General features: G+C 35.6%; 9 protein-coding genes across 13 annotated transcripts; 4 read left to right on the plus strand and 5 right to left on the minus strand.

Moving 5' to 3' along the window:
* Window positions 1–205: 205 nt before the first annotated feature.
* On the minus strand, window positions 206–23,354 carry LOC102808858 (uncharacterized). Its single transcript, XM_085502008.1, has 12 exons — window positions 23,255–23,354; window positions 16,698–16,823; window positions 15,724–15,882; window positions 15,335–15,394; window positions 15,008–15,115; window positions 14,019–14,075; window positions 11,958–12,088; window positions 8,417–8,471; window positions 7,570–7,662; window positions 4,846–5,076; window positions 4,238–4,378; window positions 206–2,521 (listed from the first exon to the last, which is right to left on the minus strand). The coding sequence occupies exons 2-12, from the start codon at window positions 16,785–16,787 to the stop codon at window positions 2,390–2,392; spliced, it is 1,257 nt and encodes a 418-aa protein (XP_085358134.1). The 5' UTR covers window positions 16,788–16,823; window positions 23,255–23,354; the 3' UTR covers window positions 206–2,389.
* A 1,093-nt stretch (window positions 23,355–24,447) lies between these two features.
* Window positions 24,448–54,686, plus strand: LOC100378401 (small ribosomal subunit protein uS9m-like). 2 transcript variants are annotated; one of them, XM_085502009.1, is made up of 10 exons: window positions 24,448–24,717; window positions 40,307–40,394; window positions 42,487–42,590; window positions 47,547–47,720; window positions 49,066–49,148; window positions 49,711–49,786; window positions 50,451–50,576; window positions 52,982–53,133; window positions 53,887–54,056; window positions 54,530–54,686. In XM_085502009.1, the coding sequence occupies exons 1-10, from the start codon at window positions 24,550–24,552 to the stop codon at window positions 54,619–54,621; spliced, it is 1,233 nt and encodes a 410-aa protein (XP_085358135.1). In that variant the 5' UTR covers window positions 24,448–24,549; the 3' UTR covers window positions 54,622–54,686. The 2 variants fall into 2 exon arrangements, with proteins under 2 accessions (XP_085358135.1, XP_085358136.1); XM_085502010.1 differs by lacking the exon at window positions 24,448–24,717 and adding an exon at window positions 39,687–39,748.
* Window positions 54,687–56,865: 2,179 nt separating this feature from the next.
* Window positions 56,866–77,036, minus strand: LOC100378549 (phosphatidylinositol N-acetylglucosaminyltransferase subunit A-like). Its single transcript, XM_085502007.1, has 13 exons — window positions 76,896–77,036; window positions 72,634–72,724; window positions 72,254–72,319; window positions 71,618–71,740; window positions 63,184–63,359; window positions 62,716–62,831; window positions 61,152–61,259; window positions 60,142–60,248; window positions 59,743–59,825; window positions 58,697–58,782; window positions 58,182–58,309; window positions 57,479–57,634; window positions 56,866–57,340 (listed from the first exon to the last, which is right to left on the minus strand). Exons 1-13 carry the CDS (start codon window positions 76,928–76,930, stop codon window positions 57,263–57,265), a joined length of 1,353 nt encoding a protein of 450 aa, XP_085358133.1. The 5' UTR covers window positions 76,931–77,036; the 3' UTR covers window positions 56,866–57,262.
* Window positions 77,037–77,056: 20 nt separating this feature from the next.
* Window positions 77,057–83,691, plus strand: LOC100378249 (soluble calcium-activated nucleotidase 1-like). Its single transcript, XM_002741910.4, has 3 exons — window positions 77,057–77,814; window positions 80,070–80,273; window positions 80,668–83,691. Exons 1-3 carry the CDS (start codon window positions 77,223–77,225, stop codon window positions 81,039–81,041), a joined length of 1,170 nt encoding a protein of 389 aa, XP_002741956.1. The 5' UTR covers window positions 77,057–77,222; the 3' UTR covers window positions 81,042–83,691.
* A 1,166-nt stretch (window positions 83,692–84,857) lies between these two features.
* On the minus strand, window positions 84,858–107,228 carry LOC100378847 (eukaryotic peptide chain release factor GTP-binding subunit ERF3A-like). 3 transcript variants are annotated; one of them, XM_002741914.4, is made up of 16 exons: window positions 106,912–107,228; window positions 103,876–103,968; window positions 103,391–103,486; window positions 98,098–98,262; window positions 97,454–97,487; window positions 94,797–94,874; window positions 93,824–94,004; window positions 93,252–93,406; window positions 91,948–92,091; window positions 91,581–91,674; window positions 90,631–90,711; window positions 89,161–89,262; window positions 88,815–88,886; window positions 88,535–88,624; window positions 86,713–86,881; window positions 84,858–86,407 (listed from the first exon to the last, which is right to left on the minus strand). In XM_002741914.4, the coding sequence occupies exons 1-16, from the start codon at window positions 107,114–107,116 to the stop codon at window positions 86,364–86,366; spliced, it is 1,803 nt and encodes a 600-aa protein (XP_002741960.1). In that variant the 5' UTR covers window positions 107,117–107,228; the 3' UTR covers window positions 84,858–86,363. The 3 variants fall into 3 exon arrangements, with proteins under 3 accessions (XP_002741960.1, XP_077862240.1, XP_077862239.1); XM_078006114.2 differs by lacking the exons at window positions 103,876–103,968; window positions 106,912–107,228 and adding an exon at window positions 103,595–103,685; XM_078006113.2 differs by lacking the exons at window positions 103,876–103,968; window positions 106,912–107,228 and adding an exon at window positions 103,580–103,656.
* LOC100378994 (uncharacterized protein C16orf52 homolog A-like) lies at window positions 107,163–118,605 on the plus strand. 2 transcript variants are annotated; one of them, XM_085502011.1, is made up of 4 exons: window positions 107,163–107,277; window positions 107,521–107,788; window positions 109,329–109,541; window positions 117,558–118,605. In XM_085502011.1, exons 2-4 carry the CDS (start codon window positions 107,686–107,688, stop codon window positions 117,743–117,745), a joined length of 504 nt encoding a protein of 167 aa, XP_085358137.1. In that variant the 5' UTR covers window positions 107,163–107,277; window positions 107,521–107,685; the 3' UTR covers window positions 117,746–118,605. The 2 variants fall into 2 exon arrangements, with proteins under 2 accessions (XP_085358137.1, XP_006825506.1); XM_006825443.3 differs by having other exon boundaries at window positions 107,227–107,399.
* Window positions 118,606–134,831: 16,226 nt separating this feature from the next.
* Window positions 134,832–178,278, plus strand: LOC100378697 (protein sidekick-2-like). Its single transcript, XM_085502638.1, has 39 exons — window positions 134,832–135,348; window positions 148,904–149,167; window positions 149,517–149,597; window positions 150,132–150,344; window positions 150,762–150,867; window positions 151,451–151,629; window positions 152,127–152,284; window positions 152,413–152,533; window positions 153,246–153,362; window positions 153,638–153,832; window positions 154,563–154,844; window positions 155,364–155,498; window positions 155,592–155,765; window positions 156,115–156,185; window positions 156,678–156,912; window positions 157,174–157,289; window positions 157,398–157,593; window positions 158,291–158,389; window positions 158,699–158,890; window positions 159,493–159,792; window positions 160,449–160,519; window positions 160,897–161,149; window positions 161,731–161,846; window positions 162,347–162,539; window positions 163,546–163,839; window positions 164,019–164,217; window positions 165,178–165,281; window positions 165,533–165,603; window positions 165,949–166,177; window positions 166,475–166,590; window positions 168,145–168,346; window positions 170,459–170,596; window positions 171,084–171,248; window positions 171,383–171,529; window positions 171,945–172,112; window positions 172,220–172,345; window positions 172,689–172,812; window positions 173,007–173,133; window positions 175,644–178,278. The coding sequence occupies exons 1-39, from the start codon at window positions 135,258–135,260 to the stop codon at window positions 175,875–175,877; spliced, it is 6,402 nt and encodes a 2,133-aa protein (XP_085358764.1). The 5' UTR covers window positions 134,832–135,257; the 3' UTR covers window positions 175,878–178,278.
* Window positions 178,279–188,820: 10,542 nt separating this feature from the next.
* On the minus strand, window positions 188,821–211,302 carry LOC102809366 (uncharacterized). Its single transcript, XM_085502012.1, has 7 exons — window positions 211,180–211,302; window positions 208,708–208,951; window positions 207,698–207,754; window positions 202,793–202,957; window positions 201,188–201,310; window positions 196,123–196,255; window positions 188,821–189,135 (listed from the first exon to the last, which is right to left on the minus strand). Exons 2-7 carry the CDS (start codon window positions 208,918–208,920, stop codon window positions 188,918–188,920), a joined length of 909 nt encoding a protein of 302 aa, XP_085358138.1. The 5' UTR covers window positions 208,921–208,951; window positions 211,180–211,302; the 3' UTR covers window positions 188,821–188,917.
* Window positions 211,303–213,183: 1,881 nt separating this feature from the next.
* Window positions 213,184–222,523, minus strand: LOC146739219 (uncharacterized). Its single transcript, XM_085502013.1, has 7 exons — window positions 222,411–222,523; window positions 219,119–219,362; window positions 218,343–218,399; window positions 217,897–218,040; window positions 217,383–217,505; window positions 216,616–216,748; window positions 213,184–215,480 (listed from the first exon to the last, which is right to left on the minus strand). The coding sequence occupies exons 2-7, from the start codon at window positions 219,329–219,331 to the stop codon at window positions 215,248–215,250; spliced, it is 903 nt and encodes a 300-aa protein (XP_085358139.1). The 5' UTR covers window positions 219,332–219,362; window positions 222,411–222,523; the 3' UTR covers window positions 213,184–215,247.
* Between the last annotated feature and the right edge of the window lie 65,835 nt (window positions 222,524–288,358).

The raw sequence follows: 288,358 nt of genomic DNA on the forward strand, positions 1-288,358 counted from the left end.
TAATTTGCCATACAAGGTATTATGAACTATGCACCCAAGTTTGGCTCTGGTCAGTATTCTGGGCTTTCCAGTAATTTGCCATACAAGGTATTATGAACTATGCACACATTGATATAAAAAGACATATATGTCATTTGAAAAAATTTAAGTTGATAATCAACAAGCAGTCAGTCAGCTGAGATAGCTCCGCTGTTTGCAATGCACATTTCAATAAAAGAACTGAAGATTTTATTAGAAAATGAACGATATGTATAGTATCAAAGCAATGGGACTTGCTGTTTTCAACAAGAATTCAAAAATATCACTTTTCACCAAAAAATTAGATAATTGAAGATATCACCACAGAATTAACAAATCTCAAAGAGGTCAACATGTAGTACTTATATATGTAATATAAAAACAATCTGACTGACAAGAAGTCGAAAATATCACTTTTTACCAAAAATGACAAAAATATTAAGCAAAATTAGAGAATTGAAGATATCATCATGAAATGAACAAATCTGAGAGAGGTCTACCCAAGGTGCATATACACCAAGTATCAAAGCATTCAGGCTTGTAGTTTTCAAGAAGAAGTCGAAAAAGTAAAACATTGACACGGACGACGACGGACACCGGACAATCACTTATATGAAAAGCTCCGCTCGACAAAGTCAACAGCGGAGCTAACAAAAAGTGCTTTATTTCAGTTCATTCATAACATTATATATACATTAAATTATGAACAAATTTACTGCAAAAAATGGAAATTAAGCATTAATATTAATAAATCAATAACCATGATATTCAACAAAAGTGGCAAACACATTAAAAACCAAAATTTTCACATAGATGGTGTAGAACTAGAAAGAGTGTCAACATACACTTATCTTAGAATTAAATTGAAAACAAATGGTAAATTTGATTTGGCTCAAGAAGATCGTAAAAATAGAGCTATGAAAGCATGCTTCAAAATGAACGTTATTATTCTCAGATACATATATACCAATAAAAACATATCTTAAAATGTTTGATACCATGATAAAACCAATACTTTTATACTGTGCAGAAATCTGGTCAGATAGTATAATTAAACACCAAAAGATGTATATGAATATCATGTCACCAATGAAACAATTGCACATGAAATACTGCAAATACCTACTCAAAGTTAACAGCAAAGCGACCAATGTGGCATGTCTTTTAGAATTAGGAAGGTATCCATTAATTACAACAGGGATAAAACAGATGATCAAATACTGGTCTTGAATAAAAAAAAATGCCTGAAAATTCTCTGGTATATGAAGCATACAGTCTCGGCTTAGAACTAGACAACTCTGGCACCTACAACTACTGGGTTTCCGGATTAAAACTTATACTTAAAGATTAAATATAGATAAAATAATATCAGAAAAACTAAAAACAAAGTTTAAAAAAAATTGTAAACAGATTTTAGACAATGATAATTTAACAAAGGGAAAAATCACAAAAATAAATTGCGCACTTACAGAGAACTGAAAACAGATTTTGGCTTTGAAAACTACTTACATGTAGTCAAAAATACTCATCACAGGTCATCAATGACAAAATTGAGGATTAGTGCTCACAGACTACAAATAGAGACTGGGAGATATAACACAGATATATCTGACAGAAAATGTCTATGTTGTGAAAATAACGCCATAGAGAACGAAGAACATTTTCTTTTAACATGTGATCTCTACGCGGGAGAAAGAAAAAAACTTTATCAGCTGTTATCACCCCAACACTTAGCAAACAAAGAAAAATTAAAATATATTTTAAATAATAAAGATGAGAAAACAATAATACAAATAGCAAAATACATAGAGAACGGTTTCAAAACAAGAGAGGAAAAACTGAAAACATTATAGTCAGCTAACTCAAGATAAGGTCATGTACATGCAGTAGTAATCTAAACATTCACCAACACAAATATGGAAAACAATCCAATTTACTTTACCATTATTGGTAAGTAGGTAGAAAACAAACATCAATACAATAAACTAAAACCAAATGACACAATACATTACAAAATATGCTAAAAATATGCTAATAAATATGCTAAAAAATATGCTAATAAATACAATAACAATGCAATTTTTAATTATCTGGTTCTCAAAATACAAGGATTTCAACATTTGAACTTTCATCTAATTAATTAAAATATTATATACAGACAAAATCATAATTGAATTGCTTTACATGAACACATCTTGTCTTCCTTACATAATAATTACATATGGCTAGTTTCAGGTTGAAATAAAATTGTGTGGCTAATTAAATAAGTAATACAAATTGTGTATGCCTGAAACAAGACTGAAAGTATCTGGTGTATACTTATGAAATGTAGTGTCTAATCCTGAGTATGCTGTAATGTTAACTGTTATCATTACTGGCATGAATAATCATCATTAAGTGTGATAACTCGGTTTTCTTTTCTGGCTTTCTCAGCAGCAAACACTAGTAAATGGCTTGCGAGAATTTCCTGTACACCAGTGCATATCTTGGATGTGTCATTAGTCTGGAAGAGAAATCAATATGATATAAAATAACTATTCTAAAGCAATTATTGAATCCTACATCACATAATTTGTTCAAATTAGTTGAAAGAGGACAGACAGTTTTGATTACAATTTATTATTTTATTTGTGAGGTTGAAAATTTAGGCGTTAAATGGCATTGTTTTTTTCTAGTTCTCATAAAAAAAATAAAAAGGTATATGGTCCTATGTGATGCTAAAAATTGCCTGAATAATATACAAATTAGGTGATTATTATGCAAAAACTAATCAGAGCTGTGCATTATCCCAGAACATATATGTACCATGTTTCCTTGAAATCTAATAATTGGTTCTTGAGATATCAGGAGAACAAGCAAACAAATTGTAACCCCTTTACTTTATGTAAAAACATTGCATACCATCTACAAGCAAACATGATAATCACTATAAATCGATAAGAAATAACAATATATTGAAGAGGTCGTGTGCGACTGTTGTGTGACATGAACTCTTAATACATGGACAGTAAAAGCAACAATAATAGATTAGCAACAAATTAACTGACAGAACATGATGTGAGCATGTGTGTGTATGTATGTGTCATTGACATTATTCAAGTAATCTGTACAGCAAGTCATGGGATGCTTGACAACATGGTGATAATAGGCCTGTTTAAAGATAGCCCAACTTTCAGCAAAACAGTTCTCTCAGCAACTGTTCAGCAAATGCTGTTTGCAAGAAGGTTTTTTAAGAGACGCCACACTAAATACACACTCCAACATGGACCATCTCATAGGTAGGCTGCTGTGTGTAAGCAATAGTTGACTCAACCAGAATGGCAATATCAGTTTTGTGATGTGTTGCTCAACAGAGACATTATCTCAGTAAAAATTGATTGTCAGTGAGTACCAAGCCAGCAGTGACGCGAGCCAAATTGGTGGATGCTAAAATTAAAATAATGCTGTGAATATTTGTGATGGGATTTGCCATTCTGTGCTGTCGAAGATGAAAAAGATGTGTATTCTCTGATGAGATGGCACATGAGTAAAATGGTGTGCATAGTGCAACCAAAGAGAATCTCTACTGCAAGGTTGTTGAGACATAGGGATCATGTCCATTGCTGATGGCCATGGTGTATTATGTTTTATATCTTCTGACATACAACAATCATAAATGTTAACACTATACACCCACAGACGAGTACCAGTGAAGCTAAATTTGAATAAAATCTATATGGCTGTGAAACATGTTCAAATTTGTTGATTTTTGTTTTGAATGGTTGCCAGTTTGATAAATTTTATCAAAATACCTGCAACCCTTTATGTCTTGTATTTGTGATGAATTTAAGCAAAATGACCTGTCTCTATAATTCACTACGACGGATTTCATTACCAGGATTGAATGAATTTGGTGTTTTTCAGGACAAAACCACTCACCAACAAGTTAAGGGGCAACCAAGCAAAAACAAAATGATGTGAAAATGTATTGTAATATAACTTGTTTTTGTAACAACTTTGAATAAAATCAGTCCAGACATGTCTGAGAATTGATACCAGACAACACACAAACACCCAGACGTATAGACAGAAACCAAAACTCAGACCAGTTGTGACCAACTAGACCAGGTGTGAAAATTATCATACACCACTTTAATATGTAATATGTAATTTTATAGTTTTGTTGCAGGTATACATGTAGTAAAGGCCCATGTCTAAGTTAGACTAAGTAAAAACTTACTGAAACAGCTTTCACAAATGCATCCATTAGCTGAAAATCTGCATAATCATGCCCCGCACCGTTTATTCCAGGAAAATACTCAGATGATTCAGAAGTGAATTCATGGAGGATGACATTATCACCATTATATCTTATCTCCCCCTGTTAAGATAAAAAGAGTGAAGACAGAAAAATTGTGATGATTGAGTTGGATCACTAATCAGGATTAGGGTATTATACAAATTAGATTGAATTTGAATCCATATAAACGCAATCCTCCATAGGAATGCAATTTAATTAAGATTTAAATGAATCCAATTAAAAATTGTATTTAATTGAATTTAAGTCAGTAAAAATAACAACATAAAAATTGGAACTTGATTTACAATTATTTGCATAGTCTGGTAATAGAAGGGGGTAAGGTGTGATACAAATTACCATCAATCTATTACACTAAGCTACTATTTAATTAGATTAAATATTAATAAATTTGTAAATTGTAAATTGTGGTTTAGTGGTTGCCCATCTTAAACATGTATTTGTTAATTTACTGCCATATACAAGCATTACATGTCATGGTATGGTATGAATATAAATCATGTACTAGATGACATGCTAGTAAATTTTACCTTTGTACCATATATTACAGTCTCTCTGTTACAGACACGTTCTGTGAATGCCATCATTGTCAGCGATGCCGTTTTACAGCCATCAAACATGAAATTCACAACTTGGTTATCACAGACATCATTATCACATTCATACACACATCGGCCATATGGTCCTGTTTGTAGTGCTTCAGTTATGCTTTCAATATCAGGGACTTCACAGACGACAGATATCGGCCATCCTGTATCACCCTGTATTCAATTAATAGCGCTACATGTAAGTACATAATCTATAATAATAACCTATAAAATATAATCATGTACCAAAATTATGGAAACTTGCCACTTACAAAATATTTCTTCAGATTATCTCTAAAGTATGCATCAGAAAATATTTAGAAGCCGATGAAAACTTTTAATAACTTAGAATTATTGCATTCAGAATTTATTTTAATATTTCAAAGGAATTAATGATGATGTATTGTAGAACCCACTCAATAGTAATTTGGAATCATATGAAGTGGAATAAAACTAGGTAAGGTAAAGGGTAATAATTAAAGGCCCAGGTATACTATAAATGCGCTCCTAAACAATAGGGATTATTTCCTTGCTTGTCATGCTGTAGTAAACAGCTCCAGTCAAGTTCCGGTAAAAATGCATTTTCTCTAATTTACAGGTCGATTATGTGGATGTATGAGACTATGAATATCACATCAGTGACTGTGTGTAGTATTTATTACAATAAATAGTGTACGATTTGAGATTTTGAGATAAAAGTAAAAATCAAAGAAAGCTTAGAAAGAACTCCCATGTGCTGAGAAGTATTGGAGACACATTAAATATAATTTAAAATTACTTAGCTGAAAACTAATTATGCAAATCAGAAAATTAACATGAACAGATTTGATTGTAAAATTCATTGAAATGTGATGATTAGTACTTTAGATATCAGTAGAAAAGCTGAAAATTAATTATGCAAATTAGGTAATTAATATGCACAATTATTTACCCTGAAACTAATCAGGTCTCTGCATAGTCCTAAAGGATCTATGTACCAAGTTTCATTGAAATGCGATGATTAGTACTTGAGATACCCGTGGAAAAGCTGAAAATTAACTAATTATGCAAATTAGGTGATTAATATACACAAATATTTATCCGAAACAATCAATCTCTGCATAGTCCTTGAGTATGTAAGTACCAAGTTTCATTGAAATGTGATGCTCACTACTTATATCAAAAGCTGAAAATTAATTAATTATGCAAATTAGGTAATTATATGTACTGATATTACCATAAAAACTATCAGGTCTGTGCAGTGTCGTATGACATCTATGTACCAAGTTTCATTGAAATGTGATGATTAGTACTTGAGATATCAGTGGAAAAACCGAAAATTGACTAATCATTATGCAAATTAGGTAATTAGTATCCACGGATTATTACCAAAAACTAATCAAAACCTAGCATTAGTTCAGAGCATCTATGTACCAAGTTTCATCAAAATCCAATGAGTGGTTGTTTAGATATCAGTGGAACAGTCATGGAACCACTAAAAAATAGCTAATTATCATGCAAATTAGGTAATTAATATGCACCGATATTTACCAAAAACTAATCAAATCTGCGGATATGTACATAGCATCTATGTACCAAGTTTCATCAAAATCCAATGAGTGGTTCTTTAGATATCAGTGGAACAGTCATAGAACAGCTAAAAATTAGCTAATTATCATGCAAATTAGGTAATTAACGAGCATGGATTTTTACCAAAACCTAATCAGAGCATCTATGCACCAAGTTTCATCAAAAACCGATGTATGGTTCTTGAGATAGCAGTGGAATAGTTGGACACACATACACACATACACACACCCACACACCCACACACACACACACACACACATACTTGTATTGCAATATGTTCCGAGGACTCCATTGGATTAACTTTTAATATAGTTGAATTAACTTTTAATATAGTTGCGATATGAACTTGATTAAAACGCGTTCCTATATAGGGTTGCGTTTTAATTGGAGTTTAATTAAACTCAATTACAATGCAATACAATGGAGAATTGCACTTTAATTAAGTTTAATTAAACAAGAGTTGAATATCCCGTGACTGAACATAGAAATGTTTGCGAAGCTTAGGTTTAGTATCGGGGTAAGGTATGGTATAATTATATTAATATTAATATAACGTGAACCATACCTTCCCCCGATACTAAACCTAAGCTACGCAAAACGTATTAATAATCGAATTAACTATTAATATAAATTATGTTTTCCGAGGACTATGAAAAAGGTCCTCGGAAGGTGTGTATGTCCTCGGAAGTAGCTATATATCTGTATTTTTGTCCTCGCAACATATAGCAATCCAAGTACACACACACACACAGACACACTAACTGCAAAGACTCCCATTTTGTGCTTCGCACATGGGAGTCAAACAGAAACTGGGGAAAGGGACGCGCTACTAATCTTGAATAATTAACTACTGTCAATCAAAGTTACCTGATATTGGACCCCTGAAACAGGATGCGTCATAGGCTATGCAAGTGATTAACAACACTTGTTAACATAACCACACCTCCAATTCACACTTGCCCAGGGCAAGTGAATTGGGCCTTTAACAGCCATTACTTATAGCCTTGGATATAATAAACAGTATGACACCAATAATCATACTAGCCAACGAAAAATATTCTTATCTGTCATAATTCAACCGATTGAAGAAATTGTTACCTTACTAACACCTTCCAAGTAGAGTTTTTTTGCCGAATATGGACAGTTTTTTTCTACTTTACAATCCATACACTTCATGCCAGCACCTTCAGGCTAAAAATAGATGTGAAATATTACATTATTAATATTCATTGCTGCAAATTATTCACAATAATGTATCCCATTGTTCAGCATCAAGACCCCGTACATGTATATTCAAAAACAACATATAGTATCCAGGAGTAGAACTACCATATATCAAATTGAATCCAGACCTCTAAAAGTCACTGAGTGGGCTTTTCTAGTATCTACTTACATGCCAGAACTACCTGTGCCTGTCTGAAGTTGTGCTACAGCTGTGAAACTATCTGCATTTGTGAAGAAAACTGTTGCCACCGTGTAATAATGCCTTGCTAAATGGATACACTTGGAATACCTTATCAGCTTCATAACGGCCATGAGTATTCACTTCCTCACCCTTATTTTGGTCTCACTGCTCAGTCATATAATTCAGCTTGATTACTATTGTTTTCTTTTATGTTATTTATGAGTTTATCTTTTCAATTAAAGGGAATAGTCTTTTAAAATATAAATATTTGTGTTGTTCGAAATCATTCAGTTTTAGTCAATTTCCATTAATGCTTTCATCCAGATTCACAATTCCTAGGACTATTTTAAAATCTTTAGCTTAATTATTAGACCTTGACCTTGTAAGCAGTTAGTCATAGATAATATTGAAATATTTCTGAACAAAATTCATTTTGTGAATAATGAACATAGTACAGAACATTAATGTAGACACTTTTTTTATACAAATCTTTATTGTTTTATACAACTATATAATAAGACAAAAGAAGCATGTTATTACCTTTTTTTCCTTCTTGAAATGATTTAATGATCCAAAAGATGAGACGTGAGTACATCTATCAGAAACAGAAACATATGCGTATTCATTAAGATATAATAAAGTACTTGGCTGCATGCACACTGCAATCTGAGCATACAGATCAAAAAGACTTTAGAAATTTCAGCCAATATCCAATCTGATTAAAATCTGATATATTTTATTTTATATATTTATTTTACTTTTACTATTACTATTTTTTAAAAATTTTTTGTTTGTGATTCAGTATATTTTTAACTATCGACACATACATCTGAACCAGACCTCCTCTGACTGGTTTAGTCAACAAATCACAGACCTCCTCTGACTAGTTTAGTCAACAAATCACAGACCTCCTCTGACTGGTTTAGTCAACAAATCACAGACCTCCTCTGACTGGTTTAGTCAACAAATCACAGACCTCCTCTGACTGGTTTAGTCAACGAATCACAGACCTCCTTCTATAGCACACCTGATGACATCACCAATCAGAGGTCAACAAATCACAGACCTCCTTCTATAGCACACCTGATGACGTCACCAATCACAGACCTCCTTCTATAGCACACCTGATGACATCACCAATCAGAGTCAGGTCATAAAGAGACTCAAATAAAATGGCGGATTATACTGATGTTAGCGATGAAAATGATCAGGAAAAACCTGACATTTTGATAAGTTTATCATTGTCAAATGCAACGGAAATCATCTATGACTATATTGTGGGTTATATGGTTCCAGTTTAGGTCGTTATTTTGCGTAGTTATTCCGGGAGTGACGATTTGTTTCCACCGGTTTTACCAAACACCGGAATCTTTTTCCGATCGCTTGCCCTGGAGACGGTGATGTTTTGTTGTCATAAGTAATTGAGCTGAAGACGAACGCAATGCAATTGATCAGAAATTTTTTTTTTTGCTCCAATATGCTGGTGACCATTGTACAATTTAAAATCAGTTTGTGATTCAATTTTTGCATTGTTTACTATTGTTGTTTATAGTGTTCTAATCACTATTATTTACTTATTCTAGTTAATTATGCTCAGTGTTTGGTGTAAAGTTGAAGCGATGACTAAATAAACAAATCTTGGCTGGCAAAGATGCAGCAGGAAGTGTACATATTTGTTGGAAATGAAAAAAATATTCAATGTAATGAACAAAATTGTAAAATTGGAATTTCTTATATACTAGTAATTTTCCATTAATTTATTGAGTTGTACATGAATTGGTGGCCAAAATATAATGTACAGGAAGATTGCCCCTAGTGTATTGCCACACTGAAAAGTATGCATTTCAAAAATGTTAATATTAGAGCGAGAAACTGACACTTTCTTGCAGCTCATCTACACTTGATATAATACACACCAATAACTGATATTTTTTGACGTGGCGGTAGTATGTAATTTCGAAAAAAATAAAACAGTTTAATGACGAGAATCCAAATTCACGCTGACGCTCAAAGTGGTATATGTCTGGCCATGTTTTGTGCAATTTATCAAGAGAATGTGGTCAAGAACACATCAGTAAAATGAAAATTTAAATAAATGGTTCATCACAGTAGACGACAGAACATGATTTTTTAGTACTCAAAGGTTATTGAAAAAATGACCCCAATATCTAACCACCTTTCCGGGCATTTTCCTTGGCCAACCTTGACTGAGATAATATGATTGACTTCAAAATGAAACAGACACCATGTACCAAAATCTTTATTTTGTTTGTACATTGTAATTGTTTGCTAATTATTTTCTCCAATGAGTATGTCGTCGGCCAATATGAAAGGCCAGCTGTGATTGGCTGTAGCTTATACAAAATTTGAACAGGATTTATATGATTCTTGTTGGCTTTTTCGATTACCAAAACTCTTAAAAAATTAAAAACGTCCAAACTAGGATCTTATTTTAATCAGATTGAGACAATATCTAAATGTAAATAGATCAGATAATTAAAAATAAGGTTATACAAATAAATGCTAAAATGCTACAAATAGTCATATCGGTTTAAAAAACAGGAAAACACATAGAAGTCCCCATACAATGTGACATGTGATATTAGCAATATATTCAGTATATTTGTAGAGATTGGTATTGGTCCACATCCAACATGCACACTGAGCATGCTTGTAAAACAATTCTATTTCAATACCAGACAGTTCTAAGGCACAATTAACAAGTAAAATTACATCAGAGTTTCCATGAGTTACAAAGTTTGAGAAATGATTGCACTAGAAACTTTTTTGGTATACACAATGATGCATGGACACACACAAAAATTATTAAGTTTTCGAACTGCGCCCAAATTGGGACTACTAATAAAACCAATTAACTTGTAGAAAATATATATTTACCAAATCACTAACATCCCTTTTTAGAATCCCTCAACAAAAACAGCACAATCAAAGTGCAGACAAAGTCCATGTATGCATACATCTGCAGTAGTTTTTTTAAAGACATAGCGCCCTCATTGGTCAAATGTAGAAAACCTTAGTTTGTGTACAGTGAGCAGTTCAAGTTATAAATTCTTGATTTTTAATTTTCGTAACATGTCTAAAAATTAATTTGCTCCATCTTAATTAATTTGTATAATTACACATTAATTTCTTAGACAAAATATTCTCCAACTCACCACAAAATAATTTTGCCAAAAAATATGTATAAATTTCTAGCCAAGCTGTGGACAGAAAAAATATTAACCAAATAAATTTGGCAAAAAACAATTGCACTTTTTTCAGGAACTATACTCACTGAACTTACTATTTCACTACAATAGAATGCAATAAACTTATTCTGAAGTGCTTAAATTTACTGTACCTACTCTACCAACTAATAAGTATGCTGCATGCTTGAAAAAAATTTGACCTTGTGAAATGTTGGCTTGGCAAATAAAATTAGCAATTCACTCTCTCTCAATTAACAAAAAAAACCAGTAGTTTAAAACTACAGCAACTGAGATTAAGTGCACACCTACATGTCAGTATATAACATACATTTTTGAAATCAGCATCCCTATAATTTGTTGTATTATCACCATAGCAATTACTAATGTATGTAATACATATTATAATTTGAGTCGGTATACCCAATATGCTGACTTAACTACAATGGAATGTAACACGTCACAACATGTTTATGACATCGTAAACTCCTAGTTTGCTCATAAAAACCATACGCTTGCATTCACCTGCAATTTGTCAGCTATTCCCTACTACACTTTTTCACATAATTTACAGGAATTGCAATTAGCTCCACTCAGCATGACCTGAATCAAGACTACATCATCCTTCGCCATGGTGTGCATTGCTATAATGCAAGCTTGTTGAACAATGTCGTAGCATGGTACTGCTCAAGCTACCCCATGATAGAGAAAAGTAAAATCATGAAGTCTGCTTATGGTATTCATATCCTCTTTTCACCAACACACAAACATAATTGTGTGTTCGTGATTGCTACTGTTATCTATGCATTAATCACCATAAAGCATCGCATTACTGAGTGAATTATAACAGAATTGTAAACAATGTGCATACTTACTTTGCGGATCCCATCCAGTACTGGATCAAATCAACATCATGACAGCATTTTGTCAACAATGTAAATGAACTTCCTTCTTCATTTCTCCAGTTTCCACGTACGTAGGAGTGAGCAAAATGCCAGTAACCAACCTATAATAACAATATAGGAGTGAGCAAAATGCCAGTAACCAACCTATAATAACAATATAGGAGTGAGCAAAATGCCAGTAACCAACCTATAATAACAATATAGGAGTGAGCAAAATGCCAGTAACCAACCTATAATAACAATATAGGAGTGAGCAAAATGCCAGTAACCAACCTATAATAACAATATAGGAGTGAGCAAAATGCCAGTAACCAACCTATAATAACAATATAGGAGTGAGCAAAATGCCAGTAACCAACCTATAATAACAATATAGGAGTGAGCAAAATGCCAGTAACCAACCTATAATAACAATATAGGAGTGAGCAAAATGCCAGTAACCAACCTATAATAACAATATAGGAGTGAGCAAAATGCCAGTAACCAACCTATAATAACAATATAGGAGTGAGCAAAATGCCAGTAACCAACCTATAATAACAATATAGGAGTGAGCAAAATGCCAGTAACCAACCTATAATAACAATATAGGAGTGAGCAAAATGCCAGTAACCAACCTATAATAACAATATAGGAGTGGGCAAAATGCCAGTAACCAACCTATAATAACAATATAGGAGTGAGCAAAATGCCAGTAACCAACCTATAATAACAATATAGGAGTGAGCAAAATGCCAGTAACCAACCTATAATAACAATATAGGAGTGAGCAAAATGCCAGTAACCAACCTATAATAACAATATAGGAGTGGGCAAAATGCCAGTAACCAACCTATAATAACAATATAGGAGTGAGCAAAATGCCAGTAACCAACCTATAATAACAATATAGGAGTGAGCAAAATGCCAGTAACCAACCTATAATAACAATATAGGAGTGAGCAAAATGCCAGTAACCAACCTATAATAACAATATAGGAGTGGGCAAAATGCCAGTAACCAACCTATAATAACAATATAGGAGTGAGCAAAATGCCAGTAACCAACCTATAATAACAATATAGGAGTGAGCAAAATGCCAGTAACCAACCTATAATAACAATATAGGAGTGAGCAAAATGCCAGTAACCAACCTATAATAACAATATAGGAGTGGGCAAAATGCCAGTAACCAACCTATAATAACAATATAGGAGTGAGCAAAATGCCAGTAACCAACCTATAATAACAATATAGGAGTGAGCAAAATGCCAGTAACCAACCTATAATAACAATATAGGAGTGAGCAAAATGCCAGTAACCAACCTATAATAACAATATAGGAGTGAGCAAAATGCCAGTAACCAACCTATAATAACAATATAGGAGTGAGCAAAATGCCAGTAACCAACCTATAATAACAATATAGGAGTGAGCAAAATGCCAGTAACCAACCTATAATAACAATATAGGAGTGGGCAAAATGCCAGTAACCAACCTATAATAACAATATAGGAGTGAGCAAAATGCCAGTAACCAACCTATAATAACAATATAGGAGTGAGCAAAATGCCAGTAACCAACCTATAATAACAATATAGGAGTGAGCAAAATGCCAGTAACCAACCTATAATAACAATATAGGAGTGAGCAAAATGCCAGTAACCAACCTATAATAACAATAATTAAAAACTAGTAGTATAATACACCATTATTTGTTTACCAAATAAAAAAGATTGAGAAAGTATCTTCAAAAAAATTAACGATAAATGAGTATTCATACATAGTCATATAATATTAATCATTATAATTAAAACTTCTGCACAATTTTCATTGGCACTTCACACCAGCAAACTGGTGCACTACTTGTATTATACTTCAAAATTAATATTGTAATAATTGATTTCTATATCAATACTTCACCATATATTTTATACACAACTCACTGAAAAATGCAGTATAATAGTACTTAAAGAGTAATAATGCAGGATGTTCCACAGTAAATGTTTCTAATACATATTTATACACAATAAATTAAAACATGTCACTCACTGGTTCTGTATGTTGAATATTAACAACATCACCGATAACACCACTGTCAATCAATTCCTAGAGGGGAAGAAAAATCAATATATATTGGTTACTGGATTTTCAGACAGTAAATCTGCATCCTAGACAGTTTTAAAATCATATACATGAACATCCAGCTAGTGTACACTAAAGATACAAATGAAGGAAACCACACCAATGCCTAGAATAACAGCACTATGTCTTACCTTGATTTTCCTTATCTAAGGTAAATACCAGTTACCACTAAAACCAATCACACCAATGCCTGGAATGGCAGCACTATGTCTTACCTTGATTTTCCTTACCTAAGGTAAATACAACATGTACCAGTTACCACTAAAACCAATCTCACCAATGCCTGGAATGGCAGCACTATGTCTTACCCTTGATTTTCCTTACCTAAGGTAAATACCAGTTACCACTAAAACCAATCTCACCAATGCCTGGAATGGCAGCACTATGTCTTACCTTGATTTTCCTTACCCAAGGTAAATACCAGTTACCACTAAAACCAATCTCACCAATGCCTGGAATGGCAGCACTATGTCTTATCTTGATTTTCCTTACCTAAGGTAAATACCAGTTACCACTAAAACCAATCTCACCAATGCCTGGAATGGCAGCACTATGTCTTACCTTGATTTTCGTTACCCAAGGTAAATATCAGTTACCACTAAAACCAATCTCACCAATGCCTGGAATGGCAGCACTATGTCTTATCTTGATTTTCCTTACCCAAGGTAAATACCAGTTACCACTAAAACCCATCTTACCAATGTCTAGAATGGCAGCACTATGTCTTACCTTGATTTTCCTTACCTAAGGTAAATACCAGTTACCACTAAACCCAATCTCACCAATGCCAGGAATGGCAGCACTATGTCTTATCTTGATTTTCCTTACCCAAGGTAAATACCAGTTACCACTAAAACCAATCTTACCAATGCCTGAATGGCAGCACTATGTCTTACCTTGATTTTCTTTACCCATCCTGCATATCTGAGTACATGACATACTACTAACATCACATTGTTTCTTTTACAAGCTGCCGCAATAGCACAACAGTCATCAGCTGAAATCTAGTATGAAAGAAATATTGATACTGTATTCATTTCTTAGGAACTCATTTGAATATTCACACTCTACATTCTTATTAGTTCAGATGACAGATAATCCACACAATTGATGCAAATATCTGAATTAACTGTCCCTGCCCTGTAGAATCATTAATTCTACTTCTAGCATATTATGTAAATGTTAAGGCTACACAAATATATACAAGACATATTCATACTTACTGCCATTGGTTTTTCAAGAAGAACATGATAACCCTTATCAGCACATGCCACAGATGGTGCCTGAAATGAGAAAAATGCTTGGCATGTTCCCTTATATGGTGATAGACATGTGTCCATAGGTGCCAACATGTGACAAATGGATGAAAGTATCACACAGAAATCCAAAATGGCCTCCATTATGATTGATAGTGTAAAACAAAATAACATGCCTTGTTTTTAATATGAATTTTATACTATGATTGAATGAGTTAGGGCATTTCTTGAGGGGGTCTAATAAATTTGGATAAAACACATCAGAAATCAGCATATATCACCATATATAAAGCCAGGATGACAAATACTTTGAATTCCACTCTGAGTACATTTACATATTTGTGAATATTTTTCACCTTGTGAAATTGATCTGGAGTGGTCACTATAACAGCATCTGCAAATTTGTCAACTTTGACAACATCTGACCAATCACAAAACACTCTGTCATCTGGAATGTTATGTATTTCCTGTAGTCTTTTTCTTCTAATTTCTAGTGGATCACAGACACCAACAATCTGCAAAATTAGAAAACATTTTTTAACTCAAATCATTCTTAATAAAAATGTTATTAGTAATCCAAATTATTTGTGACAATACGTTCTTGGAAGACAATGGTATACATGAAATCTAGCATAATGGATAAATAACACTACGGTAATGTTTCTGTACTGGTACATCGTGGAGAACCCCAGTTTAAGGTAGTTTGCTTGCTTTAAAAAACACTCAGAAATCCTGGAAATCCACTAAGAAGATCTGGGTTACTGTATTGTTCAAAATTCTAAAATAAAAATTTCCACAAAACAACCTCAAAAATGTGTGTTTTGAGTAGTTTACCAAAAATTTGTTTGGTGACATATGCTAAAAAAATTATGTACGTATAGTGTTATGAGTTACATATGGGAATTGGTGAATTTTGAATATTTTTGTCCATAGAATTATGTGTTTACCATCACACAGCAATTTTTAAATAACTCACTGTTATGATTTTTTGTTTCTATGCATGCTTTAATGGTAGTGTACTATCTTAAGTAATATTTGTACCACGACTGAATTAGCCAATGAGAGTTCTGCAATCTTTGTGATTATGTGATGTAAACTGATTATGGTATACAAGATATAAATCAAAATACAGACAATTTAGAATATGATTAAATTACCAACTTTATTCTGATCTCCAACTCGCCAACAAATAAATTGCTTCTTAGTTCCTCAATTTGTGATAGCTATGGTACAAGGTTAATAAAAAGTCACTTAATGTTTGCAGATCATAAATCACTTGCTTGTGGTTTATGTGACGACTATTTAACAAATACTATAAAAGCAACCTCACCTTGAGATATTGTGGGAAATCCTCAGCATATGTAGCATAACCCTGGCCCCTATTACCAGCACCAATTATAATTGCTTTAACTTGCTTCATTGTTTTTTCAGATGTTAATGAGGTTCAGTAATTATTCTGTAAACAAAAATAAAGACTAATATGATTAAATAGCATTTTATATGCATTGTTATAAAACTAATTCTTACATGAATACATGAGCTATTGTAATTCTTCCAATATTTGGAAATTAAACAAATTATTTTTGTTGTGTGGGTGAGTGATAAGAGTGGTTTTTGTCATGATTGCCAAAGGAGATAATTTCAACCAGAAGAAGTATGGAAAAATGTAACAAAGGAGTAACTAGTATTATTCCTATAATTATTAAAAAACAAGCAGCCTCTTGGCTGAGATACCTCCACTGTTAGCAAGGCACATTTCAATTAAAGAACTGAAGATATCATTAGAAAATGAACAATATGTATAGTATCAAAGCAATCAGACTTGCGGTTTTCAACAAAAAGTCGAAAATATCACTTTTTATCAAAAATGACAAAAATATTCATCAAAATTAGAGAATTAAAGATATCATTATGAAATGAACAAATCTAAGAGAGTGTCACACGCAACGTAATATTACCGTAATTGATATAGTACAGGTGTGATGGTTCAAATACCAAAATGGCAACAGTAACAGAAAAACTTCCCTGGCGGCGATGATAACATACGAACACGGAGCCAACAGATGAGGTTTCAACTGGTACTGGTATTATTATACTCTGCAAACATCAAGTACAATAACGCGGTAAAACTCCACTACTCCAATGACTTGATACTTAAACTCCAATACAATTCAACGAGATCTCCGATCTGAACTCAGTGCTGAACAATTCCCCTATATATATCCCCCCCCCCCACTGTCTATAAATAGACCATTACATCAGCATACATAATGAGTCTGGAACTTACTACAAATTTCTAGAATGTTCCATTACCTTCTATTGCCTTCTACAGTGTTCTATTACCTATTCAACCAGTTTCTAAAAATTTAGAATATTCCACCCAGACACAGTACGATTCTAGAACATTCTCAGTGACACGGAAGTGGAAAACAAGTCGTATGTGACAGAGAGGTACATATACACCAAGAATCAAAGCATTCAGGCTTTTAGTTTTCAAGTCAAAAAAGTTAAAACATTGACACGGACAACAATGGGCGACTATGAACAATCACTCATATGATAGGCTCCACTCGACAAAGTCGACAGCGGAGCTAAAATGGAGAACTACAATCTGGACGTCAGCCATATTTTAATATTTACAGATATTATGATAAAACACATCAAATCCAAATTATTATTTTTAATAAGAATTATACTTTGAATTAATTGTTAAAAACATATAAAAATATTGTTGTATGCCACTTTTTGTTTGTTGTTGTATTCAAAATGATCTGCACAGCACAAGAAAATAACAATAAATATGAAGGAATTGTTGTGTTATGGCATGTTTCAGGATATTTTTCTTGGTTTATGCTAATCAAATTATCAACTTTTTTTCTCATCAGAATTTTTGTTTGCCATTCATTTTTTTAATAAACTCAATTACTATACACTATACACTCATATATGTACACATACTAGACAAGATATCCTTTCATTCAAATTCCAGTGAGCTCAATCAATCAATCAATCAATCAATCAATCGATGCTCTTGTCCTTGTTATATTTCCATAAAATGATCTGTGAACTAGGATGAATTCTCAAGTAATTGTTTGAAAAGTAAGTAGAAAGGAAGGTGGTTGTGACGCCATGGATGCGCAGGATATGGGCCTCATATCAAACTTTCAAACATACTGTTTAGAATCAATGTATGATAATAAGGAAGCAAAACATCAGAATGAACTTCACAAATACAGACATCTAAAAACAAAATTCACTTTTGAAAAATATTTAGAAATTGTGCAAAATCCCTTCCACAGGTCATCCATGACCAAACTGAAAATCAGTGCTCGTGTGTTAGAAATAGAAACTGGAAAACAATGACATTTCAAAAAAAAAATGTCAGTTTTGTCAATTAAATGAAATGGAAAATGAAGAGCACTTTCTACTTAAATGCAGTATTTATAAAAAGAAAGAAATGAGCTTCTCAAAAATGTGTTGCTACCTCACAAAACTTCTAACAAAGAAAAATAGTTGCAATACTAAACAATGGAAGTATAAAAGTACATACATGATTGTTTTAAAATTCGAGAGAACAACTTGAAGAGTAGTACCAGGTGCCTCAAAATAAATAAAAACATTTATATTCTATTAATAACTTTGTTTTATACTCTTTTAATTTAATTTAATTTTATCATTGCTATACCTTTATTGTATTTTATAGTCAAAGTTCCATAGAGAATATGATAACAATAAAGATGATTATTATACAAGGGGCGTTCAATAAGTAATACCCCTGACCCTCTTCCAGTTGTCTGATCTAGATGACGTTTTGCATGTGTAATGATTTACATCTCTTGGGTTATGTTGCAAAAAAACAGCTCTGAACTAATTGTGGTTTCTGATTTACAGGTGTTTGAACTGAGTCAGGTGTCAAATGGAGCCAGTTGAGTGTCGCGCAGAGACACAGTTTTTGTATTTGAAAGTATGCACACCAAAGGAGACTTTTGATGAAATGAAAGGAACTTATGGTGATGATGCCACATCATATGACCTTGTAAAACGCAGGCATCGTGAATTCAAACATGGCCGGAAGTCTGTGCAAACAGCTCCCAGACCTGGTCATCCCTCTTCTGCCATTGATGAGGCATCTGTCCATCAAGTTGAGGCAGCCATTTTGGGAGATCAACGCAGTACTGTTCGCCAAATAGCACAAGAGGTCAAGATTAGAACAGGGTCTGTGGAAACTATCATTCATGACCATTTGCATATGCATAAGGTGTCTGCCAGATGGATTTCCAAGTTGCGCACACCTTTCCAGAAGCAAGAATGAGTCAAGTGCTCGAGGATGTTTACACAAGATGGAAGACTGATTACACAAGATGAAACTTGGGTTCATCACTATGATCCAGAGACCAAAGCCCAGTCAATGCATTGGAAGCACTTGGACTCACCACCCCCAAAGTAAGCAAATAACACTGAATAAACAGCAAACCCCCAAAGAAGGCAAGGGTGCAGCCCTCCGCTGGCAAGGTCATGCTCACAGGCTTCTGGGACCAGGACGGAGTAGTGATGACAGATTTCCTTGCAAAGGGCTATGAAATCCTTCCCCATCCCCCTTACTCTCCAAACCTTGCATCCTCTGACTTTCATCTCTTCCCAGCCATGAAGTTGTTTTTGAAAGGAAAGCATTTCCCAGATGATGCAGCCTTGATTTTTGAAGTTACAACGTGGTTGGAGGATCAACCTGGGGTGTTCTACAAAAAACGGTGTCCAGAGCTGCATCAAACGATGAGAGAAATGCATAACTCTGGTTGGTTCATATGTAGAGAAAGACTAATAACTGTGCCAAGTTTCATTAATCTCCTGCTATGGGAAAAGGGTCACGGGCATTACTTATTGAACACCTCTCGTACATCTGCCACCGTAACGCCGTAAGTTACAGCGTGCCGTAATTTTGTGGTATTTTACGGAGTATTTTCATCCTACCATATTAGGAAATGCAAATTCCAAATATTGAATGATTATGCGCGTCAGGAATATGATTTTTTAACATTAAAATGATTGACATTTGTATCTGATCGTCAAACAAGTACTTGTCCATATTGAGAGATATTGCTCCGGAACAGCATTCAAAATCAGCCATTTTGAATACATGTATATATATAACAGGATGTATAACGAATATATAAAATTTGAATATAATCAGTCAAAGCATTTACGAGATATGGCTCTAGAAGCCCAATCATTAAAACAAAATGGCCGCCAGTCAGCCATTTTGAATCTAATCTGAAAACTAAAATGATGTGCATCAGGAACCCGTATTGTCTAATGTATGCACCAAGTTTGAACGAAATCCATCCAGAAATGCTTGAAATTTGATGATTTTTTAGCACAAAAATGACCACCATTCAGCCATTTTGAAAAGGATCGTCAAATCAATATATCTGTTTATCTATGACATGATGTATAATGAAATTTTAAAATTTGAACATAATCAGTCAAAACAAGTCGGAGATATGGGTCTAGAAGCCCATTCATTAAAACAAAATGGCCGCCAGACAGCCATATTGAATCTGATCTGAAAAATAAATGATGTGCATCTGGAACCTGTAATGTCTAATATACATTGTATGTACCAAGTTTGAACGAAATCCATCCATAAATGCCAGAAATGCTTTATATTTGATGATTTTTTAGCACGAAAATGGCCACCATTTGGCCATTTTGAATATGATTCGTCAAACCAATACATCTGTCTATCTATGACATGATGTATAATGAATATTTATAATTTAAACATAATCAGTGAAAGCAAGTCAGAGATATGGCACGAGAACCACATTCATTAAAACAAAATGGCCGCCAGTCGGCCATTTTGAATCTTATCGAAAAAACAAAATGATGTGCATCAAGGTCCTATAATGTCTTTCCGATTTTGTGACTCTAATCTTGTCTTTAGCAGACAAAAGCTTGAGAAAAATAAAATCAAAAAAGAAGAAAACATATGAAAAAGATGGAAAGAAAAGAATATGGTTCGATCATGAATGTTGGCTACTTCAAAAAGAATTCAAAAGTATTTCAAACCTTTTAAAAAAATATACCGGGGACCCATTTATTCGTGGAAAATTCTTCAAAGCGGAAAAAGACTACAAGAAACTGATCAAAAGAAGAAAAAGAGAAACTGCAGCATCACTGCTCTTTGAACTTAAAAACTCTGAAGATGAGCCATCAAAATTTTGGAAAATAATGTGCAAATGGGTAATGAAAATACACATAATGCTGATAACATCAATGATTCGGTAGCGCCTAATGAATGGTTATCCTATTTCAATAAATTACTAAATCCATCTTCTGAGCATAACATGAATAAGAGTGATTTATACAATGAAATAAACTCTGAAATATATCGATTAGAACACAATTTTGATAATAACACTGAACTTGACAGACCAATTCTAAAAAGCGAAATTATAAAACAAGGCGTCAGCGTAAGATGGGATCTCAAATGAAATAATAAAAAATGGCCACCCTTATCTGTTAAACACAGTACATAAATTGTTTAATATAATATATAACAAAAGCATATTTCCAGAATTCTGGAGTTCTGGTTTAATAGTTCCAATTTTTAAATCCGGTGCGAAATCAAACCCTGCAAACTATAGGGGCATAGCAATATCGAGCTGTCTCGGGAAACTTTTCTCAAGTATACTCAACGAAAGAATAACAGGATTTCTGGACAAAAACAACACCCTTTCTAATAACCAGTTTGGATTTTAAAAAGGCTGCCGCACAACCGATAACCTTGTCATTCTTAAAACAATAATCACAAAGTACCTGTACCATAGCGATCACACCAAAACAACAACGGAGTGTAACAATAAATCGCAAACTAAGAAACCAAAAAAATTATATGCATGTTTTGTCGATCTAAGGAAAGCGTTCGACAGTGTCTGGCATGAAGCCATGTTTCTAAAGCTACTAAAGTCTGGTATTACAGGCAAAATATATAGACTAAAAAAGACATGTATACGAACAACATTTCATCATGACTTGTCCATTTTACAATGACCAAAGAAAATCAATATTTGAGAAATGTAAGAAACAAATTAATAATTTTGATAATTTTACAATTGATGACAAATTTGCACTGACAATGAGTTATAATTTAACCTCATTACATATCACACTTAGACAATTCATTAAAACTGCTCTCATCTTAAGACAGAAACACCTCCAAGAATTTTAAACCTTAATGTATTAACGCATTATTATTGTTATTACTTTTTAACAATGGTTTCTTCTACTTTTATTGCTATTGATGAGATATATTACTATTCATGTTTTTTTATTTATTTTATTACGATTATTATTATTTTTTTAATAACTACTTTAGTCTTAGTGTTTTGTATTATTAGTCTAGTTTTGTTTACTGTAAATGTAACCATTTTAATTCTCTTTGGGGAATTTTATGTGTTTAATGAAAGTAAAGTAAACTATTAGCTGACTTTCAGCGAATCACTGATGGTGTAGTGATCCGTAGTTAATGCATTTGTTACCAAACTTTAATGGGGTATTTTTAGGTGATTGGAAGGTATTGAAGGAGTCGCCGGCAATAATTAGCGCAAGTCGTGCAAAGGTCGTACTTGTGATTTCTATTAGAAGAGCGCACTGGAAATTCAATGTTTACCATCACAAATGTGATCCCTTTAAGTTATACGGCGAATAAAAAGAATTTGTTTCTTTTGTTATAAATTTGCACAGAACATATCAAATCTGTAAATCTAAGCATTACAGACACGTTTACGCAAAACGGAACTTGGAATGTTTTCAAATTACGTCACCCAGTCGCGTTCCTTCCGGCCGGAAAACCGGCCCAAATGGAACAATATGGCGATTACTCGTTACCTCGTTGTGTCGTCACCGGAAGCGCTGTCCCAGCACAAACCAATCTCCTTCCCAGAGGCCTTTGCGCTTTACGCAATAGTGCCTCTGCCACAGGCAGCCTTCAATTCAATTCAATTCAATTTTTTCACTACGCACGGCCATTTTCTTGTACCTGTTACATCTGAAAACGTACTACAAAAAGTGGGGAAAAAACGTATGTCACATCCGAACTATTTATTAATGTCAGACCTCAGTAAAAACGTGAATACGAACCATTTTATCGCGGACTATGTTTTGCAAGGTAATGTTACTGTAGTGAAATGGCGCACGTGATACACTACTAAAACTTGGAAGAAAAAACGTTCTGTTATCGTATATACTGTAGTTGGGAAAGAAACATTAAAGACTAATTTCACTGAAAGGGGTTTCCTAACATTTCCGTTCATCTTGTATTCTGGTGAATATCTCAATACTATTTCTGGCTTGAACGGGTTCGATTTTGCGCGTCTAACAGTAATAGAACACACAGGTTCTAGTAAGTTTATAAAGTTAGTCATTTATAATAGAAACTAATGCTTTGGCATGTAGGAAAAGATTGTACTTTTCTAACGCAAGTCATGTATATTGTATTCTAATTAACAGAACATTTTATTCGGAGTCGGGGCGTGAAACGTCTTTTTAAGAGTTTAAAGTAACCAAGTATGTACGCATAACTTTGTTAACCGACAGGGTCTTGTAGTTCGAACATATTCGAATATGCAAATGAGTTCTATGCAAAGCTGCTTTGTGCAGTGATGATAAGTAACGCGTATCGAACTGTGCGGAGTTCAACTTGGCTGGTTCCCGCCTCAAGTGTCATGGCGTACCAAGTCACAAGAGGCCGGTAACTAGTAACGGTTCCGGCATTCTGATTGGTACATCACTTTCTCGTTGCTTGTTCCATTTCCCTTAGTTACCTGACGTCAGCGCTTACGCTCGTGGCCGTTCAGGGGTTTCCTTTTGCTTTCGAAAGTTGGGCCATGGAACTATAAATTTATAGTTCCATGGTTGGGCGAATAAAAAGAATTGTTTCTTTTGTTATAAATTTGCACAGAACATATCAAATCTGTAAATCTAAGCAGGCAGTATGTATGAGCATGGCTTTATTGTAGCATTACAGACACGTTTACGCAAAACGGAACTTGGAATGTTTTCAAATTACGTCACCCAGTCGCGTTCCTTCCGGCCTGAAAACCGGCCCAAATGGAACAATATGGCGATTACTAGTTACCTGCGTCCTACCTGCCATTCGCAAAGGACGCCGGGAACCAGCGAGAATGGCCAATCTGCATCGTCAAAGGGTCAAGCAGGTCAAAATTGGCCGCCAGTGGCGCTGTACTTCCAAAATGGCGGCGTCCAAAGCAAGGGTAAATTTTGTCGTAACCTTCTTACGAAACAGGATTACAGTAAGAAAATTGTGCCCTGTTACACGATTCGAAAAAGTCGTAAGTAACTTTCTGGTTTGTTTGAACCAAAAATATTATTGTAATATGCAGCAGACAATGTCTGGCGGGCAAACGCAGCTTTCATTGATTATCACATGTACAAGCCAAGTTATTCCCTGATGAACCGTTGCAATTTTGGGGCCAGTTTATTAGTCCGAAAACGGGGACTTATGTTTTGACCTCCGTGCTCCCGTGCGTGCGTCCGGACCTGTATCCTAGAAATGCCTGGACCAATCACAATCAAACTTCACACATACATCATATATGAAATTATACATAAACGTTTGTTTTACACGTTTCAAAACTCTATCAACTTAATAATAAACTGGTCTATGTAGTAACACTCAAAATATGTTTAAACATGTCTTGGAAATAAGGGTAGACCACATGGAGCCCAGGAACTATGATCAACTGTATGCAGTCTCTGAGGCGCGAGGGGTGGTATCGGCTGGTAAATAGACAAGGGATGAAGGCTTCAGCCAGCTCAATTTTTTATACTCTAAAAAACAGTCAAAAAGAATGAAAAATAAAACTTAAAAAAATACCAGGTTGAAGAATATTAGTTGCTTTTTCAAATTTCGCCAAAGCCTTACCTATATTTTCCTTATATCAGCAGAATAAATCAAGAAAACTACACAAATTGACTCCATTTCTGAATAACTAACGGTTGGCCTGAACGCACGGCACACTTGGAGGCGAAGAACCAATCACAAAACTGGTTCCGAAACAATTTAGCAAGGCTAACCGAGTTGTAACCTTGATGTGGTTTGTAACCAGTCTTATGATTGGTTGTTAACAAATTTTGAACAGGCCACGCCTCCAACTGTGCAGGGTCAGGGTTGAATTTACGAATTGTGGACCGTTGTCTGTTAGGAGTGTTTCTGGGATACCCCGACGTGCAAATGACTGTTTAATGTGCTTTATGACGATTTCTGAGCTTGTGTCTTCTAACATGTCGACTTCGAAAAAGCCTGAGTATGCATCCACTATTAACAAATAGTCTTTGCAATAGAAATAGAACAAATCACTGGCTGTTTGTTGCCATGGTCTAGTTGGTGTTTCTTGGGGTTTCAATGGCTCTTTCTGTTGTTTTCGTGAGTATTTCTGACAAACACCACATTTTTTTATTTTGTCGGTAAGATCGGACAGCATGCCTGGCCAAAATAACAAGCTTTTCGCTCGACGTTTGCACATTTCGATACCTAGATGTCCCTGATGAACAATATCTATCGGCCAGTGCAAGTTCAGGTGTACCCTTTGTGTTTCACAGAAGGTGATTTTTTTCTCCCTGAATTTGAGGCAAATATGGATAACTATATTATTAAAAGAAATACATTACATATATGAGATAATTTAATCAAATTTTATTCAGTGCAAACCATTGAACAAAAAAATTCAGGTTTGAGTATTCATATAAAACATTTTTTCTTTATTCGAAACATTTGACGTTATTAAGTACTTACTGTAAAGGGGGTAATTATTCACTGGGTTTTAATTTGGCTTATTTCGCTGACTGGCAAATGCGCTAAATTAAAACTCAGTGAATATGTAAAATTTAGCATAGAACACATTATCTAAATGACGAAACCGTGAATTTAAAACCCACTGAATATGCCTGAAATGGTAAATCAGTGAAATTTAAACCCAGTGAAAATTATTCATTTTACAGTATTTTGAAAAAAAAATTACCCAAAAAATGATTTTTTGAAATTTTACTCACAGCATGACATAATGCACCATTTGAAGACATAATGAAAACAGAGAATAACTGGTTAGGCATCATTACTGACAGCAGTCTTGAATCACAAAATACAATGATTTTTTTTAGAACACTTGCGCCAACTTTGCATGTCTTGTTGAAAATTTAACCTACTTACTACGGAGACTACATTATCACAAGACAATATATTTCAATTGTAACATTAAATTGACAAGTTTATCAAATTGTTTGTGGCCAAGTTATACATTTATGAAGATAATTAATGGAAATTGTATGTATGGAAATGTAAGCAAATTAACAATTTTAAGAAAAAATCAACACGTGTAGATGTTAACTGCCTGGTAGTTTTATATTGGGTTGGAAAAAGTTCAAACATTATCCTGCATTATAAATCCATTGTGGAAAAATATGTTATGACAGAGTGATGTTGAATACTTTCAGATTTTAAATTGCAGCAAAATTCTCATAGGAACCCTTTTAATGAGGTTGAATGTTATTGTGTTAAGGTAGCAGAATAGTTTTTTGGGCACTTTTCACATTTTTTTTTTAAAATCACACGAATAGCTCCCGAAGGCATGCTACATACATGGGTGTATTTATTTTATTGAAAAAAAATATCTTGTACAAGTAAACTGAATTTTTTCTAGTGTGCAAACAAATGGCCAAGTTTTTGTTTATCCAGTGTACACCCAACTAGTGCATCTCATTAATATGCATGGTTTACAAACATAACTGAACTGAGGGTAAATAGTTTTAAGTTGGGCCACTTTCTTTATTTGCTATTTACAAACAACTGATAAGATATCTGTTTGTAGTTTACACACAGCTGATAAGATGTGTGCACTGCTGCCTTTCTAGACAGGAAGTACAGCAAAGACAAAACAATCGCTTTAGAAACAACAAATTTTGAATAATCAAAACAGTACATGAATGTACCACTTCAATGTAATTATATGTTAACAGAATAAAAACTTACAAAAAAATTGCTGTAATATTTTTTTCTTGGCTTTGTCATTGAAAAGTGTCTGACCACGGGGTTACTTTCTTAGTCCAGAAGTAATGCAGTTACATTGGGAGGGGGCTCCCTTTTACAAAATATGGTTGCAAACAATAAAATACGGCCATCTGTGGTGGCTATGCATTGCATGTAAATTCAGGCCACAAACTACATGTAAGGGTTGGTCAATGATAAGAATATGCTTGGACCTGGTTTATATAATCCATTTTTCAGAGGAGTTTTCACCAAGTAGGCATACTTGCATGCTTAGGTTTTTCTAAATTCGTAAATTATGTTACATGTAATAAATCTGTCTAATAAATACTTGGTTGTTTTATCTAATGTACTCATGCGAACAAAATGCACGGCAACGAAATAGTAGCGTGCCCCCCCCCCCTGGCCGACGTCTTGACATCGGATAGTGGACCAGTGTTTCACGCAAGGCAAGGGTTGACTTTTTCGTACGACTTCGGTAAAAAATAAAAGGATCATCTAAAATCTAGGTAGTTTTTATAGATGATAACTGTGAGTCCGGTTACAATTAAATTTTGAAGAGATTCATCTACAAGTATAAGACCTGAGGTTACACGAGGTTTGATTTTTAATAGCACAGGAAATGCTACATGCCGGCATACATCACTGGGTCACATTTTACAATTATTATCAGAAATTTTTTAGTTTAGTTGTCATTCACTAATTATGGACGAGATAGTAAGCACGCGAAAATTTCCAAGAAAAAGAAAGCGAGGAAGAAAGAAGAAAAACATCAAAAGAATGATCACTCCTGTCAAAAAAGATTGTGAAAGAGACGATGCTGGGTTCGTACAGAACGGATTTCCCCGTCGAAACCAGTGTCAGCCATGAAGTGGGCGAAGAAAGTTTTACCGTGACACTGGGAGTCCGATGAATCAGACTTCGATATAGTGGGTGACACTCCTGTTCAAAACGTTCGAGAGATGTCTGTATCTCGCAGGAAAATATTGTTAACTTCCGACGTAGAAGAAGAAAGTGAGAGTGAATGTCACGGCCGATCGTTTGAAGACAGCGAGATTCGACTCGTTGACATGTCACTGTTGAAAGGCGCCCTAGAAAAAGAGATTTGTCAATTTTGCAAAGTAGGCAATATCTCAATAGTGGAGCGCAGGCGTCACGGTCTAGGCAGTTGTATTCGATCGAAACTGAGCCAGCCTAGCTTCCCGTCATCTCGAAAGAAGGGAGCAGTTTTCTAAATAAATAAAAAGGCTGCCATTGGAATGCGAGCGATTGGAAAGGGACGGTGCGCTCTGGTGAAACTGTCAAGCTATTAGGGGTTACCTCAACCAGTAACGGGTCCGCCCTTTCGCCAGTATGTACGAGCTGCCTCCAGGAGACTCCGAAACTCGTTGCATGCTTGAACTAATAAGTTTACAAACACAACGGCCCAAAAATAAATACACTGTATTTGCAAACACTTCAACTGCCAAGTGTAGTCTCTGTATTGTTTGTTACTCGCAAACAGAACCGCCCACTTTGCATAATCCAAGCTCTAATGAATGACGTCACCGTTCGTTATTAGCACAGACCGTCACAAAACTCCACAGCGTGAAAGAAAACGGCCAAAAAACAAAGTTTTTCACAGATATAAATGTCGGTTCATGATTTTTCTCAAAAACAACTTTCAAAGCATTTTATTTACAATTAGCCCATGTAAATTTTGCTGCTGAAACGGGAGGTAACGTTGATTGAAGTTTGAAATCATAAAAGTGCCGATTTCTCGGTGTTCGGTTTTTGGCAATTACCGTTGACCTAATTTTAAATAGCGTTTCAGTGAATAGCGCTACGATGTCGCCGTTTAGCTTTTCTTACTCTTTGATATGTTGGCTTCATATCCGTATTTGCATATTTGCAAAATTCTATTGCGTTTTTTCACAAACCTCGCGCAAACCAACGGTATACTCTAACTTTAACACCAAAAAACGTGCTGGAAATTTGTGATTTTCGGAAAGAAAAAAAAACTTAATGCAAAAAATAGAAATACGGATTTAAACTTCATATCCTTTACTTCAAAACAGTGTAAAGTTTTTGATCGCATGAATGACTGTAGAGATGACAATTAAAATTTTATTCACGTTAGTTAAATTATCAGCCCCGCTGATTTTCAGAACCACGTGACGCTAAAACAAACACAATGTTCACAAAATATTAATAATAGAAAAATACAAGTCAAGAGCTTTCCAAACATATATAGATTGTATGGTTTCTTGTAAAATTTATTTCGATTATAGGTGTTTACATTTTTCATGCAAAAAAACTATCCTGCTACCTTAAGCTACTATGGAGACTACAAGTACAAAATATCCAAACATGTGACACTTGTTTTGTAAAAATTAACAAGAACACATATAAAGTACATGTACATGAAGTTTACACCAAATTATGAAATTATGTAATGTTGCACCTTGCAACATTACCTTGCACACCTTGTTTGCTGTTTGGATTAATAACATTTTTATTTGAAGTGAACATTTTAAAATTTCATCCTGATGTCATATTTTGCAAACCTGAATTGAGCATGTTGATTGGTCAAAACTGGAAGTTGAACAGCACAAACACTATCTTCAAATAGCTGCTATGAGATGTTGGGCTTATTTGATCAAGCAGACAGACCTTCTGATCTTGTTGACTTCACAAAATTCAAATATGGTTACAAATATTTTTAAGTCGATAGTCATTGTATATAGTAGTGATCACATTTGATTGGTTCATGCTTTGAGATCAGCTAGGTATCAATGTTAGAAAGGTGAAAATATTATATATTTGTTTAAAATATTACTTACTTCAGCCATGTACACTGTTGTGCAATTTTTTTCCTCTCAATGAACTATCACACTCAAGCATTCTTTTTGAGCTGCAGAACCCTGACAATGTTGTATGTTGCTTGTAACTCAAAATTCAGTTCACTGATAATTAAAGTTTGAGTTACAAATTTTGAACGTTGATCAAAACCAAAAATGTAACTTGTAATTTAACAGATTTAAAATTTGTTTGTGGTTTCACAAAAGTGGGTGTGGTTCCTAAAATATGGACTTTTTTGTAACTCAATGTTTTCATAACTTGAACAATTCAGCATCTCCTATGAATGGCATGTAGTCATCTTGTACTCTATTTTTTTACGTCTGAATAGGGTTGATTGCATTGGAAAGTTGACCTGTCTACATAAACAAAATGGATGTCTATCTTGTTTTTTTCTCCTTCGCAATAAACCATTACAGTCTTTGAATCTTGCTTCATGGTAGCTTCACAAAATGTGTACAATTTATAAGTTGTCTATGTAATTTGTAAAGCACAAGACCAACACACCAAACACCACTCATTCTGCAACAGCTAAATTAGGATGTTTTAGGCATTCAGAATAATTAAATTGCATTTTGCAGTGACGTCAATATTTTTTATTAGCTTCGCTGTTGACACAGTGGTGCTGTTCATATACTGATTGTTCATCAACATTGTCAGTCGTCATCAACTTTACATTTTCAACTTCTTCTTTGAAACCGCAAGTCAGAATATTTTCAAATTTGATATGCAAGTACTTTGGATGGTTCTTTCTAATTTCATGTCAAATTCTCTATTTTTGGTGAATATTTTTGTCATTTTTGGTAAAAAGTGATATTTTCGACTTCTTGTAAAAACCGCAAGTCCTATTACTGTAAAATCTGTATTAGAAACCGCGGCTTTTATTAATTAAAATGGTACAATGCAACAGAGGGGATGCGGCTTCTATTAGGGCATCTACACATATGAAAAATGATGATATTTTGGTTCTCAATTATTCAAAATTAAAGGGTGCGACTTCTATTACAGATGGGGCTTCTAATACAGATTTTACGGTACTTTGATAATACATATATAGGTACTCTATGTGGACCTCTCTCAGATTTGTTCATTTTATGGTGATATCTTCAATTCTGTAATTTTGATGAATATTTTTGTAATTTTTGGTAAAAAGTGATATTTTCGACTTCTTGTTAAAAACCACAAGTCTGATTGCTTTGATACTATACATATTGTTCATTTTCTAATGATATCTTCAGTTCGTAATTGAAATGTGCATTGCTAACAGCGGAGCTATATGTATGTAGTCTCCATAGTAGCTTGTATGACTACCAAACAATGTATTTTATATATTTTATACTGATGTTATTGCTATATATCTGGGTCCCAGCCAGTGATCTACACTATAATTGTTGGGAAATCAAGTTTATCTGAAAAGAAGGCACAAATGCACAATACAATCAGTGCCTAGGATAACGTTTTGGTATTGGTTCGCTAGTACAGTAAGTGAACAAGGGTAAACCATTCATAATTTAACTTGTGAATGTATCACTATATATTCAAATATAAAAGTACATTAAAAATAATAGGTTGCAATAAAAAAGTAGCCCAGAATATACATTGTACATTCTATATATATTTGAAGGATGACAGTTACTACGAAGACTACATGCTACTACGGAGACTACTTTTCACCTTATTTTGCTCCATCCTATCATAAAAAAATATATATGGAATGTGGTTATGATGTATTATGAGACTAGGCAGGATGTAGTAATGGATATGTGGGAAAAGGTTATATCTGACATTTTTGCCCTGTCAATGGACAGGGTACTACGGAGACTACACGATCCAGGGGGACAATCACACATGACATTTTGTGGCTCAACCAGGACTCTAAACTTGATTCTTCAAGGAAATGTGTCAGTCATCTACATCAGTAAACTTATAATCATTACAGAAAAGGCAGAAATATTCACATGAGTTATTTAAAATGTCACATATTTCATGATGAAATCATTCTTGTGCAAAATTACTAATTTTCATAACGAATGACAGTTTCAGATAAATGGTCATTCTTGTAGTAATATACAGTTATAATAAAGGAAAGAAGGCAAATTAATAAAAAATATATAACAACAAGGCAGTTACAATATAAATTTCATGATGTAGCCTCTGTTTTTAAAATGTTTTTTTAGAGCTCTATTTTTAAAATGTGGGAGCATAACACTGTGTCATACGAAAAGTACACCTGATCTTGCACTGACCGTATCATTTCAGATCTGCGAGATCGTGGTGAGACGATGCGGTTTCCTTTGAATATCAGTCACTTTGACTCATGGTATTCGTCTTGATCTTGCCAGTATGGTCCCAGCAAACTATCAAGGTTTTGTCTGTGTGATGGAAATCCGTTTCTAATTACATTCTTGAGTTTCTGTATTTCAGTGTCTTGTTTTGTTGCAGTCTGAAGTCCTTTTAGTTTCGCTTCAGATACTGCAAGTGAGCTTGTGAGTAAGTGTACTTGGCAGTTCACTTCCTTTTCCATGTCACTTTCTTCTTGGCTTAGAAGATTAGCTCTGGATAGCGCATCGGCAATAATGAGCTGTTTCCCTGGCACGTGCACTAGTGTATATCTGTACTTCTGTAGACAGAGTAGAAAGCGTGGTGGTGCTTTGAAAAGTGGTTTCTTAGCGATTGTTTTTAATGGTTTGTGGTTCGATTCTAATCTGAAATCTCTCCCATACACGTACATATGAAATTGTTCACATGCAAAAGTGGCTGCCAAAGCCTCCTTTTCTATTTGCACGTAGTTTTGTTCACATGGGGTCAATGCCCTTGAAACAAATGCAATCGGATGATTTTCTTGAAGTAATGCTGCTCCGATTCCGTCTTTGGATACATCAGCTGTAACAGTTAACTCCTTGTGTGGATTAACCAAGCACTGGTGTTTCGTTTAATTTTGTCTTGAGAATTTCTGTTGCTTTATTTTGCGGTTCATCCCAATGCCAACTAGTGTCTTTCTGTAGTAATTCACGTAGTGGCGCAATTAGCTAGACAGGTTTGGTTTGGTATAAATTTGTCAAAATACTGTATCATGCCCATGAATTTCATTAGCGAATGTTTGTCTTGTGGATGTGGCATTTTAATAATCGCCTCCACCTTCGCTGGATTGGGTTGATGCCTTGTTGTGTTAGCAGTAGACCCACATACACTACTTCTGTTGCACCAACGACGCATTTCGTTTGTTTTAGACGTAATCCAATTTTACGAAGACGATATCATCTACTGAGTTGCAGCAACCTTCTAGACCTTCTAAATTTTGTGCTAAAACTTTCTGGAAGGCTTCTGAGGTACTTGAGATTCCAAATGGTAATCTGTTGAATTGATATCGCTCAAAACAGTTGTTGAACGTAGTAAGCTTGGAACTTTCTATGTCCAGTTTTATTTGCCAAAATGAACTAGAGGCATCCAACACAGAGAAATATTGTGCACCTGCTAACTTTGCACTAATTTCATCTGCTGTTGGTAATTCGTAGTGTCCGCGTTTTATTGATTGATTAGGTTCTTTAGGATCTAGGCATATCCGTATAGTGCCATCTGATTTTTCTACACACACGATTGGATTTACCCAGTCAGTGGGTTCATCCACACTACTGGTGATGTCCTGTTGTTGCAATCTGGACAACTCATCCTTGAGATGCGGTTTCAATGATTCTGGCATTTTTCTAGGAGGATATATGATTGGTACTGCATTTTCTCTCAAGTTAATATAATGATCTGGTGTTTTGAGACATCCAATCCCGTGAAATAGATCTTTATATTCATCAAGAATTGATTGTGATTCACTAGTGGGCTTTGTGCCACACTTTGGTTGTATGTCGTCATTTATGTTGTAAATACGCTTCAGTTGGCCTAAATCTACGCTAGATTTTGCACCTATAATAGCTTCTGTTTTCTCATTGGTCACTATGAATTCTACTTGGTTGTCACATGATTTATGCGTAACTTGCAGCATACATTTTCCACGGACTTTGATTTCTGATCCATCATATGTTGATAACTTGATGTTGGCCTTGGACAGTGGAGGAGATTTACGTACTTCACGAAACTTGTAGTAATAAGTATGGCATCATATTTGCTTTGGCTCCATTTTGAATGAGACTTTATCATGTTTGGGACCAATTGGTAATGTAACATTCCACTGTGAGTCTCCTATATTAGTCGGTTTTGACTGTACTGTTCCAATAAAGAGTTGCTCAAGTTGTTGTATTTCATCATGTTCGTCATCTTGTTCTACTGTGTGTACTTGTTTTTCACGTTTGGTCGTACTACTGCATTGTTTGGTGATCAGCAAACACGTTGATAATGATTCATTTTGCCACATCAGTGACATTTTTTCCATACGCTGGACATTGTTTTGCTGGGTGTTGCATCCCACAATTTACACAGTTATTCTACTGATCAGAATTTGATATATGTTTAGACCCTGTCGATTCCTTTGGCCTGACTGCACAGCGACTATTGACCCTATTCATACTTACAGCACTAGCACTGGCGCCTGTATTTATCATTGTCTTGAGATGCGACTTTGATAGGCTTCCTCGCAAATACAGTGGAGTAGCGTGGCACACTGTAGGTTCTCGCCCTTTGACTTGAAATATGTGGCTGTTCGGTACTATTCGAATTGCTGTAGCCAATTTCTCTTGTTCTCAGCAACGTTACCTTCTAATTTAAGAGGTTTAGGTGGACGGAGGCCTTCCATATTTGCAGTAATCAGCGACTTCTGACACCATGTAAACTATAAATAACTCAGATAAGATGGTGTCCGGTTGGAAAGTGTCTTTATTGAGCATGTGCAGAACGAATACATATAAATTACAAGTATAAACTGTAGTTGGCGCTATAACACCATGACACATGCCAAGCCTTGTGGGTAATTTGTATAACATCACATCTAATTTGCATAATAATTAGTTTATCCAACAAACATTGAGATACATTAAGTACAACAAGCCATGCATGGCACAGTCCCCCACAGTTATCAAATTTAAGATATATAGTTTTGTTTATTGTAATATAGCTGGAATACCGTATTACCTCGGGCACGAGCCCCTCCCTGGGCAAGCGCCCACCCCCTGTTTTCACAAAAGTTACATGTTGGAGACATCCTCGGTTAAACGCCCAGGGTGATTTTTAGCCAAGAACGGGGTCAACAATACAGTTTTATTTGTCAAAAACGAACGCGGTCGATTTATTTAAATAGTGTGTTTGTTACGGTAGTTCTCTTTTTGGAGTGTGTGGTGGCCCTGAAAAGGGCCGCTTTGTTTGTGTTTTTACGTAAAAACTCATTGGAACTTAACGACGTAAGATGAACCACGCAGCATGTGGCGTACACGTTCTGCTTTCTCTTCATTCACGATGAATCCAATATTGCAATATTGCAACGATCCATACCTTGGTGAGTGGTTTGAAGCACTTAGCCTTGGTTTCAAAACGTAGTATTTCGCTGACTGTGAATCCATAACGGGAGCCTGCACTTTTGAGACATCACGTCGTAAACTTTCTTTCCATCCTTCATCACAGCTATGGCATTATGGTCATGTGGATTATTTTTCTGTCGTTGAAGAAAAAACATTTTGCCGACCTCAAGTCCATTACGATAACCATAATGAGGCATGCCGACGATGGGAACTTGTTGCATCATCGTTATTTTTGTAATTTTGTCACGTGTGTGGGTGCGTGAATAAATCATGTTAATGAGATCGACCAGAGTTTATTTTCAGTCTGTTTTTTATGTATCGCCATTTGGATATGTTTATGTATTCACAATAGTTTGTAAACATTTCACATCAGTAATAAAAGGTTTATTTGTTTCATAACCCTGTCTGCTATTCTTCAGTAATTACGATGCGATGTATCAATACGTGCGTGAACAAAATTATGCTAATGAGGTCATCGCCATCTTGGATTACAAGCGGTAGTTTTTCCCGGTCGTTTCGACTTGCATGCACTGATCACGGTTACTAAAAATGTAACCGTGCATTGATTACAATACTTACCATACTTTGTAGCCAATTTCAGTGAGTAATACAACTTCATTCGCTGACATAAAACAAGTATTATTCTTGAAATTCGATCCCCTGTGTTCCCACAGTTCTTGACCGAGTGCTCACATTTATTGAAACCTAGCATAAATCAAGAAATAAGTACGTGTACAAAGTGTACGAAAGCATTCCTTTATTTGACCTTATCATACGATCACAAAAACAACTTTTTAAAATCTTTTTTGGGGTGGTCCTCGGGTAAGCGCCCACCCCCATTTTTTCCCGATTTTGTATGTTCAGGCCCCTGGGCGCGTGCCCGGGGTAATACGGTATAACCATGTCAGGAATATGATTTTTTAACATTAAAATGATTGACATTTGTATCTGATCGTCAAATTAGTACTTGTCCATATTGAGAGATATTGCTCCGGAACAGCATTCAAAATCAGCCATTGTGAATACATGTATATATATAACATGATGTGTAACGAATATATAAAATTTGAATATAATCAGTCAAAGCATTTAAGAAATATGGCTCTAGAACCCCAATCATTAAAGCAAAATTGCCGTCAGTAAGCCATTTTAAATACAATCTGAAAAATAAAATGACGTGCTTCAGGAACCCGTACTGTCTAATGTATGTACCAACTTTGAACAAAATCCATCCAGAAATGCCAGAAATGCTTGATATATGATGATTATTTAGCACAAAAATGGCCACCATTTGGCCATTTTGAATAGGATCGTCAAACCAATATATCTGTCTATCTATGACATGATGTATAATGAATATTTAAAATTTGAACATAATCAGTGAAAGCATAAGTTAAACATATGGCACGAGAACCACATTCATTAAAACAAAATGGCCGCCAGTTGGCCATTTTGAATCTTATCGGAAAAACAAAATTATTTGCATCAAAGTCCCATAATGTCTAATGTATATACCAAGTTTGAACAAAATCCATCTGTAAACAGCAGAGAAATGCTTGATTTTGATGATTTTTAGCACAAAAATGGCTGCCATTGAATCAGATCGTGAAACAAATTGACGTGCATATGTATAATGTCATGTATGATGTATGTGTGAAGTTGTGATTGGTCCAGGCATTGCAAAGATACATACTGAAAAATCATCAAAATTAAGTATTTCTCTGCTGTTTACAGATGAATTTTGTTCAAATTTGATATATACATTGGACATTATAGAAGCTTGATGCACATCATTTTGTTTTTCAGATGAGATTCAAAATGGCTAATTTTGAATGCTGTTCCAGAGAAATATCTCTCAATGTGGACAAGTACTTGTTTGACGATCAGATACAAATGTCAATCATTTTAATGTTAAACAATCATCATAATTACTACAAACAAAACTGTCTTAAATTTGATAACTAACAGGACTGTGCCATGCATGGCTTGTTCCTACAATTTTCCTTTATAATACTGTAGAAACATTTTGTTTCGCAGACCAATCGTATCGTGGTGTTTTAATTTTGCGGATTGTCAAAAAGTGAAACAAAGGGTCACACGACATGAAGCAGTCAGTCAATGCCTTGTTGATTACCTGCACATGTACCAGTATTACACAATAACAACTATTTGAAGCTCATTACAGTCTGACACCTAATCACTGTATCCTTTATTTTAAATAAATGATGTGTTTCTAGACAGTCTAGAAAGTTATACAAAAAGTCATTCTCCTTCGCAGAGACTGTGGATCTTTTATCACTAAGCTAGGTAGTTGCCAAGGAACGCCCCACTTGTCTCTGCCACAGGCTAATTTGAAGCGGCAAGGCGCACACAGATGTATTAGATGTATTAGTGACAGGTCCATTGCTATGTGAGCAAAACTCATGTAAGACTTCCTCAGCTCTGGAAGCGCGGGTAGTAAAAACTGCTTCGAGTCGCCCCAGTTGTGACGTCACATAGCAGTCAAACTCTATGTTGAATCTTTGATTCACATTCATGTCTCCTAGCGCAGGATCTACTTTTTCATTATTTTAACATTTGAAAAGATTTTAGCACTGAATGTTAAAATATTCAATATATTTATTTTAAATACCGGTAACACACAGTCTTTCAACAGAAGCTAGGGATTTTTTAAAAAAATGTGAAATACCAACAATTTTGGTGTAAAATGTCGCCTGTGTCTAGTTGCGGCTATATATGTTGCTCCCTAGGTCAGGTCATGTACTCGAAGACTCTGCAAGGGATAGTGACAAAAAGTATCATCCTTTAGAAAACATAAATGACAGCTTGTCGTACGATAAAAGAAAAATTTTTCCATATATAACCAACACTACAAAAATGTATTTTTGGTCATACTAAACGATCTGTGCTTCATGCATAGTGCAATGCTCCAGTGGCTAAATAAAGCCCCCAAAATACTGTGAATTACTTGTATATAATAAAATAATTACAGTCATTGTATGAAAAAAGTGTGTATGTACTTTATTATTGATTGTAAGATCATGGGTTAGGAGTGAGTGTTTTGCCTGGACAATTGTGCTTTATGTTCCAACTTACATACCGCAGTCTTTCTACCTCATTGACACCCATACCCATGTCAATGTCATTAGTGCTGCAAAGATGTAACTATTTTCCCCAATTTCAAGTTTTTCAAATAAACAGGAAAATAATATGGACCAGGCATTACCGTGCGAGCGAGTGCAGCTGAGCAAGTTTATTGGTTTACTATTGATTTGTTTATTGATTTGTGTGAACTTGAGCAGGAATCAAGATGACGCCACAGATGATTCGTTTGACACCACTGATCCAAATGACTGAAAATGATCGGCGTATCATTTAACACCATACTAATTATGGTTTATCGTGAATGAGCTGTTTCGTTATGCATACAGTGCCCATGGACGGGATGTGCATCATTTTTAAATTTTAATCTTCCATACCCTTCTATATATACACATGTTATCTATAGATTTTTCCCTAATATTTACAGTTGTATTAATACAGTTATATCACTACTCGTCTTTAACACATAGTGATACAGTTCATTTGTATTTTCAGCTGAATAAAGTGTTAAGGAATAATATATAAAATACATGTATGTAACAGGCAACATCTGGCGAACGAGCGAGCAAGTGCAGCTGAGCAGATTGATTTACTAAAAATAGAACTGAAATGATTGTAGAATGTCATAGTGTGTGAAATGCAAGACATTGTGTTCATGTGTGAGTTGCCAGGCATGACTCAGATGTCACAGCTGCTCATAATGACTCAAAACAAATATTAAGAATTAACTATTTTCAGTTCGTTGTCTGAAAACAACTACCTTATCATTTCTGAAAATGTTTTAAAGCTGTCACTTTGCATAATTTGACAATAACTATTGGTTGAAAACACATTTGAATAATTTCAATCTGTATTTGGAGTTCTCAACACTCCAAATGATAATTGTATGACCCAAAGTATGTATTTACTGTGCATTTTGAGGTAATGTGTCTGCTTTTTCAATTCACAGTATCTGTGTGGTTAAATCTGTGGTTCTGTGGCATCTGACTTTAAGCTTTTTTTTAATTTTTACACTGACAAGTACCGGTATTAAGTTAATGGGTATCGGTAGTTCCCAAGGGCAGAGTCAACATACAGCATTGCAGAAATTGGACCAGGTGCAGATTCATAAACAAAATACAGATTACAATCTTGTGCCTCAGTAAAAAAGCAGATAATTGATCAATGAAAACACAATATGTAGTAGTACTGAATATGATATACAGCAAATATTACATGTATACTGATATTTGCATAAAAGGGTTTCCCATTTGAAAACTATTGTGGGCTGAAGAAATTTGTAAAGAAAGCGTGAAGGTAAAGAAAAATTTACAAATGACAGAGTGAAGAATAATTGAAGAAAATACAAACATAATTTCTATTTATCCAGGTTATATAATAAATTCTCTTACTAATACTTGATGGGTATTTCTGTGAGTGTACATGTATGGACTAAAATTATATTACACCCATTAATTAATATATTTATCAATTTTCCAGGCATTTACAAGTGGAGTCAAGGAAGAAGTAAAAGAAGTTGCTCCTAGTAGAGCAGAAATGGCGTACACTGCCAAAAAATCAGCCTATGGTATGTATGTTTTGGAGGTTTGAGGTACTACAATAAAATCTCTATTAGAAGCAGCATCCCTAATAGAAGCTGCACCCATTCGTTTTAAACAATTGAGACCCAAAAATTCACCATTTCTCATATGTGTAGATGCTCTAATAGAAGCCGCATTCCCCCTGTTGCATTGTACCATTTTAATAAAAGCTGAGGCTTCTAATACAGATTTTACAGTACTCATTGCTGCAGTTATCAATTATTGTTTTTTTACAGTTTGACAGTAACAATAATTTGGTTGCTTTGCATTCTTGGTTTATATTATGGCAGTAAACTCATATTTTACATGATAGTATATGTACATAGTATATTTACTTGTCAATGGCACACAATTATACAAATATAAACGAGTTGCGTTTCTTTTTCTCTTTATTTATCTTAAAATGATGTGCTATTTTCTGTCACTCAAACACGATAATAAGTCTGTATCCAAAACTGAAGCCATTCTAGTAAATTGTATGTATTTTTTAATATATCTGTGTTTTGTAGCAGGGGTTTTTCCCGCTTACCGAATTGTCGATTGAACTTTCAAATCATAAATATATTTCTTGAGCCGTCCCTTTCCGTGCTGCTGTACAACATGAAATCTTACTCAAATATATTTTTCTTCCTGGAAACTTAGCAACACCAGCTGACAATGTGTCTGGACACCAAACACTAAAATTACTCCTAAAATATTTCAATGGAGATAGATACAATGAACACCGTTGAAACAGCACAGAAACCTTCTGATATGGCATTTCCAGGTCAATCTGCCGTTCCACCATTATAACACTTCTAGACGCGCATCAAGAACAAAATAAGAAAAACATTCATGGCTTCCCATTAAAATAATGATCTACCCTTTACACATCAAAAGTATTGTCGAGACGTCAACATTTTATACTAATTTTTCTACATTAATAGAATAGATTTTTTTCAACAGAAATAAAGTTTGTGATTTTAGATAGCAACTGATATATAATTTGTTTTTGACAGACACCTGTACAAAATACTTGGACAAAAGCCAGCTAAGATTTTCTGGTATCTTGCATGATTTATGAATCTATTCACGTCTAAATGCAGCTGAGATGAGACATTTGTTTTTATACTAAAATATCTGAATCACTTTGAATAAAGCTGGAAATTATGTCCCCTAAAATAATTAAACAAATTAGGCACCAATGTTTTTGTAAGATATTTACATCTATCAAGGACATTCGGTAGACTGCTTCCCCACTCCTGTTTCAACCCCAAAACTTGTTTGTATTCAAAATTAATTATGACAATGCATATTCATATTGAACAAACTATGATAAAAGGAATAATATTATATAACAAAGGGCAAGGCCACCAGAGTTCAACTATGTTATATATATCAAGTGATATTTTTAGGAGTTCGAAAAAATTATACTTGAATGTTGAGCAACTAAAGACAATTACCTAATTATGCAAATTATGCATACACCACAAATGATGACCACTTGAATTTGATTTGTATACATACAAATTTACAAAGCCAAGCAGCAACTATCTGGTAATGTTTGTGAACAACAACGCAATATAATGTAAGGAATTGCTACCATTGGAAATCTACTACTTGTCACATGACATGTGGAATTTCAGGAAATATACTGCAACGACTTTATCTACAAAATAAAATCATCAAAGAAGGGGGTGCAAAAGTAGTCCTATTTTCTGCATTTGGTTTATAGACTTACCAAAGTTGCTGTTGATGTTTGATTTACCCATAGACCCGGGTCTATGATTTACCTAATGGATATTTAATTCCTTAGCAAGCAACTATTTTTGCAATGCTACTATTATCCATTTTAGTTATGTATATAGACTAGCTACCAATAATCAGCTTCATACAATGCATGCATTCTGATGTCAAATGAAAGACCTAGAGGTGAGTTTGAAAGTTGAGAATTGCTGTAGTATGGTTGACCCTACTGATAGATGTATTCATTGTGCAAGTTAACCTTTGATATTGTATTTTGATATTGTATTTTGATATTGTATTTTGATTTAGTAATTTATAGTTTGAGACATAATCGCCATTGAACCTCTTTCACAGATGCATTATTTAAAAAAGAAGTTGAGGAGTTTGAGAGAGGAAAACGCCATCTTGCAAACATGATGGGAGAGGATCCAGAAAATTTTTCACAGAAAGATATTGATGTGAGTACTTTTAACTGTGTCTGTAAAATAGTGTGCTAATTGATTTTAAGTTTACAGCCTTGCAGTTGTGTCACATCATGTTTGAAATTGGTTCTTTATGAGGTATACAATCTGTGTAATATACAGCTCTTTCAGCAACAGGATCCGCATTGCATCCAAGACAGTTCACAGTTTTATGTAAAATACTTTATTTTAGCTGGAATTAATTTTCGCTGAAACGACTTTTTTGGTGTTGTGTATGGAATTTATTTTCACTGAATCATGCCTTCATTGAAAATAGGTTTCAAGCGAAAATAAAGCATTCTACAGTAGCTAGCCTGACAAGGTCATGCGAGTTGCATCCCTCGCCGTGGTCCATACCCAACACACGCCTGACAGAATGACGCAGTTTTTCACTCTCCCTGACGATTTTTTTTTCTGTACCAATCAAATTGCAAGAACGTCAGATAGTGACAGCCATCAAAGAGTAAAAATTCATGGCAGAGTTTATTTGATGACATATTGTGTGATAAGGTGCTGGTAAATTTCCTTCCAGTGTTTATCATCTTGTTGAAAACAGTCTGTGATTTTTTCAGACAATGCAAACACGGCTTTGTCTCCCTTTTTAAGTGGTATTTACTTATCAAGTACCTTTAATTCCATGATTGACAGTGTTACCATGACCACCAAAATGAATATTCATTGAAACACATTGCAAGAAGGCATGAACACTGCGAATTTGCAGTATTGATCTTGCCGACAAGACATACAGTATTCTGTCAAGCGTTAGTGAGGTCTGATACCGCTCGGTCGCCGAGTTCGTCACTCACACCTACATGATACATGCCAGGCAACTATGTATCTAGCTATGTAGATTGCATCTACAACAAAGGAGGTTTTATCACTGTGGCACTAAGTGAGATTTGTTTTGTTTGAGATAACTGAACTTATTTAAACATACCTATGATAAAAACACACAATGAATCTTTGTAAAAATCATTTATTTAAAAACTTAAGGTAGCGAGAAGGTTTTGTGACGTTTTTAAATAAAACATTCTCTGTCTGTTGTCTCGTTCAGAACAGTAATTTAGGTTATATATATCAAAAGACTAAGTATAGAGGTGCAAGTTCCCACAAACTGGACAGACATTGTTTACATAATTATCACGTGATATCAAAAATGGCGAACCTTGTAAAAATGACCAAGTCCGCGATTGGGAGAGCACACTGCGGAATTTCCTGGTGAAATTTACATCATGCATTGTCCGTAATCAAGTCCATTGAAATGCGTCTCCGATAATCAAAAGACCTATTATTTCGATTTCTATGCAGGTTTGTTTTTTTGTCCCCAAATTATTTCATACTTGGCACCTTTAACAGACTATTATTCTGTGACAAAGCATTTTCTTTAAAAACCCAGACATATTTCGCACCATCATTATCTTTTGAACGATAACTGCGAGTTTGAATGTCCTAGTCCGAACGCACTTGATTTGGCGGCGGTCCCAATGAGTCGTACTCTATCAAAACTTCAACTCGAGAAAAACGCAAAAAACAGTTTTGATAAATAAAACACTGTAGATTTGCTGCATTATTATAAATATACACTAAAAATGGCCAAACATATTAACCACTGATATCATAGAACTCATAAAGAGTGTCAGATAATGAATAATTTCAAGCTCAAGTGTGAAAAATGAAGAAAGCTGCTGGCATTTGAGTCCGTACTCCAGGAACGTTCGGGTTTTCCATTGTTATGCAAACGAACAACGAGGGATAATCCTCTGACAAACATTACTGTCCCACTGTACACGCTGACTGTTTACAAACAAGCTAATCCTTCAAGTGTCTCTGATAAGACATCTAAAAACGGTTTTCATGGTGAAACAAAATGGCCGATGTTTGAAAAAAAATTGCTGTGTCAGAGTGCGACACTGAGTGGCAGTTTTTTCTTTGCCTCGTCTGTCAACGCTTTCTTTCTTTTCTTCGCCATTGCGTTAGAAAAAAAAATGTATTAGTAAAATAGAATATTGACTTGGAAAATAAAACAATTTAAAAGAAAGTTGTGCAAAGTTACAGTACTCCTTTCGCACAGCCCCCCGCCCGCTTCCGCTTTCAAATCACCTTTTTCTCTCGCTTTTGCGACCGATTGTTGAATTCAACCGGACAATTTCCGCTTTATTTTCGACCGCGCAAACCCCGAAATATCACCGCCCACCTGCTCGCTTGCGCGCATTTAAAATTCAGACTAACAGAATAATTTCCGAGGTTCACATTGTCTTATAATTGTCTTTCTGGTTTTTATAGATGTTGAACAGCTGACAAAAGTTCAAATACTTTTTGTTTTAACTATATATAATTATATGCACGCAACCTGACCCTTTGACCTCGATTTGGCTTGGACTGAATATTTTATTTTAAACAATATTCTGACGTGAAATACAAAATGTATTTCAACACAAGTACGACATGGTTGTCTGGGGTTTCTTTCCTGATTGTTGAGTCTTCGCAATGTGTTTTGTATAATTATTGTTGTTTTCCCCCGATGCTGAAGGACCGTAAAGCTAAATGGCAGTTACATGCATGAGCTGAGTGAAAGAAAATATTTCTAAGCCTAAAATAAAACCCAATATTACACCTCTTTGTGTATTTGTTAATTTTACATATGTTTGTCATGACAGTATGTTTGTAAATATCTAGAAAAATCTCGTCTTTCGTTGATAATTTCGATTGTTTATTTGGAGTTTAGGAAGGGTGTCGATCAACACCGTGACAATCAGCTGAGAGAAGACAAACATTGACCGTAATTCATGGGGATCATGTCCGTAATTTGTGGGCTGAAACCCCAAATAATTAATCAAGTATTATTATTTTAATATATATTTTATTTTACATCGCAAAACTAAACCATGCCCAAAACAGAGCTAGAGTTGTTCGCGGTGAAACAACCGCATTGAAGACGATGCAACTTCAACTAGCCATTTCTTACCTTGAAATAAAAAATATAAAAATTCGAAGAGCATCGGGGAAAATATTAATAATCATCCTTATCAATCGCTTGCTTTATTTTATTCGAATCCATGAAATTCACGATTTTTTTTTAACATTGTTGGCAACTTCCGCGCTAAAAAAGATTGAAAATGTGGCTGTGGTTATTTTGCAAAATCCTGTTGATAATACGGACAAATATGGTTCTGTGACCCAGGTCGTGCTCCGATCAGGTGACTCTCAGCCAATCAATGATGTTGTAACAAAGCATATTTGACGCTAATTGAAGGGTCATCGTACAATCCAATCACCGGCGTCGATTCACATAGTTTTTTGTGCTGTGACAGGCTTCAAAATTATTCGCTGAAAAACATATATTTTAACAAACTGATGGAATTTGACCTTAGTTCAAAAAGAAAATACTAGGCTAAGATACATTAGAGTTCACGCGAATCAGTTTTCTCTGCAAGTTGTGAAATAAAGTAAACCAGAGTAGCGTCGATGATTTTCAGCCCTGAAGGACTTCCGTGTGAATCCTGAGTTTTGAATTGTTCATCGACTGGCCACCAAATAGTTATGGCTATAACTAAATTTGACACGTTTTTCTTTTAAGCCCAATAAATTATTCATACATGTCAAGCTCTGTTCGATTTTTTCAGGGCATGTGGTCGTTTTTAGTCGAAAATATTTTTTGTGGGAACACTTTTGCGGTATACGGTATCGACCGAGCTCATTCAATGATCGTGACTTAATTTTAAAAAATTAATGTCAAATTTTACCAGACGTGGACCGATGTGGATTTGGTATCGTTATTTTTGGAATTAATCACTAACATTTCCTCGTTTCTCTGCTCTGTCAAAAGGAGTTATCTAGGCTTTTTTCACGTAACTGTCTCATTAAAATAAAAAAAACAAATATTACACCTAGAACAAGCACCAAAAACACGTAACAAGAGGTCCCAGTTCAGTTGCTTTCACGATACAAGTGTCATACAACTACTAGATTTGAAGTGTCGTACAGAATTTAATAATAGTTAATACTAATTGTATGTTCACACTTTACTATCAAAACCACCATTTCGACCACCCATGTGCCAGTTTTCAGTGTTTGGGCGAGCGGCCAATGTTTTTAATGAGCAAGCGAGCGGAAAAAAAAACGCGATTAAAATGCGGTCGGTTTCCGGTCGGACAAGACCGCATGGTCGAAAATTAAGCGATAAGCGGCCGATGTAAAATCGGAAGGTTGGGCGAAATGAGTACTGTATGACCATGTTTCTCCGACGAAGTCTCGACTGACAATAATGCTGACAATGGACGTTAGATAAACACGCATTGTTTGCAACTGGAAGCTTATCACCCGTTATATCAGAATCGTCAACAACAGAGTATACAGATAAGATGTTATCATTTAAACCCTTTCAAAGATAAACATTATGCAAATATCCACGAAACGCCAGTTGCAGTCTTTTCTGCTAGTGTTTTAAAACACTAATTTGAGCAACGTTATTTCGCAATTTCGATCTTTTGTAAATCTGGGGTGATGTATCAAGGTCTAAAGTAATCGTTTTATCAATTTTTGAAAAATCAAGAAAAAAGTGAAAATTTCCCTTCTCGCTACCTTAAAAAGAGTTTCAGTGTTTGTTGGTTGTATGCAAGTTTATGTTATATGTAATCCCTTCTCAGCCAAGTCATTTTGAAATAGCTGTATGTTGTTTATTTTACATGAAATTTAAATGTTAGTTTTGATTCGTGATTTGATTTGAATACAAATTACACACTGCAGAGTGTGATACTGAGCATTTGTGAAATGTATTATGGGAGAGAACTTCCCATTGGTTATAATAGGAAAGTATTATCACAATGGGAATTGTTTAACAATATTCAAATTCATATCAATATTATAATGAATGTATGATTATAATTATAACAAATCATTTTCAATTCAGTCATAGATCCCGTATTTGAATGCATTTTTACCTTATATTCACAGAGAGCTATAAAATATCTGTTACCATCAGGATTGTTTGCTGAGCATGCCCGGCCAATAATGAAACATCCCTCAGAAGTGTTCCCACCACAAAAGGAAGCACAAGTTGATGCAAGTGGAAGACCATTTGACTATTTGTTTTATACAGGAAAACCTAAATTTTATAATCTTATGCATGTGAGTATATTTCACCATACTAAACAATCAAAATACTGGATCTATTCAAATTCATTACTCCAACCAATCGAAACATTGGATATAATCATATTCATCACACTAACTAATCAGAATATTGTATACAATCATATTCATCACACTAACCAATCAAAATACTAGATATATTCAAATTTATCACACTAACCAATCAGAATGTTGAATATACATGTAATCATATTCATCACACTAAGCAATCAAAATACTGGATATATTCAAATTCATCCCATTAACCAATCAAAACATTGGATACATTTATATTCAAATTCATCCCACTAACCCATCAAAACATTGGATATATTCAAATTTGTCACACTAACCAATCAAAACATTGGATACATTTATATTCAAATTCATCCCACTAACCCGTCAAAACATTGGATGTATTCAAATTTGTCACACTATCCAATCAAAACATTGGATATATTCAAATTTATCACACTAACCCATCAGAACATTGGATATATTCAAATCTGTCACACTATCCAATCAAAACATTGGATATATTCAAATTTGTCACACTAACCCATCAAAACATTGGATATATTCAAATTCATCCCACTAACCAATCAAAACATTGCATATATTCAAATTTGTCATACTAACCCATCAAAACATTGGATATATTCAAATTCATCCCACAAACCAATCAAAACATTGGATATATTCAAATTCATCCCACTAACCAATCAAAACATTGGATATATTCAAATTTGTCACACTAACCCACCAAAACATTGGATATATTCAAATTCATCCCACTAACCAATCAAAACATTGGATATATTCAAATTCATCCCACAAACCAATCAAAACATTGGATATATTCAAATTTGTCACACTAACCAATCAAAACATTGGATATATTCAAATTCATCCCACAAACCAATCAAAACATTGGATATATTCAAATTCATCCCACAAACCAATCAAAACATTGGATATATTCAAATTCATCCCACTAACCAATCAAAACATTGGATATATTCAAATTTGTCACACTAACCCACCAAAACATTGGATATATTCAAATTCATCCCACTAACCAATCAAAACATTGGATATATTCAAATTCATCCCACAAACCAATCAAAACATTGGATATAATCAAATTCATCCCACTAACCAATCAAAACATTGGATATATTCAAATTTGTCACACTAACCCACCAAAACATTGGATATATTCAAATTCATCCCACTAACCAATCAAAACATTGGATATATTCAAATTCATCCCAGTAACCAATCAAAACATTGGATATATTCAAATTCATCCCAGTAACTAACCAAACTTCTTTCATTACAGGATACTTATGCAAAACTTTTAGAAGTGCAAGAAATAGAAAATAACAAATTATCAAAAGGAATTTTTGATGCAGATGAACCATTGTAAGTAAACACTACAAAGTATTCTATTTTATACAATGTACACTATTAATGTTCAACCTAACAAATAGGGGCAACTACATTTTTTAGACAATTTTGTTTCAAAAGTATCACAATCATTGACTTTGACACTTGTCATCAACTTTTCTTTTGGTTTTATCCAATACAAAATACTTTTTGAGAAAAACTGATTGATATTTTTGGACAATTTCAATTGGAATCCCTGTTGAAACATTATTTTATTAAAATAAATAGATCAGAAATTCTGAAAAATTCATGGTAAACATAAATACCCATCTTACAACTACATATGTAACTTTACCAACATTTTTGATATTTTTTATTTTTGTTTTGTGAACAGTATAAAATAAAACCATATTGTATGCTGCACGTTTTTCAAATGAAGAAGACAGTCATAACATAGTTAAACACATCTGAAACATTTTAGAACACGCCTGTTTTACAGATGACTTGATGACTTACAGATGTTGTAACAGTTGTGTTCAAGAGGATCAATCAGTCTCATTTGTTTTCCATATTAATCTGTGGTATGCTCTATTTGCAGATACCTTACACGAAGTGTATGGATTGAAAAAAACGCATTAGAGAAAATAGTTTTAGAAAACATATCCAATCATGATGTAAGTGTGTGCCACAATTCTGTACATTATTACCTTTTCACCACCAGTTTCCTTTTTTCATCACAAAATAGACCAGTTTTTAGTCTGCACTTTTCTTCAGAAGATTGGGACAAAAATAACTTAATTTTTTGAGTAAACTGACTCAAATTTTGTCTGTTGGCTTCAAAATTAGGGTTCATTTCCAGAAATATTGAAAAAATATAGGAAAAAAGTGCAGACAAATTTGGCTGAAAAACTTAGAGTGGTGGTGAAAAAGTTATGTACCCTTCTGACAATTTCATGTTCCTATCTTAGTTGTTTAATTTACTGCATGTCTCACCAAATTTGGCTTCAACTCAATTGAACAGTACCTCCTAGCCTGTCTAATAGTCAATCCTGGGCTATTGTTGCTGTGTCTTTTGCACGACATCTAAAGGTCACACATCCTGGTACCCGACCCCAGAAAATACGTGTATGTAACATTTGGGGGGGGGGTCAGGTGCAAGGTATGTTCCATGTCGTGCCATGCATTTCTTCATCTATACTTAACTCCAATTATTCGTACAAATTAAACAACAAGCATGAAATGCGGTATGCGGTGGTTGCAGTACACATTGCATAGATCCTTCCATTATACTTATTTGGATGTAAACTCATAACTTTCATATTGTGTATTTTCTTACAGTATAATAGATTTATTAGATTGCTTGAAAGGATAATACAGCAACCTTATGCAAAACATGCACAAGATTACATCATGCAATTCAGAAAGGACATTGTAGCTGTAACTAGCAAGGATGTGGTTGATCCGGTAAGTTTAAATGTGACACTGCCCTCTAGTGGCATACATTATCAATCTATTGTTTAGTCCCCGTTCGGACGCAGTTTTGACCTCTGTGTGTGCTTCCGGACCTGTATCTTAGAAATGCCTGGACCAATCACAATCAAACTTCACACATACATCATACATAATATTATACATATGCACATAAATTTGTTTCATGATCGGATTCAAGATGGCCGAATAGCAGCCATTTTTGTTCTAAAAATAATCAAAATCGAAGCATTTCTCGGCTGTTTACAGATGGATTTTGTTCAAACTATAGGACCTTGATGCACATCATTTTGTTTTCAAATAAGATTCAAAATGGCCGACTGGCAGCCATTTTGTTTTAATGAATGTGGTTTTAGTGCCATATCTCTCACTTGCTTTGACTGATTATGTTCAAATATTAAATATTCATTATACATCAAGTTATAGATATACAGATATATTGGTTTGACGATTCTATTAAAAATGGCCGAATGGTGGCCATTTTTGTGCTAAAAAATCATCAAATATCAAGCATTTCTGGATGGATTTTGTTCAAACTTGGTACATACATTAGACATTACGGGTTCCTGATGCACGTTATTTTATTTTTAGATCGGTCTAGTGGCCATTTTGTTTTAATAAATGGGCTTCTAGAGCCATATCTCTGACATGTTTTGACTATGTTCAAATTTTATATATTCATTATACATGTATTCAAAATGGCTGATTTTGTTTTAATTAATGCTGTTCCAGAGCAATATCTCTTAATACTGGTTTGATGATCAGATATAAATGTCAATCATTTTAATATTAAACAATCATAATAATCATATTCCTGACATGTTTATATTCCAGCTATATTACTATAAACAAAACTATATATCTAAAATTCGATAACTAACTGGGACTGTGCCATGCATGGCTTGTTTTCTGTCAATTCTTGCTATTACATCGTAATGCTTTCATTATAAAAGATTTTATTTAGGAGAACACATATTAACAGGTTTTAATGGATTATGTATAGAAATAGAGATTAGGGAATCCAGTGTCAACATTGCATGCACTCGTGTTATTGTTGGGTCACTGATATTTCCATAGTCGTTTTTACAAACAAAATGCCAGGTATTTATTTGATGGCATTCTTTTTTGAGTAATGTGACTACAATTCTGTTTCCAATAATTTGCTTTTCAAATAGAATGTATGCAGTATAATACAGTGACACAATAAATTTAAAACAAAACTGTGAAAATATAACACACAAGTATATGTCATTTATGTGAAAAATAATAGCTAGCTAGGTGACATCATTATTGTAATAGTTTACTTCATGCTGAATGTACATGTTTTATATTCATATTAATTACTACCACTTATTTTTATTCTAAATCAGACAAATATTGGTTTGAAAGCTGTTAATCCTATCTACTGGGTAGATACGATTTTCTTTAGAGGGTGCCCTCTAGTGGCCAGTATGGCCCTTGGTATTGCCCAAGATGGCTGCCGTACCCTTGTCTGTGATAAAATACTGTGAACAAAGTCCTGTTATGGGAAGACATCTGAAGAGTGAGGTTCCTGTACCCTTGTAATTTTGGGGTACCAGAAAGACTATATTATTAGTATTATATTGCTTTTACCATAGAGATATTATGTCATATCTTAAATTGTAGGAACACAATAAATAAACTCTGGTCACATGACATAATTAATATTAATGTACAATAGGGTAACGGCTTAAATGGTGTACATGGCAAGTCACACAACAAAAAGTGCCTTACTTAACCACCCGGCTAAATATGCAGCTTAAAGACTAGATGTAGGGCCTTATGGACAGTGCAGTGATCCTATCAGACCCTTGATAAATGCATCTTGGACATCCTAAAACAGAGCTTAATGAGTCCACACAAATATATCACTCACAACTTCAATACAAATAAACCGATTCATGTGTCTAATTTCAACTTGCCTCAATCCATGGAAGGCACATGTTAGACGCTTTGTCCCGATCTGTTAGACTTACAAATCATACGCTTCATTTGATCTAATATTTTATTGCCACGTGTTAGTATGTTTGACACATAGGTTTATAATTAGAATGCCACCCACAAGTTGTAGAGGTAACCTTACCACCTCGTTATACTGTTTTCAGGCTTTTCTGTAGGACTGTTTCCCAGTTTCAGAGAGTGGCTTTGTAAGTCCACGATTCTATGCGACCATGGTGTTTGGTATGGTAATAAATTATTATTACATTATACCACTACACTCCGTAACAACAATTCTTGTAGATAGGATTAGTAACTCATAAACTAATGTTTGTCTGATTAAGACGATATGTAAAGAATACAAATTAGTGCAAGTAATTGATACACAACACAGTATGACTTTGTTAATCATTTCAATTCAGATAAAGCATGACGAGAATGGTATTGGTTATGCCGAAGCTGATGGGTCTCGCAAGCGTGCTAAAGCTCATGTGGTTGTACGAGAGAAAGGAACAGGAATTGTCAAAATAAATGGCAAAGACTTAATAGATTATTTCTGGAATATTCAAGACAGGTAATTTCATTACAGCAATAAACTTGTATATTTTGCAGTGTAACCTCTGTGACACCAAGTCATGGTATTCCCAGACACATAAAATTTATCTTTTGTGAAAATGAAGTGGTTGTAGAGGCCTAAATGTGAAAATAATTCTCATGTTTACCAAAAAATGCTTCCAAACACATTGCATGCTGAAAACCTTCACGGACAACTGATGTGTACGCATATACAGGTTAGATTTCTATGATGCGATAAGACAACCGATGTGTATGGATATACAGGTTAGGTGTAAATTTCTAAGATACGGTAATTTACAAAAGCCACTGGTCGGTAATCCAGCTAACTATTACAGACAAAACATTCAGGTGCCTACTGTTAAATCTGTATTAAAAGCGGCTTCTATTAAAATGAGGGGATGCGGCTTCTATTAGAGCATCTACCCATATGAGAAATGGTGAATTTTTGGGTCTCAATTGTTTAAAAAGAATGGGTGCAGCTTCTATTAGGGATGCTGCTTCTAATACAGATTTTACGGTAGTTCAGAAATCGCTTCATCAGCAGTAGATTGTTACCAAACCTCACAGTCCTTATAGACATCTGTGGTCCCAAGTTCTTGTCAATATGCAGCACATGCAGATGCACAAATCTCACTGGTTATTAATAAAGACCACAGCTGCCGATTTGTTACTCCAATACCTACAACTGTATGCTTGTGTATATATAGCTCTCTCTAGTGTTGTACATCATTACATTTGTTTTTATTTTCAGAGAACAGATAATGTTTCCATTCCAATTTGTGGACAAATTAGGTGAATTTGATATGGAGTGCACAGTGACTGGAGGAGGACTGTCAGGTCAAGCTGGGGCTATTAGACTTGCATCCTCTAGGGCACTGAGGAGTTTTGTTAATGAGGAACAAATTGAACACATGAGACAAGGTAAACCAGTTTGGATCGACTCTAGTCTATTGCAAAGAATGCCACATAATATAACACATACTGTATTACTGTTTCATCCTGCTCCAATAGTTATCAACACAAATAGATGACAGCAATGTCGGTCACAATGGCAAATTTTTTTTTTTTATCTTGTCATTCAATTTTTCGGCAATCTTCTTCATGCTGGTAGATAATATCAATTTATTTGGTATCTCAAGCAAATCTGATTTTATGTACGTAAATTTTGCCTTATTTAGGATTTTGCAAAAAGGTGATCATAATAATTACAATCAGCACTACTGCACAGTTCATGTCATTTTCATTCAAACCAGTATTCACTGTTCTCTAGAATGCATGCGACATGATGGACTGCATATCAAAACAATGACACAAGCAGCAATCTTTTCACCCTTTATAATAACGGGAGTACAGTATTGTGCATTAACTATAAAAACAAATCTTTATTTTTACAGCTGGTCTATTAACACAGGATCCAAGGATTGTTGAGCGAAAGAAACCTGGACAAAAGGGTGCACGGAAAAAATTCACATGGAAAAAACGATAGTACTTTGCATATCATGCATGCCCATTTTTTTTTTTTTTGAATAAAGATGCACAGACCAAGCATAATTTTGTATGTTTTTTGTGGGAATTGGGGGCACAGTTCTAGAAGTGGTACCTACCGTTACACACGAATTGGTGACGTCACAAAATACATGACCTTCAATGTAGGTCGTTTCCTCGGTATATACGAATTGGTATATACAAATTACAATAAAGATACTTGAGACATTACAAATAAGGTGGAACAAATCATGTGACAAAATAATGATAACAGTAATAAATTCTAGCTTAACAGAACAAGCATATAATCAGTGGGGTCACGTACTTCATTGCCAAATGGCTGTGTGGTTGAAACTGGTTCATGGCGTGACGGGTGAGGAAGACATCATTACATACTCACAATAAAACTGGGAAGTGGTTGCATATTACGGCGTAGCCAACATGGGAAATGAAAAAACACACAATACAAACGCCATGGGTTCGAATTCCACTAGATACACACTCACCGGAAACAAGCAATCGTTTTGGCTTTCCCGTTCAACTCATTGGAACATTGAAGTAGTTAGCAAAATGAACACCACTCAACGTCGTGGCGCGGTACACAAGCGTGCCATCAAGATAAAACAAAATTAGCTTGAAAAGGCAGTGGGTTCAAGTCCCGCTCAGAGCTACCGTGAAAACGTAAATCAAATACACTAAAATAAGTCTCAAATATTTGTCCACACATTTATTTGTAATGGTGGAAGTTAAATAAACATGACTTGTTTACACCAAAATAAGTATTAAATATTAGTCCATACATTTATTCTCACAATGGTGTAAAATTATTAAACGAGAGTTGTCTACACCAAGATAAGTCTTAAATATTAGTCCATACATTTATTCTCACAATGGTGTAAAATTATTAAACGAGGGGGTCTACACCAAAATAAGTCTTAAATATTAGTCCATACATTTATTCTCACAATGGTGTAAAATTATTAAACGAGGGGGTCTACACCAAAATAAGTCTTAAATATTAGTCCATACATTTATTCTCACAATGGTGTAAAATTATTAAACGAGAGTTGCCTACACCAAAATAAGTCTTAAATATTAGTCCATACATTTATTCTCACAATGGTGTCTACACCAAAATAAGTCTCAAATATATGTCCACACATATATTTTCACAATTTAACCATAGTGGAAATTACTTAAACACGACTTGTTTAATCAGTTGACATCAGTGCACAACAGAGTATCATTATTGAGCACAATTATTAACAGGAACGTGTCTTGGCTTTAGGATTAGGGTCGAGTCAGGTATGGGCAACGGAATTGTGGTCTTGTCAGTTGTCTACATAGTGATCAGGAAGACAAAAACTAATTTACAATAAAGCTAAATATAAAAATAAATTATTCATTTGCATGACTACCCACATGGCTCAGTGGATTGGTACAAATCAGCATTGTGAAAGATCGCTGGTTCGAATCCAGTACGGTTAGTACGATTTTTGAATGCTAGTGAGAACACTGCTCCTATAAATAGGACTTAAATCCTATCACGTGTGTGAAGACACTCATAGTACCGGTACAGTGGACAAGACAGTGTATATCAAGAACTCAAGTCAGAAAAACAGAACACAAGAATACTACCTCACATGGAAGCCAGTCATAACCGACAAATCGTCAAAGTACGAACACAGTTGACAGCTGCAAGTCACATGCAACAACAAAAGACACGAGGATCACTGCTGCTCTCCAAATGGGTCCCTTCTTTTGTATTGAACCCCTACGGATTGCTAATTCCCCCTTTCTAAACCTTCCCCAAAAATAATATATCACCCTTTTTAGAACGTATTGACCCACAAATTAATGAATATTCATGAGCACAGAAACTGCTACGTCATGAATAAATTAGCATAATTTAAAAAAAAAATGCATAAAATGTAGGTACGTCTTCTGGAACCTTGCTGAATTGGGAAACAAAGTACCAGTATTATGTCTCAGTACATGGTATTTTTAGAGATGCATAGAGTCAAGGACATGCATAATTTAATGTACCAAATGCACCTAAATTCTGAGCATTCATTTCATTCTCAATTTGATGATCAGAAAGGCTGTAACTTCTCTTTTATGTGAAGTCCAATTAAGCCTTGTATGTACCGGGTAGTTGCAATCAGAAGATCAGTGACCAAAATACTGCAGATTGATAACATCACCAACATTTTCTAGTTCATACAAAGTTATGTGATAGTCAGTGAACTGTGTACAATGTATGTTTTATTTTGATAACAAAAATAAACTTAAGCCTTGTTAAAGGTGAATCCAATATTGTTTGAAATTTGCATAATTATTGGATGCAGATATGTAAATTTGTGTACTGTAATATCTGTATTAGAAGCCGCAGCTTCTATTAAAATAGTAAAATGCAACAGAGGGGATGCGGCTTCTATTAGAGCATCTATAAATATGAGAAATGATGAATTATTCAAAAAGAATGGGTGAGACTTCTATTAGAGATGCGGCTTCTACGGTGTCCATTACAGTCCCACTATAGAGAGACTGAGTAGATGTATAATAATAAAATGATCGTTAAAGTACTCCAAAAACTACATGACAGTATTTCAAATCTAAACAATGTAATTTCATATTCTGGTTCAACTGGTAACATTTTCAGATTCCGATGATTTCCATACAGACCTTCTATATATACCACTTTCTGTCAAGTCAATATGCTGAAATGTACGAAAACATAAAATTAAGAACTCATTTGACTAAACATGGTATCTGAAAAGGCATAAGGTGTTCATAATAAAAACAAACACATAATCAGAGTAACAATAGCTGTTAGGATGGTTTTGGTTAATAATTACCTTTCGTGGTCGTAGCCATTCAAGTACACATAACAACAGATAATTAAGAATTGCTAGGAATACTCCAATTTTACCAGCAACAGGTCCAACTTTATAATAACAAAATATTTTCTCAGCTGTATCTGGAACTCTGTCTTCTATTATTCTGTTGTATACCTAATAATGAATTGTGGTTTCAAATCATTTGATAACTATCAAAACTGCTTAAAATCAAGACTATTAAATGGCTCATTTATGTTCAGAGTGAATAATGTGTGTATTCTCAGGGCTGACATCCAGACATGTTCATCACTTGCCAACGCTTGGCTCTTCAACCGGAGTTTCATAGCAGCTTGCACAGAGCCCATGGAAATATATGGTACAGTGTCTTAAAACAGCAATGTAGAACATTCTGTGACGTAGCTCCGCCCCCTAAGAATTGGCATTTTCAAACTATCGTAAATTTCGCTATTATTTAGAGTAAGAATGTTTCATTAGCAATTATATATAGGTCTATGCTTACTATAGTGTACACTTGGATAGTGTCTCACAAATCATTTCATAGTGACTTCAAATTGGCAAATTTCAGTAAGATCTCAGTAGTGACTCCTATGAACGTAAGCAGGTATCTGTATCTGTAAGGATGCATTCCTTATATGGGCATTCCTTCAGGGGATTGAGTATAATACAGTCTAATTATTGTATGCAATGACATATGACATACCTTTTCTGTTCTGTATGCTACATTCTGCCATGTATAAAATTGTTTAACTTGACTGTGTACAACATCAGGATGCAACATCTTTCCAGTCCTCTTTTTTGTTATGGCTTTGTTCAATGAGTACACTAAATCTAAAATGACATCACACTGATTATAAGAATAATAGCTAGGGAGTATAACAAAGCAACATATAAACTGGTACATTTTCATTCTACTGACAAGACACAAAACTCAGTGGTGCTTATCAGGGCTAGTGGTGAGAAAGCCACAGTGGGAGGGACAGACTCATTTAAGTTTCCTTCTTGCATGAATGTTTCATGCTACCAACTACCAGTGCATGATGGGATATGAACGTACACACCTCCTACTTTCTGGTCAACAACCACAGTCAATATTAGAACAAAACAAACATTCTTGCTTTTAATTAACCCCCCCCCCCCCCTACATAACATGCTGGTCATCGAAACTGATTAAATTGCTTGCTGAGTGGTTTATGGAGATCACAATGCATACTTTACCTTGCACTGTTGGTTCTGCAAGTAATATAAGCTCTTCTGGCAGTACTTCAGGTAAACCACCAACTTTAGTACTAACAACCTGAAGTCTGGTATGAATAGAAATTTAACAACTGTCATGTATATCATTTCCCAGCAAATTGCCTATGCATGGAAACTAATTTGCATATATGATTTTGTTACAAAAGACCCTCTATTATTGGAAGTTTCACCTTGGCACTTTTGTGGCCAAAAATTGTAAAACTTTTGAGCTCAATGTACATGTACATGTTCAGCAAATGTAACTTTAAAATCTGAACGGTAATCTGACATTATCCAAATTACTGGCAAATTATACATGGACACTTTTGCCTGAATTTGTATGTAAGTAATTTTACTCTTTCATACATCTTATGATTTTTCAAGAGATTTTCAAAGTTTTATTCTAATCCAAAAGAATTTGGTTATCAAATAAACCATTTTGAAAATTACTCATGAATTTTGATGTATTCCAGAGTAGTTGAAAACTGATTGTGTACGTTAAGAGGTGTATATGATGGAAATTTTAATGAGAACCACAGAAATAATTCAGGAGCTTGAGTTGAAAAGCTTTAAGGGGAATTCAGCATCACAATGTTAAGCACTCTAAATATAGAATTGAAAACAAATTTACATAGATCTCAAGCTCTCCATTTTCAACAACAAGAACTACCATATATACAACACAACAAAGCTGTTCCTTTGATTTTTAAAATTGTATATAAATTTCAATGACAGCAGAATCTAACAAGTGGGTGCAACAACATTACATTGTATTCCATTTGAAACCTCTTGTTATAGTTTCAATTGTGAAATGTATAAATATTTATATTTTTTGAGTCAATAGTAAACACCATATTTTCTCTATTATTAGTTCATCATCTGAGATGCAAATTTTGTATGGTCAAAATGTATAATCCACTTTACAAATATATCAATTTTTGGTTCATACTTTCCTATTAGTATATAGTACATCATTTTGTTTATGATTTATTACATTTTTCTATTATTCTATTTCTATTACTACTTACCCACAGCAGGCTGCCTCTACAATAGCAATGCAGAAAGCTTCTGTTAATGATGTGTTGATAAAGATATCACCTCGATTTAAAACCTTCAATAAAAACACAAACATGTCAGTGAATCACAATAGCTAGATTAGTTGAGTAAAGAAAACTTATAAAATTATTGTTCAAGGGCTAAAATCCATTTACATTTACTGGTACATGTACATACTTGATAGAAAGCGCTTTTATTTATTCTGTAGTTCAATTTCTTGTGTTGAAATAAATATTAAATCATCTGGAAATTTCATGTGAAATCCAAATAGAGACATATAATTTAACAACTGTTATAATTGTAATGATTTTTCCAGCATCCTGGATGATCACGATGAGACAAGTGAAGCATTATTTGTTTTTACAACGTACATTTCGGACATCACTATGTTCTACTGCACCTAGAAATGTAACCCGTTCATGTAGTTGATATTTCTCTCTTATTTCCTCCAATAATATTCTCTTTGGACCATCTCCACCTACCAACAAACAACAATGCTGATTTATTCATTGTAAAACATATTATTTTAATTGATAGAAATTGTGATGTCTGGATTCAATGGCATTTATAAAGTCAATCTTTGTCAAAGTCACTTACAGTCACTCGTTATTGTAAAACATGGAGTAATTTTCACTGCTAGAAAATGTTGTGATTTTGACTGAAATTTCCAAAAATTTGTGTCTTGCAAAAATCAAGGTGATTTACAGTACATTCTCTATGAAGAACACAAGCTAACTACAGAATTAAATAATTTTCCCTGAATGGTGAAATTTGCGCTAATATGTCTGTCACGAATGAATTAAGTCATGTTTGAATCTTCCACTATATTCGCCTGACATATTTGCTTCTCAGGTTTCTTTTCCAAAAAATATCTCAGATGTTAGATCATGCATGACAACTGAACCACTGATCATAACGTTATCACACAGACAATGTGACAACGATTATTTGAAGCTTCAGTAAACTACAAACTGTCCTATTGGATGTGTGTGAAAAGAGTTACTGTTGTTTGTAACCACTGCAATTATACTGACTCCAATGGCTTTCAGCCCACAATTTGTATGACCTTTACACTGAGAAAAGCAGCCAATCACATCTCGCCAACTGACTCCCATGTGACAAAAAAATGAACAACTACTGTAAAAAAAATTATTTTAGCTGGCATTCATTTTCACTGAAAAGAGTTTTTGAGTGTTTTGTATGGAATTTATTTTCACCAATTGTTGACTAGTTGAATGTAAAATATGGAAAAAAAAGTATATTCGATGGATTTTACTTTCACTGAATGATTCCCACAGTGAATGCTAACAACTGGTCCAAAATTACCAACACAACTGGATGCCACCATTAAGTAATTACTTTCCATAAATTTCTTGCATACCTATTAGGAAATCAACATCAGGGTGCATTGAGCATATTTCTGGAATGATCCCGGCCAATAAATCCATTCCTTTTCTGTACACTAGACGACTTACAATCACAATAACAACTGGAAATAAAAAAAATATACCGTTAAAGTCCTATTATAAACCGCGGTTTATATTACAATGTATCAATTTAAAAATTGGGATCAAAAGCTCAAGTTCGGGGTGCGGTTTCTATTACGTACATATTGCAATCACTAAATGGGTGTGGTCATTTTTTGTCCACAACACATGCACAAAACAAACAATACACCGTACAATCTCTTGGATAGGCATCGGGGAAGAGTGAAAGGCCTTATTTTGGTTCTAAAATAGGCGTTACGAAATGTTGAAAAATTACAGTCAATCAAAAAAAATTCACATGATACAAAAAATACCCAGTATTTTTAATGTAATATGCATTTATTTTTTTAATTTTCTTGGTAACGAAAAGTATATTCTAACAGAAGTTTCAAATAAAAACACGAATGCACTGCTTAGTAGCAAATGATCACAGAACGGTAGCTCGATCCGGCCATGCTGCGGGTCACAAGTGAATAACTTACTTGTTTTCGAAGTGTTGATATGGTGATTATTATTTAGTAGTGATTACAATAACGCACGAAAAATAAATTCGTTGAATTTTTATAAAAGCCAAGTAAAATTCAACTTAGTTTCCCCGTAAGCGAATGATTTCAGTCACGTGTAAACAGCCGATACGATATCCAGCATGTTTTTGAATGCTCACGTGACGTATTATTGACCGGATAGGTCAAGTCGCTAATTAACCAATCAAAATGCTGGATGGTGCCCACGTGTCTAAATTACATAGCTCATTTGAATATGTTAATGACAGTTCAGCGACCTCATGGTGAACGCAACACGGAAGAGATTTACCGATAATGTAGCGCGATCTTTTGCCTTTGATTTCCATGGGAAAACAGCATGATTTTTTTTTTAAATCAAGAAATTATTTGTTTTCGAAAGATAAATTATTCTTCAATGCTCAGTTTAACACTTTTACGGTGATAAAAGCTCATTGTCTAAAACTTACGAAACACAGACGTATTCAGAAAGAGTATTGACAGAGGTCGCCGCCAGAACAAAAGCAGTTTCATTGCCTGTCTGACCGCCTGTGATCTGACATCCTATCACCGCTGAACAATAAATAGGTGTGAATATTTTTAGGCATGTTGTCGAAACAAATGAATAGGATTAGGAACAATGCCGTTTTGGAACAGCTGGTTGAAACAATGAAGTCAGTCACGGTCTTGTTGAATTGGGGGTGCGGTTAGTAATAGGTACTTTTCAAGTTTTCAATTTTTGTTAAGAACTCTTCAACCCCGAAGCCGGAATTGGGGGTGCGGTTACTATTACGTATGCGGTTTATATTAGGACTTTAACGGTATTATTACAAATCAATAAGACAAAGTATAAAATTGAATTTAACTCTGCCATTATATAATGCATTAATCAAGAGCTCAAAAGCCCAGTATATTTATTTTAAATTATCATAGTACATCTACTACCAGTACTACTCACTTTTATCTTGACTTCGCTTTGTAACATCTGGTGTGAAAATAGTCGCATCTACTGCATTGGAAATAACAGACACCATGGATGGGTTTATGCTAGCTCTTAAAACAGTGTTTTCTTTGCTGCATTTAAAAGAAGTTTATTGTGAGTACATTTCAACACATGTAATTGTGGATAAATAGATACTTGTCCTCTCATCAACCTATGAGGGTTGAAACAGAATTTTCTGACAAAAAATGATGCACCATGTGTGTGATCCATCATTTGACAATAATCTTTACTCTGAAAATTCAACTAGTTATTATGTCACTTTAATTTTGTATTTTAAAAACCTGACCATTTTTTGAGACTAATTATTTATAACTGGGTAATGTTTAGAGTTTTACAGTACATAATATATATTGTACAGCATCATATAAGGAAAATATTAAATATTATACAAATATTGGATATTTTTGTTGATTCAGTACCTACCTTGTATGGGATACACAAATGACGTGATTCACACCTGATAGTACAATCCTTAGTATCTTATTAGTAAGTATAGAACTGGCATCAGCAAAACCAAATAATGAATGATCTGTGAATACTGTCTTTATACCCATCAGTCTTGCATGGAACATTGCATCATGTCCTAGAGTGGAAAATGCCTGAAAATAATAAACAAGTCACTCTACTTGATATAGTACCTTTAAAATCATATGAAGTCACTCTACTTGACATAGTACCTTTAAAATTGTATGAAGTCACTCTACTTGACATAGTACCTTTAAAATCATATGAAGTCACTCTACTTGACATAGTACCTTTAAAATCATATGAAGTCACTGAGGTAAAAATTAAAATAAACAAACTGCTATTATGGATTTTTCAAAAATTGATAAAACGGTTACTTTAGACCCTGATACATCAGCCCTGCTTTTCAGAAAGATCAAAATTTCGGAATGACGCTATTCAAATGAGTGAGTGTTTTAAACACTAAAGGTTTTGTAGGTATTTTCATAATGTTTATCGTTAGGATGGTTTAAATGATAACATTCTATCTACATACGTTGTTGATGATTCTGATTTAACGGGTGATAAGCTTTCTGTCACAAACAATCTGTGTTTATCTAATGTCCATTGCTACGTTCACACAACAGTATTTTATCAGAGCCCAACGGCTCGAGCCAGCAAAAATGACCGTGTAAACGCGTTCGGCTCCACTAAACCCTCGGGGTTGAACTCCGATAGGGTTGAGTCCCGACATGGCTCCGATCGTGTAAACTTCTTCGAGTAACCTCTCATTTCAATTATGGCGGAGACAACATCTTTCATAATTTCTGGCTTGAATAAGAGGTACGCGTCCTAATATATAGTAACGAATTATTGCGATAGATTGATAGCTCAATGGGAAACAGAAAATGGCGTACGAAATTATGCGACAATAACTTGACCGAATAGGCTGTATTAAACGCATTTTAGCTGCCGTGTTTCCTGTTTATTCGAGATACTAGTACCTAAATCATAATACCAGTCATTGTCTTTTCTACCTCCATTCTCAGGCTCTTTTTTCTCCTAGCTCAACAACATCATGCCATGTAAAGAAAAAACACAAGCACGACACTAAAATCGTTTTCAGTCACTAATTATTCAAGGGCATTGTTTCGTTCGACTCTGATCGAACTGAGTCGAACTCTGGCAGATCTCTGGTCTCGTTCGGCTCCCGACTGTATGAACGCATTGGAGATAATCTCCTGTTAATCTGTGGGAGGAGAAGTAGTTTGGCTCCGATAGAATGCTGCCATGTGAACATAGCACATGGTTAGCATTAGTGTCATAACTTCGCACAAATTTTAAATCTTTTAAAGTCAATATTCTATTTTTTATTAACACTATTTTATTAGTGCAATGACAAGGCATATGAAAATTGGTGCTTACAACTCTTTCTAGGGGATTTGGATTATAACACGATCTAAATCCAACGTTAAGCCTATAAACGTCCCATCGTTTTTAGTGCCAAACCCCTTTGTTAAGTACAACAACAAATATTTCGTTGGTGTTTGTGAGCTCTTGTGTGATTGGTCAATGCATGGACAGCTCTTCCACTTCCGTGTTTTACTCCCTATCAATTTGGGCCCTGTTTAACCATAGACAGTATAGTAGTATAGTAACACCAATGTCATATTACGCCGTATGCCAACGCAAGCTGGGCTGGAATATTATGATGAGCAAGTAAACAATGACGTCATATTTACTTCGATGCGATGTCACTACTTTCGTATCGAACTACAAGTATCTTTCCCCAAACGAGTCGTTTTCTTTCCGCAATACGCATCTTCAGAACACACAATAGTTATCAGATGTTCTCGTGAACGTAGTTCACTAGTAAAAAATATGACTTTTAATATATATGTTCCTGTTTGATTGAATAAAATTAAAAGTTAGTTTCAGACGACAGTAATGTTTCTGTACATGCTATATTCAGTCTGTACCCCGTTTTCGACAAAATACTTGAATATTTTTGTTTTCATGATGCATGAATCTTATTATGTTATGGTTTACTGACTATTATTTAGTTTATGTTAACGGTTAGTTGAAATCAGCTTAACTTTTTTCCAGCCTACCCTGCTACAATAGAATCGCTGGAATCACTTGTCCTTCCTACTATACTGTCTACTGTTTAACTCCGAAACTTAGTTTTACATTCAACTTGTCAAAAATCAGTGAAAATAAATTCCATACAAAAATTAATTCCAGCTAAAATAAAGTATTTTGCAGTATTTGCATAGCAGTGAAGTATATCATGTGTGTATACTTACAGAGTGTCCATGGACTATATCAACCTGCTCTCTTATATCATGTGTGTATACTTACAGAGTGTCCATGGACTATATCAACCTGCTCTCTTATATCATGTGTGTATACTTACAGAGTGTCCATGGACTATATCAACCTGTTCTCTTATGGATCATGTGTGTATACTTACAGAGTGTCCATAGACTATATCAACCTGCTCTCTTATATCATGTGTGTATACTTACAGAGTGTCCATGGACTATATCAACCTGCTCTCTTATATCATGTGTGTATACTTACAGAGTGTCCATGAACTATATCAACCTGCTCTCTTATATCATGTGTGTATACTTACAGAGTGTCCATGGACTATATCAACCTGTTCTCTTATATCATGTGTGTATACTTACAGAGTGTCCATGGACTATATCAACCTGCTCTCTTATATTATGTGTGTATACTTACAGAGTGTCCATAGACTATATCAACCTGCTCTCTTATATCATGTGTGTATACTTACAGAGTGTCCATGGACTATATCAACCTGTTCTCTTATATCATGTGTGTATACTTACAGAGTGTCCATGGACTATATCAACCTGCTCTCTTATATTATGTGTGTATACTTACAGAGTGTCCATGGACTATATCAACCTGTTCTCTTATATCATGTGTGTATACTTACAGAGTGTCCATGGACTATATCAACCTGCTCTCTTATATCATGTGTGTATACTTACAGAGTGTCCATGGACTATATCAACCTGCTCTCTTATATCATGTGTGTATACTTACAGAGTGTCCATGGACTATATCAACCTGCTCTCTTATATCATGTGTGTATACTTACAGAGTGTCCATGGACTATATCAACCTGTTCTCTTATATCATGTGTGTATACTTACAGAGTGTCCATGGACTATATCAACCTGCTCTCTTATATTATGTGTGTATACTTACAGAGTGTCCATGGACTATATCAACCTGTTCTCTTATATCATGTGTGTATACTTACAGAGTGTCCATGGACTATATCAACCTGCTCTCTTATATCATGTGTGTATACTTACAGAGTGTCCATGGACTATATCAACCTGCTCTCTTATATCATGTGTGTATACTTACAGAGTGTCCATGGACTATATCAACCTGTTCTCTTATATCATGTGTGTATACTTACAGAGTGTCCATGGACTATATCAACCTGCTCTCTTATATCATGTGTGTATACTTACAGAGTGTCCATGGACTATATCAACCTGCTCTCTTATATCATGTGTGTATACTTACAGAGTGTCCATGGACTATATCAACCTGCTCTCTTATATCATGTGTGTATACTTACAGAGTGTCCATGGACTATATCAACCTGCTCTCTTATATCATGTGTGTATACTTACAGAGTGTCCATGGACTATATCAACCTGCTCTCTTATATCATGTGTGTATACTTACAGAGTGTCCATAGACTATATCAACCTGCTCTCTTATATCATGTGTGTATACTTACAGAGTGTCCATGGACTATATCAACCTGCTCTCTTATATCATGTGTGTATACTTACAGAGTGTCCATGGACTATATCAACCTGCTCTCTTATATCATGTGTGTATACTTACAGAGTGTCCATGGACTATATCAACCTGCTCTCTTATATCATGTGTGTATACTTACAGAGTGTCCATGGACTATATCAACCTGCTCTCTTATATCATGTGTGTATACTTACAGAGTGTCCATGGACTATATCAACCTGCTCTCTTATATCATGTGTGTATACTTACAGAGTGTCCATGGACTATATCAACCTGCTCTCTTATATCATGTGTGTATACTTACAGAGTGTCCATGGACTATATCAACCTGCTCTCTTATATCATGTGTGTATACTTACAGAGTGTCCATGGACTATATCAACCTGCTCTCTTATATCATGTGTGTATACTTACAGAGTGTCCATGGACTATATCAACCTGTTCTCTTATATCATGTGTGTATACTTACAGAGTGTCCATGGACTATATCAACCTGTTCTCTTATATCATGTGTGTATACTTACAGAGTGTCCATGGACTATATCAACCTGTTCTCTTATATCATGTGTGTATACTTACAGAGTGTCCATGGACTATATCAACCTGCTCTCTTATATCATGTGTGTATACTTACAGAGTGTCCATGGACTATATCAACCTGCTCTCTTATATCATGTGTGTATACTTACAGAGTGTCCATGGACTATATCAACCTGCTCTCTTATATCATGTGTGTATACTTACAGAGTGTCCATAGACTATATCAACCTGCTCTCTTATATCATGTGTGTATACTTACAGAGTGTCCATGGACTATATCAACCTGCTCTCTTATATCATGTGTGTATACTTACAGAGTGTCCATGGACTATATCAACCTGCTCTCTTATATCATGTGTGTATACTTACAGAGTGTCCATGGACTATATCAACCTGCTCTCTTATATCATGTGTGTATACTTACAGAGTGTCCATGGACTATATCAACCTGCTCTCTTATATCATGTGTGTATACTTACAGAGTGTCCATGGACTATATCAACCTGCTCTCTTATATCATGTGTGTATACTTACAGAGTGTCCATGGACTATATCAACCTGCTCTCTTATATCATGTGTGTATACTTACAGAGTGTCCATGGACTATATCAACCTGCTCTCTTATATCATGTGTGTATACTTACAGAGTGTCCATGGACTATATCAACCTGCTCTCTTATATCATGTGTGTATACTTACAGAGTGTCCATGGACTATATCAACCTGCTCTCTTATATCATGTGTGTATACTTACAGAGTGTCCATGGACTATATCAACCTGTTCTCTTATATCATGTGTGTATACTTACAGAGTGTCCATGGACTATATCAACCTGTTCTCTTATATCATGTGTGTATACTTACAGAGTGTCCATGGACTATATCAACCTGCTCTCTTATATCATGTGTGTATACTTACAGAGTGTCCATGGACTATATCAACCTGTTCTCTTATATCATGTGTGTATACTTACAGAGTGTCCATGGACTATATCAACCTGCTCTCTTATATCATGTGTGTATACTTACAGAGTGTCCATGGACTATATCAACCTGTTCTCTTATATCATGTGTGTATACTTACAGAGTGTCCATGGACTATATCAACCTGTTCTCTTATATCATGTGTGTATACTTACAGAGTGTCCATAGACTATATCAACCTGCTCTCTTATATCATGTGTGTATACTTACAGAGTGTCCATGGACTATATCAACCTGCTCTCTTATATCATGTGTGTATACTTACAGAGTGTCCATGGACTATATCAACCTGCTCTCTTATATCATGTGTGTATACTTACAGAGTGTCCATGGACTATATCAACCTGCTCTCTTATATCATGTGTGTATACTTACAGAGTGTCCATGGACTATATCAACCTGCTCTCTTATATCATGTGTGTATACTTACAGAGTGTCCATGGACTATATCAACCTGCTCTCTTATATCATGTGTGTATACTTACAGAGTGTCCATGGACTATATCAACCTGCTCTCTTATATCATGTGTGTATACTTACAGAGTGTCCATGGACTATATCAACCTGCTCTCTTATATCATGTGTGTATACTTACAGAGTGTCCATGGACTATATCAACCTGCTCTCTTATATCATGTGTGTATACTTACAGAGTGTCCATGGACTATATCAACCTGCTCTCTTATATCATGTGTGTATACTTACAGAGTGTCCATGGACTATATCAACCTGTTCTCTTATATCATGTGTGTATACTTACAGAGTGTCCATGGACTATATCAACCTGTTCTCTTATATCATGTGTGTATACTTACAGAGTGTCCATGGACTATATCAACCTGCTCTCTTATATCATGTGTGTATACTTACAGAGTGTCCATGGACTATATCAACCTGTTCTCTTATATCATGTGTGTATACTTACAGAGTGTCCATGGACTATATCAACCTGCTCTCTTATATCATGTGTGTATACTTACAGAGTGTCCATGGACTATATCAACCTGTTCTCTTATATCATGTGTGTATACTTACAGAGTGTCCATGGACTATATCAACCTGTTCTCTTATATCATGTGTGTATACTTACAGAGTGTCCATGGACTATATCAACCTGCTCTCTTATATCATGTGTGTATACTTACAGAGTGTCCATGGACTATATCAACCTGCTCTCTTATATCATGTGTGTATACTTACAGAGTGTCCATGAACTATATCAACCTGCTCTCTTATATCATGTGTGTATACTTACAGAGTGTCCATGGACTATATCAACCTGCTCTCTTATATCATGTGTGTATACTTACAGAGTGTCCATGAACTATATCAACCTGCTCTCTTATATCATGTGTGTATACTTACAGAGTGTCCATGGACTATATCAACCTGCTCTCTTATATCATGTGTGTATACTTACAGAGTGTCCATGAACTATATCAACCTGCTCTCTTATATCATGTGTGTATACTTACAGAGTGTCCATGGACTATATCAACCTGCTCTCTTATATCATGTGTGTATACTTACAGAGTGTCCATGGACTATATCAACCTGCTCTCTTATATCATGTGTGTATACTTACAGAGTGTCCATGGACTATATCAACCTGCTCTCTTATATCATGTGTGTATACTTACAGAGTGTCCATGGACTATATCAACCTGTTCTCTTATATCATGTGTGTATACTTACAGAGTGTCCATGGACTATATCAACCTGTTCTCTTATATCATGTGTGTATACTTACAGAGTGTCCATAGACTATATCAACCTGTTCTCTTATATCATGTGTGTATACTTACAGAGTGTCCATGGACTATATCAACCTGCTCTCTTATATCATGTGTGTATACTTACAGAGTGTCCATGGACTATATCAACCTGCTCTCTTATATCATGTGTGTATACTTACAGAGTGTCCATGGACTATATCAACCTGTTCTCTTATATCATGTGTGTATACTTACAGAGTGTCCATGGACTATATCAACCTGTTCTCTTATATCATGTGTGTATACTTACAGAGTGTCCATAGACTATATCAACCTGTTCTCTTATATCATGTGTGTATACTTACAGAGTGTCCATGGACTATATCAACCTGCTCTCTTATATCATGTGTGTATACTTACAGAGTGTCCATGGACTATATCAACCTGTTCTCTTATATCATGTGTGTATACTTACAGAGTGTCCATGGACTATATCAACCTGCTCTCTTATATCATGTGTGTATACTTACAGAGTGTCCATGGACTATATCAACCTGCTCTCTTATATCATGTGTGTATACTTACAGAGTGTCCATGGACTATATCAACCTGCTCTCTTATATCATGTGTGTATACTTACAGAGTGTCCATGGACTATATCAACCTGCTCTCTTATATCATGTGTGTATACTTACAGAGTGTCCATGGACTATATCAACCTGCTCTCTTATATCATGTGTGTATACTTACAGAGTGTCCATGGACTATATCAACCTGCTCTCTTATATCATGTGTGTATACTTACAGAGTGTCCATGGACTATATCAACCTGCTCTCTTATATCATGTGTGTATACTTACAGAGTGTCCATGGACTATATGAACCTGCTCTCTTATATCATGTGTGTATACTTACAGAGTGTCCATGGACTATATCAACCTGTTCTCTTATATCATGTGTGTATACTTACAGAGTGTCCATGGACTATATCAACCTGTTCTCTTATATCATGTGTGTATACTTACAGAGTGTCCATGGACTATATCAACCTGTTCTCTTATATCATGTGTGTATACTTACAGAGTGTCCATGGACTATATCAACCTGTTCTCTTATATCATGTGTGTATACTTACAGAGTGTCCATGGACTATATCAACCTGTTCTCTTATATCATGTGTGTATACTTACAGAGTGTCCATGGACTATATCAACCTGTTCTCTTATATCATGTGTGTATACTTACAGAGTGTCCATGGACTATATCAACCTGTTCTCTTATATCATGTGTGTATACTTACAGAGTGTCCATGGACTATATCAACCTGTTCTCTTATATCATGTGTGTATACTTACAGAGTGTCCATGGACTATATCAACCTGCTCTCTTATGCATATATCTCTTATTAGTGGTAACGTTGGGTACAAACATGGTAGAATACACTGATTATAAAAGGGCATAAAAGGTAAATAATAAACCTGCAATAAAACATAGTAAACCAGATTATATTGTGCTCTATTTCAAACAAATATGACATCTAAATATAATACACAATGTGTGAAAAGTTTATTTTCTGTCCACTGCAAGATCCTCAGTGTGAAATCAAAAACAGGACAATCATGAACTAAACAGATGCAAAAGTATTTTTGGAGTATTTCTATACACATTTAATGATGATTAATTTTGATGAAGTAAGGGTATCGCTATACCATATTCCTCTCTGAGAGATTAATGTTTAGACATTGAGCTATAAAATAAAGTAATTCAAGTTCAAATCAAATCGTTCTGTTTTTGTGGTAATCCATGCCTTTCATGCAATACGTGGGTTTTTGCAGGAAGTAGAAAATCATCTCACTATGATAAACCATTCAAAAACGTCTGCCATCTTGGAAATACTGCATAATTGTTCCATATTTGGAATTTGCAATTTCTAATAAGCTGGGAGGTAGATACTCCATATAATACAGAGACAGACATATAATAATACTTACTTTCAGGTAATTTGTCATGTGTCTAATTCCACATCTTTTTCCATAAGCATGTGTTATAACAATCACCTGCAAATGACAAGTCTATATTTTAATGTTGATCCTTAATAAACTATCTTTGAGCTGCGAGTTGTCCAAAACTACAGTGAAACAGCTGAGAGAACTGTTTGGCCATTTTTTCACTGAGTTTTCGTAAGTTGAATGTAATATGAAAAAAAATGTATTTTCACTACATTTTATTCATTGAGTCATCTCTTCAGCAAAAACAGAACAAATTAATTCTGAGTGAAAATAAAGCATTACAGTAAGTATTTATATCCCATTTGAAACGTTCGTGTCACTTAAAGGATCTTTTATCTTTATTTATCTTTGGTAATACCTACTTTATGTCCTCTTTCAATAAGGCACTGTGAAAGTTGGTATATGTGACTTTCTACACCACCAGTATTTGGGAAGAAAAAGTCAGAAACCATACTGTAAATAACAAAAATATCACTACTATGTTATCAAGTGTACCAAAGAAAAAGTCAGAAACCATATTGTAAATAACAAAAATATCACTACTATGTTATCAAGTGTACCAAAGAAAAAGTCAGAAACCATACTGTAAATAACAAAAATATCACTACTATCTTATCAAGTGTACCAAAGAAAAAGTCAGAAACCATACTGTAAATAACAAAAATATCACTACTATGTTATCACGTGTACCAAAGAAAAAGTCAGAAACCATACTGTAAATAACAAAAATATCACTACTATGTTATCAAGTGTACCAAAGAAAAAGTCAGAAACCATACTGTAAATAACAAAAATATCACTACTATGTTATCAAGTGTACCAAAGTTAAAAGTAACAAGTTCTTGTGAATTTTCAATTTAAAAAACATATACAAAGTTTAATCATGAACGGTCAGAGATGTGGCATTAGAACAGCCTGCAATGAACCAAAATGGCCATTACAACCATGCCCATTTAGAATCTAGATTAAATATCAAATAAGAATTTAGGATTGATACACACGAACAATGTACTGATATGATCTTTTTTTTTTTGCATGGCAAAATGAGATTAAAAGTCCTTATGCAATAATGTTACACAATAAAATCAATCATGTACTATATTAATTTCAATGTTTGTTGCAGAATAATATAAAACAAGTCATTGAAAATGACACAGTCCCCGTTAAATTTTTAAAAGTTCTCTTTGTGCTCGTCATATTAAAGCGGAGGGGTTGTTGCAAGCGTGTCTTTGAAACTTGAGTTCGAAGTGGCACATACAACAGATTGTATATTTACATCAAAACATGTGTTCGGTTTAGTAGTAATATGGCCAAAAATAAAAACAGCCGTTATTCGGCCATCTTTGATCTGATTATGAAACACACTGATATCTATGATGTATGTGCCAAATACGAATGAAAATTACATTACATAAATTGTGCAAATATAGTAGTAAAGCCAAAAAATCAGATGGCTGTCAATCGGCCATCCTTGACCAGATTTTGAAACAAATTGTCATGGACATGCATTCTAACATGTATAAAGTACATGTATGTGCCAAATTTGAATGAAAACTGACACAGCATGTCCAAGATACCGCATAAAAAAAAAAAGATGCCAGCCAGTCGACCATCTTTGATCCAATTGCGAAATAAATCGTCATGGACATGTATCCTAACATGTATAATCTATGTACAAGTTTGAATGACAACTGACAAAGCATGTCCAAAATACAACATTTAAAAAAAAACAAGATGGCTGCCAGTCGACCATTTTGAATCAAATTGCTAAACCACTGCATGTGCATATGTCCCACATAAGGTACTAGGCACATGCAAAGAATGAACAGAATCGGTCCACAGGATTATGAAATATGACGCTGGACAGACTGACGCACGGACGGACGGACACACGGAAGGACGGACACACGGACGGACGGACGGACGGACACACGGACGGACGGACGAACGGACGGACACACGGACGGACGGATGGACAGACTCAGGAACTCACGAACGGTCAGGGACATGTATCCTAACATGTATGATCTATGTACTAAATTTGAATGAAAACTGACAAAGCATGTCCAAAATACAACATTTTCAAAAAACAAGACGGCTGCCATCTTTGATCCAATTGTGAAATAAATCGTCATGGACATGTATCCTAACTTGTTTAATCTAAGTACCAAGTTTGAATGACAACTGACAAAGCATGTCCAAAATACAACATTTTCTAAAAAAAAGATGGCTGCCAGTTGGCCATTTTGAATCGAATTGCTAAACCACTGCATGCGCATATGTCCCACATAAAGTACTAGGCACATGCAAAGAATGAACGGAATCGGTCCAAGGGATTCTGAGATACGATTCCGGACGAACGCACGGACGGACAGAGACCGAATTATAAGTCCCCTTCGTCCGAACGGGGACTAATTAATTGCATGAAATTTCCCAATATATTGAAAACTACATAAATAATGGTAGGATTATCAAAGAAAACAATTTTAAGTGATATTTCATCATTATCTTAAAATATATACATAGAACACATACCCCAAAATTGAACTTGGCTGAGATACCAAAAAGGTTAATATAATATCCATGCAAGTTTAACGCAAGAGGGTCGTCACCTGCGCATGCACAAGAATTGAGTCCCAAGCGATGATAACACACGCTAAAAATGCAGAGGCTCATGGGTAGACGCTTATTTGTAAACAATGACACGCTATGGCCATCTGATGCATGCACAGGTGACGACTCCCTCGCTCGAGGTGACGACTCCCTCGCTCAAGGTGACGACTCCCTCGCTCAAGGTGACGACTCCCTCGCTTTAAAAAAGATTGGATAAAAATTGTTTGAGTTGACAACAATTCTAGACATTTTCCTCTCATATACCTTACCCTTCACATATAAACAAGGTAAAAATGTGATAATTTACCTGCAGCTTGCAAGGATGTTATACAGTATATCATATTCTTGTCAGCTGAATGTCAATTTTGTGACATGCTCGAACAAAATAAACATGTGACACTGAAACCAGGGCTTGAATTTTACAAAGGCATCAAAGGCCCTTGCCTCCTTGGACCATTTTATAAATTGTGGTTTTGGAAATAAATACCCTAGCAACTCAGAAGTTCGAGCCCTGTGAAACCACAAATGGACTTTATTTGGCAGACTAACATCTTCAGACAGGACTTAGCTTGGTTAAGCTTTTCTAGTATTAATTAAGTAGTGCCAGAGGTACATTACTTGGGGTTTGCAACGCGCATAGTACTGTATGGTGGCATAATGTCAGGATCCCATTCATGTCATTTCGTAGATAGCGAGACTGATGCTACGACCTTCTGACATAAAATAGGCGGTTTGTAATAATCAATAAAACATGTTCTAACAACTACTCGAAAACCAAGAAGAACAATCTAATGTTCTAAATTATTGACGTTGCGATAGCACCCTCTTGTGGCGATATCTCTGGATCCTGACTTTCAAAGCGAAAGTATACGTAGTTTTCGTTGTGCATATTCGATGCAAGTTTTCCAAAGTTATTTTAGTCTGACCCCGGAATAGAGGTATGCATAAGTAAATATTCATGTTTCTACATCATTCAATGCCAATTTGGGCTTAATTTTGATTTCAGTTGACTTCATATTTCCATTTATTCTGAGCCAGTTCATGCACTTTGAAGTAGCGGTCGCAACATTCTATATTAGAACACGAGATGTTGTTTATATTGTTGGACATCAAATACTTGTAATAATTCTATTTTTTAAACTCCATGTAACACAATTTGTTAAGAAGTATGTGATATATATTTATCGTCGCACTTGCCTAATGCAGTGAGTTTTAAAACTTGAGTTTTTTACAAGCGAGATCTTACTTTTGACGTGTATGTATATCGAGGCGCCGTTATGTGATTATATAACGGAAACGTTTGTACTGCATTGAATTTATTTCGCAATATTTTATTGAATTTTTAGTGAGTTTATTTTGTGTTGTATTTCTGATTTATTACAGTTTTACGTGAATTAATGAATAAAACGATTATTGGCAATCTACCCCTGAACGATGTTGCTAATATATACTATTCGCCACACATGTATTACCACATTCATAGTGAAAAAATATAATACATCGAAAATGTACAGGAAATATAGTTATCGTAATCCGTCATATCGTGATCCACCTGGACATCCCAGTATCCTAGCCTCGAGCATGCGCATTCGCATTTTTCTGAGTCGGAACGCTTATGCAAGAGCGAGATTGAAAGGGGATTTTGGTATCATGTCACCGTAGTTGCAAAACCCAAGTAATGTATCTCTGGTAGTGCACAATGTCCATGATTTCATTTCATTGTTGACACATTCATTTTATCTACGTTATACTTGTGTTAACTACATTATTTTTTCTAATTTTGCTTTAGTTATAAATGTGCTTTTTTTTCTCCAGTTTTTACATTCATGGAGAATTTATCCCAATACCCCTCAACCATAGAGGTAACTCTGGCCGAGTTCGGCGGTCACCAATTTTACTACTAGTAATGTCACTTCCGGGTCACTTCCCACAGTACGACCTCGAAAGGGGGCCAAACACTTTCAAATAAATCGTCTACTAATGGAATGGCATTATTTATAGAGAAACTCACCAAATGCAGTATTTTTTCTCGAATGACTCGCACATTTTTCCAAAATCTTTCAGTTAACCATCACCAATGCCAGTATACATGTATATATTGTTTAGCAGGAAGACATGTTTCCACCTCTCTCTTGACAGACTGTGAGGGCGATCACTTCTAAATACACTTCCGGTTCCACGCAGACAGGTCGTTTTCCCCAGCTGGCGTCACTGGCTGCCGGTGTCTGCTATATTGTTACATGCATCGCAAGGGGACAGTGTGGTGCTCAAGTATTTTCGTATTTGGACTGTCTAATCACTACATAAGACAGGACCCAAATCATCACGGTGTTAGATTATGTTGAACGGTTCGTCGTCGTCTCCCAAAACAGTCGCCATGGGGCAAAATATTCAGGTACGACCACGTTTAGTTCTTGCCGCTATCGTGACATTAGCCGTTTTCGTTTTATTCGTAATTCTTCGATCGTGTAGTTCTGAACAAAATGCATCGCGTGACAACTTGTCGTCAGTGCCGTCTTCAAGCCTTGTCATGAAACTTCAGCAGAAAAACAAGTACAACTCGACGTACCCAATGTCAAATCCCGAACAGACAGCCAGTGGCATCAGATTTCGAATTGGGGTCATTTCTGATTTAGACGAGGCGTCAAAGGTTGAGGATAAAGACAATATGTGGAAGAGTTATTTTAAAAAGGGTTATCTTACGATAAATAGTCAACTTGATCAAGTTCTTGTTGAATGGGACAGCGATGTTACTGTGCTGACGTCGACCTTGTCACAGGGCGGACGTGGCATGGAGTTGTCAGAATTACAAGTTTTCAATGGTAAATTGTACAGTGTTGATGACCGGACTGGTGTTATATACCTCATCGAAGGAGATAAAGCAATAGCCTGGGCAATAATGCCTGATGGCGATGGCAAAGTTGCAAAAGGTAAATTAAAAAAAAAACAATTTCCATTATGTAAAGACATCAAGGGATGAACCATTTGAACTCTTGGGGACGGAATTGGCGGGGGGGGGGGGTAATTTGTAATAAAAATACAGTAATTTTCACTTTCTATTAACCTCACTTCAAACCTACTATAGGCACAACAAACCTGTTCCATTAATACATGTATTTATACCGGTAAATACTAAATTTGAATGGCAGTTAGGTTAGGTTAAAGGGTAAGGTTAAATCCATCCAGTGCATCAATGAACACAGTTTGCAATAACTTCATTTGAAAACATTCAATCACAGTCCCTCTATGGATTGTGTTCCAAGAATTCTTTATCTGATTTGATGAGCAAAATTCTGCTGATTTAAAAAAAAAATTGCCCACAATTTAACTTCGCATAGAAATGCCATCTTGACCTCTGTTATGAGTACATAATATACGATATAGATTTCTCACGGTTAACTCTGCACTGTGGACTAATGATTATTTTCATTGACTTCCTTTGTTATCTTTATGTAAATCATTTGAAGTTAGGTAGGAGCATGGAGGTAAAAAAAAGGGGTAGAAGTGTTTATGATGAAAAAATTACCTAAAGGTCACTGTGACCCCCGTTTTGATGATCCAATTAAAATCGTTACTGCTACATGTATATTTCAACATTTTCCTCCAACTTTGGACATTCACAAATATTCATTTCTAATGACATTATAACAGTAAACTGTCATTTACATGGTATTTATCAATCTGTTTAAACTAAGGACTTTGGGCATTTTTTATTTTATAATTTTTTTAAATTTTGAATATGTATTTAATTATTTATTTTATTTATTTATTTCAAATTACCATTTAGTTGCAGGTATTTCTCGTTGGCTTTTACGATTACTAAAACTTTAAAAAAACTACCAGCGAAAAAAATAATAAAATAAAACAAAATGTATGGGGAAATGTATACAAAAAACCAAACCAAATTTTTTTTTCAGATTTGGTACTTAATAGGATTCCTTGTATACCGGTAGTACTTCATCAAAACACTGTAAATCGGTCTGTAAATTTTTGTGATGTGGTGTGTTCACATTTCCAACAAGTCATGCTGAGACTTTCTGTCCAAAAATTTTACGATCTGCCAAATTAACAGAAATTCAACTCTCACAAAATTAAAGTTGTTTACAGTAATACACATATTTCTCAACATCAGTAATTACAAATCACCATTAAATTGTTATCAATGTTTTAATAAATTATATGTGTGTATTGGTATATTAGCATATGCCGGTGTTTTCCATTTGGATGGTATTTAGTTCGGAACCATATGTTTGATGAATGATGTGGCAACCTTTTTATGAATGGTACACTTAATCCCCCACACCTTATGGCACCACTATTCACACAATGTGGATTGTGGTAATCTGTACTATTTATAATAATGGCAGTGTGTGTGCATTTTGTAGAATACAGAGTCTTCAAAAATCTAACTGTCCATTTCTTTCTATTGAAATGCTGAGTGGATGTCATGCTAATGTATGTCAGATCTCTCCATAAGCTAGATTATATAAGGTTATTTTCTGTGACTTGACAAATTACAAACATTCCACAAATCAATTGCTCTCTTAACTACTGGTACATGTATCTTTAGTTCACGTTTATTTATGAAAAATTGAGTGTACACTGCCATTATGACCACAACTCAGGGGTGGGTACCCAGTAGTAGAACATGTGCAAATACCACTTGTGTTCTCTATAGAATATAGATACCAGGTAACTCTGCACATAGCAAATGTACATGTAATCTCTTCATTTTATCAACACCCACAATTAAACAAAAGTTTGCAAGTGTATTTTGCACAAATTATTTGAATCACCTTCAATATCCCTCTTCCATAACGAAAAGATTGTTGATGTCTGAATCATTCATTGCATGTAGGCAAGTAATTTTTCATTCTGTGTTAAGCCACAATTTGTAACTGCTTATATATACCGGTAATGCATTTTGCCCACAGACCATATTCCAGTTTTGGACTATGTGACAGGGTTTCCCTAAAGTCGCATTTGTTTGTGAATGAACCTCAGTCGGTTGATTTAGCCTTCTCTGTTGACTGTTTTTAATGGTAGAGTTTGAACTCAGGTTTACCAATCAATGGTATAACCACTATGCTACTGATGGCTGGTTGATCTCACATGTTTTACATTTGAATGTTTTACTTCAGAAGAATATCCATTCCCCGTAATAATAAAATTACTCTTATTGCAGGCTTCAAGGGTGAATGGATGGCACTGAAAGATCAGATCTTGTACGTTGGTGGACTGGGAAAAGAATGGACAACTACTACAGGAGAACTTGTAAATCTGAATCCACAATGGATAAAATTAATCACCCCTGATGGCGGTGTCCATCATCTTGAGTGGGTTGAAAACTATAATATGATGAGAAAAAAAGCAGGGTGTGAATGGCCAGGTTAGTGGTTATTTAAACTCAGTATGTAAATATCTTGGATGTAATCGACATTGAGATACCAACCATACCGGTACTTTGCATATTTTAACAACAAATTTGCATTTTGTTATGAATCAATTGTCATCAGCTTGTTAATTTTTCTATTGATACAAGAGTCACTGATCAGATTACTGCTAACAAACTTTTATTTTATTTTATGAAACTTATTAGATGGTGGTTTCACGATATGATAGAAACATTTGTTTCCTTTGATTTAATATACAATGAGTTAGAACAGATGATATATTTTGTGGTGCAATGTGTCATTTTTTTACATTCTGGCATACCTCATCAATGGAAAACTTTGTTTTATTGATCATTTTCATGAATAATGACGTTAAGTTGTCTATTCCAGGCTACATGATTTTTGAGTCTGGAGTATGGAGTGAGATCCACCAACGATGGTTTTTCTTGCCTCGTCGAGCAAGCACTGAAAAATATGACGAACTGTCTGATGAGCGGCGTGCAACAAATCTCCTAATATCGTGCAGTGAGGATTTTTCAAACTGTAATGTTCGCAGGATTGGCGCTCTTATCTTAACGCATGGATTCTCATCATTTAAATTCATTCCTGGAACAAAAGATGCAGTTATCGTAGCTCTCAAGACTGAGGAAGATAAAGGGAAAATCAGTAGTTACATTCATGTTTTCAATATAAATGGACAGATTATTTTAAAAGAGACTAAAATAGCTGACAGCATGAAATATGAAGGCATTGAATTTATATAATAAGTGGCCATGGAGTGGAAATGTTGTATGTATTATACATTCCAATCAATAAAATTAAAAACTGTATTCATCTAAAATATTGTACATAATCACACATGGTAATGCTTTCTACTGATTGGGGTGAATGGGTGGGTTGGTGTATTTGCTAGACATTTGGTGTGCATCATGCCATTTTTAACACTTCTTAAACAGTTCTTGTCTTTATACAAGGAAAAAAACATTACTCCTGGTGAAATATGAAAATTTGTCCGCAGCTTCCAGTTTCAAACGCTTACTGTAAAGGGGGTAATTATTCACTGGGTTTTAATTTAGCTTATTTCGCTGACTGGAAAATGTGCTAAATTAAAACCCAGTGAATATGTAAAATTTAGCATAGAACACATTACCTAAATGACGAAACCGTGAATTTAAAACCCACTGAATATGCCTGAAATGGTCAATCAGTGAAATTTAAACCCAGTGAAAATTAATCATTTTACAGTACTTAAATTGCAAAAGTGCTTCTATAGACAAAAAGTAATGTTTTAGTGATTCAATATCTGACAAATATGTCTTTGTTTATATTTTCAGAGACCTCTAAATTAACTTATAGGCATGTAACTTTGATTGGTAATGCTCTCAACACATTTTCTGTTGACTCCATGTTATTACGGGTACCCATGGAGACTTTCAGCAGACAATAATAAAATACATGTATAAGCATGGTTAATATTATGTTTTGCATACTGTAAAAAATTAATTATTCATTGGATTTTAATTTTGCTTATTTCGCTGACTGGAAAACGCACTAAATTAAAATCCAGTGAATGTTAAATTTAGCATAGAACACATTATCTAAATGATAAAATTTAAAACCCACTGAACATGCCTGAAATGGTAAATCAGCAAAATTTAAACCCAGTGAAAATTAGTCATTTTATCATATGTAGCTTTTAAATGAACAATTGAATGTCATTTGTTCAGGTGAAACCAGCCATAGTAACAGATGTTTGAACACATTTGCATGGCTAATGAGGTAAACCAACCAATCACAACTAGGCAGTTATTGTAGTTGACTTGGGATGTCTTCTAGGCCAACAAATGTCCAAGAAATTTTTAATTATCATCAAAGCTGCAAAAATTGACAATATGATGTAAATAATTATGCTAGTTTTTAATTTGTTGTGAAATGTTAAGGATAATGAATAAAAACAATTTTTAATACTTTATGTTCTGTAGAACACGATACAAGTGTTAATGTCACTACAAATATGGTGTTTACATTACCATGGTCATAGCACCACGTGTTTCGTACTTGAGACGTGTGTAATATGAGAAAAAAGCATTGTTTATTAACACAAAATACCTTCTAAAAGCTGCTATGGGCATACCAAAATCAATGAGTAAAGTGTCGGCAGGCAACATGTAAAGAGGTATGCAACTATACTGTTCATTACTGTGATGTGTGCTATGTTACAAAAAAAAGTGAACTAAAAATGCAGGGTCATCATACAAAAGATTAATATATTTAATATACATTAATTTATTTTATCATTTTCCTGTAGGAGTATATTTTACAATCACTTATAATTGTTTTTAAGTGTTAATACTGTGACACTTTCTCCAAACTTGTGCTTGTAACCAATTTTTACATTAAATATTGCTGCATAATATGTACACATACAAAGTATCTCATTGAAGCTTGTGTTGAAAGCTATACAACAGATTACTGGAAAATATATTCTTCATGTAGACTAGAAATTGAATTAGAATTATTAATTTGATGCAATTCGAATATAAAATGGTGTTTTTTTAGTTTTGTTACAGTGAAATACTTAATTTTTGCCGGATTTTACAATGTATTTTTTTTTGCTCGAGTTTCACATTTGATGTATTGGGTGTATGTACTGTAAAATATTGCGAGAAACTGCATTTTCAGTTGTGGAATTAGCAAAAAAATTATTCATCTGCATATTTGTATATAAATTTTGGGAATAAACATAGTTTATCATCTAGATACACAAAGTAAGCATCCATGGTGAAAACAACCAACTTTGTGTGTTTAAATTTTTGGTGGCAGTCTGAATAACTTTAGCATTTAGATATTATTCTGCTAACTGGAATAAAGGGCGATAGTCGTCGCATGAGATGTATTGCTATTGTATATCCAAAGATGGCCACTTTGACTGTTGCCCAGATCAACTAGTACAAACTGAGACGTTTTAAGTATTTTTATTAGGAGATTAGAAGGTATCAAAGGAGTCGCAGATAGTAATTACCTTGCCCGTACCATCAAAGATGGAAGGGAAAAGATATATTAAGGGGAACATTTATGTCCTGCGTCGTCGTTAATCGTTATTGTGTGCACAAGAACTTCATCAAACTTGGTCACCTTATTCATCAGTATAATTATTTAAGTTGATAGTTAACATGATAGCTATTCATAGATGAAGTTTTTTTTTTTACTTTTAATATAAGGCAGTTCGTATTTGTCTCAGTGAATCATTAATTTTTTACAGACGCCTGTACAAAATGCTTTTTTGTTGTCTTGCATGTTTTATGAATCTATTCACGTCTAAATGCAGCACTTTTTTCTTGGAGATGAGGCATTTGTTTTTATACTAAAATATCTGAATACTTTAAATAAAGCTGGAAATTATGTCCCTTAAAATTAGGCACCAATGTTTTTGTAAGATATTTACATCTATCAAGGATATTTGGTAGACAGATTCCCACTGTTTCAACCCCAAAAATTCAAAATTATGACAATGCATATTCATATTGAAACAAACTATGCTTTACCTCGCTTACAGTTCTTGTTCTCACTTGGGATAATAAAACGGCACTATGACCAATAACAGCCATTGTGGTCGATAATTCTTGACATTTGCTTCCATATTAGGCCAATAGCTGTGAATTAAATACTTGCACCAAGTTTTCTGTTCCGAATAGTTGATCATACACCTACAATCATGACATCCTTTCGACTATTGTCAATTTAGCTTTTTTAACGTGATCGTGAAAACTAGTGCGACTGCAAAAGAAATCCCGACTGGACGCATTTGCAGGCGACCCCTGGATTATTGGGAAAACCGGAGCAGAATCATTCTGGTGATTATGCTAAATAAAGTGCTTGACTAGCGACAACGAATCAGAGTGCAGCTGTACAAGTCGTATCTTATCTATGTTAATGTAGGTGACCTTTCACTTCTGAGGTCCCGACATTTAAATAGACTTTTTCAGTAAACATGGAAGAAAGTATCACCTTCACACTTAAGTATCCATCTTTACGATCAAATCTACCTTTAAAAGGTCACATTTACTTTCTCACACCCACTCATGAATAATTAATAGCAGTCAAATGCCCGCAGATGCGTCCAGTTGGGATTTCTTTAGCTGTCCGTTTAATTTTTGCAATCATGCTAAAAGAATTAATTATTCCTTTTTTGTAACACAAAAAGGAAGTCCCGACTTTGCCAGTCTACCTTCAGACGAGTGTTGCCATAGATGCAACTTAAGTATCCGCACGGATCCTCTACAGACATACTCTCACAAGCTTATTTTGGTTCAAAAATGTACACATTACCTAAATTGCATAAAAGTCAACAATTTCAGCTTTTTAATTAACTGTCTCAAAAGCAACATTTCAATGAAATTTTGTACATGCTTGAAATTTGATTAGCTTTTTTTTACAAATATGTCCACAACAAAAACAAGATGGCTATCAGTCTAGTCAGGACTAAATTGAGTAAAATGTCCAAGTCGATATAGTTTTTGACAGGTTTTCGTGGGTGGTGAGGGTATCTTGTCTTGCAAGAGTGAAAGAATACAACAACATTTAAAATTATGTTTTTATTTATTGCTCATTGAGCAAATGGTGGCAGTTCAGTTGGCAGCTAATTCAACTGAAATGTAAAAATGTTCTGGAAGATACAAGACAATTATTTCCAGTTCTGCAAATATCACAGGAAATAGTTTGTTCGAAATATGGCCATGGATTGCAAATCATTCAATATGCCATGTTCAACAAAAAAAAGACTCTCTGTAATTCTGTCTTGTAATATAATTTAACTGCCATATTTCCGATCAATGTACCTAAAAAAAAGTGTTCCAGGTTACAACCCCTGGTGGTAATGTAGTACAAAGCACAGTCAACAATCAACCACTGGTACATATCGTGTGCAATCTGTTAATGTTCAGAAAAATAAAATTTATCGAGTTTTGGAAGGGCACTTAAACTTAAACGGTAAACTTGGCCTCAAATCTAGAAATTGTAGAAAAGCAGGAGAGTACTTGATCAGATATGGGTACCCACTACTCAGTCACGCAAATACAGTGAATGTGAAGGTATATCAACATCTAAATTTCCTTTTAAAAAAAACAAAATTATAAATTCAAGGGGCCATTTTCTAAATTTTATTTGGAATAAATTCAAGGAGTAGAAAATGATCTCCAGATGGTATTGGCCTCACTTTAATAAGATATGTGAAAACTGACATGATATAACAAATTTTAGTGTGAAACGGACAAGAGTATGAATTAAAAGCAATCTATTTTTAACTTGTTTCATCACAAGTACTAACAATTCATTATTCATGTTGTGTTGTGTTGTGTTGTCAGAACTACATGTGCATTCTACTTTTCCTTTATGGTCTACACTGGCATTCATTGAAATGCAACATGCCACTGACTGGTGGGCCAAGTACATATTTGGTTCAGTCCAATTTTTGTATATTTTGTTGCTTTAAATGCAAAATAAACATTAACATGAGTAGTATGAAGGTAGTTATTGGGTGGTTTAATTAAGCAATTATAGAAGGGACACACATGTAAGCATGATACTAAAATAATGTAATGTGATGCTCAAATGTGTTTTACAATACTGAGCACAAAATTTGATTTTACTGATTGATCCAGGGCAAAAACAAATGTAATTTTGTGTAGCATACAATACTGGTATTATTGACAATTAGTTCAACCAAATGACTCTTTATGGAATCCATTGCCACAATCTTCATACAAGAGACTACTAACACAGAACAGAGCAGAGCAGCATTGACTTGTATAGAATCCGCAAACTGATAACGACCAGCATCTTCACTTTAATAGCCAGGTGTACATTACTGGTCAGCCAAGTTGTTCTTGTCACATCACAATGTTCAGTAAAATTGCCATGAACTAGGTCAGGACAATGTTCTAGGATTCTTGACGACGTACATTATATGTTTAGAGACAATTTGCAAGTTGTTCAGTTCAGTATAGAATAGCTGCAGTGATTTTGTATTTCAATGTGCTTGTTTTACAGTCGATTTAGAGTTCTCTTACATCAATATCTGATCCAATTTATTCTAATAATTTCAGCACTTTACCAATTGCAATTGTTTTACCTGTTAACAGAAAAAGATGTAGTATTCAGTGATTAACTTGTATCAGGGTCAAGGGTTATTTTAAGATACAAACCACTAATAACCTGGTTTTGGACGTTTGTTCTGGGAATGTTAGTGTACCCCAAAAAATATGAAAGTGCTTATCTGTATTTGCATACTGATACTACTAATTAATGCAAGACTAATTGGCATCTTTTGTTTTAGATACACCAGTAAATAAATGAACATTATCATATTTTCAGTTTTACTCTGGTTTTAAATTAAGGTAATTTATTGATTCATAAAATTTTATTTTGACAACTCACCTTCATCTCTTAATGTAAATCTTCCCATCTGAGGAAAGTCTTTGAATGTTTCCATACAAATAACACCAGAAGTTTCTAATCTTGCTATTACAATTTGATCTTGTTTTACAAATCGTGGTCTTTGTTTGCTTCTAGTTCCACTTTTCTTGTCCACGAGAGCTAGTAAAGCCTGCAGAGATAATTACAACATTAATTAAGATCTTTGAACTGATACAAAGTGGCTATATATATTGCAATCAAGATTAAAAATGATCTTTCATCATTCTTTCAATAGTGTTCCAATCAAGTATCAGACTGGCAAGTCTTGCAATTTTTAACCACATTATTGAAATCTTTTCATTACTTTTAACTGGTACAGCACAATTACATTTATATTTACTAATAACTTGCACATTTCAAGAAAATAATGCAAGAGTTACAATTGTAACATACATGTATAAGTTATGAAAATATCATTTAACGACAAACTCAATACATACAAAAAATTGTTTCAGGTTGCAAATGGTGGCCGAAATTTCTTGCATTCTTTGTCAATATAGCCCAACATATCATAGAATCTGCATTTTAAACTAGCACTCTCTCAAAGCAATGGGCATTATCATGGCATAGAATCTGCATTATAAACTAGCACTCTCTCAAAGCAATGGGCATTATGATTATCCATTGACACAATACATTGATGAGAAAAGTTCCGATATACAAGAGCGGTCTTTTGTCTCACTGATCAGGGAATCAATTCTATTGGTCAATGTTAGTGATGATATTACCAAGATTAGCCAAGATATTTTCCTTTTAAATTGCTTGAAGAGCAATATACTTTAGACTGAATAAGTGTTACAGCCGTTCTGAGAATTATTCGGACAGCCAGTTAGTAAAATGACTTGCAACTTTGCAAAACACTTTGGTCTTTGCCCAATCTAGACTTGTCGGCGCCACTTGAGTGACGGGCGCGTGGTTTGGGATTACTATTTCATAGGGGTTGTCAGCTTGGTGAATTGTAAGTATTATCTAGCGTGCGTTCAGTAATTTTGAAAATCACAAGTTGGATGGTGCTTAAATCTGTCGAAAAATGTCAACCCCTCGCTCATTTTAGTCAGTTGTACCTGTTACAAAAATGGACTAGACATAATAACGGTCGTTATACCCCGTCATTTTCAAACTGCAGTTGAAAAAGTGATTCAATCAAGGAAGGCACTTTTGATTTGACAAAATCCATCAAACCATTATAATCGAGTTTTCCGTCTGTGTATTCCTGACGTACTCACAGCACCAGTAATGTAAAAACAACTTTTAGTTTGGCGCGAAACTGCAGCGTGTCCCGCTAAGAAACTTTACTTTGAGCCTTCCTGCCAACGACGAGTTCATTAATACCTGGGTTTACTCAACACTCGGGAGTTGTTTTGTAAATTACGATATGTCCGGTGGACTCAGATGGTTATAAAAATTTAAAATAACACTTTGAATGCATATACAACATATAACCTGTTAATATATGGTAACCAGCGCGTGTAGTTTTGAAAACAACGTTTTACCCGCATCTTGCAAGATAATGGAATGATTCCAATTGTGGGCGTGTCAATACAACGGCGCCATCAAGTCTAGATTGGAAAAGACCCAATTGTTTTGCAAAGTTCCAACATATATTGCTAACTGACTGTCCGAATAATTCTCAGAACGGCTGTAAAATCCTCCATTTATCCACTGAATTTAACCACTTATTGCATTTAAGAGGCAACATTATAACACAAACTACGGTCACAATTTGAGCTGTACTAAATTTGAATGTGTACACTGGTTGGAATACAGTCAAGTAAATAATTACCTTAATTTGAACTTCTTCCACACAAGTATGGATATGCATAACTGCATTAAAACCAGGACATATGATAGACTTGTATTCTATAATAACAATCTGTAACAAACAATATCATTGTCTATTACAGGTTTAAATCTCAGAAAGGATTATAGACCCAACGATTCCTCACTAATAAAATGCAACTAATTTATTAAAAGTGCGGTACGTTCGACTTTATTTACACTTTATTTTTTAACCTTTCACATTTTCCATTCTGTACTTAAATCATTTCATAGCATCAACTTACTTGTGCATCAAATACTCTCCCAGTATGACAGATATTGACAGGATCACACAACACAAACCCAGATAAAACATCCTGTATACAAACAAATAAATTAGATTATGCCATTCATTACATCAGTTCTACAGAGCAGTGTTCAGTTAATTTTTTTTATTGAATCGCTGAGTATGACAACTAATATTCGGGACAAGAACGATTCATCATGAACACTTCAGTCTTTTGTTCTAATACACTAAAATACTTGTAAAGATTTATGAATATAATGTCATTCTTGACATTTTAAGAACAAGTTTTTATTAAGACAGTTTGTAAAAGCTAATATAATTCAATATGACAGGGTTATTCTTACATCTTCCTCAACTCCTTTTACTTTAATTTTAACATTTTCGCCAGTGTTCGCCACTGTAGCGTCATCGTCATCTGAAATGACTGCTAAGATCTCAACAGGCATCTGTAATCAAGAGAAAGATTTGGTAAACTAAGAGAAAGATCATCTAGATGTTGCTTCTCCAATCTGCATACAATCTCTACATGTGTGTAAAACTTTATCCAGTAATGCCCAAATAATTATGGATCATTTGAAAATTTAAGCACATCTTTAAAGGCCACAAGATAAAACTGCATTTAAATCATGATCGTATTTCACTTGGTATAGTATGCTAGTGTCTTTCATCACGTACCCCCGCTCCATATACAACATTATATAACCCCCCTTCAGCGATAATTACCCATTTTATTACTGATAGGGACGATATACAGGATGAAAATAAACTAGCATAATACAGTAAAATACAAGTCAAATGAAAATGACACCGTCCCCGTTAAGTTCTCTTTGTGCTCGTCATATTAAGAGGGGTTGTCGCGAGTGTGTCCTTGAAACTTGAGTTCCAAGTGGCGTATACAACAGATTGTTTATTTACATCCAAACATGCGTTTCGTGTCATAGTAATATGGCCAAAATAAAAACAGCCGTTATTCAGCCATCTTTGATCTGATTATGAAACACACTGATATGTATGATGTATGTGCCAAATACGAATGAAAATATAGTAGTAAGGCCAAAAAGTCAGATGGCTGTCAATCGGCCATCCTTGACCAGATTTTGAAACAAATTGTCATGGACATGCATCCTAACATGTATAAAGTACATGCATGTGCCAAATTTGAATGAAAACTGACAGAGCACATCCAAGATACCGCATAAAAATACAAAAAGCCTGCCAGTTGACCATCTTTGATCCAATTGCGAAATAAATCGCCATGGACATGTATGATCTATGTACTAAATTTGAATGAAAACTGACAAAGCATGTCCAAAATACAACATTTAAAAAAAACAAGATGGCTGCCAGTCGGCCATTTTGAATCGAATCGCTAAACCACTGCATGTGTATATGTGCCAGATAAAGTACTAGGCACATGCAAAGAATGAACAGAATCGGTCCAAGGGATTCTGAGATACGACTCCGGACAGACGGACAGACTCACGAACAAACGAACGGACGGACGGAGACCGAATTATAAGTCGTCGTTTTCGGACTTCGTCCGAACGGGGACTAAAAATATGATTCCAGTTAAAATTTCAATAATTAGAGAATTCATACATCAAGCACCCGTGAATGCAACAGTTTCCACCAATTAAAATAGAATTCTTTGCATACGTGCAACAAATTTACAGTCCTAATAGTGGTTTAAAATCGGATGCAACATTCATAGCCACACTGGTGGACTACATAGTAATAGAGTGAGTCATTTAGCCAACAGCTAAGATTTGTAAGGAACTAGGCAAGAAGAGGACGTTCCAACAAATACTACATACCTTATTAGGCATAAGAATAACAGACTGCCCTTTACTGATACTTCCAGATTCAATTTTACCCAGCAAGATAGTTCCCATATCCTACGAAGACAACCATTCAAGGATTCTTAATTATGTATACAGGTTTAATTTTATCATTCAAGACAGACTTCTTGAATTATATTCATCTCAACCACTTCAAGGCATGCAAGTTTGTTTAAGCTGTATTCAGTATATATTAGTTCGTTTTCAAATCACAGAGTATTTCTACCCTATTATTAGAGGGACAAGAACATTCATCATTAACAGCTTATTTCAAATGCATCCTTAACACTTTGAGTGCCAATTCTTTCTCTCAAAATACAGTAAATTTGTTCTCATTTTTGGTAATTTTCCCCGATTTCAACTGTAACTTTGAACCAAACAGACAGAATACAACATTGCTTCTAGTTTTTGATAAAAATAAAATCAACATTATCAGTGGAAAATAACTATTTTGTGGATGATGCCTGAAGTTGACTTTGGCATTCAAAGGGTCAAAGTTGAACTCTGAGTTCATTCTGGAGATCTTTGAACTACTGTGTGACCTTGGGATAATATGAATGTATGCAAATACAGACAATACGAGAAATAACCCCTTTTCTGAATTTCTTTGTGTCACAGTAATTCAGAAGAGATGCAAATTTGCAACATACGATCAAATGGAAAGCCAAATGAAACATTTGAATGCGCTGAAATATTTTAAAAGAAGGCTTCACAAATAATCTGAGGGTGCAACCTTTAATTAGTCCAAGGGTTATTTGTCGTACACAAAATGTCAGTATCAACAGAAATCAATGCAGGCTTTGAGTAATTCATTTAGTGAATATTATTTACATTGTGAGTTGTCTAATGATCATTTTTTAACTACAATAGCACCAATAAAATACCATGCACAGTCTTGTAGCAATCTGAGAATATTCCAGACTTACTTTATATTTATCAGTTACAGGCATTATAAGAGGACCGTCACTACTCCTATTTAAGGGAGGCAAGTTTTCTAAATAAGGAATTAATGCTGGACCTCTGTAAGAAAACAAAAAAAAAAATACTATTAGAGAAAGATAAACATAGCTGGGTTACATGGATAAGTTTTTTTTTTTATTTTTGCATTTTTAACAGATGACCTAATATGTTTGTGACATTGCTATAAAACTATATGACCATTATATTGTGCCAATATAATGAGACATGAAAATTCATCTTTAAAAGACATTTTCACACAAAATAAAATACAGCCAGCTGGGAAACATGAAACTTTCAACCAAACTAGATTTATAATGAAAAGAAACCACTTACTTGTACCAGGCGCCAGAAGATTGTGATCTACATTTCAAATTTTCACCAGTCATCCCAGATACTGGTATAAAGTAAATATCTTTCTTGGGATTAAATCCTACTTTCTTGAGAAAAGGGATGAGTTTTGACTGGCATTCTTCATACCTGAAAAGTGAATTGTGCCTGGTCATCAAGGTGGTCCCATGACATGAATCAGGAATTGTCAGTCACCAACATGTTTGCTACAGTAGTGGGCAAGCATTCATTCATTCATTGCTTGCTTGCATTAACACTTGTCTTGTAATCTTCAAAAATGCACCATGCATTTTCACAAGGTGAACAAGTCATTGTCAATGACACGTCCCCGTTCCGTTCATATTTGAGTGACATATACATTCAAAGCAGATCATGACTGAAATGCACCTGTATATGTACAACACATTGTACTAAATCTGAACAAAATCCATCCATGCATGACTGAGATCCGGTTCCGGAATTGTGAAAATATGTGATTTTGATGCATTTTCGGCCTTAAAATGGCCATCATCATTCAGCTATTGTTAAGCGGATCATGAAACAAATGCACATATCTATTTGTGACATGATGTACAATGTACCATGTGTGTGTGAAGTTTGAACTTGATCAATCCAGGCAAGGTCCTATTATGTTTAATGTATGTACCAAATTTGAACAAAATCCGTCCATGCATAACTGAGATCCAGGTCCTGAATGGTTAAAATGTGCGATTTCAATGCATTTTCGGCCTTAAAGCGGCTGCCATTTGGCTATCGTTAATGAGATCATGAAACAAATGCACATACATATTTGTGACATGATGTACCTTGTGTGTGTGTGTGAAGTTTGAACTCGATCAATCCAGGCATGTCTCAGATACGGATCCAGAACTGAATTCTTTAAAACAAAATGGCCGCCAGTCGGCCATTTCGAACTTGACGTGTATCAAGGTCCTATTATGTTTAATGTATGTACCAAATTTGAACAAAATCCGTCCATGCATAACTGAGATCCGGGTCCGGAATGGTGAAAAAATGCGATTTTGATGCATTTTCGGCCTTAAAATGGCCGCTATTCGGCTATCGTTAATCGGATCATGAAAAAATATGCATGTGCATATGTCCCATATAATGTATGATGTATGAGTGAAGTTTGAACTTAATCGGTCCATGCATGTTCGAGATACAGGTGATCACGGACGCACAGACGCACACAGGGCAAAACACAAGTCCCCGTTTTCGGACTACGTTCGAACGGGGACTAATAACACCCATACATAAAAATAAAACGCATGTTCACCATGACCTACCTTTCTTCCGACCATTCCACCGTTGGGTCATCCATCTTATTTATTAATACTACTAAATGTTTCACTCCCGCAGTCTTGGCCAACATGGCATGCTCTCGTGTTTGACCTCCTCGCTCAAATCCAGTTTCAAATTCACCTTTACGAGCTGATATCACCTACAATATGAATTCTCCATGTTTTACACTTGTACATATATAAAACTTCTGAGACTCAAAATGTAATGGAATCTAAAAAGATTAATTTATCTATAGTTATGCCATATTGGACTTTATGTCAGTTACTTTATGAGTACCACAATAAATTAAAAAACAGAATGACAACTATTGAGGTATGAAAAACATAAAACAAGACATAAATGGAATGACAAGAAACAAGACATCAATTACAAGATTCATAATGTCATGGTTACCAGTATATGGAGCGATGTTCAGTTAACGTTCTTTAAAGAATCATTGAGTACATGAACTCTAATATTCGGGACAAGAACAATTCATCATTACCTTGAGCCCCACAAATGAAAACCATGATATTTAATACAATCTGCAGATATAAAGATACAAAAATGTTCTTACTAAAACTGCTAAATCAGCCTGGGCAGCACCGGAGATCATATTAGGTACAAAACTTCGATGACCTGGTGCATCCAAAATTGTAAAATGTTTTTTTTCAGTTTCAAAGAATGCTCTGCCAACTTCCACTGTTTTTCCTTTGTCTCTTTCCTCAGTATTAGTATCTAGTGCCCATGATAAGTACCTTTAGAATGAAACAAATTGGAATCTTTCAACTGGCATTCTATACACATCAGCAACAAATACCTGGTTCACACAGATTAGAATTACACCATTGTAGGGCCAGTCAGAACATATATTTCGGTTGCGATCACATGACATTAAAAACGCCGGCGTAATGTGTAGCACCCCCTCTGTAGTTCGATCAGTGTTTGAACTTATTCGTACCCTATCGCTACGGTCATTATTTTCAATTGCACAGTTCTGCGGGTTTATCTCATAATTCCTTGTCTTTTTGTGCATTAATCCTGTAAACCTGGCTATCATGGGAGGTTCCGTATATCATTCTAAAAATACTTTCCTCTTGTCAAATCAGTAGCAAGACTTCATTTTTTATCCAATTATTTCAGAGACTACTTGTTCCATTGACCAGAGCGGTACGTGTATCACTCTTCATCATGTCGTTGCTATGGACGTAGACATGAATTCCCGATAGAGGGTGTTTATGCCACTGTGCGTGTTCACACACACTTTTGTTTAGAATTTAGGCCTGAGCTTGGACTCTGGTCAGGAGTTTACGCCGGTGTAAAATCCGCCATTTTTACACTGGCGTAAACTGGTCACATGGTAAAAATAACAGTCGTTAAATTACGGCAGTGCTACAACGGCGTAAATGTTACTTGTGAACCAGGTGAAAGTATCACTTGGATGCATCAAGCAAAGGCTATTTTGTATGTTACTTCACACACATCTTATGTATGGTGTAAATGTTAAATACAAGCATGCATTTACAATGGTGTACAGACTATTTACTAACCAACTTTCCCTGTTCTTTTCCTTAGCTTCTCTTTCATATTTTTCTAGTGTCCTTTTATCCACTTGTCCAGTTAGGTACCTACAAAATAGACAACATTTTCATTGACAGTCCTTATTTTTTTAAGTGAACTCTTTTATGAGCTTAACACTAGATATCCCAAAGAAAGGGGTGGATTATGTGTTTAAGAAAAACAGTTGCAGGGAAAAACAAGTCATTGTTAATGACAGTCCCTGTCCAAAATTTTGTGATCCAACATATCAATTTGATGCTGATGAAGTCATTGAGATTAGATTGAAACCTTTAATAGGAGACGGATTTGTAAAAAATTATGATTTAGTGCTTTTACACGAGAATTGGACAGTCATATTGAATCAAATTACAACAAGTCATTGAAAATGACACAGTCCTCGTTAAATTTGTGAAATTCCTATTTGTGCTCGTCATATTAAAGCGGAGGGGTTGTTGCGAGAGTGTCCTTGAAACTTGAGTTCAAAGTGGCATATACAGTCAAACCTGTCTATAAAGGACAGTCAGTGGACTGAGCCAAACTGTCCTTTATAGACAGGTGGTCTTTACACGGAGGTGGCCTGATTTATTCATTCAATCATGAATATTAATTAGGGCGGGAATTTTAAGGGAGATCATAAGCAAAACAAAAAAGCAAACCTACACATTGTACAATGAATAGGTCTTTTTTAATAAAAGTCGCTCGTTTTCATCTGGATAATTACACAGATTTACTTTTTTACTACAAATTATATCATGTAAATTCACTGAAACCAAGTGATTCTGCCCATGGATTCATTGGTGTATTCAATGCATAAGAACGATTGTCAACTATCGGCCGCATTGGCGTTTCAGCTCGGCCTTTCACACTCTTATCCCCCAGTCTCTTACACATATTCCATCACAGTCGGTAATCAGTCCCATTGTTAGTACTGTCGATTGTACACTGTGACAACATGCACAGGCAAAGTTGCCGTGTTTGAAAAAACAAACAAGCAAGCATTAAAAATGAAGAAGCATTGGTAATAAAAAAAATTTGTCAAACTCCTAACGATTGCTCCAGCTCTCGGTGTTGAATCAGAAAGTCAAACGAACCGGAAATGAAACACGATGATTGTACACGCAATTTTACAGTTATTTGTTGCACAGTCCCTCTATCATGGGACTGTGTTTGTTGCAAGCATCGACGTGTCAAAACTGCCCAAACGAAACGAATTCTCGATTGCGAATTATTAATATTACCTTTTATAAAAAAAAAGAATTAAAAATAGAAAACATCTTCTGTTGAGAATAACCCTGAGATGACCCCTCAGTAACAATATGTTTTGCCAATGCGCTAGCTTCATTAGCATAATTTATAACTATCAACAACAAACAACATGGCGCCCAAAATAAGTCTGATTTTGGAATCCCGCGATGAAAATGAAATAAACAAATGTTTTATTATTTTGTTTGGATATTTCATATCGACAAGGTAAATAAAACATCTCTCATTTAATAAAACTGGTTCATTTTTCTTTGTTTCGAGACAGGTGGAATTTGCTGCTGGCCGGCTGGGGATCGATAGTATAGTACCGATCGGAAACAAGCTAGTTTTTCATTTCAAACTTTGAATGAAACTGTTTAATTTGTTGTTAAAATCTTTCCAGTCTCCAGACGTTACATTCAGATGACATTCAGATGATATTCAACTTTTTTTTACTTTTTCGCAACTTCACAAACCAAGTTGCGATGGTCACCCCTGTCTATTAGCCCTAAAGATTGCATACTCGGTAATCTGAACGTAACATGTGGCCACTTTCCTGTTAGCAATTCGCAAGTAGCTATTGTCTTTTTGCTGAGACCGTCTGATGGAAATGTTGGTGGTTGTTATACAAAGGTTAAAGTGTGAATAGGTCTACAATAGGGTGGTCGCTGGTCGCGTTGGACAGGTGGTCGCTATATCCAGTGTCTTTAACGTGTAAATTGCGAAGGGACTGTACTAAGGTGGTCGCTATGAGCAGGTGGCCGCTCTGCACAGTGGTCGTTAACACAGGTTTGACTGTACAACAGATTGTTTGTTTACATCAAAACACGTGTTGCGTGTAGTAGTAATATGGCCAAAAATAAAAACAGCCGTTATTCAGCCATCTTTGATCTGATTATGAAACACACTGATATGTATGATGTATGTGTCAAATACGAATGAAAATGGTACATAAATTGTGGAAATATAGTAGTAAGGCCAAAAAGTCAGATGGCTGTCAATCGGCCATCCTTGACCAGATTTTAAAACAAATTGTCATGGACATGCATCCTAACATGTATAAAGTACATGTATGTGCTAAATTTGAATGAAAACTGACAGCACATCCAAGATACTGCATTAAAAAAACAAAAAAAACAAGATGCCTGCCAGTCGACCATCTTTGATCCAATTGCAAAATAAATCGTCATGGACATGTATCCTAACATGTATAATCTATGTATCAAGTTTGAATGACAACTGGCAAAGCATGTCCAAAATACAACATTTTCAAAAAACAAGATGGCTGCCAGTTGACCATTTTGAATCGAATCGCTTAATATGCATAATAATATGCACAAACAGTTCTCATCTGAAAAGGGACTAAAAACTAGAGAATGCAGTGAAAATTTTGAAGCAAACTTACATTATATGACCTCCTATGGTAGACTTCCCAGCATCTGAAAATCAGTGTAAAATACAGGATAAGACTTGCTTCATTCTTTGTCTTTCCAGTACAACATTTTTCTTACATTAAATTGCACGGTATATGCCTGGCCTTATAAAATCTGTCATAATTTATTAACTTCCAAAATTCTGTTGAATTGCAAATTTTATTTTTCTTGGACTAATGATCGGCATTAATTTAGTAGTTTAGGCTTCCACACATTGTCTGCTGAAAACCTTAACAGACAGCCACCATGGTCATGGTATAAAACAGTGTTAATGAGAACACAATGCAACATATGAAATGCATGTTATCTACACAGGCATTGTTTTCTTAGCATGAACCTCTTTTGACCATTTAGACAATTTTTTGCTTTTCAAGCAGCAAAGGAAGCAGCTTGAATGTCACCATACTTTTTGAAATCTGATTTTTACTTTGACAATTTTGACAAGAGAAGATTTTGAATTAATTTGTATTCTAAGCCCCACCCACCCCCCAATTTTTTTATAAAAAGTAATTACGTAGTTTCTGATTGAAATTTTAGCACTTACTGGTACACAGTTTTGGAAGTAAAGTATTTATTCACATACTTTAATGACTTCAATGACTTGGATTTGACTTACCAACATGGCCTATGAAAACAACATTGACATTTTCTTTAAATTCTTTTTCTGCTTCTTCAAGCTGTAAATTTTGTTTGGTTTCTTTTTTCTTTGTGGCAATCATTTTTGGTGTTTCCTTCTCAGTTTCCTGTTCCTCAACTTTGTCTGACTCATCAGGTCCATTTTCTGAAATTAAAATTTATGTTAAAGGAATATTATTTTTGCATTTGTGCACTATCAACCACTGAGATTTATATTTACAATATATTTTTGTCACAATACCAATATTCAATGTTTGAGACTAGATGACAGGGTTGTGCTGTGTGACTGCTGTCTCTGCATCAACATGGTCATGTCAAAGAATATTCCAATCGTGATTTCCTCGGTTGCATTTGGAATAAATCATAAGCTCAAAGTTATTACAGTATCGGTATCCATCAAAATTATCTCCACCAGTTAATACAATGCATAAGAATTATGTAAACTTACTATGCAATTCACAGGAGACCAATAGATTCTACAACAATTTAGCTAGCTCTATGTATAGTGCAGTGTTGGGCCTCCACACGGGTAAAAAATAATATGGCTTATTCCTACTTCCCTTTTTATGGATTTCTGCAGCTTCACTCTCTTCACATTTTATTAAAAAAATTAATTCACTTCATTTTTTATAACATAAATATTCTTCACTTTATATAAGCAAATCAATTATTACTTAATAGCTAGTACTAATTAATATTAACTAGTAACTTTGCATTACAGATACAATGATTTATTGCATTACAGATGTTATGAGGACAAATCTTCATACTAATAAAGCACTGCTGATACTTTTGTTTCTGTTAGTCCCCAATTTGAATTAGTCGGCAAATACAATTTACCTTCTGTGCATCCAGTCATAACTCGCCTATATATTATTTTTGGTCATCTTTAGCACATACATTACATTGAGGACATGATGCATGTGCAGTAGTTTCATGATTGGACTATTTGATTTGTGTGACTACTGGTAAATGAGAAGCATATTATGACTAAATCTTGCCCTGCAAATAAACTAGTAATAATATCATTTTTGAAGTTCAGAAAAAAATATATACAATTATTTAATAAATCTCTTGAACATTCTTCATAACTGTTACATAAACATGTTACTTTCTCTTTTAAAGCATGATGAAATGTTGTTAAACATAGGGACACTATTATAGCCATGCCGTAGTTGATTTACATTTTGAGCTGGCAAGTAATATTATCAATAATCAATGATCAATTCATCACAATAAATTTCAAAACAAGAATATGATAGTGCAATAATCTAATTCAGTGACCTGACCTGACAAGCTTCACTAAGTAGAAATTCCAAGAAGAAACTTGAAACTGACCTACTCAAGTTTCAACACTTGAAAGTGTTTTATAATTATGTGTTTCAGGGAATTACATTTGTAGTCTACATGCATTTGTATCTTGGGTTGACCAAAATTGAGAATGTTGACAATATATTCCCCAGATTTTTGAAAGCCTAATTTATAATCAGATGCACACCTCATGCTGCTCAATAAGAGCTATCACTCTCAAATACATTGCATCAAAACTCTTACTGTAATCAAGCTCACGAAGGTCCTAAATATCAATTTTGACAAAAAAAATACGCACCAAAAATACACATTTCAAAGCCCAAATTTTAATCAGGTCTAAATCTCGTGTAGCTTTATAAAATACATCTGTATATTACTCTCAAATACATTGCATCAAAACATTTCATGTAATCAAGCTCACAAAGGTCCAAAATATCAATTTTGACTAAAATTGAAAAAAAAAATCAAAGTCCAAATTAAAAAAATACATATCAAATCATCTAAACTTTGTGTAATTGACCTCACCAAGAAGTACTTACAATTTTGGTAACCACCTATTCAAAATATAATCTTCAAATGGCCACAAAATGTAAACAACTGGTTATTGGACCGACAATATATAGCACAATAGGGACACAATGTTTCTGTCAGTGGATGCCAGCGCGGGCCAGCTAATCTGCAAAATTGTTCCATGTTAGACTTAACAGACATGACGTCAGAGCTAGATATCTCCATTACATGCATTCTGATTGGTGTAGGGTACATGGCCTTCATTTGACAAGCGAATAAAGAAGCGGGTAACATATTACGCTTTTAGTCCCTTTTATTACCAAGCCAGATTCTGTTGGGCAAGATTCGGCGAAACCGGCGATGTTCGGCAATGTATGCCATGTACGATCCATGCCTCGCTTCCATATTTATAAGAAATTCACTTCAGTTTCTTAATTTTATAAAATAATCACATTGATATTCACTTTCTATAACTCAAATGGGTCACTTTTACAATTTTTATAAGATTTTTACACCTTTTTAAAACGAGTACTTCGCACTTCGTTTTTTACCCATGTGGAGGCCCAGTGTTTATTGGATGTAATACATTGCTCTTTGTACAAGCACTTTTGTAAGTGATTACCAGACCCTGAAAATGCTTTGAGTAAATTTATGTTTTAAATATCAAGTGTTCAACTAATTCAGAAACTGATTAAGGGAAGAGTAGGAAATCAAACTCCCGGTTAACCGTGGTGGTGGTGGGTACTCGCCAGTCGACCGCATTTTATGCAAATGAATGCATAGATTCCATGACCCCGGTTTACCGCGGTCGTACGCGGTAGGCTCGCATGGCAATTTACACCCTACTGTTAAGACTATGAATGGACACAATAGACTGGGAAACTAAAGGTTACTTGCCGCCAAGTTCAAATAATAAAAATCGAGTGGTACCAGAAGATTGGAAAAATCGTCTATTAGTTCGCAGAAGAACACTATTTTATTCTCACGAGTCTTGGTATAACATCGCAAAGCAACCCAGAATAATGTAGACCCCACATAATGTAAAATAATATCACATTATTTTGAATTTACATCATGTATGGTCTCAGGATTTATTTTAAAAGATTAATGTTTCGCGTATACATGTACCAATATAATCGGGCGAAGTATAAATTCCAAGTGTAAAACACTCGATGAGAGACCGCAGTTTACGTTACCTCGAGACCATGCACAGAGTAGGAAAAGCAAGTCGAAGTCGAAGTCGAAGAGGGAGTGTCACACACTTGGTGCTACAATATATACTATAACAACTGGGTGATCAGCAAAAAAAAATAGCGCACTTCTTGGCGAAACTGACTAGTCTAATAAACCTTGGCCCAAGTTTAACCCCAAGTCACGCGCTGAACAAGTGGGTTGTTACCTTGGTGACCATTCGCGCTCCGCGCGTTGACCTTGTTATTATACACATCCCATTACGCAAATTTTTACTGGCTCTGCGTTGCCTATGTAAAAATTGTTATCGTTCTGGTTGTGAATATTTAACCATTGCCGACGTGATAATGCGTTGGCTTCGTAATAATTGCGCAAACTTGTTTTTCATTGTTTACGTACTAGCTGTGAATATTTCAACTTAGCCGACTTGAAATTGCGTTGCCTTTGCAATAATTACGCAAACTTATTTTCCGTTGTCTACGTACTGGCTGTGAATATTTCAACATTGTCGACTTGAAATTGCGTTGCTTCCGTATAATTTGTATAATTTATAACTACGCGACTTAGTCGAAACCGCGACTTACTGCCTCAGAGACGGGGCCACTGAATATCTGTTGTTGATAATGATATTGTAAACAAACACGCACACACAAAACATTAAAGCCAGAAAAGTCAAGAAACAACATTTCAAATAATATTATGGTTTGACATCTATATCATTTTGAAATAAACTAAATTTCATGTAAATAAAATCCATGCGTTACAATTTACTGTAATTTCCAACTCGGGGCAGCTAAGCGTACTTTGAACACAGTATTCGATCGCTTACATTTCGAGTGAAAAAAACGTCAGGTGCTTTTGAACTACGTGCGGTTGGCACAGTAACGGGCAATGACCTCAGCGGTTCACACGCTCACGAGTACCATGGAACACGAACATGTAACAGAAAAATATCGTCTTTTGTTTTAAAGAAGATTCTGTCAACCAAGTATACATGCGCAAGGCAAGGTTTATGAAACAAAACAGAAAATAATCATGTCATTGTCATTGCAATGCAGACAGCCTGACCTGTTTTGATTAGTTCGCCTGTTTCTCGTTTGCTGGCCATTTTTTCTGGAGTGTGACACAAATGGTGAACATGATACTGCCAAATCAATCAAGAACCAGGATACGGCTTGGATACGCTGAAACTTTGTAAATCGTCCTCTTTTCAATTGTAGGCTTTATTCCAGTGTAATAAAGGTATACCTACATGTACCATGAAAAATTGTATCGCATCACTTTGGAAATTGATGCTAAATACATGTACTAAATACTAAACAAGCTCACATATCGTATTCATTTACAGCATCGAATATTAAAACAATGACTCGTGGAATAACAAAGAAACTGTTAAGTACGTATTTCACACATTACCGAGGACTGCGGTTGTGACCAGTACAGCGGTAGAGGCCCCCAAATATAAGCAGTCTGCGGCTCTCCCCGGCGTTCTGCGGTACACCGCGGTAATGACTGCGGTGCACCGCCCGTTTCATTTCCTACTCTTCCCTAACAAAGATAGTGAATGAAGGCACTTTACTTGCAATGAAGATCTTCTGTGAATGCTGGAAAACAGCTGATCTTGTGCTTTTAGTTTATTGATGTAGTAGACAAGTTTTTAAAAACAATTTACTATAGATCAATCGCAATTTAATAAGTTGTAGGAATGAGAAAGGATTCTTTGGTGCTGCAAAGCACAGAGCATAGTAATTACCTGTGTGCATCACTGACTTCAACTGGTTCTTGCCAACTAGTTACTGGGCATGTGCACAAGAGATGAACAAGTGTGAAAGTCTATAGGAACACTGTAGTGTGTCAATAAACAGCACTATACATAGGGCTACAATTGACCATGCTTTCATAATCATGCTAGTTATTCTCATTTGAAATGGGGTAGAATTTATAATAAAGAATAAATTCTAAGCTACAATAATTTCACATTCAATATACATTCTCAGAGTTCCTGTAGGAATGAAAGAATTCCATACAAGACTTTAATAATACAGGGGTTTTATTAGGGTTTTGAAAGCAGGTGTACGGCTATCAACAGGCTGGTTTTCATAAAAAAAAAAGTGCACTACTGAAGTCAGACAACACTATGGGCATTCTGTTCTACAATGTATAACAGAATAGCACTAACAAAAATAATTTGAGGGGAGATGGCAGATTTGGTAAACCAAAACGGACAAAATACTGGACAAGGACCACAGAAAATATCTCACCCTGGACAGGCTCTTCTGGAGTTGAACAACAACTATCAGAGTTTTCAGAATTTGCAGAGTTTGCAGAGTTTTCGGACTTGTCACTGCTTACAGCTTCTGTACAATAGAAGAAAAAGATACAATCATTATGATATGAATTCCAACAAAAAACCAATACTAGTACTGTCAATGAATATTAAAAGCTCACACCAAATTTGCAATTACTGTTTTCCATGAGGTAAACATCACAAAACTGCCAGAACTAAGTAAATTGAGTAATATTCAAATTATATGCAAATTGAACACCTGCAAACCATTTCAAGCTGTGTCATTGACTGGACTGTCTTATCTGTTAGTGCTATTTGTCAATTGCTCATACTTGTGTGATTTGCATACAGTTGACAATCAGCATATAGTTATCTGCAGCCAATTAGAAAGTATTGCAGTACAATTGAAAAGTACATTACTCCCACAGTACAGACATTAATCATAAGCTGACCTCTCACCTGGTGTTGACTTTGACTCATCCTGACTAGTAGGTGTTTCACATGGCTCAGCTTTTTCATTTATAGGGTTGTTCTGATCATTATTATCACCACCTACAAATAAAATGCTGTTAGTGCTTTGAATTCATACAGAAACCGAACACAACTCATATGCATATTATAATGCAGTTGTCTTTGAAGTTAATTTCCTAAAAAAAGTGCAATAACCCCACACCTGTTTTTAAAATGGTTAGTGTAATGTAAGTAGGGAGTTGTGCTAATACAATCTCTTCAAAATAGTATGAATGTGGATAGTGAAAACTATCTCTACTGGGCCTTGATTGGGGGAGAATGACAGGTGAGAGTGATCATTCAACTTAGAAAGCAAGGTCTGAATGATTAGATAATTGACTGTTCTGTTCTGGTGATCTCTTTTTTGGAGAAATTCACCAAAACAATTTTGTTGTCAATTGCATTCTAATAAGTAATATATGTATATGCCCAGAATTATGATTTTTTCATCACAACCTCTGCTGCCATACAACAAAATAATTGTAAATTAGCAATTTAGAAATTTTAAAACAATTTTCTTTTCATTACAATCTTTTTATGTATATGTTTCAGTGTTCTACTCAGACTTCAAGCATCATGGTCAATTTGCATTTATGCAGCTAAACTAACTGAAAACACATGTTTTAGAAGATAGAATGTGTGACTTGAACTTGTACAGTGTATTTCAGGATGTTATCCAAATATAATTTTTTTTACATTTTCCTTTGTCTGCAATATAATCCTTAGTTTCGGCAGTCACAACAGACCATTTACAAGTAAATGTACATAATAAATCAGAATTAATTCCTGACTTCTGTGGACAATTTTTATAGCTAAAAAACAGCCAAGGCATGTCTCATAGAAAAACTGTTGTAGAAATCAATGACAATCAAAAGAGGTGATATGGTAAATACTGTAAAATGTCTAATTTTCACTGGGTTTAAATTTCACTGATTTACCATTTCGGGCATATTCAGTGGGTTTTAAATTCACGGTTTTGTCATTTAGATAATGTGTTCTATGCTAAATTTTACATATTCACTGTGTTTTAATTTAGCGCATTTTTCCAGTCAGCGAAATAAGCTAAATTAAAACCCAGTGAATAATTACCCCCTTTTCAGTAATGATTTTGAGCATGGTGGCATCTCAGCATTTTCATGCTTTTAGCATCTGTACTTTGCAAGTCTTCGACACTAGGGATTTTAATTAGAGCCGACACGTTACATAGTTTACACCATGAGACAATGAGTTATGAAGTATCGTAAAATCTGTATTAGAAGCCGCATCTCTAATATAAGTTGCTACCATTCCTTTTGAACAATTGAGAACCAAACATTTACCATTTCTCACATGTGTAGATGTTCTAATAGAAGCTGCATCCCCTCTGTTGCATTGTACCATGTTAATAGAAGCCACAGCTTCTAATACAGATTTTACAGTACTGCCTGTGATTGGGTCAAATGGATTTAAACAATGCAAACATGGTGGTCAAGGCACTAGCATGAATGTTGTGTTGTACTGACGCAATTCTTCGGAAATTCCCGAAGACTTTCCGGTGACGCAATGCAGAAGTGAATTATCGATGTCGAAGTACGATCTGTTGGAATTGATTTCAGCGAATAAACGACATGGTTTTTCAAAAAAACTAGTAACTAGCCGTTTTTGAGAGGAAAACTGAATATGGCATGAAATATTCACCGCATTTTACTTGTATTAACAGGTCATTGTCAAAGCGTAGTTTACGCACGGTTACCGTGTTCTACGCATTCACAACCTATTCACAGCGGTCGATATCCACACTGTATCATATAAAAACGATTACCAAGACTCGTTACGCAAGACCAAGTTTTAAATTAGTTGCATTTTGAAGGGGTGGGCGCTTTGCCGAATGTGACCCCAAATATAAAAATTGTGCAAAAGTGGGGGTTGGGCGCTTGCCCGAGTATGGGCGCTAACAAGGTCAAGTACGGTATTGTTCATATGTTGTATGGCAAACTATGTTGGCAAGCACTGCATATTTATTTTTTTGTACTAGCTAACAACTTGTTCATATAACAAGCATTTTGTTTTGTTTTCAATAACTTGATAAAGAGTTATTAGTAAAGTAAACAATTTTTCACTATTAATTTTATTTAAGTATGACTTGAGTGGTATTTTATAAAAACATATGCATGGCTGAAAAGTCAACATTCTGCACAACTTAAGGCCAGAAAAAGTGAATGAAAGTTCCCTGAACCACAAATAGCATATTTTTATTTGTCTTAATGTTTGTCAACCCATGTTGCACAACAACAAGAAATCACTTGACATTAACACAAGATAACATCTGAAGAGATGACAGAATCACAAAGAAAATACATGGAACCAGTTTTTTATTGTCAGTCACAGGACCAGAATGCTTTCAAGCCTGAAATTGTTGAAATCATGAGTAATTTTTATATCAGCTAATTTGAAACAGTTTTCTTCCATTGTGAAATAGGGTTGAGATTTATGAGACAATGAAACCAACATGGTACCAGTTCATCACAATGATATATATACAAATAAAACCTTGCTAATATGTTTGAAGTACAAGTCGGTAGTCTTATGTTATGATTTAGTTGTATAATAAATGTACAGTGGTTCATGTATTTACACGTATATGTAATATTTCAATACACAATACTTTGGGGAAAAAAACAATAATTGTAATTCAATAAGTGTGAATATTACTAAAAAAGGAAACGTGTGCAATATCTACATTGACATCAGGAATTATTAAAACGAAAGAATCATTGATTGTAGAATTATGGTTTATTCACCAAGCACAAGAAATCGGGTATATGTACAATCGTCATGAAATTTGCTTTATCCTGTGCGTAAACGCCGAATCATCAACACCACTTATTTTACAATATGGCCGCATTCAATCGCCTCCGCCAAACTCTGTCAGACTGTCTAACATGATCACGTTAGCACAATATCTATTACCACTTTTTACTGACACATCACGACAAAACTACATACCTGAACCTGACGACTGTTTAGACCCAAAAGAAGGCACGAACGCAGGGGCATTTATGTTAGTACCGGGAACGAATGGCGTAGCGTGCACATTAAGTCCTGTTAACTGATCACTTAATTGAAGACTTTCGTCTTGATCTCCGGGCCCAGGGTCTTCCTGTTGATCCCAACTGTCCAATTCACCTTCCTGGTTAGCCTGTGGATCCATCTTTCGATGAAAATTTGAATATTTTGTAATAAATATACCTGGTTTTACAGCTGCAACTATCCCTACCTCCTCAATTTTCAACACCGCGTGGAAATGATGACGTCACGCGCATGCGCAGATTGTTTATTGCGCCAGACTTGTTGGCCACGACAATCGACAAAGTATTGGTTTGTTGTTTTTATTTAAGAAACCCCATTTTGAAAAATGATTTATTCATTTTACTGGAGATACTACTCATGAAACATTTTCTATAACATTGCTAGTGACTGCCTCGTAGTGTCTGGTGAGTGGTCAGTGTGCGTTCTAAGTGTTCGAGTCCACAGCTGATCATCATGGCGGACGGAAACGTTTTGTTGTTGTATGTCGATGTTTATGTTTATCCTTATTTTACGTATTATTTCTAGATCAAGGACAAGTAATTTTTTTGAACCTGTCTTCCTGGAGAAGTAACCATTTGGCAATGCAATTTGTCATTAGAAGTTGAAATCTTCCAGTTGGCGGTCCTACGGTCTAGCGCCCAGGAGGTGGCTAAGACATCTATAGTATCTGCGTCAAATTGACTGATCATTATGGATAAACTTACTGTTATATCTGGATTTTTGTTTTTTGCGGCCGATGTGTTTGCGATTGCAAGTTTAGCCAACCCAGAGTGGATCATTACAGACGAGGCTGGTGAGTGGCACACCTGGTTATATACCTTCGGGCCCATAACTCGAATCCTAACCCTGCCCCTCCCTTGTCCCCTCCATACCCTCCCTACATTTTAATTGTATATGCCCCCTTCGGGACAAGTATATATAGTTATCTGGAGGGGCATGTACATTTAATTTGGTTGACTGAAAGGTTACGGCGCAGTACCTCTTTGCCAGAGGCATTGTGGTTAGGGTTAGGGATATAGATTATGGGTAGTGGCACGTTTTTCAAATTCATGTACATGTATCATGATATGCAATGAAGATCTCCTGAGAAGTGAGCTCTCCTGTTTTGCTAATGTGAGATTTTGTTTTGTGGGTGTCAAATCAAATGTAGTTCTAACCAATAGCATCTCAGATTGCAGTGGGTTCCTGAATGTTTCAATTGCGTATACAGAATAAATAACACCACTACCAAAAATACAAATGAATACAAACCAGAGCGTTCACAGACTCACTAATTTCCATTAGGATTTCCAGAAATATAAATTTTTCTTTCGATTTTGTGATCATATCACAATTCACATAGATTAATGTGTATAGACAAACATTTAATAATAGTTTATAAAATTGTATGCATATTAATTAGATAATTTGCATACTGATAACATGTAATTGTTATCAGCATTTTTCTGTATTATATTATATTAATGAAAGAAAAAAGTTGTTCATAGTATCAAACATCCTTGAACAAGAAAACTCTTTCATTAAGAGTGTGCTTGTAGATTTGAATTAATCTGCTAAAATTATTTGCATAGTTTGCAATTAATTAACACACAGGAGCACATTCTGTAGTTCATGTTTGGTTTACAAAAGTCATAATAATCAAGCATTTTCGCCAATTCAGAATCAAATCTTGATCGTGTGTATAAACATTCAATTACATTCTGGCACCTTGATGCACAGCATTTTGGTTTTTGAAACAAATTCAAAATGGCCAATTGGCATTTTGTTTTAATGAATGTTGTTCCCAGGCCAAACCTCTCTGACATGCCAACATATTAAACTGGAAAACATACTTGTATTAGAAAATGGGGGAAATACATTGTACCTACAAATATTTGGCCCAGTCATGTTATTCGTGACAGAAAAATGTAAATGATTTTGTTTTCCTTCCCGAATTCCTCAAAATACTTTCCTAATGACTGCAATAAAACATGATTAAATAAAAAAAAAATCTGTTTCTCTTATTCAATGTTTGAAAATAAAGTAGGTCATTGCACAATACTGCAATTATAATGATTTATCCTATATAAATGTACGCTTGATGACACAGAACTAACTACCACACCCACACATGGAAATTAATAATTGTTCTATCTGACAGTTGAGAACCAATTTAAAGAGACTCGTGTTTGAGAGACGAATGAAATGTATCCAATAAAATGTGAAGCACCATTTCACAGAATGAATTTCATCTAATCGATGTATCAGCCCATATTAGAACAAGTTAATTTGTAAATGAACAACTTTTCCAGAATAATTAATAAATAATTAATAAAATATCATAACATTTGCAGGTGAGGTGCGTATTGGTCTCACATGGCAATGTCAAACCATATATGGGCGTGAACCAGTGTGTACAGGGCCTCGTTTATCACCAGAGTGGATGACTACATTATTTTTCATATTACTGGGAGTCATTTGTCTAACTGTTACTTGGATACTCCTCATCGTGTCACATTGGAAACCAGTAGTTTTGAAATATGCAAGATGGATAGCATTTGTTGGAAGTAAGTACATTAGGTAGAACTTGTCATTTGTACACTGTTACCCTACCTGTCCACATTGTACACTAGCATACATTAGGTAGAACTTGTCATTTGTACACTGTTACCCTACCTGTCCACATTGTACACTAGCATACATTAGGTAGAACTTGTCATTTGTACACTGTTACCCTACCTGTCCACATTGTACACTAGCATACATTAAGTAGAACTTGTCATTTGTACACTGTTACCCTACCTGTCCACATTGTACACTAGCATGCATTAGGTAGAACTTATCATTTGTACACTGTTACCCTACCTGTCTACATTGTACACTAGCATACATTAGGTAGAACTTGTCATTTGTACACTGTTGCCCTACCTGTCCACATTGTACACTAGCATACATTAAGTAGAACTTGTCATTTGTACACTGTTACCCTACCTGTCCACATTGTACACTAGCATACATTAGGTAGAACTTGTCATTTGTACAGTGTTACCCTACCTGTCCACATTGTACACTAGCATACATTAGGTAGAACTTATCATTTGTACACTGTTACCCTACCTGTCCACATTGTACACTAGCATACATTAAGTAGAACTTGTCATTTGTACACTGTTACCCTACCTGTCCACATTGTACACTAGCATACATTAAGTAGAACTTGTCATTTGTACACTGTTACCCTACCTGTCCACATTGTACACTAGCATACATTAGGTAGAACTTGTCATTTGTACAGTGTTACCCTACCTGTTCACATTGTACACTAGCATACATTAGGTAGAACTTGTCATTTGTACACTGTTACCCTACCTGTCCACATTGTACACTAGCATACATTAGGTAGAACTTGTCATTTGTACACTGTTACCCTACCTGTCTACATTGTACACTAGCATACATTAGGTAGAACTTGTCATTTGTACACTGTTGCCCTACCTGTCCACATTGTACACTAGCATACATTAGGTAGAACTTGTCATTTGTACACTGTTACCCTACCTGTCCACATTGTACACTAGCATACATTAGGTAGAACTTGTCATTTGTACACTGTTGCCCTACCTGTCCACATTGTACACTAGCATACATTAAGTAGAACTTGTCATTTCTACACTGTTACCCTACCTGTCCACATTGTACACTAGCATACATTAAGTAGAACTTGTCATTTGTACACTGTTACCCTACCTGTCCACATTGTACACTAGCATACATTAAGTAGAACTTGTCATTTGTACACTGTTACCCTACCTGTCCACATTGTACACTAGCATACATTAGGTAGAACTTGTCATTTGTACACTGTTACCCTACCTGTCCACATTGTACACTAGCATACATTAGGTAGAACTTGTCATTTGTACACTGTTACCCTACCTGTCCACATTGTACACTAGCATACATTAGGTAGAACTTGTCATTTGTACACTGTTACCCTACCTGTTCACATTGTACACTAGCATACATTAGGTAGAACTTGTCATTTGTACAGTGTTACCCTACCTGTCCACATTGTACACTAGCATACATTAAGTAGAACTTGTCATTTGTACACTTTTACCCTACCTGTCCACATTGTACACTAGCATACATTAGGTAGAACTTGTCATTTGTACACTGTTACCCTACCTGTCCACATTGTACACTAGCATACATTAGGTAGAACTTGTCATTTCTACACTGTTGTCCTACCTGTCCACATTGTACACTAGCATACATTAGGTAGAACTTGTCATTTGTACACTGTTACCCTACCTGTCCACATTGTACACTAGCATACATTAAGTAGAACTTGTCATTTGTACACTGTTACCCTACCTGTCCACATTGTACACTAGCATACATTAAGTAGAACTTGTCATTTGTACACTGTTACCCTACCTGTCCACATTGTACACTAGCATACATTAGGTAGAACTTGTCATTTGTACAGTGTTACCCTACCTGTTCACATTGTACACTAGCATACATTAGGTAGAACTTGTCATTTGTACACTGTTACCCTACCTGTCCACATTGTACACTAGCATACATTAGGTAGAACTTGTCATTTGTACACTGTTACCCTACCTTTCCACATTGTACACTAGCATACATTAGGTAAAACTTGTCATTTGTACACTGTTACCCTACCTGTCCACATTGTACACTTGCATACATTAGGTAGAACTTGTCATTTGTACACTGTTACCCTACCTGTCCACATTGTACACTAGCATACATTAGGTAGAACTTGTCATTTCTACACTGTTACCCTACCTGTCCACATTGTACACGAGCATACATTAAGTAGAACTTGTCATTTCTACACTGTTACCCTACCTGTCCACATTGTACACTAGCATACATTAGGTAGAACTTGTCATTTGTACACTGTTACCCTACCTGTCCACATTGTACACTAGCATACATTAGGTAGAACTTGTCATTTGTACACTGTTACCCTACCTGTCCACATTGTACACTAGCATACATTAGGTAGAACTTGTCATTTGTACACTGTTACCCTACCTGTCCACATTGTACACGAGCATACATTAAGTAGAACTTGTCATTTCTACACTGTTACCCTACCTGTCCACATTGTACACTAGCATACATTAGGTAGAACTTGTCATTTGTACACTGTTACCCTACCTGTCCACATTGTACACTAGCATACATTAGGTAGAACTTGTCATTTCTACACTGTTACCCTACCTGTCCACATTGTACACGAGCATACATTAAGTAGAACTTGTCATTTCTACACTGTTACCCTACCTGTCCACATTGTACACTAGCATACATTAGGTAGAACTTGTCATTTGTACACTGTTACCCTACCTGTCCACATTGTACACTAGCATACATTAGGTAGAACTTGTCATTTGTACACTGTTGCCCTACCTGTCTACATTGTACACTAGCATACATTAGGTAGAACTTGTCATTTGTACACTGTTGCCCTACCTGTCCACATTGTACACTAGCATACATTAGGTAGAACTTGTCATTTGTACACTGTTACCCTACCTGTCCACATTGTACACTAGCATACATTAAGTAGAACTTGTCATTTGTACACTGTTGCCCTACCTGTCCGCATTGTACACTAGCATACATTAGGTAGAACTTGTCATTTGTACACTGTTGTCCTACCTGTCCACATTGTACACTAGCATACATTAGGTAGAACTTGTCATTTGTACACTGTTACCCTACCTGTCCACATTGTACACTAGCATACATTAGGTAAAACTTGTCATTTGTACACTGTTGTCCTACCTGTCCACATTGTACACTAGCATACATTAGGTAGAACTTGTCATTTGTACACTGTTGTCCTACCTGTCCACATTGTACACTAGCATACATTAGGTAGAACTTGTCATTTGTACACTGTTACCCTACCTGTCCACATTGTACACTAGCATACATTAGGTAGAACTTGTAATTTGTACACTGTTACCCTACCTGTCCACATTGTACACTAGCATACATTAGGTAGAACTTGTCATTTGTACAGTGTTACCCTACCTGTCCACATTGTACACTAGCATACATTAGGTAGAACTTGTCATTTGTACACTGTTACCCTACCTGTCCACATTGTACACAAGCATACATTAGGTAGAACTTGTCATTTGTACACTGTTGTCCTACCTGTCCACATTGTACACTAGCATACATTAGGTAGAACTTGTCATTTGTACACTGTTGTCCTACCTGTCCACATTGTACACTAGCATACATTAGGTAGAACTTGTCATTTGTACACTGTTACCCTACCTGTCCACATTGTACACTAGCATACATTAGGTAGAAATTGTAATTTGTACACTGTTACCCTACCTGTCCACATTGTACACTAGCATACATTAGGTAGAACTTGTCATTTGTACACTGTTACCCTACCTGTCCACATTGTACACTAGCATACATTAAGTAGAACTTGTCATTTGTACACTGTTGCCCTACCTGTCCACATTGTACACTAGCATACATTAGGTAGAACTTGTCATTTGTACACTGTTACCCTACCTGTCCACATTGTACACTAGCATACATTAAGTAGAACTTGTCATTTGTACACTGTTGCCCTACCTGTCCACATTGTACACTAGCATACATTAGGTAGAACTTGTCATTTGTACACTGTTACCCTACCTGTCCACATTGTACACTAGCATACATTAGGTAGAACTTGTCATTTGTACACTGTTACCCTACCTGTCCACATTGTACACGAGCATACATTAAGTAGAACTTGTCATTTCTACACTGTTACCCTACCTGTCCACATTGTACACTAGCATACATTAGGTAGAACTTGTCATTTGTACACTGTTACCCTACCTGTCCACATTGTACACTAGCATACATTAGGTAGAACTTGTCATTTCTACACTGTTACCCTACCTGTCCACATTGTACACGAGCATACATTAAGTAGAACTTGTCATTTCTACACTGTTACCCTACCTGTCCACATTGTACACTAGCATACATTAGGTAGAACTTGTCATTTGTACACTGTTACCCTACCTGTCCACATTGTACACTAGCATACATTAGGTAGAACTTGTCATTTGTACACTGTTGCCCTACCTGTCTACATTGTACACTAGCATACATTAGGTAGAACTTGTCATTTGTACACTGTCCACATTGTACACTAGCATACATTAAGTAGAACTTGTCATTTGTACACTGTTACCCTACCTGTCCACATTGTACACTAGCATACATTAGGTAGAACGTGTCATTTGTACACTGTTGTCCTACCTGTCCACATTGTACACTAGCATACATTAGGTAGAACTTGTCATTTGTACACTGTTGCCCTACCTGTCCACATTGTACACGAGCATACATTAGGTAGAACTTGTCATTTGTGCACTGTTACCCTACCTGTCCACATTGTACACTAGCATACATTAAATAGAACTTGTCATTTGTACACTGTTACCCTACCTGTCCACATTGTACACTAGCATACATTAGGTAGAACTTGTAATTTGTACACTGTTACCCTACCTGTCCACATTGTACACTAGCATACATTAGGTAGAACTTGTCATTTGTACAGTGTTACCCTACCTGTCCACATTGTACACTAGCATACATTAAGTAGAACTTGTCATTTGTACACTGTTACCCTACCTGTCCACATTGTACACTAGCATACATTAGGTAGAACTTGTAATTTGTACACTGTTACCCTACCTGTCCACATTGTACACTAGCATACATTAGGTAGAACTTGTCATTTGTACACTGTTACCCTACCTGTCCACATTGTACACTAGCATACATTAAGTAGAACTTGTCATTTGTACACTGTTACCCTACCTGTCCACATTGTACACTAGCATACATTAGGTAGAACTTGTAATTTGTACACTGTTACCCTACCTGTCCACATTGTACACTAGCATACATTAGGTAGAACTTGTCATTTGTACAGTGTTACCCTACCTGTCAACATTGTACACTAGCATACATTAGGTAGAACTTGTCATTTGTACACTGTTACCCTACCTGTCCACATTGTACACTAGCATACATTAAGTAGAACTTGTCATTTGTACACTGTTGTCCTACCTGTCCACATTGTACACTAGCATACATTAGGTAGAACTTGTAATTTGTACACTGTTACCCTACCTGTCCACATTGTACACTAGCATACATTAGGTAGAACTTGTCATTTGTACAGTGTTACCCTACCTGTCCACATTGTACACTAGCATACATTAAGTAGAACTTGTCATTTGTACACTGTTGCCCTACCTGTCCACATTGTACACTAGCATACATTAGGTAGAACTTGTCATTTGTACACTGTTACCCTACCTGTCAACATTGTACACTAGCATACATTAGGTAGAACTTGTCATTTGTACACTGTTACCCTACCTGTCCACATTGTACACTAGCATACATTAAGTAGAACTTGTTATTTGTACACTGTTGTCCTACCTGTCCACATTGTACACTAGCATACATTAAGTAGAACTTGTCATTTGTACACTGTTGCCCTACCTGTCCACATTGTACACTAGCATACATTAGGTAGAACTTGTCATTTGTACACTGTTGCCCTACCTGTCCACATTGTACACTAGCATACATTAGGTAGAACTTGTCATTTGTACACTGTTACTCTACCTGTCAACATTGTACACTAGCATACATTAGGTAGAACTTGTCATTTGTACACTGTTACCCTACCTGTCCACATTGTACACTAGCATACATTAGGTAGAACTTGTCATTTGTACACTGTTACCCTACCTGTCCACATTGTACACTAGCATACATTAAGTAGAACTTGTCATTTGTACACTGTTGTCCTACCTGTCCACATTGTACACTAGCATGCATTAGGTAGAACTTGTCATTTGTACACTGTTGTCCTACCTGTCCACATTGTACACTAGCATACATTAAGTAGAACTTGTCATTTGTACACTGTTGTCCTACCTGTCCACATTGTACACTAGCATACATTAAGTAGAACTTGTCATTTGTACACTGTTGCCCTACCTGTCCACATTGTACACTAGCATACATTAAGTAGAACTTGTCATTTGTACACTGTTACCCTACCTGTCCACATTGTACACTAGCATACATTAGATAGAACTTGTCATTTGTACACTGTTACCCTACCTGTCCACATTGTACACTAGCATACATTAGGTAGAACTTGTCATTTGTACACTGTTACCCTACCTGTCCACATTGTACACTAGCATACATTAAGTAGAACTTGTCATTTGTACACTGTTGTCCTACCTGTCCACATTGTACACTAGCATACATTAGGTAGAACTTGTCATTTGTACACTGTTGCCCTACCTGTCCACATTGTACACTAGCATACATTAAGTAGAACTTGTCATTTGTACACTGTTGCCCTACCTGTCCACATTGTACACTAGCATACATTAAGTAGAACTTGTCATTTGTACACTGTTGTCCTACCTGTCCACATTGTACACTAGCATACATTAGGTAGAACTTGTCATTTGTACACTGTTGTCCTACCTGTCCACATTGTACACTAGCATACATTAAGTAGAACTTGTCATTTGTACACTGTTGTCCTACCTGTCCACATTGTACACTAGCATACATTAGGTAGAACTTGTCATTTGTACACTGTTGCCCTACCTGTCCACATTGTACACTAGCATACATTAGATAGAACTTGTCATTTGTACACTGTTACCCTACCTGTCCACATTGTACACTAGCATACATTAGGTAGAACTTGTCATTTGTACACTGTTACCCTACCTGTCCACATTGTACACTAGCATACATTAGGTAGAACTTGTCATTTGTACACTGTTACCCTACCTGTCCACATTGTACACTAGCATACATTAGGTAGAACTTGTCATTTGTACACTGTTACTCTACCTGTCAACATTGTACACTAGCATACATTAGGTAGAACTTGTCATTTGTACACTGTTACCCTACCTGTCCACATTGTAGACTAGCATACATTAGGTAGAACTTGTAATTTGTACACTGTTACCCTACCTGTCCACATTGTACACTAGCATACATTAGGTAGAACTTGTAATTTGTACACTGTTACCCTACCTGTCCACATTGTGCACTAGCATACATTAGGTAGAACTTGTCATTTGTACACTGTTGCCCTACCTGTCCACATTGTACACTAGCATACATTAAGTAGAACTTGTCATTTGTACACTGTTACCCTACCTGTCCACATTGTACACTAGCATACATTAGGTAGAACTTGTCATTTGTACACTGTTACCCTACCTGTCCACATTGTACACTAGCATACATTAAGTAGAACTTGTCATTTGTACACTGTTACCCTACCTGTCCACATTGTACACTAGCATACATTAGGTAGAACTTGTCATTTGTACACTTGGTGGTCTGATCTGCATATTATTTCATTTTTAGTGCGACAGTGGTAATAAAGGTAATAACTTGAATGCTACTGGTTTCCAGCTATCACTTCTTTAGATTGTTTTTTTTTCTTACAGTGGTGTTATTTTGCCTTGCTGCGTTAATATTCCCGATAGGATTCTACATGGATGAGATCGGTGGACAGCCGTATAAACTGCCAAGCAGTGTTCAAGTTGGATCTTCTTACGTCCTCTTTATCATGTCCATTTTTTTTACAATCATCTCAGAACTGTTTGCAGGAAAAGTTTGTCTTCCAATGATCTGACAGTAAATTGGGTGCCCTTTGCAGTGCCACTTGCAAAGTGACCCCCACCTTTACTGAATGGCTTTGATGTTTGCTGTTATCAGTCACTTTGCTGACATGGATTGATTCTTTATTTATTTGCTGGCTTCTGATTGAAAATGTATCATGCTGGGAACATTTTAGGCTTGTCAGCTCACCAGTTATTACTTTTTTTTGTACATTTGTAAATATTTTTGTATTCTATTTAAATTATGCATGGTGTAAGTACTAACATCAACAAATCTATTCCATGTTTATTTGTATACCATAGGTTGTCCATATACCATGTAAGTATTCTGATCTAGGTCAAAGGCCTTCATTTGGTGTAAAAAATAATTGTCAATTTATTTTCATGTGATAAAAATATGGTTTTAATTTTGTTGATAATGAAAAATATATAGCAAGTTTTATTATTAATAACCATTCGATTTCTAGGTGACCATTATTTTTTAGTTCCACTCAAATTAACACTGACAGTATTTCAATTTGGTCATGCTGTTTCACAATAACTTACTTGCTATTGAGTTGGTACAAACTTTATTACTTACTAATAATTATAATAACGTACTCAAAAATATGTTTGTTTGGTTATACATTATGCTTGGTGGTGCCAGCAATGGCGACCATGGAACCGATTTATCAGTTTTCACAGAGTTAACAGCTTATTTTCAAAACATTGTTCATCCTTTGCAAATGTTGTGTTCTTAAAGAGGTGTCAGCAACTACAAAATACATAAATGTCACTCCAGAAAGATTGAAATATTCTAAAAATGACTTCTAAATGTTTATTATAGTTTGACCTCGGCATTATTTCCAAATAAATGGTTTGAAATGTACTATAATATTTGGACTGATATGATTAGTATTCACTGTAATTTTATCAGCAGAGTTGTATGCTTATTGTTGTTATTTTCATCAGGGTCCCGTGACCCTGTGACCCCGTGACCCATAACTCTGATTCTAAACATGCCCATCAATGCTCCTCCACCATTTCACTTGTATATGGCCTCTTCAGGACATGTATATCTGGAGGAGAAAATACATTTACATTAGGGGCTGGAGTGTTAGGATTAGGATTTAGGTTAGGGAAGGTAGGCCTTAAAGAACTCTGTTTTCTGTTTAATATACATCACATTATATATTAAGGAAGCATTTTCACATTCTATCCTCGCCTGTTTCAGTTGACTGCCAAAGAAAGTTCAAAGTCTAAATGTAGTTATACTTCCACCACTCTTTGTCTTGTGCCTATTGTTGATGCTTGCATTCAATAGCAAACAGTTTTCATTTGGTATCTCTTGTCAACAAGCATTTGCTAGGATTTTTTCTGAATAGTCTTGATTTACTAGTTTCTCTGTGCCCGTTTAATAGGAAAGTACTGTTTCTTTGTTACATTTACTAGTAAGAGGACTGTTTTTCACAACAAGTTTGTTTTCACATGTCAGTCAATGAATGAATATAGTTCACTATTATACAGACATGTTACGTAACACACACATGCTATGACAACTTGCAAGCAACGATGGGGCTGCAGAAAAACTACCTCAAATTTGCAGTATGCTTTTATGTCAACAAAGCCACTATCTTCTAATGGACGGTTTTCGTGTTGAGGTAAGAAACTGAGGCATGCATACTAATTAAGTAATTGTATGCTATAGAGAAAGCACATTACTGTCGATAGATATATTCTAGTAAACTGTCACAATGAACAAGGTGTACAATTACAGATCATGACTTAACCACACCACACCACACCACACCACAGCATAGCATGCTGGCTATATAGTTACTTTAAATAATAAACTCACAAAGGTTCATTGAACGCTTTGTCACTAACAACTCAATACCTCCCCATGACATCAAGGACATAATTTGAATTTTTATTGATGATCCAACCAAATCCTTAATGTGTCATTTGAGACCTTCTGTTGTCAAAGTTGTGGGTTTAAATTCTGTTCTGAAGAATTGTTTCATCTCCATACCTTGACTGTTACATAAAAAGCAATGTAAGTTTACAGTGTGGCGAAACAATAGTTTGAGTTCTTGGTCTTGCCACTAGAAACAAATTTTTCTTTTCAAATGTGAGGAGTAAGTTGCACTCTCGCACGATCATCATGAGAGAATAACTTTGGTCTGAAGCCGTCCGAATAACAGGTAAACATGGACAGTTTGAAACAAATAAACTGGCAGATTCTGGTAAAAAATTTCCGGTTATCCCAAAAATAAGGCATGGTTATAACAATAGTGAGGTGCCAAAGAGTGGTATTAATGGATTAAATGTATGCTCTGAACAATGAATTACAAGAGTGGATTAAATGTATGCTCTGAACAATGGATTACAAGAATGGAATAAATGTATGCTCTGAACAATAGATAACAAGAGTGGTATAAATGGATTAAACGAGTGGTATGAATGGATTAAATGTATGCTCTGAACAATGAATTACAAGAGTGGTATAAATGGATTATAAGAGTGGTATAAATGGATTAAATGTATGCTCTGAACAATGGATCGCAAGAGGTGGTATAAATGTATTAAATGTATGCTCTGAACAATAGATTACAAGAGTGGTATAAATGGATTAAATGTATGCTCTGAGCAATGGATTACAAAAGTGGTATAAATAGATTAAATGTATGCTCTGAACAATAGATTACAAGAGTGGTATAAATGGATTAAACGAGTGGTATAAATGGATTAAATGTATGCTCTGAACAATGAATTACAAGAGTGGTATAAATGGATTATAAGAGTGGTATAAATGGATTAAATGTATGCTCTGAACAATGGATTACAAGAGTGGTATAAATGTATTAAATGTATGCTCTGAACAATAGATTACAAGAGTGGTATAAATGGATTAAATGTATGCTCTGAACAATGGATTACAAAAGTGGTATAAATAGATTAAATGTATGCTCTGAACAATAGATTACAAGAGTGGTATAAATGGATTAAACGAGTGGTATGAATGGATTACAAGAGTGGTATAAATGGATTAAATGTATGCTCTTAACAATGGATTACAAAAGTGGTATAAATGGATTAAATGTATGCTCCTAACAATGGATTACAAGAGTGGTATAAATGGATTAAATGTATGCTCTGAACAATGGATTACAAAAGTGGTATAAATGGATTAAATGTATGCTCTGAACAATGGATTACAAGAGTGGTATAAATGGATTAAATGTATGCTCTGAACAATAGATTACAAGAGTGGTATAAATGGATTAAATGTATGCTCTGAACAATGGATTACAAAAGTGGTATAAATAGATTAAATGTATGCTCTGAACAATAGATTACAAGAGTGGTATAAATGGATTAAACGAGTGGTATGAATGGATTACAAGAGTGGTATAAATGGATTAAATGTATGCTCTTAACAATGGATTACAAAAGTGGTATAAATGGATTAAATGTATGCTCTTAACAATGGATTACAAGAGTGGTATAAATGGATTAAATGTATGCTCTGAACAATGGATTACAAGAGTGGTATAAATGGATTAAATGTATGCTCTGAACAATGGATTACAAGAGTGGTATAAATGGATTAAATGTATGCTCTGAACAATGGATTACAAGAGTGGTATAAATGGATTAAATGTATGCTCTGAACAATGGATTACAAAAGTGGTATAAATGGATTAAATGTCTGCTCTGAACAATAGATTACAAGAGTGGTATAAATGGATTAAACGAGTGGCATGAATGGATTACAAGAGTGGTATAAATGGATTAAATGTATACTCTGAACAATGGATTACAAGAGTGGTATAAATGGATTAAATGTATGCTCTGAACACTGGATTACAAAAGTGGTATAAATGGATTAAATGTATGCTCTGAACAATAGATTACAAGAGTGGTATAAATGGATTAAATGTATGCTCTGAACAATGGATTACAAGAGGGGTATAAATGGATTAAATGTATGCTCTGAACAATGGATTACAAGAGTGGTATAAATGGATTAAATGTATGCTATGAACAATGGATTACAAGAGTGGTATAAATGGATTAAACGAGTGATATGAATGGGTTACAAGAGTGGTATAAATGGATTAAATGTATGCTCTGAACAATGGATTACAAGAGTGATATAAATGGATTAAATGTATACTCTGAACAGTGGATTACAAGAGTTATATAAATGGATTACAAGCGTGGTATAAATTAATTAAATGTATGCTCTGAACAATGGATTACAAGAGTGGTATAAATGGATTACAAGAGTGGTATGAATGGATTAAATGTATGCTCTGAACAATGGATTACAAGAGTGTTATAAATGGATTAAATGTATGCTCTGAACAATGGATTACAAGAGTGGTATAAATGGATTAAATGTATACTCTGAACAGTGGATTACAAGAGTTATATAAATGGATTACAAGCGTGGTATAAATTAATTAAATGTATGCTCTGACCAATGGATTACAAGAGTGGTATGAATGGATTAAATGTATGCTCTGAACAATGGATTACAAGAGTGTTATAAATGGATTAAATGTATGCTCTGATCAATGGATTGCAAGAGTGGTATAAATGGATTACAAGAGTGGTATAAATGGATTACAAGAGTGGTATAAATGGATTAAATGTATACTCTGAACAGTGGATTACAAGAGTTATATAAATGGATTACAAGCGTGGTATAAATTAATTAAATGTATGCTCTGAACAATGGATTACAAGAGTGGTATAAATGGATTAAATGTATGCTCTGAACAATGGATTACAAGAGTGGTATAAATGGATTAAATGTATACTCTGAACAATGGATTGCAAGAGTGGTATAAATGGATTAAACAAGTGGTATGAATGGATTACAAGAGTGGTATGAATGGATTAAATGTATGCTCTGAACAATGGATTACAAGAGTGTTATAAATGGATTAAATGTATGCTCTGAACACTGGATTACAAGAGTGGTATGAATGGATTAAATGTATGCTCTGAACAATGGATTACAAGAGTGTTATAAATGGATTAAATGTATGCTCTGAACACTGGATTACAAAAGTGGTATAAATGGATTAAATGTATGCTCTGAACAATAGATTACAAGAGTGGTATAAATGGATTAAATGTCTGCTCTGAACAATAGATTACAAGAGTGGTATAAATGGATTAAATGTATGCTATGAACAATGGATTACAAGAGGGGTATAAATGGATTAAATGTATGCTCTGAACAATGGATTACAAGAGTGGTATAAATGGATTAAATGTATGCTCTGAACAATGGATTACGAGAGGGGTATAAATGGATTAAATGTATGCTCTGAACAATGGATTACAAGAGGGGTATAAATGGATTAAATGTATGCTCTGAACAATGGATTACAAGAGTGGTATAAATGGATTAAATGTATGCTATGAACAATGGATTACAAGAGTGGTATAAATGGATTAAACGAGTGGTATGAATGGGTTACAAGAGTGGTATAAATGGATTAAATGTATGCTCTGAACAATGGATTACAAGAGTGGTATAAATGGATTAAATGTATACTCTGAACAATGGATTACAAGAGTGGTATAAATGGATTACAAGAGTGGTATGAATGGATTACAAGAGTGGTATAGATGGATTAAATGTATGCTCTGAACAATGGATTACAAGAGTGGTATAAATGGATTAAACGAGTGGTATGAATGGGTTACAAGAGTGGTATAAATGGATTAAATGTATGCTCTGAACAATGGATTACAAGAGTGGTATAAATGGATTAAATGTATACTCTGAACAATGGATTACAAGAGTGGTATAAATGGATTAAACGAGTGGTATGAATGGATTACAAGAGTGGTATAGATGGATTAAATGTATGCTCTGAACAATGGATTACAAGAGTGGTATAAATGGATTAAACGAGTGGTATGAATGGGTTACAAGAGTGGTATAAATGGATTAAATGTATGCTCTGAACAATGGATTACAAGAGTGGTATAAATGGATTAAATGTATGCTCTGAACAATGGATTACAAGCGTGGTATAAATGGATTACAAGAGTGGTATGAATGGATTAAATGTATGCTCTGAACAATGGATTACAAGAGTGTTATAAATGGATTAAATGTATGCTCTGAACAATGGATTACAAGAGTGGTATAAATGGATTAAATGTATGCTCTGAACAATGGATTACAAAAGTGGTATAAATAGATTAAATGTATGCTCTGAACAATAGATTACAAGAGTGGTATAAATGGATTAAACGAGTGGTATGAATGGATTGCAAGAGTGGTATAAATGGATTAAATGTATGCTCTGAACAATGGATTACAAGAGTGGTATAAATGGATTAAACGACTGGTATGAATGGATTACAAGAGTGGTATAAATGGATTAAATGTATGCTCTGAACAATGGATTACAAGAGTGGTATAAATGGATTAAATGTATGCTCTGAACAATGGATTACAAGAGTGGTATAAATGGATTACAAGCGTTGTATAAATGGATTAAATGTATGCTTTGAACAATGGATTACGAGAGGGGTATAATTGGATTACAAGCGTGGTATAAATGTATTAAATGTATACTCTTAACAATGGATTACAAGAGTGGTATACATGTATTAAATGTATGCTCTGAACAATAGATTAAAAGAGTGGTATACATGGATTAAACGAGTGGTATGAATGGATTACAAGAGTGGTGTAAATGTATTAAATGTATGCTCTGAACAATGGATTACAAGAGTGGCATAAATGTATTAAATGTATACTCTGAACAATGGATTACAAGAGTGGTATAAATGGATTAAACGACTGGTATGAATGGATTAAATGTATGCTCTGAACAATGGATTACAAGAGTGGTATAAATGGATTAAACGACTGGTATGAATGGATTACAAGAGTGGTATAAATGGATTACAAGAGTGGTATAAATGGATTAAATGTATGCTCTGAACAATGGATTACAAGAGTGGTATAAATGGATTAAATGTATGCTCTGAACAATGGATTACAAAAGTGGTATAAATGGATTAAATGTATGTTCTGAACAATAGATTACAAGAGTGGTATAATTGGATTAAACGAGTGGCATGAATGGATTACAAGAGTGGTATAAATGGATTAAATGTATGCTCTGAACAATGGATTACAAGAGTGGTATAAATGTATTAAATGTATACTCTGAACAATGGATTACAAGAGTGGTATAAATGTATTAAATGTATACTCTGAACAATGGATTACAAGAGTGGTATAAATGGATTAAATGTATGCTTTGAACAATGGATTACGAGAGGGGTATAAATGGATTAAATGTATGCTCTGAACAATGGATTACAAGAGTGGTATAAATGGATTAAGTGTATGCTCTGAACAATGGATTACAAGAGTGGTATTAATGGATTACAAGCGTTGTATAAATGAATTAAATGTATGCTTTGAACAATGGATTACGAGAGGGGTATAAATGTATTACAAGCGTGGTATAAATGTATTAAATGTATGCTTTGAACAATGGATTACGAGAGGGGTGTAATTGGATTACAAGCGTGGTATAAATGTATTAAATGTATGCTCTTAACAATGGATTACAAGAGTGGTATACATGTATTAAATGTATGCTCTGAACAATAGATTAAAAGAGTGGTATGAATGGATTACAAGAGTGGTATAAATGTATTAAATGTATACTCTGAACAATGGATTACAAGAGTGGTATATATGTATTAAATGTATGGTCTGAACAATAGATTAAAAGAGTGGTATTAATGGATTAATGTATGCTCTGAACAATGGATTACAAGCGCGGTATAAATGGATTAAATGTGTGCTCTGAACAATGGATTACAAGCGCGGTATAAATGGATTAAATGTATGCTCTGAACAATGGATTACAAGCGCGGTATAAATGGATTAAATGTGTGCTCTGAACAATGAATTTCAAAAGTGGTATAAATGGATTAAATGTATGCTCTGAACAATAGATTACAAGAGTGGTATAAATGGATTAAACGAGTGGTATGAATGGATTACAAGAGTGGTATAAATGGAATAAATGTATGCTCTGAACAATGGATTAAAAGAGTGGTATAAATGGATTAAATGTGTGCTCTGAACAATGAATTACAAAAGTGGTATAAATGGATTGAATGTATGCTCTGAACAATGGATTACAAGAATGGTATAAATGGATTACAAGAGTGGTATAAATGGATTACAAGAGTGGTATAGATGGATTAAATGTATGCTCTGAACAATGGATTAAAAGAGTGGTATAAATGTATTGTATACTCTGAACAATGGATTAAAAGAGTGGTATAAATGTATTAAATGTATACTCTGAACAATGGATTACAAGAGTGGTATAAATGGATTAAAATATATGCTCTGAACAATAGATTACAAGAGTGGTGTAAATGGATTACAAGCGCGGTATAAATGGATTAAATGTGTGCTCTGAACAATGAATTACAAAAGTGGTATAAATGGATTAAATGTATGCTCTGAACAATGGATTACAAAAGTGGTATAAATGGATTAAACGAGTGGTATGAATGGATTAAAAGAGTGGTATAAATGTATTGTATACTCTGAACAATGGATTAAAAGAGTGGTATAAATGTATTAAATGTATACTCTGAACAATGGATTACAAGAGTGGTATAAATGGATTAAAATATATGCTCTGAACAATAGATTACAAGAGTGGTGTAAATGGATTACAAGCGCGGTATAAATGGATTAAATGTGTGCTCTGAACAATGAATTACAAAAGTGGTATAAATGGATTAAATGTATGCTCTGAACAATGGATTACAAAAGTGGTATAAATGGATTAAACGAGTGGTATAAATGGATTACAAGAGTGGTATAAATGGATTAAATGTATACTCTGAACAATGGATTACAAGAGTGGTATAAATGGATTAAAATATATGCTCTGAACAATAGATTACAAGAGTGGTGTAAATGGATTAAATGTGTGCTCTGAACAATGAATTACAAAAGTGGTATAAATGGATTAAATGTATGCTCTGAACAATGGATTACAAGAGTGGTATAAATGGATTACAAGCGTGGTATAACTAAACGTTATTGTACTGAACCTCCATATGTAATGTATAAAAAATCTAAATAGTTGATCAGTTTACAACATTCTTATAAAAAGTTGTTCCTGGTAGCAGAGTTTATACAGGTCGCTCATCAAGCCTGTTGGGTTAGTTGGATGATGTCATATCCAAAAATTCTGTGAAATGAAATAATTACCAATCCAACTGAGAAACATAGGGTGAGGTATTTGTATGTATGTCAGTGTAGGAAACATTCAGTTTTCTGTTCATAAATGTTATCTATATTGCTGAATTTTTTCAAATGTTTCAAAAACGACGGCGCTAGTCATGATCACCAGGACATGTGATGTACAAGTTTCACACCACAATTGCATATGTGACAGTTAAACATGTACGCGATATAGGTACTCGAAGAGCCGGCAAATAGTGTTGCTTTATAGAAACAAAATTAAAAATTGCACCCAGGGGCTTACTTGTATTACGAGAAATTATAAAGTCAAGATCCAGCATTCAGTTACATTGCTCTGCAATACAATAGGTCAATTGTACACTTTATCATTTGCTCAAAGATAATTCAATGCATGTCACATGACATTGAAATGAACATCGTAATAGCTCAGTTGTTAGAGGCTATATCTGCTGTGCTTGATGTGGATTCGAATCTTACCTTTTGCCAACTTTTTCAATAGTGAGGGAAGAACTGTTATCTCATCATCAACTCCAGACATCGCGTCGTAACAAAAACTGCCTAGTTTTAACCAAGGTACGAGGTCGGAATTACAATATCGGTTTACGAGTTTTATGTTGTTCTCAAGTCGGAAAATTGAAAAATTGGGTCGGTCGGTCGGATTTTTTTTTAACTCGTGAAAACCAAGGAAACACTTTTTTACTGCTTAAAATGGTGAGTTTATAATGCCGGTTTACAGGTGATTGAACTATGCACATGCATACAAACAGTAGCGATTTACACTCTGCACGTCAATACACGTATGAGCCGTTTACAATTAGCATAACCAAGTTGTAATTAGATCACCCCGAATTTTTATATTATCTAGCATGTTGATTTGTATATACAAGATATTGTAGGCATAAATTATATTCTGTGAACAGATTTATAACTGGGTTTATTATTGAAATATATTATTTGGATTATTAGTCGCCTCTTCTCTTGAGATTCGTGTATAAAATATAACACGGCATGTAATATTGTAAATAAAAAGGTATTAAAACATTTAGAATCTTTCCTTGTCACAATGTTTGAACCAACTTTGATTAATGCACTGATAAAATTTGCAACTTGGGGTTTATTTTCACCCATATACAACCGACCAAGATATGTGGGTAGCAAGCTGATGATGGAGATAAAGGGTAGTTTCATACTTGTAAATAAGGCAGGCATTAAACTTCCACGAACTTAGCAAGTAGATATTTATAAGTCACGCCTAGGAAGGGTGCCAGGGTCGGCCCTAATTTTAATCGCCAATTTAGGCCGGCTCAACTACGTAACTGCCACTGTTCTTAACTGAATATACAAATTCGGTTCGTGATCTTTGTTGCGCAGTCTCAAACCCTTTTCCCAATTGCAACAACGATGGCTATGAGTGGAGTGAATTTAATTCCCGGGGAAACTAAATCATTAATAGTTGAATTAAAGAAAGACCAAATTCAAAGAATCAAAAAATTCTCAACGTACTTGCACACGAATGCAGCACAACAAATCGCAGCTCGGATAGAGATATTGATATTGAGTGAACGGCTGCACAAGTGAAAAAAAACTTGGGACTTCTGTGGGCGGGGTTTAAACAATAACAATCGTTGTGGTCGAAAGAGCAACTCAATTTAAAGAATATTACAATTCTAAATTAAAATAGCTTTCATTTGAACATGGGGTTTCACAGACATGTTTCTAATGTCTATGGACACATGAAATGTTTTGTCTTGATATGTTTTGAATACTATTAGAGAGGCTTATAGATGAAGTGAATATTTAAAGCGCGGTAGTCGTCGCGCTGCGCATGTTGGACATTTGTGTTGATAAACATTGATTTTCCCACAATCCAATGCGCTCTTCAAATGGAAATCACAAGTATGAGGTTTGAGGGCGCGACTTGCACTGATTACCGCCGGTGATTCCTTCGATACCTTCCAATCACATGAAAATTACCTAATTAAAGCTTGGAAACATATCAGTTCGTACTCGTTGATCTGCGCAACAGTCAAAGTCGCCATCTTTGTTTATATGAGACCCATGTATCTCGCACATGCGCAGCGCGACGACTACCGCGCTTTAATTATTTATTGAGTTTTATCGGATGCACTTGAACTACAGCTTATTTGTAAACAATAAATAAATGTAGTGGAACAGTAATGTTTGACAATGGGTTATCCCTTGTTTGGTGTATTTACATAACAATGAATACTAATGTGTCAACATGTACGAGTAGAAGGTTTTCTTTGAATTTGCATCCTTTGGTGGGAAATTATTTAGATTTGTTTGCACTCATAAAAAAAATGAAAAATTGAAGTCTATATTAAAATACCCTTTTATATATATATATATCAAATGATAATGTTTGTGTCGGTTGGTTTGTGATTAGCAACCAATTGAACAACTACGTAATTTAATTTAAGACCTACATTTCGATTTTGTATATCACATCTAACTATTAAATGCCAGTGTGGTGTACATTTTCTCACAGAGTGGTGCAGCAAAAATCTTAAATGTGATTTTGGCCGCCTGACTGTAATATAACTTCTAATAAAAAATAAATACGCATTGCGTTTGGATCAGGGACCTAGAAAATGTTAGGTATATGCATGGATGGAAGTAAAAAGAATAGTTTCTGTTAAATATGCACTGAGTCTGTATTTAGATGAGTGTGCGGGTCGTTTATATTTTAATTTGGCGGGAAAGTCATTGTTTAATCCATGTATAAAATGTGACTGCTAGTATTTGCACTATTTTTCTCCTCTGGCGTTCTTTGTAATGTATTTATGGCAACCGTTAATCTTTTATAAGCCACTTTACTGACTCTATCCAAACAAAATGCCATATTTTGTTTTTATACCGTCATAGCTACTACTAATGTGCCATGGCAGTTCAACACGAAGCTTCAAGTTACATGTGCTGTTTTTTTACTAATACATGTAACATCAGCGGTGTCCGCAGAAAACCAATGAGCAATGTAGAGTCCCATTTCTTTCACTTAGATACTAAGAAATATTAATTCGATTTCAGTATACAATGTATCACGAAATTAATTTTTGCCCAATGATTGAAACGACTCAAAATACTAGCCAAACGAGCTAAAATAACTAAAACAACCCACAAACGATCCAATCGACCAGCAAACTATCCAAAACAGATTGCGTAAAACTTCGTCACTTCACGCGAAGTGTTAATTAATTAATTTATTTCCTTATTTATTTACTCTGTATTTCTATGTATAGTTCTATGTATTATTTATTTACTGTTATAACTAGTCTTTGTAGCATTTTTTGTAATAATCAATTTTGTTAGGCATGTGAATACTACTACCCTTGTATTTTTTTCCCATTGAAATAATTGTATACATGGGAACAGACTTGTCTAGCATTTAATACGATTGCAATCTTCTGTTACCCCAGCCATGGGTCATTTGCTCATTTTTTTCTTTTTTTTTTTCTTATTTAAAATAATGCATCTTATTACCAATGTCAAAATAATCAAAAATAAAATAATTCCAAATCACTGCAAATACGATCAGACCATGCTCGTTATCTTTATGGCGTGAATTAATGTCGACTGATTCCTGAGAAAAAAAAAAAACTAAAAATAGTAAAACGTATAGATTTTTATTAAAAAATAACACATTTTTGACAAATCCACCAAGATTCCCATAATCTCAGTGCAGTTAATATATTATGCAAATTACCTATTTTACAGCCTGAGTTAATATAACCCGTCTCGGTTCCCAAACTAATCGATTCTGACGATTGCCCCTACGTGATGCACATATAAAACAAAAATTGTAAACCATGACATGGTGAAAAATGGATAACTTGATACGTGTTCACTGGGCTTGGTATTGCTTTGTCATTTTGTGTGACTTGTGAGCCGTACTGGTCTCATAAACTAGTCTTGCGAACAGCGCCCTCGCCAAGCTTAGAAAATGGCTAACGCTTGAACTATGGCCAAAATCCCTGGTTGGTTATAACTACTTATGGGTCGCAATTGATTGTTTTTTGGGTTGTTTGAGTCACAATTGGGTTTTTCCTCGTTTGGAGAATTTGTGGATCGTTTCAATATATTTAAGAGGCATATATAAACATATTTATTTAGAAAAACTTGCGCATTCCACAAAGCACAGTCCTTCCACAACTGTTGTGGAGGGACTGTGCACAAAGGAACAGTAATCGGTAGAAAATCAAAAAAAGAAACACGCTTAGGTTCAATAGAACAAACTACTAAAAAACATGCATTAAAAATCTTAATTCAGTGCTTGATGCCGAGCGAGGAAACGTTTTTAATGGATCGTGCAACTTGAATGCACATGTGTTCATCACTGGAGTGAACTTGTGTGTCGCCCTACTTCAATATTGAGCAACAGTCTCAGTCCCACAACACAGTTGCTGAGGGACTGTGGATGTTCAATGGTCAAACAAAACTTTGAAAGTGTGTTAATAAGCAATAGTTTATTCATATCATCATGATAGAATCCTGGAATTTTAGAAAGGTCTTTATGGGTTGTACGTTCCAATAATTGTAAACTGCCAATGGGAGAAAACATCCTGACGATTGGCATCAACACTTTGTCCCGTGTGTCTTTGTGTTGTTGCCATGGGACTGAAAGTGTTAATTTGTTTGCAAGCGCTACTAGTATGTGGTGACAGACATTTGTGGAGGAATGCCTCTAATCGTCATACAGTAAACCAAAACATAAAGGTGGAAATTAACGCATTTTTGGTCTTGTCTATCACCAACAAACCCAAAGGAAACTGTTTCATTGTTACAGTGTAGTTAGTAAATAAAACTCAACTAACACTATGTAACACGACGGAACAACGTTTCAAAATCAACAACTTGAAGTACAAAATGTAAACATATGTTTACAAGAATCACTAGAAGGACTGTGCAAGAATGAAGGAAGTTTCGGCCACCGTTTCCGGTCCATACGTGCATGTTTATATATTATACTGTTTGAGTTTGTGTTGCAAATATTAGTTCAGCCTAATTTCTTCCTTGAACTAATAACTCGTGCGACACAATCACTGAAGCACACAGAGTAAACACATACTTATATGCTACGTATGTAACCTCAGACCAACCTTTACATGTAGTGGTCTGAGATCTAACGCACGACGTATTTGCAACTAAAATATATATGCCATACTTGTAATGTAGAGTTATAATTAAATATGTCGCACTTGAAACGCACAAGTCAGTGTACACTATATATATAAACTATGTTTTTGAAATAAATTTCCTCGCGCCTTAGTTATTATAGGCAAGAGCGAAACGACTCCATTATCAAAGACGCAGATCTTTTGGGTCAGAAGGTTACTTTTGTTCCGCGTTCACCGCATGTTTAGTAACATAACGTTTTTGTTTGTTGGTGATTATGTATTTTGATATACCAGTTGAAAAATTTTAATATTCTCTTGAGCGTTTAAAGGATAGCGAGAATGGCAGCATACAGTATACTGTGACATAAATTGTAAGTTAAAAGTACAGAGCCCTGGCTGTGTGAAATAAAAGCGCACATGTTTGGATACGTTGCAACAACCCATTGCACATGTTTATTTTTAAGACCGCTGATACAGTCACTGGATTGTGTTGTCAGCAGAATTTGAGATACATACATCCTGTCTCTCCCTGTGGCATAATGGTATGTCTCAGACAGTGACATGGTGATTGTGAAATACCTTGGAATGTGCTGAGCCCAGTGTTGTTGGCAATGAAAATAGATATGACATCATTGACCCGAGTCTCCTACTTTAAATTGGTAGAGCTTGGATTAAGAGTGGTTTATTCCACTACCAAAATTGGCATCCTCTGTACACTGATTTGTCAACTATTTCGAGATAACCAATCATTTCGTTATATACATTTTATTATTTGCATGGCCATAAATTAACTAAGGTATTTAAGTTGAGACATAAGGGAAAATCTTTAGTCAGGATGGTAACCTGACTTGGTCCCATAACATCCTGAGACGCTGATTCCTGACTCCAGTGAGCTGTACCCTATACTGTGGTACACATGCAGACGTGCTGTGCAGTAACCCCTGCTGATCAACAGGAACCACTGAAGCTCACTGCCTGAACTACTCCCGTTGTACCGGTGCTACCAGTAGCAGCAGATAGCAGTGAAGTTGCCGATACTCCCTGGACACAGAGCACGAGTTTAAATTGTAGTGCAGCTGCTGAGACAGTGTGCCAGATACGAAGGAACGCAACCAGGTACATTGCTGTTAACCGGAGAGTGGAGTGTTCCTTACAGCCTCGATCAAGTCTTTTTAATCCTATTTATGTACTGTATACCCCCACCCCCTGCTGTTATTTGTTCATTAAAGTACAGGAAACCGTATATATTGTGTTGTGTTAATTTGTTATAATCGTTACTGGTATATTTCTTTCTCTGCACAGTCTCAGTTGTGGTGATATACATTCACCAAACGATCCCCACCCTGTGACAGCGGACGAGCTGAGAGGGAGGAAACTTATAAGATAAGCACGCTACCAAAGACAAAGACTATTAGACTGGCATTAAAGACAAGCTCCCCGATCCTGAATACGGTGTAGCCCCACAAAGGCCCCCCCGCATTTAACGTCACAATACGATGATAAAACATCGTTTCCAACACCCATCTGACTCTTGGTGGACGACGATACGATGTATGTTTATACCTCCATGGATATACATACTAGTACATGTACTAGCACATGTATTGTATTAGTATTGTTGTGGTTGACGGCGATAGTAGACAGATATGCGAGAATCTTCGGCTCTCCATTGACGCCGGCAGCTGAATTTTTTTTACTAATCTGAAAATCACAGACAGGCCCCCAAAATAGATAGAGTCAGTACTAGTATCCTATACTTTGGTACAGATTCACAGTACGGTCTTCTGCCTTCGAGAAATCCGGTATCTATGTTTGGAAAATGGTATGCAAGTAGTAGTACGATAAAAACATTTAAAAACTGTGGTAGGCTGAGAATGTGGTGAAAAGTGAAAAATAATGACACATTTGCAGATGACTGCAGAATGAAACATATGCAAACAAACTAAATGTCATTGAATACAGTATTTACAACACTGTCAATAACAACAACTCCCTAATATTACAGTTGTGAACTTGAAATCTCATTTTTTAGGATTCTCGCGTAAGGCTTTAGGAACGCAAAATTATGACAGGGAAAAAAATAATGCTTTCTTCTGTCAGCCGAGGTTATAATAAATTCTCTTAATAATAATTGTATTAAAGTTATCAAAACTTTCAATGCAACTAACACAAAACTTCAAATCGGTTCAAATGCAGAGACATGCCAAGTAAACAGAACTATCCAGATTTATTTCGAATTTGTTAAAAATAGGCCCAAATACTTTGACATTATATCTAATTGGTATTGAGAATTGCAAGGTCAGTTATAACAGTTCTATAAAAGTGTAAACAAACATTTTTGCGAATATCACTATTGCGAAAGACTGCCAAATAGCGAAGTGTCTGGTTTCCCAGAAAAAAAATATTTAAATAAAAGTGGACTAAAATTGAATATAAATTATATACTATACAACTTTTCTCGCCAGGAATGGCGTATAATATCCGTTGTATATGCGGTTCCCTTATTTTTCGTAACTTTTGTACATGTCCAAGTTGGGAACGAGTGCCGTCCAGAGAATGGTGAAAGCCAGGCGTGATTGAAAGTTGATATCAGACTGTGTTTAAATATAGACGCCAATCACGAACCTTTCCGGTGATCACGTGACCCGTGAACTCCACTCCCTGATCGTACTGTTGTTGTTTCCTGTGAGTAAATGTGTACCTTCCAACAACTTTCACTACAAGGGTAAAATTTTCACTGTGAAATTATCTGAAAACTGGCGTCTGAGAGGCAGATCAACTCAAAGAAACAACACAATGATGTCACCGCTTGTATAATGGTGAATTATTATCTACGGCAGATGTTTGTTTTGAAATCGTATCACTGAGAACGCGATCCACGAAAAGCAAGCGTAAACGGCGTCGTGTCGTCAGCTGTTCGATCATAATTTCTGTTTGTGATATTACTGTGTGTCGTATCATGGCACATCCAATTAACTCATAATGGGAACGTCTGCGCTAAGTTCCACTTATCCATGAAGACCTGTGTACGGAATTAATCTGTGATATTTATAAGACGTTTTCTACGGAAGGAAGTTTTGAGCTGCCGTATACTGTAATAACAGTTCTCACATTTTGTTCAAAATGGCGCCCGGACCTATTGAATACGCTACATTGTATTCTTTCGTATTTATACTGTTGATTTGTTCTATATTTCCGATAACATCAAATGCAGGTAAGTTATAGATTGTTAGATATGTAGTATATTTGTATGCATCTAAGAATATATCGCAAAACGTCAACTCTGTTGATTTATTTGAATTACGCTCGGCGATGTTAAGTAACGGTACATATACATTTGATTTTGCTGGCTACAGGCTAGTTTCAAATGTCATATTGTTGCTGACCCTTTCAGCTGGTATCCCGTGACATTTCACATCCGCATGTCTGTAATTTGGTTTTATTCTGTCATAACATTTATCATTTGCGACATAAACACCTAATTTATTGATCTCATGACTCTTGTGTTGACAGTGTCAACTTTCCAAACAACAATATTGCAAACTGGACATGTACTGACAAGGGTCAGGCAAGGGAATGTTTTATTGAGCAATACAATTGTATTCATTGTTTGCTATATGAACAACTTGTATTATATGCCGAGGTATGTTGTGACAGGATATGTAAATAAATGAGCTGAATCAATCCTGTGGGTCAACAGCTGGGTAAATTAATTATTGGAGCATGGAAGTGAACATATTTTCACTTTTGTGCCTGAAAATCATAACTGTGCAACTGTCAACTAAACTATTATTAGTTTCCAATTTGCACTTATGTTATGATTTTTTTTTCATTTAAATCTCAATCAATCATTCAATCATAAAATACCAGATTAGTTTATTACTATTTATAGTTGTAAGTTACCCCAAACATATAGTACATATATGGTTTCTTGTAATTATGTGATGGGATTGGGGGACATCCCAGTTGTCCGAAGGTTCACGAGACCGAAGGTTCACGAGACCGAAGGTTCACAAGACCGAAGGTTCACAAGTCCGAAGGTTCACGAGACCGAAAATAGATAATGCGATTATTTAAGGGGTCTACCATTAGAAATTCTGTGGGAGATGATGGCAGAGAATCTGCGCAAAAAATGTTTTCGATTTGCGCAGCGCTGAGCCCCAAATTTTCTTCTGCGCGGATTTATGTAATTCTTTCTGTGTGTTTTTTTCAGTCTGAATTTTCTGCAGAATTGTTTTCTGTGCAGGATTTGTTTTCCATTTTTGCCATGATGTGAGGTTGTTAAAAAGGTATCTTGGAACCATCGTATATATTTGTATGAGTTAACATAACTATATATACAATAAATATAACAAACTTTTATTTGTTTATTATGAGTTTTCACAAGCAAATTATTTGGAAATAATGGTACAATTATCGTGGAACTTATATACATTTATATATAATAAATACACGTATATTACATTGATTCTAAATAATTAATCTCCTCTAGGATTGTTTTAAAAATACGCGAGAAAGAAAAGTACACATATTTGTCGAATTTACATTATCTTGATGAAAGCATATTTTATTTAACAGCTGTTTATTACAAAATGCATAACGACGTTATTACAAAATGCGTAGACTTTTTGTATTACAAAACGCGTAGACTTTTATTATTACAAAACGCGTCGACAGGTATTACAATACGCGTTTTTATTACAGAATTCGTCAAAATTATTACAAAACGCGAAATTTGTTACAAATTACCGCAGCACAATGTCCATGTACTTCATAATAAGTCGTAGAACGCTGTACAATTCAAGTGGAAAGTCCTCCAGCAACAATGTATTTGTCTGCGATGCGGCCTGGACATTTTATTTTTGGGTTTGGACATTATAGCATAGAAGATACTTTCTATTCTGACTTTATCCTGCACATAATGAACAGCATTTACATTATGTGAACACTGACCCGTGGCGAACAAATAGATGGAACTACATACCACGGTATATATAATAGTAATCACACAACAGTGCGAGATGTGATATTATATTTTATTTGGCACATACACAAAAATAAAAATATTTATCCATCGAAAAAAAAAATTATAGGCAGTTACGTTGCAGTTGGGGTGGTGAGCTGCCACATGCATCGTTCTAAATATATAGGAGTTTATATTCTAGACGATTTTTAATCGCTCGAAAAGAGTTTAAACTGCATGTGTTGTGTTTATCCATGAATATGAATAACGTCCCTGGTTTATCTTTATTAGCTTATATAGTTTAGACGTCAAAGGTAATGTATGTAGTCAGGCTACACAGTCGATACGAAGACACATTTTCGCACCTGACTCCAATGTCTATGATTTTTTTTTTCGAATGTTCGGTCTCGTGGACCTTCGGTCTCGTGAACCTTCGGTCTCGTGAACCTTCGGCCTCGTGGACCTTCGGACTACTGGGCTGTAGCCATGGGATTGAGCCTAGCTCAGCGTACAGTGCTGTGTTGTCTTGTTTTTGGAAGTATGTCTGAAATTTCAAATCTGTGTAATTCCTTATACAGGTGCTGGACATCTCAACCCCAAAATATCTTGACCCGTTTTTTGTTGTACAGGGTCGAGAAAATTTTGGGTTGAGATGTCTAGAATTCCCATATACACAAACTGTACCCCAGAAAGCAAAGGTTTGTAAACTTGGTTAGGGTATTTACTGAAACACATCTAAACATGAGATACAGTGATCATAGTATTCTGCAGGATAAGCAGATATTTCAAAAACGAAGCCTAGACCTTATTCCCCACCATGTTATTCTAAGGTGTACAACACTATATTGTCCTTGCTATACAGATTCTCTGATTACATCATTGTAACAGCCTGGCATGAGTAAAGAAAAGTTCTGTGTTGAGGGGAATAGGGGTGCAAAAAGGCTGGTGTATATTAAGATACTGGATCCCATGCTGTTTTCTACCATCTGTACAATTCCCTAATGTAACCAGCTGTGTGCATACCTTGGTTGTGGTGATAGTGGAGTCCAGTTAATCACATTTTATCTTTATCACATGTTAAATGAATGTTTATTCTGCTTTCTACTTGAAAGTAGATTAGAAATGATAGCAATATCAAAAACAACAGCTGAAGTGTAAAATGATACTCAGTAAAGACATAACATTTATCTGTTGGTTTTTGTAGGCTTTTGTTTGCTCTATTCTGTTACATCTATACATGTACACTCCAAAATGGAGTACATGTCATTTTTATGCAGTATATTTCAACAGCCATCTAAAAATAATGTTTATAGTCATAATGTTTTTAAAAATCCTTGAGCAGGAATTAATTCCTATTGTCTGTGTCCTTTGTTTTCCTTTGAAATTGACATCCTAACCATCTGTTTGCTTCATATTTAATCTGGGAATCAAGATGGGCCTTTAAATCAGGAATACATACTAGTTATATGTTTCCTGTATTTATTAGGAAAAAATAACTTATTGCCCTCCACACATTGCCTGTTGAAAGCCTTCACAAATAGCTAAAATGAATGTGAAAAACTAATATCAGCAGGCAATGTGTAACTAACAAAAAACAGTATCTTTTGCTTTTCATTGGCAATTGTTAGTGTGAAATCCGTCCTACTGGAGAAACAAGAATATCTTCCTGGGCTGGACATGTTTTTAAATGATACACTCCATGATATGCTAATAAATCCATGTTTAGAACACAGCATGACTCACTTTAGACTCAACTTGTGTTAGGAAATCAACCTCTACCAGATATGTAGTTCATAACTGAGAAACATTCCACCAGTGTCAGTACTGCATTGGATGCACATGGTACAACACACAGCAGTTACAGTTTTAATTGAGTTTCAAGGTTGGATTAGAGGTTATTGTCCATCAATGATAAAGCACCTACTACTAGAGTGTACCATTTACTGTTATTATTCAGATGTCCTTGCATACTGGTAAATTGAATTCAAGGCGCATTGAGTATAACCATGGAACTCGGTGGTTTATAGTTCCATGGTATAACGTAATACATGTAATATTTTTGTGTTTGTGTTTAAATAATTTTGTTTGATATTACATTGTTATGTATTCACTGGAGTATGAATTATTGTAAAATAACCGTGGCAACAAATATAATTGTTAGATGGAATAATAAAAACGCTAGTGCCGTTAAAATTCTGCATTAGAAGCTGCATCCCTAATAGAAGTCGTACCCATTCTTTTTAAACATTTGAGAACCAAAAATTCATTGTTTCACATATGTGTAGCTGCTCTAATAGAAGCCGCATCATATCTGTTGCATTGTACCATTTTAATAGAAGTTGTGGCTTCTAATTCAGATTTTACAGTACACCCTGGATTTACCTCCACTGCCTATACATACAAGCATATTTTAGGTAAATATAGACAATATTTATCTTCATGGTACAGTAACGAATACTGCTATATGATTGTTGCCAAAACAATATTTGTAGTACGAGACAAATTATATCCTACTTTTTTCACCAAAATTATTTATAAAACATTCTTTATAAAACCCAATTCCAAAGCTAATTGTGGTCAACAAAATTATAATACTTAATAATTCTACAGAAGATGGTATGTATATGTTTTTGTGTGGAACAAATATTACAAGGGATTGTTGGGTTTTTAGAAGAAATATTTTATAATTACCATATTTTTAATAATAAGTCGTAACTTTAACAGAACACAAAGGACACGTTTATCTGTCAGCATCTTTCACAAATAGCTCAATTAATTAAATTTAAAGAAGGGGAAAACCTTGGTGGGAAAACATCCACCTTGATCTTGAACAGCATGAAACCTGCACAGTTGAGTTACTCAGTTGGCAAGGCTATTTATTAGAACCAGCTGACAGTTATTTTATGTGGAGTAAGTGAGGCATTCCATTTAGACAGCATTGCCTTGGACTGGTTAACTGATGGTCACTGACATATCACACACATAACCCATGTAACTGTACTTTTAAATTTTAGCAAAATATATTCATGTACATATTTGGAAAAAATTCCCACAGTAATTTAAATTGAGTGCTGTAGGCGTAGATCTTACTGTTATATAAAGAAGTCAATGAGGGTTGAAGAAATGATTGAGGTTTGTTAAAGAGCATTGATGTGTCTGTGGATAGGTATTTCAGGAATGTGATTTTATGGGTGAGTGCTGAAGAGATATCAACTAACACATGATTACTTTCTAAATAATGTCTACCCAAGGAATCATATAAATTTAAAATAATTAAATATGCAACATTAATTACATTCCAATTAATAATAGAAGGTAATTGTATTGTTTCCTGAACAAAATGATGAATTTAAATCTTATTTATATTCATGTTACTTCAAGTCTGCTCTCTTGAACAAAGGCACTAATCATTCACAATTGAAGCCTGTCCCAACCAAGATTTACAATGAGACATTATTGTCATTCTTGATTTATTAAAGTAAAATTGTGTGGGAATGTTTGGCCTAAATGTAAATCACTTGTCCACATGGACATTCTGAAATCAACCTGTCTCAACTATTAGGTTAAATTAATATGCTTGCATAGGATAAGTGGGTCAGACTTCACTTGGATCCCTAGCAATGTTCAAAATTGAGTTTTATAATCAAGTTTAAAATAGTGTACTGTCAAGTGATTTTAAATTTGCATTCAGGTTCTATTTTCACCATCTCTGGGATTTTACACTGTATCTTATTAATTAAAATAATATTGTGTACATCCTAATTGTTATTAAAAGTATTGGGTCATGGTTAGTTAGTTTGCTAGGAGGCAGTGGTATTTGAAAGAGCCATCCTATAAAATTATGGTAAAGATTATAAGAATCATCTCAGAGGGGAATGCTTATTATTCAATAATTGGAATAAAATTACTCTGCATTGAATTCAGTGAGTTGATCTGATTTGCAGAAAAGACCATATTATGTGTACCGGGTAGTGGTTGCATTTAATGCATAACATAAACTACTGAATATGCAAAAAAAAGTGTCTTGAAGTAAAAAGCAGTACAGCTTATGCCTTTAATCATAGATAATATTGCAGTGGATGGAATCTAGAATGGCTTAGATAATACTGCAGTGGATGGAATCTAGAATGGCTTAGATAATACTGCAGTGGATGGAATCTAGAATGGCTTAGATAATACTGCAGTGGATGGAATCTAGAATGGCTTAGATAATACTGCAGTGGATGGAATCTAGAATGGCTTAGATAATACTGCAGTGGATGGAATCTAGAATGGCTTAGATAATACTGCAGTGGATGGAATCTAGAATGGCTTAGATAATATTGCAGTGGATGGAATCTAGAATGGCTTAGATAATACTGCAGTGGATGGAATCTAGAATGGCTTAGATAATACTGCAGTGGATGGAATCTAGAATGGCTTAGATAATATTGCAGTGGATGGAATCTAGAATGGCTTAGATAATACTGCAGTGGATGGAATCTAGAATGGCTTAGATAATACTGCAGTGGATGGAATCTAGAATGGCTTAGATAATACTGCAGTGGATGGAATCTAGAATGGCTTAGATAATACTGCAGTGGATGGAATCTAGAATGGCTTAGATAATATTGCAGTGGATGGAATCTAGAATGGCTTAGATAATACTGCAGTGGATGGAATCTAGAATGGCTTAGATAATACTGCAGTGGATGGAATCTAGAATGGCTTAGATAATACTGCAGTGGATGGAATCTAGAATGGCTTAGATAATACTGCAGTGGATGGAATCTAGAATGGCTTAGATAATACTGCAGTGGATGGAATCTAGAATGGCTTAGATAATATTGCAGTGGATGGAATCTAGAATGGCTTAGATAATACTGCAGTGGATGGAATCTAGAATGGCTTAGATAATACTGCAGTGGATGGAATCTAGAATGGCTTAGATAATACTGCAGTGGATGGAATCTAGAATGGCTTAGATAATACTGCAGTGGATGGAATCTAGAATGGCTTAGATAATACTGCAGTGGATGGAATCTAGAATGGCTTAGATAATACTGCAGTGGATGGAATCTAGAATGGCTTAGATAATATTGCAGTGGATGGAATCTAGAATGGCTTAGATAATACTGCAGTGGATGGAATCTAGAATGGCTTAGATAATACTGCAGTGGATGGAATCTAGAATGGCTTAGATAATACTGCAGTGGATGGAATCTAGAATGGCTTAGATAATACTGCAGTGGATGGAATCTAGAATGGCTTAGATAATACTGCAGTGGATGGAATCTAGAATGGCTTAGATAATACTGCAGTGGATGGAATCTAGAATGGCTTAGATAATGCTGCAGTGGATGGAATCTAGAATGATAATACTGCAGTGGATGGAATCTAGAATGGCTTATTTCCTAAACAAATGTATACATATTTTCAAACTTTGAAACTACTTTTCCTATGCTGGGAATTTTAGTTGTTTACGTGATGAGGGTTATTTTATAAACCATCAATCAAATGACCCTTAACAAGGAAAGTTTCATGGCTAACAATACAAAACCAACATGTTTAGAACAAATCAGAAACTGTTACATGTATATGTACAGTAAAATCTCGTATTATTGATGCTTTTGCGATATCATAACTGCTACACACTTGTGTAATATTTGTCACAATTGATAATCTTTTATTTAAAGCAGTTCAATTTTTATCTAACTAAAAAAGTTATTACAGACGAATGCTCATATCAAGTGTTAGTTGGTATGTAACAAAAATGCCTTGACACAGCCGAAAATTGACCAGTTTGGGTTTGCTTTTTCTGTTATGTCGCCTGAATGCTCAGCTCAGTTGTTGGAGGAAAAGAATCACAAAAAGCAATCGCAGATTGCATATAAACTTGACAAAATAAAAAATTATCTGTATCTGTGACTTCTACCTCATTCAGAGGCTGCTGGCACGTGCCTGCCAAAATACTTATTTATCACATTCAATACCCTACATATTTTAGTTTTTTCTTGCAATATAATATTCCATATTTTTTTTATATAGCAGTTGTTGTATTTTGTGATTTTCTGGTAATTTTATTTTGTTATAACTATGTCAATATAGCAACCAAAACTGCTTTAACATTCAACACACATTGTATGAAATATAGTTGACTGTGCCACTCAAATTGTGACGCCAGTGCACTTACAACACCAATCATGAATGGTCCTTTTTCAAGGGTGTTTCCATTGGTGTGAAATGTTCACACTTTAGTGAGTATTATGTAATAGTTACCAGTACTGATAATTCTTTTTCCAAAAGTTAAACTCTGCCATATTTCATAATGCCCTTCACACTGGGGCATATTCACATCTGTTTTTCTCCTATGCCATCATAAAATGATCCAAAAAAACAGATGTGAACACAATAATTTCATAGTGACAATACAGTATAAACAGTACCCATGATTACTCATAATCCTATGTGGTTTTTATTAACAGATATTGGTTTGGAAAATGTCACCAGTACACAGACATCTTCATATGCTTCATACATTCTGAAAAAATACATTTTTAATAAAATGTATTTTTTCTTTTTCTCCCCAAATTGTTGCATAGTTTTGCTAGAGTAGCATTGTTTTTTGTCAACAGTAAGTCAAACTTAATTTACTGGTATAAACATATTGGTGTATCATTTTTTAATATTAAGAATATTCCCAGAACCTGGTTTGGTCTTTAAACAGATGAAACAAAGAAATATATGCTTGTTAGCTGCTTAGTAATAAGAGCTTATGTTGCTAATTACATTTCCAAAGATTCACAGCATTTTTAGCTTCTCTATAAATTGTCTTTCACCCGAATTTAAGGTGAATTTGATATTCTGATCACATATTGCAAAAATTCAATCAAAGAAATTTAATCAGGATCCAAAATAGTAAAAAATGTTAGCAAGATCAATGTTGAAAAGCACTAATCAAGAAGAGAATTATGGGTAATGTGTAGTGCTGTGGTATATAGATGTAAACTGCTACTCCGCACTGTTGATTGTATATTTAAAATATTGCCAAGAGTGCATGTCAGATGGTCAGAGCTCCAATAGAATAATAAACATTTACTAATAAGGTAAACAAAAAATCCATCAAACATTGGCCTTGCCAAAGCATAGATAAATATTTAAAAATTGTTAGTGGATATAATTTAAATTTATAAAGGACTGTTGGTGCATGTTTAGATTTCATGTGACCAATGTTTTGCTACAGAACATTGCTACTAAACATTGCTGTTGAACAATTTCTGAAATGCTTGGCGCAATGGCACAATAATAAAAAGCTGTGGCAAAAAAGCACAGGAAAAAAAATGAATTGGCGCGAGTTTTTGAAAGTTGAGTTAGTGTTGAATGAAAAACAGATTTATATTTACTATGGTAGATTTAAATGTCATTCAAGTTTAGAATGTATCTAGATACCAATTTAGATTGATAAATTTCAACTATTATGAGTGTTGTACATGTAGTAGGTATAATGCAGGATTGTATGATAGTTTCTATCACAATGCCATCTACATGAATTGCTAAACTTCAGTTTTGGGTGAGAAATTAGGGTTGGATGTAGTTTAGGGGCTGATATATTTCAAGGTTTTTTTTTGCATTGTGAGCATAATAATTATTTACCAGTATCATATTCAAAATGGCAGTGTACATGTATTAGTTAAGTTAGACAATGTCAAAAAAGACAATTATAAATATTTATATATCCTATGTTGCTTATCTTAAGCAAATCACATAGTCACACACCTAATTTACTTATTTTGCCTTGCACTTTCACCTCTTTCACAATAAGAATGCTTCACTATTCTTTGGTCAGACCCTGTTGTCTAAAGTCTTTTCTCTGTAATCCGGTCATCTGTTTTTGAATATCAATCAGAACAATTCATCGCTGAAATTGCAGTTTGAGTGTTATTATCTAAACAGTATATGCCTAAAGCGAAATCTGTGCTGTGCATTTATAAATGTTAATGTTGCCCATAAGATTAACTTGGAATACATCTGTGCTGTTTTAGTATCTATCAAAACAACTCACCAACTCAGTTGAGTTTTGCAGGAAAATTAATTGCTTGAATCATTTGGCAAACTTGTAGTGTATATACATGTATTCTGATCTGACCAAATCTGTATGAATATATGTTTTACATTTATCTTGACATGTCCCATGTATAAATTTTATGGCAATTAAAAGTGAATAAAACCGAACTTTTGGTCACTTGTTCAACTTCAAGTGAACGATTTACTTTTTGTACACAAGCAATATTTTCTCTATTAAAAGCACATCTCTTATAGAAGCCATATGCAAATATGATATCTTTCATAATAATGTAATAATAAATTTTTACTTGATTTTAATTTCAATTTCTAACTGATCAGTTATGGGCTACATATTCGGCAATAGGGAACATGTACCAGTAATAAATACTGTAATTTTTAGCTATGATGTTATTTTAGTCTATTTAACAAATCTGTGATTTCACTAATTTAAGATTAAATTACCGGTAGTGTCAAATTAAAAAAAAATTATATTCTCACAATGAAATTGTTAGTGCTTTAACGTAATTAATTAAGATTCGATTTGATTAAGTCAACATTCACAAAAATGGCAAGTAGCATATTCAAAGTGTTTTACAGTAATCTAGATTTATGAAGAGTATTTTGATTAATGTCATCCTTTGAATTGCCGACAACTGCATACCTACAATGGAATTACAGCAGATTTAGTGAAATCTACATAAGCTTTACTTTGACCCCAGTTATTATGCATATGATATTTGATTGGTTGAGTTTAACACCTAAAATCTGCTGCCATTTGTGCATTTACATGTAATGGTGAGCTCCATAGTGAGAAGTGGTTGCTCAGGTGATGGGACACTACTGTTATACCCTACTTGAGCAATTGCCAGTTCTGTAGTGCTTCAGTGATCTACAGTTAATGCAAGCCAAATCATATCTGCCCAAAAATTTAATTACGCTAGCAGTCTTGTGAGAAAGTAAGAATGTCTTTCTTTGGTCACTGGTAGCATAATAGCAGTGAACTCTACCTGTAGTTGAACATTTAAAAGGGTTGACTCAGTGGGAAGGCTAATTTCACTGGCCATGATTCATTCACTAATGAAACTTTGGTTAAGGTCTGCAGGTGCTTATGTTCGACCAGGTCTGGATGACACCAGGATAGTGCATTTAATTGCCATAATGCCATTATGGTAGCAATATGGTCACACAAAGAATGCACTATATGTCAGTACTCGCACTTACTGTACTATTTGCACATGAACAAACAAATCAAGAGAGACAATATTAAATGTCTGGATCTGTTTCCTGGTACAAAAATAACTTTTCAAAAAAATTGAGAGAAAAAAAAGAAAAAAAAATATCCTTGTCATGGTTGGACCCAAACAATGTTTGTACAGAGTAGTTAAAAAAAATCTCATATTTGTCAAGGTTGTAATGTTTATAGCTATATGTGTATCTGCTCTCACAATTGTAGACAATGCATGCCTCAAAAACAGCCAACCAGAAAAATCAGCTTAATAAACTGATTTAGCATGAGTAAGTCATGTTGGATGTAAGTCCTTTTCAAGGATGCATGTAAAATACTTGTACATCTTTGATTTAGAACATGCTACTGTACTTTAATTAAAGTGCTGCTTTTAAACAAAAAAAATCTATTTAATTAAAATAAACAATATTATTTATCCAGTGACATAAAACATGAATTTTGATTAATTTATATTGACCTGTGCTATTCACAATGATTGGATATTCCTTGCATGTGTTGTGTTATTTAAATGTGCCAATTATTTTTTCATTAGATGGGATTGTAAGGTTAGTTGAAAAGGGAATACATGATGCATTGGATAGAACTCCCGTTGACAGAAAAATCACTACTTATTATGTGTTTTCTTGTGTACGGGTATTCATATAATGTTGATCCAAGTTCACATTCTGAATGTTTGAGTGACATATGTTCTTTTCTTTTTCCTTTACCTCCCTGTTTTGTTTTCTATCTGTCTCCTATTACCTGATTTCTGTTTACATGGCACAGTATGGTTCAATGGTAAGATACCAAATATCACATAATGACAGATGAATTGATTACTAACACCAATCACAACAACGCATTTTAGGAAAGTCATGCTCACTGCATGTTAGCTCGCCCATCTCAAAAATAAAAATAATCATCTTCATCTGTTCTGTTGAACTGTTTCAAATCATTTTGGGAGCTAGTTAAGGCAAAGTTCTGAAAAGCTTTTATGTGGTATGTTTGCAAACTGAATAGTTATATGTATTATTCTGTTGATGTATTGGAATGTGTTAAATCCCTATGCAAGAGGATTATATTCATATTTTGCCATTGCAACATTCCAAATATTGTGCCGGTTCTCCAAATGTGGGCGTGTTTTATCCTATTTTGCCTTAACTACCCTGCAATAACAAAAATGGTTATAGTATACACCTGGTGCTACTATGATTTTGGAGTCATGGAACAGATATATTTGTGCTTGTAACAAGAATAATTATTACATTACTAATGGCTCACTTAACCTGAATAGTCTATTCTCTTAGCTGTCATATATTTTCATATTTTTGCCTGGAGTCAAATCCTGTTCACAAATATTGCATGTTAGGGTGAATTCTGGTGTCCTGAATTTAGTAGTAATTGAAACAAGATAAGGCATGACCTATTCTTTAATGGAGATAAAATGGAATTCAAAACCCCTATAAAGTAGAATAGGGCATGGAAGGTACTGTTAAGGTCAACAAATCAAGGAAAGAATGCCTTGTATATACATCTGTCACCATCCATTTAAATGGAGATTAATGTCATATTAAAATGTTCACTTTTTAGTTGATTATTGTTGTGAATTCACTGTAAAACACATTATTTGATCATGCATTTAATTATTTAATTACACATTGGCATCCAAAAGTAGCATTTCCAAGGCATGATTCCATTGATTTTGCTGCTGAAATCTAAGATACTGGTAGTTGTTTTTTTTACTCAGTCAGCCATTTGTTCTATTAGAAGCACATTGCATTTATTGTATGCTGGATCATTAAAGTACATGTCTTAATCATCTTTAACAATAAACTCATCTCTGTCATTTACATGAGCATATGTGTTTCTAATAGTGCAAATACTGCACTTTATATTGAATACAATGATAGTATTATAATTATCATCATCACACAACTGTTGGATTTCATATCATTTTGATGAAAACTCTCAGAACCAAGTTTAGTTGAATTGTCATTGAGAAACTCTGTGTTGCTATCAATGGTGTGTCGTATTGACATGAATTACTATATTTGCTCTATTAGCGTGTACATCTCCAATAACAGCGCATGTGAATCAAAAAATTGCATTTGTTGAATACTGAATGTCTTATTTTGTAACACTGTAATGTACATGTGCTGCTAACAGAACAAATACAGTTGTTCCTCTAGTGAAACATCAACAATATGCATAATAATATCCACCATGGTAAAAAACACAACCATAATAAATAACTCATACCCCATGCATGCCTCACAGTGTGGTATTAATGTAACTACAGATGCAATATCATATTAAGTTACCTAGTTTTCATAATCTTAAGATTTAACCCCAGGTTCATGACCTTTGACAAATATGGTCTGCATCAAAATTGACCTAAAGTGGCTGGCATGTTTCTAAAAAGCATGTTTAATGCACACTGTTTGAATTATCTCGTGCTGTATCAGTGCATCATGCATAAATAAATTTGCATATATTTTTGTGATCTTACTTGTCTGAATTGTACTCATTGCTCTTCAGTTCTTGTGCCACCTAATATTTACCAACAACCTCAAGATAGACTGATTGCTGAAAGTGGTGCTGCTACTTTGACTTGTACAGCAAGTGGTTCTCCACCAATAAAATATCAATGGAAAAAAGGTTCATCATATGTGTCTCAGCCTTCGCCAGTTAGTTACCATCCATTGAATAATGTGGATACTTTTGATTCAGGAGAATACTACTGTGTTGTCTCAAACCCAGTGGGATCTGTTATTAGCAGCGCTGCTGTAGTGCAAGTAGCTTGTGAGTATTTTCATATTTTAAACAATTATAGCTTTCTGTTTGCTTGATAAATAAAAAAACAACATCTGATTGAATTTAATTCAAGTTTAGTATACATAATATAAAGTTATGGATTCAAATTTAATTTCTAAGGAACCAACAAAATTTACTGAGGTGTGTTATAAAGGTATTGCATATACTTATTTGTTATATAAGTAGTTATAGTTATACAAGTATGTGGGGGGAAAATGATTTGTAAAGGTGTTTGTTTATTTAGGTTTTCAATTCAAATATAAGATGATGTTCCTGCCGTGTCATCTTGCATACTTATAATAAATAACATTCATCCTTTGTATATGTTTATCTTCAGATATAAGAGAGTATCAAGGTGGTCCAACAACATTCTCAGTGAATGCTGGTTATTCTATAGAGTTAGAGTGTCCGCAGTTAGGTTAGTAACAGTCTATGATAAAACTTTGTGAATTCAATCAAACAATATATGTCAGAATATTCAATCACATAGATGAAAGTATTATATTGCATAATTCATTACCTATATATGTTAATTTCAACTTCATTACTATTTACTATTATTTTGACATATACCGATACAGGGGTTTTTCTAGAAAAAAATTGCAAGAGGGAGCATTGCAATTTAGTGATGCCACCAAGTGGGGGAGATAGGGTTCTCCCTACCAGCATGTGGAGTTTTTGATAACTCTAAGATAAAATGGAGCATTCTATGGCTTCCTTGGGGCCAAAATTACTATCAGACAGGTCACAGTTGAAGACTGTGGCCACATGTGATCCCTGGTCATTCAGAATTTCATGGTTGCCAGAGGATCTGCTTCCCAGGGTAAGGGGACACATGGCCATGGCATGAAGGCGCTGTGCCCCTGTTCTCTTGTTTAAAAAAATTCCTGTCGGTATATATCTTATTAATTGTGGGTAATGATTGACATGTTGTTAATTTATTGGATTACAGATACCTTACCTGACAGCTCTCCAGATTTCCATTTAACATGGAAAAAAGATAACTTCCCCATCAACGGGGGAAATGTTGTCATCTCGCTGGATCACAAGTTAGTTATTTTGTCAGCATCAGAAAGCAATGAGGGTCAGTACCATTGCAGTGCATTGAACACAGTAGTTGGAAATGGGATGAGAGAGAGCCCAACGATTAATCTATATGTTAATGGTACGTGAATTTGCTGTTTTTATTATTAGTTTATATTAGCTGATAGACCATACAATATCAGATTTATTAGTGTTGTAATTGTAGTTTGTTTCAAGTTTGTCACCAATTTGAAATCCTGTTTATCTCATATATTCTTTTCCTAGGTTTTTGGATAAAAGCTAACATAAGGATTGTAATTTGTAAACACTTGTTGAACACATTTTATGGCATCCCTGCTAATTTACATAAAAGATTCATGAACACTGATTACTCTATTGTAAATAAAGCAGATAGTCCCAGTGTCTATTGCAGCATAACTAATCCTGGCTATTCATCACTTGTAGAGATATAATCATGTGAAAAGGAGCCATAATATGGTGGTCTAAGGTCTTTTATTATAGGTTTTTCATGTGCTTGTTTTTTATTTTATCCCTCTAGGAAATAGACCATCAAGTGTTGGACCAAGAATAATAGTTCCCCCAAAAGACACTGTATTCACACAGGGAGATCCCACTGTTCAGCTGGAATGTATCGCTAGCGCTACGTAAGTACCAGTGTTTGCTCGTTTTTTTAAAACGAAAGGAAATGTTTGGTGAACAAATATTTGTAACTGTCGTTGTCTGTTCTCCCATTATCTACCGCTGGTCAAATTTCAGTAAAACTTGGTACATAGGTACATATCTATTACATTTATAATTTGCATAGAAAATCAGCTTTTCAACTGATATCTCAAGTACTAATCATCACATTTTAATGAAACATGATACATAAATACTCTTGGACACAGTGCAGACCTGATCAGTTTTGGGCTAAAATCTGTGCCTATTAATTACAAATTTGCTTAATAATTTGCAAGTATTATAAACTTGACTACTATGGATCACATGTTGTGCATTTCAAATAGCAGACAAATATTAGTTGCCCGCTTATTGTTTGATAGGCTAATCTTTAAATTTTGAATTAATTGTTAATATACTAATAGTTCTTTGTAAGCTTTCTTTGATTTTGTGGTTACACTAACTTTGTACTTGTTCACATTTCTATGTCAAACAGGTATCTTTCTTTAGGACATTCCAGGTTTGTAGCCTTCTATTTTTATATCTATAATTAATAATTTTGATTTTCAGACCATTAGATTTGAAAATTACTCTATGGAAACGCAATGGTATGACCATCAGTCAATCTGCAAACAAACTGATATTGTTTAATCCATCCTCAATTGATGAAGGTGTATATGAATGTGAAGTTTCCCTGCAGTATCACTCCTACAGCTCAGTACGTGCCACAGCTACTATCTCAATGAGAAGTAAGTAAAGATTTCTACCATGAGCAGTCAATCTTACCTCAATATGGTATATGTAAAAGTATAGTTTAATTACTTTTATTAGCTATTGCATTTTGATACAAAAAATAAAATATATATTGTTAAAAAAAATTATCTTTAGAATGCGAAAACATTTGTTCAATGTTCGAAAACGCTTTTACAATAATATAAAAACTCTTGATACATACGCGTCCTAGATTTGTCACTATTTCAATCCATTATTGCCTAAATACAATAGTCATTACAGGGTTGCAATATATCAAAATATTGCAGTAAGTATTCTGAGAATGATTGATTCTAATATATGTGTCTTAAAAACGATTGTGTTTTTTTCACTGAAACAAAATGGTGATAATTTTCACTTTGTTTCTGGCAAAAAGAGAATGGTATGCATTAGTAGATACAATGTCTGAATAATTATATCAGTACGTGCATCATTCACGTATACATTGACTCACTGCTTGTATTGCCTTTCTCAGCTGAACCAGTGTGGATGTTGAGTCCTGTTGCCGTAACAACAGGGGATGTCAATGAACCCATCGAGATACCTTGTAAAGCATCTGGTGTTCCTGAGCCTATGTATAAATGGTACCAAAATGGTATTGATGTCAGCACGCTTGGAAACAATCGCTTCATTGTAAGTGCAATTAAATCAAATTCACACATCATGTAAATACTAAGACTGGATCTTGTTCTGTAAAGATTCTTGATGAACAAAATGTTAATATCTGTACTGAGTAGTGAATTACATTTATCATAATACAGGTTCTTTCAACGGGCAGTCTGCAGATCACAAGTTTGCATGCAGAGGATCAAGCAATGTTTCAGTGTTTTGCCTCAAATGTTGTTGCTGATATCAGTGTCAGTACCTGGCTGCAAGTAGAGAGTAAGTAGCTACCTAATAGCACTATTGAGATCAGTTACTATAAATGAATGATTTACTGCTTTCTTTTTATAATATACGAGCAAGTTGTCTCAAATTCACTAAAACACAATGGACTAAAAAAAGGTGTGAAATTTGATGCGTTGAGCCCGATAGGATCTGATTTATACATTATGAATCCTAAAAAACCATGCATGATCACTGTCCCCCTTCTTGCTAATATATATATCTAAAACGTGCATACTACAAAGTTCTCACACTGTGTTGAAGATTGTATGTAAGGTTTCAAACATAAAATCTATAATCTATAGTTTATAATTCTGTGTCATATCCTTCACTGTTATATGTGACAGGATCATCACGGTCTTTCGGTTCAGTTCAGATTTACATCATCAATTGGTTGTTGTATCAATGGTTCTTTAAATCTTACGTTTATATAGTGTACTAACACATCGTTGTCTTTTCTGCTGCCTTCATCAACATTGATTTTAAGACATCAGTAGTTGTAAATTTCTGAAGTTCTGAAACTGTTAGAAAGATGTACTTTGTTGAATGTTACTGCAAGCTAGCTTAAAGAAGTGGGAGATGCAAGCTTGGTTGACAGTGCCAACCTTTTATTACCCCCCCCCCCCCCCCCCAAGTACATGTTTGTTGGAATGTTATTACAAACAAACGACTGAAAAACTTTAACCATTTGTTTGTTGTTGTTTTGCAGGACTAGCACCTAATATAACCAACCCTCCCAACGATACGTCAGTCTTGGCTGGATCCACAGCACGATTACATTGTGGATATTCAGGTTCTCCTGCACCTGATGTTATCTGGAAAAAAGGTAAGGTTTTAGTCTTTGAATTTTCTTTGAAGGGATTATTGTCCAAGTGGCTTTTAGTTCTCCATACTCAGCGTTTGGTCAGAAATGCTGTTATACTTTTGATTCAAACTTTGTATAAGAATATCATAATACACATGTACCATAAAAACTAAATATGCTGCTAATCTCTTCTTTAAAAAACATGCACACAAGATCAATGCCAACAGAGTGAAATTTACTTAACATCAATACTCCAAAGGAAATCCAAACATGCATTATTTTCTCTTGTATACTAGATGACACAGTTGTTGGTCGCTGGAATGGTAGTGGTAGTGGTCTTGGAATTATTCCAGTGTCTAGTACAATAAATGTTATGTCAAATGGTGATTTGATTATATCAACTGCCAAGGTTGCAGATTCTGGGCTGTATACTTGTACTGTTGTTAATAATGTTGCAAGTGTAACAGCCAGTGCAACACTAACAGTTCAGGGTAAGTTAAATCTTTTTATTTAGCTCTGCTGTCGACTTACTCTACAGAGTGGAGTTGATCATATTTTTTATTGTCTGTTGGCGTTGACTTTACATATTTGACTTCATGAAGATGACAAGTCTGTTTGCTTTGATACTTAGTATGTACCATAGGTGGATCTCTTTCTCTGATTTGTTCATTTTGTGAAGATATCTTCAAATCTCTAATTTTCTAATTTTCTACATTCTAATTAGGTGATTACTATCAAACTTATATATAATATTTGTCTGCATGATCTTCCCACCCTATCTTCCAACCATAGGTTGTGATCTTCCATGTGGTTTTATCTTTCCACCTTATACTGTGATCTGCCCACCTATGTTATGATATGCCCACCCTTACATATACAGGGTCATGTGCAGTTTAACTATTTCTAATTTTAGTGAATATTTTCTGACTTCTTCTTAAAAAATAGCTAGTGCTATTGCTTTGGTATTTCGAGTGAACCATATTCAGATTTGTTCATTTTGCGACAATACCTTCAATTCAATTTTAGTGAATATTTTTGACATTTTTGGTAATAAATGCTTATTTTCAACTGTCTAACTATACAGCAGCGCTATATCCGCTAACAGGTTGTTTGGGGTTTTCTGGAGGGAGGTGTGCACCTCATGTGTCAACAATCAATTGATTCATGTATAACTATCAACAAGTATTATAACTAACGATGTGTTTTCAATTATTTTTTCAGTTAAAACCCGTATAAGTGATCCCCCAAAGGATATGGAAGTTATCAAAGGATCTACCGGGATATTCCAATGTGGTGTATTACATGATTCTAATGTTGCTGTGCGTATTCTATGGCTAATGAACAATGTAGAGATAGATCTGTCAAGCAGTAACCGCATATCAGTGTTGTATGATGGTAGTCTCAAAATTGCTGGGGCTCGTTCAGATGACATTGGCAATTACACATGTACTGTCACATCCCCTGGTGGTAATGATGCAAGAACAGCGAGTTTAGTTGTTATAGGTATTTAAAGATTGTATTCAATTCTACTTCCCAGATTGCAAATATTATTAAGACACAGTCGGTTAGAATAACACTTGTGATGAGTGTAAAATGAATTAGTTTACTGTTTTTATACATTTTGTCACCAAGACTTGCCATAAGAAAATTCTAGCCTGATTCACTAATTAACTAGTCTCTTTTGTCATCTCATCAACACAAACTTCACTGCAAATATTGTAGTAATACGTACACTATATAAAAAATGCAAATGTGTGTCTGTATAGCGTTATAATCAATATTGAGATTAAAATGGCAAGCAAGAGTATTTGGAAACATTTATAATCCATCCATTTGGGACAAATACATGTAATCTAATATAATGCCAGAAAATATATAAGCCAATCAGATGGTGTGATACAGATTAAGCATATTATATGTATGTTCAAACCTTTCAGCTGTACAGTAACACATAGTAACTTATCATTTGCAGACTGATTTCTGTGTCATTTATATTTCTATGGATAATTGTTTGATTTTCAGAATTACCGTTTGCTCCACAATTTCTACATGCAGTACTTTCTATTGACCAGCGTAGATCAATTGATTTACAATGGTTGGAGTCATTTGATGGTAATAAAGCTATACTGCGATATAAGGTGTTTAGAAAGGAAAATGGTGAGTACACACAATGTGCATGCTTTCAGCTTAACCTTTTAATCTTATGTTTCTATTTTGATGAGATTCAATTTCTTCTTTGTTGTTTTCTAGCTGAAATAGTATGGACTCTCATAATGTCCAATGTTGCACCAGGAGTGGAAAATATCGTCACCATCCCAGACTTGACACCTTCATATCAATACGCATTTGCAGTTAGTGCTGTTAATGAACTTGGTGAAGGACCCCTGAGTGATCCCAGTAACAATGTCACATTACCTGTAGAACGTAAGTGAACAGTTTGTTTTAGACAATAGCATCATTTTTTAAAAGCTCTATGATCTATGATACTCTTTAACATATGAAAATGATAAAACAAAGCTTTACCTGCAGTATTCTAAATAACTCCCAAACTTTCTAAAAATGATTTAAACTGAATGAAATTGTGAAAGAAAAGGATACAAAGTAAAACTTTGAGGTTTTAAGCAGTGGCCCAACTAAAAATTTTGATGAGACCTGGTCACCTAATTATGTGTGTATAATACCTGTACAGTTATTTTTTGAAATTGTGACTTTTCAGATGCAAAATGGAAATATTTATGATATATAAACGATATATTTACTCTTTATTGTTTAGCCCCTGATGCAGCACCACAGGGAGTTGTTGCATCACCAAGATCCTCTTCCTCAATTAGGATACAGTGGCAGGTGAGTTTTTATTGTATGCAATGAGAGTCTCTCAAAATAATAATCAAAATGTCATGCTGTCAAATGTCAAGTTTGTGATATAGTAGTTTTTTATTGAAAGTAAAAGTGAGATTTATGAGATGATCAGAGAATTGTTTTTATTTATATTTCAATAAAAAAAAGAACACACTTGACCATACTGAAAAATGCTGAGTGTTCATAAGATTGCAGTGTTCATACACTTACTGTATTTGATCTATTGAAAGCATCATACACGTACCATATTTGCTCTATTAGAAGCACATGTTCAACAAAAGCACATGTAAACCAGAAATAAATTATGGATTTTTTTAATATTACTTCTTTTGTACATAAACATGCTGCTGTGATTTCCGTGGAGCAATGGAGCAAATATCATGTTTTCAGTGAAAATATCAGTATTATTATTCACTGCATACTGTTAAACTGCTGTGGACATGTAATAATCTAATATTATTATTGTCATTTCAACAGGCCCCACCTCAAGATAAATGGAATGGTCCTTTAACAGGGTACAGAATACGCTACAGATTAAAAGGATATAGCAGCTCTCCATACAGTTATCAGGATATTTATAATCCTCAACAACAGTCTTATGAACTCACTGATCTAATTACTTGGGATACTTATGAAATTCAAATTGCAGCAAATAACTCCATGGGTCCCGGGGTATATAGTTTAGTCATCATTGTAAGAACTTTAGAAGGAGGTAAGTTGTGAAAAATCTCAGTAAAGTTGGACTAGTAGATTAGTTGCATATTTAGTGGTTTTAATCTCTGAAATACTGATTTAAAGGTAACGTAAGATATTTAAAAACAGATCAAAATGTGATATATGAAAGCAAATTGTCGATAATGATTATAATTACTACAGTTGCACCAAAAGGAACATGTGGTGTCTTGATTTTACTTTGGTGCAGTAGTTCAGTATCCCATTAATAAACATATTCTCATATGTGTTTTTTTTTCAGTGCCCACTGAAGCACCACAGGTTGTAGTAACACATGCAAATAGTTCCACTAGTATATTTTTTCAATGGATGTCACCATCACCACAGAAAATTTTTGGAGTTAACCAAGGCTACAAAGTAAGTGCTATATTTAATACCATCCAGGACTGTTATCTATATTGCAAATGATAGCTATCAATTGTTGTATCCTTTTCTTCTCATCATTATCTATTATTTAATTTCTAGTTGAAAGCCTGGGAACCCAGCAACCCAGATTACAAGGTAGTTAAAGTTGTGCCACCAAACCCACAATACAGTCTGCAAGAGAATTATATTACAGGACTCAAGAAATTCACTGTTTATTTGACATCAGTTTTGTGCTACACCAGAGCAGGTGATGGACCAGAAAGTGATGAGCTGCAAGTTGAGACTTTTCAAGATGGTAAGATTTGACTTTTGTCCTCAACTAACAGTGTAAACTGTTTTTATGAATCCCCTGTCCTAGGTTTCATAAAGTTTACTGCCACAAAACTTCATAGTTTGTATTCTCTGTTTTCATTTGTGTTCATTCCTGCATCAGACTTACGCACATGCATTTGCTTCACAGTCCCATTCAAGATGGCCGAATGGCAGTCAAATATGAATAAAAATCACACAATTTCACCAATCTGGAACTGGATCTTAGTTATGTGGGGAGACAGATTTGGATTAAACTTGGTACATTTATTGAACACAATGAGACTTAGATGCACATTGTATAGTTATATGGATAAGATTCAATATGGTTAGCTGTAGTTCAAAATTTACACATATTACACATTCAGACATTGTATTGGCCATAATGCATATGCATTTGTATCTTGATTTTATTTAAGATGACCTTCAATAAATTAAACCAGTTTACAGTATATTTTGATGATTCAAAGTGAAAGTATCTATTAAATAATCCACAAAAGATTGTAGATGTTGATTGTAAAAATGTTGTCTTTGTGCTGTCAGTGTGCTTCATAAATTGCGCCTGTGTTAAAAAGTGTGGTTCTTATTTTTGACAGTTTACTTTTTAATAATGAGCATAGCGATCCAAAGTTTTAGTGATAATAGCCATCTCTAACAGTATATCTTTATTATTTTTTCCACAGTGCCAGGACCTGTGGGAGATCTTAGATTCTTTGATATCTATGATGATAGCCTGAAAGTGGATTGGACAGAACCAGAAGAAATCAACGGGATTTTGATAGGTATATAATTTGATTGAGTCATTTTTTTTTTAAAAATGCTGATTTAGTATCAATATGTTTTAATAGCCAATGGTCTGTGGCCAATCAGAATAACGTATTACAGGAATATGTATTATAATTCAAACCAGGACCCACTAGGCTAGGACCTGTGAAACATAAAAAACACTAGTCCTTAATTAAAAGTCACTAGTAGAATAATATTATTTTGATCATTCATGGTTTTATTTTTTTTTCAACATTATTGTGTGAAATGGTAATTGATAGCCATTGGCAGTTGTATAACAAATAATGGTATATATTCCTTTGAAGGTTATACTGTTGGTTGGCAAGAGTATAATATATCTTCAACTTATCAGAGTGAGGAGATTTCAAGTGATACAGTAGTTTATACAGTTACTGGACTAACACAGTTAACTACCTATGAGATAATGGTCTCAGCCAGTACACAAATGGGAGCAGGTCCAACTGTTGTATCTACTATTTCATCAGGCGTTCCACCAGGTAAAATATATATCATATTTGCTAGATATTAGTAGTGTATGTTCAACATTTGGAAATTATTAATTATTATTATTATTATTACAATGTTCATCATCATCTTGCTATAAAAATATAACTGATAATCACAGCCAGGAGCACATGACAGATCTTGATGCCATGAATTACCTGATAGGTAATTTTTGATTGGATAATTCTTGACCCTGTCAAAAGCTCACAAATGTGTAATTTTGAATTTCTGATGCCATCTAAATTACGATGATGATGAACTTGTGTCATAGGACAACCTAGTTATCTGAATGCCTATTGTGGGCATCTTAGATGTTATATTATTTTTTAGCAGATCACTGTTATTTATTATCTGTTTTTATCTGAAAAAAAATGAATCGCTAAATATTGAATCAACCATAAAGTATGCTTTTAAATTTAGATGCACAAAATCACAATTTTTATTTTTGTAAATTTTATCACTATGCCCATACAAAGTATCAATTAGGACAGCCAGAATAATGATGATACTACCAGAGTCATTCTCTGTATTCCTTAATTGCATCACAGTCATAGGTATGTTGCTAACTGTTCTCTTCTTTGTTTTTCCCTCTTAGAACTACCCACAAATCCTGTCAACGTCGTTATATCTAATGTACAAGCCCGTTCGGTGAATATCCAGTTCACTCCTGGCTATAATGGTAAAACCAGTATCAATACATGGAAAGTTGAAGCACAAATTAATGGTGCTGAACAATGGGTGACACACTATGAACACCATGATCCTGATGCACTTGGCTTTGTTGTGCCCGATCTGCTGCCTTACACCAAGTATATTCTTCGTGTCACTGCTATTAACGTTGTTGGTGCAAGTCATCCTAGTGATCCTACAAGCGAATTTGAAACACTGCAAGATTGTAAGTTGACTTTTAATGTAATTCTTCATGGCAGTACCATATATATTCTAGTTGAACTGTCAGTTCTGGCGTATATTACGGCTGAATGAATGTATTTAGTAATCACTAGCACTGATCAAGTTTGCAATGTTGTTTCTAACTAACGTGAGTGGGTAAGCTACATTTCCTGGGCTGATGGGGGCCCTTATTATTTTGGGTCCAGTGTACGTGTTTGTCTGTTTGTTAGTTGCATTTTTAAGTTAATGACCAAAAGATAAATGAAACATGAAAATATATAAAAAACAAAGTTGGACCAATTTGGTTATAGCTTTAGTTCATAGTTTCCATTGCTGATAATAATCACAACATCTTTCGGTATAAGGTATGAATACATGCCAAGAACTTTGTGCCAGTCTCATTCATTTGTTCTAAAAAGCAATTATCAAGTCCACGAACCTTGGTGTTTCAGGGAAGCTGGCCATTATGGACATTTCACATCAGACCACCACAGTAGGTTAAGACTTTTTATTGGCCTTGTTAGACAGGAGGCCTCTATACAGTGTCTTTTGCATGTAAATTTGGTCAGGACTGTTTTGTTGTGGCTTCTCTGTAGAATTGGCATTCTTCTATAACAAGTCAACATCTGAAAATGTAAATATTCCTTGTTTTGTTTTTAGATCCTTCCACAGCACCTGCTTCTGTTACAGTTAGAGCAAACAGTGAAACATCTCTCACTATTAGCTGGATTGTAAGTTATATTTCTTATTGTATGATGTTGACATAACATTGTGAAAAAACAGTACCCATAACATTTAATTTAATTTCAAAGTAAATTTGTGAAACGTCACTTCCAGAACAATATAAAATTGTAAATTGATGTTTTTGCAATAAAATATGTGTTTATTCTGCCCTCACTTTTGCACACATTTCATTTTGTGAGTACTGGAGGTTCTTATCTTATCCTCCTTACCCTGCCTGTTTACAAATCTAACTAAAATTTTTATTCTTCAGTTATTTTCTCATTACCCAGCCATCTTCTCAACATTTCATGATACCAACAAAATTTGCTCAGTTTGAAATGCAACCTTGAATACACTGTCATTCTATTTGTATAATTTGATTTAGCCATTAACTCGAGAGCAGTGGAATGGTGTACCATTAGGTTATCGTGTTTCTTGGAGATCCAAGCCAACAGTTGTTAAACGTAGTTTATCAAATGGTTACTTTCAATCAGTGAATATTGATGATTACATTGGACGTACTTATGTTATTGAGGACTTAGAAGAATGGATGTGGTATGAAGTCAAAGTTTTGGCCTACAATGCTAAAGGCAACGGTCCATACAGTGATATTATTGAAGAAAGAACAGGAGATTCAGGTTAGTCTTGTTTTTACATTATTTGTTGTAAGAACTGCTACTGACATGATCTACATTTATTATCCCTTGGCAGCGGCATAGGCGGGGCTTTGGGGGGGGGGGGGGTTTATAGTGGTTACATGTAGGTATATGAAGTCATAACTAAAGATTTTCATCACTTTTGAAACTTGGTGTGTGTGTGGTCATGGTAATACAGTTCTGGTGGAAACAAAATGTATATTGCTTGATGAGTGGTGAAAATGTTCAGACCTTTTTAGGCTCATGGTGTATCCATTCTTTTCTTCCATTCTTTCCAATCACTGGTTATGGTAAATGCAGACTCAATAATTTGTCACACCCTCCTAAACTTAATAATAACCTGTTTTACATTTTAGAATCTATCCCTTTTTTTGACATGCCTGGAATGATTTCCCTATTTTCTTTATGATGTCTGGTGTTTAGGTCACGAGAGATTACTTTGAAAAAGTAATACCTGGGACTGTTACATTTTCATTACATCATCATTAATTTCAAAAGCTTATATTGTAATTATGTTCTCTTAGCACATTCTTACATTCTACTGATTTGTATTTTATTCTTAGTTCCTAGTGCAGGTCCTCAAAATGTGGTAGCAGTAAGTACAGGATCTACAACAATTGATATTGCATGGGTTGATATACCACAAAGTGATCAAAATGGAGAAATTTTAGGATACAAGGTAACGTATCCATATCCAATTACTGTTCCTACTTATGTTGAGAGCATTCAATAGTATCTCTTGCATCTCCACTTCTAACATTTTTTTTGTGTTGTGGAAACTTATTCATCATATATAAATTGTGTATCAGATCAGAAGCACACACAAACCCAAAATTGTTGAATTTATGTTTACATTGGATTATCAAAATATGACTTACTTGTATCCCCTTTGATATAGTTTGAAATTGGCATTTGTGTTTAGATTCCATTCGTCCAACATCATTGCAACTTCTTTTGTTATTTTTTAGGATGTTATAATAATTTAAACTAGGACTTTAATATTTAACGGTACCGATGTGTATTTGATGCAAGCTTGTATGACAGCGCCCCCTAGAGTCAAGGTGTAAATTTGGAGTCATGAAACGAATTCTTCTCTGATATTAAAACTTTGGGTAATCAATGTTACATGCTGAATTATATAGTATATATTACATAGATGTGTTTATTGATGTATCACAGGTGTTATATTGTGAAAGCTTTGCTGATGTTGATTCTTGTGAATACTATGACATAACAGACAACTCAAGCCGATCTACTCGCCTTAGTAATCTCAAGAAATATGTGACTTATGATATACAAGTGTTGGGCTACACTAGAATTGGTAATGGTGTGCTAAGTGAACCGGCAGCGAGAATAAGGACAGATGAAGATGGTTTGTATTTTAACGTTGTTTATGTTTACGTTTTTATCTTGAACATCTCATTCTTTTAATTTTGTGCACAAAGTACATTGAAATCTTTTTTGCAGCTACCCTATCAGTAATGCATGTGTGTGTCTGTGTTTCTGATATTTTGAATGTCACTCATTGGATTTCAATGAGACGTACACAGAACTGATTAGTGTTTGCTTAAAATCTGTGTATATTAAGTACCTAATTTGCATAATAATTAGCTAGCTATATCTGTTCCATTGATATCTCTAGCCACAGATTTCAATTACACTTTGTGCATAGACGTTCTGGGACATCTATGCACATGATTACTGATTTATCTCAAGAACCACTCAATAAAACTTAGTGTATACTGGTAGGTGCTCTAAGATGATCCATAGATGTGATTAATTTAGTGTTGCCACTGCCCATACTAAGTAATCAAGTAATTTGCCTAATTAAGCAAATTTTTGATTTCTCAGTAACCAATTGACAAATTTGAATGAAAATAGGAATACTAGAATATTCCAGATAAAAGTTATTAATTTAGGGTTATAAACCATGCATAATAATTACATGATTTACATAAATAAGTTACTGGGTAAATTTTCAATTTAAAGTTCCACCATCAGACTTCAATGAAGCTTGGTACATTATTTAGGCGCAAAACTGCAAACCATAGATGTGCAATTCAATTACTGGTAACTCATTTTGTTAGTACTTTATTATGAAAATATATACTGTAAGGGTTTTATGGCTTTTACACTGTGCATCTCAAAAACCAAAGTTATATCAGCCATCAAGCTACTGTAAATTAATTTTTAATATTCTCTAGTTTTAATTTATGTGCCTTCAATATCCTCAGTACACAGGAGTTCTTTCTAAGCTCGCTTTGATTGCTTACATGCCCATGGGTATTTTGATTGGTGGCTGGGATTTTTTAAATTATTGAATACTAATATGGAACATAGAAACACCTTTAACACCTTTTTTTCTTTATTCTGACTAGTTCCTGGCCCAGTTACTGGTATATTGTTTCCCAATGTGTCAAATTCATATGCCAAAGTTCAATGGGAAGATCCACCAGAACGCAATGGTATCCTTACAAAGTTCAAAATAAGTTATAAACTAATGAGCGATGATGCACAAATTATCGATGGAACTGAGCTGGATATTAATACCCATTCATATGAAGCAAGTAATCTGAATGCACAGGAATATTATGAGTTCACTATTTCAGCCGCTACTCGTCTAGGATGGGGTGAACCAGCAGTTGCATTAGTACTTACAGTAAATAATAGAGGTGAGTAGTCTTTATTTATGAGAGCTTGACATATTTAGAGATGATTTCCCAGCTGATCTTTCCTTACCCTAGATATTCATTACATATTATAGGGGGAATGCTGCAATATTCCACAATTCATTACTTTCTTTATGCATTCATTATTATATAATTATAATAATAATTCTTTGTTTTGATAGATCCTCCACAATCACCATTTGGGCTCATTGTGGATCGACAGCTTGTGTTCAGTCGCAGTATTGCATTGTTGTGGTCACGCGGCAGTGACGGCAATTCACCAATACGTTACTTCACCATTCAGTACAGAAAGAACCATGGAGCATGGATGAATCATTCAGATATTGTGCATGCTACAGCAACCTCTCATGTTCTTGATCAGTAAGTTGATGAATTGTGTCTCACAGTTACGTCTCATGTTCTTGATCAGTAAGTTGATGAATTGTGTCTCATAGTTACGTCTCATGTTCTTGATCAGTAAGTTGATGAATTCTGTCTCACAGCAACCTCTCATGTTCTTGATCAGTAAGTTGATGAATTCTGTCTCACAGCAACCTCTCATGTTCTTGATCAGTAAGTTGATGAATTGTGTCTCACAGCTACCTCTCATGTTCTTGATCAGTAAGTTGATGAATTGTGTCTCACAGCTACCTCTCATGTTCTTGATCAGTAAGTTGATGAATTCTGTCTCACAGCTACCTCTCATGTTCTTGATCAGTAAGTTGATGAATTGTGTCTCACAGCTACCTCTCATGTTCTTGATCAGTAAGTTGATGAATTCTGTCTCACAGCAACCTCTCATGTTCTTGATCAGTAAGTTGATGAATTGTGTCTCACAGTTACGTCTCATGTTCTTGATCAGTAAGTTGATGAATTCTGTCTCACAGCTACCTCTCATGTTCTTGATCAGTAAGTTGATGAATTCTGTCTCACAGCAACCTCTCATGTTCTTGATCAGTAAGTTGATGAATTGTGTCTCACAGCTACCTCTCATGTTCTTGATCAGTAAGTTGATGAATTGTGTCTATGACATTAAGGGCCTAACATTCAGGAGGCTGTGAGATAGATCTCCATCTGACTAATACATTCTGCTAACACCACCGAACACATGGGTGGGGATGATAAAAGTCTATGGTCATATGTGCTGTTCTTGTCTTTAGTGAATGTTAATGAACCCAGTTACGTAATAAATTTATTTTCAATCCTTACCAAAATAGACTAGATAGTTTATTAATAAAATCATTTTTAACAAGTTAGGTTTTTTAAAAACAATTAATAATTGAGATAAATAATCTCATGTACAGGAGTAATAACATGAAATTTATTGTTATGAAATTTCAGACTGTCTCCTTATAGTACCTATCAGTTTCGTGTTCAAGCCCACAATGATGTTGGTGCTAGTTATTACAGTATACCATCAGAGCCAATCACTACACTTCAAGACTGTAAGTACCAACTTGCAATTATAGTGAAGATACTTCAAAACATACACAAAGACAGTACACAGTGTATCATCTATCATTCATCACTGAGTAAAAATGACTTCAATTGAAACACGATGGAGATATGATGACAAATGTAAAATACTCATTTACTGGTATCTTGTCCTTGTCCTTGTCTTTCTACTTTCTTCTTCTACTATTTCCTGACTGATCACAGTCTTTTACTCATTTTACATATCTTGTGTGTTTTATAGTTCCAGAAGATTCTCCAACTATTACTGATGTTATACCATATACAGCCACCTCACTTCGTGTTATCTGGCGGGTAAGTGATTGCAGACTAACTATGCTATTGTATGCTTGCATTCCTGCTAAAGAAGGCTAGTGTGAGGCCAACCGCCCTTGTATTGTGACATCCTGTTTTTTTGCATGGCAATGAGTGTGACATGGTGGATAGAGAAATGGTATGAATAGATGTATGAATAATACACAATACAATATAATGTGTTTCCTATTCTTTGCATAATAAATAGATATGCACAACTGAAACACAATGACTTCTCTCAACATTTATTTTTATCTCACTCTTAAATTCCTGTTTTTGCTTCTGGATACCCGTTTATAGGAGTCACCTGCTAGAATTAACACTCTTCTTGTATTATTTCAACAGCCACCAGCATCTGAGGATATAAATGGCATACTGAATGGTTTCAAGATACAGTACAAGATACTGAGACAAATTAGCTATATGGAGCATGTTATATCTGATACACGTCTACGACAATTTGATTTAACAGATTTATCTATCTATGAGAATTATGAGATAGTGATGAGAGTTTTCAATATCATTGGCGAGGGACCACCTAGTGCTCCTTATACAATATATGTAGGAGAAGCTAGTAAGTTACTGTGTTTTACTCAGTTTACTTGAAAAGATGAACATAAGAAATTTGTTACTCAGAATGTAACAGATATTATTGTCCTATTCCCAACAGATTATTACCCATATGCATATTAGAACCAACCAGAATAGCATAGGTAGTGATTTAATTAAATTGCGGGGCACTAAAATTAAATATAACTTTATCGTTTTATGAGACTTTCTCTCATGGTTCTGTCTTAATTACACTACACTATACATTACATGTATGTGTTCTTCAATGAATTCTGATTAAACTGTGTTTCTTTGTTGATAGTTCCTACTGCTGCTCCAGATGATGTATCAGCTGTTCCTATTGGACCAACACAGATTAGAGTCACTTGGAAAGAGCCACCTGAAAACACCCAAAATGGTGGTTTGCAAGGGTACAAGGTACTGTAATCATTTCATTTTTAGCTCTGCTGTCGACTTTGTCGAGCGGAGCTTATCATATGAGTGATTGTCCGGCGTCGTCCGTGTCAATGTTTTACTTTTTTGACTTCTTCTTGAAAACTACAAGCCTGAATGCTTTGATACTTGGTGTATATGTACCTTGGGTAAACCTCTCTCAGATTTGTTCATTTTGTAATAATATCTTTAATTCTCTAATTTTGGTGAATATTTTTGTCATTTTTAGTAAAAAGTGATATTTTCGACTTCTTGTTAAAAACCGCAAGTCCAATTGCTTTGATATTACATATATAGGTACTACATGTGGAACTCTCTCAGATTTGTTCATTTTGTAATGATATCTTCAATTCTTTTATTTGGGTGAATATTTTTGTCATTTTTGGTAAAAAGTGATATTTTCAACTTCTTGTTAAAAACCACAAGTCCAATTGCTTTGATATTACATGTATATGTACTACATGTAGACCTCTCTCAGATTTGTTCATTTTGTAATGATATCTTTAATTCTCTAATTTTGGTGAATATTTTTGTCATTTTTGGTAAAAAGTGATATTTTCAATTTGTTGTTGAAAACTGCAAGTCCAATTGCTTTTATATTACATACATGGGTACTACATGACCTCTCTCAGATTTGTTCATTTTGTAATGATATCTTTAATTTTGGTGAATATTTTTGTCATTTTTGGTAAAAAGTGAGATTTTCGACTTCTTGTTAAAAACTGCAAGTCTGATTGCTTTTATATTACTTATATAGGTATTACATGTGGACCTTGTTAATTTCGTGGTGATATCTTCAATTACTTAATTTTGATGATTATTTTTGTCATTTTTGGTGAAAAGTGATATTTTTGAATTCTTGTTGAGAACAGCAAGGTCATTTGCTTTGATACTATACATATTGTTCATTTTCTAATGATATCTTCAATTCTTTAATTGAAATGTGCATTGCTAACAGCGGAGCTATCTCAGCCGACAGGCTGCTTGTTTATATTATAATTTGAAGGCATTTTTGGAGATAGAATTTCACTGTAGTCATTCATACTCACTGTCTTAAAGATTCCACTGAAATAACACTGCCATAAAATCCACTGTGAATCACTGTCAAATCTTTGCATCTTCATAAGTCATTGTCACTGACTGTCTTAAAGATCCCACTGAAATAACACTGCCATAAAATCCACTGTGAATCACTGTCAAATCTTCGCTTCTTCATAAGTCATTGTCACTGACTGTCTTAAAGATTCCACTGAAATAACACTGCCATAAAATCCACTGTGAATCACTGTCAAATCTTCGCTTCTTCAAAAGTCATTGTCACTGACTGTCTTAAAGATCCCACTGAAATAACACTGCCATAAAATCCACTGTGAATCACTGTCAAATCTTCGCTTCTTCATAAGTCATTGTCACTGACTGTCTTAAAGATCCCAAATAAAATGTTCACTTCTACAAAAGTCATTGTACCTTCTGTATTTATTAATTTAATATTTGTAGTTCCAGGTATACATTTCATAAATTGTCTGTTATTATGTGTAGATCTTTTATTGGAAAGTTAGTGATGAAGGAGACAACATTGACAATGAACACCAGATGATGAGACCTGTTGGAGTTGAGTTGACAGAGGTATTGTTGGATCAACTAGTGAGTTATACCAATTACAAAATACAAGTATTGGGTTTCAATGCTGCGGGAGATGGACCAAAGAGTGCAGTTATCAGAGTCAGAACTGATCAAACATGTAAGCATTTTATAACTTATATGCAACTCAATTAAACCAGTCTTTTAGAGTTATTACACAGCCTGCAATTCCCAGAATTTCAAAATCACAATTCCAGGCCTTGAAAAATAAAAAAATATGTACACCGTATTTAAAATTTCTAAAAACTCTTCCTCTTTTCTTACTGTCATTTTAATTATGATTTTCTGATGGCAGAAACAGTTCATTTCTCTGACCATATTGAGTGTAATGTACAGTTTAATGTAATTATGATTTTCTGATGGCAGAAACAGTTCATTTCTCTGACCATATTGAGTGTAATGTACAGTTTAATGTAATTATGATTTTCTGATGGCAGAAACAGTTCATTTCTCTGACCATATTGAGTGTAATGTACAATTTAATGTAAGTCATTTTGACCATAGTGCATATCATTCACAGTAGTTTAATGTAAAATATTATTAATTGCCATCGGCAACTGGGAATGCGTGTCCACAAACACACGTTAACGTCACACATAATTAGCACATATTTAGTAGTGTAGCTCCAAAGAACCATGATTTCTCTCTTGTTCTGACACTGTTGGTCGTACAAGAAAAATATTATCGCCTAATATCTCTTATTTGTAGAGCTGATTGATACTCATCATTGGCTCACTTTCAGTTCTTGGATAATACTATGACAGAACCCCATACCCTCCCCGTGGCTTTCGTTGCGTATGGAAGTTATTTTCACGAGTGATGCGGTGTATCCTGTGGCCGTACTTCCACGAGCGAAGCGAGTGAAAGTACAGCAGGATACACCGCATCACTCGTGAAAATAACTTCCATACGCAACGAAAGCCACGGGGAGGGTGTGGGGTTCTGTTATTATTACATATGTTCCATACTTGATTATTTCGTATCAAAGAAAGAACGTGCAAACCGAGATGGAATTTAGGTCAGGGAACCCCATTGCCCATTAATATGTTCCAATATAAGTGTTACGCCCTAGCAGCGCGTGTCAGTGTAGAACGCGCCCGGAGAACGCGTGTCACTGTTTGTATCATGAAATTAAAATAATCAGACGTCTAATCTGAGTCACTGTCCGAATAAATAACTCGTTGACGTTTAGTTGGGAACACGACAGAAGCAGAACTTGAACTGGACGACTATGATACACAGTTTATGTTGAAGTTAAAAATTCCGCAAACATGCCATACAACTGCGGTACTCCACTGACGGGATGACTTTCGTCGACAGCGGTTGTCGTTGAGCTACATGCTACAACTTTGTGTGCGATGTTGCTTGCTGGTCGTGGATTGATTACCGGTTAAAATTTTGCTCTTTTGGCGTTGGTATTTTTTATTTGGAACTGAGTAACGCCGCAACGTCGCCAGCAGAAACCTGGTATCTCGATGCTGATGGTTGCGGCTGCATAGTAATCGCTGATTTTACTGCTGGTGGATCTTCTGAGAGCCCTTCAAGGTTTATAAAACTCAGTTTCCAGGTGGTCAACATATATTAAGTTCTTCCAATCATAGTATTCCATGTGATGTACTTCTGACATGCCAAAAATGTTGTTGAACGATTTGAACTGGATAAAAATAGCAGACGAAAATGTGTTTACAAAATAAAAATAGTTCGGTAGCCAATGAAAATACCATGTTCATTTGCATATCGACCGTGAAAATACCGAAAACATTATTGCATGGGTGATATGCAAATTAGTTTGGGCCAAAATAAGTGACTGCCTAAAAGTACAATTACTGTTGTTCAAATTTCATTTCACTTGGCAAGTATATTCATATACCCCAAGGGGAAAATATCATACTTCTAAATATTGTTTATTTCGAAAAACTGTACTCCTGAAGGGACTACTTTGTTTGCTCTCAGACCTCATTTGCATATGGGTTGTGGAAATACCGATTTTGATTTCATGGACGAATCAAAATAAACTGCAGTACATATGTAATAATATCTACCGGGGGTAATATGTTACTTGTATTAACCAGTTCTACGGAAAGTGATATCAGATGATAACGTCATACTATCTAATTATGGTCAGTTGTAATGCATGATGTTGAACTTTTATTCCAAATCAAATATTCTACCTGATATTAAAAAATTGATATATATATTGATATTTTGTCAGTACCTGGAACACCTGGTCCGCTGATCTTCACAAAGATTACCATGAATGCTGTTAATGTTACCTGGGCCTCACCAATCAAGCCAAATGGCATAATAATTGGTTATCAAGTTATTTATAAACCTCTTGAACTTGTAGAAGGTAAGTACAATATCATGTCATCTCTATTGCTACTGCTGTTAAATTTGTAGTTCGTGTCTGACTCTTGATATTTCACTTGTTTTTGGCAAAGAATCGAATAAAAAGTATTCAAAGCAATGTCTAGTGCTTTAGAATGTTCTATGACAGTAGTCTGATGTGAATACTGTGGAATACTGTATTTTCGCTGGAATAAATTTTCGCTGAAAAGGTTTTTTGGGCGTTTTGTATGGAATTTATTTTCACTGATTTTTGATGAGTTTAATGTGAAATATAGAAAAAAAAGTATATTTGCTGGATTTTATTTTCACGGAATCATCCCTCCAGCGAAAATAGCGAAAATAAAGTATTCTACAGTATTCAAGTTATCTGTGCATTATATATTCATGTATCACATCTTACTGTGAAATAAAAGCATTTTTTTAGCATCTGATTTTTAAATAAGAAAAGGTTATAAAAATTGACTATAAGTGGTGTTTTGTTGTTACAGGAATAAGTAAAATTATTACTGTTGATATTACTGGAGAAGAGAAGACATATCTATATGCTGCTGAGTTGGCTGAAATCAAGATGTATGAATTCAGTGTTAAAGCAAAAACAGAAAAAGGTTATGGAGAGCCTAGAATAGGAAATGTGACAACAGGCCCCCAACCAGGTAGGTGGTGGAATATGCATTCACAATATTGTAACATAAATGTTTGATTTAACTGTGTGTATTTATATACTTCAAGCGTTGCCTCACATTTCACAAAGTCTATATTTGAATGAGGTAATAATTTCTGTTTGCAGGAGCTCCAAGTGCACCACGTAATGTGAAAATGGAACGTTTGAGTAGTTCTGTATTCTTGTCATGGCTGCCTCCTAATAATACTGGTGCTTCACCCATCAAAAATTATGCAATTGAAGGATATCCTATGCAAGTTGAAGGAACAGACAGTAAGTATATTATTCTTTTATACTACTTTATAATTGCAGTGTTTTCACCAATAATTGTCCAGAGTTTAGCAAAGGTATCTATTATTTGTAATATCAGGTATGCCATTAAATGTTTGTTGCTAGAAATCACCACAAACTGTTATTTTGAAGGTTCCAAGTGGCCAGCCAGCATTTCCACTCTGACTCATGAATATTTGTAGCAGAATTTAAAACATTTTGCACAGCTAATGTAGATATAGTGTGAAAGGTGAAATAATTTTTTGTGGATCAGATGCATTCCTTTAACTGTGCATAGTTTTCATCAGTGAAATTGAAATCTAGTGACTAATTACGTCAGCATTCCAAAAATGTATTTATTAACATACATGTACATGTATTATTCATAAATATAAACATTGTGTTCAATCGTTTCTAGGTGACAGTCATTGGGAAGAATTGATAAGCAATATTTCACCTCAAGCTACCTCATATTCAATCGATTTCAAAGATTTAAGATCAAACCATGAATATATTTTCCGAGTGTCAGCTATCAACAATCACAGCTACAGTTTACCCAGTAAGCAGAGCCCAGTACTGGGTGCTGGTAAGTTCACATAATATTCTTTAATGACATTGCTAGAGGTTCAAAAAACTTTCTAGACTTTTCTCGAAAAGTATTGTGCACTGATTTTCTTTGTTTTTCTGTTTCAGTTGTACTGTTTTCTCCAATATATGAGCAATATTGGTTTTTGATTCTGATAGCAGCCGTTGGTGTTTTACTTATTCTAATGTTAGTGATATTATTATGTGTACTTGGTAGAAATAAAAGATACAGAAGTAAGTATCAAATTGCTTTGATTGTTTCTTACATTCACTACTTGATAATTTATTTGATTGAATAGAAAAAAGTTGGGAATCTAATAAATGCCATTTGATGGAGAAGATCCATGTTTACTTATAGCAAAATCTCATTCCAAATAGATCAAGTATTCGGCAGTGATTATAGATCTTGTATTCAGCTGTGCTTACTATAAATGTAGCCAGCATTTGAACTTATTCTTAAAAGACCTTGTATGTACTCTAACATGTGTATAACATTAATAAGGCAGGTAAAGACAAAATAAAATGTACTATGAAAACTCATAGAAGTTAATTTAAAATACTGAATCATTGTTTTCAGCTAAGAGGAAATTACATGGTGTAGATAATACAACAGTGGAGGTTGATGATGGTGGCTTTGCTACCTTTGAATTACACCCAAGAAGAAATACAAAAGAAAATCGTAAAAACTCAAATTACGGCAGGTATGTCTTTACTGTTACTCTTGTCCTTTGTCTGAGCTGTGGATAACCCTCATCTTATTTAGTTCATATTATCTACTGATGTAGGGATTGAACTTCACAGAGGCATTGAAAACTATTGTCACAATGCCCAAGGAGTTTCCCTTCGCATTTTCTAAATTTCCTCACTTAATTTTGTACATTTTTTTTATTTTCAGGCAACCTCCTCGGCCAAGTCCTGGAAGTGTTTTATATTCTGATGAAAACCCTTCAAAGTTCGGTGATGGGGATAGTAGTAGTTTAACAGAAAAACCATCATCATTAGGGGATTCAACAGATTCAGAGGTTAGTCTCTTTCTTATATATAGCATCTTTATGTTCTGATGGACACATAGCATGGTTGTCAACTGAATGCCAGATCATCTTAACCATATAAGCTCATTTTCTTGTATTTGAAACACACAAATGTGGTCACGTCTGCTGTATGTGGTTACTGTGTGAATTTCATCTTATTTTTAGCTCCGCTGTCGATGTTGTCGAGCGGAGCTTATCATATGAGTGATTGTCCATCGTCGTCTGTCGTCCGTGTCAATGTTTTACTTTTTCGACTTCTTATTGAAAACTACGAGCCTGAATGCCTTGATACTTGGTGTATATGTACCTTGGGTAGACCTCACTCAGATTTGTTCATTTCATGATCATATCTTCAATTCTCTAATTTTGGTGAATATTTTTGTCATTTTAGTAAAAAGTGATATTTTCGACTTCTTGTTAAAAAACGCAAGTTCAATTGCTTTGATATTACTTATATAGATACTACATGTGGATCTCTCTCAGATTTGTTCATTTTGTAATGATATCTTTAATTCTCTAATTTTGGTGAATATTTTTGTCATTTTTGGTAAAAAGTGATATTTTCAACGTCTTGTTAAAAACCGCAAGTCCAATTGCTTTGATATTACATATATAGGTACTACATGTGGACCTCTTTCAGATTTGTTCATTTTCTAATGATATCTTTAATTTTCTAATTTTGGTGAATATTTTTATCATTTTTGATAAAAAGTGATATTTTCAACGTCTTGTTAAAAACCGCAAGTCCAATTGCTTTGATATTACATATATAGGTACTACATGTGGACCTCTTTCAGATTTGTTCATTTTCTAATGATATCTTTAATTTTCTAATTTTGGTGAATATTTTTGTCATTTTTGATAAAAAGTGATATTTTCAACTTCTTGTTAAAAACCACAATTCCAATTGCTTTGATATTACATGTATATGTACTACATGTAGACCTCTCTCAGATTTGTTCATTTTGTAATGATATCTTTAATTCTCTAATTTTGATGAATATTTTTGTCATTTTTGGTAAAAAGTGATATTTTTGACTTCTTGTTAAAAACCACAATCATTTATGGTGAAAAATGATATTTTTGAATTCTTATTGAAAACAGCAAGTCCCATTGCATTGATACTGTGCATATTGTTCATTTTCTAATGATATCTTCTGTTCTTTAATTGAATTGTGCATTGCTAACAGCGGAGCTATCTCAGCCGAGAGGCTGCTTGTTATAGATAGATATTGATTGAATAAACAAGATAAAAGTTAAATGTAGATCATTTAAAAAAACTTATAGATTATTTGTTGTTGACTGTTATGCTATGTATAAAATCACTTAATGATGCAATACACATTTGATGAAATATTCCCTTCCAAAAAATGGGCATTTTGACACTGAACTAAAAAGAAAAATTAAAAATCAAATTATTACTCATGAACTTGAATGGTAAATCACCTATTGGAAATTATGTTTATTTATTTCAAAATTAACAAACAAAATTATTAAAAAATACTAAAAGTCAAGTAATCTAATCAACTAATTAGTCAGTTCACAAAAGTAATGTACTGTGGAATACTTTATTTTCGCTGGAATTAATTTTCGCTGAAAAGGCTTTTTGGGCGTTTTGCTTGGAATTTATTTTCACTGATTTTTCATGAGTTAATGTGAAATATAGGGAAAAAAGTATATTCGTTGGATTTTATTTTCACGGAATCATCCCTTCAGCGAAAATAGCGAAAATAAATTCCAAGCGAAAATAAAGTATTCTACAGTATTTTGTAACTTTTGATTACCTGCCAGGAACCAAGACTGACTGACAATGGTATTACATATTTAGACATTGTGTGGTAGGATGTCATTTCATAAACTACCATAAACCACTTTTAGTTTGTATATATTATGTTTGTTAGCAGCTTAATCCTATGCAAATGAGGTTATTGATATAATATTGGAATAAAATGACAAATGGATTATGTAATCTGTAAGTCATGATCATTCAAGTAAAAAACATACTAATCAACTCATTAAAATTCACTTTTATTTGAACAGCATTTTGATCAAGTCTTTCAGCAGTTCATCCTATAACTCTGAAGAGCTACATTTGGCTTGTGCTTGCTTCTAGTATGACAAAAATTGTGCTTTTGATAATTTTAATATGTGCACCCTTAGTGAAATGTCAGTAATTTATTTATATCAATTAAAAACAGCATTCAGTCCAGTGCACATTGTCAGACAAGGAATGGTTTTCTAGATGAGAAAAAACATTTAATTGTGGAAATGTGAATGGGTTTGAAAGGCTGTAATTACTATTTTCATAAAGCAAAATTAAAACAAATTGTTTTTTATATTTAACTGTTATGGTCATTCATGCAACATTATTTTATTTGAATTGTATTTTTATTTTGTGAACAAATAACTTAATATGTGATTAATTAGCTTGAGTTTTGCTGTGTGGTACATGTGACCATTACAAGCACTTATCTTTGTTTATTTTCTCTTTACCGTCATAGGCTAGTGATAGTGAAGTAGACAGCGATGTTAAAGATCCACATTCTTTTATGAATCATTATGTTAATGATCCAATGAGGCAGTCATGGAAACGTCAACGTCCCAGTAAAGCATACAGCTACACAGATAGTGAACCAGATACAGTATATTCAAATGGTGTTGTTATTACAAATGGTATGCTTAATTTACAGCCTGGATCAAGAGCACCTTTAGCTGGCTTCTCATCCTTCGTCTAGTACTGTCAACAATTTGTACTGTCTTGAGTTTATGGAGAAATATTTTAGTCACTGCTGTTTTTATATCTGTGAACCCACACTATCCAGTTTATTAGCATAAATATGTTTAACTTACAGAAATAAAAGTAGTGGTAAAACAATAGGTCATGTGACCAACAGTGATATAATTTATTATCTATCAAGATGTTGTGTAAGTGCTTCATAAAACTATTTAGTACTATTTGTATTTGTTATGCTATTTCTTATTTATAGCTTATATTTTTAAACAGTTGTTTTCATTTTTAAAATTCTAAATCTCAAGACAGTACAATTTCAGTTAATAATTTACATTCCTATAAATATCCCTTACAGTATTTCAAAAAAATTGTATTTATACCAGTAAATAGAAATGTAAATAAGTGTGTTTATTGTTTATATACAGAGACCTTTCTCTCTTTTTTTTTACCTGAATTTTTTTTGTAGTTTTTACTTGTTTAATTGATGAATTTTGTATAGAGCATTTGTTTAAATACTGCCAAGAAGCAAACAAACTTATTCTAGATACAGGGACATCAAACCAAATATAATAATTACTAGTTTAACACTTTCGAGATCAGAGAGCTTTCTGAAAGTGGAAGTTTTGTCAAGAACGTTATACAATATTGCACAATTTGCATGTGTACAACTTCGTAAGCAAAGAGGAAATTGCAAAAGTGTAGTGGTGACAAGTGATTTGGAAATAGCTGCTAACATAAATCAAATTCCTCCATACAAAAACATATGAAGAAGATATATTCTTTGACTTGTGCAATCAGCCCAATTTTACACTTGCATCTACTTGACACAATTTAATATCAGCGTAGCACTTTTATTTTCACTACTTTAGTATTGATGTATTTGTCACAAATACCTTAATATTTAGTTTTGCTTGCAATAAGTCATACACATTTTGCAATTACATCAGCACATAAATGATTAAGTGATTTAGGAGATTGATAGTGTCAGGCATTTAAGAAGCAGTCCTCAGATGATGGGTGGGGGTTTATACCCATTGCAAGTATTCTACCTACCACTACTGCATATTATTGAAGGTTCCTGTTACCATGACATTAGTTTTTAAAAACTCTGGTAGTGAAACTTATTTAGAACTTTGCTGGAAATGATAAGGTTAAACTAAGAATATTCTGTCCACATGAAGTATTTTTTTTTACTGTGCCACTATTCTTTGATATTTACATTGCTTATCCCATTATTATAACATTTGATAGTTTACTGTTGGTTCCAGACAGAATAGTGGCTGAAAATATCAGTAACATATATCGGATAAATACAGTTTAATACACGTATCTAATTAAATAATCTCAGTTTACACAAGAGTGTAAAAAAGTTAAGCATATCTAACACATTGTTGGTGCCACACTAGATTTCTACATAGTTTACTGATACTTTCAGTTTTAGTTTTCATGTCTTAAATTTCAACATTGAAACAAAATTTAGAGTGCAGGGTTTATCTAGAAATTATGTTTTGACATTGTAAATAAGTGAGCTGCATATCAAACAACTTTGGGAAAGGGATGGATGGGAAAAAGTCAATTTTTATTTACCTTATAGTATTCGGTTAAACTGGTACATTTGATAAGGCTGAGAAGTATCAGGTCCTTTCTTCATCATTATTTTAATGTGAAATACCATTTTTATTTTATAACAATCTTTTTTAAATATACCATGCAGTTACCAATGTATTCAGGTTTATTCTATTTTTAAAAGTCAATTGATTTTCTGCTTCAAGCATTGCACAGCTTTGTCTGTTACAAACTGGAGTAGGAAAATGGTCAGCCATCCTTCTTGTAGTTGGTGAACACAATTTCCCCTTAAAACAGACGAAATAAATAGGGGTGAGCACAATTTTGTTTTCACCACTTATTCAACCTTGCTACAAATGGTATCTGTTTTAAATTTTCTTATAATATTAAAAAAAACTGCCATTGTTTTAAAAGTGTAGAATTATTCACGTTTTGATTGTCACTAAACAAGTTTTCACTTTTTTAAATAACTAAACTCTGTAAATGTATTTTTGTAACAAATTTGCTGAAAATGAAAGTTTTTTTTCCAGCAAAGGTGATATCGCAATTAAATACTGTATTTATTCTATTCTAAGGATAAAATGAAAAGATATTCACCTGCAAGGGGAGAAGCTACTGCATCTCATGCATGAATTTCACATAAAAATTACCAGTGTATATAAAATCAAATTCTGGCAGTGTGAATTTTGCATTGGATAGTTTGTAGTCTTGCAATGGAAAATACAATATTTTGGGATCTTCAACTTTGAAACATTTTATAAATGACATATTAATTCCTGTAACAACAATGATTTGTTATGGAAAAATTGAAATATTTTCAATACTAAAAACATTTTTTTACCAGAAACCTTTGGTTGTTGTCACTTATTTGATGTTGAGACAAATTCCCAAGCAAGGTGCAAGTGTATGTGTGTGTATTCGTGTGTTACTTTTGGAGACTTTTAATTGAGAAAACTGGGGTACAAAGCTTGCTGTTTTTCCTTATATATTTAGCCAACAACTTTATCATATCTGTAAGTGGCGGTCTAATCAAACGATAAATATAACCAGATCCAAAACGTTTACAATGATACAAATCAAATTTAATTCCACATTCATATTTAAGTTAAATATGAAGAGGGAGTCACTAAAAATATTTACACTATCAACCATCAAAGTTAACTCTGCAAAGCTCTCGTGTGAATACAGAATATATGCAATCATTTATAAAACATAACTAGGAAATGAAAACTCCCAACAGACAGTGATGGAGCAATAGTCTCAGAGTTTAGAACTCCAATAATAATAATGTCTGCATATTAGCGCAGAGTACTTATGAACTAAAGTTGATCAGAATAGGGAGTTTTCAAGATTTTGCATGCACAAGCTGAAATGAAATGTTATATGCAAATTAGCTATTTAATATGCACGAACATGTCCCGAAAACGAATAATGTCTCTGCATTATCCCAAAGTATCTATGTACCAAATTTGATCAAAATCCACTCAGAAGACACCAAACTCATTACCTAACCTTCACACACAGGAGCTAAAAAGTCTAGCTGAACAATTCATGAAGCCCTACTTTGTAAACTTGGAAGATACCCTCACTCCTGGTAATAAGCCTGTTAACTTTTAGGTTAAAACGGCGTACATACAGTACGCATGCATTTTTTCAGAATCCCCTAGTGCGAGGGGATTCGCCATTAGTTGTTGGGTTTCTGTGGTGACTGGTATCACGCTGAACTGTATCTTAGTCTACGTACAATACATTCTGTATGCCATCCTTTGTACAACAAGGTCATCAGTCTTGAATAAACATCTACTGTACTTACAGAGATTTCCAGCGTACACAATCCCAACACGTTCTATAATCATTGTATGCCAGTCATAGGACTGCTCGATCCAAATACAAATGCTAACATAATAGCTGTGCCACTTTTTGAACTATGTACCGATTGAAATGAAAGTATGACAACACAAAGTCTCAATCACTAAAAGCTAAATACATAGATACTATACATAGCGGCTCAGTGTAAAAGAAAACCAGTAACGAAAACGTGCAGTAACGAACGAATAAATAAGTAAATAAACAACATATACCAAGTTTTATTTAAATCTGACCAGTGATATTGGTGAAAACGCTTGGGTAATTATTATGCAAATTAGGTAATTAATATGAACAGATTCCAGCCAAAATCTAATCAGGTTTGTGCATTGTCCTGGAGCATCTATGTACTGAGTTACATTGAAATCTGATGATTGGTTCTTGAGATCTTCTGTTCAGTAGTGTGCATAGCAAATAGATCGATTGTACTGTTCAGTGATTGTACAGCCCTGTGGTGATCTGATATTCTGTGTTATCAAATTTGGATCAAATAGTGTACCCTTCACAGCACTCAAGTGTAAAATGTTGCTTTGAGTGCACACAGAAAGAATTCCTACTGCAAGATTGCAGAGTAAGGGTGACCTCGTGCACCCCTTCTCTTTTAGGTACCGGTAAGTAATGGTTGTAGTATTGAACCACTCTGACCTTGATTTTCAACAGAAAGGTCTCATTGTGAGCTGAACTGCTTTCAGTTCCTTCCAGTTGACGTGTTAATATGCAAGGTTCAGCCTATATCTGAAATGTCTGATAGATTGAGATGACTGGAGTGGATGAAGGGAACTCCGAACACCAGGTGAGCATGAACGGTCCACCATTGTAGGGCTTCCGTGTTTGGGTTTCAGTTTGAAATTTGTGCATTTTCACAAATGCAGTGTTGCGTGTGGATATAATCATTCCCGCATACTCGTGATATGGTGAGGGATGATGTCATCAATCAAGATGTGCACTGCCTAATTCTGTTGAAGCATCTCTGGGTAAAGTCACATGGCAAATTCAGTAACCTATCATTTGTGATGTTACTGCAAAAATAATCAGGCAAGGCATTCCTGAGAAATGGTTATTGACATATGTTCAAATGCTGTTTTTTAGGGAATTAAAATGGCTACCAGCGACTCAGAAGCCATCAAATTGAAAAGCAAATAAAAATACAGATGTATACCACGTTGCATTCCCCAAATACCTATTTTAGAAAATAAATGGTCAAAGCAAGTTCAGGAAATGGACACATGAAATCAAAGAAAGCTGTGTGCTGAGAGTATTGGAGACATTAAAATTAATTCAAAATTTAAGATTTGCATTTCAGACAAGAAGCTTGGCAACTAATTTTTGTCTGCTATTTGAGATGCATAACATGAAAAATCAAAGAAAGCTTAGAAAGAACTCCCATGTGCTGAGAGTGTTGGAGACGCATTAAATATAATTCGAAATTACTTAGCTGAAAACTAATTATGCAAATCAGAAAATTAATATGAACAGATTTGAGTGTAAAACTAATGAGGTCTGCGCAATGTAACAGAAAATCTATGTTTCCAAGTTTAATTGAAATGTGATTAGAACCAAAAAATTATGAAATATTATGCTTATTAGGGAATTAATATGAACAGATTTTTACCCCAAACTAATTAGGTTTGTACATTGTCCTAGAGCATCTTTGTACTAAGTTTCATTGAAATGGAATAATTAGTACTTTAGATATCAGAGTGAAAGCTTAAAATTGGTTAATTATGCAAATTAGGTAATTAATATGTACAGATTTTAACCCACAATTATCCAGGTCTGTCTATTGTCCTACAGCATCCATGTACATTCATTGGTATGTGATGTTTAGTACCTGAGATATCAGAGTGAAAGTTGGTTAATTATGCAAATTAGGTAATTAATATGTACTGATATTACCATAAAAACTATCAGGTCTGTGCAGTGTCATATGACATCTATGTACCAAGTTTCATTGAAATGTGATGATTAGTACTTATATCAAATGCTGAAAATTAACTAATTATGCAAATTAGGTAATTAATATGTACTGATATTACCATAAAAACTATCAGGTCTGTGCAGTGTCATATGACATCTATGTACCAAGTTTCATTGAAATGTGATGATTAGTACTTGAGATATCAGTGGAAAACCCGAAAATTGACTAATCATTATGCAAATTAGGTAATTAGTATCCATGGATTATTACCAAAAACTAATCAAAACCTAGCATTAGTTCAGATCATGTATGTACAAAGTTTCATCAAAATCCAATGAGTGGTTGTTTAGATATCAGTGGAACAATCATGGAACAGCTAAAAATCAGCTAATTATCATGCAAATTAGGTAATTAATATGCACAGATTTTTACCAAAAACTAATCAAATCTGCGCATATGTTCAGAGCATCTATGTGCCAAGTTTCATCAAAATCCAATGAGTGATTGTTTAGATATCAGTGGAACAATCATGGAACAGCTAAAAATCAGCTAATTATCATGCAAATTAGGTAATTATTATGCACAGATTTTTACCAAAAACTAATCAAATCTGCGCATTGGCCCAGAGCATCTATGCACCAAGTTTCATCAAAAACCGATGTATGGTTCTTGAGATAGCAGTGGAACAGTCGGACACACATACACACACACACATACACAGACACACTAACTGCAAAGACTCCCATTATGTGCTTCGCACATGGGAGTCAAAAAATGTGATTCACATTATCAAAATTTATAATACATATAGAAAATACATTTGATTTTTCATCCATGGTTTTTAGTCTAATTAGTTCCAGAGCAGATATCAGAAATGGGCTAAGAATAGATAATCAATATGCAGATTTATCACGTCTGTGGATTTCTTCAATGAATCAAATGAATTATTATACAAATTAAGCAATATTTATGTATAGATTTAGGTCTGTATTATGTTTCAGAGTGCACATGTACAAAGTTTCATTACAATGTGATGATTAATCCTAACTATATTAGTGTAAAGCTGAAAAGTAAATTATTATGCAAACAAGTCATTGTCAATGACACGTCCCCGTTCCGTTCATATTTGAGTGACATATACATTCAAAGCAGATCATGACCGAAATGCACCTGCATATGTACAACACATTGTGCTAAATCTGAACAAAATCCATCCATGCATGACTGAGATCCGGTTCTGGAATTGTGAAAATACGTGATTTTGATGCATTTTCGGCCTTAAAATGGCCATCATTCCGCTATTGTTAAGCAGATTATGAAACAAATGCACATATCTATTTGTGACATGATGTACCATGTGTGTGTGAAGTTTGAACTTGATCAATCCAGACATGTCTTGGATACGGATCCAGAACTGAATTCTTTAACAAAATGGCCGCCAGTCGGCCATTTCGAACTTGATCCGAAAAAAAAGACGTGCATCAAGGTCCTATTATGTTTAATGTATGTACCAAATTTGAACAAAATCCATCCATGCATAACTGAAATACGGGTCCGGAATGGTGAAAATGTGCGATTTCAATGCATTTTCGGCCTTAAAGCGGCCCCCATTTGGCTATCGTTAATGAGATCATGAAACAAATGCACATACATATTTGTGACATGATGTACCTTGTGTGTGTGCAGTTTGAACTTGATCAATCCAGACATGTCTCGGATACGGATCCAGAACTGAATTCTTTAAAACAAAATGGCCGCCAGTCGGCTATTTCGAACTTGATCCGGAAAAAAAAATGACGTGCATCAAGGTCCTATTATGTTTAATGTATGTACCAAATTTGAATGAAATCCGTCCATGCATAACTGAGATCCGGGTCCGGAATGGTGAAAATGTGCGATTTCAATGCATTTTCGGCCTTCAAGTGGCCGCCATTTGGCTATCGTTAATGAGATCATGAAACAAATGCACATACATATTTGTGACATGATGTACCTTGTGTGTGTGTGAAGTTTGAACTCGATCAATCCAAGCATGTCTCAGATACGGATCCAGAACTGAATTCTTTAAAACAAAATGGCCGCCAGTCGGCCATTTCGAACCCGATCCAAAAAAAAAATGACGTGCATCAAGGTCCTATTATGTTTAATGTATGTACCAAATTTGAACAAAATCCGTCCATGCATAACTGAGATCCGGGTCCGGAATGGTGAAAATGTGCGATTTTGATGCATTTTCGGCCTTAAAATGGCCGCTATTCGGCTATCGTTAATCGGATCATGAAAAAAATGCATGTGCATATGTCCCATATAATGTGTGATGTATGAGTGAAGTTTGAACTTAATCGGTCCATGCATGTTCGAGATACAGGTGATCACGGACGCACGGACGGACGGACGGACGGACGGACGGACGGACGCACACAGGGCAAAACATAAGTCCCCGTTTTCGGACTGCGTCCGAACGGGGACTAATCAGTTAATTATTATAGATGTATATAAACTTAAAACTAATTTGATCATCACATTGTGTTAGAGTACACATGTACCAATATTCACTGAATTAAGATAAGATAAGTACTGTCACAGACAATCTATGTACGACGTTTCATTGAAATGTGATTAGAACTAAAAATTATTATGCAAATTAATATGATCTGATTTTAACCCAAAACTGAGCGGGTCTGTGCATTGTTCTGGAGCATCAATGTACCAAGTTTCATTGAAATTGAATAATTAGTACATGTGATATCAGTTTAAAAGCTGAAAATTGGCTAATTTTGCAAATTAGGTACTGTAATTACTAAACACCGATTTTAACTCAAAACTAATCAGGTCTGTGCATTGTCCTAGAACATCTATGTACCAAGATTTATTGAAATGTGATGATTAGTACTTGCGATGTCAGTGTAAAAGCCAAAAATTGACTAATCATTATGCAAATTAGTTTAATTATATGCATGGATTTTTACCCCAAACTGATCACATCTGTTCATTAGTCCAGAGAATCTATTTACCAAGTTTCATCAAAATCTAATGAATGGCTCTTTAGATATCAGTTGAACAGTCAAGGAACAGCTAAAAATTAGCTAATTATCATGCAAATCAGGTAATTAATATGTATGGATTTCAACCAAAACCTAATCAAATCTGTGCATTAACCCAGAGCATCTATACACCAATTAAACTCAATTACAATGCAATACAATGTAGAATTGCATTTTAATTAAGTTTAAACAAGATTTGAATATCCCGTGACTGAACATAGTAATGTTTGCGATGCTTTGGTTTAGTATTGGGGATGGTATGGTACAATTATATTAATATAAACTGAACCATACCTTCCCCCGATACTAAACCTAAGCTACGCAAAACGTATTAATAATCGAATTAACTATTAATATAAATTACCCTTTTCATAGTCCTCGGAAGGTGTGTATGTCCTCGGAAGTTGGTATATCTGTATTTTGGCCCTCAGAACATATAGCAATGCAAGTACATACACACAAACACACACAGACAGGGTAACTGCAAAGACTCCCATTGTGTGCTTTGTACACTGGAGTCAAAAATATTGTGTTGATTATTTTATTTTGTTATAGGTGACAAAAGTATATACACATAATATCAAATGTACAATTATTTTGTAAAATTTACAAATTCTCTTAATATAAATACTTCTGATACTGTAAAATATTTTAGCTGGTATTAATTTTCACTGAAAAGACATTTTTGGTGTTTTGTATGGAATTTATTTACCGGTACTCGGATTTTTCATTAGTTTAATGTAAAATATAGAAAACAAGCTATATTCGCTGGATCATTCTTTCACCGGAAATAGTGAAAATTAAAATATAAAAGTATTTTACAGTATTTATTGTCTGGAAGCAGCCCACATGTACATACAATTATATCTGTGTTATGTACAAATATTGCTGATTTTTCAGTTGTGTACAATATAAAGTATTAATAAAATAGAAAACAGACTGTCACCAATATTTAGATAATATTAACTATTGACACCCAGCTATCACAAGATTAGAAGAAGTTAGAAAAAATACACATTATCATTATACAACATTAGTATATACATTAGTAGAACAAGCATTAATCAAAGTTAAACTGTAAATAGCTCCTGTGTGATCAGAGCATGTATTATAAAGGTATAGGCTTTGCCTAATAAGTGAATGTAATTGCATGTAGGTCAATCCATCAATAAAATTGATAAAGATGTCTGAGAATCTATGACATACTGTATATGGAAACACATGATTTTAATATGGACATTTTGAAAAACGTGCAAGGACACTATACTTGTAAACAAAGGGCACTAATGAGGCACTCTATGAATGAGGTATTTCTAGAGGTCAACCTACATGAACATGTTACAACAGATTGTTTCCTTGACAGATTCTTAAAATTAAATCATCAAAATAGTACAACTAAAAAGTCTGTACAACATACCTAGAAGAGATAAACATCGTAGTTTAATGTTCATCCGGACTTTGAGCCCTTGAAAGTAAGTGATCCAGCCCTTACATACGCCAACGATTGAAATTTGTTTAATTGCCATCAAATTATCACTCAAAAAAATATATTTTATTTGTGAGACGTGCTTTTGATACAAACCCTACACAAAACTATCGCCATTTTGTCTTCCTTGTCCTCATTCGGCAAAAACAAAAATCTCGCATATTTACTATTTGTTTAATGAGTGCATTTTTGTTTAAAAATAGCAAACAAGAATAAACACTAAGTAAAATAGGAATCAACTGCTTTGTTTTATTTGAGTAGGATGGAAACCATGCGAAAACAAGTCATTGTCAATGACACGTCCCCGTTCAGTTTATATTTGAGTGACATATACATTCAAAGCAGATCATGACCGAAATCTCAGACCACTTCTTTCAGTGGTCTGATCCGAAATGCACCTGAATATGTACAACACATTGTATGATGTGTGCGAAGTGTGGTCTTGATCGGTTCAGGCATGCCTGAGATATGGATGCTGAACTGTATTCAGTTAAAACCCGATTTGGAAAACAAAACAACGCGATTCAAGGTACCATAATGTACAATGTATGCATGAAGTGTGAACTAAATTCATTCATGGTGAATATGTGCAATTTTGACGATTTTTTGACCTTAAAAGAACTGGCCCAAATGCACAGGCATATGTATGATATAATGTATGATGTGTATGTGAAGTTTGAACTTGATCTGTCCAGGCATGTTCGAGATATGGATCGAAAACTAAATTCTTTAAAACAAAATGGCCGCCAGTCGGCCATTTTGAACTTGATCCAAAGAAAAATTGGTGTGCATCAAGCTTATATTATGTTTAATATATGCACTAAATCTGAACAAAATCCATCCATGCATGACTGAGATCCGGTTCCGGGATTATGAAAATATGTGATTTTGATGCATTTTCGGCCTTAAAATGGCCATCATTCAGCTATTGTTAAGCGGATCATGAAACAAATGCACATATCTATTTGTGACATGATGTACCATGCATGTGTGAAGTTTGAACTTGATCAATCCAGACATGTCTCGGACACGGATCCAGAACTGAATTCTTTAAAACAAAATGGCCGCCAGTCTGCCATTTCGAACTTGATCCGAAAAAAAAAAGACGTGCATCAAGGTCCTATTATGTTTAATGTATGTACCAAATTTGAACAAAATCCGTCCATGCATAACTGAGATCCAGGTCCGAAATGGTGAAAATGTGCGATTTCAATGCATTTTCGGCCTTAAAAGGGGCCGCCATTTGGCTATCGTTAATGAGATCATGAAACAAATGCACATACTTATTTGTGACATGATGTACCTTGTGTGTGTGAAGTTTGAACTCGATCATTCCAGGCATGTCTCAGATACGGATCCAGAATTGAATTCTTTAAAACAAAATGGCCGCCAGTCGGCCATTTCAAACCCGACCCCGGATCCAGAATGGTGAAAATGTGCGATTTTGATGCATTTTCGGCCTTAAAATGGCCGTTATTCGGCCATCGTTAATCGGATCATGAAAAAAATGCATGTGCATATGTCCCATATAATGTGTGATGTATGAGTGAAGTTTGAACTTAATCGGTCCATGCATGTTTGAGATACAGGTGATCACGGACGCACAGACGCACACAGGGCAAACCATAAATCCACGTTTTCGGACTACGTCTGAACGGGGACAAACAAATGTGAAACATTACTGTCTGCTCGAGGAGAAGACACTGGGAGTCATGTGCAAAGAGATTGTTTACAAATTAGATCATATTGGAAGACTAGTGCTTTCAGTCACGTTGTGTAGCTTCAATGCGTAAAATAGAAAATTTATATCTTGAATAAAACTGGCAAACTTCCTTGCTGTTGCTGTCTGGTGTCTGCCTTATACATGGATTAAGTATAGACACGCTTTCCTTTTCTCTGCTCGTGGCGTCGCAATAGCGGTGAAGGTCAGTACTGGGTTGAACCGACAGCCATAGCCACTATATTTTGAATGATCATAAATAATTTTTGAACCCAATAGTAGTGATCACTGTGATTATTATATAATTTTATTGCAAAGTCTGGAAGGATACTGAAAAAAAATCATTGATTTCCTTCTATATATATATTCCTTCATGCTTGAAAGTAGGTCAAAGTATCGGCAGGTGAATACGAGTATCCAGATAATAAGTTAGGATCAATCAGTTCACACGAATTGCAAAACAATGGCCTGGAAACGGCCCAGCTTGAGGGAAACAGTATCGTTGAAAGAAAGAACAGTATCGGACCCGATACCCTTAAAAGACCTGATGAGAACACTGCAGAATCGCGGGCGAAATGAAAGATACACGGCTATTGTCTAAGCGACGCAGGCAAGCATTTGGTCATTTTATATAGGATCATCAAACCAATATATCTGTCTATCTATGACATGATGTATAATGAATATTTAAAATTTGAACATGATCAGTGAAAGCAAGTCAGAGATATGGCATGAGAACCGCATTCATTAAAACAAAATGGCCGTCAGTCAGCCATTTTGAATCTTATCTGAAAAACAAAATTATTTGCATCAAGGTCCCATAATGTCTAATGTACATACCAAGTTTGAACAAAATCCATCTGTAAATAGCCAAGAAATGCTTGATTTTTAGGATTTTTTAACATAAAAATGACCGCCATTCGGCCATCTTTAATCAGATCGTGAAACAAATTGACGTGCAAATGTATAATATCATGTACGATGTATGTGAGAAGTTTGATTGTGATTGGTCCAGACATTTCTAAGATACAGATACTGCGTCCGAATGAGGACTAATTAATGCAATAATTGACTAATTAATATGCATGGAATTGGACCAAAATCTAATCAGCGCATCTCCTCATCATATATTAGCTGTGTGCCAAATTTCATTTGAATTGAAAATGTAGATCTTGAGTTATTAGTGGTACAAATTTTAGTCACAGACACCGGTACCACATAATCTCCGTTTCACAGGAGCTAAAAATATGATTGTGACAAGCACTCTATACAAGTAATATACATTGTATAATACATTTACCGGTATATAAAAATATGAACAACCACTCATATCATAAGACAGTCATATTAAACTCTGGGTTACATTGTATATTCTATGGAAACTATAATTCTCTGTTACACCATCATTTAAGTGATACCACTGTAGTCCATCAACCAATATTCACTACATAAAGGTACTGTCTTTCTCGGCCACTGCATTCGGAGTGCTGGAGTAGGAAGGTGGACGAAACGATGCCTCCATGCCTGACTCAGCATTTTGTTGGCCTTGTGGTCCTGGTTGTTGTACAGCATATGTTTGTTGCTGTGGCATTGGCTGTGGTCCTGGGTGTTGTTGCTGATAGTTATAGCCAGGAACAACCATCATAGGCTGGTGTTGTATACCTGCAGATGTAGTAAAAACAGTGCAGATAATAGTATAAACAGTGCAGATAATAGTATAAACAGTGCAGATGTAGTATAAACAGTGCAGATAATAGTATACACGGTGCAGATAATAGTATAAACAGTGCAGATGTAGTATAAACAGTGCAGATAATAGTATAAACAGTGCAGATGTAGTATAAACAGTGCAGATAATAGTATAAACAGTGCAGATAATAGTATAAACAGTGCAGATAATAGTTCTGAAGGCTTATTATGGGTTACATATGTTTTAGATTCCTAACTTCCTAACTACAAGGAAGTTCTATTATAAGTCTGGAAACGGGTCGGCGATAAATTGCCAAGAAGACATGGCCAAGTATTAATGCCAGCACAATATATGAATGTTAGTATTTGGGCTTGCATTACATTTGATTTAGGCAAGGGTTCTTCAAACCCGCCTATTCACATAGTTCATACCCACCATAGACTCCGGTCAGTCAAAATGACTATTTTGAATTGTAGGCATTAATCAGCGATTCTGCCGGTGACGGAGAGATAGAATCCAGGTCAGGGGAAGCCCCATCACCTCAAGATTCCTTTACCCCTTACGTCACGAACCCACGTGACCGAGGCCACCTGGCAGCACCACAGGTAGCCGTCCATCACTCTGGTTCCTTTCTTTCCGCCTCAACGGAAAGAGTGGGGAGGTTGGGGAGGGGACTCAGAGTCTATGGTGGGTATGAACTATGTGAATAGGCGGGATGAAAATCTTTTCCCAGTCCGGGATGAAAACAAACTCAATATCCTAGTTAAGACCCAAAAAAGGGTGGTATCTTACCTTGCCTGTGCTGTCCCCGGAGCAAGGAACCAAAATGCTGCTACGGTGACAGGGTTTGGTGTGCCCGAGAAAGCTAGACCCCAACCTAATTCTGGGGGGTAGTAAGCTTTCGAAGTAAAGACCGAAACAGTTCTGCATGAGGGCATAGGCCGTAAAGCGGGACCTGGGAGCTCCCAGGGGAGTGCTGATGGTAGAGAAATCTGTCTTCTTGTCTATGCGCAGGGACCCTAGCGGTCATTCGGGCTGGGTCAGCAAACCAAGACTGACCCGCTACGACGGGACCCAACCTAGAGAGACCCTTATCAATGGATTCGGTGTCTCCTAGATGGTAGTTGATAAAGACGTTCTGCATTCTCCAGAAGCCTGCCGTCAATGTGTGCTTGGGGGGGGGGGGCTGACGCTAGCACTAGCGAGTTAGCAATCACACAGACCTCATGCGCTCGTTCTTGGTGTCGTTGCGAGCTCAGTGTCGAGGAATATAAAGTATTAGACCTCTAATGCAGTCTCAGTAAACCACCTGGTTATGGTAGTTGGGGAGGCCGGCATATCCTGCCTGCCTGGGCATAACACAAAGATGCGTGTCTAGCACCCCGTTCCAAATCCTAGTACGATTTGGTGGCAACTCCGTGCTCAAACCTGGTAGAGAAACAATTCCTCATGACCCTCCGGGCAGACAAAATTTGACAGCCGGGGGATGACGATCGGGTGAGGATCGTGTCCTGGGATTTGGTTCTAAGCGAGAAACCCGATTTGTGTCTTTAGCACAACTTGATTGTCCATAACGGCGGTACATCATCTGAGAAGGACAATGCCTCCCAGCTCTGGCCGACGCCTACCTGAGGAGAGGACCAGTAGGAAGACTATTTTCCACGTCAAAATTTGAGTGGTGCTTGATTGGAGAGGCTCAAAGGGTGATCTGCTTAGAGCGGACAACATAGCCGTCTGGAAAGCAGTAAATTGTCTCCTAATAATAGGACAATCGGTTAGTCTTATTCCCGTACATTTGAATGGTAGGGGACAAGGCCGACCTGTAGCCAATGATCGCTGCGTAGGACAAACCCACTTCGTCAAACAGGTTGACGAAGGAGCCTGCTACCTGGCCAATAGAGGGATGGTATCAATCAATCTCCCTTCCGCTACACTAACCAGTGTATGCTTGCAGCCTAGAAATGTAGGCTGCATTGGTGGAATCCCTGTTCGCCCTGGCCAGGACGTTGGCAGCCCGCTCAGATAAAGCTTTCGTATGTGCGGGTCTAATGAGAGCCTCTATGCGTGTAAGTGATACCCGCTGGGCTCGTGGTAGTGCGCCGTCTGGTTGGGACGGCAGGTCCGGTAAGTCCGAAAGCACTGCTGGTGTTTCGACTATCGTTTCAGACAGAAGTGGAAACTAGGCCCTGCTTGGCCAATTGGGTGCGACCAATGATAATATGCACGTGTGCACCTTTTGAAGTCTTCTCCAGTGCCCGGTGGACTAGTGGGAAGGGAGGAAAGGCGTACACAACTAAGTGGGTCCGCGGGTAGCAAAGCGCCTGGAGTCAGCAGAAGTGTTACGCACATCGGGAGCTTGGTGTTCCGGGGTGCGGCAAATGGTCTAACCTTGGACCGTCCACAGCCAAAACAGCCTGGAGGCTACCCACTGGGGTATCAGCCACTCCGTGTTCTGGAGACGGAGTCGCCTTGAAAGGGCATTGCCAGACTGTTCCTCACCCCTAGAAGGTGGTGTGCAGTTAGCTCCACATTGTATTCCTGGCACCAAAGGAGGATTTTGCTCCACTAGGACTGTAACGATGGGAAAGCGTCCCCCCTCCTTCTTGAAGGAGACCACTGCTGCGTTGTCTGTGCGGAGCAGAACTCTGTGGTCTTGAACTACGGGTAGAAAGCGTGGTAGTCCTAAGTACACTGCTATCAGTTCGAGCCGGTTGATATGGTGGTCCAGAAAATTATGCGGGAGTCATATCCTTGGGCTTGTTCACCAATAGATGCGCTCCCCAACCGTGGGTGGAGGCATCTGTTACCAGAGTCATACCTGCGGCGAGCGGGTCCAAGGAGGTCCTCTGCCCGAGGTTGGCCAGTGACGACCACCAGGGCAGGGCTTTCTTCACTTGGTCCGGGATCAAAACCCGCCTATCTAGTTCCCATAAGAGAGCTCGGCGTTATAACAAGCGTTATACCAGGCTGCTGCGTAGTGCGGCCTGGGGAATGACCCTTCGAACCGAGGTCATCATTCCGATGATCCGCATTAGTTCACGGAGGGACACCGAGGGAACGCTGACTAGGCATTCGGCTAGGCTGCTTAGCGCTAAGCAATACGCTTGAAATAGCTAAGCCAAGCTTACCTCTGTGTTAAAACTCCATGCCCAGGGACACCAACTGCGCGTTGGGTGGAGGTGGGACTTGTCGATTTACTAACGAGCCCAACTGGTGAAGTAAATCCTGTTTTAGCCTGACGCATTTGGCTATTACCCCTTGCCCAGGTTGTTGGTAACCAGTAGTCTGGGTACGAATTGAGGTGTACCGACATCTGTTGAAGCAGCAGCACTACCTGTTTCATCACTCGGGTGAACACGTAGGGCGCTGTGCCTAACCCGAATGGGGGGGCACCCGAAATTCGAATACTTGGCCCAGCTGGGCGATTCAAAAAAGATGGTAACTTGCTGGGTGCATCGGCAGTGCAGGTAGGCCCCGCTTAAGTCTAGCGGGGCTAGCCAGTCAAAATGGTGGATGGAGAGAAGAACCCTGAATGGTGTCCCCATGTGGAACCGATCGAGGAGCACCTACTGATTCAGTCTGCCTAGGTCCAAAACTGGATGCCTGCCACTTGTAGATTTGGTACTACGAACACATTTGGGTAGAATCTTGGACTTAGTTCCGGCTGATGTACTCTTTCCCCAGCAAACTGCTACTTCCTGTCTGATTTCTTCCGCCTTGCGGGAGTCCCCTGGCAGTGCCCAACAGGGGAGACACTGACGGGGGGAAACGGAGATTTCAGCAGTATCCCGTAAACGGATGTCACCACCTGGAAAGGTCCAGGGATCGGCCACTCGCCGTCTCCAAACCGAACTACGCTGGCGCAATCTATGTACGAAAGGGATATGTGGCCATGTGTTCGGCAGTTGCGAGGGGGGGGGGTGTGCTCCCTTTCCCCATGAGGTGAGTTCCCCAAGGCCTGAAGTAGTCACTAAGTTGTGACCTGGCCACTCGCCGAACACGTGCCTGTCCCCCCCGGTTGCAGAGGTGAGTGTCAAACATGCTTCCCCTGCTGCCGGGTAGACATCTGCCCAGAGAGGGCGAGGAGCCACCACCTGGCTCTTACCTCCCTGGGGGCGCACCACTACCCTCCCCTCCCATGGAAGGGTATAAGCGCTTGCCTCCTGGCTGACTCTGGCTAGCGGACGACGCCCTAGGGCGTTGTGTTCTCTGTGCTTGGGGTGCCCTCCGACCAACTAGCTTGCGGATTCGATCTGAACCCTCTGGTTCATTGCACTCCGAAGCTCCGAGACTGTACCCACCATTCCCTGAACAAAGAGGGTGGAGGATGTCCAGTCTGCGTCACTGAGGTGGGGACGTACCCCGGCTCAGCTTGTCGGCAAAAACACGTGCTTCTAAGGTCGCGTCTCGTAGCACAGTAGTGCCCCGGCCAAGAGACCCTGGCGACACTAGGGGGTGTCGCACATAGATGTGCGGTGGCCCACCAGTAAAAATGTCGCCTGGTTTAGGAGGCTGGTGTGTTCTGCCTCCAATGTCTCCACAGTGCTGGGCAGGCATAATAATGCGCTCAAGCAACTCTGCCCACAGGGCTGGATGGGTCGTCTTCAATTGGCAAAGACACCCATGGAACGCGGTTTGCCCGGTTTGCCAAATTCGTGGTACCGGGGTCTGGGGAAGGAGCCTTGGAATCCGGTTGGGGCCGTTTCGGTCTAAACCCACGCTATAGGGCCTGATCCCAAAACCACACCGACCGGGTAGCGTTTGGTCCAGTGGGAAGTGTTGCCTAATGTTATCCCCACCCAGGGGCCTTAAGCATTACATCCTCCGCGGCTGACCAACGCCGCCCATCAATACCGTTTGCGTGCTCTGCGCCCTTCTCCGCACTCAGACGGACAGGGAGAGACGTGCCGACAAGGTTGCTTTGGATCCCGACGCCCGTGATCCCATAAGCGTTGAAGCAACCTTAGGTGGTTGCTTTAGGATCAAGGGTGGGGGTATATATATCGTATCACTGGGATCGATGATACTCCGCCTCACCCCAAAAGCGTGGCTCACCGAGTCATACAGATGAAAGACTCTGAGGGACCGCCCGGAGTACCGGCTGTATCCGACGCGAGCGAACAGCATCTCCTTTCACTTTAAATATGTGAGCGGGAGAGTGTTCGACTGTGCGTCTCATGACAGGGTCGGTTCCCTCTGGGGACGCCCGTGGGTCGGTAAGAAAGGAGTCAAAACCCACAGCAGGGACCGAACACAAGGATAAATTCGTTACCGTTGTACCGTTACCGTGTGACGAACCCTAGCTGGCTGAAAGTGGGGGGGTGTGTATCAACGTGTGCCCTGCCCTGAAAGCCCTGCCCTGAGATCGGAGACTTGGCTGCCAGCACCCCGTTGGCATTCAGTGCCCGAGGCTCCAGAGAAGGCTCGGTGCAATTAGCCTCAGCCTCGGCCTCCCCCCAAAATAGTGGGAGAGCCGTGACTGGGAACAGGGGTTCCCCGGAAGAGTCGTGTTTGAATGCAAACATGCTTTCATGTCTCTTCCTGCTTGCCCACCAAGGGAACACAGTGGAGACAGTTCGCTCCGACTGTGTCTGATCTACCCCGGCCTACCAGGGACGCAATTGCCCCAACAGTCCTTCGACCAAAGCCCTCAACTCAGAGGCAAACCCGGCGCCGTGCGAGGAAGGGTCCACAAAGAGACCCGCAACAGGCCCCATAGGAGGAGAGACTCCAGGGGAACAGCCTCGCTGCAGCCGGTAAAATCGGGTAAAACACCGCCTGAAAAAACAGACTGTGAGGATGCCCTTCGATCAGCGGGGGAGACCGAGAAAAATATCGGTACCTACTCCGTCGCGCCTCTTACTCAACGTCCTGGTACACGAAGTACCGGTAGCCGAGCGTGAGGACTTTCCACTCATGCTAAACACGCAACTCACTTTAACCAATTTGTTTACTGGACGCACGACCTTGCTGTGACGCGCTCTGTCTCAGCGATTTTGATGGCTCTGAAAGAAAATCTCAGGCCTCAGAACCAGTGAAAAAAACACACTTTCACGCAAAAATCTCGAACCCCACACGTAGCTTTGACAAAGTATCTCGGATGCGGGTTTTACGCTGGTAAATTCTGAATATAACCACTGCACGGTCGACTCAAAACACGAGGAGACCGGAAAGAAAATGGCAGCGAGCCCTGGTGCTGTCATTATCTCTATATATTGCTAAATACATTGTCAATAAAAGAAGACATGCATGAGGGAAACGAATTACAGTTGTAAAAGGTTCCGCCATGAAAACCAACTGGTTACGTAGTGGCGCCAGGTTTTAATTTCTTTGTTGTGAAAAATACTACACACAAAGGGGAAAACGACACGAGAGTAAAAATGACAAGGGAAACTTATCGTACCAGCTACAATGTCGGATGCCGTGCAGCAGCAACAACCCAACCTATAAACCCGGACAGGAAAAAAAAGCAGGTGATCCAGCAGAGCTCGCTAGATTTCATCTCCACTCGAGACCGAGAAAAAATCAGAGTGATGGACGGCTACCTGTGGCGCTGACAGGTGCCCTTGGTCACGTGAGTTTGTGACGTAAGGGGTAAAAGAATCTTGAGGTCATGGGGCTTCCCCTGACCTGGATTCTATCTCTCAGTCACCGGCAGAATCGCTGATTAATGCCTACAGTTCAAAATAGTCATTTTGACTGATCAAAGTCTATGGTGGGTAATTGAACATAGTGAATAGTTGTGCATTTTTAATCAGGTCACATTACCATGAATATATTAGATAGATTGTTTGTCAAATGTATTCAATAAATCACTGGTTGAATGTCTCTAGATATGATATTTATGCGTTTTGAATGAAGTCACATGACCATTTATGGTTATTTAATATGATGATCAGATGGTGTCCAATATCTTTAATAAAGCACTGGTTGAGTGTCTGTATATATGCAATAATTACCTTGTGACGTCATTAATTGCATTCCTGTAGCTGGCATCATGTAAACCATCGGTGCACCCTGCGGTGTTGCAGTAGCTACCATAGGATACTGGATGGATGCATTACCTGGTTGACCAGATTGTACAAAGTACATCTACAAAACATTAAAATATTGTGGTTTTTATTCATTGTAACAATATCATGGTTAGATTATCCATAATTACCTACAAGATATCATAAAAACAATTTTGCAATTTTATGATTATACACACACGACAAATCATGATTACCCATATCTCTTGATTACCCACACGACAAATCATGATTACCCACAGGACATATCTTGATAACCCACAGGACATCTCATGATAACCCACAGGACATCTCATGATTACCCACAGGACATCTCATGCTTACCCACAGGACATCTCTTGATAACCCACAGGACATCTCATGATTACCCACAGGACATCTCATGCTTACCCACAAGACATCTCATGCTTACCCACAGGACATCTCTTGATTACCCACAGGACATCTCTTGATTACCCACAGGACATCTCATGATTACCCACAGGACATATCTTGATTACCCACAGGACATCTCTTGATAACCCACAGGACATCTCATGATTACCCACAGGACATATCTTGATAACCCACAGGACATCTCTTGATAACCCACAGGACATCTCATGATTACCCACAGGACATCTCATGATTACCCACAGGACATATCTTGATAACCCACAGGACAGATCTTGATAACCCACAGGACATCTCATGATTACCCACAGGACATCTCATGATTACCCACAGGACACATCTTGATAACCCACAGGACATCTCATGCTTACCCACAGGACATATCTTGATTACCCACAGGACATATCTTGATTACCCACAGGACATATCTTGATAACCCACAGGACATCTCATGCTTACCCACAGGACATATCTTGATAACCCACAGGACATCTCTTGGTTACCCACAGGACATCTCTTGGTTACCCACAGGACATATCTTGATTACCCACAGGACATATCTTGATAACCCACATGACATCTCTTGATTACCCACAGGACATCTCTTGGTTACCCACAGGACATCTCTTGGTTACCCACAGGACATCTCTTGGTTACCCACAGGACATCTCTTGGTTACCCACAGGACATATCTTGATAACCCACAGGACATATCTTGATTACCCACAGGACATCTCTTGGTTACCCACAGGACATCTCTTGATTACCCACAGGACATCTCTTGATTACCCACAGGACATATCTTGATAACCCACAGGACATATCTTGATTACCCACAGGACATCTCTTGGTTACCCACAGGACATCTCTTGGTTACCCACAGGACATCTCTTGGTTACCCACAGGACATCTCTTGGTTACCCACAGGACATCTCTTGATTACCCACAGGACATATCTTGATAACCCACATGACATCTCTTGATTACCCACAGGACATCTCTTGGTTACCCACAGGACATCTCTTGGTTACCCACAGGACATCTCTTGGTTACCCACAGGACATATCTTGATTACCCACAGGACATATCTTGATTACCCACAGGACATATCTTGATAACCCACAGAACATCTCATGCTTACCCACAGGACATATCTTGATTACCCACAGGACATCTCTTGGTTACCCACAGGACATCTCTTGGTTACCCACAGGACATATCTTGATTACCCACAGGACATATCTTGATAACCCACATGACATCTCTTGATTACCCACAGGACATCTCTTGGTTACCCACAGGACATCTCTTGGTTACCCACAGGACATCTCTTGGTTACCCACAGGACATCTCTTGATTACCCACAGGACATATCTTGATAACCCACAGGACATATCTTGATTACCCACAGGACATCTCTTGGTTACCCACAGGACATCTCTTGATTACCCACAGGACATCTCTTGATTACCCACAGGACATATCTTGATAACCCACAGGACATATCTTGATTACCCACAGGACATCTCTTGGTTACCCACAGGACATCTCTTGGTTACCCACAGGACATCTCTTGGTTACCCACAGGACATCTCTTGGTTACCCACAGGACATCTCTTGATTACCCACAGGACATATCTTGATAACCCACATGACATCTCTTGATTACCCACAGGACATCTCTTGGTTACCCACAGGACATCTCTTGGTTACCCACAGGACATCTCTTGGTTACCCACAGGACATCTCTTGATTACCCACAGGACATATCTTGATAACCCACAGGACATATCTTGATAACCCACAGGACATCTCATGCTTACCCACAGGACATATCTTGATTACCCACAGGACATCTCTTGGTTACCCACAGGACATCTCTTGGTTACCCACAGGACATATCTTGATTACCCACAGGACATCTCTTGGTTACCCACAGGACATCTCTTGGTTACCCACAGGACATCTCTTGGTTACCCACAGGACATATCTTGATTACCCACAGGACATCTCTTGATTACCCATATCTCTTGATTACCCACAGGACATCTCTTGATTACCCACAGGACATCTCATGATTACCAACAGGACATATCTTAATAACCCACAGGACATCTCATGCTTACCCACAGGACGTCTCTTGACTACCCACAGGACATATCTTGATTACCCACAGGACATCTCATGCTTACCCACAGGACATCTCTTGGTTACCCACAGGACATCTCTTGATTACCCACAGGACATCTCTTGATTACCCATATCTCTTGATAACCCACAGGACATATCTTGATAACCCACAGGACATATCTTGATAACCCACAGGACATATCTTGATTACCCATATCTCTTGATTACCCACAGGACATCTCTTGATTACCCACAGGACATATCTTGATAACCCACAGGACATATCTTGATTACCCACAGGACATCTCTTGGTTACCCACAGGACATCTCTTGGTTACCCACAGGACATCTCTTGGTTACCCACAGGACATATCTTGATAACCCACAGGACATATCTTGACTACCCACAGGACATCTCTTGATTACCCATATCTCTTGATTACCCACAGGACATCTCTTGATTACCCACAGGATATCTCATGATTACCAACAGGACATATCTTGATAACCCACAGGACATATCTTGATTACCCATATCTCTTGGTTACCCACAGGACATCTCATGATTACCCACAGGACATCTCTTGATTACCCATATCTCTTGATAACCCACAGGACATCTCTTGGTTACCCACAGGACATATCTTGATAACCCACAGGACATCTCTTGGTTACCCACAGGACATCTCTTGGTTACCCACAGGACATATCTTGATAACCCACAGGACATCTCTTGATTACCCACAGGACATCTCATGCTTACCCACAGGACGTCTCTTGACTACCCACAGGACATATCTTGATAACCCACAGGACGTCTCTTGACTACCCACAGGACATATCTTGATTACCCACAGGACATCTCTTGGTTACCCACAGGACATATCTTGATTACCCACAGGACATCTCTTGGTTACCCACAGGACATCTCTTGATAACCCACAGGACATCTCTTGATAACCCACAGGACATCTCTTGATAACCCACAGGACATCTCTTGATAACCCACAGGACACCTGACATGGAATCTATCAAATAGCAGAGAAATTTTAATGAACAAGTCATTGAAAATGACACAGTCCCCGTTAAGTTCTCTTTGTGCTCGTCATATTAAAGCGGAGGGGTTGTCGCGAGTGTGTCCTTGAAACTTGAGTTCCAAGTGGCATATACAACAGATTGTTTATTTACATCAAAACACGTGTTACGTGTCATAGTAATATGGCCAAAATAAAAACAGCCGTTATTCGGCCATCTTTGATCTGATTATGAAACACACTGATATGTATGATGTGCCAAATACAAATGAAAATGGTACATAAATTGTGGAAATATAGTAGTAAGGCCAAAAAGTCAGACGGCTGTCAATCGGCCATCCTTGACCAGATTTTGAAACAAATTGTCATGGACATGCATCCTAACATGTATAAAGTACATGTATGTGCCAAATTTGAATGAAAACTGACAGAGCACGTCCAAGATACCGCATAAAAAAACAAAAACAAGATGCCTGCCAGTCGACCATCTTTAATCCAATTGTGAAATAAATCGTCATGGACATGTATAATCTATGTACCAAGTTTGAATGACAACTGACAAAGCATATCCAAAATACAACATTTTCAAAAAACAAGATGGCTACCAGTCGGCCATTTTGAATCATATCGCTAAACTACTGCATGTGCATATGTCCCACATAAGGTACTAGGCACATGCAAAGAATGAACGAAATCGGTCCACAGGATTCTAAAATATGACAGAAAGACTGACACACGGACAGACGGACACACGGACGGTCGGACGGACAGACTCAGGGTACATATCCCCGACCATCCGTGAGTTCCTAACATGTATGATCTATGTACTAAATTTGAATGAAAACTGACAAAACATGTCCAAAATATTACATTTTCAAAAAACAAGATGGTTGCCAGTCAGCCATCTTTGATCCAATTGTGAAATAAATCATCATGGACATGTATCCTAACATGTATAATCTATGTACCAAGTTTGAATGAAAACTGACAAAGCATGTCCAAAATACAACATTTTCAAAAAACAAGATGGCTGCCAGTTGGCCATTTTGAATCAAATCGCTAAACCACTGCATGTGCATATGTCCCACATAAAGTACTAGGCACATGCAAAGAATGAACGGAATCGGTCCAAGGGATTCTGAGATATGACTCTGGACGAACGCACGGACGGACGGAGACCGAATTATAAGTCCGAACGGGGACTAATAACATAGTGTCATAGAATTTTGCAATAATTGACACAGGCGAATAATATATGAAGGAAATGGTAAAACATACACATACATCTTGAGTTTTTTACATCTATAGCAACATTTACCTGAATCTCTCAAAGTGATAGTTACCACATTACATGACTCTAAATAACATCACTATGCAGTGTTGAATACTAAAATCAAGTGAGAAACCAAATGTGATCAAATAATAATTTTACTTACAGCTCTTTCTTGTCCATGTCTACAGCAAACTGCACGACAACAAAGACACGAACTAATTATAGCAGTAATGGTGACAACAATCGATATAATCAAATTTATGCTATGTGATGCAACACAAGTTGCCTACAAAAAAAAAAAAATAGAATTATTTGTAAACAGCTTCTCAATTTATGGGTATGCAGCAAAGCAAGGTCAATTGTCACCTTTTCAGAAGACAATTGGCCAAGAAAATTAATTTGATTGGATATTTCACAACTATTTTCTAAACTTGACTATTTTTTCAGCTATTTGAGTAAAATATAAAGATTAAAATGTCCCAATTGTGCATGTTTGTGATGCTGTTATTCCAACAAAAGTACCAGGATGTGTGACCTTTAGGGGTCATGAAAGTACCAGGATGTGTGACCTTTAGGGATCATGGAAGTGGCCTATATATATATATATATATATATATATATATATATATATATATATATATATATATATATATATATATATATATATATATATATATATATATATATATATAAAAATATATAAACATCTCTAAAAGATTAACAAAGCAGTGAAAATCCTGCAATACTGCAGCAGTGAACTTCCAATGGGGTTCTATAAACAAGCAGCCTATCGGCTGAGATAGCTCCGCTGTTAGCAATGCACATTTCAATTAAAGAACTGAAGATATCATTAGAAAATGAACAATATGTATAGTATCAAAGCAATTGGACTTGCTGTTTTCAACAAGAATTCGAAAATATCACTTTTTACTAAAAATAACCAAAATATTCATTAAAATTAGATAATTGAAGATATCATAACGAAATGAACAAATCTGTGAGAGGTCTACCTGAGGTATCTACATACCAAGTATCAAAGCATTCGGGCTAGCGATTTTCAAGAAGAAGTAGAGAATATCACTTTTTACCAAAAATTACAAAAATATTCACCAAAATTAAAGAATTAGGGATATCATCACAAAATGAACAAATTTGACAGAGGTCCACATGTAGTACACATATGTGTAATATCAATTTGAAAGCAATTGGACTTGTTGTTTTTAACAAGAAGTCCAAAATACCACTTTTACTAAAAATTACAAAAATATTCACCAAAATTAGAGAATTGAAGATATCATCACGAAATGAACAAATCTGAGAGAGGTCCCTATGTAGTACCTATATATGTAGTATCAAAGCAATCGGACTTGTGTTTTTTAACACAAAGTCGAAAATATCACTTTTTACCAAAAATATTCACCAAAATTAGAGAATTGAAGATATCATCATGAAATGAACAAATCTAAGAGAGGCCTACCCAAGGTACATATACACCATATATCAAAGCATTCAGGCTTGTAGTTTTTCAAGAGTCGAAGAAGTAAAAAGTTGGCACGGATGATGACAGACGATGGATAATCACTCATATGATAAGCTTCTCCACACAAAGTCAACAGCGAAAATAAAAATAATTTATATTAAACAAATCTTATCTTCATTTATATGTATGTAACCGCTATACATATTTTCTTATAACATAATTTTGAAATGATTAATTTTTTTTTACATTATTCAATATGTAATATATTTTAGATATGAATGTACTTACATAGCGATTATAGTCACATGACCAGCTAGATCGATGATCATACCAGTAATCATGATACCAGTAATTACATTCCTGTTCATTAGCAATACCCAATGCGGAAGTTGGTAACAATGCTGTCCCACTGATTACAGCAGTTATGATTAATAGAGTCATGTTGGCAATGATCTACAGATATAAAGTACAACCATTTCATTATAAATATAGTAATACCATGCTGGCATAGAAACTTATGTTTATATAATTTGTTTGTGCCAACTTTGAAAACAATTACCTCAGAGACATCAATATAGACACAACCCAGAAAGTCTTTTAGACAAAGGATTCAGTGGTTTCACACACTGGGCTCCACATTGTGGAAAATGGTAGCCTTATAGGACAAGACTTGGCAGTCTGTTAACTTTAAACTGCGAAGAAGTGATGATAGGTTGTTTTTAAAAAAACTTATCCTGCTCTACATGTGACACCTGTCATGTATTGATCTGATCAAGTGATCATAGACATCACTTTGACACCTTCTGAAATCATGTGAAGGTGATCTATAATATTGGTGACTCCACGGTTACTAAAAAAGAACCGTGGTGACTCGCAGTCAGCTAGGATTAGAATAATCACTACATTCGTCCACTCATCTGCCTGTGTCTCTCTGTCTGTTCACTTGTACATATTAACTCTTCTGTGATTTTTTGGGGGCTAGATTGATTAAGTTGAAACTTGAACAAAAATTCCTGCCTCATCATTGCCATGACAGCAACCAAAAAACTTTCTGAACTACGCGTCAAATACATCTCCTCCTACTAATCTTTCAACATATGTACAAAATAGAGGTTCTGGAATGGCATTCATTTTGTGAGATCTGAAATGGCATTCATTTTCTAAGCGCATAAATGGCATTCATTTTGTACGATCTGAAATGGCATTCATTTCGTAAGCCCTAAAATGGCATTTATTTTGTGAGCCCTAAAATGGCATTTATTTCGTAAGCCCTAAAATGGCATTTATTTCGTGAGCTCTGAAATGGCATTTATTTTGTGAGCTCTGAAATGGCATTTATTTTGTGAGCCCTAAAATGGCATTTATTTTGTGAGCCCTAAAATGGCATTTATTTTGTGAGCCCTAAAATGGCATTTATTTTGTGAGCTCTGAAATGGCATTCATTTCGTAAGCCCTAAAATGGCATTTATTTTGTGAGCCCTAAAATGGCATTTATTTTGTGAGCTCTGAAATGGCATTTATTTTGTGAGCTCTGAAATGGCATTTATTTTGTGAGCTCTGAAATGGCATTTATTTTGTGAGCTCTGAAATGGCATTTATTTCGTGAGCCCTAAAATGGCATTTATTTCATGAGCCCTAAAATGGCATTTATTTCGTAAGCCCTAAAATGGCATTTATTTTGTGAGCCCTAAAATGGCATTTATTTTGTGAGCCCTAAAATGCCATTTATTTCGTAAGCCTTAAAATGGCATTTATTTTGTGAGCCCTAAAATGGCATTTATTTCGTAAGCCCTAAAATGGCATTTATTTTGTGAGCTCTGAAATGGCATTTATTTTGTGAGCCCTAAAATGGCATTTATTTCGTAAGCCCTAAAATGGCATTTATTTTGTGAGCCCTAAAATGGCATTTATTTCGTGAGCCCTAAAATGGCATTTATTTCGTAAGCCCTAAAATGGCATTTATTTTGTGAGCTCTGAAATGGCATTTATTTTGTGAGCTCTGAAATGGCATTTATTTTGTGAGCCCTAAAATGGCATTCATTTTGTGAGCCCTAAAATGGCATTCATTTTGTGAGCCCTAAAATGGCATTTATTTCGTAAGCCCTAAAATGGCATTTATTTCGTAAGCCCTAAAATGGCATTTATTTTGTGAGCCCTAAAATGGCATTTATTTCGTAAGCTCTGAAATGGCATTTATTTTGTGAGCTCTGAAATGGCATTTATTTTGTGAGCCCTAAAATGGCATTTATTTTGTGAGCCCTAAAATGGCATTTATTTTGTGAGCCCTAAAATGGCATTTATTTTGTGAGCTCTGAAATGGCATTTATTTTGTGAGCTCTGAAATGGCATTTATTTTGTGTGCTCTGAAATGGCATTTATTTTGTGAGCTCTGAAATGGCATTTATTTCGTGAGCCCTAAAATGGCATTTATTTCGTGAGCCCTAAAATGGCATTTATTTCGTAAGCCCTAAAATGGCATTTTTTTTGTGAGCCCTAAAATGGCATTTATTTTGTGAGCCCTAAAATGGCATTCATTTTGTGAGCCCTAAAATGGCATTTATTTCGTAAGCCCTAAAATGGCATTTATTTCGTAAGCCCTAAAATGGCATTTATTTTGTGAGCCCTAAAATGGCATTTATTTCGTAAGCCCTAAAATGGCATTTATTTTGTGAGCTCTGAAATGGCATTTATTTTGTGAGCTCTGAAATGGCATTTATTTTGTGAGCCCTAAAATGGCATTTATTTTGTGAGCCCTAAAATGGCATTTATTTTGTGAGCCCTAAAATGGCATTTATTTTGTGAGCTCTGAAATGGCATTTATTTTGTGAGCTCTGAAATGGCATTTATTTTGTGTGCTCTGAAATGGCATTTATTTTGTGAGCTCTGAAATGGCATTTATTTCGTGAGCCCTAAAATGGCATTTATTTCGTGAGCCCTAAAATGGCATTTATTTCGTAAGCCCTAAAATGGCATTTTTTTTGTGAGCCCTAAAATGGCATTTATTTTGTGAGCCCTAAAATGCCATTTATTTCGTAAGCCCTAAAATGGCATTTATTTTGTGAGCCCTAAAATGGCATTTATTTCGTAAGCCCTAAAATGGCATTTATTTTGTGAGCTCTGAAATGGCATTTATTTTGTGAGCCCTAAAATGGCATTTATTTTGTGAGCCCTAAAATGGCATTTATTTTGTGAGCCCTAAAATGGCATTTATTTTGTGAGCCCTAAAATGCCATTTATTTCGTAAGCCCTAAAATGGCATTTATTTTGTGAGCCCTAAAATGGCATTTATTTCGTAAGCCCTAAAATGGCATTTATTTTGTGAGCTCTGAAATGGCATTTATTTTGTGAGCCCTAAAATGGCATTTATTTCGTAAGCCCTAAAATGGCATTTATTTTGTGAGCCCTAAAATGGCATTTATTTTGTGAGCCCTAAAATGGCATTTATTTCGTAAGCCCTAAAATGGCATTTATTTTGTGAGCTCTGAAATGGCATTTATTTTGTGAGCTCTGAAATGGCATTTATTTTGTGTGCTCTGAAATGGCATTTATTTTGTGAGCTCTGAAATGGCATTTATTTCGTGAGCCCTAAAATGGCATTTATTTCGTGAGCCCTAAAATGGCATTTATTTCGTAAGCCCTAAAATGGCATTTTTTTTGTGAGCCCTAAAATGGCATTTATTTTGTGAGCCCTAAAATGCCATTTATTTCGTAAGCCCTAAAATGGCATTTATTTTGTGAGCCCTAAAATGGCATTTATTTCGTAAGCCCTAAAATGGCATTTATTTTGTGAGCTCTAAAATGGCATTTATTTTGTGAGCCCTAAAATGGCATTTATTTTGTGAGCCCTAAAATGGCATTTATTTTGTGAGCCCTAAAATGGCATTTATTTTGTGAGCCCTAAAATGCCATTTATTTCGTAAGCCCTAAAATGGCATTTATTTTGTGAGCCCTAAAATGGCATTTATTTCGTAAGCCCTAAAATGGCATTTATTTTGTGAGCTCTGAAATGGCATTTATTTTGTGAGCCCTAAAATGGCATTTATTTCGTAAGCCCTAAAATGGCATTTATTTTGTGAGCCCTAAAATGGCATTTATTTTGTGAGCCCTAAAATGGCATTTATTTCGTAAGCCCTAAAATGGCATTTATTTTGTGAGCTCTGAAATGGCATTTATTTTGTGAGCTCTGAAATGGCATTTATTTTGTGAGCCCTAAAATGGCATTCATTTTGTGAGCCCTAAAATGGCATTCATTTTGTGAGCCCTAAAAAGGCATTTATTTCGTAAGCCCTAAAATGGCATTTATTTCGTAAGCCCTAAAATGGCATTTATTTTGTGAGCCCTAAAATGGCATTTATTTCGTAAGCCCTAAAATGGCATTTATTTTGTGAGCTCTGAAATGGCATTTATTTTGTGAGCTCTGAAATGGCATTTATTTTGTGAGCCCTAAAATGGCATTTATTTTGTGAGCCCTAAAATGGCATTTATTTTGTGAGCTCTGAAATGGCATTCATTTTGTAAGCCCTAAAACGGCATTTATTTTGTGAGCCCTAAAATGGCATTTATTTTGTGAGCTCTGAAATGGCATTTATTTTGTGAGCTCTGAAATGGCATTTATTTTGTGAGCTCTGAAATGGCATTTATTTTGCAAGCCCTAAAATGGCATTTATTTCGTAAGCCCTAAAATGGCATTTATTTTGTGAGCCCTAAAATGGCATTTATTTCGTAAGCCCTATAATGGCATTTATTTTATGAGTCCTAAAATGGCATTTATTTCGTAAGCGCTAAAATGGCATTTATTTTGTGAGCTCTGAAATGGCATTTATTTTGTGAGCCCTAAAATGGCATTTATTTCGTAAGCCCTAAAATGGCATTTATTTTGTGAGCTCTGAAATGGCTCTTATTTTGTGAGCTCTGAAATGGCATTTATTTTGTGAGCTCTGAAATGGCATTCATTTCGTAAGCCCTAAAATGGCATTTATTTTGTGAGCTCTGAAATGGCATTCAATCGGCCATCCTGAATTGAATTGTGTAATAAAAGCAAGTGCATGCATGTATGATTGACATGATGTACAGAATAACGCAAAATGTCTAGTTTGAAGAGGATCAGTCCAGGAATGTCCAAGATACTGATGTAGACCAACAGACAAATTAACAGTTATCAGAAAGGACGCAATATTAATCATGATGACATACCAAGCAGTTGTTCTTCTTGTACCCACATAAGCACCCTATAATTCCAGTCACTATCACCTGCAAATGAAATGTCAAAAATATTATATGGAATATTAAGATAATCAGACAAACACAAGAACAAAATTATGAGTGGGTTTGCTTGCCATGCAAAAAATTACCTTCTTTGGCACAATTTCATAAGAATCCATGTTTTTTCATAAAAAATAAATAACCCACAAAATTAACGAATATGATGATATATTTTTATAGTCATTTATGACATATAATGAATTAAAAAGTACTAAAGAATAAAATAATTTGGCAGTAGATTTTTGACACTTTAGTTAATTTAGAATTCTGTTAATATATGCGTGGATTTGAATTCACTGAAATAGCATGTAGCTATTCTAACGTGTATATTTGTACAGCATACTGCAGGGGTTTCGTTGAGAGCTGGCCACTAGCCATTTGGCCTGCTATAAGCCCAAATTGGCCATCTACTCTCTGCCCTCTCGACCGTCTATCCAGTCTTGCTGCAGCACTTCGCACTGCTGAGAGCCTTTTTATTTAATTTTTTGGCCTGTTGTTACAGGATGATGGCCTGGTATTAAATGCATTTGTGAAACACCTGAATACTGTCAAACATTATTTTTTCTGGCATTTATTTTCACTATTTGGCAAACAATCAGTGAGTTCTGTGGTTATTCTTCATGTTCAAGTGCATTCAAGTTAGAGGATTTCACATGTGAGAAAAAATAGCATAATTAAAACGTAGTGAACAATTAATGCCTTTACAGTGATAATTTTATTAATAGATATAGATATTTTAAAATTGAAACACATTGAGATTGAAAAACTATCAAAATGCAAAACAAGGTTTGGAGTCACAAAAATGGGATGAAACAGGATGAGACTGCAGACGCTTGGATACACACATTACATTGTATATCCATCTTCAAAGCCATTCTAAACATACCTCAATGTGTGTATCGATTGATACAGTAGCCAGAAGAAAATAATGCTATACTTACAAAAATTCCTGTCCAGATGCCAGTACCGGAATATGACACACCTGAATTACATTCCATAGCAAGAGTCACACTGCAAAATATTATAGCCAATGTACCGGAAATAATCTGAACGATACCAAAGGCAGTGATTGTTTTATGTGCTAATCCTTTCCTCACTCCCCGCTGTTGTGCCGTTGGTGCTGGCTGCTGGACTATTTGTACAGGCTGCTGCATTTTGATAACACGTAAAGCTGCTGCTTACAGTCTAAATATATTAAGAGATGAAAATATACAATCATTAGCTTACACTAGCACAGTATACACAACAGTCCAGGCATAACATACTAGTAACTTTCAAGCTGCTTTTTCATAAAAACTTATAATTTACTACATGGAAACTAATAATTAGTTAACAAAAAAAATAAAAGATTTCTTGAATTTTCGGCGATAGCTACCGTACGTTGATTTGAACCAAAATGTTATCGGCAAGACTCAGAATGCGACAGTGACAGCTACTGAAACGTAATTGACGGCAAATGAACACGTCAAACAAAAAAGACTTTTTCCAGCCGTAGCGTAAAATCGAGGCACATACCATTTTGACTCTTGAGGGGAATGGAAATCAGTTGATTTGAGAGTGTAACAATAAGCGAGAGAGTAAATCGTTTTTATACTACGAAAAAATGAAGACCTTGAACATACTTTTTGGACTTTAGTACAATGTCATTTTTGTTTGATTACCTAACGTTTTTAGGTTCATGTGCTGTAGGTTACAGAGCACATACCTAAGCGACCGTCCCTCAGCAAATAATGAAGCAAAGGCATTTGCGATGTCAAAATCGCAAAACTGTCCCTTTTTACGCAAACTGGAAAGTTCGAATTACTAAACAAAGTACAGGACGACGAAGCTTAGATATCCAGAAACCAAAACATACCAAAAATTATATCTCAAAAGTGAATATTGGTGGTGTATTCTAAGTCTAACCGGTCCATAAGTTGGAATTCGTTAGTACTCTAAATATCCAAATATATTTTAGTACGTAAGGTAGAAAACATACATGTACTATATCTTCTTTGTGCCACGTTTGAATACAATTGATTGATGTATAGGTTAAGTAGGCAGAAATATAATTTTTGGACTAAAAATTGTCTTTAAACGACCTTTTCTACATATATTTTTTGTGGAATGCACATACAAATTCTAAGGGATTGGTCAGTTACCTCGGCCTAGGGGGGGGGGGTCGGTGAATCAGTAGGGGGGGTTACCCTGTTTTTGGTTGTGCGAATAGGGGGGTCACCCTGTTTTTGATATCATGTTTTCCAGAATTCACACGCGCTCATGTATATATTTATAAAAAAATTATTTTAGAACAAACGATAAAAAAGTTAATCGTACAAATGTGTTCTTAATATTAACTATTACCTATATTGATGCAAACAGTTTTATAGGTTAAATATTTTGAGGTTAAAGTTGCCAAATAACTAACAGATTATGCAATGCGGCTAGAACCCCAAGTATACAGTTAAGTTTTAAACACATGCCAAGTCCATGTGCTGCTGATATCAGATTATTTTATTTAAAGTCTGTAGTCACTCACCATTGTATAAGATATTTACTGGATTTATTCAATTATAACAGGAGACAGAAAGACAACACAGCAATTAGTACAAAGAGCAGTGACAGTTTTTGTTCAGCAAGTCAAAAAAGTTAAATTTGTGAAAATGCTGATATATAAATTAAAATATAATGGCATATATCAAGCGAGTACTCCACAGCTTTGCTTTTATTTACTATCTTTAGCAACATAGATTTCCCTCCTTCCTGCAGCCTTTTCTGTAATCATTTTTTGGCTTCATGCTTCCCCTCCCCTCCTAAGGTCTATTAAATGCAAATGCTAAAAATTATGGCAAACCATATTTTCAATGCACATATAATAAATTTTGTAATCATGTCAGAGCCAAAACTGTTAATGTTTCTTTGTTTTTTTAGGGGGGGTCAGCATGTTTTAAGTTTTAAAATGTAATGTTTGGGGTGGGGGTGGGGGTGGGGGGTGGGGGGTCACCCACTTTTTTTTAGTTGATAGGGGGTGGGTCAACTGAGATTTACAGCTGGCAAAATGGAATCTGCCGACCCCCCTAGGCCGAAGTAACTGACCAATCCCTAAGCAAATACAAATACATACAAATTTTGCCACCCTAAGTGGTACAGAAAAACATTGAGATATTTGGAAAAAAACAAAACATTTCTAGTGTGTATTTCGATGTTTTGCTGTTTCCATGACACACACGTACTCCGTGGCAACACTGACAGATATATCAACTTTAACCTGCTGGACACGTAACTACTGGCCTACATGGACGTCATCGTTTCTGGGTATACTGCATTGCGTATGTAAACAAGGCCCAAGTATAAGGAAATGCTACAACGAACGTTGCCTTGGTAAAATAACTCCGTCGCCACTAATAGATTAAATCACTGACTTTATAGCTTACCTTAAACACAATGTACGAAAATTCAAACCGAAATCTGGTACAAATTTACTGTAAGTTGCTTTTTTTAGTGACGATGCGTCAACAATTACCACCTTAGTACGAGTAGTTACTTTTGCTTTTTATAACAGTGACGTCACCAGAGCCCTTAACTTATTCTTATTTGTCAATATTCTTCCACCCACTTTGTGAGCACGCCACCAACGGTAAACTAGCATGTGCTTTTGAGAGAGAGGTGATTTTTAAACTGTTCTCAGCGAGTTACGTGGCCCATTTAAAGGATATGAGCGATATTTAAGCATATTTGGTAATATAAAACCTGTATTATTAGCATATCTGATGACATAATTACCGAGTGAAGATGTTAAACATGTAACTATGGCAATATATATATTTTTACACAAAGTTGAGATACCGGGCAAAGATATACATGGGAGTATACTATATCATCGTATATTTTTCGTGCAGGGGATTAAGTTCAGGAGCTTCCGGTGAACTCTGTTTTCAAAGTCCCTCTCTATTATATTTATTCAAGACACCGACAGGTTACTACAATTACGACACTCGCGAAAATACAAAAATAAAATATGGAATAAATACAATCACAGTGCCATTATCTTTATCATAAAAAAACATCAGAGCATAAACGCTTAATTTGTAGGTAAAAAAGACAAAATGCGCATGAAAATTGAATTTTTATATAATGTAAAAAGAATAAATAATGTTAGACATTTAGGATTAAAAGACGCCAGGAAGCTTTTCCGAGACTCGAGTGCTGATAGAAAAAATGATTGCATAAAGCAGCGTAATCAGATGATGCATACGAAGTTGAATTATGGTAGCTTAGAAATTTCACAAATTTCCCTTGGACCCGATCTTGTTGATCAGATAGATTTGATGCGGCTACCAGATTTGGGAACAATTTTCCAGTTGGCTTCTGAATTACCTGCATGGTCGCTTGATCAATTAAGCCAAGCAAGTTCTGAATGCCTTTGATACAAACACGTGCATATATTAACGGCCGAATTTAATTTGGTTGTAAGAGATCTTTTACTTGGAAAACACCTTCAATTATATCGCCGTCAATTTAGTAGTTGAGAAAATTGTCGCACGTTTCTTAGTGAAAAAAACAGACAAAAAATTAATTAAAAATAAAATTGATCGAATGAAAAAAATTAAGTATGTGCTTATCTATGCCATGATTTACTGTTTATGTACAACGTTTGAAGTTAACTGCTCAAATCATTACTAGATATGTTCTTGAATGGACATTTCAAAATCATCACATGACCGTCTGTTGGCCAACTTATGCCTAATTTACAAATCGGAGTGAGTAATGGGTAATCCTTACACCAAATCTGGAAAATCGGACAACACATGCTCGAGACCTAGTTTTGGACACGTCAAAATACACAATCTTAGTGCTTGCAGTCAGATATCTTTGATTGAACGATATTACATTCCATTACACCATGATGCACTGTTTATGTTTAAAGTTCGAAGCAAACTATTCAAGGTATGTTCGGGGTAATAAGTCTAAAATATAATTTGTCAAAAACTGAACCATGTTTGAACAAAATACACCAGAAAGGAAGACAGAGAATAAACAAGCCTTTAAAATAGCTTATCTCTCAAATTGGCGCTCAGTAACGATTATTATAGCGATTCATAATAAAAAATGTACCCCAGTCAGCCAATCAGATTACTACAAACATTATAAAATGGAACGCAATTTACGCGAATGACTTCAAAATTATAATGCAGAAAAACCCTTTTTAGTACAAACTTCTCTTGTTCAATTCGGGTACATGCCAAATATAATTTATGTTTTATGGTAGCCACACATACATCGTAAAATATAAAATAACCGCCCTCCCACTGTGGTATATGTTCCATCAGTGCTATAGTACTAGTACCCTAGAAACTCGCCCATTAATGACACAAGCTGTGTTAGGCAAATTAATTCATGCAAATCAAACCAACATAAAATGACAACAACAAAAAACATTTATGGGTATCATCATTTGTCATCATACTGCAATTATGGATTATAATAAAACAAGCAATAAAAACTACGGTTTCATATAAAAGTACGGCTTACAACAATGTGATCATGTCTTTGCCGTATTTTCGCTATTAGGTCAATACAAAAACAGGGATTTGAAATTTATTTTTTATTATTATGTTTTTGCTAGAAGATCGTTTATAGACTAAAGTTGTAAAATATTACATGTATGTATGCTATACCGTTAGGTACTATTAATTCCGTATTATAATCAAGTAAAGCGAAAATAACAATACACATCGATCTTAGTACAACAGTTGTATAGAGAAATCGACAGTCATCAACAAAGCAAATGACAAGTAGAGTACACTACACAGTCAAAGTATGTACAAAGAAAATTATAACGTTGGTGGAATGCTCATAGGCTATGCATGAACTACACTTGTCAATTTTCATCAAAATATTGGTAGGTAGGGTTGCCGGAGATTTGAAGTTTATTTTATGAGACTTGTTTTATTTCGCCCAAATAATAAATATGAATTTTACTTTTTTTATTATTTTACCACCACAGCACAGAGCATATGTTCTTATTTTATTACATCACCTGATGGTTGTATGGCTCGTGGTCTATGTATCATTCTTTCATTTGAACATGTTTTTAATGCATCAAGTGTTTCACTTTGATCAATTATCTGGGTATGTATTTATAAAAACAAATCATCTCCTGATATCAGTTTTTCAAAAACATTTTGATAAAGATACTTGATCTTTCCAATGGTTAAACGAACATAATTTATTAATGTTTTGATTAAAATTGACAACAATTGTTATACATGTAATATCAAATACTACAGATAGCTATTAATATGTATTCTGTGAGAACAGTCCACTCAGACAGTCTTCTATGTTATATAAATATAATATATTCCTTATGCACTTAGCTGTGACAAGTTATAGTAAATACAAGGCATTGATAATTTGCAAAACAGATCGATATTTGTATCATAATGGATATTGACACCTCGCTATGGAATTGAAAGAATATACATTGATTGTACAACATTAGTATATATATTAGCACTATAAAGAACACACTTTCAGAAAAAAACGGCATAGTAACTAGTCATATGCACTCTAAAAATGTACATGCAAATTAACACAGAAATGATACACGGCATTCAATCACGGCAATAAAACATTTCCCGTTCTCTGCGATATCCCGCGTTATGCATAAAATCGAAGACAAAAACACAACAAAGAAATGTCACAGCTTCGTACTACGTCAAAACAATGAGGGAGATTCGACAAAATATTTTGGGGTATTCTATGTGCAACAATGTGCTATACACATTTAGTGAACTACGGGTATGTTATAATAGCACATTCCCATCACACTCCGTTATACTATTGTTTCGAATCAACAACTATAGGGTGGAGAATATAAGCATATATTACAGGAATTTAATTAATAGATTATTTACTTATTGTATTTAGCAGTGGCAATTTTGCAAGGCTTTAACCGTAAGGCACATCAGTGGTAATCACTTGATCGTGCCAATGACTGCAGCGATTTGCTGATCGCATGTTTACTCCGCCACGCCTTAGAATTTGACTTTTAATATTGTGAGTTTGAAACCTTTGTAAGAGGGAGAAGCAGGAGAGCGAGGGGTTACCTCAGCTGACAGCTTGTGTGAATAAAACTGAACTATCTGTAATGAACTAATATGTATTCATTTGGTTCGAATCTGGTATCTCTACGTCAGCGGCATCGGCCAAGCAAGACGAATTCCCCGCAAGATCTCACAGAGAACGGGAAATTATCTATTGCCAACGCCAAACATCGCAGTTCGAAGTGACATGTAGTGAACAATGCATGAGTCGAAACTCTGACATACAAGTTATATAATGAATACATACCGGTATATAAAGATACATAAATAAAAACACATAAGGCATTGAACTCTGGGTTACATTGTATATTCTATGGAAACAACATCAATCAAATTAAGTGGTTCCACAATACGTAGGCCGTCAGCCAATATTCACTACATATAGATTATGTCGTTCTAGGCCACTGCATTCGGAGTGCTGGAGTAGGATGGTGGACGAAATGATGCCTCCATGCCTAAGTCAGCATCTGCATTTTGTTGGCCTTGTGGTCCTAGTTGTTGTACAGCATACGCTTGTTGCTGTGGCATTGGCTGTGGTTGAACATGTGCTTGTGCCATCATCAACGTCGGCTGTTGTTGTTGCTGATAGATATAACCAGGAACAACCATCGCAGGCTGGTGTTGTATACCTGGAATTAGAGAAATATAGTTTCCAGAACACTGACCTTAAAATAATATGCTTCAACTATTAGTAACATATAACTTCTCATACTTGACTTGAATTTTTTATCAAGTAGATTTTATATATTTTTAACATGTTTCAGTAAATTCCACAAATTAGCTTTGCAGTGTTGTCAACGGATATATAATTAACAGTAACCGCCTTCCCTTATTATAAGTGCCTTAATGTATCTATTTAGCATATTCTTATCCATGTATTGTGATACTTCTTAATATCAGCGTCATGGTCAACCAACTGTTTTACATTATGTATAAACAAAAACAACAAGACATATATGGTAAATTAAACAATGTCTATCTGCAAGTCAGCACAACTATGCACATTATCCACTGGCTACCACATTTACCCCCTCCTTCTACATTACCAAATCCTTAAAGGTTTCATAATTTCATGGACGCGATTTACAACAGCGTGAATTCAATAGGTGATGAGTGAGTAAAATGTGTGATTGACTCTCAATTGAAGGCGCAGAGATCTATGAATAAATTCTGTTGATAAAAACAACTTGTATGTGCTGCGAAATGCCCTCAATATCGAGTATAAATCGGGCTGTGAAGTAGACGACAAACGTCTGCTTTGCCTGGCGTCATTTCGCCTCTAGATGGCCAGTCAATGATAGGGTTCAAGATAGTTATGCATTTTTAATTATGTCACATGACCATATATGGTTATTGACTATGTTGATCAGATCGTGTGCCCAATGTTTTCAATACAGCATTGATTGAATGTACAATATGTGCAATAATGCTCCAGATATAACTTTTGAATGACGTAACATAAACATATATGGTTATTGGGTATGTTGCTCACATCAAGTGTACAGTGTCTCCCATAAACCAACAGCTGGATGTTACTACCTGCAGTAGTGCATTAGATATATTTATGTATTTTTTATTTGGACACAAACATTTTCAGTCATTGAATATGTTGGTTGATAAGATCTACTGTATAATGTCTTCAATATGACTGTTTAAATGTCTATATCTATAATAGTGCTCCTGATATTGCTCTGTACAGACTAACGCTGGTAATCGCTGCCTGCACTATAACAATGGCAACATTAACATGTTTTAAATAAATACCTTGTGACGTCATTAATTGCATTTCTGTAGCTGGCATCATACAAACCATTGATGCTCCTTGCGATGTTGCCGTAGTTACCATAGGATACTGGATGGGTACATTACCTGGTTGACCAGATTGTACCAAATACATCTACAACACATTATTTCCTAATATTATAATATAGCAGTTACTCGTTGGACATCTCATAATTACCCACAGGACATCTCATGATTACCCACAGGACATCTCATGATTACCCACATGACATCTCATGATTGCCCACATGACATTTCTTGATTACCTTCATGACATCCCACGATTACCCACATGACATCTCATGATTACCCACATGACATTTCATGATTACCCACAGGACATCTCATGATTACCCACAGGAAATCTCATGATTACCCACATGACATTTCACGATTACCCACATGACATTTCATGATTACCCACATGACATATCATGATTACCCACATGACATCTCATGATTACCCACATGACATCCCATGATTACCCACAGGACATATCTTGATAACCCACAGGACATCTCATGCTTACCCACAAGACATCTCTTGATTACCCACAGGACATATCTTGATTACCCACAGGACATCTCATGCTTACCCACAGGACATATCTTGATTACCCACAGGACATATCTTGATTACCCACAGGACATCTCTTGACTACCCACAGGACATATCTTGATTACCCACAGGACATCTCTTGGTTACCCACAGGACAAATGTCATTAACAATACACTATTCATAACTTACAGCTCTTTCTGATCCATGTCTACAGCAAACTGCACGACAACAGAGACTAGCGCCAATTATAGCAATAATGGCAACTATAATCGATATAACCAAATTAATACTATGTGATGCAACACAAGTTGCCTGCAAAGAAAAAAAATCCTTTAATTGGTAACGTTCTACTATAAAGTTTGTTATTTTTGTATGAGACCAAGAGACAGATTTATGTAGATAACCTATATTTATTTGTGGGGTCCTAAATGGAGAATTGAGACATGGTCCTACTTTAGTAGTATCGACGAACGCCATTAATCATCAATACGAAATTGACACAAAATTCAAGTTTGACAAAACAAAATTCAAAACCAATTATTGAACAGATTGCCAATGATAAATCAAGTATCATTGATCCAGAATTGAAAAGAAAAATATGTAAAACCGTGCAGTATTGTTCCACCAAAATGTTAATGGGAAAATGAGTGAATGTTAATAATAATATATATCTGGTAAAATAGAGAGTAATTGATATACTTACATAGCGATTATAATCACAATGCAACCAGTGACCAATATCACGTGCACATACCCGTTCACGAGCAATACCTACTGCAGAAACTGGTAACAATACTGTTCCGGCGAACACAGCAGTTATGATTAATAGGACCATGTTGGCAATGATCTACAAATATACGTGAAATGGAAACCGGAATAGACGCGATCAGGAAATTCAAGTTAAAGTTTTCAATAAACTGACTGATCCAACCCATTAACAGCGGTCTTGAATACATAAGTAAAATTAATAAGTTATTGATTGCCATAAAATAATGTACATCTGTACTACTAATGTAACATGACAGAATAATCGCTTTTTAACGTTTCTAACGCACGTGAATGATTCACTGTCTGTGTTCTAGTTTGAATATAATTTACATAAAAAGAAAACAGAATTGTTGGCAATTATCAATATTAATTATGACTCACCATGCAGTTGCTCTTCTTGTAACCATTCCCACACCCAATACTGCCACTCACTATTATCTGCAAATGAAATTCCAAAAGCATATGATATTAGCGCATTGAACGCCAAATCTTTTACAAAAATGTTAGACAAAATCTGGTGTAACCGGTAGAGAATTTTTCTTTTGGCTACAGAAGAAAGAAGAAATTTAAAGGAGACATCAACATGTGAATGATTCACTGGTGACTACCAGATATATAGTTCGCAAGTAATTATATCCTGGCTATGTTCTTATAAATTTTACAGTGTATATCGTGATCAGTTTATGGAATGCCGAATAAAGTCACAAAGCAAAGCATACCAATACATGAATTACACGTTATAGAATGTATGCTACTCTATTTAAAAACAAAACAAAACAAAAACACATACTAAACAAAACACCGTGAAAACTAAAAATAAATAGTATGCATATAATAACTGGCACGTAAAGATACATCAGTGTGAGTAAACTTGTAAAGATAAACAAAGAGCATATGCAATCATGTACCAAGTTGTAATTGTGTAACTACACAGTAAACATGCTAGAACTATTAAAAAAGCAAATTAACGAATTGACATGCAAAGATGTGTACCTAATCTAATTTGGCCTGGTCTTTTTTTATATAGTAGCTGTGTGCCAAGTTTCATTTTGTATATTACAGACATCGATAATACAACGACACAACAAATATTGCGACGAAACAGAATATGGTTGCGGACGCATTGGACAGTCATCCACCAAATCAACCTTACTTACAAAAGTTCCTGCCCAGATGCCAGTACCGGAATATGACACACCTGAATTACATTCCATAGCAAGAGTCACACTGCAACATATTATAGCCAATGTACCGGAAATAATCTGAACGATACCAAAGGCAGTGATTGTTTTATGTGCAAATCCTTTCCTCACTCCCCGCTGTTGTGTCGTTGGTGCTGGCTGCTGGACTATTTGTACAGGCTGCTGCATTTTGATAACACGTGAAGCTGCTGCTTACAGTCTAAATATATGAAGAGATGAGAATATACAATCATTAGCTTACTTTATCGCAGTCTATCAATAATATCAATAGTATTTATCCATATTACTAATGTGAGACTTACGAATAGACTGTTCTGCACAATCTAGATATAGAGCAGTAGTGAAAGCAATTTAAATGTAAAGTTACTCTCAGGCCGCACTGTATATGAATGTAACATCCCCGCAAAATTCATTCCTCTTAATAACGTTCCACAATTTTGCGGTGCAGTTTTCGAAAACTATTAATTTATGATACGGTATTTTTGACGGTGTGCGTCAAAAATCTGATTCTCCCTGTTGTGTTGATTATAAAGAAGACAGGACAATTAATGGATCATACCCAACATGTAATTCGTCTAAGATAATGACATTTTATAACAACAATATTTACAGATGAACACATATCGATATTTATAACTGGCGAAAAAGAGGCCCACACTATACTATTTTCTAATCCACGATAGTATGATTGATGCATCCTTCTGACACATACGATTTGGGTGTAGACTGGATCACTCCATGAACGCTATGTCTGTCATTTAGTATACATTTGATTTGTCGGGTAGCTCTTTTTTTATCTTTAATATATGCAAGAATGAACCTTTTATTTATTGGTTTTAAAGTGTGGACTATATGCGAAACCTTTAATGAATATCGTGTCGCTAGAAATATTGCGTGACCAAAATCCATGAATTAATAGCAATGTGAAATAGCAGCAGGATAACTTATTTTAGAACTCACTGTTAATTGCAAAATAGTGTTTTAAATAATGCAGCGCGTACAACTCGGCATTCCGTAAATCCCACAAGCACGCTAAAGTAATGATAAAAACCCCTAAAATTAAATATTTGTTAGATAAAGCTGCCAAATACTCTTGTATAATATAATCATGTTGTCACCATTCTAAAAATATTGCCACAAACGCGCCATGTGCTACCACTACTGCGCATGCGAGCATTCTAATCTAGGTTATGTAGGTACGAATCAAAATATTAGAGGCAATAGAGAGTTTAAGATTTGCGTACGTAACGGGAACGTAACGTGATGTTCTAATTGCGTTTGCGTTACGTTCTCGGGTGTCAGAAAACGATTAAGTACAAGCGCCCACAACGGGAACGTAACTGAAACCAGAACCATGTCAATCCGTCTATCATTTGGCAACAATAACTACCTAATAAAATTTGTTATGTCATTGCACGTCCGGAGTCAGAATTAGTAGTTAGTTCACAGACATTTGACAGAGCTCTCACTATTTCCATCCACTCTGCTGAGGTCTTAGGCCTGTTTGCCGAATCCTCTTTCAGCAGATCAATGTCATGCGTTTTCACTGGGTATAAATGTCAGCTAAAATGCATCCAATATTTCTTATTTCATCATAAATATTCAAAAACACTCTAATATAAAACGTTTTATCAATGTCAATGAAAATTATTCAAAATTGACAGCGAGAAAAGCTCTCGGAAATCAACTACGAGTCAGTCACCTTGATCACGTTCAAAACGACTGCCGAACGACCAAGCAACCGATGACGTCATTGGTTCGCGCGGAGGTCATGCACAAAGCAGTGACGTGTCCGTTCTCGTATGCGCATCTTAATGTCTCTATTAAGATGCGCATACGAGAACGGAACGAGACCGGATACGTCACTGCTTTGTGCATGACCTCCGCGAGAACCAATGACGTCATCGGTTGCCTGGTCGTACGGCATTCGTTTTGAACGTAATGAAGGAGACTGTCTCGTAGTTGATTTCCGAGAGCTTTTCTCGCTGTCAATTTTGATTAATTTTCACTGACATTGATAACACGTTTTATATTAGATTGTTTTTTGTATATTTATGATAAAATAAGAAATATTGGATGCATTTTAGCTGATATTTATACCCACTGAAAACGCATGACATTGATTTGCTGAAAGAGGATTCGGCAAACAGGCCTGGGGCCTCAGCAGAGTGGATGGAAATAGTGGTAGCTATGTCAAATGTCTGGGAACTAACTACTAATTCAGATTCCGGACGTGAAATGACTTAACAAATTTTATTGGATAGTTATAATATTATGGTTGCCCAGTGACAGACGGATTGACGTGGTTTTGTTTCAGTTACGGTCCCGTCGTGGGCGCTTGTACTTAATCATTTTCTGACACTCGAGAACGTAACGCAAACGAAATTAGAACAACACGTTACGTTCCCGTTACGTACGCAAATCTTAAACTCTCTACAAATGGACATGGACGATAGAAAGATGTGAATGGTGAGTAGAATTACTGGACAACGAGACGACACGAATGTCTCGGTGCCCCGTTACGACCTAGTTGGTCCCCAAAACTTTAACTCTTTTTATTACCAAGGGAAATTATTTTCTAATGATTTTGTTATCACTAAATCACGTTTAAACGACATATATAACTGGTGTGTTACTTATCCCTTGTGATTGATGCGCGAGAATCCCCCAGTTTGCCCTGAACTGCCAAGTTGAGTCGTTCTACTAAATAAATCCCAGAAATAATACGCTGAGTATCGTGCGCTCCAGACAGAATAGGGTGACAATGTCGCCAAAAGTGAAAAGAATTTATCATATAAGGAAATTCCGACCGTTTTGTGTTTTACATTCAACAAACACATCGTTCACGTAACACAATCGTGGAGTACAGTGTTCGAGATGTTTCGTAATGTCAGACCTCAAAATAGTGGAAACATTCAAGCAGAAGTGATATGACCCAGGGCTATGTTTACAGAAACTAGATAATTTAAAACACATAACCAATGGCAACAAAGAAGAATAGTATTTTGTTCACACAATTTGAAATGATGATACACATTTTGAATGTCCGGAGAGTGAGTGATTGGTACACACCTATCATTTGCAAGGTGCGTGCATGTATCTGTAGGTGTGTGCGAAAAACTTAAACAGGGAAATAAGAAACGGTTCAGTTACCACAAAGAATGTACAATTGGGCTATTGACGCAGTAAAGGACGTAGTTGTCACTATCTTTGAAACACTTAGTAACAACTTGACTTGCTATCTTACCTTCAAATCAGTGTTTGGAAGCAAAACCAAAATCTAGCACAAGATTAAGCTATCGATTTAGGCGACTATGCGTCAACAACCGTCGTCGTTACACTCCTTTGCAGAGCAGTTACCAGACCCCTTAACTTGCTCTTATTTGTTAACGCCCTCCATGAGTGCACCGCGTCGAGAGTGCTAGTATTTGACACCCGGTATTTAAAAAATGTTTCACGACCTTTCAGTGTGAAACTTAACAAGTTTGGCAGACGATAATTACTCTATATTCACGTTGGTTTATATTTACTTTCGGTGCAGAAGGACGGGTTCTGTAGTGCCCGATATAAGACCTTGGTCCAGCAATTTAAAGAGCTAGAATGAGACAAGGTATATGGTGTAAGTATAAAAATGTGCCTATGGTATTTAATGCCCACCAAAAAGTTCTGTGAACGTACATTTTTGGACACTAAAGGTTTTGATACAACATAAGACGACAAAGGCCAGGTTTGAACACTGCCAAAAAGTTGTGTATATAATATATAATAAATCTCATAAAAATAAGCAAATACATTGTCGAAAAAAATATGTAAAAGATATACTACCGAAAAAAATAAATAATGCAAGAACAAATACATATGGAAAAAAAACCTCTGAAAACATAACTTGAATTAAATGGAAACAACTGGGAGCTTAATACGAATTTTACTGAAAATAAACGTGAACAATATTCCAAAGTAGCACGATTAAAGGGTGGTATTCGTCGCGCTACGCATGTGCGAGATATATGGGTCTCATATAAACAAAGATGGCGACTTGACTGTTGCGCAGATCAACGAGTACAAACTAAGACGTTACCAAGCTTTAATTAGGTTTTTCAGGAGATTCGAAGGTATCGAAGGAGTCACCGGCGGTAATCAGTGCAAGTCGCGCCCAGGTCAAATCTCATATATGTGATTTCCATTAGAAGAGCGCATTGAGTTATGGGAAAATCAATGTTTATCAAAACAAATGACGCACATGCGCAGCGCGACGACCACCGCCTTTTAAAGACAGTGGGGAAAGTTTTGAACTACGCAACTTCTTTGTTTGTTGATGTGCCGCCAACCTACACGTCTAAATTAAATTCGATTAATTCAGCGTCAATTTAATGATAAGCTTAAATAATTTTACTGATGTATTTTTCGCAATAAAGTTTAAACGGTGACTTGCCAAGTTGAAATTTAGCTTGAAAGATAGATTCATATGATAGTGATGTACATTGGAAAAACACACCCATTAAAAGGTCGATCTGATGTATTGAACGGCATGAATTTAATTTTAATTTATTGTCACTATATATATTTTTATCCTATCCTTCCTACTTTGTATTACTTTAACTAACGTCATATAAAAAATCCCCAATCATAGACTGTAGTAGCGCGCCTCGCGACGTCACTGGTCAGAAACAGGTGACCCAAATAAAACGGCGGATTCTACTAATCGGGAGAACACAATTGTGATAACGCAATTGATGGCGAGGAACGTGCGCATGGAACAGCAGTTTTGAAGGATGGCTATCAAAGAACAGTAACCCACACCCTCGCACGATTATAAGAGTCACATCGGCTCAACTGCATTACCCAAACAGAACGACACATTACTTGATAAAATTAAATTGTGGAATAAGGAAATGAATGTGTTGCTAACTTTTTCTCTGTGAACGAGCTTACTGACCACCAAAAAAAAGTGCTTAGTGCTGTATTTGAGGGAAATGATTTTTTTTTTGCAATCACATTCCCTCTAGAGACTGTGTTGCAATATTATCAGTTTCGACAATTTTGTCAGTTTACTAAAACACAGTTTGCAGTCCATCAACTTCAATCACTTGCCCACACATACCTTTCAACATTGGGATAAGATTTTTTTGAAACTTGTCAACGAATATAGACCTTCTGTTCTTACTGACAGCGATATGGTCGAAGGACCAACTTCTACTGGGCAGCCTCTGAGGCAGAAATGTGAAAAGCACAGAAACTGGTGACGTCACTGAGAACATGAAACCAAAGCCGTTAACAGAGTATTTTAACAAGTTTTTAAAAAATATGTCATTTTCTGGCCGTTTTTGTGATATTTTTCACGAAGCTTCTTCTAACTAATACGCATCGCCCTGATGTGTTGAAAAGTGAAAATCAGTCATGGTTTCTGTAAAAATCGACTTTTAAAAGCGAAAATAAACTAGCTGTATCTAATTCCCAAGTGTTTGTAAACATCCACTTGAGACATTTGTGTAATTAGTCGTGAGTGACAACTTAAAGTCAATAAAAGCCGATTTAGGTGATGGTATAATGTTGACAAATAATCTTATACCAGCATGTCCATTTCATTTTGCATACCATGTAATAATCTTAAGCATGGTAATACGACTAATTAGCGTTAATCTGTAGTATTAGTACTTTGGTACAAAAACAGTGCATTCATTCATTTACTAGTATTCAATTCGAAACTATATACGGCGCACCATAATTATGACAAAACGAAAGCGATCTCTACCGATGAGCGAAGAAAAGAAACGTCTTTTAAAATAAAGTGATAAGGGCTCCTATTTCAACCAACCGAAAGAATGGTTTGATAGCGACTCGGAGCAGGACAACGAGGAAGTTGACAACGCCAACATCACCAATGTTTCCGCAAGGAAAATAGTTACTAAAGCAGAAGACTATGGAGAAGACGACACTGCATTGCTATTGATGTTCGACATCAGTATCCTCAATTCAGGAATCGCGACTGTTTTTAGAGTGCGACCAATGTAAAGAGGGAAACGTTACCCTGATGGAAAATAGAAGTATTCGACACGGCTGGGAAGTCAATTGTATTATCAATGTAATACATGTGAATGAAAATCGGACACTTTCCCGTCATCACGGGAAAATGGGAGTGTGTTTGACGTTAACAAAACGTCTAGGGGTATTGGCAAGGGCCGGCGAGCGCTGAGAAAGTTCAGCAGCTATTATAATATGGGATTTTCGACCAGTTTTAAATAATTATTTGTTAAAAAAAAATTTTAGAATCACGAAACCCCCCAAAATTACGAAATGGGCGAAATTTTGGAGGGGTCTGTTGGTCATTTTGGAATAACATGGGAAGCCTTTGGGTTTTTTAAAAAGTGGAATAAACAACTTTTTGCAACACATTGTTTTGAGTTTTGTTGAGTTTTACCGAGAGCACCTTCGTAACGTTTTTTATATCTTTTTTGAAATGGAAGTGGTGCGCCCACGTACGTATTGTTTGATGCTCGCAAGCATTTGTTCATGATTGACAGGATGTAACTCAGTAGTGTTTTTGGCTTTTAGACTTTTTCATCTCGATTTTCAGAAGAGAAACGTGTTGTCACAGCGACCTCTTTTTCACATTACAACCCCACGTCATTAGACTATTGTTTAGATTCAACGACTAGTGCGTTCAGTTTGAAGATTATAAGAGTATATGACAGGAGATTGATTAATATATTGTTTATTCATTGATTAGTAGTTACCGCATTGCAATGCTATAACCATGAGACGCAACCCTGGTAATAACGTGATCATGCCGTCGACTGAGTGCCTCAAGCAGACGTGTATAGAGGACACGACGATAATTCCCCCATGACATATCATTCACTTTCATCCGCGAACCTGTATATCATGCTTGTGTTGTGCATTTGAGAGGGAAACGTAATGGGCATGATCAGATGAACTGTAATGTAAACAGGGCCAGTAAAATAAACTCAGATTTAGTTGAATGCATCGGTATGTGGACTTTACAAATTAATGAAATAGTGGTGAAATGTAGTGAATGAGAAAAAAGTTGGGGACTGTGGAAATGCAAAACATGCAGTTTTACCCCACACCATCTAATATTATTTAAGACATAACACTTTGAAGGAATTAAAAAAATGAAAAAAGTGTTGACAAATTGAAAGATAACATTGTGCACTCCCAACCATTGTCTGAACTAAGTAACCTTTGGAAATAGTGTATATGAGCCCATTCCAAAAGGAGCAATATCAGAAGTTCGAAAAGAACATGATTTCATTGATGCCACCTATAGAGGAATTACTGCTTATGGCTATGCATTTTATGCAGTATTGGTGAAGAATATTACTGGACGTGGTGTTTCAGCTGCCTATGTAAAGAAGACAAAATAGTTCTTAAGAGATGTTTTATGAAATTAAAAGAAGCAAACAACAATGTTTATTTAAGGTAACTAATTATTCTTGTTATGTGTTCATGAAATGTTCTGTTGTGAATATGTGAATTAATTTCATGTCCTCATTTATACATTTGAAATGTTGTGCCAGGTTGAAGATACAACTTTTGCACTTTTATTGTTTCGAAAGGTTATTATGGTGGACAAAGATCCAACAACAATTTCAGGTTTATCTGCAGGTTTTCCAAAATCAGATATTTTTCTGTGCTGGTTTCATGTTTTGCAGGTGTAGTATCAATTTCAATTGCTTGCTTAACATATCAAGAATTACACAAATTTTATGTAATTTAGATTTATGCAATTTCAATTTAACATCTATTTGTTTGTGTACTTTTGTAGGCAGTGAATCGCTGGGAAACAAAGCGACAAGAAGGTGGATTATCGGGATGATTGAATACATATTATAGAAACTATAAATAATGGAAGCTATGTTTAAAATGAAGGAATGTACTACAGTAATATATAATGTTTACAAGATAACAGTGTAACTAATGTAATCAATAGTCCACAGTAATCACAATTTAAGCTGCCTTAGTATACATGATTTCTCAGTGACCTCTCACAATGCCTATGCTGATCATCCATGCATTGACAACGTTTTCTCAAAACTGCAAAACCATTGCACTGGCCTTGCTTTTTGGCAAACCAAGCTTGTTTCTGGTCTAATAATTTTATGTTTGCATTTTTTTAAACAAACACAGCCCCAAGGGGTATGCAATGAAAATACGTTTATGAAACCCCCATCCTAATTTTAAAACGAAGAACACACATTAATATTCAAATAAATACATTTATATTCAGCCATCGTTCATACTTTTTATATCATAACATATATATTCTTCGGTTTAAAAAAACCCACCCTAATCTTTAAAATGAAGAACAAAGACCACACATTAATATTCAAATGAATACATTTACATACATTTCGAAAAACATTAATGGATGTATAGGTGTTTGAGAAGCACGATATTGACCTTGCCTTAATACAGCCAGCTGTCAATCAAGCCATTCAGGATATTGAGAACCTGAAAGACAAAGACGTACCACACTTGTACTTAGGTTAAGAAAAAACATTTCAAAGAGAAAATTATTCTGTGAAGAAATAATAAACAATTTGAAAACCCGATTTCCAGATGATAGTTCCAAAATAATCCGTTTTTGCTGTATTGTGCATGCGACCACTTTCTTTCGAGATAATAAGGTCGAATGGGGTAATGATAAAATAGAGGTTCTTATTCAGAATTATGGGTATGAAGTTACTCTTGATGATGGTACACCTAAACCTTCTTTGATTGATCCAGAGGCCACCAGGAGAGAATGGCACTTCGCCAAAAAACTTGTGTGAACTTTGGAAAATCACAAAGAACGTTTTCAGATCTTCTCACCCTGTCAAGTATTGCACTTGTGATTGTGACTGCTGATTGTGCGAGAGGGTTCTCTGCCCAAAATAAAACAAAAACTGATGCACGAAACAGACTAATACTGGTGAGAGACTTTTGACCAGTGCTGTAAATGGACCATCTGTTGACTCATTTCAGTTTGACAAAGCTGTACATGTATGGCGTGAAACACGAGACAGGCGTTTGTTTCAGTTTAGTAAATAAAGCGTGAAAACAATATTATAGAACATATAACCACAACGTTAAATCTTACCTTTGTTTCATTGTGCTACACCCAGACTGTGTTAAAATAATATAGCACCCACTGTCACTGTGTCACACCAGAACCCATTCATGACCACCTGTGACGAATTTACATTTCAATGTTATGTATAATAGTGATAAACTGTTAACACTAAGAAAAAACATAGTGAACTTGTATCCAATAAAGTGTAACCCAACTGATTTGATTTTGAAGTCTCTTTCCGCAGTTATATGATAAATAAAAAAAATAAATAAAATGCTTGCTTACATGTGGTCTCTTCTAGCAAGCACTGGAAGGGTAATTATGCTGCAGCTTCCCTTTGTCAATGTTCCATTAATTGGCCCAGTAGGTAGATGTAAGTGGTCATGAAGAAGGTATTAGTAAAGGGCACTGTTCAGTACTATAAAATTATTTATATAATGTTGTCCAATAAAACTACAAATGTCATTTTGTATGCATTCAGGCTTTTATAAATGCTGGAAAAATGCTTCAGACCTGCCACTAGATTGTTGCATTTCACTTAAGCTAATTCAAAATACTCCAGACAATCATTAAACTGGTTACATTGTGCCAAGTGAACACTTCGTGGTCATGAGCACGCCATGGTGGCTATGTCATGCTGCAGTACGCCAACTTCTGGGCCCCCAATAATTTGTCATGGCCCTTGTTCTGACACGAGAGGGGCCCCAATGGCCCACTTAATGAATTCCTAGATCAATCAATGGTCCTTTGGAATGGTTAAACTTATTACTGCGAGCAATCAAGCTGTTTCGGGCCCAGCATTCCAAGATTAGACTTTCAATCACTGCAGACATTTTAGCCCAGTTAACCTCAGCTTCACATGGTGGGGTTTTCACTTCATACACCGATGCTCTTTTAACGGCTGTCATGTTAGTTGCTTTTTTGAGGTGTGGGGAATTCGCCATAGACTCCACACACTTTGATCACAATATACATTTATGCATTACTTTCCAAAATTCAGACCAGAATTTCGAAAGCCTCAAAGACTGATCCCTTTCTCACTCTCTGTAGCAATAACAGGTTCTGTCCTATAACAGCACTAAAGCATTATCTCCAGGCCAAATCATGTGATGCATTGTTCGTCTTTTAAGATGGCCAGCCACTGAGTCGTTCACGGTCTCTGTCATGTTTCAGGTCTTTACTTACAGCTATTAGTGTCGACGATTTCTTGTAAGCCAATGTATTTCGTTTTGTGTCCCCTTGTTTTGCCAAAGTAATAAACGTTATTTTTCATGTACCTATCTCTGTTTGTGTCATTTAAGGGGTCAGTGCACTTCCCGGGATCGATTGGGTCGCGATTACCTAAGCTATCACTGACGTAAAACGTCTCTCACCCCTTGGTTAATGCTCAGACAACTAATAAATTTATAAAATTACTAATTTATTAGTTATCTGAGGTTATTATTACGGTTTTTTGTCGCCAGAGCGATTCATGTTCCAATTTTGGTTCCCAAATAAACAACCTATCTAACAGCTTGATTAAATTGATGATATAACCAAACGATCATGGTAGATTGGCCTCGTCCTTCTCTTGCTCGGAAATACAAGGGCGATAAAACTCGATTTTGATAGACGCAGGTCGTTTCTTTTGTTTCAGGTTCGCTGTTATTTTGAGTGAATCATGGAGGTAGAAAAGCTTTCTACCAGCATGGGTGAATATAGAACATCTTCAAGCTCAAAATTGTAGCAATATTGTTCATGCCGCTGTACGTCAAAACACATGATAGTCGACATGGAGGGTTGGCAAGGGGTATTTTCGTAAGCTGTAATCATTTGTTTTTATTTTCATAATAATGTAATTTAAATAAGTAAAAACCATAAATTTGTAGTTGTATAATGTAATCAGCTATTTTATTCGCTATTTTATTCACATTAACAATCCGATATTTCTGCTAGATAACAAAGTGCTGTCAAATCAGTAAGAAAAAATATTATGGACCCCATGGTATATATGTGCAAAAAATGTTAATACAGAATAAATATCAGTGAAAACAATATTTTCAATCATCTCATTTTTTTTAAAATCCTTCAGCCACCATGAACATATTGCTAAACCGCCAGTTGTGAACTTTAAATCTAAGTCCGAAAACGGGGACTATTAATTTGAGTTTGTTCCGTCCGTCTCGAACACCCATTGACGGATTTTATTCAAAATGGTCGACTGTCAGCCATTTTGGATATAAAATTTGCTATTTCTGATAGCAAAACGTGTCCGCAGCAGTTTCTCGGAGATGACTAGGCCGATTTGGATCAAAGTTTGTATGATGATCATACATATTGGGTTATAGGTGTACGCCATTTTTTTCGTGATTCGAACAAATATGGCCGACTGGCGGCCATTTTGTTTTTCATGATACCCATGCCTACTTTCCCATGAATGTAATGAACATTTCTGTTTAAATTTTGTTCAAAGACAGTATACCAATAGATACCTCAACATGAACATTATTTTTGTAATCTCCTATTAATGGTTTCAATCTAATCTCAATGACTTAATTAGCATCAAATTGATACGTCAGATCACAACATTTTAGACAGGGACTGTGTCATTAACAATTTAATTTCATAATATAGTAGCACAACATATCTTTTGTGCTTGGGTAGATTTTCAACATCGTATTCAGAGCCTAGCAGTCTATTCACAATAGCTAATTGCGGTTTGATGTAATTTGTGTAGTCATTCGAAGTTCAATGACTTGGTAGAGAACGAAAACCAGATGATCACAGTGGCTTGTAACCATGAAGTAGCAGTTCGATGCTAAGCACCATCATATAACCGTAGAGTGCCATCTTATACCACAAGATGTTTTGTTATTTGCTTTGCATTGTTCCTCTCAGATAATTTGCTAAAATAAACCTTTAGCTCATGCAAGTTTGATTCTCTCATCAGTTCATGGAAATCTTTATTCATCGATTTGTTCAAATGAACATCATTCAACTCTATTCTTTCCCGAAATTTTTCGAATATTTTCAACTAACAAAACTGAAATTAAACAAATTGAGTAAGAAACATAGCATTTAAATTATCAACAGAAACGCAAATATTACAATAATTACCTGTTTATCATCATAGATCAAACTGTTTTCTCCTTTTCGACTTCAAACTTTACGATTTATACGAAATTTTCAATATTCTGTATAACTAATACCACTGAAAAAATATATGCAGATTACAAATGGCATTGTCTAAACTATCATAGTTTGAAATGTTCTGAAACGCATTTTTGGGGTTCATGCTGGACAGTCACCATCTTTTGATCGTCCATTAAAACGACAATTTCCTCATCAAAATGTTATAACAAATGTAGACAATATAGCTGATGTCACCCGCATTGTAAAATAACATGTTTTTGTGGATGTAATAATCACCGCATTTACACATTAAAATACCTGAACAAACACTGATATAAAATCTTCGTAGACATAGGTATTAGAGTATAAAATGCCAGGCTAACAAAACAAGTTTTTTTTTCTAGAACAAAGAAATAAGAGTTCACTTTGAATATCAGAACATTGGTGAGCACTATTTTCACAATTTTACCATGAACAGTGCACGAATAGAATGTCCTAACCTTTCCTTCTAGTAACTTCTAGCTCTAGTAAATTGACATGCTTCATTCAAAAGGTACTGACATTCTCAATCCTGGTGGATTGTCATTAAGCCAAAGTTTCTTCACTTTCAAAAGTCCTTGTACCGCATGCCCAAAATAAATTCAAATGGGCTAAAACCCAAAACATTCTTTACAGATTCCTTTGCAGCATATAGCAACATGGAATGAAATCATTACATTGCCCCTGTGAATCAGAATGCTCACTGAACGTGATCTGCCTTGACCCAGCTTCAGGGAACATTGTACTGTACACATAATTGTAACTAGATACTGATTTCCTGATTTAGTTTTAGGAAATGGGGCAACACAGTCAACTATCATTATGCTAAACGGCTCTCCAACAAACTGGGATAGGATGCACATGAGCATGAGGTTTTCCCACTATTTGACATACATAACACTTTACCTACAGTATTCATATAAACCCGTGTTGATTCTTTCAAATTAAATGTTAACGATTTGGTACTGACCAGACCACTTTTTAAAAGAAAACTGCTACCAATGAAGATTGCCACTCTCTCATCAACACATCTTAGTTCAAGAAATAATCTCTAGGTACTTGCAACTCTTCACCAGACAAAACACCTTCTCTTCATTTTGTTCAGTTATCAATTTGTGATGAGGCATTTGGCACCTTACCGCCGTCTGACCGATCAACTCTCTTGCACGCATCTTTCAAATTACTTTCACAACTTTGTTGCTTCCCATCAACACTCTTATAGCAATCATAAAATATGTCTCTGGCAAATTCAATGGCTTACTATCTACCAAATCAACTGCCTGGCATTTGGCTTCCCTGTGACCAAGTAGTAACACAAAAAAGAAATAAAGGCGCGTTTTGGAATACAATGCTTATTTATTCAACTCAAGTCACAAAATACACTCAAGTTATAATGTGATAGTTTTTTACTTCTTTTTGTTGGTAGTTTTGCTATTTAAAACTTTGGGTATTTCAGCGCAATTACATCTTGGATAGCTTTTGGGACCAGTGACAAGATTGTTTCCTGCTGCACAATTGATGCATATTACGAGAAATACTCAAGAGGAGTAGTAGGGAATTTCAATGAGGGAACTGGATATCAGATCACCACGAACATAAATTTTTACAAGAATGTGTTCATCTCTGTCTGCTGCAAGTGGGATACATTCATACATCTCTGTTCCACAGCTATATTCAAAATCTCCAATGCAATGTCAAGATCTTTCTGCTGATTTTTTCTCAATTTTCCTGTAGCATGTAGCAGTCTAGGTTTGCCACAATCAGTACAAATCACCACTTTTGATACCTAATGTATAACGAAAACAAAAGTATAAAACATCAGGTAGGTAATGTAAATCTTTGAACCGTTCAATTTGGAGACGTGTTGAACCATGGTATTCACAAGACATATCACTGCACTTCACAACACTTAAGGCATAGTGGCGAACACGACAATGTAATTTCATAAAGTCCAGCAGATTATTGGACTGAGCAATATCTTTCAATTTTGATTTGTCTGACAACTCATGATCAATCTTACGGAGTGTCTGATAAAATTTCTTTATATCTTTTCCCTTAACACATGTGAACACAGTAAAGGGTTCATTCTTCAGGTCTAGGATATAAGAGAGTGATTGTCTCTGAAGTCTGGATGTCATATATTATTACATACTGACAGAATCTTTTCCATATCTTTGGACATTTTCTTTCTCATGACACCAAGACACTGGAAGGCTAAATTCAGTGTGGACACAATTCTTTCGGCTGGATTTTTTTCATGAGCCAAGTAAGGCGGTGGCCGTAGGGCAAACACACCATCATAATTTTCCAAGAATTCAAACTTAACTGAACTGTACCATAACACACACGATGGTATGGTCCACAATCACTATATTTAAAGAACAGTTCAGACACCTCTTCCTTTTGGAGCTGAATATTTAGTTCAGTCACGTGTCTTTGTGGGCTTAATGCTTCAAAAACAGAATCTTTCAAACCAACATAAACTTTTCCTCGATAGAATGATCCCTCAATACCATACGGAATATCTACTTTGAGACACACACTTGGTGTCAGAGTTGACTTGGAAAAGCCATGGTCAAACCAACATCTACTTGCTTGCCTCTCTCAACTGCTGCCAAATGACAGTCTGGCTCTCTCACTTTTATTTTATGCTTGTCATCCATACATACAAGGGTGGAGTACTGTCTGAATTTCACTGTCATTTCCTTTGCATATCTAAAATAGGCAGATGCATAATGAACATCAGGATGAGTATTTCGGAGCTGTCTTTGCTGAACCATAAATTTTAATTGGAGACGACCAGTATGCTGGAGTGAGGACACACTAGATGTATCCATTTTTTGCTGGCTATATTGGTACGTTTTGCAACTTCCCAGGAAAGAGAATTCAGTGCATATATGTTCAGTTGTTACATTTAAACCAAATTGTATATATGGATATAAACATTTTGATGTAGAGGTGATACGACTGTCTATAGTAATAATTACCTGCTAAAGATCCTGCACTGACATGGCTGTTGCCATGTACATAATAGCATCATGTCGTCTTTCCTGGACTGATTCTCCTGCAACATGCTCGTCACACTGCCCTAAAAATTTCGCATATTTTGATGATCAGCCAAAGGCTGTGTTCTCTCAAATCACAAACTATATCTGGATCTTCAAGTTCGAACAATTGTCTGATGCGTGAATCAACCTCTGCTTCTGTGACACTATGCTACACTGGAATCTCCTGAAATGCATGTGAACCGTGTGTTCAAATATAATGATACTGAATAGCACCAATTAATTAATCTGACATAGCTGACAATGATTCATATCAACCACATCATAAACATTTGACACCACTAATGTAATTGTTTGCCAGATGTTTTCATTTGAGTTGTATACATCATACAATTCTACTCTGTTTAAAAATATCAGGAAAATAGTGGCAGTAGAAAAGATTTCAAGTAGATATTAGTAGCTATATTTAAAAAAAAATCATCATACCTGTATGTCTCTTGTACATCTCTCAAGTAACATGACTTGACCTGGTAATTCTACCAAATAAGTGGTAGAATTCATATCTCATCTGTCGTGTATGAAACTGTGGGATATCTTTCTCTATTTGTTGAGATAACTGTGCAGTCTTCGTACTGATCTCACTACTACTAGCTGATATATGTATCTTCCGAATAAAATGATAATTTCCAATATCGCCACCACAAGAATATGTATACAATCCAGCTGCAAGTAATTTTTGTATGAATCTCTGTCGCTTAAGTCTATCCAGAGGTAGCAATGACCCACCCAAAATACATGTTCATAGTCTTATTTCAGTGAATCATAGCTGTGGGCATCTTGTACTGTCTGGGATTTACAGGGTGGAAGAATGTGAATTCCAACAGAATCTGCTACACTTTTTATCTGCAAAAAACAGTGCAAAGCAAAATGCATACAATATTAAAGCGGGAGGGTCGTCACCTGCCTGCGCACGCGCAGTCCCAAGCGATGATAACACACACTAAGAACGCAAATGCTCATGGGTAGACGCTTGTTTGTAAACAATGGCACTATTGCAACCTGATGCATGCGTAGGTGACGACTCCCCCGCTTTAATAACAAATTGTGAAAGTATTTATTGTGTGCAGGTGTTGATTTATTACTTACATGCTTTGTACTTTTAGATTCACCTAAGAGGTTAATAATAGTATTTACTGGATACATGAAATTGTGTCATTTCATTCTATTTGCCTAAATAGTCTGCATATTTATTTAGACTTCCAACAAGTTTCTCAACAGCTTTACTAATTTCCTGCCATTTTAAAAAAAACAACCTTATTAATATTATCATATACAATCCTGTTGGATTTAAAAAACACTGTATCATATATTATATACAAAAAAAAAGTCAGACGAGTTTACAAAATACCAACCTGTTCAAGGATTCCAATGAGATTTTGACAAGTTGTTTGCAGTGATTATTCACGTAGAAGATTTTCTCTTTTTTGTGTGTTTAAAACACCTTTTTTTAATCGAGCATACTTTCAAAGTTTACATAACATATACAGATGCCTGGTAATTACTACTAATAAAATTACATTACAGTGGTCTTTGTGAAGGGATCTACATAATACATTTTAAGAATTTACCTCACTTCTTGATGTGGAAATTCAACTTATATCTCCTGGAGGCAATGTTATATTCTATTTCTTGGAAGTATTGAACATACATTTTATAAGCAATACAATTTAATTGTTGTTTTCTATACCGACACTGGTGTATATATCTATATATTTCTTTGCCACCAGATTAAGGTAGTTTAACAGGCAAGGGGAGTCTTCGTCACCCAACAAAATTTATTTAGGGTCAGGAAATTTATTTTCCCATAACATAAAGAATGATTTCCCCAAATCTCTCACATCCATGCATTCATAAAAAATGTGTAACAATGTTTCAGTATGAGATGAACAAAAAGTACATTTGTCTGATTCGACTATAGGAGGTGACATCTTACATAGAGTTTCATTTTTATACAAAATATTGTGTGTTATTTTAGACTGAAATTCTTTTAATCGGGTAGTTTGAAAGTACTGTATACCAATTTTCAGTACGTGGTGAGATAAATTGATACTCTATAATAACTTTATATACATTTCTAGTTGTGCAGTCTTTCAAGTCGAGGTGCCTAGTACCATGCTTAAAACTTGGAAGCTTTTCTTTTGGACTAACAATTTCTTCATTATATGTACTTGTGTTTAAAGGAGGTATACATTTCTTTAACCCAAACTAATATAAAATACAATATTCTGGTACTCCTTTCCTATTGAAATGTTCCCGCTCCCACATATGGCCTTCAGTATTATATTGCTGGCTAACATAAACAAATTCTGGCATAAAAAGTGATTTCCCACCCAGCATAATGTGTTTGTTGTTCCAGATGACGTTTTTCACCTTAGAGGTGAACGTACTCCAAATTTGCAACATATCTAGGATAAAGCCATTATGTTTGATGGGAAGTAGTTTAGGTTCAACATTGCTATTTAATAAGATTGTACTACCTCCCAATGGTTTGAGCTTTTTAATGTAAAAAAGTTTCCATGGGTGGTCATTCTCATCACATAATCGTTTTATCCAGTTTATTCTTCGTGATGCATATATGAAAGTCCACCACTGTCAGTATCACCGGCCATGGTTTTTCTGGCTATCCTGTCTGGCCCTTTCCATAAGAATTTGTGTAATAACGAGTTAATTTCGTCAAGGTAGGGTCTTGGTACAGTAATTAAATTCATTATGTCTTGAAGTTTCGATACGGCCATTGCTTTCAGAATGTGCACTCTTCCCAACAAGGTTAAGTCCCCCATTTTACAAAAATGTAGGCTTCTCTTCAGAGCATCTATTACATTACCTACATTAAGTTTTAATGCTGCCTGAATTTGATAAGAAAAGTAAACTCCTACAATTTTCATTGATTTTTTTGGCCAATTAATATCAAATGGTTTCAATCTTTTGAACATAACCTTTCCTAGCCACATACCATCACATTTTAACAGTAAGGCAAGAGATACCCGAGAATGTTTATATCAATGCAAACACATTTGCTCCTGACTCAACATCCTCTACAAAGCAGGTAAGGTCATCTGCAAATGCTGCATATTTAATTTTTGTGTTTCCCTAAGGCTTAAATTTTTTGTATCCAGTGCTGAACCCCTTATTCATGACACAACTCTGCACATTTGTTTTGACCCATTTAATAAAACTTTCGCCAAAATTAAATGCTCTCATTGAAGTAGGAACCCCCATTCCAAGGAGTCGAAGGCTTTTTGAAAGTCAATTGTAATCATTTCCCAGGCAAATTTGTTTCATCAGTATAATCCATGATATACAGACTCGCCAGAAAGTATTTACGCACCTGTCATTTGATCGTTTTCGTAACTAAAAATAACAATTCCGGGTAACATGATGTGTTGACTTTGAAATATACTAAATTTAAGAAGAACTAGTGCATTTTAGTCAAAATAAAATGATTGATTTGTGTTTAGTTTTTTTGTATGTAGACGTTTTTTCAGTGAGCGAAAATCGCCATGGTTAACTCTATGGGAGCGCGCTCATTTGCATATCATTTGCATCTCATTAAAACTTCGCGCCATAAAACATGTGCGATAGTCGTGTCCTTTCTCATGCAAATTTGAACCAATTGGGAAGCTGAAATTATTTCAACACGCGCTTCTGGTCGGGAATACCTGTCAGTTGTAGTTCATGAATATTCCTATCGAGGTCATAGTGTCAGATACGTAATTTTTATTTACAAACATTGAGCCATGCCAAAAGTTAGGGAATTGTCAGAATTTACTAAAGGGAACATTGAAGCACTGTATACAGAAGGAGTGTCTAATAGGGAAATTGCAAGAAGACTGAGAATTTCTGAAGGCTCCATACGTTTCAACCTGCGAAAACTTCGTCTGCGAGGTAGTATGGGCAATCGTCGTCGATCAGGTCGACCAAGGCGTACAACGCAACGCGAAGACCGGCTACTCATCAGGTCTAGTTTAGCGAATCGGTTTCACACCGCCCGTGATTTGCGTGCCAATTTTAATCAACTCACTGGGAAAAGATTGAGTTTGAGCACTATAAAATCAAGACTATATAAGGATGGTAATCTTCGCGGCTGTGTTGCAAAAAAGAAACCTAAACTACAACCTCGACACATCGCAGCGCGGTTGCAATTTGCCAGACAACACATCGACTGGACTCCGGCGCAGTGGGCTCAAGTTATCTGGTCGGACGAATCAAAGTTTACGGTGTTTCGTAGCCGTGGAAGATTATTTGTACGTCGGAGACCAGGTGAAGAGTACGAGCTGAAATGCATTAAACCTACAATAAAATTTGGTGGTGGTAGCGTCATGGTGTGGGGATGTTTTTCGGCTACCGGCTTAGGGTCGCTGGTCCGTGTACCGACGACCATGAACCGATGGAAATATTTGGATATCCTGCAAAACGAAATGATACCGTCGGCACTAAGACTCGTTGGACCCAATTTTCATTTCCAACAGGATAATGCCCCCGTTCACACAGCATTGGCAGTGAGGGATTTTCTAAATAATGCACAAGAGTACGGATATTTTTTCGACAACTTTATTACTTTGAATTGGCCTGCACAGTCTCCAGATTTGAATCCCATTGAGAACCTTTGGGAGTTGATCGATTTAGAGGTGCATTCCCGACCAGTTGCTAACATCGAGGATTTATACGCGAGTATAATGGAAGCTTGGGGACAGTTCCAAGTGAACATGTGTCGGAAACTCGTCGATATCATGCCAAAACGGCTCAGAGAAGTCATCCAGCGAAGAGGTGGACACACGCATTATTGACAATCGCCGCGTTCTATGTCTTCATGAATATTCATGAGCTTGCGTTTACACGGTATTCTCCATAGAGAATTCGAACGTTTTTTCACTGTTTCGTTCAGACTGCCGTTTTTATTCAATCCTGCATGACAATGACAATTTTGTTGTTTTTATTGTGTGTAAAAACGCATATTTTATTAGATATATAAATATATTTATTCAAACCGTTATTGAGTTTATTTTATTGTATGATATCGTAGATAGTAGCTGCCTGTAGTGTGGTGCGTAAATACTTTCTAGCGGGTCTGTATCTATGAGCCGAACAACATCTCCTATATTTCTGTTTTTTACAAATGCCGAGTCTCGTGAATTATTTTTAGAAGTACTTTTTCTATCCTTTTTGCTAGACATTTTGTAGTCTACGTTTAACCAGTTATCTGTCTCCAGTTCTTTATGAATCTCCTGCCTTTTTTACCACATGGGCATATATTATTAAATATCGTGCACCTGGATCAACAACCACATTATGCACATCAGCACAGACATTCCTAAAAATGGTAATAACCCCTCCACTGTTATTTTCCCCGTGTGAAAAATACACATCACCCTTAAACTGCCTGTCCCAAAATTTGGCACATTTATTATTACTGTGAGTCTCCTGTAACACAATGATATTTGCTTTGGTTTCCCTCGACCATTAAAAAAACATTTTTCTTTTTTTGTATTTTCCAATTCCCCTCACATTTAAAGACTTTTTTTATGTTGGATTGCATTTTTGTAGCAGTATTTTATATGTAAACCAGGATATGTTTCTTTATTGAACTCCAACATTTTCCGAATAGAATAACAAACAAAGCAGAAAAAAAGGGAATAACTATGAACCCTCAACCAACAAGCCAAAAACCTCTCCACGTGGGAAAGTATTCTAACGAACATGTCTATAACGACTTAATAAAATCATCAAAATAGCACATTGGCTCCCGTGTCCAAATGGACACTTCTCATCTTATTTTTGTCAAAAAATTTGTTACATGGCACACCTCAATCTATTCTTTTATCACATAAATAATATAAACATATCATTCTTTAACTTTAATGCTCAAACTGCTTTTATGAAAATGACGCCGCCATGTTTTGATTTCAAAAATTGAAATCATATAACGCAGTAAGAAATCAAGGCAATTTACCTATCGAGAAACAAGTCAGCTCACTTGTTTCATACTAACAACTCGTTTCGACTCGTTTTTGCATTAGTTCAGTTCACAGTTCATCACTAACACTAATTCTAGCAAGTATATTTGTAATGTCTCCAAAACTTTGTTGTACTCTATTACTAAGCTCCACGATAGCCTTGTGTATTGTAGTTAGGGTTGGTTCACTGTTTGGAGAGTCAATTTTCCCCGCGTCTTCAGTTGTTTCGTCATCTTGTACTGTGCTCCTTCCGCCGTGTTCAGCGAACAGCGTGATCTTGCCCTGGAACTCGGTATCTTTCTTTGTTTCCTGTGTCTTCCCTGCTTTCTTGTTATGCGCAATTTTTTCACGTTTTACTCTTTGCTATCTTATAATGTACCTTATGTCATTGAATTGTTGAGAAGTTCACTCTAGATGATAAATTTCCTACGTTTTACGGAGCCAATGTGGTCGACAAGCGAACTAAAACATGGCGCATGCGCACTCTGTATCAGAAGATTATTGTTATATACTTGGAAAACATCAAACATGCGTGGAACAGGGCAACATTTCTCTGAAAATTTCCCACGGTGACAATCAATCATCCATAGTGCTGGCACAAAAACATTTCCTAACTGCATACTCTGGACTTCCCAACCAAGATTTCTACATCTCAAACATTTCCATGTCCATGCTGTTAACTTTTCGATATCAGGTTTTATTCTGTTTTGAAAATAGCAGCAGTATTGTTACAAGCATGTACATGAATATTTAGATCACCAGTAATTAAATGACCAGAAGACAAGCAAAATGATTTTGAAATGAATTCGGTTAAAAACGTACTAAATGCTATTTAATTGTATACTAGATTGTTTGTAGTTTTCAGTTGACTTTATTCCAACTAAAATCAGTTTATTGGGTACACATACTGAAATCAATTCTATGGAGAACATCCAATTTGTAACCATTAGGTTTTAACCACATTTCTTAGACTACACAAATATTAACCTTTGTAAAAAAATCAACTAAATAATTAGACGGGGCATTAAGAGTACATAAAATAAACTCATTATCAGGGCAATGATGAGAGGAAATAAATGTTGATTGCTGTTGGAAATCCTCACAGGAATAGGTTTTCCACAGTCGACTGACACTTCTTCGCCGAATACCTAGCGATTCTCATGACGCATCCCAAAACCAGTCCAGTTTGTGTCCACATGATCTACATTTTAACTTTATTAAATGTGTCCAGATTCTCTGCACTTAAACAACCTGACTTGGACATTACTATTGCGATAAAAACATGTTTCTTGGCGAGGCGGAACATTACCATGATTGCACCCTCTGCTGACGAACATAACCCCGCCTGTTGTTATATCTAGGTTATTGTTGCGAAATGAAAGGAGTAGTAGGGAAATGTTTGTTAAAGGGCGACAGTCGTCACGCCGCGTCCTGTTTGATATGGAACTCATAGCTACGTACACAACGCGTGTGGAATACATTGTTTGTTTACATGAAATTCAAACACGCGCTGCGCGACGACCACCGCGCATTAAGCTTCTTCAAATAGTTTCAGCTAATTCTAGTCTCTAACTGCTCAATGCTTTATTGATTCTTTCTTTACCAGACTCAGTGTAAATGTTACCTGAAAAAAAAACAAGAAGTTAAATTTTACCAATACATCACCCACCTATATATCGTATTTCATCAGTTTACAAACTTTGTATTGCCCAGGTGGAACATCTTACACTGATATTTGTGTAGCATCCTTAATAGTTAAATCCAATTCTAACTGCTGTTTTAAATGCGACATTGTATTGTGGTGGTGTTGGTTTCTCTTTACTGAAAATGCGAGATACTGATACTATAATGAATGTCGTGGACATTCAGTTAAGTGCTTATTCTGTGGGCGCTCATTTTGCAGAGTGAGACAGAAAGTATACTGTTTAATTTATGTAAGAATAAGCACTACTAATAGAACAATTATAGTAAGGATTATAGATGTACAATTGATCTTTAAAATATCAATTATTTTGACTATAGACACATCTGTCATTTCTGTACAAATAGTCTCAACGAATAGTATATGTATTATTCTACTTACAGGGCATACTCAACAGACGAACATAATTCTGTTTGTCAACATCGTAGTTGAGGCTATACAGAATAACAGGATCTTTGTCCGGGTCTTGATAAACGATTTGGCAAAGATACAACTCCTTTGTCCGCATCATTTATAACTTTATTAAGGTAGAGATGCAGTTTATTTTGCAAATTTTGAAAAATTTTACTTTTTATAAATTGTTATGGCATTGTATGAACATCTGTATTCTGTGACAATTTGAAATTAAAATCATTAGTAGAAGTCTGTTAAATCCAATGGCGATGTAAATCAACATATATTTTTACTTAACTATAAAATATGGGAATTTTTTTAACAAAGTTGATGAATATACGATACATAAATGTAGAGGCGACGTTGGTGGTAATTTTCTATTTCTTGATTTAACTTTTCATTCACAACGGTTCACATTGGGTACCATTTATGGCCCCAATGAGGACAATCTAACTTTTTACCAAGAAATACAGAATATCCTGGATGACTTCGGGAATTTGAGTATAATTATTTGTGGGGACTGGAATGTCTCACCCAATTTTAATTTGGACTGTAGTGGGTATGTATCTTATAATAATAACCCAAAAGCAAGCCTGGAAATTGACAATCTAAAGAAAGCTTTTGATTTGATTTGATAAAAAACGTTTTAACCTTTTGTGTATAAACATTGTCATGCAATAGTGAAGTATTAAATTTCCAGAAACCTCTCCCTCTTTTTTGTAAGTAAAAATTACAAATACTTGTAGTCGTACTGTGATCCAAACGGTACCCGTACGAAATATCTGAATTTTTAACAAAAGAGGAAAAAGGTTAAAACGTCAATCGAAGAGGTTGTTGAGCAATACAAAATTGGGGAGGGTGACACCGTATCGTCAGACAATGACTGGAATTTCTCTATTAACTCCCAACTATTTTTTGAAATGTTAAAACTTAAAGTACGGGGTACGACGATTGCTTATAGTACTTATAGGAAAAAGGAAAATGTGAACAATTTTCAAAAAATTGAGAATGAAATTAACGCCTTGGAACAAGAATTAAATATACAAAACTCAAATGATTTGGTTATTAAATTGGAGAATAAGAAGCAAGAGTTGGAAAATATGCAGAAAATTAAAACCCAGGGTGCAATAATGAGGTCGAAAGTTCAATGGGTTGAGCATGGTGAGCGTAATACTAAATTTTTTCTAAACTTAGAAAAAAGGAATTATAATGATAAAACCATAACACATTTGAAAGTGGATGATGATAGGTAAATTTCAGACCCTAAGGAAATTTTGTACACCGAAAAATTGTTTTATGAAAACCTTTATACCTCGAAACCTACTGTACCGATTGATAATTGTTTTTCAGTCCTCTCCCCCAGTTTGTCTGAAATTCAAAAAGAACAGTGCAATGGTGAGATCATTTATACAGAAATTCTATCAGTTTTGATCCATATTATTTCCAGTATAAGCTACATTTCTGCCAAATTGTACAATGTCTGAGTCATATACTCTTGTTCTGCTGACACAAATATGGCGTCTTCTATACTGTAAGCAGCATCAACTACGATGTCGCTGCTTGCTTTCATTTCATCTGTAGTTCCTGCTTTCATTTCATCTGTAGTTCCTGACAATGGATTACCAGACGTAGCATACATGGTTTGTAGCTCGTTGTTAGCATGATCACAATTAGAACCACTTGCCTCAGATGATGTTGTTGGTTCATCTGTTAGGGCTTGGAGTTCTGTAACGTGCTCAGCTCCCTCCTCTGACAACTTCGTCTTTGTTACGAGATATAAACGTAACATCTTGAATACAGGTCCCGAACAGTACTATGATCATCTACTGTATTTTCTTGCATGTCTTTAAGATCATACTCAAACTCTTTCCTTTGTTGGAAACACCATTGGGAAAAACAAGGATTTCCCAATTTGTATCATTTCGTCTTTTCGACTGGATTTCTGTAGAGGCGCACATCTTGTGCCACCTCCTTTTCTTGAGCGGATCTGCTTGTAGACATTCAAGGAGGGGTCATAATGAAGCCATCCTATTTCAACATTTCGTTTCGATTTTGCAGCACTGGTGTTTCCAAACCTTCTTGTTCGCACTGAGAGTTGTTGTTATCGTCACCGCTTTCTGTCTGCCTTGCTTTGCGTAATTTAAATTTTCTTCCGATTTTGTTCAGTAGAGCATGCTTTCTGCTTTCCGATTTTGGAGCAGTCTGTAAAAAAATTCGGCAAAAATCCACCACTGCAATTCTATCGCCGTGAGAAGAGATATATTTCGCCATCCATAAGAAGGATAACTGTCAATCTGAAAGAATACCATAGAAAACAAAATGTAACTATTAAATATGGTAGTTTCCTCTCACCATTGACTCAATGCATTCAGCTATATAAAAAAACTACTAACAAGAAATGTCAATATTTGTATATAATTCTGCGACTATTCCAATCTGATGTATTATATATTCATTTGTATCTGTTTATAAGGCTAATGGCCACAGTACGAAATAAAAAGATATTATATAAAATCAGTCGGCATCATATTTTATGACGAAACAGAATGTACAATAATATGTTGAAATAATGAAATCATTTGATGATTTCGGTCATTTTGACGTCTTGCCTTCTCTCTTCGCATTTTTTCAATGACGTCAGAAGACAAACCTCATCGAAACAAGTATTCATACAGATTGTCAGCCATTGGAAAAGTGTGTCCAAAAGTATGTCGGAACGTATTTACTGTCAATTGCTTAGTGCAAATCTACTGGCATTATAAACGTACGTATAAGGACAGTTCAGGTTAATGGGCGATTTATATCGTACAGACATATTCACCACATGCGTTATGTTCTGTTGTTAATTAATGTATATATAAATTAAAAATTAGGCAAATTAGGTACATGTATTTAATATACACGATATTAACTCAATCTATGAGATATGTGCATTGCTCTGACATCCATGTATTATCAATTTCATAGAAATTTGATGATTAGTACAGAAAGCCAAAAGTTGGCCAATCAATATGCAAATTAGGTAATTATTATGCACAGATTGTGCACTGTCCCAGGGCATCAATGTACCAAATTTCATCGAAATCTGTCATACAGATAGGGTAACCGAATCGGTCATATTCCATATTTGGTGCACCGCAATTGGCGAAACCCGCAAACTCACTAATGGCGTTGTTACAGCTTTTACAAGCATGCCTCCACGTCGACATTTAACAATTGAAAAGAGAGTCAGGGCCATAGGCTGGTTGAATGAGGGTGTTTCCTTGCGAGAAGCTGCAAGAAGGCTAAATGTGAGCCCAACTGTTATTCACAGACTATCCCAGCACTTCAGAGAAACCCATACAGGAGACACATGGTCAGGTCGTCAGTGTGTCACTCCTGCTGAAGACCGCTACCTCCTTATATCAGTTTTTGGATCTTGCAATGGCAGTGGTGGGCCAGGATTTTTTTCCAATTAGTGACGGTACGACCTACCTCAGCCAAGCCGAAAAAATTACAGAGGAGTTAAAAAGCCGTTGCTGGTGAAAAGTTACGCCAACCTTCAAATTTCTTGGTAATGAATAAAGATATCAAAAATTCAAATAGCTTGAGTGTGGGCACAAAATTACTGAGTAGAATGAGCTATGTCTGAAGTGTTTTATCCTAAATTTATAGGAGGAGATACACTTGGCGCGAAACTATTCAAAAATCAGGTTTTTGGCTGTTACCTGCCAAGTTTAAGAGAAATCGGCCAAGCTAAAAAAATCACAGAAGAAATCATACGTAAAAACACTGGAAATCACACACACAAAACGACAAAAGTGATTATAAGGGCAATCCTAGCGGAGCGGGTCACCAATTAAAGTTTAATGAATATAAATAAAGTAGTTCATATTATTAGCTTCACGTTTATGTCACATCATGGAAACAGCCAAAAACATATTGCTTGTTTTTGAGTGGAGCGGATCGCCAACCAGCTTGTTATTCATAGGAGTTACTCACAGATATTTGATAGTGCAGGGTGCATTGATTCTCAAGAAGATAATTGTTACGTTTGAGTTTATTTTTATGTATTTATTATTTGTGTAATTTGTAGTTGGGGTTTTATTGAAACGTCATATTGTCCTCGGTCGCTTTATGTTTTTGTCAATTTATCCCTATTTTGCATATTTATTTGTACTGAGTTAGGGAGTCTGCTTTGGCTATAAAAGCCTTTTGTTTTACGTTGACGAGGTAGACGGCAATTAGACGGTAGACTGATAGCAAGAAGACTCCAAATAGACGGTGAACTGATAGCACTATAATTTTTACCAGTATCACTGACTGGTTTATCAGTTTATTAGGAAATGGGGATTGTTCTTGAACATTGTTAGCTGTCCGGTCTGGCTTGTGTTTTCGTTCCGGTGACGTGTTGGAAGAAGCTGGAAGAAGTCCACGTGTGAGCTGAAACTTGGTACGCTTCGACGGAGATGAATGAATGAAGATTGACACCACCTGGGAGTCGTGCCAAAAGTTCGAAGACGACGGAGTGACAGGCCAGCACAGAACGAACTCTTTGATTTGATTTGATAAGTATTGTTAATTTTGACTGTTTATTCTTTTTGCCGTTTTTAAACGGAAGTCTATATTGGATGTATGTTACTGCTAGCATTTTTGTTTGAGGTGTGGTGTAGCACACAAAGTTATGTGACATTTCAATAAGCCATTGAAAATATACTACCGTACTATCTTGCACACTGCTTGCGTTCGGGCGTTTTATTTGTTATACGAGTCGAGTACCAGCGTCTGAACGTAACAATAATGTTACAGAAGAAGAAAACACAGTGGCTAACATTTACCCAAGGCGCACACGAATGCTTCAAAATTTGGCATATAGATTTAAATGATATGTTCAGTTTTTGGCAATTATTTATGTCATATTTAGTCAACACAGATGTTTTCAACTTATTTTTGAAAAACCACTAGTCCGGTCAACGGTGTTTCATACTATGTGTCCCAGAATATGCAAATGACTAAAAGTTACAAAAGTTTATTACTGGCAGCATAGACCCTCCTTTAGAGGGTCTATGCTGGCAGCCATTTACAAATCCTACCGGTAACATCATTTTATGACCCGTTTTATTAAAAACAAAATTAGCAAAAGCAGATCAGACTGAATCACTATATACTGTTTTGACATCATCTTTCTTTATTTATGTTTATATTCTTATAGATGTACTCTGGAATATGCTGTCAGGTTACTAAGTCAGCATGTGGTGGATCGAATACATATGAACTCCAACAAAGACAATGGTGATGATTATGCAACAGGTATAGTTAATATATATACTATATTAGCCTATACTAATATGAACACAACTAGTTGATCAGGACTATCAACGTGTGAATATTTTGGGATCATTGTTCTAGAAAACTGTTGTTGGAGCCGTCCTGATTTCCCCCCAAACACATGAAAGTGTCAGAGAATTGTGTAGTTTATTAATATGTAACCCAGGTTCTTTGAACCTCAATTATATCTCCTTTTGTTGACACCAACTGAGTTTTTTATAACCAGAAACCTTGTGTAACAGGGCATTTGTACTGTCTTGCCTGTGCGACCTTTCACATCTCTATGATCTGTTGTTATTTAGGTAAGATTTTTGTATTGACTCAGAATATCCATAGTAATCCTATCATTTAATATTGCCATCCTTATTAATGTATATCTTGTTTGAAATATGAGCACCTTGGCATTATGCCCGTATAGTTTAGTTAGGATTTGACTTTGATATGAGTTATAAGTAATTTTTGTTAACTTTAGTTAGATATTTCCAAGTATGAGGAAGTTGTTATTTAGGCCCAAATGAAATATCCGAGATTAATATCAGCAACCACAATTACTCGAACTCTCTTGTGTGTGTGTTCTCTTGTATATTGCGCAAACACTCAATTCACAGGTCTTCCCAATTCATAGTTCACACTTCATTGTTCACACTTCTCAATTCATAATACTTCAAAAGTCACATATGACATGCTGTATTGCGGCAGAATGGTTATGGCGTCGCGGACGGACTTATCCACTTCAAGCCCTGTAATTTTGCGTTCAGACTACATGCTTAATTATTCAATCTGATAATGCACCATAATACCAGACGTATAGAATACTATGTGTAAGTTAGAATAATTATAATAAGTGTGTTTATTATCTTAGTAATTCATTTGTGCCAGATATATAATCTATCCGCGTGTCACTTAAAAGAAACACTAAAACCATACATATTAGCATAACTTACTGATGTGGAATCTTCGTAATTGACAACTGATTCATATTGTTTAATAAAAGAACACCTTGAATGACTATTTTTTTTACTTCTGACGAACCATTTGATTTGGTCAAACTGTTTGCATCATAGGGCGTCGAAATTATTGATCAAACAATGTTTTTGTTTATTATGTCATGAATCTGTTAATCGACTTAATTAGCTGATTATTAGCGAATTGCTGTGTTATGTCTGTCATCGTTTAGGCCTATTTGAAGTTAACCGAGATAACCGTCGCTATTCGGACTACTATTTCTGACAGTTGGTATTCGTAGTTATTAATTTAGTGAACGATTAATCAAAAGATATGACGTATTCAGTACTTAGTGTTATTGGCTGTATGATTGAAGGTTACGCCTTAGAGTCTTTTTTCTGCTTTGTAATTGGTTTTGAAAATGAATAAAGTTATTTTAGTTGGTCTTGGCGAGTACAGCACAATAGACGCAGTCGAAAGTCCAGTCCTGGAGAGACTTGGGCAAGTCTTGGGTCAGCCTTGCTATAGTCTTAGGGACTTTTCCCCAGGGCGCTGTGTCTTATAGAGTGCTCAAAAGACCGACTAAGAGGAGAGTTGAAACGTATTTCGTTGTGTGAGTCTTATTTGACTGTAAAGCTTAAGTGACTTTCCTGATCCCGTACCTCAAGGGGACGCGATAGAGAGACGAGACGAGACGAGATCCCCCCCCCTGACACGTGTGGAGAACCCTAGAGAGAGAAGATTACCCCTGATAATTGTATTCTGTTATATTAATAAATACACATATTATAGATATTTGGTATACAATGCATATAACGTGTAAACTGTCCCAACGTATAAAATATTTATAATTCCTTGCTTTTGCAGTACCGATTTACTGGTGAGTGACATGCTGGGAGGAAATATCGAGTTGAAAGCATATTTATTGATAACTGGCATGAGAGCCATGTTATTAGTCCCCGTTCGGACGCAGTCCGAAAACGGGGACTTATGTTTTGCCCTGTGTGCGTCCGTGCGTCTGTGATCACCTGTATCTCGAACATGCATGGACCGATTAAGTTCAAACTTCACTCGTACATCACACATTATATGGGACATATGCACATGCATTTTTTTCATGATCCGATTAACGATAGCCGAATAGCGGCCATTTTAAGGCCGAAAATGCATCAAAATCGCACATTTTCACCATTCCGGACCCGGATCTCAGTTATGCATGGACGGATTTTGTTCACCTTTGGTACATACATTAAACATAATAGGACCTTGATGCACGTCATTTTTTTTTTGGATCGGGTTCGAAATGGCCGACTGGCGGCCATTTTGTTTTAAAGAATTCAGTTCTGGATCCGTATCTGAGACATGCTTGGATTGATAGAGTTCAAACTTCACACACACAAGGTACATCATGTCACAAATATGTATGTGCATTTTTTTCATGATCCGATTAACGATAGCCAAATGGCGGCCGCTTTAAGGCCGAAAATGCATTGAAATCGCACATTTTCACCATTCCGGACCTGGATCTCAGTTATGCATGGACGGATTTCATTCAAATTTGGTACATACATTAAACATAATAGGACCTTGATGCACGTCTTTTTTTTTCGGATCAAGTTCGAAATGGCCGACTGGCAGCCATTTTGTTAAAGAATTCAGTTCTGGATCCGTATCTGAGACATGCTTGGATTGATCAAGTTCAAACTTCACACACACATGGTACATCATGTCACAAATAGATATGTGCATTTGTTTCATGATCTGCTTAACAATAGCGGAATGATGGCCATTTTAAGGCCGAAAATGCATCAAAATCACGTATTTTCACAATTCCAGAACCGGATCTCAGTCATGCATGGATGGATTTTGTTCAGACTTAGCACAATGTGTTGTACATATGCAGGTGCATTTCGGTCATGATCTGCTTTGAATGTATATGTCACTCAAATATGAACGGAATGGGGACGTGTCATTGACAATGACTTGTTTTTATGGAGTTCAGTACTGATTTACTGGTATGTGACATGTTAGAAAGGGATTATCAAATTAACAGTGGATTTATTTATAAATGGCATGAGAGCTATGTTGTGTTTATGGAGTTCAGTACTGATTTACTGGTATGTGACATGTTGGAAAGGGATTATCAAATTAACAGTAGATTTATTTATAAATGGCATGAGAGTTATCAAATTAACAGTGGATTTATTTATAAATGACATGAGAGATATGTTGTTTTTATGGAGTTCAGTACTGATTTACTGGTATGTGACATGTTGGAAAAGGATTATCAATTTAATAGTAGATTTATTTATAAATGGCATGAGTTATGTTGTTTTTATGGAGTTCAGTACTGATTTACTGGTATGTGACATGTTGGAAAAGGATTATCAATTTAATAGTAGATTTATTTATAAATGGCATGAGAGTTATGTTGTTTTTATGGAGTTCAGTACTGATTTACTGGTATGTGACATGTTGGAAAAGGATTATCAATTTAACAGTAGATTTATTTATAAATGGCATGAGAGCTATTTTCTGGCAAGTGACCTGTTTGGCGCGGGGGTGGGGGGTGGGGGTGATTATTGAATTAACTGCAGATGTAATTATAAATAACATGAGAGTTGTATTATTATGACGCTCAGTACTGGAATGTTAATTGAAATGCTCTCACACTGCCATTCATTGTGCAAAATCAACGGAAGTATACTTTTTGTCTGTGTCCAAATATTTTTGGCAGTTATTTTAAAGACAATACTGTATTTGCTCTATTAGTAACGCATGCACTTATGTAAATTACAGATGAGTGTGTATGGTCATAATACGTAATATTTTTAATGATCCAGTGTCCAATGCATACAACTGTTGGCTCACATTTAATAGAGCAAATACGGTATTTACGACTTTGGCAATGGATCCAACACGTGATAATGATCCAGGGGGGCTGTACAGCAAAGTATATGTGCCAGATCTTACAACAGAGAAAGTTGGTAATCTTACCCAAGCAGTTCATCAAAACCAATGTGATGCAAACAATCATGGTTCAGATTCAGAGGACAGCGCGCAGCTAGCTTCAGTGGAAGGTTTGTATGCGGTTGAATGTGAGCAAGAACATGATTCACAGCTACAAAACAATTAACTGGGAGATATAAACACACTAAAACGCAATGTAGAACATGATGACCTGGATACAGACACACTGACTAATGAGAGTACTGCCTTGCCTACTGTAGATCAGGAGTATACTGACAGATTAAGTGATCCACACACATGTGTATTAGAATCTGATACTATGTTAGAGCACTGTTCCACAGCTTGTGGTTTGGAAAATGCCAAGACAACGGGCTCAGATGTACTAAACAGTGTAGAATCAAGCCGTTGGTGAATCAGATATTTTTGATAACATTTCTCAATGCAGATAGGGAATTTATACAAAATGACAATGATGACTACAGCAATCTATCTTCAAATGAAGAAGGAAGCATAAATGACCAACATAGTGATGATGCTGACGATGAACAGGTAAAATCAAGATCAAAACAAGAGAAATTTACAATGGTCATACTCTTCCAATTCATGTCAGCATGTTAATTTTATTATACACTGACTCACTCTGTATGTGGAAACCAACTTCAGGATTTGTTAACCTTTATTAGCTTACATTGTCTTGAGACGCATCCTGGTCTGTTTGCTTATCACCGGTAAAAAATGATCAACGTGTGTGTCACAATAGCAAGTGCCTTAAGTGATTTAACAGGTTAAATCTGTTAAGAATTTGAAATACAAGTTTTCAAGATTCAAGAAGCATGCAACTGCCATTGAAGGTGTTTATGATGGTAGCATGTATAGGCGGTTATCTGACAACGGTGAGCCCTTGTCAAGTGAATTTCCATATCAACTTTCATTTACTTGGGATACTGATGGCATACCAGTGTCCAAGAACTCTAAATATTCAATTTAGCCCATGTAATAAACGAGCTACCCCAAGAGGTTAGACGACGATCTTCCAGCCAAAAGTCTTGTTCTCAATTGTGTGCAGTTCAATGATCGCTGTGGGTTCCAGAGATGTTTGCAGCCAGGCACCAGCAAGTGCAGACATGTACATATATTCCCCTTCAATAATTCAATTCACTCTGCATACAGGTCTTCTAGCGCAGTTGAAGCAGGTAACACAGGAAGTAAAGTGAATGGGATCAAAGGACAATTATTTCTTATGGGCTGTAAATAATGATTATGTAAGGAGCATATGCATATAGTATTATTGGGCATAACAAAGCGCATACATTCCCTTTGGTTTTCCACAGCATATACATCTGAAGAATATTCTTTAGTTTTTTGCCTTGATCTTATTGATGAACGTCTTTCAAAGATAAAGCCACCTTCATTATTAATTACCCACATTTCCAGAGCAATAAATTCTCACTTCTAGTACTAGAAGGCAACAAAGATATCTTAGCAGACTTACTGCCAGCAATATACTATTATCACTACTCAAGCTTTGTTGAAAGAATTTCACTCTGTGCAAAGACAGTATATGTAAAGAAAACATCAGTAAATCTGAGAACTTATTGCGATACTTTGTGTACATGCTTCTTGTATGGGAAACAGTACTGCACACTAAATTTGCATTCATTGCTCCACCTACCCATGTGTGTGCAAGATTCAGGGCCCTTTCGAAGATATAAATAGCAGTCTGCTAAAACTATTCCATGGCACACAACAGGCTGCTGTGAGATCTTGCGTTATGCCTATTGTTCAATTTCTCTTTGATGTGTATGTACATGTATGCTTCTGTTTTGTTCATTTTATGAACATATTTTGACTAATATATATTTTAGTATCGGACCGGTGAGATTTTGTTCATGTTAGTGTGTACAATTTTGTTTCTTTGATCTGAAATGAATTGCGTTTTTTGTATTTGAACTATGATGAATGTTGCTCATGCATAAGTATTGAGAGGTATACTTAAACACTATAAAGGTCTATTTAGTGTATTTCTTGACCGGGTCATGATCAGAGAAAAATGCATTCACTGTTACTGAGTAAACCAGCTGATCAAAATTTTACAGCTTTTTAAATGTTTTTTTATTTTTTTTTTGGAGGGGGGGGGGCTTTAGTGAAATCAGTTTTGAAATAAAGAGTTCATGGCGTTACGTTATCAGGCTTGGCTAGCACCTTGGTGGCTAGTTGCACAGACCTGACCACTGGTAGTGGTGGCTTATAAAGCCAAGACTGTTCCTGACCTAGGCCGCTAAATATTATACCTAGGTGGCTAGCTGTTGAAAGTTGCCTAGATTATCTGGGAGGCACATCAGAAGCTGCTCTCCTGCATAGAGTAATAACACTATATATACCACAAATACTGTCAATATAAACAAAGTGTATATATGCTGTCAACAGAATTAAAATAACTTGAAGTAATTCTAACCTCACTAGTAAATATGTTGTATGGTTCATAATAACCACCAAACAGTACTAGGTGAACAAAGTTAAAGTAGTAAATAAGTAAACAATCAACAATATGCAGCTTCAAGTAACTGCTACTGGAGTATTTCACTTTTGGGGGTCAAAAAAATGTTCCCCCCAATATGTTTATGGCTTGGGGTGTTTCCAGACAATATGGTTTTTTATGGCTTGGGGAAGAAAATCGTTGGTCTATATAAATACCATGTTATGGTAAAATATGGCTTCAGGTTTTATCTAGACATTTGGGGGCATATAATTCTGTTAAACTCTGAATTTATTTTGGAATTCAAAATGTTGTCAACAGATTTGGCATTTACATGTATATGTAGTAAACACCAAGTTGTTCAATAATAAAGTGTTACTTCGTAGGTCATGCATCTACTGTAACTTAATAACTTTGTCACCTTTTCTTAATTTTCTTTTCTTTGCTATCTCACCTTTTCTTTGCTATCTTCATAGTTTTTGCTCTGCTTGTACTTTTGTACTTTCACGTGGTAACTTCTGTTTTCTATCACAATAACCACCTATCAGTTCGTCATCAAGGTCACGCGTTTGGTCGAATTTAGTAATTTGTATGTGATGTATGCATTCAGTGCACATACATCAATCAGAAAAAATACACCTACCAAGAGTTGTGTTTTCCGTGAATCCTGAAGTACTTGCGTAGTTGATTGGCTCTGTCCACTGAGCCCATGAATCTTCTGTATTGTCTTCATTATCCTCAACATCTTCATTTTCTGAAAATAGTTCACCTTCTGAGAGAAAGAATGATCTAAGTGGCATATATGTGGAGTTGATGATGAAGAGGCAACGTCTGTCTTTCCACATGTGCATGAATATTTCTTCATCTTTCAACCTTCTACATTCACTTTTACCTTTCTTCATCTTCTCTCTTACAATTTGTCTTCCTGTGGAAGTGTTTTTATCCATCCTGAATTGTATTTGCATTTATAGTAATGGCCTGGTTGTTGGTATACTGTTGAATAACGAGTCACTGAATAGTACTCGGTTTTCATTTTTATATGGCTCAATCACTTCTTCAACCAATATCTTCATCTTTGAACCATCTTTATTTTTTGGCATTGTGGTTACATTGGTTCCAAGATAAATCTTTGAAATATAATTACTTGGCATCAGTTGTAAACCATACTTTCAAACCATCTCTGGTTTGGTTGGTATTCGTTGTTTAAATTTACACCTTCCTGTATAGCGCACCATTCCTTCATCCAGGCATATATCTCTACCAACTATGAAATTGGTTTGACACTTCTCTGTTATAACATTGAACCATTTCTTGATCTTGTCTCAATGTTCTTCTTGTTTCTGGATCAGCCAGGTGGAAATAATGTACGATTTGAAAGTATCAGATGACCTATTCGATGACATCACAGCATGGAGTACCTTGAAACTGTCCAAATGTTTTACCACGCGTTGCCTGAACTGTGAGCTCCTTTTTTTATATGTTCAGCAGTTGTAGGACAACATTTAGAGTTTGACAAAAACTTCAACTAGCCTCAACCAACTCCTACGTCAACGTCATCAGGTGAAAGTTGTGGAGATACAGTAACGCTAACGGTGACCAAAAACAATGACATGCACAAAAGGAAACGTCATTTCATTTCGGCATGGTCTGATGAGTGGGGGTGTCGTCACCTGTGCATGCGTCAGATGGCCATAGCGTGTCATTGTTTACAAACGCGTTTTTAGCGTGTGTTATCGTCGCTTGGGGCTCAATTCCCGCGCGTGCGCAGGTAACGACCCTCCCGCTCTAAAGGGTCAACAAACTTCAGGTTGGGTCCATTGAAATCACATGAAAAAACAAAAGAACATATGGCATGTACTTGTCGATATTTTCTTGATGTTGATTGATACAAGATGAGATAATGGAGGTTAACTTTTTTAGCATTCTTGGTGATGGGTCAACTGATGCAGCTGTGATACAGCAGGAGATTGTTTTTCTGAGATAAGTGAATCCCACTGATAGCATGCCAGTATGTAGACAAGTTGATATTGTACCACTAGAAGCAGCAAATTCTGATGGTATTTTGCAAGCTTTGGATACTGGGTTATCACAGGTTGGACTTGTTTTGAAAAACTCAAGCCTGATAATGAGGAAATTAAGCAAAACTTGATTGTGCTTCAGTTAATTTTTGGAATAAAACTGGTGTTACAAAAAAATTAACTGACATAAATCTTGCCCTTATATCGTGACAGTGCATTGCTCATAAATTAGAGCTAGCAAACAAAGATAATCTGGCTGTCATGGGTAATTTTGAGAAAACCCTGAAAGGACTCTTCATGTTATACCACTACTCACCTAAGAGGAGAGCTGAAGGACATTTCTGATGTTTTAGAACATGATCTGTCTCACATAAGTGGAGTGAAGCAAGTACGCTGGCTATCCAGTAAGGAGTGAGCAGTAAAATCTAACAAGCACAATTATGAGGCTGTTGTGACCACAGTCAGCTGGCGCACACGTAATAATAAAATAAATACCATATTTACTACATGGGGGCCGCCATCTTGAATGCAGCATAAAAATCAGGACAAAAATACTAATCTTTCACAAAAATACGATCTGTTGGGGTTATATTAAGCCAACCGATAACAGAATTCGGCCGAATGCGGCGTTTTTGTGTGGGAAAAATCCCTTGCATACTAACATTTAATTACACGAAGAACATTTTCCCCGGGGTAGTTGAAACCGAAATTGTCATCTGTCTGTAAGGCCGTCGCTGATTGACTGCTGAGCTGGAATGACAATTTTTGGTTTCAAATACCCCAGGAAAGTGTACTATGTTCTTCATGTAATTAGGTGTTGCAGTTGTAATAGAATTTGGTAACCTATATTGTTATAGTAACCTATAAGTTGGAATTTTATTTGACATCAAGCATATGAACCCGTGTAAAATTAATAGAAGCATTTGTGGCAAGGGCTTGCTTATTTTACTGGCAGTTACGGTAGTCCTGCCAAGACTAAACAGTTCTTCTCGGCTACTGCACTCTTACCTGAAAAAGCCCCAAATCAGTCAAAACCCAGCCTTTCAGAATGTCGATTATCATTTCTCCAAGATGAGTGCACTTCAAACTTTTTAGATTGACTGAGTGTGTATGCACATCGTTTTTTTTAATCAATATAGCAGACTAGTAGTAGCCATTTTTAATAATATCTTGTGAACTGATAGTTCATGTTTTTATTATTTACTAATTTGAATTTCCATATTCAATTGAGTGTGCATTTTTGTTAAAATTGATGCAAATTTTACCAAATTTAATAGAGATGTCCTAGCTGTTAACTTTGAGTAACATTATAAATATACATTCAAACTTTATAATTCATAGCCAACTATATCTGACAAGTGGGGGCTGTATCATCTTAAGATGACTCGTTTGCATGAAGATGGGTACTAATAGATTTTGGTTGTTTTCTGTGTGTCTATATCCTTCAAAACCTGTATCGCCAATAGTCTTGTATCTGGTGTGATGGTGACACAAAATTTGAATGGCAATCAATACATAACACACACCATATGCATTCGTAATTGTTAGACATATTGAGTGTCTAAACAATAGACCAGCTATAACCATCTTAAATGGCAACCAGTGCATAACACACCATATTTTATACTGTCATGTGCATTCATAATTGTATGAGCATTGTGCTACACACAAATTGTTCTGTTATAAATTTAGAAGAATTTCTTTGTGTTAGCTAAAATACACAAAAACAACAATTTTAATTTGTATTATGATTCTTTCAGGAATGTGTAGCCTTAGGAACCGATGCACCATGTGGGGAGTACCAATTTATATCAATAATCATATCAAAATTCTCATCACTGTTTATGAAGAAAATGATTGATGGCTGTTTTGTACCTGAGCAGTTTAGTGACATGAACAGTAGTCATCTGAAAATGGCGAATAAGGATATAATCACATTGACCAACCAGAAGTGCTGTTCTATGAGAAGAGCTCATCTTAACAGCATGAGAGGAAACAAAACACAGCAGACCAATTAGTGCCTTTTTTATTTAGTGACTGACTGACTGCCAAAAACACATTTTATTTAAAAAGACCAAAGTATTTATCTTGTAAGTGATTTGTTTCCTAAACCCCAGTATAGAGCTGGATGCATTTTGACTATGTCAGAATATTCAAGAAAGTTCCTAATACTTTCTGCATAGTCCTTTTATAACAATTCATTGCTGAATAAAACTAAAATCTTCCCAATGCTTTTGCATATAGACCCTTTCATCAAAATGGTTTGCTGCATAAAGCTAAAACATACCTGTTCATTCTCGCATAGTTCCTTTATCAAAATGAATTGTTGCATAAAGCAGGAATCTTCCGGATACTTTTCCGCATAGCTAAATTGTATGCGAAAAATACACCTATCTGGAACGTTCAGGCTAGCTATCTGGTGCTGAGCAGGTACACTATGCAGGAACCCTTATATTTTTATAAGGGTAATCCTAACCTCAGCACTCTTAACGAACTCACATTTGATTTTCAAAATTAAATTCTGTGGGAGCGTTGTTTGTTTTTTGCCCCAGAATTTAAAATACAGTCGTACACAGACAGATTCTCAACAGGAAGTAGTCTGTGAAAGATTTGTTCGCTAGCTTGGGGGAAACAGACGTGTTAATCCATTTATACATTCCAATGTTTGGGGATCATCATGAGGTAGCTCATCTTTGAGAATAAAACTAATAATCAAAAGTACGATGTTGCTTATTTTTTGTTTATTTAAATGAAAACACAAATTTAGTTTTTTTCTCAATTTGAGTTACCTGTAAATGAGAGAGAAATAGTAGTGCAACGAACAGCCCGATTGATTTTTTTAAATGGTAGCTACTAACTTGCATCAATTGACAGCAGTCACTTGGGGGGCCAGCTTCAGATACGGATAATAATAATGGCTACAGCCCAGTAGTCTGAATGTTCACGAGGCCGAAGGTCCACGAGACCGAAAATTCGAAAAAAAAATTTCATAGACATTGGAGTCAGGTGCGAAAATGTGTCTTCGTATCGACTGTGTAGCCTCACTACATACATTACCTTTGACGTCTAAACTATATAAGCTAATAAAGATAAACCAGGGACGTTATTCTCGTCCATGGATAAACACAACACATGCAGTTTAAACTCTTCGAGCGATTACAAATCGTCTAGAATATAAACTCCTATATATTTAGAACGATGCATGTGGCAGCTCACCACCCCAACTGTAACGTAACTGCCTATAATTTTTGTTGATGGATAAATATCGTCTAGAACATTCCATCTATTTTGTTACGTTCATTTTTTTTGCAATACTTTAAAGAGGGTGTCTTTAAAACAAAGATCGAAGACCCCCCCTACCCCCTAGATCGCAACTTTATACACAACTGAGGTCTAGGTTCAAAGGGAAATTGGAATTTTACGCACACAAAAGTCTCCAAAGAAACATATATTAGTATTGCTATCTACGTATCTATCAACACAAAGACCTAAAAAGTAATCTCGATTTTACACACATGAATGCCGTCAATATGAATATATTAGTACTGTTATGTACGTATCCACCAACTACTCACTAATTAAAATAAACTTTACGAAAAATGGTTCATATTAGCGACAGCTATCATAGGGTCTTTGTTTTACAGATTACCCCCACCCAATCTTTAAAACGAAGACCTATACGAAAATCTCGATTTTACACAGGTGTGAAAAACGTCCGCTACCAAGTCGCATAATTCGCAATAACTGTCGCAGTTGCGTTATAGTGCAAATTAGTCCATACGACAAAGGCTTCAAATGAAATGTTGGAGACGATACAACTTTATAAACCGTTATTACATTTTTTAAAAAAAATAACGTTATAATTAAATAATAATTTCAATACATAGACTTATGCAATCGTCTCCGCTCGTCCGTCCGCCTGGACTTGTATCTCAGGCATCCCTCGATAGATTATATTGAAACTTTGCACATACCTAGTACCGTATCTAGGACATGTACAAGTACTATTATATTATTATATACAGAATGTGAGTAAGAATTGTTAACACGCGGGGACTGTGCCATTCATGGCTTGTTTTACGATAAATCATATACTATTGATTTTAAACGAATGCAGTTTCAAAGGAGATTTGAAAATGCTCAAAATGTCCAACGGTAACCACATTGCCTCTTTGAGTACATGGCTAAGTATTCATCACACAATGTACTCAGATGAAGTTGCTTTTAATATTTTGTTCATAAACATGATCTACAGAAAATCGTGGTATAATGGAAGTAGTTTTCGCATATTGCACGTGAACTGATTTCTTGATGTGTAAAGTTGTGTTTAATACAAATAAAAATATTAATTACTTTACTAATTGTACTTTTTTGTTGTTGAAACGTTTTTATTTACATTACGACCCGTAAGTAACCTTACACCATAATGCAATAAAACGTAATCGTCTTCATTTGTCTATATGAAATTACTTTCTAAAACTGTCACAGATAACTAACCAGCATAATTACTAGGGAGAGTGGGAACTGATTCAAAAAGAATATATGATGAGAGAGGTAAAGCAAAAGCTAGCGGAAGACCCAAGTAAACCTATCAAGCGCGTGTTCAATGATGCTGCTGGTAGAAGAGAAGACAGAGGCGAAGATGTACCTGTCTATGAAAGTCTACGATCAAGAATGCACAGATGCAGACAAGAAAATTTACCACCCATTCCACGACGCATTGAAGACGTCCAGGTAGAAGGTGAGTGGACAAAGTCTTGGCGTGGAAGAAGGTTTCTATCACTTGTTGACAATGGTCTTGGTGTTCAGATATTCCTAACAACGGGATGCCTCAGGATCTTATCAGAAGTTTCAATAGTATATATTGACGGGACATTCAAGGCATCTCCTCCTCCTCCGTATGTGCAACTAGTTACCATCCATGGGCGCTACATGGGTAATGTTATTACATTAGCATATGTACTGATGAATGGTAAACGATTAGAGCAGTATAGAAGAGTCTTCCAACACCTAAAAGACCGTACGGCTGAGCGGGAAGGCAATTTGCCACAACGATTGTGATCTCAGACTATGAGATGTCTATACGCCAAGCATTTGAAGCAGAATTTCCTGGTATCAGTGTAAAAGGCTGCTACTTCCACCTGACGCAATGTTTCAAGATCCAAGAGTTGGGACTGGTAAATGCCTATAACAACCACAGAAGAACACAACGCCCGTTGAGTAAAGTATTTGCTTTGGGGTATTTGCCAGTCGCTTTAGTAAGGCAGAATTTTGGTTTGCTAAGGCGTAGTAGGCAGGCAAGGCGAGTCACAAGGATAAACCCTGCAGTAGAAGATTTCCTAGAATATGTGCAGAATATATTCATCGATGGTCAGTTTGCTATTCCTAGTTGGAATGTATTCCAAAGAAACATGGAGACGAGGACTACAAACATAGTTGAAGGTATGAAGAATTGTATTAAAGGATAAAACATATTTATGTGATTTTCATTATCGTCGTCATAGCTTTAGATATGCAAAAAACTGAATCGTTTTTAAAATGCTTTTTTTTAATTACAGGTCTTCATCTGAAGTGGAACCGAGAAGTGGGGATTCACCATCCTTCTCTGTGGATCTTCATCAGATGGTTGAAGGACGAGGAGCGTGAAAGAACTGTAATTCAACAGGCTAAAAGAGGGATAATCCGCCATGTGAGAAGAAGGAAATGGAGAGATCTGGAAAGGAGAATTGTGCGTCTTCGTACGCAATATAACAAAGGAGAAATAAATTTAACCCAGTATTGGCGAGCCACCACTTACGCAATAAAAACGTATAACAGTAACATCTGGCGACAAAAGGACATAGATTGGACACTTTAAGTCTTAGATCCAATATAATGAGATGTAATAGTGTTTGTTCTCTCCCAGAGAGACTTTGATATAGTTATGAATACGTTGTTAAAATTAAAGAGGCAATATGGATAACTTTAAGCATTTTTGAGAATTTAAAAAAGTATTTTTTGGTACTGCATTCGTTCAGAATCAATAGTATATGATTTATCGAGGAAAACAAGTGTACTTTTGTAGCAATCTTAGAGGTATTCGTTTGGCAAAGAATGCGACACTCAAGTGCGCCTGCGTACTATCTAATTTGATTTACCTATACATATAGGTAATTCCTTTAGCACAGGCGCACTCAATTGTTTGCCTTTTCCGCGAACGACTCGGAATACTTCGCTAGATCGCTACACAAAGTGCACTGTTATTTCACGATGAGCCATATATATGAGCCATTGATATCTTGAGGAATGCATAATGAGAGGAAGATTATTCAAAATGCTAAACAATGCTCACAGTTATCCATATTGCCTCTTTAATTTTTCAATGACCTTTTCGAGTTTTATCATTACAATATAGCATGATGAAACACGCACAATCTACAGGCGTATTTATTAGTAATAGGTGCATTTTATGCAAGTCGTTATACTTAAATTTGTCTAGCTGATTTTTATTTTTAGTATTCTATCCAAATCTGTCCATTTCTTTAATTGTGGCGTTTTTTATGTTTGATAATGGAAATATTTTCTAAATATATTTCACAAAGTCAGGATAGGTCGAATATAATTATGGTGAGCGAAACGTCAAGTGGGAAGAACTTGAGTCATACATAAATACTTTTGTCATACGAGGTTTGGGAACTAATGATGATTTGACATAAACAAGTTGAGAAAAATCTGCAGAAACCCGTGCTGAAAGAAATGTTTTGCTCAACTTTACGTGAAATATAAAAAGAATTGGAGGCAAATCTACCATAACCCCAGAGTGTATTATATAACCATCTGCATTTAGCTCGGTAATATTATATTATCAACTATAGAGCAATGTTCAGTATGAACAAATTAAATGTTTCTTTGTTAAAAAAGGTAGCGGGACTATTATTTACATACTTGTTTTCATCTTCTAATTGTGACTAAATGACTATGAATAGACCCAGGAAAGTATATATTTTTAGAATCGCCAGACTTCAAGCTTTTCACAAGTGTATTTTGCATGCCCGTATCTGCATTCTACGACGCGTTACTCAACCAAAGGTGAAAAATTACTTTTTCTGTAAAAAAAATAATTACGCATTGATGCTGGCGATAAGAAGTATTTTTTCACTTTTCCTAGTTGTTCAATAGTCTGGTAAATTGAATGTGTCTGGTCAGTTTTATTCAAGCAACGCGTTTTAAAAAAATAGTGTGCTGAATTTCAATTACTGTTTCAGTCGCATTGCCCCCAACTCAAACTACAACTCGTTGGTAAATAATCGATGAAATAGTTTGTCTGGACACATTCAAGTTCCTCTCACTGTCACCTTAAAGCTGTGAAAATTTGGTGTTAATCCGACGATAATAAGTATACGTTATTTTTTGTTAAAGACATTGTATTTTGAAAAACATAAACTCCTAGAAAACGTCCATGAAGGAACAGCAAAGATTTTCAAGCTTGTTTACCTATCAAGGTCTGTTTTAACATGTGTAGGGACATCCAAATGTGTAAGGCTATTGGAAACCAAAAAATAAAGGAATGGGATAGCTATAATTGGATAAAATCGGCAGATGAAAACACCAAAATCAATGATTTTTTTCAGTGGCTGTGTGACCTTGTGTCTTGAGACATTCATATGCAAATAACTAATCTGTGAAACAAATAGGGGCGGAGACAAACCACTCAAATATTTGGAAACACTAATTGTGTGTCAGATAGCTACTGATAACACATCCTAACATTACTTTGTCTTGAGTTTATCTTTGAAACTTATAGGCACACAGATTAAACCTGTGTTGTTGATTTTGGAAAACACTACTGAAGCTGCCTTGCTTCCGTTCAGAAAATCCACATTTTAACCAACTTACATGACATTCTATGTTATGTTGACTTTATCACATGAAAGTTTATAGTGCATTTCATCAATTAATAAATAAATGTGAAAATCGTAATTTTCAATACAAATAATAGTCTCGCTACCTTAAGTAAACACTAATTACTATCTGTTGCAATAAGCTACAGATTATGTTTAAACGCGTTTGTAAGTATTTATGAACATTGGTGTCTTGTTTTCATTCAAATTCTAATGGTAGTTGTGATTGGTCCAGAGCAATGCCCACCGATGCGCACGCATACTTCAATCATGCACGCCCACTTAATTTGAAATGCATTCGGAGGGTGATTGGCTGACTCGACGTGACTCATGACTCTATTTATGAAGACTGAACTATACTATCCCCGGATTGGTCAATCGGTATTCTACGGCGATTTTGAATTTACAAGCATTTATTTTTATTTATGTTTATAACGTATGCACCTTGATGCAACGGATAACACAACACTAGACATTGTTCTTATATACTCACTGTTATATACACTTATACTGTTTCTATAGATGATTACTACAATTATGTGATTATTACTATATACAATTATGTATGGTACGTTAGATATTGTGCTAGGATTACTATTATATACACTGTTTTGTTGGACTTTGCGCAATTAGTTTTGTGTATGTGCCAAATAAAATATAATATCACATCTCGCACTGTTGTGTGATTACTACTATATATACCGTGGTATGTAGTTCCATCTATTTGTTCGCCACGGGTCAATGTTCACATAATGTAAATGCTGTATCTTCTATGCTATAATGTCTAAACCCAAAAATAGAATGTCCAGGCCGCATCGCAGACAAATACATTGTTGCTGGAGGACTTTCCACTTGAATTGTACAGCGTTCTACGACTTATTATGAAGTACATGGACATTGTGCTGCGGTAATTTGTAACAAATTTCGCGTTTTGTAATAATTTTGACGAATTTTGTAATAAAAACGCGTTTTGTAATACCTGTCGACGCATTTTGTAATACAAACAGTCTACGCAATTTGTAATAACGTCGTTGTGCATTTTGTAATAAACAGCTGTTAAATAAAATATGCTTTCATCAAGATAATGTAAATTAGACAAATATGTGTACTTTTCTTTATCTCGCGTATTTTTAAAAGTACACATATTTGTCGAATTTACATTAACTTGATGCAAGCATATTTTATTTAAACGATTGTTTATTACAAAATGCATAGACTAAAACGCATCGAAAGGTATTACAAAACGCGTCGTTACTACAAAAACCGTAATTTATTACAAATTACCGCAGCACAGACATGTTATGATACATTTATCAACCCCTGGGACATTTTATAGGAACCGTCTTTACCATCAAAACACTTTACTTTTACTATCACAAATGTCACAACCATGGTTCTAACTCAGGATATTGATTTGCAATACTGTCCACTTAACTGAGCTATGCACGAATTCAATAAAATGCTTTCTTTTGTAATGGCATTTCTATAACACCCAACATTTGAAAATTCAAGAGATAAATATAGTAGCGTTTTTCTAGCTACGTATTTTAGGCGAATCCCTTAGTTTGCTCAGTTTTAAGTATGAAAAAGACCTCGTACACGGGCTTTCTGAGATAAAAGTCCTTCCCACAATAAAATGTTTCGGCCTGCGGCCATTTTATTTTTGGTTCGAACTTTATATTCCAGAAAAGCCCTTCTATTCAGTCTTTATCTTATACATGATGCATAAGCGGCCACATGATGCATAAGCGGCCATGTATGTACTCACTTACAGCCGTACTGGATGTTTTTAATCACAATTTTCTCTAAGACCATCGCCCGGCGCGTATACTACGCGATATAGCACAGGAGAACGACATATACGAACGAGCAATGCTTTACTGCTATTATATTATACCAACAATATTTCTGTGTAAATTTGAAGGTGACCAATTTTAAGTACAACTTATTATTATACATCTGTCACCGTAAAGTCATAAGTTACAGCGTGCCGTAATTTTGCGGTATTTTACGGGGTATTTTCATACTACCATATTTGGAAATGCGAATTCTAAATATGGAATGATTACGCGCGTAAGCGTCCTCTAATAATAAAAAAAACATGGCTGCCACCAGGATTTGACTGGACTCCATACAAAGAAGTTTGTTGATTCTGTTCTAAACTTTTTGGATTTCGGCATTTCCATGATGTATCCTTGAAGGGAAAAGATGTATAATAATAAATAACTCAGACAGTACGCTGTCGCATCAACCTCCGCTGCGCGTCGGTCGATACTGCCGCTGTACTGTCTTCGTGCATACGTTGAGGTATCTTCGTAATAACCTTATATTATTTTGGCTTTTTTGATACACCGAGGAGCGATATAAATTCTAATTATTTAGAATCAATGTAATATACGTGTATTTATTATATATAAATGTATATAAGTTCCATGATAATTTTACCATTATTTCCAAATAATTTGCTTGTGAAAACTCATAATAAACAAATAAAAGTTTGTTATATTTATTGTATATATAGTTATGTTAAACTCATACAAATATTTATGATGGTTTCAAGATAGCTTTTTAACAACCTCACATCATGGCAAAAATGGAAAACAAATCCTGCACAGAAAACAATTCTGCAGAAAATCCAGACTGAAAAAAACACACAGAAAGAATGACATAAATCCGGGCAGAAGAAAATTTGGGGCTCAGCGCTGCGCAAATCAAAAACATTTTTTGCGCAGATTCTCTGCCATCACCCCCACAGAATTTCTAATGGTAGACCCCTTAAATAATCGCATTATCTATCTATCTCGTGAACCTTCGGACAACTGGGATGTCCCCAATAATAATGCCAAGTGACATTATTATATACCCTATATATAAAATATGTTTTTGAAATGCAGTCCCTCACCCCTTGGTCATTTTCGCCGATTTTTAGTCGCCGGAGTGATTCACGTCCCAAATGTTGGTTCTCCGGGCGTCTCTAATAAATACCCTATCTAACCGCTGGACTGAATTAGCTAAATTATGAAAAATTCATAGAAGATTGGGCAAAAATTGGTCGTTTTGGGCCTCAACGTTTTTTTGTTTGGAAACGCTAGGGCGATAAGACTCGATTTTCAATTCTGTTGAATATTTATCGTTTTAGAGAGTTTTGCAGTATTTTTTCACTCTCAGTTTGTTTACACTGGGGTCACGAGACGTCGGTTTTTCTGGAAAACAATTTTCCCAAATTTTCTTGTTACTTTGTGAACATTTCTGTGGATATTCACAGTGATTTATTATTTGTACTATCGTTTTCCCGCATTTTAGTGGGATATTTTCAGTAAATTGGTGAAAATTTTAGTTGTATTTCATAAATTTCTGTGCTGTGTGGAACGTACGTATATTTGTTTATACCGCCTGTTCCTGGTCTCACGAGAGCAGATGCCGTTGAATAGAATCAATTTTTAAAAGTTTTTCTCTTCGTAACGTAAGAGGGTGTTGTATATTTATTGTATTCTATGCACTGTGTACTAGTTTTCATAGCTTTGATTGAATATCTTTGTATACATTGTGTAGTAGGTTTTCTTTGTTTGATTTCTTTTTGTTACTGGACAAACGAACTGTTTAGGTTGTGAGTGAATAATTTTAACAACTTGAGTAGAATATTTTTCACCATTATACTTTTTTCTTCATCATTTTTAGGAGATATTTTTTCAGACCCTAATACTGTTTAAGGGTCGCAATATTAATTATTTTTGTGTATATTGTTATGTTATCACATTTTAATTTTTATTGTGTCATTCACAATTTAGTCAGAGGTTTATAGTATTTATTTTTTCTGTATTTTAAAGAAATATTTTGAATACTTAAATCTAGATTTTAAGGGTTCATCATTAATATTTTAAAATTGTACTGCGTTATCTGCAAACTTTATTTCTTGTTTCAAAATGTTGAGGAAAATTAATATCAATGATTGTAGTTATGATACATTGTTACGTCTGCCCAGAGTGGGTCAAAGAACAGCAGACAGAATAATGCAGTTGAGAGAGGAGAATGGAAAATTGACCATGGCAATGTTGGAAGATATCCAGCATTTTCAAGTATCAAGTGAGCTGAGGGAATTGATTACTTTTGGGAACAATGTAGAAGATCGTCCTAAAACCACAGATGATTAGGATGACCATGTATTAGAGGAGGAAAGAAGAAGTTATTGTGATAGAGATGAGGATAGAAGTTTGGAGAGGGATAATAAAAGAGATGAACCAAATGGAGGATATCATGAACGTCATTTCAATCGTGACTATAGTGGTAGAGAAGATTATCAGAGACTACCATTATCCCTCAAACACTAGGGAGGAGGAGGAGAGAGAAAGGAGGAGACATGATGAGAACTCCAAATTCCAAGAAAGGATGGAAGGGGTAGTTCGGAGAAAAAATCAGGTACCAAACAAATATCTCACTCTTACATTATTATTCCCTAGACATCATTATAAGGGTGAAGCGAGAGGAAATAGATCAGACCAGGCACCTGTGTACAAAAAATATGATCGCAGTAATTCGGTAGAGGGTAGATCTGCATCGCCAGTACAAATTATTTCCCCTTATGAAAGAGTTGAGAAGAAACACAGGGGAGGATCAATGGCCATTCCTAAACCGTACAGTATCCCCAAATCATTGATGTATGATGGGAGTTCTAAATGGCGTACCTTTTTCATCAAATTCAAAAAGTATGCGAAAGCTCAACAGTGGTCTAATCTGGTGTGTAAAGACTTCCTGTGTTGGTTTGTGGAAGGTAAGGCTAGTGATCACTACACCTTATTGGTAGACCGGGATCCAGAGATCCGCTATAGTGAATTGATAGAGAAATTGGAGAAGAGATTCGGGTTCAGGAAACTTCCAGAGACTGCCCAAGTTGAATTTCATCAAACAAAACCGAAATGAGGGGAGTCACTGGAAGATTGGGCAGATTGGGTTTTATCCCTGGCAACACAGGCTTATGCGGATGTTCCAGATGAACATATGTCTAAACAAGCTGTGATGAGGTTCTGTCAGTGCTGTGCTGATAAAGAGGCTGGACAGTATGCAGCCAACCAGCGTCCTAAAACAGTAGAGGATTCAATAGATCAAGTTCGTTGGTATCAGCACATCAATAAAGCAATATACGGAAAGTCTACCAAGCGTGTGATTGGATATGAAGGCAATGATAGCGATGGTAATGGTGATGAAGTGTCCATAAAGGCTATAGGACGACAGTTTTCTTCATCTAGACAGTTCAGTAACAACTTGCCACGTGATAAGCATGATTTTGGTCGTGAAGATAGAAAAATGGAGAATCCTAATGGTGTTGAAGTACGCTTATCACGACTGGAGGCATTAAGATCTACCATGGAGACAATGGTGACACAGTTTAAAGGGGTAACTAGTATGCTTAATAATCGTCAGCGAAGCAGTAGTAGATCCCCTTCCCCTTCCAACAGGGGATGTTATTCATGTGGTAGTCTGAGTCATTTCAAACGAGATTGTCCAAATTTAACTGGGAGGTCAGATTCTGATAACAAAAGGATCCAGTTTGTTGATTTAAGGTAGCGAGACTATTATTTGTGTTGAAAATTACGATTTTCACATTTATTTATTAATTGATGAAATGCACTATAAACTTTCATCTGATAAAGTCAACGTAAACTAGAATGTCATTTAAGTTGGTTACAATGTAGATTTTCTGAAGGGAAGCAATGCAGCTTCAGTAGTGTTTTCCAAAATCAACAACACAGGTTTAATCTGTGTGCCTATAAGTTTCAAAGATTAACTCAAGACAAAGCAATGTTAGGATGTGTTATCAGTAGCTATCTGACACACAATTATTAGTGTTTCCAAACATTTGAGTGGTTTGTCTCCGCCCCTGTTTATTTCACAGATTAGTCATTTGCATATGAATGTTTCAGACACAAGGTCACACAGCCACTGAAAAAAATCATTGATTTTGGTGTTTTCATCTGCCGATTTTATCCAATTCCTTTATTTTTTGGTTTCCAATAGCCTTACACATGTGGAAACAGACCTTGATAGGAAAACAAATTGATTGTGCCGATAAACAAGCTTGAAAATCTTTGCTGTTCCTTCATGGACGTTTTCTAGGAGTTTATGTTTTTCAAAATACAATGTCTTTAACAAAAAATAACGTATACTTATTATCGTCGGATTAACACCAAATTTTCACAGCTTTAAGGTGACAGTGAGAGGAACTTGAATGTGTCCAGACAAACTATTTCATCGATTATTTACCAACGAGTTGTAGTTTGAGTTGGGGGCAATGCGACTAAAACAGAAATTAAAATTCAGGACACTACTTTTTAAAACGCGTTGCTTGAATAAAACTGACCAGACACATTCAATTTACCAGACTATTGAACAACTAGGAAAAGTGAAAAAAAAACTTCTTATCACCAGCATAATTTTTCACTTTTGATTAAGTAACGCACCGTAGAATGCAGATACGGGCATGGCAAACACACCTTTGAAAAGCTTGAAGTCTGGCGATTCTAAAAATATATACTTTCCTGCGTCTATTTGTAGTCATTTGATCACAATTAGAAAATGAAAACAAGTATGCAAATAATAGTCCCGCTACCTTAAACGAACAAGGGTCAGTGAATCAGGCCTAAGCTTGACCCTGCCACAAAATAAGGGCCTTCTGATAAGCACTGAGAATAATATATCTACCAACATTGAAAGACATGTAATGTTATGGTGAATGTGGGTGCAATGATTTCGGAAGTAAAAGAAGTAGTTACATACCGTTTGAGCTCAGGACCTATGTACTCTGTACCTATCAGAGTACAGGGGTACTCAACTCAAGCGGTAGTAGATACAGCGGCAGAGGTAACCATTATTTCAGATAGACTGTTTCAACGATTGCAGAATAAACCCTCCACTATTCGAAAGGTGAAAATGCAGACAGCTGCTAGGGAGCTTAAGATGGATGTAACAATCGTGGGACCAGCTACTATAACTTTAGGTGGAACTGAAATTGGTATGAATGTATATGTGGCTCCGATTGAAGATGATATGTTGCTGGGATTAGATTTTCTACAACCAAACAAGGTGCGAGTAATGATGGATAGAAATCTATTAGAGTTTGGTAATGAGACTATTCATATGACATTTTCTGTCAACAAATCAAGCCCTAGGGTCATTTCAATTGCCAGGGTTGAGATACCCCCTAACCATGCAGTGAAAATGAAATGTCAAATCAATACTGATATGGGTTTATATATGTTGGAGCCATTGAACAATCTGGAGGTAATGATTATGAAAACTCTACATAGTGTTGGAAGTAATCCAACAGTTTGTTTGGTGAACCCAACAAATTATGAAGTGGTATTGGGCCCTGGTAAAGAAATAGCTAACGCTGTACCAGTCGATATGGTCCCTGTGATGGGGGAGGATGAGAAATTGGTCTGCCACACACGGGTGGAATAGAGCCCTTTATGTTCAAGGGATGGGAGTGACTTTATGCAAATCCCTGAATATCTTCAATAATTGTATCAACGCTCTTGTGCACACTTGATCCACACGAGACAGAACAATTAAGGTTATTATTATGTAGCTACAAAGATGCATTTGCGGTGGATGATTTTGATTTAGGAAATTTTTCTGCAATCAAACACCGTATTGATACAAGCGACAGTAACCCTATAAAACAACATCTACGAAGAACTCCTCGCTGCTTTGTACAGGAAGAAGCACATCTCAAAAAGATGCTGGAGTCTGGTGTGATCGAACCATCAGTGTCTGAGTGGGCGTTGGCTCCAGTGCTGGTAAGAAAACGAGATGGTAAAGTGCGATGGTGTGTGGACTATAGAGCTTTGACTAATGTCACTGTGAAAGATGTTTTCCCTCTACCATTAGTAGAAGAATGTCTAGATACGTTATCGGGTAACAAATGGTTTTCAAAATTAGATGCCAATTCAGCATATTGGCAAGTGCCTATCGAACCAGACAGTCAGCATAAAACAGCATTCACAACCAAATATGGTCTATTCCATTTCCGTAAAATGGCTTTTGAACTTTGCAATGCGCCTGCCACCTATGCCAGAATCATAGAGTTGGTACTGAGAGGATTGACATGGGATGTGGTGTTAGCGTTTCTGGACGATATTTTAGTGTTGGGTCTGGATTTCAGTCATCATATCAAAAATCTAGAAAATGTGTTTAAGCGTATGCTACAGTATGAACTTAAACTTAAGTGTGAGCTGTTTCAAAGAGAGGTCAATTTCCTAGGTAGAAACATTAAAAATGGTACAGTGGAATTGGAAAAGTCTTCAATTGATCTAGCCAGAGATTGGCCAGTACTAAGGAACTCGAAAGAGGTGGAACGATTTGCGCGTTTGGCAAATTACCATAGGTCCTTTATCAAGGATTTTGCCAAATTAGCAACCCCATTGTATAGTATTACTGGAAAGAAACCTTTGGGAGGGTGAACAACAAGCGACTTTTGACGCAATAAGTAATGCATTGATATCAGCTCCAGTACTTGCTCTACCGACTAGAGTGGATCCATTTATACTGGATACAGATGCCTCTAATTTGGCGATTGGAGCTGAGTTACTGCAAGTGCAAGATAATGAAGAGAGAGTGGTTACATATGGGAGCTTTGCATTATCAAGTGAATGCAGACGGTATTGTACGACCCAAAAAGAATTGCTCGCTGTAGTACGTTTTACAAGACAGTTTCGCCATTATCTTCTGGGCAACCATTTTATTGTTCATACTGATCATAGTAGTCTTACTTGGTTATTGCGATTTAAAGAACCACAGGGGCAGTTGGCGAGATGGTTGGAAGAATTAAGTCAGTATGATATGACAGTAGAGCATCGTCCCCAAAAGAAACATTTCAATGCAGATGCGTTGTCAAGGATTCCAAATGATATGGGATGTGAAGAATATCGTCTAGGGCAGGACAAAAGAATATTAATAATTCTACAGAGGAATATCCGGATGAAAATTTACAACAGGCTCAGTTAGAAGATCCTGATCTTGAAATTTTATTATACCAAGTTTGGTCACTAAATGTACACAGAATATTAACAGTTCTAAATTAATTAAGTTGAGTCTCAATAGTGCATACCTCATGAAAATATAAAGTATGCTTTAATTTACAGACTTAAATATGTAAATAGGTTGCTAATTAAGCTGCATAGTGCACACCTGGTAAGAAAAAAGTTTGGACTAATAATTCATAAGATTAACAAAAAAGTCAAAATGGCACTTTTGACTAAACAAATAATTAATTGATCAGTTGCCAAAATTCAGCTGAATCGGATAACCAGTTCTCGAAATACAAACAAAATCTTCTTGAAGTGGAAAGTTTTTAATCAGATTTACCTTGAAGTAAATATGCCAATAATATTGCCATTACAATAGTAAACAATAGACTGTAACTCCAATACATATACGCATCAAGCGCATACCTTCCCTTGTAACAGATATCGTGCGCACACAGACACACAACTAATCCAATAAGGTTCCATGTGCTAATATAATAGACATGACATAACACTATTTTGTGATATAAACTAATGTTCACCATTACGTTAAGCAGCTTTACATGCAATCATAGGGACTAAACAATAATACAAACAAGTTTAAGTCACTTCTGATAAAAGATGTTATTGTTTGGTTGTGTAATGAAACTATTATTGGCGATCTGCTCTGTTAGGATTGTCCTTACAATTTAGGATAAAATACTTCAGACATAGCTCATTCTACTCAGCTTGAGTGGGGGCACAAAGTTACTATTTGAATTTTTGATATCTTTTTTCATTAACGAGAAATGTGACCCCAAAGTTGGAGTAACTTTTCACCAGCAACGGCTTTTAACTTCTTTGTGATTTTTTCGGCTCTGCTGATTTTTTTATACTTCACAGGTAGGTCGTACCGTCACTAATTGGAAAACAATTCTGGCCCACCACTGCCATTACAACATCCAAAAACTGATTTTTGAATACTTTCGCCCCAAATGTATTACCTCTTACCAGTTTTGTAATAGCAGTGATCATGCTTTTTATCTTGGCTACGTTGCGCACTGGCGACATTGTTATTACTGTATCAACGTAATCCCAACGCAACTTTGAACTTTGTATGAACTGTATGCTGCCTTCATTCTAGAAAATACTATCGCAAAACGGTTGTAAATAGTAAATGTAACAGCAGAATACGTCCTAGTAATAAACTAAGTGACTTCATATAGGGCCCATTTAGTTATAAACCGAAGTTAGCTTCACGTTTATGTCACCATGGAAACAGCCAAAAACATGTTGCTTGTTTTTGAGCGGAGCAGATCGTCAACCAGCTTGTTCATGATACTTGTTATGAGCTCTAGCTGGTCATTCTTCAATTCATAACCTAATAAGGTTTCCATCTTTACATTCATACTTCTGTATGAACTAGTTTTATTTTGCAACACAAAAATAAATAGTTGAAATATAGAATTTACAGTAAGTAATAAATAATGTCAGTTTCCCTTACCTAAATACATCAACAATATGGGCACCACAAAAAATATACATACAATAACGCTTATCTGTGGATGACATCTACAGAATAATTCTATGGAGAAAGACAATGTACTGTAAACAACTTTTTACCTAGTCAGTTTATTGCTACTATTGATAATGCATTATTGCATCTTTAGGAATGACATTTCTAGCAGTATAGATAAAGTTACAATACATAACATAGGCTAGCAGCTTACTGTCTTCTAATTGCCAAAATGTTATATAAATATTCCCAAATATTACTATCAATCAGGCATTTCTAACATGTTTGAGAAATTTCACAAATTTTGAAACTACCTCATAAAAACACTGAAACACTGCTCAGCTAATGAATATAAAGTATGCGAACAATTTATGGTTACTCAAGCTGCACTCAAATTTATACGCATTTTGATCAATTTGACGTTTCTGAAATTAAAAGCACTACATGAATCCGAGTAACATATTAAAGTACAATAAACTCGCCTTCTATGGTAAAAACGAACAAATACAAAGCGCAAAACTGCGATACTCGCAAAGATAAATTGCAGAGAACAATAAGAGCTTATTTGAAGTCGCGGTGGTCTGCATATCATAACATTTGAATAGATGACGGTCACTCTAGATGGAGACTCCTTAAAAATACTCTAAGAGAGTTTACATTACACTGGGGCTCGTTTGTTACACGTACTTCTTCCCATACATTACCCACATATGGTAATTGTTAAGTAATAAAGTTAAAGTTATCATTTTTTATCAGGTTATAAAATCCCATCAAAAAATAGAAATACAACATTATCGTGATCGAAAAGGTGGACAAAGTGTGCTTACCAAATCCATAAATGTCTCAGAATCAGACTGAAATCGTCAATGTTGACCTTTTTTTTACATTTTAACCCTGAACGCTTTTGTTTATATTGATGAAATTAGACTTCTGACTGAGAACAACCGTAATTTCCCGACATTTCAAAAATGCTATATGTAAATTAGGGATTATATGCTAACTATGTCCGAGTTCGCGAGGAAAAAATTCGCCACACCTCACAAGAGCATTACAGTCAAATCCACTATTAACGCAAAACACAGTTGTATATGTTTACAGATCAGAAGATCGATCGCCACGAGGCCACGCACGCGGGAGCACACAATGAATGGTGATGACAAAGTGCATACAATTAACTAAGCTATTTTTTATTCTCTGAATCCAATTAATATATATCTATACATATAAAATATCACTAATAAATCATGTTAATGTATGTATAAAGAAAACAACAACTATTATTCATCTATGTGAAATACAAGTATTCTTTTAATACGTAGTTATGTAAAACAGAAAGTTTGGCCATACAAGATCTTCGGAGAAGAGAATTAAGACAAAGCAACACTGTGGTAAAGTTTAAGGTATCGTTATTGTAGTCATGCAGTCTTCTGTTGTGCTCCTTAAATCTCGGCATCGACGATACTTCAGCTACCATCCACACCAAGTTCATAGAGCTTCTAACACTGCCATCAGTAAGCCAGCCATCCTCTTTGAAAGTTTCTTTGGTAATATCCTTTACCCCTGCCTCCATGTATATTTTGAATATGACTGGTTGTGTGTTTTTTAACAAATGCCAATCCCATGGAGTTCATGTTTCAATTTTACTAGAATGTCAAATATTTTAATCTTTTCCCTATTTTGAAATATTATTTACTGTATCAATATTGTCGCAGGGTTCATTCAAAACCCCGAGGTAGATTGCCTTAGCCTTTTCTGTAATGGGGGGGGGGGTGATGATGAGACAACATAGATTTCACATTTGGTAAAACAACTGAAATTTTCAGTTTAAATATGGAATTTTTTTGTAGAATGTAATTAAATAGTTCTGTTCTAGTACTATTAAGAGCAGTCTTTTTCATTTTCAGGGAGGTTAAAGTCATCAGGAGATATATTCTGAGTAGGAGGTGCACTTTGAAGACTCATATAAGGTAACAAATGGTGTAGACTATCAACATGTGATTTTAACAGTCTGAACACTAGTTACTGTTTTCTTTTTTTAGCATTAGGTGGATCATCGCCCCCCAGATATACGTGTTGCTACATTGTATATATTTGGGTCAAAGATGCTAATTTCAGGTTCTAATAACTGCACATTGATCACCATCCATAGTTTCAGTATCATATCGGGTACTGATAAATCAAACATTACTTACTTTCTCGTTGGATCACAGAGTAGAGTAGAAATAATGGTTCTACTGTATCATACTTTAATCCAAATACATGTGTTAATTCACCTTTATCAGAATATACTTTTACAGGACATTTTAACAAAAAATGATAAACATATAAATTCTGCTTCATTGCAAGGAACATCAGAATTACACAACTGATCAGCTCTTGTAGCAAAAGTATGAAACCTAATTGTTAGTAAAACAGATTGATCATGACTTGAAAGGGTTTCTTCAAAAAAATCATAGCTGTCTGGAGAAAGTAGTACATTAGCAATGGTCTTTCTAACAGCACAAACTAATTCTAATTCAAAGTTACACAGTTCCTCAAGTTCTGGCTGTCCATCATCATTTCTGCTGCACAAACGTAATGCACGAGAAGAATAAATAGCAATACATCTGAATAAAGAATCAGAGTCATTATTAACTTCAATCAATTTTAATTCGAAAAAGAAAACTTTCTCTTGTACTGCCAGGCATGAAGTCATCCCCTGAATACTTCAAAGAATTTGGTTTTGGTTCCATCCCATTTGTCCCATGAATGCCACTGTTTTTAAAATCAGCTCTTACAGCTAGCTGCATGTGGTTGAAGAAAATCAATGTTGTCAACTGAAGCAATGGCAAATGCATTTTAGGTAAACGAGTTTGCAAACTCTTCACCAATGATATCAGTAACGACCCGGTTTATTTGTTCTCTGCATGTAGTTTTGGAACTGACAAGCCCAAATGAATTAAACAAATTAGCCAACTTAAAGGAACCATTGTACGTGTCAATGCTATCGCTCAATATTAAGTGTAGTGGATAAGAACAATTGCTATTCGTCAGAAATAATAAATGACATACATTAAAGAACAAGCCGGTAGGCTGGTTGGCGATCCGCTCCGCTCAAAAATAAGCAACATGTTTTGGCTGTTTCCATGGTGTGACATAAACGTGAAGCTAATGTTGGTTTATAACTAAATGGGCCCCGTATACGAAGTGCGCAAAAACCATTCAGTCTTTAGAAGTCACTTAGTTTATTACTAGGACGTATTGAAGGCAGCATTCACAGTTCATTCAAAGTTGCGTTGGGATTACGTTGATACAGCCAAAATAAAAAGCCTGATCATTTGAACACTGCTATTAATACTGGTAGGAGGTAATACATTTGGGGCGAAAGTATTCAAAAATCAGTTTTTGGATGTTGCAATGGCAGTGGTGAGCTAGGATTTTTTTCCAATTAGTGACGGTACAACCTACCTGTCAAGTATGAACAAAATCAGCTGAGTCGAAAAAATCACAGAGTAGTTAATAGCCGTTGCTGGTGAAAAGTTATGCCAACTGTGGTGTCAAATTTCTCAATAAAGAAAAAAGATCAAATAGTAACTTTGTGCTCACACTCAAGCTGGGTAGAATGAGCTATGTCTGAAGTGTTTTATCCTAAATTTGTAGGAGATACATTTGGCACGAAGCTATCCAAAAATCAGTTTTTTTGGCTGTTGCTATGAAAACGGTGGGCCAACAATTTTTTTCAGATTTTTCCTAATATCTAGGGTGAAGGTGTGACCTACCTTCCAAGTTTGATAGAAATCGGTCAAACAAACAAACAAAGTATTTTTTGCGTTTAAGAATGGAGGATTCTCTGTAAAATCCCATATAATTCCCCCCAAGAAGATTTATTTAACATTTCTACTCGTTCAACATTATTTTTTGTGAGAAAAAAAAATTCCAAAAACTGAATGAATATCATTTATGACTTCATTGATTTTAAGTTTAGACCACAGTCAGCTGGCGCATACGTGATAATAAAATAAATACGATATTTACTATATGGGGGCCGCCATCTTGAATACAGCATAAAACTAAATAAGAGATAAGTTGTGAAACGCGTTTTTCAGATTCCTACAAATCTGGACAAAAATACCAATCTTTCACAAAAATGCGATCCGTTGGGGTTATATTAAGCCAACCGATAACAAAATTCGGCCGAATTACACGAAGAACATAGAACACTTTTCTGGGGTATTTAAAACCGTAATTGTCATCTGACTGTAAAGCCGTTGCTGATTGGCTGCTGAGCTGGAATGACAATTTTTGGTTTCAAATACCCCAGGAAAGTGTTCTATGTTCTTTGTGTAATTAGGTGTTCGTAATTAAGAGATTTCTCCATAAAAAAATAAAAAAACAAAGTATAACATATTTAAGTGACCTTCCAACAGCTATGAGTTTGAATTGTTGTTTATCTACCCCTGTGGTTTTTATTACAGCTTGCACCAAGTCACTGACATTAAGAGATGTCAAAGGAACTGTAAATAGTTTGTCATGTAGTGCAATGTTAACACAGGTGCACGACCAGAACTGCAGGAATTATTTTCTTCTTGTTTCTAAATTTATTAATTCTTGACATTCTCATCCTAATATCAGTCAATACCAGTTTATTTTTTTTCTCAGATCCATGGTTTCTTTTTAAAGATTCTATTGTACACCATCGTTTGTTAATTATATTAATTTCTTTCACAACAGATGTTTCACAAAGGGATTGTTTTGTAATATTAGAAAGAAGACATCTTTTTTTCAGCTTTATGTATGACTGACAAAGTGACCGGTAATCCTTGGCAGTTTTATCATCACCACATACACTAGACATTTTTTCTAGCCAATATTTGTTTATTTCTCTGACAAAATTTTGTGTACTGCCTGAAATGCAGAACAGCAAAACCTTTCACCCTAGTGCTACATTTTTTGGTTACTTTCAATAAAAATTGCTGAGTTATTAAATTGTTAACTCTGTATAAAGTAACGTGAATGGGTGAATCACCCACCCCTTCCAGCCAAACGATAGAGTTTAATAATAAAAAAATAAATTACTCTTACGGTAATTCAGAGTTTAACTTCGTTTAATCCTTTTAACAAAGGCAATTACAACACCTAAAGCAACAAGAAAAAAAGATATCCAATTGAACAATTTCCACCAAAATACGGCTTTACAATCAGCTACTTTTTTTAAATAAAATGTTTGGCCTCAACAATTATACAATCAATTGAAATCTTTACCCCAAAGGAATGTAATAAAATTATAGGGTATGTGTATGCCTGAACCATATCCTTGGTAGGTAGGTAGGTAGGTAGGTAGGTAGGTTTGATATGCTATGATTCAAGAAGCGAGATGTATGAATTTTGTATTCGTGCAATACAAACACGCCAAAATTTTATAAAATACAGTCTTGGGTCCAGGCTTGTACAACATTATTTTGTTTGCCCAAGGTTTGTGAAGTGATGGGGTATAATGCATGACAGGGCTTCCCAGTATAGAGCATTAATGCTCCTATATCCAAAACAATTTTGTGGGAAAAATAGTAAATAACGTTAGCACAACACAGCTGTTTCATTATCTTCGTAAACTTCACAAATCAAACTCAAAAAATAGTTTTCTAATGACATTGGCTGGTTGGTTTCAATTGGACATTGAATTTTTCAAAGACGAACGGAACAGCTTTGTAGTGCCGAGTGTATTTCTAGTAGTTATTATACACAGTACTATTAGGTTATCACGAGGATACCGAAATATGTGTACGAAGAAAGTACAACGGAGATTTGTCATAAATCTTGAGGAATGTTTTATAGTATAGCGCCACCAACGACTATAAGACACATAATACTGAAAAGGACGTTTTTGACAAGAAAACGATAACTGTAGTTTTCAGACTATGATTGTATTCTTCATTCATTGATGGTCTTGATTATTTATGTATAACAGCCAGATTGATTTTAAACATGTGATTCGGCGTAGAGGCGGCCATTTTGACCGCTACGGTTTGCCTGTAACGGCATTTTTGTTATCAAGCATTTGAGTTTAAAGAACATTAGTCTGATATTATGATATGATATTTTATGATGGAAGTATTTGGTTATGAAATATTACTGTAAGATTTGTTGTTAACGCGTATTTGAGTGAATTGCTGACCTCATGCTAATTTGCAGATGATCTCATGAATATGTACTATGCTGACGGTGGTCTGAATTAATAGTTGTATTTCGTTCTGAATTGTTATTAAGATTTGTCCTAGTGTTTTAAGTAGTCAGAAAATTATTGTTGACATCATGTGTATTTTTATTTTAATTGTTTTCTCTAGTGTGTTTCTATTGTATGATTTTGCATTAAATAATGTAATTTATCATTTAGGTATTGACGATGTATATGAATGCTTTCTGACCTGCAACTGGCTAACCGGAATTGTGTTTATACCCGGCAAAGTAGTAAGTTTCATTGTTACGTATGTAGGATCTGATTTTGAGTGAAGTTTGTTTATAAATGAAAACTGTAATTATTATGTAATTATTATTTAACTGATGTATTGCTTATTGCACGAATTCATTGTCAGGATATATGAGCAATAGAGTGTGTCTGTATTTGTTATAAATTTGAAGTCAGTCGTGTACATGTATGTTTATTATTTTATATTTATTTGTCATTTTAGAATTGAATGAGACATTTGGACTATAAATTCATCTCAACTTCAACCGTGGTATAAGCGCATTATTGCTGTCCTGAATTGTGTAGCTGTCCCAACCTTTTTCTACAGGGAGTATCGACCGACGAACATCGGAGGTCGATGTAATCACGTCAATTCAAGATATCTAAAATTGATATGTTTTTCTAACAAGAGTTGGCAGAGCCATCTCGATGCTGGGAAAATAAGAGTATTTAAAGGTGTGTTTTGGAGCAATGGATTGGCGAACAGGCAGAAAAGCAATTTCAAAAACTTTCACTTTGTTTTAATGAAAACTTGAAGTATACACGAGGGTACGTATTATTATTTATTTAATTTGGAAACTCAATTTTTAACTGAAGGAATTAAACTAAATTAAATAATCATGTTAGAAATGACTACTGTTCAACTCCGGACGTTTAATTGTACTTAGCGTATGTTAATATGACAATCAACCAATTCGAGAAAAACAGTCGACAATGACTAAATGCATGGTCACAGCCAAATCGCTGTTTAATTGAAATAAAAAAATCAAAGAAAACAGAGAACTCTAAGACAGGAAGAGAAACACGAGCGATGTATTCGAACAACAGGCATTACGGCAGCCAAGTTTGTTTCACCTCGATCAATGCAGTAATACCCACGATGCACTATTCTCATAAGCATGGGTATGTGGAAGTTCATAGCCAAGCGTACTGCGGTCAAGAACAAGGTAAGAAATTACGTGACGAGACCATCCCGATTTGCCGTCGATTTCCGGGTTCGGGTGCGTCTCATACAAAAAGATCGATGCGAACTACACCGCCGAGTGTAGTAGACATAATCCCGATGGCAATATGAAGTTTGAAAGAAGCTAATACAGTTGATTTATAACAGACGAAGTAAATGTAAATCACTTTTCAGTCCTCGTTGAGACACAAACGTAATTTAATACACACTACTACAGTTCGACTAAAGTTTACAAACACCACGGTCAGTCACACAAAGTCTCCCAAATTCAAAAGGGATTTTTAAATGCACCGGGAACACGAGAAGAACATACTTAGATGACGACTCCACGCTATACGCAACGTGAAAATGAAATTTAAAATTTGCTTGCAGATTTTCCCGGGCAGATTTACATAATAATACAGTTCTGTATTATTGCTGCAAGTCGTATAATGCCAAAACAGTACCATGATTTCGAAATACGTTCGCTTTTATCGACGTCCACTGTACAACAGTTTAATGTCTTCCCGTTCGCAAGAACACAAAGCCTAAACTATCAGAAATTCGTAACACATAATTCGAGTGATGGAATAACAAAATTACTCATCATTTGTAAATTCAATCCATCGAAAAAGTATAAAATACCTTTTTATAAACAATTTTTATTATATAAATACACTTTGAAAAGAAACAAGATTCATAAACATAATTCTATTTGAATACATTCTCACTACAAATTACACAATACTTATTTTCTAGTGGAGTTTCTTCACAGCACAAACTATTGGAATCATGCACACGTGTGTACTTCGGTGACACATTTTATAGCTACGCCCAAAATAGTCCATCATTTATTGCGCAACTGTGACCACATAACATCATTCTGTTAACATCCACACATTTTCATAAAATCTCCATGCACTTTTTGACCTTTCATAAGTAAAATACACTACAATTTACTCCAGAAAAATAATTTTCTTGGTACATTCCTACATTCTTGCATACTAATGAAGGATTTAGACACATTCCAAGCTGAACAATTTTCTTGGACTAATAACAAAGCTGGTCAATCCTTTCCCAGCAAAAATGACTGGCAAGATGCCTGGTAGGTTAGATAGGTTTAAGGTGTAAAAAAACTACTGAAACTACCTCTGACAAAAATCATAACGGTCACCAAGTAAGCAGTGAGGGTTCATTCAAATCACATTCCGTAATATTTTATGTTAATGAGGAGCCAGCTTTTAGGCTGTATATGGTTACATAGTCCCCGTGTTTAAAAGGTGTAAAAATCGAAGTGATGCTTTTTAAAAATCTTATAAAAATTATAAGTGACCTGTTTGAGTTATAGAAAGTGAATATCGATGGTTTTTTTAATAAAATTAGGAAACCGAAGTGTGTAATATACATGGCATACATTGCCGAACATCGCCAAATCTTGCACAACATAATCTGACTTGGTAATAAAAGGGACCAAAAGCGTAACATGTTACCCGCATCTTTATTCGCTTGTCAAATGACGGTCAAGTACCCTACACCAATCAGAATGCATGTAATGGAGATATCTAGTTCTGACGTCAATCGCAATTGCGCATGTCTGTTAAAGGGAAGCAGAGGTGTGGTTTTTGCCACTCTGTACATGAAATCTAAGATCTATGAATGAATTCTGTCGATAAAAATAATTTATATGTGCTGCGAAATGCCGTAAATATCGGGTATAAAACGGGCTGTGAAGCAGACGACAAACGTCCGCTTTTCCTGGTGTCATTTCGCCTCTAGAGGGCCAGTCAAATGACGTCATCAGTGAACACTGATAATTGAACCCATTCATGCTAGTACGTCAATCCCATGAAAGACCTTGTTAACTTACTACTTAAAAGTTTAAACATGGCGAGGTGTTGTGTTATGAATGCCATAACGATTCATGTTATGTTTCTCGAAATCCCAAATAAAAAATCACGTTGTTGGTTACGAGAAATCCGTGGAAGAACTAACCTGAAAGTGAAGACAGTACAGCGTTCTGGCTATAACAGTGAGTAAATAAATATTGTACGAGTTAAAACTAAATGAGAAATATGCTAATATCAATTGAATCACAGTTTTGCCCAACTTCCCACTTTTTAAACGATCGCTTAATTTCCGACCGCACTGTATTTTCAGACCGGAAAACGACCACATTTTTACCGTTTTTTTTTCTCTCGCTCGCTTAAAATTCTGAACGGCTCTTCTATACCACTCTGTATCGTTCGCGAACAACTTCATCTGTGTCAAATACTATAGCCGGTACAATATTGTAAACAAATGCCATGACATCTCAGTCATATCGCTATTGTATACACTGCCTTTTTATTCTGGTTTGCACAAACGTTGAATAGCCGTCAAACATTCAAATATATTTAGTTTTTAACTATCTATAATTATGCACGCAATTTGACCATTTGACCTAGATTTGATTGGGATGGAATATTTTATTTTAAACAATATTCTGACGTTACTTACTGCCCCAAAAATGTTTCAACACAATTGCGGTATGACTGTCCGATTTACAAGTGCATCGGGTAATATATTAATAACCATTCTCACCAATCGCTAGCTTAGGAGAGAGTAGGAAATCAAAAAGCCGCAGGTCGCCCGCCTTTTATGCATAGATTTCATGACGCCGTCCGAGAGCGGTCGGGTACGAAAAGCTAGCACAGCAATTCACACTTATTGTCAAGACAATGAATGAACAGAAAGGACTGGGAAATTAAAAAGATTATATTTCCACAAAGTTAAATAAATCTGGCTGCATCAAGAGCTTGGAAACTAGTTATAATATTTTGCAAAAGACTGACTGATCAACGACATCATTTTGGGATGCAATTGAACTTTAAGTACTTCATTACGTAACTTACTGCGCGGCGATGCTGACATCAAGTGTGTGTTGACCGAAGTTTGACCCCCAAGTCACGCACTGAACAGGCGCGTTACCTTAGCAATCTTTTTCTTTCATGCTCCGCGCGTCCATCTTGTAAAATTGTTATTAGTTCTGATGGTGCTGTACGCAAACTTGTATATTTTGAGGTCGTTTACTTAGTGCGCTGCTTTTCTAATTACGCATATTTGTTTACAATGTTGTACCGACTCTAAAAATTTCAACATTGTAATGTATCGATTTCATAATAATTACGCAAAGTCAGTTATTTAATATTACTCACTGGTGATGTTTCCCCCCCCCCCCCGTGAACGATACAATGTGGTATAGATTTGAATAGTTCGGAATTTAAAAATAGTTAGTACCCGTTGTATCCCCAAACTGTACCACTCAAAACCACTATTTCGATCACTCCTCTGCCAGTGACCAGTGTTTGGGCGACCGGTGGGTGTTTTCAATAAGTCGGTGCGAGAAAAATTACGATAAAAATGCGGTCGTTTTTTTATTTACTCACTGTTTACTATAGCTAGAGCGCTGTACGTGTCTTCATTTTCAGGTTAGTTCTTCTGCCGATTTCTCGCAACCAACAATGTGATTTTATATTTGGGATTTCGAGAAACTTAACATGAATCGTTATGGCATTCATACGCACAACATTTCGCCATGTTTCAACTTTTAAATAGTCAGTTAACAAGGTCTTTCATAGCATTTCTATGGTATTGACGTACTAGCATGAATGGGTTCAATTATCAGTGTTCACTGATGACGTCATTTGACCCTCTATAGGCGAAATGACGCCAGGAAAAGCGGACGTTGTCGTCTGCTTCACAGCCCGTTTTATACCCGATATTAAGGGCATTTCGCAGCACATACAAGTTGTTTTTATCGACAGAATTCATTCATAGATCTCAAATTTCATGTACAGAGTGTCAAAAGCCACACCTCTGCTCCCCTTTAAGTATAAAACACGGTTTATTTACTCAACCATGTAGTCCAGGCATTAAATAGCAAAGGTTCAACAACATTGTTTCTCAATGAATTTCAGCTCTTCATTACCCCTACTTTGAAGGAAAAAAAATAATTTTTGTACCAAAATTGGACTAACTAGGTCAAATCCAAGATGGCCGCCATACAGAAAGAAAGGATGTAAATATGTCATACAAATGGAACCGAGATAAAAAAGATGTATGATATACCTCTTTATATCAGCTGAACCAGTAAATACGATTGAAGGTATTTCTTTTCTTGGTTTCAAAATGATCTCATAAAGTAGGTCAAATCCAAGATGGTTACCATAAAAAAGGACGTATATGAAAATATGTCAAAACCATCTAAGATAAAAACATGTATGATCTGCCTATTCATATCAGCTTAATATGATAATTATATATAGTCTGACAATATTTTTTTTCTCTTTGACAGTAGATTAACGCGCGCTATTCATTTGCAAATTACGTTAATGCAGCTACGCGCGCTATGTTCCACTGCATGCAAATTAATCCGTTATGTTTGCAGTTGTCATCTGTCGCTCACTTAGTCATATTACAATGTATTTTAGAAAATATTTTTTGACGACTTAATAGCTGTTTCAGTTTGTTTTTTTAAGTAGTATTTCAGGTGAGTGTAAAACTGACATTGTGTACAAATAATAGCCTTCACGTAGTGCATGCAGAAATATGCAAGGTATATGGTGATAAAACAATAATATGTAATGTTTAGTACAATTATAAAAACAGAGACTAATACAACCAAATTATCATATCATATGTGTGATCTATTCATTCCAGTTTTAAAATGTACTTAAAATTTAGGTGGCTGACCTAGACTGATTGTGCCAATTGCAGACCAAAGATGACTTGTGTGTCCTAGCCTCATGAAAATATCTGAGGTGTTCATACTACCAAATAAAACTCGTGTTGATAATAAGGTAGCTGGTAATGAGGTTCTTGCAATCATCTATGATTGTAAACATGGTTCAGATTTGAATTTCGAATGAGCATCCAAATTCACCGACAAACTGGCTCCAAGTGCAAGTTATCTCCTGCCAGAACGACTACCACCAACATCAGATGCCACTAGATTTTACAGTCATCGAGTCTACATTCAAGTGGAGGCGTGAGTAGGTAACAACTTGCAGGCAACACAATGAGGCTGGGTACTCTGTAAGACCCAGCATGAGTCTATCTTGAAGCCACACAGAATCAAATGGCTGCGCCAGAATCACTACTGTTTAAGATCATTAAATGCAACTGCACTTAGAAGAACAAGTGTTTTTGTCACACTTCCAAGAAGAATGGACCTCCATGTAACTTGGCATGTGGGCAATGTAAAGGGATAACATGCAGCAATGGACCGACTCCTGACTCTAGTGACACTATAGATTAATGACACCCAAGTTAATGTAAAAATATTAGTTAAAATGCTCAATATTTCCATGTATGTCATATTAAATGCTATCCAACAACTAAAGTGTATGTATTGAGTCATCTTAAATATTGAGTAATGTTATCATTATATATTTGAGTGTACCTTATTTTGAATATATTCAGTACATTAGTGTAATTTTTTGAGTAGTTTTTTTTCCAGATTCTGAAATTTGTAATAAATCTAAACCTGAAAAATACATTCTGTTGCATTTACTTTGCCAAGCTGTTTAGAAAGATCCAATAATTATGTTTTTATCTTGGGTCCATGTATGTGACACATTTTCGGCATTGTTATTTTTTTCACAGTCGCCATCTTGGATTTTATCTATCTTTAGCTACTTTAATGAAATTTTTAGTAAATTAATACTAGAAAATATATACTATTGTGTTTATTTTGCCAAGCTGATATGAATAGGCACATCATGCACGTTTTTATTATAGTTGGTTCCATATTTATGACATATTTTCAACTTCGTTATTTCTTATGGTGGCCATCTTGGATTTTACATATACTTTGGTACTTTTGGTGTCCATTTTGAAATCGTTAGTAAATTGAAAATACATATTATTGTGTTTGTCTTGGCAATTTGATATGAATAGGAACACCACACAAGTTTTTATCTCAGCTAGTTTTCTAACAATTTTGTTGAATCTCCATGATAAAAAAATGTTTAATGACAGGACTAATGTGTTTGAGTTGGTCTGTACACAGTCAGTGACTGGTCTGTAAAACTGGACAGGGCCTGTGATTTGGCAAGTCAGGCGAGCGAGCAAAAAATCGATCGCCTGACCCGAAATAATAAACACGGCTTTAACAAATGTGCCGAACGTTTATGACGCAGATGATTACAGTTGTTCCCAACTGTTTAGTCGAGCTCACTGGCGACATCATTCATAATCTTGGGCAACATGACTGCCCCACATGGCTGATGCATGAATGATGAAGAGGTAAAAAGCAAAACTGCCTGCTATACGCATTGTATGAATCGCCTACTGTGATTGGTCGTGATTTTTGTCCTTGGCAT

Source organism: Saccoglossus kowalevskii, chromosome 8 (assembly GCF_978046115.1).
Source record: "Saccoglossus kowalevskii chromosome 8, keSacKowa6.1, whole genome shotgun sequence".
In the NCBI taxonomy this organism is placed as follows: Eukaryota; Metazoa; Hemichordata; class Enteropneusta; family Harrimaniidae; genus Saccoglossus; species Saccoglossus kowalevskii.

What these genes read in the sequence shown, in the direction of transcription:
- LOC100378994 (XM_085502011.1), top strand. Translation starts at nt 107,686, where the DNA reads ATGGATAAACTTACTGTTATATCTGGATTTTTGTTTTTTGCGGCCGAT. An exon ending in GATCATTACAGACGAGGCTG is followed by an intron (nt 107,789 to 109,328) that starts GTGAGTGGCACA and finishes TAACATTTGCAG; the next exon opens with GTGAGGTGCGTATTGGTCTC. An exon ending in ATGGATAGCATTTGTTGGAA is followed by an intron (nt 109,542 to 117,557) that starts GTAAGTACATTA and finishes TTTTTCTTACAG; the next exon opens with TGGTGTTATTTTGCCTTGCT.
- LOC102808858 (XM_085502008.1), bottom strand. Translation starts at nt 16,787, where the DNA reads ATGAAGCAAGTTAAAGCAATTATAATTGGTGCTGGTAATAGGGGCCAG. An exon ending in TTCTTGAAAAACCAATGGCA is followed by an intron (nt 15,116 to 15,334) that starts GTAAGTATGAAT and finishes CTTTCATACTAG; the next exon opens with ATTTCAGCTGATGACTGTTG. An exon ending in ATTTCAAGAAGGAAAAAAAG is followed by an intron (nt 7,663 to 8,416) that starts GTAATAACATGC and finishes ATCTATTTTTAG; the next exon opens with CCTGAAGGTGCTGGCATGAA.
- LOC100378697 (XM_085502638.1), top strand. Translation starts at nt 135,258, where the DNA reads ATGGCGCCCGGACCTATTGAATACGCTACATTGTATTCTTTCGTATTT. An exon ending in TACCTGGCTGCAAGTAGAGA is followed by an intron (nt 152,534 to 153,245) that starts GTAAGTAGCTAC and finishes GTTGTTTTGCAG; the next exon opens with GACTAGCACCTAATATAACC. An exon ending in TGCAACACTAACAGTTCAGG is followed by an intron (nt 153,833 to 154,562) that starts GTAAGTTAAATC and finishes TTATTTTTTCAG; the next exon opens with TTAAAACCCGTATAAGTGAT.
- LOC100378549 (XM_085502007.1), bottom strand. Translation starts at nt 76,930, where the DNA reads ATGTGCGAGTCATTCGAGAAAAAATACTGCATTTG. An exon ending in GTAGAGGCAGCCTGCTGTGG is followed by an intron (nt 58,783 to 59,742) that starts GTAAGTAGTAAT and finishes TATTCATACCAG; the next exon opens with ACTTCAGGTTGTTAGTACTA. An exon ending in TAGCATACAGAACAGAAAAG is followed by an intron (nt 57,635 to 58,181) that starts GTATGTCATATG and finishes ATTCATTATTAG; the next exon opens with GTATACAACAGAATAATAGA.
- LOC146739219 (XM_085502013.1), bottom strand. Translation starts at nt 219,331, where the DNA reads ATGCAGCAGCCTGTACAAATAGTCCAGCAGCCAGCACCAACGACACAA. An exon ending in GCATCTGGGCAGGAACTTTT is followed by an intron (nt 218,400 to 219,118) that starts GTAAGTAAGGTT and finishes TTTCATTTGCAG; the next exon opens with ATAATAGTGAGTGGCAGTAT. An exon ending in GACATGGATCAGAAAGAGCT is followed by an intron (nt 216,749 to 217,382) that starts GTAAGTTATGAA and finishes AATGTGTTGTAG; the next exon opens with ATGTATTTGGTACAATCTGG.
- LOC102809366 (XM_085502012.1), bottom strand. Translation starts at nt 208,920, where the DNA reads ATGCAGCAGCCTGTACAAATAGTCCAGCAGCCAGCACCAACGGCACAA. An exon ending in GCATCTGGACAGGAATTTTT is followed by an intron (nt 207,755 to 208,707) that starts GTAAGTATAGCA and finishes TTTCATTTGCAG; the next exon opens with GTGATAGTGACTGGAATTAT. An exon ending in ACAAGAAGAACAACTGCTTG is followed by an intron (nt 202,958 to 207,697) that starts GTATGTCATCAT and finishes TTATATCTGTAG; the next exon opens with ATCATTGCCAACATGACTCT.
- LOC100378249 (XM_002741910.4), top strand. Translation starts at nt 77,223, where the DNA reads ATGTTGAACGGTTCGTCGTCGTCTCCCAAAACAGTCGCCATGGGGCAA. An exon ending in CGATGGCAAAGTTGCAAAAG is followed by an intron (nt 77,815 to 80,069) that starts GTAAATTAAAAA and finishes CTCTTATTGCAG; the next exon opens with GCTTCAAGGGTGAATGGATG. An exon ending in AGCAGGGTGTGAATGGCCAG is followed by an intron (nt 80,274 to 80,667) that starts GTTAGTGGTTAT and finishes TGTCTATTCCAG; the next exon opens with GCTACATGATTTTTGAGTCT.
- LOC100378847 (XM_002741914.4), bottom strand. Translation starts at nt 107,116, where the DNA reads ATGGATCCACAGGCTAACCAGGAAGGTGAATTGGACAGTTGGGATCAA. An exon ending in TGAGTCAAAGTCAACACCAG is followed by an intron (nt 103,487 to 103,875) that starts GTGAGAGGTCAG and finishes TCTATTGTACAG; the next exon opens with AAGCTGTAAGCAGTGACAAG. An exon ending in ATTTACATTAAGAGATGAAG is followed by an intron (nt 86,408 to 86,712) that starts GTGAGTTGTCAA and finishes TTCTGTTAACAG; the next exon opens with GTAAAACAATTGCAATTGGT.
- LOC100378401 (XM_085502009.1), top strand. Translation starts at nt 24,550, where the DNA reads ATGGCCAATCTGCATCGTCAAAGGGTCAAGCAGGTCAAAATTGGCCGC. An exon ending in TTACACGATTCGAAAAAGTC is followed by an intron (nt 24,718 to 40,306) that starts GTAAGTAACTTT and finishes TCAATTTTCCAG; the next exon opens with GCATTTACAAGTGGAGTCAA. An exon ending in TTTGATGCAGATGAACCATT is followed by an intron (nt 49,149 to 49,710) that starts GTAAGTAAACAC and finishes CTCTATTTGCAG; the next exon opens with ATACCTTACACGAAGTGTAT.